The sequence below is a fragment of the Procambarus clarkii genome, chromosome 40 (genome assembly GCF_040958095.1).
Source record: "Procambarus clarkii isolate CNS0578487 chromosome 40, FALCON_Pclarkii_2.0, whole genome shotgun sequence".
Lineage (NCBI taxonomy): Eukaryota > Metazoa > Arthropoda > Malacostraca > Decapoda > Cambaridae > Procambarus > Procambarus clarkii.
Window position 1 is genome coordinate 34,309,288 of NC_091189.1, and position 288,358 is coordinate 34,597,645.

The 288,358-nt window shown below is 43.1% G+C and overlaps 5 protein-coding genes and 1 long non-coding RNA gene across 7 annotated transcripts in view; 2 read left to right on the plus strand and 4 right to left on the minus strand.

Annotated features, from left to right (window-relative positions):
- The first annotated feature begins 43,541 nt into the window (after positions 1–43,541).
- On the plus strand, positions 43,542–179,279 carry LOC123758112 (uncharacterized). Of its 2 annotated transcripts, XM_045742296.2 has the most exons (6): positions 43,542–43,666; positions 91,690–91,838; positions 137,633–137,776; positions 175,932–176,145; positions 177,289–177,471; positions 177,645–179,279. In XM_045742296.2, the coding sequence occupies exons 2-6, from the start codon at positions 91,701–91,703 to the stop codon at positions 177,848–177,850; spliced, it is 885 nt and encodes a 294-aa protein (XP_045598252.1). In that variant the 5' UTR covers positions 43,542–43,666; positions 91,690–91,700; the 3' UTR covers positions 177,851–179,279. The 2 variants fall into 2 exon arrangements, with proteins under 2 accessions (XP_045598252.1, XP_045598253.1); XM_045742297.2 differs by lacking the exon at positions 137,633–137,776.
- Positions 179,280–203,823: 24,544 nt separating this feature from the next.
- Positions 203,824–206,532, minus strand: LOC123757788 (uncharacterized). Its single transcript, XM_069338598.1, has 3 exons — positions 205,091–206,532; positions 204,430–204,612; positions 203,824–204,256 (listed from the first exon to the last, which is right to left on the minus strand). Exons 2-3 carry the CDS (start codon positions 204,569–204,571, stop codon positions 204,051–204,053), a joined length of 348 nt encoding a protein of 115 aa, XP_069194699.1. The 5' UTR covers positions 204,572–204,612; positions 205,091–206,532; the 3' UTR covers positions 203,824–204,050.
- Positions 206,533–236,053: 29,521 nt separating this feature from the next.
- On the minus strand, positions 236,054–239,986 carry LOC123758113 (uncharacterized). The gene is made up of 5 exons (XM_045742298.2): positions 239,822–239,986; positions 238,286–238,429; positions 237,379–237,592; positions 236,438–236,620; positions 236,054–236,264 (listed from the first exon to the last, which is right to left on the minus strand). Exons 1-5 carry the CDS (start codon positions 239,984–239,986, stop codon positions 236,062–236,064), a joined length of 909 nt encoding a protein of 302 aa, XP_045598254.1. The 3' UTR covers positions 236,054–236,061.
- Positions 239,987–245,480: 5,494 nt separating this feature from the next.
- On the minus strand, positions 245,481–247,381 carry LOC138372968 (uncharacterized). The gene is made up of 2 exons (XR_011231030.1): positions 246,629–247,381; positions 245,481–246,237 (listed from the first exon to the last, which is right to left on the minus strand). It is a non-coding gene; the product is annotated as an uncharacterized lncRNA (long non-coding RNA).
- Positions 247,382–267,813: 20,432 nt separating this feature from the next.
- LOC123758114 (uncharacterized) overlaps positions 267,814–288,358 on the plus strand; it is a 92,043-nt gene continuing 71,498 nt past the window's right edge. Inside the window, exon 1 of the mRNA XM_069338951.1 lies at positions 267,814–267,973. The gene's annotated coding sequence lies outside the window, so the exon portion shown is untranslated. The remainder of the gene's footprint in view (positions 267,974–288,358) is intronic.
- On the minus strand, positions 286,092–286,952 carry LOC138372881 (uncharacterized). The gene has a single exon (XM_069338555.1). The coding sequence runs from the start codon at positions 286,950–286,952 to the stop codon at positions 286,092–286,094; it is 861 nt and encodes a 286-aa protein (XP_069194656.1).

Below are 288,358 nucleotides of genomic sequence, written 5' to 3' on the forward strand. Positions count from 1 at the left end.
GTGTGCCCAGCGACAGTAGCAATGTTTATTTATAAGTTAGACATGTTTTAATAAGGCAGAAGGCCTGAAATAGGAGAGTGAAGAGGGAGGAGCACGGAGCGACGTCCATCCCCTCTGAGCTCTGACGGACGACTGAGGGAGCCCGGCTCCGGATGGAGGAAGACCCTCCCAGCGAGTGAGGACCGCCGCCAGGCGAGGTGGAGTATGGACCCGCCCAAAACGGGGGAGTCCACTCTCACTGTATGTAGAGAACAGATAGAGGTTTGAGGCAAACATATTGTGTGAATATTTTTTGTTTGTGTTAAAGGGGAACATTTTATTGGAGTGTCGATGGGTTGCAGGTTTGTTCTTTGGGGAAGAAGTTGCTGAGCACTTCGAAGCCAGCAGATGAAGTAGCTGATGAGACTCCAAGGTAGTGGAGCAGAGGACCTCGAGCTGTGAGGAGAAGCAGCAGTGAAGAGGAGTGTCACGTGCTTCTATAGAGGTGGAGAAGTACCACAGTTGCTCGGGGAAACTTCATGGTGTAGCAGCCAAGAGAGCTGTGGAGGAACCTAGCAGAAGGGTGAAGCACCGTAGTTACTCAAGGAAACTTCATGATAGCAGCCTGGAGGAGCTGCAGAGGATCCTGGTAGTGAAGCCCGGAAGAACCTAAGGATATTAGGGTTGTGAACTTCCAGAGGTGGAAGGGGAAGTTCTGGTGGATTACTAGTAGGGAGTTGATAGTGTTTGGTTGTCAGTAGCGTGCAAGACGCAGTGAGAGGTGAGTGACTGTTTGCATTCTTATGTCAAGGAGTGTTTTATACTGAAGTTTAGAGTTACAGTCGTAGGCTGGATTACCTACGGATGTATGCGTTCCAGGACTGACAGTGATTGATGGATCATTGTTGTGTATCAATGAACATTTATACTGATATATGTGATTGCATTCAAATGCTGATTTTCTATATATATATATTATCTTGCTGATGGGGCAACAGTGTATGTAGGCTTGACCAACTTGAGGAGGTTAATAGTATCAGGTGGTGAACCAGGAGATAGGATACCACTTGATAAGCTGATAATAGAGTTCTGATGGTATTGGAATGCAACCTGATTGTGATATTATAGAGTATAGGATTCATTATTATTATATGTGTGTATGTATCGTGTATGTGCTTTGTTCAGTAAATGTGTCACAATTTGCTGGTGTTTGCCCTTGTCCTAGTGAGGCTTCCCAGGAAGTAGTGAAGAAGGAGAGAGAGAGAGAAAGAACCAAGAACCACTGCTGTGGACAGGGTAAGAGGTAATACTAGTAAGTCATAGGGGATTGAGGAGATCATATCTCATAAGGAGAGAGTGGGGAGTCACAGCGGCTCGAGTGGGTGTGTGCACGTGACAACGAGGCTAAGTGTTGGAGCCGCATCCCCTAAACGTGTGACGTTGAGCCCCTCTCCAAGAGCCAGAAGCGCCGAGGGTGATCTCCTAGTATAAGCACTCTGCCGAGTTGTGGGTTGGGTTGTCCATAGAGAAGGATCGACGACGACAACACCAACCAACCCACAGTCTATAATAATATGCAATGTATTTATTCAATTTATGATTAGGTACAGTTAGCTTGACTGAATCTCTTCGAACACTATGGACACTTATGAGGTTCTTTACTTATTGCGGCTGAATTCTTTTCTGACACAATGGACACTCATGAGACTAGTGCTTGGATAAGATTCACAGCTACACTACTATTTTAATAAACATACTGAAAAATGAGGCGTTGCCTCGCTTTTTAACCAACAGACAGATTTATAGGATATTAAAGTCACACAAGCATACAATTGGCCAATCATATCCCAAATAACCTTCAATATACTTCTCTGCCAGTCGGGGTGCCTGTCTGACAAGGTGCCAGACTGATTAACTCTCTCTTGTTGAGTTTAGGCACTATATTTTGTCACAGCGTTGCTGTATGATGATCTGGTAGCGTTGCTACGTGATTGTCCCTGCAGTTGCAGAAGAATGATAGTTGATAAAGATTAGGAATGAAGGTGGTGGAAACCGTGTCACTGTGATCTCCACTATACACTCTTATTTTATATAAATGTTCTAGGATTTTCCTTGTAGATATTGTCCAGGTACTCCCCCAGTTCTAGAGAGTGTTCACTGGTGATAAAGATATTAGATAAGGTGTCCTAAGCCAAATGTTCGCTAAGGATCCGTCACTTGTTCACTCAGTTGTAAACAAACACGAAGTCCCCGGGCTGTCTTGGTGGGCGCTTCACTCCCCCCCACCGCCCTGCCATGCTCCCTGAGCATGGTAGCCTTCTATGAATATTGATTGATTATTTTTACAGTCTAGACTTATGATTGAGATAAGATGTGATTATAATATAATTAGATATAGGATATAAAGATTATTAGTAGTACATGATAGTACCACTGATTCTTATTAAGGATTCGATTTTATCCCTACCGGATGTTGAATAAATGTTCCAATAGTTTTTTAATTAACAAATCCTTCTAGAAGCTTCTGGATCCTTGAGAGATCATGCACAAAGTCACGTAGACATCAATACGGCCCTGTTGCGTACGTGTTCATAGTGACATTGTCATCTAGGATCAAGCTATATAATGAATCTATAATGATTCTAATATGATTTTGATACGATTTAGATATGATTTTGATATGATATAGAAATGATATAGAAATTATACATTTCTTAGATGATTATTAGATATGGTGGGTAAAAATTTCCCACATCTTCCAGAGGGAGAGAACTGGCACAGAGTCCAATACTAAGGACAATAGTAACCATATGTATTTATTTACTCTCCATCGGATTGATAATACAAGTGCAAATTTTGCTTGCACTTTTGTGCTGCTGTCCGTTGTGGACGATTGTGTCTGTTAGGAGTCTGTGGGTCATGTGAAGTTAGAGTGTCTTGAGGTCTCTCAGGATCTAACTGCAGCTGGCTCACTGATTCCATGTGGATGAGTTTGTCCAATGTCTTCAGGGAAGTTGTTCCTTTAGACAGGATTTTTACTATTCTCAAAATCCCCTGACTATCTGGATGGACTGAGACAACTTTACCTAATGGCCAGTCAGCCCTAGGGCCATCACTGTCTACCAAGACAATATCGCCAGGTTGGAGATTAGATATATTATGTGGGACATTGGCCCCATAGTGATGTTCTCGTAGAGATGTAAGATATTCTTTTGTCCAAACATCATTCCATTTTTGGATTATGCTGGACAGATGCTTATACCCCTGAACCAACTCGCTCTGACCCACATATGAGGCATCTCTGATCTCCTCATCCACTAGAGATGGTACTGGAGTCAGAAGTCTTCCATACATTAGGTGGGCAGGACTTAATGGCTCATGTTGAGTAGGATCCTCAGACACGTAAGTCAACGGCCGGTTATTCACCCTTGATTCTATTTCTGTAATTACTGTCTGGAGTTCTTGAAGATTGATTTTCTGACGGTGTAGAGATTTTCTCAAGGATCTTTTTACAGTTCCTATTAACCGTTCATAAAATCCTCCGTGCCATGGGGCTCTCGGAGGGATAAATTTCCATCTGCAATGACGCTGTTCCAGTGTGGAAGTAACTGCAGGATGGGAACAGATTTCCCGTAGACATGCTTCTCCAGCTACCAAGTTTGCTCCGTTATCTGAAATCATCAGCTTAGGGCATGAGCGGCGTGCTGCGAATCTGCGAAAAGCTTGAATAAATGATTGAGCAGTCATATCGGGTGTTACCTCTAGATGTACTGCCCTGGTGGTAGCACAGGTGAACAGACAGATGTATGCCTTGATAGGTTGCTTATCTGCAGTCCCTGTTAGATATATTGCTCCCGTATAATCTACTCCTGTCGTTTCGAAAGGTTGTAGATGGACCACTCGTTCCTTTGGTAGGGGTGGTGGCCCTGGATAAGAGCAAGTTCTTGCATCGTACCATCGGCATATCATGCAATTCTTCAAGATTGATTTGACTGACTGTCTTCCCTGAGGAATCCAGTACTGCTGTCTGATTTGTGTGAGTGTGTCTAATACTCCTCCATGTTTGATGATTTGTTGATGTGTATGCAACACAATCAACCTTGTGATCCAATGATTTTTTGGTAAAAGCCATGGATGCATGGTATCTAGATTGATATCTGCGTGTTTAAGTCTCCCTCCACAATGCAGAATGTTGTGATTTTCTTGGTCTATCCACAGACCGAGATTGTGTTTTAACTTATGTGGAAGATTTTCATAGTTATTCCCATAAGATTCTCTCTGGGCTTGTCTTACCCAATAGATAAGTGCATCTGGAAAGGTGTATTTTATACCTTTTTTCCTGAGATACTGAAACACGTTCTGTGTTACATTGATTAATTTGATGAGCGAGGAGTAACGAGTACAATCCAAGACTGATATTTGAGCTTGCTGCCTGGTGGTAGTTATGGTTTGTGTCGTAATGACGTGTGGCTTTTGTTCAGGCCAACACCATTCACTAACCATCGAGGCCCATGAAACCAAATATCTGCCTTTGCAAACTGTTTAAATGTCATACCTCTTGATAAGAGATCAGCTGGATTATCCTTTGTTGGTACATGCAACAATTGAAAGCCTGCGGAAATTTCTTTAATTTCCGAGACGCGATTTTTTACATATGGAGTTGGACAGTTGTCGTTTCGTACCCATTGTAAGACAGCTTCATTGTCAGACCATATAATGACATCTTTGATGTTCATGGTAGACAAGACTTGTTTGATATGTACTGCTAAGCGTGTGCCAGTTAGCAGTGCTGTTAGTTCCATCTGAGGCAAAGTCCTCTTTTTTAATGGAGCGACTCTGGCCTTAGAGTTGATAAGATATGATTGATTAGAAGTCACTAAGTAAGCACAAGCTCCAAAAGCTTTGGCTGACGAGTCTGCGAATACATGTAGTGATACTTCTTTATTTTCCTCGACTATGTGTCTCGGAAAGATTATCTTTTCAACTAAAGTTTGTTCTTGAGGCACTTCCATCCAAGCTTTTTGTAACTGGATTGGTAGTGGATCATCCCAACCAACCTTAGCCTTCCAAGCTTCTTGCACCAATAAACGCCACTTGATAGTCAAAGGATTTAGTAGACCAAGTGGGTCGAATACTTTGCTAACTTGTGAAAGCAAATCCCTTTTTGTAGCGATGTAGTAATTTACTGGCACGGATTTGATCGAGATTGTGTCCGAGATTAAATCCCAATCCATACCTAACACCTTTTGTGATTCTGGTACGTGATATTCAGGGTAATCTCTTGCTATTTGATTATTCAATGTTGCATTATTAGAGGCCCAAGACTGTAGTGGCATGTTGGCACCTTGTAGCTCCTTGTTGGCCTCTTTATATAATTGTAACAGTTTAGTAGTACTGTTAACTGTCCCTTGAAAATTATCTACATATAGATTTTGACTGATTTCAGTCTTACAGGGACTTGATGATTTCTTCAGATGAGTATCTAGAGTTGCTTGCAATAGAAATGGACTACTTGTCGCCCCAAAAAGAACTGATGAGAATCTGAAAGTCACTATAGGACTATTGATATCTTCTGGGTTCTCTACCCATAGAAACTTGGTGAAGTCTCTATTTTCTTCCTGCAAGCCAACTCTTAGAAAGGCTTTACTTATATCTGCTGAATACGCATATTTGTCAAGTCTAAACTTCAACAGTATGTCATACAATTGCTGAGTTAGACTTGGACCTGTTTGCAAACAATCATTTAGACTGGTTCCTTGGGGTCCAGATTTAGAGCTACAATTAAAAACTATCCGTAAAAGTGTCGTTTTTGATTCTCTCATTACAGCCATGTGAGGTAAAAAATGGCCTGTTTGCTTATTGTCATGTTTCACGCCTTCGATGAATTTATTCTTTAATTGTTGAGCAATAATCTCATGATAGAGTTTTAAATGCTCAGGCCTTTTTCTTAGCTTTGCTAATTGAGATTTAAATTGACTATAAGCCATGTGATAATTGGTAGGTAAGGTTTTATGGTTGATTTTCCATGGTAGCCATACCCAGTACTGTCCATCATGGTACTGTACAGTTTCTAAGTATTGATTGTATGCACAGACATCATCAGGACTTGGTTGTTCAGGAATTATTCCTATGGCATCAAGTTTCCACAATTGATGTACAGATTCCAATCCATCATCAATCATGTGGGGGATTTTAAGTGGTGACTGTTCTTTGCCTAGTCATGCCACTATTACAGTTTCTGTATGATGTGATTTTTCAGGAGTTGAAGGTTCAAGATCTAGTATAGGTCTTGTCATCAATATGCCTCCTGCTGATTTGAGTATATTCATACCCATAGATTCTTCTGATCCCAGAATGAATCGATGATAGTAGTCAGCTCCAATCAGGATTCTGATATCCCCTATGTAGTCAGAATCAAGCAGAGGATCTGCTAATTGTATTCCTTTTTCTTTTAGGAATTTAATTGTGGCTGTCAGACCAGTCACTTCCATTTCAGTAGGAATTTTATCAACTACTATGGCTTCTACTGTCCTTTGGGATGTACCTAGACAGACATTGAGTTTTACTACTGGAAAGGTTCTACGACCAGAATTAGTAAAAAAAACCTGATATGGAGGTAGATACTTGCTTTGATGATTTAAGTTGTAAATCTTCTGCCATCTTTTTACTGATAAAGGTTTTCTGTGACCCTTGATCAAAAAAGCCTCTAGTTGGAATACAAATTCCTTGATTGCATAGTTCTAGCTGTGCAGTAGGCAATATGGCTGTTGTAACGATTTCTGTATCCAAGCCGTTGACATTACTCATTACTGTACAGAATTGTACGGCTGTGGTGTTATTATCATCTTTGGGCTTTGCCTGAGATGCAGGTTGATTATTGGAAGTCTGTGATCTGGATTGAGTGTTAATATCACCACAGAGTGCTGTGTGATGTACACTTTTATGACAATATTGGCAGTTCTGCAATTCAGTGTTACACTCACTTGTATCGTGCTTCCGTAGACAACGCATGCGCCTGTTCAGAGATTTCAGTCGATCGATTCGACTGGCACGGCCTTCATAAACTGTGCATTGATAAATGCTATGTGCCTCTTGACAGAATAAACATTTTGGGGCACTTGTAGCTCCTTTTGTCTTATCTGTCTTAGGAGCTTGGTTTCCTACAGTTCTGTTAACTGTGGGGGATATAGCATAAGAGCCAACATTATTCTGTTTCCACTTTACAGAAGAGGAGTTTTGTTGCCTTGATTTTTGACTGCCATTTCGGGCATTTTTGTTTTTGTCCGTGGATTCACCTTTGGGGATTTTTTCTTGAGATCCAAGTTTTCCTCGCCTTCGTAATCTTTGTACGTAAGCTCGAAGTCCATCAAAGATTTGGCTTTGTGATAAGATATTGTTACAAGTATGTAACACTTGTAGGTAAGTAATTACATGCAAGTAGGTCATACAAGCATGTAACACTTGTACTCCTCCAAAGATTTCCTTAAAGGATGAATTGTATCTGTAATAATGTGTATCTACATTATTCATGATGTGATGAAGCATTTTGCTTTTTATTTTTTTTCTCGGCTTTGCCTTTTCTATTAAGTAAGTCTCTTTGAGATGCTTGATTGACTTCAGATTTTCTGAGGCTGCTTTCACTCCTTTGAAAGCATGAGATTAGGTGCTCAAGACTATATTCTTGGATTAAGATAGTTATCTTAGATGGATGATAATACTTGTATTGACATTGTCAATGGGCTGTTAGCCTTTCAGATTGTGATGTGAGATTAAGATTGGTCTTAATTCCCAATTGTAGACTATTGTAGCCAAGTGATGATGACATTTGTCTATCACTTGATTTAAATAGCCTGTAGGCTGTAGATTTAAGTGATTTTTTAGACACTTTGTATCCTTTTCTGTTTCAGCTGCTGGTGGAATACTGTTAGCCATTTTGACTTTTTCCGAGTTTCGGAGATTCCGAGATTTTTCTCTTTTCTGATAAATATGTATGATGTTAATGTATTTTGATAAATGAGCTTTCCTGTCTACTTAGGTAATGATTCCAAAGATCGTCCTTCATTTCCTCCCTGGAATCTGGTTGTAGCAGGTGTTCAATCATCAAAAGTACTGCAATAATTTGATTTGTGACCCGAATGCACGAATGCACCAAGTTGGTAAATCCTGTAATAATTTTTTAAAAATAGTAAATGGCACTATTTTTGCAAAGTTATTACAAAATCTGTTACCATAATAATTGTTTGATAAAATACAGTAGAATGTCTACTGGTTTTACCTGTAATAGGGTTTGATACAGTTGATTATAGTTAGATTGTAATGAAATGCTCTTACAGTGATGATAACACTTTTTTAAAGAATATTATGTAATGAGCAGCTCTGAAAATCAGTAGATTAGAGATAATGCTGGATAATACACTTAAATATGTATGTAATGTTACCACAAGTGAGGTAGGTAATTGTATGATTAAGATGCAGTGCAGTGTCTGTGACACTGATATACTTAAGTACTGTGGTTTCTTAACACTGAACAGTTTCAGTTTGTTATGAATGCTTACTAGTTAATGGATATGGTGGCTTAAGCCACTGCAAACAATATGTTTACTTAGATATATAGCTATGATAAATATTGGCTGATAGCTAGGTTAGGCCAGAATATGTAAGAATTATTCCAATGCAAAATCAAGAAGTTTCTTATGTATTTGGCATTGAAATATTCGGTAAACGAATGATCATAAATATCTAGTACAAAGGACCATTATATCTAGGTTCGAAGGACCATTAATGTGGGTAAAACCTGCTGGGATTGATATAAGAGGAGACTACCAGGGACTTGTACTGAATTAAATTAAAAATTTACTGTCTGCAAATTAATTCAATTAAAATCTCTAGCTAGGGTTGTAAATCCTAGCTCCTCTTTTCCTAATGACAGATTGTGGGCTGTAAGGGATAGGTGGGGTGAATGAATTAGTTGATAGAAGTTCCAGTCCACCTGTAGACAGGGATCTCACATCAGCTTGTATTTTATACAAGGATAAGATTTAATAAATTCAGTTATATGACTGAACACTGGCTCTGTTTAAATCAGGGATTTAAACATACATAGTCTAATCTAGCACCATAACTATTAACAGCCAATATGTACTTATACTATAAACAACAAATTAAATTGTAAAAGTATAATAAATGACCTTAAATGTAGTCTAAATACTGTTAACTAAGTACTAGAAATCTTTCAATTAAATGAACTTATATGATAACTTAAAAAATAACTAAGCAAGTAATTGATAACTTAATTTATATATTCAAGTATATATGCAATGTATTTATTCAATTTATGATTAGGTACAGTTAGCTTGACTGAATCTCTTCCAACACTATGGACACTTATGAGGTTCTTTACTTATTGTGGCTGAATTCTTTTCTGACACAATGGACACTCATGAGACTAGTGCTTGGATAAGATTCACAGCTACACTACTATTTTAATAAACGTACTGAAAAATGAGGCGTTGCCTCACTTTTTAACCAACAGACAGATTTATAGGATATTAAAGTCACACAAGCATACAATTGGCCAATCATATACCAAATAACCTTCAATATACTTCTCTGCCAGTCGGGGTGCCTGTCTGACAAGGTGCCAGACTGATTAACTCTCTCTTGTTGAGTTTAGGCACTATATTTTGTCACAGCGTTGCTGTATGATGATCTGGTAGCGTTGCTACGTGATTGTCCCTGCAGTTGCAGAAGAATGATAGTTGATAAAGATTAGGAATGAAGGTGGTGGAAACCGTGTCACTGTGATCTCCACTATACACTCTTATTTTATATAAATGTTCTAGGATTTTCCTTGTAGATATTGTCCAGGTACTCCCCCAGTTCTAGAGAGTGTTCACTGGTGATAAAGATATTAGATAAGGTGTCCTAAGCCAAATGTTCGCTAAGGATCCGTCACTTGTTCACTCAGTTGTAAACAAACACGAAGTCCCCGGGCTGTCTTGGTGGGCGCTTCACTCCCCCCCATCGCCCTGCCATGCTCCCTGAGCATGGTAGCCTTCTATGAATATTGATTGATTATTTTTACAGTCTAGACTTATGATTGAGATAAGATGTGATTATAATATAATTAGATATAGGATATAAAGATTATTAGTAGTACTTGATAGTACCACTGATTCTTATTAAGGATTCGATTTTATCCCTACCGGATGTTGAATAAATGTTCCAATAGTTTTTTAATTAACAAATCCTACTAGAAGCTTCTGGATCCTTGAGAGATCATGCACAAAGTCACGTAGACATCAATAGGGCCCTGTTGCGTACGTGTTCATAGTGACATTGTCATCTAGGATCAAGCTATATAATGAATCTATAATGATTCTAATATGATTTTGATACGATTTAGATATGATTTTGATATGATATAGAAATGATATAGAAATTATACATTTCTTAGATGATTATTAGATATGGTGGGTAAAAATTTCCCACAACAGCAGCCTTTGGACTTTTAACATCATAAAAACATGTCATTTGAATTAACTTAATTATCAGTACCAAAATAGAGTAGATGTGACCTTTCTACTACTTGTTGGCATATGGAAAAAGATAGCTAGGGCGTGAGTGGAGGAGGGCGTCACCCATTGTTGTTAAGATAACAAGTCGCTGGAGTGAGTTCAGCTCCTATAATTCTTCCTTGGACAGCTGTGTCACAGGAGTAAAGTGCTTCTGTTACCGACATGCAACTACGTCTACTATAAGGGAAGTGTATTACCGAAACCCGTTTATTACCATATTCCTGGCCAGTTATGTTAGGTAAATATAGGGCAAACCGGTTAGCATGCACGGAAGCGACTAAACCCAGGTAATTACTCCTTGGTCCTTAACTTATAAATAATATACCAATATTTCCTCTGATATAGCTGTTACATATATGGGATTCTGACTTTACAGCAAGTGCCCTTTGACAGGAACAATTGAAGAGGAAGCAAGAATTAATCCTAATAAACCAGTACATGGTGTTGATGCTAACCTCGCCTACGAGGATTATTTTGTGTCATCATCGTTGTTTATACCTGGTGGACCAGGCCTACCATACAATAAGATAAGACCTCTCAATTTCAATTACTAATATATGTAGTTTAATACTGTAGTTTGATTGGCTGCATATATTTAAATTTAATATAAACAACCCCCCTAATGTGCAAGGAGTCGATTTGTAAGAATATTGCAGAAATACAGTCTGCTAAACATCATACAAATTGTTATCGAAATATATAGATTCTATATAAATTCATATAAATTACAACCCCCCTAATGTGCAAGGAGTCGATTTGTAAGAATATTGCAGAAATACAGTCTGCTAAACATCATACAAATTGTTATCGAAATATATAGATTCTATATAAATTCATATAAATTAAATAAATATAAATCTCACAGGACGGTTCCCCACACCGCATACTCAAGGACTGGTCTTATATATTTGGTATGCAAGGTTCTGAATAATTACTTACAGAGGTTCTTGAAGGCAATTCTGATAGACAGCCTTGCATATACTGCAGATGTTATTTTTTTGTATGGGCTCCAGGAGAAAGGTTTTGGGCAATATCCACTCCTAGATCATTTTCTCAGTTATTTTCATGAAGGATTTCATCTCCCATTTGGTATCCTTTGTCTGGCCTCCTGGTTCCACTGCCTAGTTTCATTACTTTACATTTACTGGGGTTGATCTTTAGCAGCCATTTGTTGGAACATTCGTTTGGTTAGTCTAAGTCATCTTGTGGCATTATACTATCTTCCTCTGTCTTAATCCTCCTCATAATTTTTGCATCATCAGCAATGAAAAGAACGATTCTATACCCTCAGTGAGATCATTTACAAATATATCGGAAACAGTATAGGTCCGAGGACTGAACCCTGCGGGACTCCACTGGTGTCGCCTCGCCAATCTGAGACCTCACCCCTCACAGTGACTCGCTGTCTTCTGATAAGGTACTCCCTTATCCAAAGGAGTAACTTCCCTTTCACTCCTGCCTGCATCTCCAGCTTTTGCACAAGTCGTGTGTGTGTATGTTTCGTAAATGTGTGTGTATTTACTATTTGTATTTATTATGTGTGTCTGCAGAATCAAGCTATTAGCTCCTGGTAGCCACCTTTCTAACTAATCTATTTATATTTTATTATATCTACTACATATGTTTCTCTCTAACACACACACTCACACACATCCCCAGGATGCAGCCCACAGCAGCTGTTTAAATCCAAGGTACCTACTTACTGCTAGGAAAACAGGGGCGTCGGTGTGAAAGAAACTCTACCCATTTGTTTCTGCCTCCGCCTGGAATTGAACACGGACTATTTGGACTACGACACCCCGAGCGCTATCCACTCAGCCGCGAGGCCCCTGTACTCACCTAGTTGGACTCACTTAGTTGTCTTTGCGGAGGTTGAGCTCTGGCTCTTTGGTCCCGCCTCTCAACCGTCAATCAACAGGTGTACAGATTCCTGTGCGTGTGTGTGTGTGTGTGTACTCACCTAATTGTGCTTGCGGGGGTTGAGCTCTGGCTCTTCGGTCCCGCCTCTCAACTGTCAATCAACAGGTGTACAGATTCCTGAGCCTACTAGGCTCTATCATATCTATATTTGAAACTGTGTATGGAGTCAGCCTCCACCACATCACTTCCTAGTGCATTCCATTTACTAACTACTCTGACACTGAAAAAGTTCTTTCTAATGTCTCTGTGGCTCATTTGGGTACTCAGCTTCCACCTGTGTCCCCTTGTTCGCGTCCCTCCAGTGTTGAATAGTTCATCCTTGTTTACCCGGTCGATTCCCCTGAGGATTTTGTAGGTTGTGATTATGTCCCCCCTTACTCTTCTGTCTGCCAGTGTCGTAAGGTGCATTTCCCGCAGCCTTTCCTCATAACTCATGCCTCTTAGTTCTGGGACTAGTCTAGTAGCATACCTTTGGACTTTTTCCAGCTTCGTCTTGTGTTTGACAAGGTACGGGCTGCATGCTGGGGCAGCATACTCCAGGATTGGTCTTACATATGTGGTGTACAAGATTCTGAATGATTCCTTACACAGGTTCCTGAACGCCGTTCTGATGTTAGCCAGCCTCGCATATGCTGCAGACGTTATTCTCTTTATGTGGGCTTCAGGAGACAGGTTTGGTGTGATATCAACTCCTAGATCTTTCTCTCTGTCTGTTTCATTAAGTACTTCATCTCCTATTCTGTATCCTGTATCTGGCCTCCTGTTTCCACTGCCTAGTTTCATTACTTTGCATTTACTCCGGTTGAACTTCAACAGCCATTTGTTGGACCATTCACTCAGTCTATCTAGGTCATCTTGTAGCCTCCTACTATCATCCTCTGTTTCAATCCTCCTTATAATTTTTGCATCGTCGGCAAACATTGAGAGGAACGAATCTATACCCTCTGGGAGATCATTTACATATAACAGAAACAGTATAGGTCCAAGGACTGACCCCTGCGGGACTCCACTTGTAACGTCTCGCCAATCTGAAACCTCACCCCTCACACAGACTCGTTGTCTCCTGTTACTTTGGTACTCCTCTATCCACCGGAGTACCTTCCCTTTCACTCCAGCCTGCATCTCCAACTTTCGCACTAGCCTCTTGTGTGGCACTGTATCAAAGGCTTTCTGACAATCCAGAAATATGCAGTCTGCCCACCCTTCTCTTTCTTGCCTTATTTTTGTTGCCTGGTCCTAGAATTCAAGTAACCAAAAATTCAATTCAAGTGTGTGTGTGTGTGTGTGTGTGTGTGTGTGTGTGTGTGTGTGTGTGTGTGTGTGTGTGTGTGTGTGTGTGTGTGCTCACTGTTATGATCCCAGGTAGCTTGAAAAACGAGTCTATCCCCTGTGAGAGTTATTTGGTAAACCTGACCCAACTAAGCGGTCTAGGAAAATATAGACATGTAAATAAGTATTAAATACTTGGCTAATATTGATGAATAGTTTAAAAGCATGGGCAGAGAATAAATATGTAAATGAATAACTTGACAGGAGATGTCGAGAGTTTGTTGAGAAGGTGTGAGGCTCACTGGCCACTAAGAGCACCAGAAATCGTGAGGGGAAGTCACACTCCATGGAGCTCCTGTTCGAGAAGAACCTCCTAATTGATATACCTTCAAGAGGAAGGAAGTGAGCAGACGTTTCGGTTGTGAAATCTGTCTGGGAACGTGTGGACTCAAGTTAGGGACTGCAGGAAGTTTGGTGAAGCAGTCCTGAAGTATTTTCGTGTGCAGCCCTGTCGAGCTGAAACGAATTCTGTGGTAAGCCATTTTAACCAGTTACTAGTGACTGCCTGTAGTTGATCGTGAGTCCTGCGATCATGGCAAGTGATTATAGATGCATTAGGCATATTTTATGAGGGCAGAAAGCTTAAATAAGAGAGTAAAGATAGAGGAACATCCTGGAGAGAAGCGCGGGCGGGCTCACCATAGCCTGTGCTACTTGGAACTTTGTGTTCCAAGTAGCGAATCTTAAACAACAACAAACAACGAGAGGCGCGGTGCATCCTCCGTCACCGAGTGCTTTTGGCTGACTGGGGAAGGTAGCGGAGGGCCGCCTAGGTAAGGTGGAGCATGGATTCGCCCTGGACGGGGAGTCCCCTCACGGCGTGCGGGAATCGGAGAGATGTCGGGTGAAGACATTTATTGTGTGTGAATATATTTTAGTTATATGTTAGTAGGGAAACATTTTTATTGGCATGTCAATGGGTTGCAGGTTTGTTTGGAGTAGGAGTTGATGGGAGAACTTCGAAGCCAGGGAAGGAGTTAGTGGATGGAACTCCAAGGCCGTAGAATGAGTACTAAACTCTGGAGAAGAGAAGACCCCCATAGTGAGGAGTTGGACCTCAAGCTGTGTGAAGCAACAGGAAGTGAAGTTGCACGTGTCTGTGGAATCAGTGGAGGAGCATCACTGGTGTTCAAGGAAAACTTCTTTATGTAGCAGTCTGGGAGAGCTACAGAAGACCCTTGTGGACAGTTCTGGGAGAATTTAGAGATATACAGGGTAGTGAGCCTCTAGAAGCAGAGCGGAGGTTCATGGTGACTACTTATAATGTGTTGAAAGACTGCTTGAATGTCATTGGCGTGTAAGACACAGTGGAAGGTGGGTGATTGACCATTTTTGTGTTGAGGAATTTCTATGCAGATGTTTCTAGTGTCTTAGCCACAGACAGAGCTTTATATATTTGCAGGACCGACTGTGTAATACTGGCGTTCTAGTGTTGCAGCCATAGGCTCAGTTATATATGTATATTCTAGGGTTGACTGCAATATTACTATTATGAGATTTAACCCACTTGGTGAGGGGAGTAATAAATGACAAGCCAGGAGTTGGGCAACCATTTCATATAGACGGCTGGTGAAGCCAGGATAGGGTATTGGATTGTATCCAGGTTGTAGTAGCTTGGAGTGTCTTATGTTACTATTCATATTTCTTTTACGTAGTGTAATGTACATGTTCTTTGTTATTAAATGTGAATAGTTCATAGGTGTTTGCCCTTGTCCTGGTGCGACTTCCCAGAAAGCAGAAGAGAGAGAGAGAGAGAGAGAGAGAGAGAGAGAGAGAGAGAGAGAGAGAGAAAGGATCACAGCTGTAGACAGGGTGATAAGGAATATTAATTCAGAAAAGAGGGATTTGAGGAGATCATTCTAAACAAGGAGAGGACGGGGACTCATGGCGGCTCAAGTAGGGGTGTGTGCACAGGACAACAGGGCTAGTGTGGGAGCCGCACCACTTAGAGATGTGGCGCTGGACCCCTCTCCAAGACCAAGAGGCGTACAGGGTGATCTAAGAAAACTACAAGCACTCAAGAGTTCATTGTTGGTCGACCGGCAGTAGCGAGAGTGTGGCTGCCGAGGTCGGTTGTCTGTTCCGGCAGAGTCGTTGTGGGACGTTGTCTACCTGTACGCAAGGAACGGTCCGGTGTAGTAACCAGAGCTCTTTGGAGGTTACTATACTTGCATAGTAGGGCCTTGCATAGTAGGCTGAGAAGTGCGTTCTGGCTACTAGGTACGACATATATATATATATATATATATATATATATATATATATATATATATATATATATATATATATATGTATATATATATATATATATATATATATATATATATATATATATATATATATATATATATATACATATATATATATATATATATATATATATATATATATATATATATATATATATATATATATAATATATATATATATATTATTAAATATGACCGAAAAAGTAAGATTAATAATTCTAACACGAATTTTCTCAATATTTCTTATGTTTCTTTTCACTGTCGATGGTAATTGAAAAATAAATTCTCCAAAATTCATCTTTATTTCTAGTCTGACGTGGCACTTGAACGCGTTTCGTAATAACTTATTATATTTTCAAAGACTTTAGTTTACACACACACAACTATAACCTGCAAACACTAAACAGAGTTCTACTATGCCATGATTTTAAACAACTTTCATTTTATACCCGCATTTTGGGTGAGGTGATATGTTACAACAGTTTTGGATGAGATGAACAAAACTTTCAACACAAGACAGAACACGAAACAATGGGTATAAATTGGGTAGCAGTCTTTCCTGTAGACCAATCTGATTTGAGAGATCGGCGAGTTAAGTGCAAGGTGACATTCACTTTACCTAAGTGGATGGCAGAAGAAGCCGCTACCAGCCAGCTCACCCCTCCCGAAGCCAATCAAAGGAGAGGCACCTGCAGTGTTTGTGGGAGCAACATCAGCATCAACTCGGTCTCCAGAGTCATACGCCAGCATGGTGACTGTCCTGGGTCAGGGAGGCCTCCCGTGGGAGGAGGCAGCACTCAGGAGCCTGTTGCACCAGTACAAATCGCAACAGATTACATTGCAACAGACGACCTGCTAGAGGCAATTAAAGCAACGTCAACCAGGACACTCACCCACATCCCAAAGGCCTCTCGCCCATTTGCTGTCGGGAAATACACGGACCTCATCGCAAAAGTCAACAGAGGGTCAAATATCCTTGATGCACCTGATACCATCAAAGCCTGGCACAATCTGCTACTTTTTGGCAATACATTCTTAGGTGTACCAGACAGAGGAGGCAAGACACTAGCCTCATCCGTCAATAAAGCAATTAGGGATTTTCCTAGGGCTGACAACCTAGTCTGCCTCCCCAAGCACACCAAACACCGCCGAGGCAGACCAAGTACGACAATCAGCGACAACAGCAAATTAGGTACCCAAGTCAGCAAGAAAATTGAAGAGGGCAATACAGTCGGGGCACTGAAGTTGATCACAAGTGAGGACAAAATTTTGCCCAGGAATGAAACCATAGCCCAGGCACTGAGAGAAAAACACCCCCTCAGGGCCGTAGGTGGACCTCCCCCACAGGTCAGGGTCCCCCTTAACTAGGAACCTCTCGTCCTCCGGGAGTCAGAGGTTTATAAAGCTATCGTTTCATTTCCCCAGGGCTCCTCAGGAGGCTACACAGGGGTAAGACCTCACATGTGAAGGAAATGGTGAATCCTGTTCTTGGCCCAGCTGCAGAAGCGCTCCTGACAGAAATCACAACGTTTGTCAACAACTGCCTCGCCAGGTTAATCCCTGATGAAATCAAAACATTCTTCTTTGGTGCATCCCTATGTGCCCTGAAAAAGAAGGGGGGAGGGATCAGACCCATTGCCGCCTAGTTGCAAGGGCTGCTGTCAGAGGTATCCGAATGGAAGCAGCCATCATGCTGCAACCAAACCAGCTGGGGTTTGGAGTCCCCCAAGGCTGTGAAGCAGTGGCCCATGCTGCACGAGCCTACATTAGCTCTCTTACTGAAGACCAGGCAGTAGTAAAATTAGATCTTAAAAACGCTTTCAACTCGGTCAAAAGGGAAGCAATCCTCACTGCAGTCCAGGAACGTTGCCCAAGCATTCTCCCGTTTGTGTCAGCAGGCTACAGCAAAGACTCAACCCTCCTGTTTGGCAAACATGAAGTCACCTCAGAAGAGGGAATTCAACAGGGAGACCCACTTGCACCCTTCCTCTTTTGCATAGTGGTTCGAGAAATTACAACCAGACTGTCCAGTGAGCTCAACATCTGGTTCCTGGATGATGGCACTCTGACAGGCACACAAGACTCCCTGCTGGAAGACCTTCAGCTGGTGAAGACACGGGGGGAGACCATGGGTCTCGTTCTTAATCCCTCCAAGTGCGAAATTATTGCATCCAGTGAAGTAATGATTAGAGCAGTGAAATCAGTTTTACCAGAAGCCTCAGTCATTAAACCCACCGACAGCACACTACTTGGAGCACCTCTGGGCCACAATGCCATTGCTGCAGTCCTTGACGAAAAGTTTAGAGACCTAAAGAGGATGGAAGAGAGAATTGGGGACTTGGACTCCCACGATGCCCTCTACCTTCTCACAAAGTGCCTTACCTTGCCCAGGCTAACATACTTCTTAAGGTGTGCACCAACTTTTGGCAACCCACTTCTACATCAATATGATGAGCTCCTCAGGTCAATATTCAGGAAGGCGCTCAACTTAGATTTAGATGACAGTCAGTGGGACCAAGCAACACTACCAGTGAGATTTGGGGGGATAGGCATACGAAACGCAACTGTGGTATCACTTCCAGCATTCTTATCCTCATGTACAGCAGCCAACGAATTGGTAGGGCAGATCCTACCAGAGCGTATGAGAGACAGCGGGAACTCATGATCAAACGTTCATCAAAGCAGTCAGACAATGGGACACCATTGCACACCCTCAACCCCGACCACAAACAGGTCCACTGGGATAGCCCCATAATGGAAAAGACTGTCACAGCAATGATTGACAACGCTGATGCTGAAAACAAAGCCCACCTCCTAGCGGTAACAGCACCCCACGCCGGGAATTTTATATTTGCTGTGCCCAATGCAGCCCTGGGAACTCGCCTCAGTCATGACGCTCTCCGCATTGGAGTTGCCCTACGCCTTACCTCCCCCATCATCACTGAACATAGGTGCATCTGCGGAACTGCGATGGCATACCAATATGGTCATCATGGTCTGGTATGTCGTAAATCACAGGGTAAAATTGCAAGACATGAAGAAGTCAACGACATCATCAAGAGGAGCCTCGCCACAGCCAGCTGCCCGGCACAAAGATAACCTTACTTATCCAGACCTAACGACCCTCAGAAGCGCCCAGATGGGGTCACCTTGCTACCTTGGAAGGATGGTAAGCAAGTGGTGTGGGACTACACATGCACTGCCACACTGGCCAGTACCTACCTCCACTACAGCACACGTGAAAGCGGTAGTGCTGCTTCTTTCAGGGAATCGCAGAAAATTATTAAATACAGAGGTCTGGCACACTGTTACAGCTTTGAAAGAGACCAATGTCGTCTATGCCTTCAAATGCCCACTTGGGGACTGTAAGCCTCAAAGAACTCAGTATATAGGCAAGACAACAACATCTCTTTCCAGGCGATTAACGATGCATAAGCAACAGGGCTCCATTAAGGAACATATAATCTCTTCGCACAACCAGACCATCACCAGAGAAGTCTTAACAAAAAACAGGGAAATCATCGATAGATACAGCGATAGCAGGCGGCTTGATATCTGCGAGGCACTACACATCAAGAAGTCAACACCAGCAATCAACAGCCAATTAATGCACAACTATATTCTACCCACTTCAAGACTCCGCACCAATATAGAAGCATCAAGAAATACGGGCCAATAAGCCCTTTGCAGTTACTTCCATTCTTCCCTTTAACTTACCCAATATTAAACCCATTGTTTCGTGTTCTGTCTTGTGTTGAAAGTTTGTTTTCACCTCATCCAAAACTGTTGTAACATATCACCTCACCCAAATGCAGGTATATAAAATGAAAAGCCGTTTGAATTATAGCATAGTAAGAAATCTGTTTAGTGTTTGCAGGTTATAGTTAGTGTGTGTGTAAACTAAAGTCTTTGAAAATGTAATAAGTTATTACAAAACGCGTTCAAGTGTCGCGTCAGACTAGAAATAAAAATGAATTTTGGAGAACTGATTTTTCAATTACCATCGACAGTGAAAAGAAACATAAGAAATATTGAGAAAATTCGTGTTAGAATTATTAATCTTACTTTTTTGGTCATATTTAATAATATATGTCTACAGGAAAGACTGCTACTAAAATATAGTAATAAATATTATATATTAGTATATTTTGGGAATCGCAGAAAATTATATATATATTAGTATAATATATATATATATATATATATATATATATATATATATATATATATATATATATATATATATATATATATATATATATATATAATCATAAAAAAAATCTTCGTCGTGAAGAGTTTGAACCCCGGACAGCCAGGCGCTCCATACGCCTTAGCATATCCGGTACCGCACCCAGCTTTGAACCCTTCACGAGAAAGAAGTTTTTCTGGTACATTTGCCTTGAGGACCATTGAAGCTTGTCGTATATATGTCGCTCACGTTTTCCTCACATAGTGAATTGATTTGAAGTAAACATCAGTGCCCGCTGGCCACAGTGTGCTGTTGGCAATGGGGTTAAAAGTCTAGCAAACTTCTAATTGTTTTAAAAGTCAGTTGTGGTCTGGTGGGTATGGTATTGAATATGCTAAGATGTATTCTCCTGATTCGAATTATCTAGAATTTTTCACGAGCGGCATATTAAAGGTCTTGGAGTATCATGAGGCACACGAGCCGCGAGCTGGGGTCAATGGTTGTGTACATCTAACAGATGTACACAATCACATTCATGTTTTATTCCTTCCTCGCATAACGCATCACGTGTATTTGATAAACGTAGCATAAACCTGTCATAATATTATACAGCTGTCATGCTACCAGGACACACCAGCCACACAAGTGTGCGTCTCTACCGCTGTTTGTTGACAGTAATAATGATTGCGTGCACCTGGAGCTGGGTAGGGGTCGCTGTAGTGTGGGTGGAGGGTGACTGTAGTGTGTGGATGGTCGCTATAGTGTGGGTGCAGGGTCACTGTAGTGTGTGGAGGGGCCGCTGTAGTGTGGGGGGAGGGTCACTGTAGTGTGTGGAGGGTCACTGTAGTGTGGGTGGAGGGTCACTGTAGTGTGGGTGGAGGGTCAGTGTAATGTGGGTGGAGGGTCAGTGTAGGGTGGGTAGAGGGTCAGTGTAGTCTGGGTGGAGGGTCACTGTAGAGTGGGTATAGGGTCACTGTAGTGTGGGTGGAGGGTCACTGTAGTGTGGGTGGAGGGTCAGTGTAGTGTGGGTGGAGGGTCACTGTAGTGTGGGTGGAGGGTCACTGTAGTGTGGGTGGAGGGTCACTGTAGTGTGGGTGGAGGGTCACTGTAGTGTGGGTGGAGGGTCACTGTAGTGTGGGTGGAGGGTCACTGTAGTGTGGGTGGAGGGTAGTAGTAGGGTTGACACCGTATCAACAAATGGAATTTTTTTCCGCCATTTGTCGCTGTGGCACAGGGTTTCCAGGTAAATTTCCCCCATTTGTCAATACGCTGTCAGGGGTTCCAGGTAAATTTGGCCAGTCCCGGCTTTGGAATTAAGGAAATCTTATGAGAAAAATGATTTCTGAGATTTTAGAAGTTTGTTAAGAGTTCTTATGATGAAAATATGTTCATAGAAGTTTGTTAAGAGTTCTTATGGGAGAAATTCCAATTTTTCAAAGTTCTTACCGAGAATAAACAGATATTTAGGCCGAATATGTTTAAGTAGAATTCTTATGTAGAAACAGAGTAACATTAACATATGAGTAACATAAACGAGAAACATTCTCGATTAAGTAGAAACGTGTATGTCTGTATAACTAGAACTGTGGCATTATCCAGTCATCCCCCCTCCCCTTCCCTCCCTACCCCTGCGTCGCCTGTTCCAACCTCTCACCACCAGTCACCTCCGTAATCTTATCTTAGTGTCTCCGTAATATCTGGACTGTCCTTCCTCCTCACTACCTGTTACCTTACCCCCTTTCAATCCAAATTCCGTACAACTATTTTAGCCATCGTAATGTTAGTTCCTTTACATTAAACGAGTCCGTTTTACACAAATCAAATCAATTCAGTAAGCAAGCTCCAGCTCCTGTCCTCGTCCTTAGTCCTCTGTCGTATATTGAATACTATTAGCCCAATCTCCCTGAAATTTTAAACAGTCTTTTTCAGACATAGTAAATCAAATCAATTCAGTAAGCAAGCTCCAGCTCCTGTCCCCCGCCGTAGTTCCCTCTCATATCTTCGTTAATACCTAACCAATCCCCCGGAAATAATTACCACAATAATTAACACAATAATTAATAATTAATAATTAACACAAATAATTAACACAATAATTTAGTTAACGAGCTCCAGCTCCTGTCCCCGCCTTAAATTATCCCCGTAACTTCTTTACTAACAGTCCAATCCCCCTAAAATTTTAAAGTCATATTTCATGTAGTAAAATAAATCATGTCAGTAAGCAAGTTCTAGCACCTGTACCCGCCTTAGTTTATCCCCGTGTCTTCTTTAGTATCTAACAAAAACCCCTTAAAATTTAAAAAGTTGCTATTTCATACACAGTAAATAAGATCAAGTCAGTTACTGAGCTCCAGCTCTTGTCCCCCACCTTAGTTCCCTCGCACATCTTCGTTAATAACCCATTAATTTTCATGAAGTATAAACCCGTTATACTTCTAACTGAGTAAGTAAAGATAACACATTTACCGAACTCTAGCTCTTGTCCTCCGCATAAGCTCTCGTATCTTCGTTAATAACCCATCAATTTTCCTGAAACTTTCACCCTCTGTATTTCAGACACAGTAAATATGATCAAGTCAGTTACTGTGATCCAGCTCTCGTCCCCCACCTTAGTTCTCTCGCGTATCTTTGTAAATAACCAATAAATTTTCCTTAAAATTTTAACATAGTTGTTTCAGACGTAGCAAATAAAGCCAGTGCAGTTACCGAGTTTTCAACTCTTGTTCCCTGCTTAGCTCATTTGTACAAGTTCTTTATTATTCGACAAAATCACCTGAGATTTAAGATCACCATATTTCTAACCTAGTAAAATTAATCAGGACATTAGTTAAGCTCCATTTCCTCTGCCTTAGATCATCAAACATAAATATTTCCGATCAAGTCCCTCTCCAGCCTAACTCTTTATCAGAGTAATCACCTAACCCCAACCTGCGTAATTATCTTTTCACCCCCTCCCACCTTCCTCCATCTCATCCAAGTCTCATAAATTTAAATGTAGCTGTTAATTTGCTTTCTTTCCCCGTTCATAGCATATTCTCTGTAAGTTCAGATCAGTACTTAGTCTTACATATTCTCTAGTTCTTTCCATTTTATATAAGACTTAAACAACTATTACTATGCATCCTATCACATTTTAACATGACTCATATGTAAATGTACCCAACTCATTCCTTCCATTACAAGTCCCAGCATATTCACCGCCCATCTCACTACGCTCTATACTTTACATGTTGTAGCATGTTTTCCGCACATCTTGGTACTGCCGCTTACAATCTCTCTCAATCCTTTACACGTCCCAGCATGTTCCCCGCCCAACTTGCAACCCTTTCTTACAATTTTCCTCCATCCCTCCACTACATGTTCTTACCCGTTCATTACGGACCCCTATATGTTCTCTATTCATCTTTGTACTAGATCTTAAGCTAGTTGTTTCTGTCATTTTAGTAAGTAGATCATCGTTAACAACAACAACAGTAACATTACTAATTCTCAATGAGTTACTGCGGAGCATTTATTAGTTATCTATTTTTCAAAACTGCATCAATATAATCATTCTAAGACATCTTCGTACAATTAAAGATACTTGCCTGTGCACTAGGTCATTACTTACAGTAGCATCTTAAGGCATTCTTTTCTTAACTCAGCTTTATTAAACATACACCTTCAGTAGTCAAAGGTAACTTTTCAAATCATTGTAATCGATATATATCCGTTAAACTTACTACAATATGTCATTATTCAGTGGCATAATTAAGTACTTGTTTTAGTCCCCAATGTAATAAGCAAATTATTCTATTAAGGATAAAGGAATCTTATTTAGAAGAGACACCGAGTTTATTACAACATTTAACATATACAGGTATTCAAGAAATCATATACAAGTGTTCAAGAAAATCGTAAACACATACAGTTAATCATAGTAGTTATGCAATTATTCAAGAAATCGTAAACACTACGGTCTTATATAGAAATAAACATTAGAATTTAGAAAAGAATTATAAGTAAAACATGTATTTGATTTCACACAATGAAACTCTTTAGCCAGCAAGTTAAAAAATCCATCACAGGCACAGCAACCCCCCTCCCCTCCCCTTCTCCAAAATAGATTAGTTTTTGTCCCTTAAATTCCTTTAAAACATAGAATGCATCACTATAAACATTATCATCGCAAATCAATTCAGGCCAGGAAATTAGAAGTACTTCTTTGTCATTACAATAAGTCGTAACTGCTTCTTTTTTTTTTTTGTTTTTTTGAGATATATACAAGAGTTGTTACATTCTTGTACAGCCACTAGTACGCGTAGCGTTTCGGGCAAGTCCTTAATCCTATGGTCCCTGGAATACGATCCCCTGCCGCGAAGAATCGTTTTTTCATCCAAGTACACATTTTACTGTTGCGTTAAACAGAGGCTACAGTTAAGGAATTGCGCCCAGTAAATTCTCCCCGGCCTGGATACGAACCCATGACATAGCGCTCGCGGAACGCCAGGCGAGTGTCTTAACACTACACCACGGAGACCGATTCTACAGCATCCATATGTTCAACTTGCATCCACTTACTCTCGCCCATATATGAGTAATTATCTGTAGCTCGTACCATATTAGTATGTCTTATCCTAATAAGGTTTTCAATAAAGGCCACACCAGAGAAAACTCCAAGTACAGGATCCTGTCCTATAAATCTCATCACTCCCTCTATTTCAATCTTTTTGGGGGGTGTGATATCCTATTTCTGGTCTCATCTTTATTAAATTTAACGGAAAAGATGGTAAGCTCTCCTTCATATGATCAATTAAACTCTAATGTTTGTATTCTTCAGTTTTAGGGTGAATAATACTAAGCTCTTTCTCAGTCTTACTATTTACCTGCTGTTGCAGTTCATCCTGGCTCATTATAGTATACACTTCTCGTTCTTCAGAATTTAGCTTATTAATACAACAGTTCGCAGCCTTTGGAGATCCAATTTCATCCACAAATTTTCTTATAAAAAATTTATCCTTTAAGTTACATCCTATAGGCACTTCTTCAAATTCTGGAAATATGTATTTAAAAGTTGGTCTAGGTCTAAAAGTACAAATTATTTTATCATCTTTAAATAACAAAGAAATTTTCCTCATCTCAGCCTTACTAGGAATTTTCGTCAGCAACAACACTTGACAATTCTCATGTTTCTTGAGTACATCTGTAACACACTCTTTAAAGGTTTATAAAACTATGTTACATTTTATCAATGGAAGTTCTTCTTTCAACTGTATGGAATCACGACTGAACAGTATCATTAACACATTTTCACTTTTGCCAATAAACTTTGCTAGAGCCGGAACAATTTTCTTATGTGTACATTAATCAGTATGGGTCATCACTTTATAAGTCTGTTTTTCCGCCAGTGGCATATTCCTCCACAAAACAGTCGAAGCTGGACTTTGCCATATAGTAACTGACACAAGATCAGGGGTTCTTCCAAACCCTGGTAGAGTCTTCACATTCACCACATCGGGCAAATCTTTAAATAAAAGAAAAAATGCAATATTTAACACAGGGACTATTAAATAATCGTAATGTTTTCAAAACTAAAAGATTTTCAATAATAAGGAAAAATTATATCGCAACAAATATAAACAAGTACTGTAAATACTTTATACAATAAGCACTTACTGTATACAGCAGCCATCGTTTCAAGTATGTCTTCTCACTGCAGGATCAAGATGGGGAGTTTATGGTAAGATATATCCCAACCTAGCTTATCACATCGGAGATAGTTATGCTCCGCTCCTCTCTCTTAGTTGTAGAGTTTCCAAATTAGTTATATGTATTATTTTAGATCTACTAGTTTTAACTACGACATTCTCTTAGTTTTATTAGATCCACCTTCTACTTGTTTCTTTTCTCGCCCAGTCCCAGTAACATCTTCTCCGAGAGGTATACAAACCATTAATAATTCTTTTTTTTATTCTTTAAAACATAAGCTAAATGGGCTAGTCCTGGAAAATAGTGTGTATCCCATTCTTCTTGTTCTTCTTTACTCCATCCTATTCCGTCATTAAACCCAATACCATATGGAATAATTATACGCTGGATTAAATTATTATTTCTAGTTTGACGACAAATTTGTCTTATTGCAGATTTAAAACTCCAACGTTTAATAATATCTTTCTGTAATCCTAGATCTTCATTAGAGCTACTGTATTGAAGTCCTATAATATGAGGCTTTATTTCTGGTTCTGGAGATAAAGCAAGTACTATACCACCAGGAGTTATATTATTCTGTACCACTTCACACTCGGAAACTTTACTGTAAGGATATTTTTCCCATAACAGTTGTGCAAATCCACCAGATAAATTATGAGGATCGTAGACAAGACAGTCTCCAGGTTTTAGAATTTCATCACTAGTAAAGTCTGCATCTATCATACACTTATTTAATTGCTTAAACTTTGTTTGCATTGTGACGATAATCTCTTTCAAGAGAGATTGAGCCTGCTCTTCCCTATATCATTTACGTCATTCTACAAGTACAAGATACTACATTAAAGATACGTCCACCAGTATCACCAAACGTTTTGCCCAGGAAGCAAAGCGTACCTTGCACCACCAGACACACTGGCTCTCCACCTGTCGTCAACGAGCAAACTACCCATTCTCCGCCTGTCTGCTCCTGATTGGCTGGTGTATCGCCGACAGTACCTGCACCTGCACTCACGCCCTCTACCTGAGTCGACGTCTGGGCCAGCTCACGCCGTTCTCCTCAGAATATCTTTGGGCTCTTAGAAGTTGACATCTCCTCTGGTAGACTAAGCCCTGGTTGTCGTGTACTAAGGGAGGTGGCAGCTCTAGCCAATATTCTCAGCACCTGATTATTATTATTATTGTCTTGTACATTATTTTGTTTTAGAGTAAATTTCACATCTATTAATTATTCATGTTTTGTTTGTTGACTTGTTTTGAATTTTACATAAGCCAAGGGATTGTCTTTGTTCATATCTTGTTTTCTAAAGTAATTAAAATTTCATTGTTTATATTTTGTTTTGCGTGTCTTCCCATTACCTTACCACAGACAAACAGGCAAGCAGTCTCTTTTTTTTCTGTAAGTGTGACAAGGCATTGCCACCTGCCATTGGAGGACTGCCGAACATCAACACTCCAACACTTTACCGTCACAGCATGTACATAGAACAATCCATCTTGAAGTGGGCAAAACAAGTTTCGTACCTCTTCCTATATACCCAGAAAGTAGAATTGGCATTTAGACATTAAAAATGGGAGAAAAAAAACACAAGTTTCTATTTTTGTTATTTAATATGTAAAAAAATGTACAATGTATAAATTATTCTACAGACATTATTATTCCCAATCCATCTTCTCTTCTAAATTTGTAAAACTACTACTAACAAGCATTATAACATTAGTATCAACAGACGTAGTAACATTAACAGGTGTTGAATTAATTGCATCAGGCAACTTAAGAGTTGATAGAAGGTGAAGTAGCATCAGCAGTAGCAGGCGTAGCATCATCTGCAGGTGTCGTAGCAGCATCAGTAGCATTAGCTGCGGACCCATTTTGAAGAACAGCAATGTATGGAATCTTATTTTCAAAGATGCCGTGGGTGGAAGACTGAGGAGGAACGATGTTTTTAGGAAATACTATTAAGAGTAAAATTCCTCGTTTTCGTAGTTTTTGTCCAATTTTCTCATGTATAGGCATATATTTACTTTCCCATACGGTGCAGTTGTCCAAATAACTTGACAAGCCAAAACCATATGGAATAATAATAAGTAAGATATGCTTTAGTATAAGATATGCTTTAAGTCAGTACCTTAAGGAAACCAGGGCTTTACCTTTTATTATACAAAGTAGATATCTAGAAATAGTGTTGAGGTATATGCAAGAAGGAACAGATATTTATTTACGGGTACAGGAAATAATTTATGAAGCAGTGGATGATAAAGAGGAACAAGAAGCTACACCTGAAGATCTGGGATTGAAAACTTTACCTGAGACTTGTACTAACACTGATGAAAACAAGGATTGTACAGAACAATCTTGGGAAGAAGATATTTTATGCAGTGTTTGTATGGATAAAAATATAAATATTGTAATACTACCGTGTAAACATATGGTGACGTGCAGCGGTTGTCTTTTATCTCTGAAATGCTGTCCAATTTGTAGAGGAAATATTTCATATATAATAAATCCAATTGCTTGTTGAATACTTGTATATGATTTCATGAATACCTGTTTATGATTTCTTGAATAATTGCATAACTATTATGATTTACTACAAGTGTTTACGATTTTCTTGAACACTTGTATATGATTTCTTGAATACCTGTATATGTTAAATGTTGCAATAAACTCTGTCTCTTCTAAATAAGATTCCTTTATCCTTAATAGAATAATTTGCTTATTACATTGGGGACTAAAACAAGTACTTAATTATGCCACTGAATAATGACATATTGTAGTAAGTTTAACGGATATATATCATTACAATGATTTGAAAAGTTACCTTTGACTACTGAAGGTGTATGTTTAATAAAGCTGAGTTAAGAAAAGAATGCCTTAAGATGCTACTGTAAGTAATGACCTAGTGCACAGGCAAGTATCTTTAATTGTACGAAGATGTCTTAGAATGATTATATTGATGTAGTTTTGAAAAATAGATAACTACTAAATGCTCCGCAGTAACTCATTGAGAATTAGTAATGTTACTGTTGTTGTTGTTAACGATGATCTACTTACTAAAATGACAGAAACAACTAGTTTAAGAATTAGTACAAAGATGAATAGAGAACATATAGGGGTCCGTAATGAACGGGTAAGAACATGTAGTGGAGGGATGGAGGAAAATTGTAAGAAAGGGTTGCAAGTTGGGCGGGGAACATGCTGGGACGTGTAAAGGATTGAGAGAGATTGTAAGCGGCAGTACCAAGATGTGCGGAAAACATGCTACAACATGTAAAGTATAGAGCGTAGTGAGATGGGCGGTGAATATGCTGGGACTTGTAATGGAAGGAATGAGTTGGGTATATTTACATATGAGTCATGTTAAAATATGATGGGATGCATAATAATAGTTGTTTAAGTCTTATATAAAATGGAAAGAACTAGAGAATATGTAAGACTAAGTACTGACCTGAACTTAGAGAATATGCTATGAACGGGGAAAGAAAGCAAATTAACAGCTACATTTAAATTTATGAGACTTGGATGAGATTTTTATTTTTTTTTTATTTTTACATGCAAAGCATGCAATTTAAATACAATAAAAACAATACAGAATACATAACAAAGGAAAACAATAGACCACCGGCCAGAAGGGCCGAAAGCATAGCACAACAAAACACATGCACGAGAAAAACCTGAAAAATACAGCATACATCAAAGCACAAAACATAATACAATGGCAAACTAGCATTCACAGTAACATCACAAAACAAAACATCCAGAAAAGTAAGTAAGTAAGTAATTATCAAAAGAAGGCACCAAACCGGGAAGGCTATGTAGCACCATCAAATACGCAAAATAATCAGAGGGCGCTAAATATCACCAAGGATGCCAATACGAGAACAAAAACGCATAAGGCGAACGATATCAAAAGTATCCGAGTCACCAAGAATTCTATCGAGGGACAGGTGACCGCGAGGGGCGGTCGGAAAGCAAGACACACGCTCGTCCTGGAAGTCAGGACATTCAAGAAGGACATGCACGACCGTAAGAGGGACAATGCAACTAGGACAATAAGGAGCAGGGCGGCGCTCCATCAAGTGACCATGGGTTAAGCGAGTATGGCCAATACGCAACCTCGCTAGAGCTGTTTCCCACCGCCGGTTACGGTGGAAGGAGGACGGCCACGAGGAAACACAACATTTAAGAGTACGTAGCTTGTTACCAGTAACAGACAACCAAGAAGCCTGCCAACGGGTAAGGACTGAGGAATGGATAACCGGGTAAAAGTCGGAATACGGAATGCCTTTACGAGAGATGGGACAAGAGCGGACAGCTTCCTTAGCGGCAGCATCCGCACGCTCATTTAAAGACACGCCAATATGGCTGGGAACCCAACAAAACTCAACCGACTTAAATTTACTGTGAACGAGAAACAGCCAATGCTGGATCTCGACAACTACCGGATGAACTGGATTAAAGCACCCGAGAGCCATGAGGGCACTACGAGAGTCAACAACAACCACAAAGGAAGACTGACAACGAGAAAGCAGGAGACGAAGAGCATAGAGAATAGCATAAAGTTCCGCTGTAAAGATGCTAGTCTCCGGAGGCAAGCGACACATATAAGTGCGATCAGGAAAAACAACAGAGTAGCCAACACCGTCCGCTGACTTAGACCCATCGGTGAAGACAGAAACGGAGCGGGAGTGAGAAGAAAAGTGCTCGAGGAAAAGGCGTTTTAGAACTGTAGGAGGGGTAAAAGCTTTAGTGATACGAGTCAAGGATGTACAAAACCGCGGAAGAGGGACCCTCCACGGGGGCAAAGAAGGAACAACACGAGGAGAAACATCAGAAATACGAACGGAAAGAGAATCCTGCAGGCGAGATAACCGGACAGAAAGAGGGAGGTGGTGAAGAGGAACAGGAACCGCAGGAGGGGTAAAAGTTAAAGCACGACAGAGACGAGAGGAAGGATGTTGCAAGGACCGCGCAAGATAGCGAAGACAGTAGCGATCACGGCGGTCCTGGAGAGACAGGAAGCCAGTGTCAACATACAAGCTAAGGACGGGAGTCGAACGAAAGGCACCAGAACTGAGGCGCAACCCAGTATGGTGCAAAGCATCAAGACGGCGAAGAGTAGAAGGAGAAGCAGACGAGTAAGCAGGGCAACCATAATCGAGCTTAGACAGGACGAGAGAGGAATGTAAAGCAAGGAGAGTGCGCCTATCTGCCCCCCAAGAAGTATGGGACAAGACCCGAAGGAGGGTAAGGGACTTAGAGCACTCAACACGGAGGTAAGAGATATGGGGAGACCAAGACAAACGAGTGTCAAGGAATAACCCCAAAAGCTTCGCGGAATCTTTGTATTCAAGGGGATGACCATAAAGTGACAAAGAGGGACGAAGAACAACCCGTTTCCGCGTAAAAGTCATGGCACAAGTCTTAGAAGTAGAGAACTTGAAGCCATGACCTGTGGCCCAAGACGACACGGCATCAATCGCAAGTTGAAGCCGGCGTTGAAGGAGAGGCGAATCATCACCCTGACAACAAAGGGTAAGATCATCGACATAGAGAGCGGAGAAGACACCAGAAGGAAGAGAGGAAAGAAGACCATTGAGGGCAACCAGAAAAAGAGTAGTGCTCAGAACACTACCCTGGGGCACACCTTCGTATTGCTGAAAAGGGGGAGAGAGAGCGGTACCAAGGCGCACCCGAAAGGAACGACGAGAGAGGAAGCTGCGGAGAAAGAGAGGGAGATGACCACGAAGGCCAAAAGAATGAAGTTGAGATAGGATATGATAACGCCAAGTGGTGTCGTAAGCCTTTTCTAGGTCAAAAAGGACGGCAACAACGGAGGTCTTCGCAGCAAAAGCAGTACGTATATAGACCTCCAAGTTCACCAGGACATCTGTCGTGCTGCGGCACTTGCGGAAACCAAATTGAGAAGGGGAGAGGAGGTGATGGTGTTCCAGGAACCACATCAGACGAACGTTAACCATACGTTCAAAGAGTTTGCAGACACAACTTGTGAGAGCAATAGGGCGAAAGTCCTTAGGGGAAGTACCCAGAGACCCTGGTTTGCGAACAGGGAGGACAACGGCATCGAGCCAGTCCTCAGGGACTGACGACGACTCCCAGATCCGATTATACAGACTCAGTAAATACTGAGACGTGCTCGGAGGGAGATGGCGAAGCATCTCATAATGAATACCATCGGAGCCCGCCGCCGTAGAACCGCAGAGGGCCAGGGCAGAACGAAGTTCAGAGAGAGAGAAGGGATCATTATAGGGAAGCTGAAGATGAGTGCAGAAATCTAAAGGACGAGACTCAAGGACAGGTTTACGAAGAAGGAAAGATTGGGGAAGATGAAGACCAGAGCTAACAGAAGAAAAGTGGGAACCCAGTTCGGAAGCGACCTGCAACGGGTCCGCCACAAGAGTATCATGGAGGTGAAGGACCGGTGAAACATCGGGAACGAACTTGCCCGCTATCTTGCGGATACGCTTCCAGATCTGGGCCAGAGGGGTTTCGGACGTAATTGTCGAGACATAAGATGCCCAACATTCACGTTTAGCCGTACGGATGGCCCTACGGGCCACCGCACTCGCTTTCCGAAAGAAAAGAAAAGAATCGGTCGTCTGCCTACGGCGGTGCTTCTTCCAGGCTGCACGCTTACAGCGGACAGCCCGAGCACAGTCCGCATTCCACCAGGGAACGCACTTCCGTGGACCCCGAGAGGAAGAGCGAGGAATAGAGCGGAGGGCAGCGTCGAAGACAGTGTCATGAAAAAGGAGGAGAGCGCGAGAGAGGGGCAGAAGGGAGAGGTCAGAGAGAGTAGCACTGAGGGAAAACAGGGTCCAGTCCGCCTTAGCAAACTGCCACCTAGGGAAAGAGAGGGAAGGGCGAAAAGAGAAAAAGGAAACAAGGATGGGGAAATGATCACTTCCATGGAGGTCATCAAGAACCTGCCATGTGAAATCTAAGTAAAGAGAAGAAGAGCAGAGAGAAAGATCAAGACAAGAAAGGGTGCGAGTTCGAGAGTCCAAATGAGTGGGCTCACCAGAATTCAGAAGAGACAGGGAAGAAGAGAGGAGAAACGGCTCAAGGAGGCGACCCCGGGTATTCGTCAGAACGTCACCCCAAAGAGAATGACGACAATTGAAGTCACCCAGCAGGAGCACAGGCTCCGGCAAGGAGTCTAGGAGGTGTTTCAAATCAGGAAGAGAGAGCGGGACACTCGGGGGGAGATAAATGGAACAAACTGTGTACCATTTCCCCACAAAGATACGAGCAGCAGAACAATGGAGAGGCGAAGGAAAAAGTAAAGGAACAAAGGGAACATCAGCCCGAATCAAGAGAGCAGAAGAATTAGAAGCCCCAGCAATGGCTGGGGGGGGGGAGAGAAAGGAATAGCCACGAAAACGACCAGGACGAGCACCAAGCATCGGCTCCTGGAGACAGACACAAAGGGGCGAAAACCGCGAAACCAGAAGTTGGAGTTCGAGGAAATTGGCGTAATAACCTCGAACGTTCCATTGAAGAATGGACAACGACGAGAAGAGAAAGGACAAAAACAGAGAACAAGGAAGAAACAAAGGCGAAAGACCAACAGAGCACGTTAAAGAATATCAGGGTCGGGATCAGGGTCAGCAAAGTCAGGGTTAGGGGGCATGGGTAAACTGAGCAAAGACGGAGGGAAGGAAACGGGAGAACAGATCAGAGGTGGGCGGGCAGGGTCCGGAGGAGGAGGAGGAGGAGGAGGAGACAACGGAGAGGAGCAGTCAAGGACAGCAGCAGGAAGAGGGGGAGTAGAAAGAGAGGAGCGCACCCCAGCAAGAGCAGCAACCGAAAGGGAAGCAGGGGCCAAAGAAACCTCCATAGCAGGAACAGGGGGCGCAAGCACTGAAACGGGAGTGGAAGGAGCAACAGAGCCAGAAGGAGGAGCTGAGGAAGAAAGCGAAGCCTTCTTACCCGCCGGGGAAGAGGAAGGAGAGGAGCCAGGCTTACGCTTCTGACTTAAAGTGACCGGTGTCCCAGCAACTACGTACCGGGCAACGGACTCCAGTGTCTCAACAGGAGAAGCCGAACGAGAGCACACACGACGGCCGTTAGGAGAGCGATGGACATCCGCCCGCACCGACAGGCGGCGGGGAGAGCCGATAGATGGAGGAAGAGGATGGGAAGGAGGATCGGAGGGGGATGAGGAAGGAGACACAGAAGACACGACAGACCGGGTAGAAGGAAGGGGAACCCCAGACAGAGGACCAGGAGGAGGATCCTTCGGGAGAGAACCCAAAGGGACAGAGGAGGGGGCAGTGGGCGCATCAGGGTCCAAGGCCTGGAAACGGTTGTGAGTCTGAGGAAGGCGGGAAGGACGAGGAGAGGAAGAGCGCAACACGCGAGCAGAAGAGATATTAGCATAAGGCGGGAGCCGGCGAACCTGGCGCCTCGCCTCAGGAAAAGATAAACGCTCCCGGTGCTTCAAGTTGAGGACGGCTGCCTCAAGCTTGTAATGGACACACGCACGGGAGAAGGTAGGATGGGCCTCACCGCAGTTGAGGCAACGAGCCTGGGGAGAAGCGCACTCCGACTTAGAGTGACCTTCGCCACCACACAAAGGACAGAGAGAGACAGTCCCGGAGCAGCGGAGGGCACCATGCCCAAACCTCCAGCACTTGTTGCAGAGCCGAGGAGAAGGAATGTACTCCTGGACAGAGCACCTGGCACCAGCAAGAATGACAGAGGGTGGAAGGGTCCTACCATCAAAGGTAATCTTCACAACCCGGAGGGGTTGACGGCGACTACCACGAGGGGGACGAGTAAACGTGTCCACCTGGAGAATAGAATGGCCCTGGGCAGCGAGGATATGTCGAATATCGTCGTGGCAGTCGCGTAGGTCCCGAACACCGGTCGCAACATGGGGCGGGAGCAAAATAGTGCCAACACTGGCATTCAACTGGACGTTCTTCGAGACCCGAACGGGGGTCTCGCCAAGGCAGGATAAGGCAGCCAAGCGGGAAGCAGCATCCTGAGAAGGAGCAGCAACGACACGCGTACCGAGACGAGTGGGGTTAAAAGTAATGGAGGCATCCACGGAATCAATGAGATGTCGATGAAGGGAGAAATCGTCAGGAGGCGCAGAATCAAGAGGGAGGAGATCAAAATATTTGGCCCACGAAGCGGGACCAAACAAGGCTTGATAGGTAGCAGAACTGGAAGGAATCGAGCGAGGGCGGCCGTGACGAGAACGGCGGTGAGAACCCCCAGAGAGAGAGGGGTTAAAAGGCGCAGTAGTAACAACTAGAGAAGGAGCCGCGCCAGGGGACGAGGTAGTCACCACTGGGGGCTTGGGGCTCGACCCAACCACAGAGGAGGGAGGGGAGCCAGGGGAAGGAGTCAGAGAGGCCAAAGGAGGAGCAAGGTCGGGGCCCAATGCAGCGGAGGCTACAGAGCCCGGTCTTCCAATACGGACCGACTCGGGGGCTTGGTCGCCCACCCCACGAGCCTGAAAAGGTAAGCCAGAAGCAGCCGAAACAGGGGTTATCATCTTGACGAAATTACGAATTCACTCACGAATGTGCCCCCACACCCACCATGGAGCCACAATTAGAGGCAGGACACCCAACAAGAAGCTATCGCCGATCTTGTCGGGGCCTCCTAGGGGTGCGTCGTGAGTATACGCCCCACAAACGCCACCTTAAGAAACCGACAGTCCGTCGAGATCGGGTTCAGTGACGAAGTGGGGATTGACAATAAAAGGTTCCCCTCGCTCCCGACGTCGGGTACTGCAGTTCTACGGGTGCAAGAGTATGCCTCCTCAAGCACCCGGGCGTCAAAGTAGAAGAAGTCCAAGGGAAGAACCAGAACGAGCAAAAGGTCGGCAGGAAACGGCAAGCAGATAGGAGAAGAGGGGGGAGAAAAACGAAACAGAAGGAAAAGGAAAAGATGCCCAGCAGAATTGGAGAGGACGGCAGCAGGAGCACAAGGCTAGAAAAGGACAGAGGACTGTCCCAAGGAGCATCACACTCCGGCAGCCGCCCACTAAGCCCCCAGACGGCGACAACGAGCTGAGCGGGGAGGGGGAACATCCAGAAAAACAAAACATACATCATGAGGCATAACAGGAAACAGAACAGGACAAACACAATACATTCCAAACAAAACATAAAGAACAAACACGTACAACAGGTAAAGCAATATAAAAACAATACAGTAATAAAAAACACACACCAAGCCATCCGCCCCATAAGCAAAAGGCGAGGCCAAAATAAACAACAATAATAAACAAGCAAAACACGCACACCTGAAAACAAAACAGGCACAAACACAACAACATACATGCACTGGTCTGAAGGACCGAGAATAAAACAACAAAGTACATCAAGAAACAGAACAAGACACTTCAGCACAAAACAAATCAATACAAATTTATACAAAGACACTAAACACCGGCCTGAAGGGCCGACAACAAAAACAAACAATGAAAAATACAACAAAACAACGGTCATGAGAACCTGGTGTTATGTTTATAGCACCAGCCTGAAGGGCGCACAATAGGTGCAACACATTGCAAACAAACCACAGGTCCAAGCACACAAACACACAGCAAACACACAGACTACTAAAATTTCTCATACTTATCCGGTCACTCCGCCGCCGCGAATCGAATACAATACGCCTCCCAAAGTAACATGACGTCCTCCGTAACAGGGTCATTACGAACAGTACGAGGATCAGGCATTAACTCCGGCACACCCACAATAAAACACCGAGCCCGTCGAATCCAGATGGTAGAAGGGCACCACGGAACAGGACGCACGCGGTCAACAATGTCAAACCGCAAAGGATGCTCATCATCATGCGGCACACCGGAGGCCAAGACGATAGGGAGAGGCTCCTTCCCACGAGGCCGGGCAATGGGCAGCGCACTGGGAGCCTCCTCGGCTGCCTCACAGGGCCCCGCGTCAACCACCGAACGTTGTACCTGCTGGGACTCCCCACGCTTGGCATCCTTCTTCAGCACCAGCTTGATGCCTCGGCTCGCATCAGAACCCAAACCGCCCACGTCTGTAGGAGCAACCACCTCCCACTGCGCAGAACCTTCTGCAGGAGAAAAACAGGAGGTAAATCAGACGCACAATCATCGTCAACGGCAGACACATGGACATCAGCCACCACCAGCGACGTAGAGCGCGAAGCTCCGGGAATCGCCACATCAACGCCCGAAGCTCCACCTGCGTCGTAGTCCTCTACATCAGCCCAAGCAGTAGAAGAACGCCTGGAACGCTTGGGCACTGGCCTCACATTCTCACAGTCGGAGGCGGACCCAGAACCATGGGCCACACGAAACGGGCGAACCAACGCCCGTCGCAGAACGGCAGCAGCCTCTACCACAGGGGGAACCGGACCACACACAGCAGGAGGCGCCGCAGCCACCCCATCACCCAGCACAGACGGCGAGGGTGTAGGGACCAGGACAGACGCAGCAGAGGAAGAACCGGAAGACGAGGGGCCCGAGCAGCTGGCAGACGGAAGAGGCTCAGGAATGGCAGACAGAAGAGGCTCAGGAATGGCAGACGGAAGAGGCTCAGGAACACCAGCCGGAACAGGTGGAGCACCAGGGGAAGACACAACCACCGGAGGAGAGGCGATAACAACAGGCGGAGCAACAGCTGAAACAGAGGGCACCTCCTCAGCCGAAGAGACGTCCACATCCACCGAATCATCCCCCACAGGAAGTGGCGGAAAATCCTCCTCACTAAAGAGATTCACTAGTGCAACGGCAGGCGCAGAAAAGGCAGCAGCCTGATGGCCCAAAAGACCACAACGGTAACACGTCCGCGGCTGGCGGGCGTAAAACACCTGAACGTTGTACCCCATAAGGCGCACAGAGGACGGAATATCCGCCCGGAGTCTCATGCCCAGGGTGCAAATGTTAGACCTTACACCCTTAAGAGGACTAGAAGACACCACGTTCACCCGCACACTAACCACTGCGCCAAACCGGCCGAAATACCACCGTAGCAGAGCCTCTGGAAACTCCAAGGGAGCCCCACGCACACTGATGTAAGTAAGTGCACCACTTCTATCAGAGAGGGTTACAGTGCCCGCACCATCCGGCAGGGGTAGTGTCCGCCCCTCGTATCGCCGGAGAAAATACGCCACCTCCTATGTGAACTTCACAATCGGCCTACGGGCCGTTACCAACTCGACCCCATAAATCTCAAACACAGGGACAGAGAGCATCTCACAAGCCAGCGCAATCTCCGGGTATCCAGCCCGCACAGAGAACTCTAGTCACACAGACAGAGCCCAGACGACAGGGGGTAGAGGGACCCCCATCGTAACGCCACGTCAGCACAGGCGGGCAGAGACACATCCGCCCCCAACCGGCCGAAACTGGCAAACAACACCAACTGCTGGAGCGCCGAAGCAACACGTCCGTTCCCTACCGAAGCTAGGGCCAGCACTTGGATGAGATGGAGGAAGGTGGGAGGGGGTGAAAAGATAATTACGCAGGTTGGGGTTAGGTGAACGTTGATAAAGCGAACTCTCTGATAAAGAGTTAGGCTGGAGAGGGACTTGATCGGAAATATTTATGTTTGATGATTTAAGGCAGAGGAAATGGAGCTTACCTAATGTATTGATTAATTTTACTAGGTTAGAAATATGGTGATCTTAAATCTCAGGTGATTTGGTCGGATAATAAAGAACTTGTACCAATGAGCTAAGCAGGGAACAAGAGTTGAAAACTCGGTAACTGCACTGGCTTTATTTGCTACGTCTGAAACAACTATGTTAAAATTTTAAAGAAAATTTATTGGTTATTTACAAAGATACGCGAGAGAACTAAGGTGGGGGACGAGAGCTGGAGCTCGTTAACTGTTTTGATTTGATTTACTATCTTTGAAGTATATCTGCTTTAAATTTGGGGAAAAATGGTGTGTTACTAAAGAACTTGATCAAATGAACTAAGGTGGAGGACAAGAGCTGGAGCTCAGTAACTAAACTATTGTATTGCACTACTTTTGAAACATGGCTATTTAAAATTTTAGGGGGATTGGATTGTTAGTAAAGATGTTACGGGGATAAACTGAGGCGGGGACAGGAGCTAGAACTTGCTTACTGACTCAGTTAATTTGTGTAAAACTGACTTGTTTAATTAAAGGAACAAACATTACGATGTCTAAAATAGCTGTGCGGATTTATGAAATAACAATATTAATGATAATGAATAAGGAAAGGGGGTAAGGTAACAGGTAGAGAGGGGGAAGAGACGGTCCGGATATTATGGAGACACAAAGATAAGATTATGGAGGTGTCTGGCTGGCTGGAGTGAGGTCGAAACAGGTGACGGGGATTGGGAGGGAAGGGGGAGGGAGAGGGGAGGGGGTGTGAGGGGGATGACCGGGTAATGCTTCGGTTTTAGTGATATAGTCGTACTCGTTTCTAAGTAAGAATTTCTACTTAAACATATACGGCCTAAATATCTGTTTATTCTCGGTATGAACTCTGATCAATTTGATTTTCTCCCATAAGAACTCTCAACAAACTTCTATGAACATATTTTCATCATAAGAACTCTTAATAAATTTCTATAATCTCAGAAATTATTTTCCTCATAAGAATTCCTTAATTCTAAATCAGTGAATGGCCAAATTCATCTGGAACACCTGACACACAAAATGCGAATTGGAATTTCTCCCATAAGAACTCTCAACAAACTACTATGAACATATTTTCTTCATAAGAACTCTTAACAAACTTCTAAAATCTCAGAAATTATTTTCCTCATAAGAATTCCTTAATTCCAAATCAGTGACTGGCCAAATTCATCTGGAAACTCTGACACGCAAAACACGAACTTCCAACCCCCCCAAAAAATCGTGTTTAGCGTGTCATCCCTACTACTGAGGGTCAGTGTAGTGTGGGTGGAGGGTCAGTGTAGTGTGGGTGGAGGGTCAGTGTAGTGTGGGTGGAGGGTCACTGTAGTGTGGGTGGAGGGTCAGTGTAGTGTGTGGAGGGTCAGTGTAGTGTGGGTGGAGGGTCACTGTAGTGTGGGTGGAGGGTTACTGTAGTGTGGGTGGAGGGTCACTGTAGTGTGGGTGGAGGGTCACTGTAGTGTGTGGAGGGTCAGTGTAGTGTGGGTGGAGGGTCACTGTAGTGTGGGTGGAGGGTCGCTGTAGTGTGGGTGGAGGGTCGCTATAGTTTGGGTGGAGGGTCGCTGTAGTGTGGGTGGAGGGTCACTGTAGTGTGGGTGGAGGGTTACTGTAGTGTGGGTGGAGGGTCAGTGTAGTGTGGGTGGAGGGTCAGTGTAGTGTGTGTGGAGGGTCAGTGTAGTGTGGGTGGAGGGTCACTGTAGTGTGTGGAGGGTCAGTGTAGTGTGGGTGGAGGGTCAGTGTAGTGTGGGTGGAGGGTCAGTGTAGTGTGGGTGGAGGGTCACTGTAGTGTGGGTGGAGGGTTACTGTAGTGTGGGTGGAGGGTCACTGTAGTGTGGGTGGAGGGTCGTTGTAGTGTGTGTGGAGGGTCGCTATAGTTTGGGTGGAGGGTCGCTGTAGTGTGGGTGGAGGGTCACTGTAGTGTGGGTGGAGGGTTACTGTAGTGTGGGTGGAGGGTCAATGTAGTGTGGGTGGAGGGTCGTTGTAGTGTGTGTGGAGGGTCGCTATAGTTTGGGTGGAGGGTCGCTGTAGTGTGGGTGGAGGGTCAGTGTAGTGTGGGTGGAGGGTCAGTGTAGTGTGGGTGGAGGGTCAGTGTAGTGTGGGTGGAGGGTCAGTGTAGTGTGGGTGGAGGGTCACTGTAGTGTGTGGAGGGTCAGTGTAGTGTGGGTGGAGGGTCAGTGTAGTGTGGGTGGAGGGTCAGTGTAGTGTGGGTGGAGGGTTACTGTAGTGTGGGTGGAGAGTTACTGTAGTGTGGGTGGAGGGTCACTGTAGTGTGGGTGGAGGGTCGTTGTAGTGTGTGTGGAGGGTCGCTATAGTTTGGGTGGAGGGTCGCTGTAGTGTGGGTGGAGGGTCACTGTAGTGTGGGTGGAGGGTCGCTGTAGTGTGGGTGGAGGGTCCCTGTAGTGTGGGTGGAGGGTCAGTGTATTGTAGGTGGAGGGTCGCTGAAGTGTGGGTGAAGGGGCGCTCTAGTGTGGGTGGAGGGTCACTGTAGTGTGGGTGGAGGGTCACTGTAGTGTGGGTGGAGGGTCACTGTAGTGTGGGTGGAGGGTCACTGTAGTGTGGGTGGAGAACCGCTGTAGTGTGGGTGGAGGGTCACTGTAGTGTGGGTGGAGGGTCACTGTAGTGTGGGCAATAAGGCCACTGTAGTGTGGGGCAGTGAGATCACTGTAGTGTGGGCAGTGAGGTCACTGTAGTGTGGGGCAGTGAGGTCACTATAGTGTGGGGCAGTGACGTCACTGTAGTGTGGGGCAGTGAGGTCACTGTAGTATAGGCAGTGAGGTCACTGTAGTATAGGCAGGGAGGTCACTGTAGTATAGGCAGTGAGGTCACTGTAGTATAGGCAGTGAGGTCACTGTAGTGTGGGCAATAAGGCCACTGTAGTGTGTGAGGCAGTGAGGTCACTGTAGTGTGGGCAATAAGGCCACTGTAGTGTGTGAGGCAGTGAGGTCACTGTAGTATAGGCAGTGAGAGGTCACTGTAGTGTGGGCAGTAAGGTCACTATAGTGTGGGGCAGTGAGGATGTAATGATCTGGTGCTCAAATCATGATTCTCCCCTCCTTCCTTCTCCTGTTCTCCCCTCCTCTTGCCTGTCATTCGTCTCCTCCTCTTCCCCCCCCTCTCACCCATTTGTCAAGGGCCAAGAGGCTGACCTGAGGGTGGTCTTGCTAGTGGGTCCTCTTGGTGCCTAGGTTTCCCCACTCCATTTCCTCTCCATCCACTTCTCCATCCACCTCTCAATTCATTCTGTTCCCCTCTCACCGGTTCCTTCCCCATACCAGGCGAGTCAAATGTCCCTATCTTGAGATGATTTCGGGACTTTAGTGTCCCCAGTGGCCCAGTCCTCGACCAGGCCTCCACCCCCAGGAAGCAGCCCGTGACAGCTGACTAACACCCAGGTACCTATTTTACTGCTAGGTAACAGGGGCATATGGTGAAAGAAACTCTGCCCATTATTTCTCGCCGGCACCTGGGATCGAACCCAGGACCACAGGATCACAAGTCCAGCGTGCTGTCCGGGCAGCCGACCGGCTCCCTAAGTTCTCCCTACACTTTATCTTGGAGGAGACGGGGTTGAACATAATTTCTCAGTTTTGTAAACATTGCGCGGAGGTGCACTAGGCTCCAGTGGTCCACTACAGTGGTGCCTTGTTCCCTTCAAATAGCTGGTGAGAGCTGACTCAATCTTCAAGAATTTCATGTATCCTTCCACGGCAGATCATGGAAGGTGATTGGCGGTAGATAAGTGCCAAGTCCTTATTGGCCCTGGAGAGCCAGACCTCAGGCCTAGTTTTAAATGGTTGGACATAGCCAAATAATGGGTGGAGCCCTGGGGGCTATACTAGATTGTGGGAGGAGCAATCCTTGCCAACGGTAAGTTGGTGAAACAAAATTTCAGTAGTGTGTTCTGGAGCTTAGTGGGGTACAGGTCCCCTTGACCTGTGGGAGGCAAGTCATCAACATCTTGGCCTCAGTGCGGTTTTTAAGGTATTGTGCACTTGAGTATTCATGTCCTCAGTAGATATCCAATTGGCCTCTCTAGGGCTAATAGAATAGGATATATGTTCAATTTGATTTAATTTAAACGATTCATAAAATAAATTGTATAATTTGTCCAGTGGTATTCAGTTAATTCCCCTTTGATATTTTTTTTTACTTTGTCATTTTTGTGAGTTGATGTGTTGACTTGGAAAGTTCCGGTGTTACCCTCCATCTTATGAATATTAAAGTCGTTCTTGAATCTCCCTTCAGTTCAGTAAGATTACAGTATTAATCCATTAAGATTCATTTACTTGCCCCTTTGAGTTCCATGATTATTGAGTCCTTTTCTTCCTGGGGAAACAATAATTTTGACACATTCATTTATGTTTTGGGAAGGTGGTGGCAGTGTTTTAATGATTTTAATTATTAGTTATAAATTAATAACCCCTTGTTCTTGATGTATGTTCCTCATTTAATATTCCACTTATATTCGTGGCAGTCCAGTGAGGGGGTCATACTGGACTATAACAGTGTTAAGCTGGGGTATTGGATGAAAGAGCAGAGAGAAATAAGGAGAAAGTGTTATAACAACAAGGGTGGAGGTCCAGGGTTATTTCAATGGTAGCAGAGTAGTTAACAGGTGGAATGCATTAGGTAGTGATGTGGTGGAGGCTGACTCCATACACAGTTTTAAATGTAGATATGATAGAGCCCAATAGGCTCAGGAACCTGTACACCAGTAGATTGACGATTGAGAAGCGGGACCAAAGAACCAATGCTGAAACCCCTCGCAGGCACAACTAGGTGAGTACATCAACCCAACATTCACACCACCAACTCCCCCCCACACACAAACGCAGCAGTGCATTATACCACAAAGATGGTAGTGTGGTGTGGAGTGGTGAGGTGTGGTGTGGTGTGGAAAGTGTGCGATGGTGTGGGCTGCATGTTGGCTAGGCAACAGCAGATAAATCTGGGAGAAATACAAAAAACCCTACAACCATGAACACCTGTGAGCGCTCCCCTTACCAGCGGGAGAGCACCACCACCAGCCATCCAGTCAGAAGCCAAACGTCCTCGTGTCTAACAGCTTCCACAGCGATCTCACCAGCGGTATAGTACGTTGGTACACATTTTGTTTGATGTTTGTGAGGACTGGGTGTTGAGATGGTAGTTGCGAGGGGGGGGGGGAGTGGGGTTATTAAAATTATAGTTAGAAGAAAGGTTAACCAGCATGATTATACACCACTGGAAAGGGATATGTGGATTTAGTCCTTGCGGTATGTGGACGGAGGGATGGAACGGTACCTAGCAATATGGCCATCAGGGATTGAACTTGGACTCTCCAAGATACAAGACTCTCTTTGTACCGCCTAGTCCAAGGAGAAAGTATATAGGTCAGGACGGATAATGGTGATATTCTGATGGTGGTAGTTGTGGTGGGTAGTTGTTATGGTGAGTGGTAGTTGTTTTTTTGAGTGGTAGTTGTGCTGGGTGGTATGTGTGGTAGGTGCTAACTGTAGTTGTGGGGGGTGGGTATTTGTGGTGGGTAATAATTGTTGAAGTGGTAGTTTTGGTGGGTTGTAGTTGTGGTGTGTGGTAGTTGTGGTAGGTTATATTTGTGGTGTGTGGTAGGTTATATTTGTGGTGTGTGGTAGGTTATATTTGTGGTGTGTGGTAGGTTATATTTGTGGTGTGTGGTAGGTTATATTTGTGGTGTGTGGTAGGTTATATTTGTGGTGTGTGGTAGGTTATATTTGTGGTGTGTGGTAGTTGTGGTGTGTGGTAGGTTATATTTGTGGTTGGTGGTAGTTGTGGTGTGTGGAAGTTGTGGTGTGTGGAAGTTGTGGTAGGTTATATTTGTGGTGTGTGGAAGTTGTGGTGGATGGTAGTTGTGGTGGGTGGTAATTGTGGTGTGTGGTAGTTGTGGTGTGTGGTAGTAGTGGTGGGTTACATTTGTGGTGTGTGGTAAATGTGGTGTGTGGTAGTTGTGATGTGTGGTAGTGTAACACCTAGTTTTTTCTATCTACTCGGCGCTGGTGAGAAATTAAAGCAAAGAAAGGAAGAAAGGAGGGGAGGAGGAAGAAGATATGAACGATGGGTGGATAGAACATGGGGGAGGTTGAGGCAGGAACTGAGGGAGAGAGAGAGGCGAGCGGGAATAGAAAACAGGGAGCGAACGGGAAGAGGGGAGGCAGGACGGAGAGAAGGAAGGAGGAGGAGTACTGTGGTGTAGGAGGAGTAAGTAGGAGGGATAAGAAGGAGTAGGGAGAGTAGACTTACTGTTATTCTATCTATGATGTTAATCTATGATGTTATTATTCTAAGATGTTCTGATGTTGTTAATTTTTACTTTACATGTTCTAATATATAAGCTGCCACCACAAGTCATTGCAACTAAAATTTTAATTCCACTTAAGCAATGGACAGGACACTGCTTAAGAATATCCGAGGACCCCACAACCTGAGTGAGGGGAGGCTTAGATGGCGCGCGCCTCACTGCCGGCCCTCACTCACTCACTGGTCTCCTGCGCCTCACTTTCGTTTCCTCCCTTTATCTCTACTCCGAGTTTTCCATCTAGTTATCTCTAGCCATGTTCATCTTGTTATTTCTCTAGCCTTAACTCTTACTTGAGGGGGACATTGATTCAAAAAGAGGACTGAACAAAAGTCAAGCTTGTTATTCTACACATAGATATTTATTGAATCAAATTATTTCAATTTCCAGCAATTGATATTTAACATTTTGACATCCTATTACTTAACACAAATTGACCAAATTGAAAGGGGGGGGGGATCACCCATTCCTTACATGCCCACACTATACATGGCTAAATGGTTCAGACTCCACTAGCTCGTCACCAGTAAGACACCCAATCAAAACAATGCATCGCTGACACTCTTACCTCACAACTCAGACGGATACACCATGATGGTGACTGGCATCCACCAGGGTGGGAAGACTGGCTGGTCACCTTCTCTGTGCAAGGCGGTCGCTCACTGATTCTACCAGCCACCCCCAACGTGGGGAAGCTGTGTACGTATTCTTCCTCATGCCCAAATAAGGACTGAGAAGCAAAACTAACCCTTATAGCACCCAGGCTGGTCCTGTAGTACACAAGGCCCTCCTTGTTGAGTACAGCCGTGTCAGCGGATTGAAGCTAGTCAACACATCCCTCGTACCATCTCGCTCCTCACGACATACACACATACACACATGCACACACACACACACACACACACAGCAGAGAGTTACGGTGAGGGGTGAGACCTCCGATTGGCGTGAAGTCACCAGTGGAGTCCCACAGGGCTCTGTACTCGGTCCTATCTTGTTTCTGATATATGTAAATGATCTCCCAGAGGGTATCGATTCATTTCTCTCAATGTTTGCGGACGATGCTAAAATTATGAGAAGGATTAAAAAATAAGAGGACTGTTTGAGGCTTCAAGAAGACCTAGACAAGCTGAAGGAATGGTCGAACAAATGGTTGTTAGAGTTTAACCCAACCAAATGTAATGTAATGAAGATAGTTGTAATGAGCAGGAGGCCAGATACAAGGTATCATCTGGGAGAGGAAATTCTTCAGGAGTCAGAGAAGGAAAAAGACTTGGGGGTTGATATCACGCCAGACCTGTATCCTGCAGCACATATCAAGCGGATAACATCAGCGGCATATGCCAGGCTGGCCAACATACGAACGGCATTCAGAAACTTGTATAAAGAATCATTCAGAACTTTGTATACCACATATGTCAGGTCAATCCTGGAGTATGCAGCCCCAGCATGGAGTCCATATCTAGTCAAGGAAAAACTAAACTGGAAAAGGTTCAAAGGTTTGCCACCAGACTAGTACCCGAGCTGAGAGATATGAGCTACGAGGAGAGACTACGGGAATTAAACCTCACTTCGCTGGAAGACAGAAGAGTTAGGGGGGACATGATCACCACATTCAAGATCCTGAAGGGAATTGATAGGGTAGATAAAGACAGTCTATTTAACACAAGGGGAACACGCACAAGGGGACACAGGTGGAAACTGAGTACCCAAATGAGCCACAGAGATATTAGAAAGAACTTTTTTAGTGTCAGAGTGGTTGACAAATGGAATGCATTAGGAAGTGATGTGGTGGAGGCTGACTCCATACACAGTTTCAAGTGTAGATATGATATAGCCCGATAGGCTCAGGAATCTGTACACATGTTGATTGACGGTTGAGAGGCGGGACCAAAGAGCCAGAGCTCAACCCCCGCAAACACAACTAGGTGAGTACAACTAGGCGAGTACACACACACACACACACACACAGGTCACATCCCAGGTCACCTCCCAGGTCACATCCCAGGTCACCTAGGTTTCATCCTCCCCAACTCAGCCCTCCTATACCTCCCCCCTGCCTCAGCCCCCCAAAACCCCCCTGTCCCTTTCACATTTGCACCTCCCCAACGATTCCCCTGCCCCTGCTACATCACACCTGTCAACGACCCCAGTGGGTCAAGCCATGCCCTCCCCAAACCCACCTTCCCATCCCCCCTCCCATACTACCCCTTCCTACTCCCCTGCCCCTTCTACCCCATTGACTTCAATTCCATCTACTCCATCCAAGCTTCCACTGCACCCCTCTTCCACTCACCCCCAAACCCCACCCAACCCTCACCCCTCCTATGCACCTCCAGCCCACATTTAACCCCCTCACCTTGTGACCCCCTAACACCTTCCCCCATCTCCCTCTTCCCCTCTTCTACCCCAAAACCCCCACCTACCCCCGATTCCCCCCTAACTAATACACCCTCTCTTCCACTCCCAGCACCCATGCTCCATACTCATCTCAGCCCTCTGCCCTCAATATCCCTCTTCCCCCCCAACCTCTCAACCTCTATCTGACTCTCAGTCTCACTATTTCTCAACCCCCCCTATGCTCTTCAGACCCCTAACTTTCAGACCCATTATGCCCTTCCTACCCCACTAGATGCCCAGACCCCATTTGCCTACCAGGCACTCCCAGGCACCCCACTAGCACCCCCCCCATTCACCCCCACAGCCCCCACTTGCCCCCCAGACACCCCCCAGTTCCCCCCAGACCCCCGGTGAAAGGGGGAACTCTGACACCCGAGTTTCCAAGAAGAGTCTCAAGGTTTGGTACACCAATGCTGATGGGGTAGCCAATAAAGCAGAAGAGATAAAAGAAAGAGTTAGTGAGGCAGACCCAGACATAGTGGCAATAGTGGAAACTAAAATAAATGGCATGATCTTGCATGATCTCGGATGCAATCTTTCCAGAGGGGTACCAGGTGATAAGAAAAGAAAGGACACAGAGACAGGGAGGAGGAGTGGCACTCCTAATAAAGCGGAAATGGAAGTTTGATGAGCTGGAAAATCTGGGTACCAATGAAAGCACGAGCTTCATACATGGAACTCTGTCAGCGGATGGGAAGAAGATTGTAATCTTGATACTCTACAATCCCCCACCAAACAGTAGAAAGCCCAGGCAGGAGTATGAGGACAGCAACAAAACATGTATAGAAGAACTGCAGAGGGCAGCAACTATAGCGCATAGAATGAGAGCGAAGCTGCTGGTCATGGGGGACCTAAATCACGGAGAGATAGATTGGGAAATGAGGAATCCCCATGGTGGGGTGGAGACCTGTCGAGCGAAGCTGGTAGACGTTATTGACAGGAATTTCCTAACACAGCATGTGAAAGAAGATACTAGGGAAAGAGGAGGGGATACGCCCAGCCTATTAGATCTCATTTTCACCCAGAATGTAGAAGACATCGAGCAGTTGGAACATGAAATACCACTAGGAGCTAGTGACCATTGTGTCCTAGTCTTTGACTACATGATGGAGCTTAAAATTGTGACCAAAGGACAAGAGGTCCGGGAAAGGAGACTTGATTACAGAAAAGGGGACTACAGAAGGATAAGGGACTACCTGGGAGAAGTGCAGTGGGAGGATGAACTTAGAGGAAAAACAGTGCAAGGTATGATGAACCAAGTCATATTGAAATGCAAGGAGGCTGAAGAGAGATTTATTCCAACAATAAAGGAAAAAAGCAGGAGGGAATATAATAACCCATGGTTTAATAGACAGTGTCAGGAAGCAAAGGTGAGAAGCACTAGGGAGTGGAGGAAGTACAGAAGACAAAGGACAGAGGACAACAGGATTAGATGTAACAGAGCTAGGAATGATTACATTAACATAAGACGAGTGTCGCAAAGAAATTATGAGAATGATTTTGCAGTCAAAGCGAAAAAGCAACCTAAACTACTACATAGCCATATAAGAAGGAAGATGTCGGTAAATGACCAAGTGACAAGACTGAAGAAAACAGAAGGGACATATACAGAAAGCGACAAGGAAATCTGCGAGGTACTGAATGCAAAATTCCATGGAGTGTTCACAACCGAGCCTGAGCAGCTCCCATTGTTAGAAGCGATTACCCAAGATGAAAGACTATCAGACATAGAGGTGACAGCAGAGGAGGTAATGAAACAGTTGACAACACTGGATGCAAATAAAGCTGTTGGACCAGACAAAGTATCACTGTGGATACATAAAGAGGCAGCGCAGGCTCTCAGCGTGCCTCTGGCAATGATCTTTAATGAGTCACTTTTGTCGGGAGAATTGCCCAGTTGCTGGAAGGAGGCAAATGTCGTACCGATTTTCAAAAAAGGTGATAGGGAGGAGGCACTTAACTACAGACCCGTATCACTGACAAGCATCCCCTGCAAAATACTTGAAAGAATAATTAGGCTAAGACTTGTTGAGCACCTGGAGAGCATTGGGTTTGTAAACAAGCACCAACATGAGTTCTGGACAGGGAAATCATGCCTAACAAACCTTTTAGAATTCTATGATAAAGTAACAAGGATAAGGCAGGACAGAGAAGGCTGGGCAGACTGCATATTTCTTGACTGCCAAAAGGCCTTTGATACAGTACCGCACATGAGACTGCTATACAAACTTGAGAGGCAGGCAGGAGTAAGCGGAAAGGCCCTAGTATGGGTGAAGAACTACCTAACAGGAAGGAGCCAGAGGGTAATGGTAAGGGGCGAGAAGTCGGACTGGGGAACAGTAACAAGTGGAGTACCTCAAGGATCGGTGCTGGGACCAATCCTTTTTCTAATTTACGTAAATGATATGTTTACAGGAGTGGAATCATACATGTCAATGTTTGCGGATGACGCAAAATTAATGAGAAGAGTTGTGACAGACGAGGATTGTAGGATCCTCCAAGAGGACTTAAACAGGTTGCAGAGATGGTCAGGGAAATGGCTACTGGAGTTTAACACCAGTAAATGTAAAGTTATGGAAATGGGATCAGGTGACAGGAGACCAAAGGGACAGTACACAATGAAGGGGAACAGCCTACCTGTAACGATTCGAGAAAGAGACCTGGGAGTGGATGTGACACCTAATCTAACTCCTGAGGCACATATAAATAGGATAACGACAGCAGCGTACTCTACACTGGCGAAAATTAGAACTTCATTCAGAAACCTAAATGAGGAGGCTTTTAGGGCGCTTTACACTGCCTACGTGAGACCCGTCTTAGAGTATGCCGCGCCATCATGGAGCCCCCACCTGAAGAAACACATAAAGAAACTGAAGAAGGTTCAGAGGTTTGCGACGAGGCTTGTCCCAGAGTTACGAGGGATGGGATATGAAGAGCGTCTGAAGGAACTGAAACTTACGACACTAGAGAAAAGAAGGGAGAGAGGAGATATGATAGGGACATATAAAATACTCAGGGGAATTGACAAAGTGGAAATAGATGAAATGTTCACACGTAATAATAACAGAACGAGGGGACATGGGTGGAAACTGGAAACTCAGATGAGTCACAGAGATGTTAGGAAGTTTTCTTTTAGCGTGAGAGTAGTGGAAAAATGGAATGCACTTGGGGAACAGGTTGTGGAAGCAAATACTATTCATACTTTTAAAACTAGGTATTATAGGGAAATGGGACAGGAGTCATTGCTGTAAACAACCGATAGCTGGAAAGGCGGGATCCAAGAGTCAATGCTCGATCCTGCAAGCACAAATAGGTAAGTACAAATTGGTGAGTACACACACACACACACACACACACCCACACACACACACACACACACACACACACACACACACACACACACACACACACACACACACACACACACACACACACACACACACACAATTACAACTCACAATTATACATGAAAGAGTGCAAAATACTTGCACTGTTACATATCCCTCTATCTCTCCCAAAATGAAGCTTTTTGTAGTGGGATCCAATCAAGATTGAATCACACTCGAAAACTTCATTTAGTGAAGACATAAAATAAAAAGCGGGGGATAAACATATCAACAAGGGGCATAAAAAAGTATAAGAAAATACATCCTATCCAAAGAAAATTAAAATACTGTGACAAATCCCTAGCTAAAATATAGCAGTTCAATTTTCACTTGGTTTAACAAATATTTCAACATTTTCCAGAAGCCTAAAATGTCTTTTAAAAGTCTCTGAAGATGTGGCACCGGGAAACACAATTTGCAGGCAGGAATGAGGGTCGTAACAAATGCTTCCCAATTCATCCGCTTCCGGATTCTGCTCCTTCAGGCGCCACCACAACGCCGGTAATGGGGGTCAGAGCCAAGAGCCTACCAGGTGCACTATACCGCTTACTCGGCAGCCCCCGTCACGTCAGGCTCAGCCCACTCCGAGCATCTGCTGGACAGTTTTGGGGTCCTGGCGCGATCATTGGGGCGGGAATTATCACTCCCAAACTACAGACCCGCGCTGCTCTTCCAGCGACGTCCTTCTGCCCACATCCTTCGACGGAGTCTTCGGTCTGTACTGTCACGCTGCCTCACACACGGCCACAAGATGATGTGTCTGCCGGCAAGTGGCAGCCAATGAAGGCAACCGGGCTGGTCTTGAAACAACATCCTTGCGTGAGTGCTCCCAACACCAAGCACTAGACTAAGTGCCAAGTGTGAGCATCTTTTTGGGCCCCACTAGTGACCAATGACCATCACTAGGGGCCGGGCGCCAACCGTCACAGGCTGGTCGTACACGGTGGCCCATGCATCTTCTTTCTTTCTTCTTCTTTCTTCTCTCTTCTCTCTTCTTTCTTCTTCCTTCTCTCTTCTTTCTTCTTCCTTCTCTCGTCTTTCTTCTTCCTATTTTCTCGTTCATCCAGTGGGGTCGTCGACAGGACAACCTGGGGGTCTAATGGGGTCGCCTGGAGTTGGTAACCGGCAACTTGGGGTCGTCTAAATAATGACAGACAACCAGAGTCGACTGTAGTCCACATGGGGTCCACTGGAGATTGCCATGCGATGATGACAGGCAACATGGGGTCCATTGGGGTCCGTTGCTGATGGCCCGATGGTAATGGACCAAACTGGGGTCGTTGTTCTTCCGCAACCAGTGGGGTCGTCGACATGACAACCTGGGGACCGCTGGTGTCCTGATGGTAACGAGACACTGTCATCTGGGGTCCAATTTTGGGTACCCCGGTGATATTGGGGTCTACTGAGGACAGCCTGAGAGGCGGAACCTCCATGAGTGCAGACTGGGGTCGTACTTGAGGCGTGACTGACGGTGTCACTCTTGAAGCCTCTGTGTGGGGAACGACCGAGGGTCGTCCCGGGCTCCGTCTGAACCTGTAGTGCCCCACCACTGGTCCACCACTGGTCCACTGCTGGTCGGTGGAAGTCTGCATGAGGGATGACCTTGAGAGAGAGTACTGCTCCTCCCTGGTGGTCGCGGAGGTTGTTGGTAGTCAACACTCTCGTCCTCCCCTGGGAATCTTGAAACATAACTCTTCCACTCCAACCTGAGAAAAGGGTGTAAGAGCCACAGTATGCTGTCCAGGACCAGGTGTCAACAGTTAAATGTGCTAAAACGAGCATTGTCTTCCCCAAGCCAAGTACAGTAGAGCACTGGACTGACTGATCTATAAATCCTAACATAATGAAAATTAACTCAACAAAGCCTACCTCTAAATCTTAACTTCTCCCACATTTACAAAAATACCCGATAAATCACTTACACTATATAAAATCTTAGCCTGACAAATAATTTCTAGACGTCTAATTCTAGATAATTAATTCTAAGGATAATTCTAATTCAATTTAAGACTAACTCTCGTGGTGATTAAAACTACGATTGTTCCTCGGTAATCCACGACTGGTAACTACATCTGACCTGCCATGGAGGTCACACATCCGACATCACCAGCCGCCCTACCTAAGAAACAATTCAATATCACTATTTTTGAGAAAAGCTCTGTTGCTAAAGCTTAACCCTTTTATGATGAAAACTCAGTAATGTTCTAGGTGACTTTATTCACCGTCCACTACCTTCCTTTCTAGATCTAGAACTGAGGCAACTCCAAGTACCTCTTAATTTATCAACAGAGCGTCCCATATCAACAAATTTCAGACAACCTGCCGGACAGATTGCTGTACGCCCAATAAACCTGGGTGTACACCCCTGAAAACTATGCAATGAAACGAGAACTAATTTCTGTCCATACATTTCAAAGCGAAAGCACATACCCTAAACTCTCTGTAATTTCCGTATTACGCATGTTAAACAACTAATCTTAAAAATACGTGAGGCTCCGAGCAACGAAAAACGCGAGCCCGCTTAATCGTACGCTTATTCTCTACACTTAATCATATACACTAGTACACTCAGCAAGGTCAGTGTCACCAACACCGCCTCACTAGACTGCCTCATACACAAGCAGCCTCTTACACAATGATAATCTCAAAATTACCACTAGGTTTATTGATCACTTGAAAAGACTCTTTAATTTCAATTAAAATTACTCTACTTTGATTATATGGCAAACTTGATGTTAACAAAATCGCCAAACTCGCGAATGAAAATAAAAATCGCAAATATAAAAAATCGCCAAGTTAAACTCGCGAAAATCGCCAATTTTCAAGTCACTAAGTTTCACTCCTAGTAGCTGGTCTGAGTTCACAAGACACGTGAGCCGAGGATAATTAATATCCTAAACTGCTGGCACCATTGTAACACCTAGTTTTTTCTATCTATTCGGTGCTGGTGAGAAATTAAAGCAAAGAAAGGAAGAAAGGAGGGGAACATAAGAACATAAGAACAAAGGCAACTGCAGAAGGCCTATTGGCCCATACGAGGCAGCTCCTATTCTATAACCACCCAATCCCACTCATATACTTGTCCAACCCGTGCTTGAAACAATCGAGGGACCCCACCTCCACAATGTTACGCGGCAATTGGTTCCACAAATCAACAACCCTGTTACTGAACCAGTATTTACCCAAGTCTTTCCTAAATCTAAACTTATCCAATTTATATCCATTGTTTCGTGTTCTGTCCTGTGTTGATACTTTTAATACCCTATTAATATCCCCCCGGTTATGTCCATTCATCCACTTGTAAACCTCTATCATGTCACCCCTAACTCTTCGCCTTTCCAGTGAATGCAACTTAAGCTTTGTTAATCTTTCTTCATATGAAAGATTTCTAATTTGGGGAATTAACTTAGTCATCCTACGCTGGACACGTTCAAGTGAATTTATATCCATTCTATAATATGGCGACCAAAACTGAACTGCATAATCTAAATGGGGCCTAACTAGAGCAAGATATAGCTTGAGAACCACACCAGGTGTCTTGTTACTAACGCTGCGATTAATAAATCCAAGTGTCCGATTTGCCTTATTACGAACATTTATGCATTGATCCTTTTGTTTTAAATTCTTACTAATCATAACTCCCAGATCCCTTTCGCAATCCGACTTCGCAATCACAACACCATCTAGCTCGTATCTTGTAACTCTATCATCATTACCTAACCTCAGAACTTTACATTTATCAGCATTAAACTGCATCTGCCAATCCTTTGACCATTTCAAAACCCTATCTAGATCAACTTGAAGTGATAGTGAGTCCTCCTCCGAATTAATTTCCCTACCGATTTTCGTATCATCGGCAAATTTGCAAATGTTGCTACTCAAACCTGAATCTAAATCATTTATATATATTATAAACAACAGAGGTCCCAGGACAGAGCCTTGAGGCACTCCACTTACAACATTTTCCCACTCTGACTTGATTCCATTTATACTAACTCTCTGTTTCCTTTGGTATAGCCATGCCCTAATCCAGCTTAATATAGCTCCCCCAATACCATGAGACTCTATTTTTTTAATCAGTCTTTCATGTGGCACTGTATCAAAAGCTTTGCTAAAGTCAAGGTATACAACATCGCAATCCTTACCACTATCAACTGCCTCAACAATGCTAGAATAAAAAGATAACAAATTTGTTAAACATGAACGGCCATTTATAAAACCATGTTGCGACTCAATTATTAATTTATGTTTTTCAAGATGAAGGCGAATTTTATTTGCTATTATAGATTCGAGTAACTTTCCCACAATAGACGTTAGGCTAATTGGTCGATAGTTAGACGCAAGTGATCTATCTCCTTTCTTAAAAACTGGTATCACATTAGCAACTTTCCAAAACTCTGGCACTCTGCCTGACTCTATTGATTTATTAAATATGGTTGACAGTGGGTCACAAAGCTCCTCTTTGCATTCTTTAAGCACCCTAGCAAACACTTCATCCGGCCCTGGGGATTTGTTTGGTTTGAGTTTTACTATTTGTTTAAGAACATCCTCCCTGGTAACTGCTAAACTCGTCAACCTGTCCTCGTCCCCACCCACATAGACTTGTTCGGCTGAAGGCATATTGTTAAGTTCCTCTTTAGTAAATACAGATACAAAATATTTATTAAAAATACTACTCATCTCTTCATCACTATCTGTTATTTGACCTGTCTCAGTTTTTAATGGACCTATCCTTTCCCTAGTCTTAGTACGATATAACTGAAAAAACCCTTTAGGATTTGTCTTTGCTTGCCCTGCTATGCGAACTTCATAGTTTCTTTTTGCTTTCCTTATCTCTTTTTTTAACATTTCTAACCAGTTGTACGAATTCCTGTTCTAAAGTGACCTCCCCATTTTTAATCCTTTTGTACCAAGCTCTCTTTTTACCTATAAGGTTCTTCAAATTCTTTGTTATCCACTTTGGGTCATTAGTATACGATCTATTCAATTTGTATGGTATACTACGTTCCTGTGCTTTGTTTAGAATATTCTTAAATAAGTTATATCTTAAATAAGTTATAAGGAGGAAGAAGATATGAACGATGGGTGGATAGAACATGGGGGAGGTTGAGGCAGGAACTGATGGAGAGAGAGAGGCGAGCGGGAATAGAAAACGGGGAGCGAACGGGAAGAGGGGAGGCAGGACGGAGAGAAGGAAGGAGGAGGAGTACGGTGATGTAGGAGGGATAAGAAGGAGTAGGGAGAGTAGACTTACTGTTATTCTATCTATGATGTTATTATTCTAAGATGTTCTGATGTTGTTAATTTTTACTTTACATGTTCTAATATATAAGCTGCCACCACAAGTCATTGCAACTAAAATTTTAATTCCACTTAAGGAATGGACAGGACACTGCTTATTAAGAATATCCGAGGACCCCACAACCTGAGTGAGGGGAGGCTTAGATGGCGCGCGCCTCACTGCCGGCCCTCACTCACTCACTGGTCTCCTGCGCCTCACTTTCGTTTCCTCCCTTTATCTCTACTCCGAGTTTTCCATCTAGTTATCTCTAGCCATGTTCATCTTGTTATTTCTCTAGCCTTAACTCTTACTTGAGGGGGACATTGATTCAAAAAGAGGACTGAACAAAAGTCAAGCTTGTTATTCTACACATAGGTATTTATTGAATCAAATTATTTCAATTTCCAGCAATTGATATTTAACATTTTGACATCCTATTACTTAACACAAATTGACCAAATTGAAAGGGGGGGGGGGATCACCCATTCCTTACATGCCCACACTACATGGCTAAATGGTTCAGACTCCACTAGCTCGTCACCAGTAAGACACCCAATCAAAACAATGCATCGCTGACACTCTTACCTCACAACTCAGACGGACACACCATGATGGTGACTGGCATCCACCAGGGTGGGAAGACTGGCTGGTCACCTTCTCTGCAAGGCGGTCGCGCACTGATTCTACCAGCCACCCCCAACGTGGGGAAGCATTCTTCCTCATGCCCAAATAAGGACTGAGAAGCAAAACTAACCCTTATAGCAGCTCGATAGGTACAGACACTACGACGGTTCCCGATAGAGCAATTCAGAACAGAAGGACAGACTTATGCAAATTTTATGCAAAGGGCATATGCAGACATAGATATGCTGGTAATAAGAAAGGATTAGAATGCAGTTACCAACATCCCAAAAAATGTTTAAATATGCTTAGGAAAGGTGAGTGTCGATTTGGATCAATATGTAGGTTTTTCCATCCTGACATGTGCCAAACCTCACTGGAGGACAGAAAGTGCTATGACCTCAGCTGCCCACACTTTCACGTGAAAGGCACGGAACGCTACATAAAGAGTGGCAAGCAGGATAATGAATTTGGAGGAAACTCTATAAATTTTTTATACCAGACCGGCAGAGAATTCAAAAGGAGCAGCATGGAGAGTGTATGGAACTGGATGCCAGATCCACTTGCATTCCAGAATTACAGATACAATTTCCCACCGAAAGGGAACTACAACTACGACAGAAAACTGCCCTACAACAATCAGTACTGGTCAGAACAAACTCATTATGTCCACGAATAATGGACTTGCCGAAAAAGTCTCCCATTCAAACTATCACTAATAGAGTAACCTCATTCATCTTTGACAACATACAAGGACTGAAAACAAGAACAAACAACAAAGTACAGTTCATAAATGGCCTCCTCACGGAGTCAAATGCAGTATTTGGAGCTTTCACAGAAACACATGCAGGGGAATTGTTGGACAGTGAGATCTGGATTCTAGGATATAACCTATACAGGTGTGATAGGAAAATTAGGTCACATGGAGGAGTGGGTCTGTATATTATGGAAGACCTTGTATGCTCGGAGCTCCTAAACGTTACAAATGAGGTGGTAGAGGTACTGGGATTAAAAACAGAGAAAATAAATTTAGTGATTATACTAATATACAAACCGCCAGATGCAACGGCTGAGGAATTCACAGAACAGATAAACAAAATAGAGAATAGCCTTGATAATTTGGAGAACCCGATACCTGATATTATCTTCCTAGGTGACTTACACTTGCCTAGTCTCAGGTGGAAAATAGCAAACAATAATATTATACCATGAAATCTATCAGGACCTAACAAACTACAGATTAGAGAACTACTTAGATTTTGTGACAAATTTTCACTCAATCAGCAGATATCGGAGCCAATGAGAAATGAAAATATTCTAGATCTGGTCTTTACGAACAATGAAGACATTATCAGAGACATTACGATATCAGATACCACATATTCAGATCACAAGCTCATTGAAGTGCAAACGACCATCAATACTCAGAATAGACCTAAAACGTTGATAAAGCGAGAGGGGCTATTCAGTAAATTCAATTTTAATAATAAAAGGATAGACTGGGAGATAATAAACAGGGAACTTACAAACATTCCATGGGGAACTGTTCTAAGTACTACAAGTCCTACAGAAGGAATAGAAAAACTGACTTCAGAAGCGTATCAAGTCTGTCTGAAACATGTTCCTTTGAGGAAAGCCAGAAAGAGATCTAACGTAGAAAGAGAACGCAGACGACACTATAAACGCAGGAAAAAAATAACGGAACTGCTTATGCAGACACGAATTTCCCGTCAAAGAAGGAATAATTTAAATAGAGATATTGAAGAAATCGAGCGGAAATTGAAACACTCATATGAAACTGAAGAAAGGCAGTTAGAACAGAAAGCCATTCAGGAAATAAAGAAAAATCCAAAATATTTCTTCTCATATGCGAAATCAAAAGCAAAAACCACTGCCAGTATTGGACCTATTCGTACAAGTGAAGGTTCATACATGGAGGATGACAAAGAAATTAGTGAAATCCTAAAAAAGCAGTATGAGGACATGTTTAGCACTCCAATAAACAACATGAAGGTGGAAGATCCAGACAATTTCTTTCTGCGGGATATTCAAACCCCTGTAAATAAAACTGATATAAACACGAGCGCACTAAATTTTGAAAAAGAAATTGAAAACATGCCCTTGCACTCGGCCCCAGGTCCAGACTCATGGAATTCAATATTTATAAAGAAATGCAAAGTGCCGGTAGCACAGTCACTCAGTATAGTGTGGAGGAAGAGCTTGGACACGGGGGAGATACCAGATGCACTTAAAGTAGCAGACATTGCCCCTCTACACAAGGGAGGGAGCAAAGCATTGGCAAAAAATTATAGACCAGTTGCACTAACATCGCACATCATAAAAGTATTTGAGAGAGATTAGGAGTCAGGTCACCAATTTCATGGAGACCAATGACCTTCACAACCCAGGCCAACATGGATTTCGAGCGGGAAGATCGTGCCTCTCACAGCTACTTGAGCACTACGACAAAGTCACTGAGGCATTAGAAGAGAAACAGAATGCTGATGTGATATACACGGACTTCGCAAAGGCTTTCGATAAATGTGACCATGGCGTGATAGCACACAAAATGAAGTCAATGGGAATAATAGGTAAAGTAGGACGCTGGATACTCAGTTTTCTGTCAAACAGGACTCAGCGAGTAACAGTCAACCATATAAAATCTAGTCCAAGTGCAGTGAAAAGCTCTGTACCTCAGGGTACAGTCCTTGCACCGCTGCTTTTCCTTATTCTCATATCAGATATAGACAAAAATACAAGTCACAGCTTCGTATCATCCTTTGCAGACGACACAAAAATCAGTATGAAAATTACCTCGGCTGAGGACATTGAAAAACTTCAAGCTGATATTAATAAAGTTTTCGACTGGGCATCAGAAAATAACATGATGTTTAACAGTGATAAATTCCAGGTACTCAGGTACGGTAAAAATGAGGACCTTAAACATAATACAGAGTACAAAACACAATCAAATGTACCCATAGTAGGAAAACAGCATGTAAAGGATTTGGGAATAATAATGTCTGACGACCTAACGTTTAAGGAGCATAACCAAGCAAATATTGCGACAGCCAGAAAAATGATAGGATGGATTACGAGAACTTTCAAATCCAGGGATCCCATCACAATGGTTGTACTCTTCAAGTCACTTGTGTTGTCCCGTCTTAAGTACTGTTCAGTACTCACTTCCCCCTTCAGAGCAGGAGAGATTGCTGAAATAGAGGGAATACAGAGAACATATACGGCACGCATAGATGCAATAAAGCACCTAAATTATTGGGATCGTCTCAAAGCCCTCCAACTGTACTCACTAGAAAGAAGACGAGAGAGATATCAAATAATATACACCTGGAAGATACTGGAGGGCCAAGTACCAAATCTACACAGTAAAATAACAACGTACTGGAGTAAACGATATGGAAGAAAATGTAGAATAGAACCAGTGAAGAGCAGAGGTGCCATAGGCACAATCAGAGAACACTGTATAAACATCAGAGGTCCGCGGTTGTTCAACGTCCTCCCAGCAAGCATAAGAAATATTGCCGGAACAACCGTGGACATTTTCAGGAGAAAACTAGATTTATTCCTCCAAGGAGTGCCGGACCAACCGGGCTGTGGTGGGTATGTGGGCCTGCGGGCCGCTCCAAGCAACAGCCTGGTGGACCAAACTCTCACAAGTCAAGCCTGGCCTCGGGCCGGGCTTGGGGAGTAGAAGAACTCCCAGAACCCCATCAACCAGGTATCAACCAGCACCCAGGCTGGTCCTGCAGTACACAAGGTCCTCCTTGTTGAGTACTGCCGTGTCAGCGGATTGAAGCTAGTCAACACATCCCACGTACCATCTCTCTCCTCACGACACACACACATACACACGCGTGCACACACACACACACACACACACACACACACTTGTGACCATCGTGTTGGGTGGACGTGGGGTTGGGAGCTACTGGTTCACTAGTGGAGTGGGAGGGGTAATCAGGCAACTTCGAAGTGAAAAAGTGTGTACAAGTGAATGAAAAAAACTTGGGTTTTGACCAAAGCCATAAGGTAGTGAAGAAAAACAGTTTAAATAGCGTAATTCAAAATAGTTGAGGAAGTACTGTGGCAGTGTGCAGTGTGGAGCAGACCTCACCGGCCTCTGACCGCGTGACCTCACCCCCGGCAGCAACCCTCCTACCACCACGTGGGACGACGATTGGAGATTCACTCACCTATTGTGTTAGCAGGACGGTAAGATACTAGGAACCCCTGTGGGTAAGGTTGCATTATAGCAATGACTAGGTCAGGAAGGGTGTCTAGGTCCAACAGTATTATGATTGAGGAAGAAGATAGGTTTGTGGAGAAGATGATTGGGAAATTTGTAGAGAAGAGAGATGTTTGGATAGGTGATCTAATCCAGGGGATTGCAAGTGAGGTCTTTAATAAGATACAGGACGAGGTTCAAAGACTCAAACAAGAGTTTATGGATTATATTCAAGAGGAAATCAGGAAGAGCAGGGTAGAATGGCAAGGAGAAATATCTAGGCTTACTAATGAATTTGGCAGGAATAAGGGAAGCTTGGCAAGGGAAGGGGAAGTAGTAGTAGGTGGAGTAGCGGGAGTGGGAGGGGTGGGGGTCCTCCAGGGAAAGGGCCACCAGCATGACCCTGAACTGAGAAAGAGGACAATCATAATCCATGGATTGCTTGAAGCCAGGGCACCATCGAGGCAGGAAAGGATGGAGATTGAGGATTTTGAGCTATAGGGGATCTTGAGAGACATGAGAGCCCAGATGGCAGGGAATGAGGTGCAAGTCCAACGACGCATTGGGCCATACAACTGTAACAGGAAACGACCTGTCCTGGTACAGTTCACTAACGAAGAGGCAGTGGATTACATACTGCATCATAAACACTTACTCAGAGGTAGCGAAAATTACTACAACGTATATATTGACAAATTCATGACGAAAGAGGAACAGATAGCCCACAGAGCAAGCAAACAACAATACAACTCTTCCCATTTGAGCGGAGCTACACACACCAATGCTAATCCACCCCATGCTAACCAACTCACACCATCTCAGGTCACTCCTTCCCCAAATCAGCCGCCCCTGCTTATCTCCCCAACACCTCCCTTGACCCCTCTGACCCCACTGCAGTCAAATTCATCCCACATTCCAAGGACCCCCTCATCACCTCAACCCCCAAAACCCGTCCAGCCCTCATCCCCTCAACCCCCAAAACCCACCCAGCCCTCATCCCCTCAACCCCAAGAACCCACCCAGCCCTCATCCCCCTCAACACCCAAAACCTACCCAGCCCTCACCCCTCCTCATCCCCTCTCCTTCCATGTGACCCCCCACCCTTGCGAGGGGGGTGGGAGGTTCCCCCACCCCCTCTATCCTTCCCCCTCCCAACCTCTCAACCTCTATCTGACTCCCAACCTTACGCTATCTCCCAACCCCTCTATGCCCTCCCTAATCTTCAGACCTTCCTACCTACCTTCCTAGAAGCCCAGCCCCCAGTAGCCCCCCAAGCACCCCTCCTGACCTCTTTCACCCCCCATACACCCCCGGACCCCCCCAGACACCCCCCGGATCCCCCCGGACATCCCCCGGATCCTCCCCGCCCCCAGTCATCCCCCAGACACCTCCCAGATCCCGCAGATCCCCCCTGCCCCCAGTCACCCCCCAGACACCCCCCAGATCCCCCCAGACCCCCAGAGAAAGGGAGAACTCTGGTACAAGAGTTTCCATGAAGAATCTCAAGGTTTGGTACACCAATGCTGAAGGGGTATCTAATAAAGCAGAAGAGATAAAAGAAAGAGTGAGTGAAGCAGATCCTGACATAGTTGCAATTGTGGAAACTAAAATTAATGACATGATCTCAGATGCAATCTTTCCTGAAGGGTACCAGGTGATACGAAAAGAGAGGACACAGAGACAGGGAGGGGGAGTAGCACTCCTAATAAAGCGGAAATGGAAGTTTGAAGACCTGGGAAATCGAGTTACCAATGAGTGCACAAGCTTCATACATGGAACTCTGACAGTAGATGGGAGGAAGATTGTGATCTTGGTAATCTACAATCCCCCACCAAACAGTAGAAGACCCAGGCAGGAGTATGATGACAACAACAAGGCATGTATAGATGAACTGCAGAAGGCAGCAACACTAGCCCACAGAATGAGAGTGAAGCTGCTGATCATGGGGGACCTAAATCATGGAGAGATAAATTGGGAATCAAGGAATCCCCATGGAGGGGACGAAATGTAAGGAGCAAAATTAGTAGATGTTATAGACAGGAATTTCCTAACACAACATGTGAAGGAAGACACAAGGGAAAGAGGAGGAGATGCACCGAGCCTATTAGACCTGATTTTCAAGCAGAACGTAGAAGATATCGAGAATTTTGAGCATGAAATACCTCTAGGGGCCAGTGACCATTGTGTCCTAGTCTTTGACTACATGATGGAATTCAAACTTATGACCATGGGACAAGAGATCTGGGAAAGGAGAGTTGACTACAGCAAAGGGGACTATAAGAGGATAAGGGACTATCTGGGTGAAGTGCAGTGGGAGGAAGAAATTAGAGGAAAAACAGTCCAAGATATGATGGACCTAGTCATACAGAAATGCCAGGAGGCCGAAGAGAGATTTATACCAACAGTAAAGGGAAAAAATAAGAAGGAATATAATAACCCATGGTTTAATAGACAGTGTCAGGAAGCAAAAATGGCCAGCAGGCGGGAGTGGAGGAAGTACAGAAGACAAAGGACAGAGGACAACAGGATCAGATACAACAGAGCTAGGAACGATTACATTAACATAAGACGAACATCGGAAAGGGACTATGAGAACGATATTGCAATCAAAGCGAAAAAACAACCTAAGTTACTACACAGTCGTATAAGAAGAAAAATGTCGGTGAACGACCAAGTGACAAGACTAAGGAAGACAGAGGGGGCATATACTGAAAGTGACAAGGAAATCTGCGATGCACTGAATGCCAGTTTCCATGGAGTGTTCACTACCGAGCCTGAGCAGCTCCCATTGTTGGAAGGGGTTACCCTAGATGAAAGACTATCAGATATAGAGGTGACAGCAGAGGAGGTAATGAAACAGTTGACAACTCTAGATGCAACTAAAGCAGTTGGACCAGACAAAGTATCACCGTGGATACTAAAAGAAGCAGCGCAGGCCCTCAGCGTGCCTCTGGCAATGATCTTTAATGAGTCACTTATGTCGGGAGAATTGCCCAGTTGCTGGAAGAAGGCAAATGTCATGCCAATCTTCAAGAAAGGTGATATGGAGGAGGCACTTAACTATAGACCTGTATCACTGACAAGCATCCCCTGTAAAATACTGGAAAGAATAATTAGGCTACGACTGGTTGCACACCTGGAGAACATTAGGTTTGTGAACAAACATCAACATGGGTTCTGGACAGGGAAATCGTGCCTAACAAACCTTCTGGAATTCTATGATAAAATAACGAGGATAAGACAGGACAGAGATGGTTGGGCAGACTGCATATTTCTGGACTGCCAAAAAGCTTTTGATACAGTACCGCACATGAGACTGCTGTTCAAGCTCGAGAAGCAGGCGGGGGTGGGGGGAAAGGTCCTAGCATGGATAAGGAACTACCTAACAGGAAGGAGCCAAGAGTTACGGTAAGGGGCGAGAAGTCGGACTGGCGAACAGTAACAAGTGGAGTACCACAAGGATCGGTGCTGGGACCAATTCTATTTCTTGTATATGTTAACGACATGTTTACAGGTGTAGAGTCCTACATGTTGATGTTTGCGGATGACGCAAAGTTGATGAGAAGAGTTGTGACAGATGAGGATTGCAGGATCCTCCAAGAGGACCTGAACAGGTTGCAGAGATGGTCAGAGAAATGGCTACTGGAATTCAACACGAGCAAATGTAAAGTTATGGAAATGGGACTAGGAGATAGGAGACCAAAGGGACAGTACACAATGAAGGGGAACAGCCTACCTGTGACGACGCGCGAAAGAGACCTGGGTGTGGACGTAACACCTAATCTATCTCCTGAGGCACATATAAATAGGATAACGACAGCAGCGTACTCTACACTGGCAAAAGTTAGAACATCATTCAGAAACCTAAGTAAGGAGGCATTTAGGGCGCTTTACACTGCCTATGTGAGGCCAGTCTTAGAGTATGCCGCCTCATCATGGAGTCCCCATCTGAAGAAGCATATAATCAAACTGGAAAAGGTTCAGAGGTTTGCAACGAGACTCGTTCCAGAGCTACGAGGGATGGGGTATGAGGAGCGCCTGAGGGAACTATGCCTTACGACACTAGAAAGAAGAAGGGAGAGGGGGACATGATAGGAACGTATAAGATACTCAGAGGGATTGACAGAGTGGACATAGACGAAATGTTCACACGGAATAGTAACAGAACGAGGGGACATGGATGGAAGCTTGAAACTCAGATGAGTCACAAAGATGTTAGGAAGTTTTCTTTTAGCGTGAGAGTAGTGGGAAAATGGAATACACGTCAGGAACAGGTTGTGGAAGCAAATACTATTCATAATTTTAAAACCAGGTATGATAGGAAAATGGGACAGGAGTCATTGCTGTAAACAACCGATGCTCGAAAGGCGGGATCCAAGAGTCAATGCTCGATCCTGCAGACACAACTAGGTGAGTACAACTAGGTGAGTACACACACACACACACACACACACACACACACACACACACACACACACACACACACACACACACACACACACACACACACACACACACACACACACACAAATAGAGTGGTAGACGGTTGGAACAAGTTAAGTGAGAAGGTGGTGGAGGCCAAGACCGTCAGTAGTTTCAAAGCGTTATATGACAAAGAGTGCTGGGAAGATGGGACACCACGAGCGTAGCTCTCATCCTGTAACTACACTTAGGTAATTACACACACACACACACACACACACACACACACACACACACACACACACACACACACACACACACACACACACACACACACACACACACACACACACACACACACACACACACTCACCCACCCACAATTACAACTCACAATTATACATGAAAGAGTGCAAAATACTAGCACTGTTAAAGTAGTTGTGGTGTGTGGTCGTTGTAGTGTGTGGTAGTTGTAGTGTGTGTGGTAGTTGTGGTGGGTTATATATGTGGTGTGTGGTAGTTGTGGTGGGTAGTGGTTGTAGTGGGTGGTAGTTGTGGTGAGTGATAGTTATGGTGTGTAATAGTTATAGTGGGTTGTAGTTTTTGTGTGTGGTAGTTGTGGTGTGTGGTAGCTGAAGTGGGTGCTAGTTGTGGTAGTAGTAGCTGTGGTGGTAGCAGTAGCTGTGGTGGTAGCAGTTGTGGTGGTAGCAGTTGCGGTGGTAGTAGTTGTGGTAGTAGTAGTTGTGGTGGAGAGTGAGGAAGAGATGTTGTTGATGCTGAGGTTCATAATAGTGGATTGGTATAGAGTTATATTGTGATACTAATCTTATGAACCCTGTTACCCAGATTGTTCTCTTACACAGTTCATAAACTTTCATAATGTCTATTTCTTCCCTTATAGTCTCTTGAGGCGTAGGAAAAGCTTTGTCCAGGAACTCACTTGAGAGAACACGAGGAAGGGTGATTAAAGGCCGTCGGATAGTCTAATATAATTATATATGAAATAGAATGGCAATAGTTACAATTTTTAACAAATCCCACTTGTGTAATTTGGCTGCCCTTACCAGTACTGGACCGGACCAAACTGGTCACCCTCAACAACTCATCCCCAGCCTATGTCTCTAACCCCGAATCATCCCTACAACTCTCTACACTTGGTTAGTCTCCCATATTATACTCTCACACTTCAGACTAGATCCAGGTCACCAAGATCACATCGGGACCACCACAAGGCCTGACGGCTGAGTGGAGAGTGCTCGGTATTCGAAGTTCTAAGGGTTCGTGTTCGATCCCCGGCGGAGGCGGAAACAAATGGGCAGAGTTTATTTCACCCTGATGCTCCTGTTCACCTAACAGTAAATAGGTACCTGGGAGTTAGGCAGCTGCTACACGATGCTTCCTGTGTGTGTACTCACCTATTTTTACTTACCTATTTGTGTCTGCAGGATCGAACAATGACTCTTGGATCACGCCTTTCGAGCAATCGGTTGTTTACAGCAATGACTCCGGTCCTAATTTCCTTATCATACCTAGTTTTAAAATTATGAATAGAATTTGCTTCCACGACCTACTCCTTAAGTGCATTCCATTTTTCCACTACTCTCACGCTAAAAGAGAACTTCTTAACATCTCTGTGACTTATGTGAGTTTCCAGCTTCCACCCATGTCTCCTCGTTCTGTCACTATTCCGTGTGAACATTTCGTCTATGTCCACTCTGTCAATCCCCCTGAGTATTTTATACATTCCTATCATGTCCCCCCCCCCCCCCCCTCTCCCTTCTTTTTTCTAGTGTTGTAAGGCACAGTACCTTCAAGGCGCTGCTCATACCCCATCCGTCGTAACTCTGGGACGAGTCTCGTTGCAAACCCCTGAACCTTTTCCAGTTTCCTTATATGCTTCTTCATGTGGGGACTCCATGATGGCGCAGCATACTCTATGACTGGTCTCACATAGGCAGTGTAAAGCGCCCTAAATGCCTCCTTACTTAAGTTTCTGAATGATGTTCTAACTTTTGCATGTGTAGAGTACGCTGCTGCTGTTATCTTATTTATACGTGCTTCAGGAGATAGATTAGGTGTTACGTCCACGCCCAGATCCCTTTCTCGTGTCGTCACAGTTAGGCTGTTCCCCTTCATTGTGTACTGTCCCTATGGTCTCCTATCATAGTCCCATTTCCATAACTTTAAATTTGCTCGTGTTGAACTCCAGTAGCCATTTTTCTGACCATCTCTGCAACCTGTTCAGGTCTTCTTAGAGAATCCTGCAATCCTCATCTGTCACAACTCGTCTCAACAACTTTGCGTCATCCACGAACATCGACATATAAGTTTACGGGAGTAGAGTCTTATATTAGATATAGAATTGGTCCCAGCACCGATCCTTGAGATACTCCACTCGTTACTGTTCGCCAGTCCAACTTCTCGCCCCTTACCATAACTCTTTGAATCCTTCCTGTTAGGTAGTTCCTTTTCTATGCTAGGGCCTTTCCTCCCACTCCCGCTTGCCTCTCGAGTTTGAACAGCAGTGTTATGTGAGGTACTGTATCAAAGGCTTTTTGGCAGTCCAGAAATATGCAGTCTGCCCAACCTTCTCTGTCCTGTCTTATCCTCATTATTTTATCATAGAATTCCAGAAGGTTTGTTAGGCACGATTTCCCTTTCCAGAACTTGATGTTTGTTCACAAACCTAATGTTCTCCAGGTGTGCAACCAGTCGTAGCCTAATTATTCTTTCCAGTATTTTACAGGAGATGCTTGTCACTGATACTGGTTTATAGTTAAGTGCCTCCTCCCTATCGCCTTTTTTTGAAAATCGGTATAACATTTGCCTTCTTGTAGCAACTGGGCAATTCTTTTGACATAAGTGACTCATTAAAGATCATTGCCAGAGGCACGCTGAGGGCCTGCGCTGCCTCCTTTAGCACCCATGGTGATATTTTGTCTGGTCCAACCGCTTTAGTTGCATCCAGTGTTGTCAACTGTTTCATTAACTCCTCTGCTGTCACCTCTATATCTGATAGTCTTTCATCTAGGGTAATCTCTTCTAACAATGGAAGCTGCTCAGGCTCGGTTGTGAACACTCCATGGAAGCTGGCATTCAGTGCCTCGCAGATTTCCTTGTCACTTTCAGTATATGCCCCCTCTGCTATCCTTAGTCTTGTCACTTGGTCGTTCACCGACATTTTTCTTCTTATATGGCTGTGTAGTAATTTAGGTTGCTTTTTCGCTTTGATCGCAATATCGTTTTCATAGTTCCTTTTCGATGTTTGTCCTATTGTTAATGTAATCGTTCTTAGCTCTGTTGCATCTGATCCTGCTGTCCTGTCCTTCGTCTCCACTCCCGCCTGCTGGCCATTTTTGCTTCCTGACACTGTCTATTAAACCATGGGTTATTATATTCCCTGGTATTTTTTCCCATTTACTGTTGGTATAAATCTCTCTTAGGCTTCCTGGCATTTCCATATGACTAGGTCCATCATATCTAGGACTGTTTTTTCCTCTAATTTCTTCCTTCCACTGCACTTCACCCAGGTTTTCCCTTATTCTCCTGTAGTCCCCTTTCCTGTAGTCAACTCGCCTTTCCCAGACTTTGTGTCCCATGGTCACAAGTTTGAATTCCATCATGTAGTCAAAGACATGGACACAATGACCGCTGGCCCCTAGAGGTATTTCATGCTCCAAATTTTCGATGTCTTCTACGTTCTGGGTGAAAATCAGGTCTAATAGGCTCGGTGCATCTCCTCTTTCCCTTGTGTCATCCTTCACATGTTGTGTTAGAAAATTACTGTCTATAACATCTACTAACTTTGCTCTCTACGTTTCGTCCCCTCCATGGGGATTCCATGATTTCCAATTTCTCTTTGCATGATTTAGGTCCCCAATGACCAGCAGCTCCGCTCTCATTCTGTGGGCTAATGTTGCTCCCTTCTGCAGTTCATCTATGCATGCCTTGTTGTTGTCATCATACTCCTGCCTGGGTCTTCTACTGTTGGGAGGGGGATTCTAGATTACTAAGATCACAATCTTCCTCCCTTCTGCTGTCAGAGTTCCATGTATGAAGCTTGTGCACACATTGGTAACTCGATTTCCCAGGTTTTCAAACTTCCATTTCCGCTTTATTAGGAGTGCCACTACCCCTCCTTGTCTCTGTGTCCTCTCTTTTCTTATCACCTGGTAGCCCTCTGGAAAGATTGCATCCGAGATCATGTCATTTATTTTAGTTTCCACAATTGCAACTATGTTAGGATCTGCCTCACTTACTCTTTTGTTTATCTCTTTTACTTTATTAGATACCCCATCAGCGTTGGTGTACCAAATATTGAGATTCTTCATGGAAACTCTTGTACCAGAGTTTACCCTTTCTCTGGGGGTTTGGGAGGAGTGGGTGGGCTGGGGGTGTCTAGGGGGGAGGTGAATTGGAGCTGGGGGGTCCGGGGGGTGAAAGGGGTCGGGAGAGGTACTTGGGGGCGAATGGGGGCTGGGCATCTAGGAAGGTAGGTAGGAAGGTCTGGGGTAGGACCTAGGTAGGTAGGTCTGGAGTTGGAAGGGCATACTGGGTCTGAAGATTAGGGAGGGTCTGATAGGCATAGGGGGGGTTGAGAGGTAGCTTAAGGTTAGGAGTCAGATAGAGGTTGAGAGGTTGGGGGGAGAAGGATAGAGGGGGGTGGGGGGATGAGGGGTAGATGGAACATGGATAGTGAGAAAGGGAGGGAGGTTGTATTAGTCAAGGGGAACTCAGGGGTAGGTATGGTATTGGGCCAGTGTGTGGGAAATGTATGTATGTATGTGTGTGTGTGTGTGTGTGTGTGTGTGTGTGAGTGTGTGTGTGTGTGTGTGTGTGTGTGTGTGTGTGTGTGTGTGTGTGTGTGTGTGTGTGTGTGTGTGTGTGTGTACTCACTTAATTGTGCTTGCGGGGGTTGACCTTTGGTTCTTTGGTCCCGCCTCTGAACCGTCAATCAACTCGTGTACAGATTCCGGGGCCTACTGGGCTCTATCATATCTACATTTAAAACTGTGTATGGAGTCAGCCTCCACTACATCCCTGACTAATGCATTCCACCTGTTAACAACTCTTACACTGAAAAAGTTCTTTCTAACGTCCCTGTGGCTGATTTGGGTACTCAGTTTCCACCTGTGTCCCCCTTGTTTGCATACCACCAGTATTGAAAAGTTCATCCTTGTCTACCCTCTCAATACCCCTGAGGATTTTGTAGGTAGTGATCATGTCTCCCCTTACTCCTCTGTCTTCCAGTGTCGTAAGGTTCATTTCCCGCAGCCTCTCCTCGTAATTCATGCCTCTTAGTTCTGGGACTAGTCTAGTGGCATACCTCTGAACTTTTCCAGGTTTGTCTTGTGCTTGACAAAGTACCGGCTCCATGCTGGGGCCGCATACTCCAGGATTGGTCTTACATATGTGGTATACAAGATTCTTAATGATTCCTTACACAGGTTCCTGAATGCTGTTCTGATGTTAGCCAGTCTCGCATATGCTACAGACGTAATTCTTTTTATGTGGGCATCAGGAGATAGGTTTGGTGAGATATCAACTCCTAGATCTTTCTCTCTGTACATTTCATGAAGTACTTCATCTCCCATTCTGTATCCTAGCTGTGTCTGGCCTTCTGTTTCCGCCGCCCATTTTCATTACTTCGCATTTACTTGGGTTGAACTTGAGCAGCCATTTGTTGGACCATTCTTTCAGTTAGGTTAGGTCATCTTGGAGCCTCCTACTATCGTCCTCAGTTTCAATCCGCCTCATAATTTTTACGTCATCAGCAAACATTGAGAGAAACGAACCTTTACCCTCCGGGAGATCATTTTCATATATTAGAAAGAGTATAGGCCCAAGGACTGACCCTTACGGGACTCCACTTGTAACGTATCGCCAATCTGAGACCTCACCCCTCACAATGACTCGTTGTCTTCTGCTGCTTAGGTACTCCCTTATCCAATGGCGTACCTTCCCTTTCACTCCAGTCTGCATCTCCAGCTTTTTCACTAGCCTCTTGTGTGGTACTGTATCAAAGGCTTTCTGGCAATCAAAAATATGCAGTCTGCTCATCCCTCTCTTTCTTGCGTGATTTTTGTTGCCTGGTCGTAGAATTCAATTAACCCTGTGAGGCAGGACTTGCCATCCCTAAACCCATGTTGATGCTGTGTTACAAAGTTCCTTCGCTCCAGATGTTCCACTAGCTTTCTTCGCACGATCTTCTCCATCAGCTTGCATAGTATGCACCTTAGGCCTGAAGTTCAGTGCCTCCTGTCTATCCCCTTTCTTATATATCAGGACTACATTAGCTGCTTTCCAAATTTCTGGCGTTCCCTTGATGTCAGTGATTTGTTATACACTATGGAGAGTGATAAGCACAGTGCTTCTGCTCCTTCCTATAGTGTCCAAGGGGAGATTCCATCTGGGCCTATAGCCTTTGTCACATCCAACTCTAGGAAAACTTCTAGGAAGCTCCAGGAAGGTAAGGAAGTAACTTCCTTACTTCCTCACTGGTAATCTCAAACTCTTCCAGTAGTTTCTGGTTTACTGTTCTCTCTCTTATCTCTGGAATTTCTCCTTGCTCTAAGGTGAAGACCTCCTGGACTTTCTTATTCAGTTCCTCACACACCTTGTCGTTTGTAATGAATCCTTCTGCCCCTAACCTTAATTTCATTACCTGTTCCTTTACTGTTATTTTTCTCCTGATGTGGCTGTGCAGCAACTTAGGTCGAGTCTTTGCCTTGCTCGCGATGTCATTTTCGTTTTGTCTTTCTGCTTCTCTTCTCATCCTGACACATTCATTCAAAGCATTCTGGTATCTTTCTCTGCTCTCAAGTGTCCTGTTGTTCCTATAGTTTCTCCATGCTCTTTTACTTTGCTGCTTAGCTAGCCTACATCTCTGATTAAACCATGGGTTTCTCATCTTCATTTCGTTGTCTTCCTTTTGGACTGGGACAAACTTGTTTTCTACCTCCTTGCATTTCTGTGTGACGTAGTCCATCATGTCTTGGGCCGTCTTTCCCCTGAGCTCTGCGTTCCATGTTATATCTGTTAGGAATCTTCTTATCTCCTCATAGCTTCCCTTACGGAATGCCAGCCTTTTGTTTTCAGTACCCCTCCTCGAGTTCTTTAACCCTTTTTCAACCAGATACTCGAACACCGGTGTACTGTGGTCGCTCATTCCTACTAGGGCCTCAAAACCGATTTCCCTTATGTCAGAGTCGTTCAGAGTGAAGACTAGGTCGAGTCTCACTGGTTCATCGTTTCCTCTCATCCTAGTGGACTCCCTGACATGTTGGCTTAGAAAGTTTCTTGTCGCCACCTCCATTAGTTTGGCTATCCATGTATCGTCTCCTCCATGCTGTTCCATGTTCTCCCAGTCTATCCTTCCGTGATTGAAGGCCCCTCATGATGGGATCCCTTTCTACAGGCAGCAGAGGCTGCCTTCTCAATTATAGTGTTAACTGCCGTGCTGTTGTTGTCATACTCATGCCTGGGTCTTCTGTCATTTGGTGGAGGGTTGTATATCACTACTACTACAACTTTTGGTCCTCCCATTGTCATGGTGCCTGTTATGTAGTCTCTGAATCCTTCGCAGCCTGGGATAACCATCTCCTTGAAACTCCATTCCCTTCTCATTAGTAGGGCCACTCCACCTCCTCCCCTTCCCTCCCTCTCTTTCCTTATTACAGTGTAGTCCTGGGGAAATACCGCATTCGTTATGATGCCTAAGAGTTTTGTTTCTTTGAATCTGATTACATCTGGGTTCACTTCTTGTGCTCTTACTCTTAGTTCACTTGCCTTGCTTGTGATCCCATCTATGTTCGAGTACATCACTCTGAAACTGACTCTCTTCTGTCCTTTCACAGATCCTATTGCTTCCCCTGAAGCGGGGAAACAGGGAGGGACCGGGATGGAAGGGCCAATGAAGGGGGACCTGGGGGATCTGGGTTGTGTGGGGGCTGGGATGATGTGGTACGGGGAGGGAGGAGTAGTAGGGAGGGCTTGAGGGGGTTGGGGAGAAAAGAGGCCTTGGGGAGAGGGGGTTAGGGGGGTATGGGGGAAGCTTGGAGGGGTGGGTGAGAGGGGGAGGCTTGGGGGAGTGGATGAGATGGGGAGTCTTTGGGGAATGTGGGAGAAGGGGAGGCTTGTGGGAGTGTGGGAAGAGAGAAGGTTTGGAGGGATGGGAAGGAATGGGAGGCTCAGGGGGCATAACAGGTAGGAGGTCTTGGGGGGGATGAGGTTGGGTGTAGTGTGTGGTGTGTGTGTGTGTGTGTGTGTGTGTGTGTGTGTGTGTGTGTGTGTGTGTGTGTGTGTGTGTGTGTGTGTGTGTGTGTGTGTGTGTGTGTGTGTGTGTGTGTGTGTGTGTGTGTGTGTGTGTGTGTGTGTGTGTAAAAAATAAATTGATTGACAGTTGAGAGGCGAGCCCAAAGAGCCAGAGCTCAACCCCTGCAAGCACAACTAGGCGAGTACATTAGCATGGCTGGTCATTGTCTGTGTCACAGGTGGAGCAGGAAGGCTTGAGGAGCACCGTGGCGTCCCCACGACTCCTCACGTGTACCACCACTACTCTCAACCATTATTTGTCAAGTGATGTTGTGCTTGATTCACTACCTGACACTTACTCCAAACTTTTGGATTACAGGAAGTCTGAGAGTACTGGTAGTTGTGGATGGGTATAGAGTCGTGGTTGTGGTGATGCGGGTATTGGTGGTGGAAGATGGGGGGAAGGGAGTATAATGTGGCGGTTGTGACGGGAATTCATAAGTGGGAAGTTTGATTTGGTTGTGTGGTGTTGATGGTTGGGTATTTGGCTGAAGTAGTAAGTGAAGGAGTGGAGGGGGGGGGGGGGGAGGAAGACTGCTAATGGTGATGGTTGTAGATTAATGTGTTACGAGTCGTAGTTGTGACAGGTGTGTGTGTGTGTGGTGCGGCATTATTGGCGATGGCAATGGTAGAGCTGGTAGTGGTGGTAATGGTTTTGATGATTGTGATGGCAGTGGCGATTGTTCTGGTAGCGCTAGCAATAGTGACGGTAGTTATGGTACTGGTACAACTTGCTCGACCTATACATAACACCGCCAGCAACAAATAACGCAATATTTCCATGCTTCATAATATCAGAGATCACATACCAATCTGCTTCCCAGTCCCTACCACCTACAGGTTTCCATTAAAGAGTTTGAGAATCGGCTGCTTCTGTTATCTAACTCAGCCCATTTGACTACTACTACCACACAAGTAGTAGGGATGACGACTTAGCACTAAATGGTGGCTTTGAGCCTCATTTATAGCTAAGCCGTCACCTTAAAAAGGGTTGAGGACCTATCTTAGGATAATATTCACGCTAAGCGGTCACCTGTTTCAGGGTGATTTTTTTTTCAGAGTCCCCAATTTTCTGCTGTGGAGTTAAAGATTTTTTATTGGAAAAAAATCCTCACTGCATTCTTAATAATTTTTTTTAGGAAAAATATACTCTCTGTCATGTTAAGGAATTCTTATGAAGAAAATATACTCACTATACTGCACCCATTTAAGAGTAAAGTTAAGGTCTAAAGAAGTTCATTTACAGAGGATGGATATGTTTATTAGGAGTTTGTTTAGTAATTACTAGTATCAAACATTAGTTCTTAGATCCGGTTCTATACATTTATAAGTTTAGTTTCGTTATTAACAGTTCAATTTCCTTAAAATTTAAGATTGTCATATTTCGAACGTAGTAGGAAAAGAAAATAGATTTACCAAGCTCCTGTTCTTGCCCCTACCTTAATTGTCTCTTGTAAGTTCGTTATTAACAGATCAATTTCCCTGAGAGTTAAAAAATAGTTATTTCAGACCCATAAGATGAAATGAGCTAGTGTGTGACTGTTTTTAACTTCTCTGGCTCGTGTCCTCTGCTTAGTTCAATATTCACAAAACTTAGTTATTTCAGATCAAGTGAGTTAGCTCTGTACTTTCACCCTTATCAAAGTAAACATGTTTCCCAGATCAAAGTTCATAGTCTTTCCAGAAACCAAGTGCCCCTATCTACCCTGCCCTGTCCTGTAGCTAAACACCAGTCATAACCCCTCTTCAATACACATGTGTGCATGTGAACATAAGTATTTAAATAAGCAGTTTCCAGGTATTGACAACCTGTCATAACATGCCATATCTCCCTCCCTCCATTTCCCCCCTAACCCCCTGCAACACTTGCTTCTCTCGTGATCATCACACCTGCGCCCGTCTGCTCACTTATGTCCTCACTAACTCTCCCAGATCCCCACACCCTTATCTTCCCCTTCCTTGCCCCCTACTTCCCCCAGCTCCCCATACCCTTATCTTTCCCCAACTCCACCCAAATCTCCCCCCCCCCCCCCTCAGATCCCATCTCAACTTTGTCCCACAAGAATTTCAATTTGAATTTGTGTTCACATCTCTCATTTTACCCATTCTGCATCTCTGTCTCTATAATGTTCTGCTCCTAACTGTGCCACACGACTCAAAGTCTCATGGAATAATGTTTCTTGAAAAAAGAGCAATTACCAATAATCGTCTTAATAGCATCTCTATAATCTTGGACATGTTCTCACAGCTCGTTACACCTTCTTACAAGTTTCCTCCGTCCCTTACATGTTCTGACATGTTCTCCGCACATGTCCTGACGGTATCTATAAGTTACCTCGGCTCTTACATATTCTTACATATTCTTTCTATACTCTTGGCATGTTCATTCCATATTCGTGTGTGTTCTTTCAGTGTTCTTAGATATTCTTCAAATATCCATTCCATAATTGTATTTTCTCTCCATTTTCTGCAAATTTTCCCAGCATGTTCATGTTTTCAGACAGTTCAATTCATAATTTTCTCATATTCTCTGTATTCTTTTTCATATTCTCCATGTTCTCAAAATATTCTTACATGTTCTCTGCACATCTCATTACACGTTATTCATATTCTCAGCATATTATCTACGAGTTCAATTCATGTTCTCTGTTTTGTTTCCGAACTCTTACATGTTCTTGTATTTTTTTAAACAAAATGTACAATTACATTTTCTTATACAGCAACTAGTTCTGTATTACATATTATCAACAGCATTACTATTTCTCAACAAATCACTTATTTACAAATTACTTTGTTAATTTGTTTATTTTAGTTGCAAATCATTTAGTTACAAATTATTTATTTTAGTTAGTTGCATATTATTTATTTTAGTTACAAATAATTTAGTAGCAAATAATTTAGGTACAAGTTATTTAATATAAAGTATTTAGTCATTTACAAGTTATTTATTATAATTTATTAATTTTAGTTATAAATTATTTATTTTAGTTAAAATTTTTTAATTACAAATGATTTAGTTATTTACAAATTAGTTATTTACAAGTTATTTATTACAAAGTATTTATTTAGACATTTACAAGACATTTATTACAATTATTAATTTTAGTAGTTACAAATGATTTGTATTTTATTTATAAATTTTAGTAGTTACAAATGATTTATTACTTAGTTATATATTATTTAGTTACAAATTATTTAGGTATCTACCAATTTTTTTACTTTAAAAATATTTATTATTTATTTATTTATCAAAAAGGTAATTACTTACAAATGTTATTTGCAAATGTTACTCATTTATATACTTATTTGTAAAACTGTCAATGGATTTCTTTTAGCGACTTAATATTTCTTATCAACACTGTTCTTAAACAAAACTATGCTTTAAGCAATAAAAAAATTACAAAAACAATATTTTCTTAACGTTTCTCAACTAAAATCTCTTTTCACTCAACTGAAAATAGTCGAGTGGAACTTCTTTGCACCATTTCTTAACAAAAATAACTTTTCTTACGTTCGAAAAATAGCCAAAGGAATCTTTCAACACTTTTCTTAACTAGCATTATGCTTCATAAAGTACGAAAAATAGTCAAAAGTAAGTTCGTCATAATAGTTCTAAACTAAAGTTACTCTCTAAGTCATCTTTTCACATTAAATGATACTCTCATAACATCTTTAGGCTCCAGTGATACTCTCCAAGACATCTTTGCTCATTTAAAGAATCTCTCTCTAAGACATCTTTATGCTCTAAAGTACACACTCATAACACATCAAGGATACACTCAGAAACATCAAGAATACACTCAGAAACATCAAGAATACTCTTCGAAACATCAAGGATACACTTCAAGACGTCAAGGAGTATCTAAAAGACATCAAGTATACACTTAAGAGACATCAAGGTTACACTCAGAGACATCAAGATACTCTCAGAGACATCAATGGTAATTTCAAAAACATCAAAGTATGCTCTCCAAATATTTTTTATATAACAAAGTTTATTTCAAGAACATCTTCACGCATTTATGGATACTTTCCAGAACCCTAAGACATTACTTGCAACATCTTAAGACAATCTTTTCATAACACATCTTAATTAAAAATGCATCTTCAACAGTAAAGGGTATCTTTTTCAAGCCATATGTACACTATGTTTTGTGTTAAACTTACTAAGACATCTTTTTATAATCACAATCAACTTTAAATATTATTTCAAACTATTCATGTACAACTTTTAGAAACAGTTGTAACATTTCATATTTAACTTCCAATAAGCAGTAGTCTCGCTCTGTCATATATATATTATTAAGATAAACTTTACCAAAGACATACGTTATAAGCAAGTTGCATTACAAGATAACTTTTAGTAACTTTATACTATATCTCTGACAAAACTTCTTGCCAACTTAAAACAAAAGTACATGTAGCTTACATAACTTACATGACACAAATACTCATTTCATAATTTTATTTCACACACACACTTTCTAAACTTTTTCAATCTTTATTGTACATATAAATTCTTACAAACTTATACAAATGCATACAATTACATTTACACTCACAAACTTTTACAAACTTAAACACTTTTACGAACTTACACAAATATTTAGTTCACTAAATAACTTACACAAAATAAATAAACTAAATAAACAAACACAGACTTGCACAACCACACATACTCTCTGTTCATTAACTTAATCACTTTCTCAAACTTTCACAAGCTCTCTTGTATATACAAATTCTCTCAGGCTTGCACAAATTACATAAACTTAGTCAAACATGACAATACATTTATGTACTAACACAGATTATATGAACTCTTAGACAAACTAGCACAACTCTCACAAACACTTAGTCACTTTAAGAAACTCTTATGCAAATACTAATTTCAGAACATTACACAAAATGCACATTCTACTATTTCTCCTATCTTAGCCTATTCTTATTACCATTTGTCTCCATTAGTTCTGATTTCAATCTCTATTATTATTCTATGTAAGTGATGTTTTAAGCATTCTTCAATTACATAACTCAACCAACCTTAACCTAACCCATCCAATTCTAACCCCTATCCTAACACACCTCCCACCTAACATTTATTTTATATTTTCTCTTACTTTTCAAATAATTTATAGGAAAGTTTATTTACGACATCTATAGTCTTTACATACATTCTTAATGCATTTAACAGGCTACGACTTCACATTCATCACTTTCAAGTTTGTTTTTTCATCAATTAACCTATTACAGTTACACATCTTATAATTTGTTTATATGCTCCCTGTGGGATATTTATGTTGTCCTATCTATGTTTCGAATACATTTGTTATGTTTTCAAGGGATATTTGTTAAAAACAGGTGCTTATGCATTTCAAGGGATAATTGATAAATGGGGAATTTAAGCCTTATCAAAGAATTTGTTATATATAGGTGTTTGTTCATCTCAAGGCACATTTATTAATGATACGGTGTTTAAGCATTCAAAGAATATTTGTTGGAGGTGCGTGTTTAAGCACTTTGTACATTTTTACCTAAAGTTCATCAAGTCTCTCATAAGTTGTATTTATTGTATGTAATATAATTGTTCTCAGTCTTTATCCTTTAAACTAACCTATTTCAGATCTTTGTGTATTTATTGTTTTGGATATAATTTGTTCTTATTTTTTGTCAATAACCTAACCTTCCAGATGTAGTTTATTTATTTTGTTTATTGTGTTTGACTTATTTGTGGAATATTTTATCCTTAACCTAAATTTACGGGTACAGGTTTTGTTTTGTTTAAGTTAATTCATACATTTTCTTCTGTTTGTATGTTGAGTTTAAACATTGAATCAAATCTGCCTTCTTTCTTAATCTTCCTTTCTTGTCTTAATCTAATATCCCCTTGCCTATATCTCCGGGTTTGGACACCAAGAAAGCAGCTCCTGAAACCAAGGCTGGGCCGGCCACCAAGGGGCCAAGAGGACTACTCTCCCCTAGTACGTCTCCAAATGAGCCAAAAGCCATAGCAACGGCTGGACCGTGGGGGGGGGGGGGAAGAGGTACAGATAACCACACCTTGACCAGTCCTGCCGAAAGGCATCGACCTTTCGGGAGGGAGCCACATATACCGGGAAACGCCTTGACCACGCCGACGTGAAGAGGTCCACCTCCGGTCGCCCGTATGTCCGGCTGAGTTAACTAAACGAGTCAGGGTCGACCGTCCATTCCGTGGAAAGGGGAATGAACCGGGACAGGCCGTCTGCCAGGACGTTGAGCAACCACTGGATGTAAACCACTAAGAGAGGCAAACCCCCGAAAACTCAGCAGACAAGTCATTCAAAGCGACCAACCCCAAAGAGCCAAGAACATCTTCGAACCCCCACAGTTCAGACAATTCGGACTGCACACCTGGGCACAGTCCGAATGGAGCCAGAACCGCACTCTGCTGTGAGCCTGACGGAAGAACAGACCCCACCAACTTTGGTCAGCCTGGTGAGCGCTGGTCACAAATCCCCAGCCAAGAGACGAGGCATCTGTGAACACATCGAGCATGGGCTCGGGTAAAGCACCATGGCACTGATCCCTGTAAAACCCAAAGAGGAAGCCGGCAACGCAGCAACTAACACAAGGATCCCAGAGACAGAGCCCAGCAATTGCAAGCGCAGTGGAAGGGACGTCCTGAAGGAACCAGTACTGACATCAAAGCCAGACCGACCCGCCGGGTAAACCAGCATAGCAAACTTCAGACTCCCACACAGCTGCTCGAGCAACCGACGATTGACCCGGGAGCTCCCCAGAAGCAGCCGAAGGTGGGACCGCAGTCCCATCAACGACTAAGGAGGGAGGGACAAGGAAGCAGTACAAGAGTCCCACACAAGAACCAGCCAAGTCCAAACCTGAGAGGGAACCAGATAGAATTTCTGCCAGTTCATCAGAAACCCAAACCCGACAAGCTGGAAAAGAACCAAACTCCTGGCGAGCAGACATGCAGACCGACTGGGAGCCCAAACCAGCCAGTCGTCGAGGTAGGCCAGAACCCGAACCCCTAACAGATGCAAGCGGGTCACCATTACCCGGGTAAGGCGTGTGAAAATGTGAGGTGCCAGATTCAAGCTGAACAGAAGACAACGAAAGCAATAAGCTTGACTCCCCACGACAAAACCAAGCCAGTCCCTGAATTCCTGATGAAGTTGGGACGTGTCAATACACTTCCCGGAGGTCCAAAGACACCATCCAAGCATCCGGCTCCAAAGGAAGCCGGACCTGAGACAGAGTAATCATCCGAAAAGAGCCAAAAGACCCATAGGTTCAGACGAGACAAGACCAGAATGAGCCAAAGATCCCCAAACAGACGGGAAACCCACCTGAGGGTCGTCGTCGTGTCGACCATGCCCAAGCGCATCCACTCCAAGACGACCTGACAGAGCGCAGAAGAAGAGGCCTGCCCTGCGAACCACGAACCCCCTGAAAGAAGAGAAGCCACCCAACTTCACTGCAGGCCGGAGGACTCGACCCGAAACGCCCACAAATCGTGGGACCAGGCATGAGCCAACCGAGTGAGCCTTCATCCCCATTCACCCCGTCAATGGGGCGAACTGCAAAATGGCCGACGCCCCTTAGGAGAAGCCGACCAATGTGCAGAGCGAGCACCGCACCGATCAGACGCCGCCGGCTCCGAAACCGACACTGCTGGCCTACCACGACCGAAGGAACCCGGAACCCTGGCACGACCTCTCCAAGCAGAACCCCCCTACGTCCAACTTGGAGAACCAACAAATCCGACAGCTAGATGAAGCCACTTGCAGATACTGCACAACTGCAGAATCTGCAAACAGCAACTGACAAAAAAAAGACGAAAACCTAAGGGCGGATTCTAAAGAAGGGGCGAGCACAGCCTGTCAGCATGTGAGGCAGGACTCAAAGAACAAAGACACCACCTCCTTGAGATTCGGCGCAAACGACTACAACAAGGCAGCCGACGCCCTAGCCACCGAGGTAAACTCACTGGACGTAGGCCTGGCACTCAGCACCTCTAGGTCCTCCTCAAGGGAGTCCGAAAACCGCTCAAGAAGGGAAAAAAAACGCAGGACCGAAGCCAAATGCCCTTGGGCGCTCAAATTCTTAGCAACCAGAGACGCAGAAAGGACAGGAACCTGCACGTGAAGCTGCACCTGGATGACATCCTTAAGAAGAGCAGGGGCGAAGAAGCAAGCATTGAGGTGCTCAAACTCGCCACCCAGGTAAACCTGAACCACTGTAGACGTCTCCCGCCAATCAAGCGTGTGGGACTTACAGAACGTATTCCACGTCCTAGCAAAAAGAAGGGATAGTCTGCCAACCAGGAAGACTCGGCATCTCACATCACACAAAATAAGGAAAAGTTGCACTGAACTCAAACAAGGAAGGGTCCACGATCGAGGCGAAATCTGGGTCACACAGGTGGTACGCAGCAATGGCCTCCCGAACCTCCATAGGCGGGATGAGGGAAGCCAAAAACCTCCGGAAAGAAGGAACCGAAGAACTCAAGGGAACCCAGAACCGAACCCGGGGAGGAGCTGAACATATCCAACTTGTAAAGGGAAAGGGGATAAGAAAACCCTTTTCCCTGTAACAACAAAACCCACGCCGAGGGTACCAACACACAAGCGGAGTCAAACAGGGCCCAAGCCCCCCCCCCCAAGTCCTCCCCAGCCCCGGGATTCTCCACGTCAGGACCCGGGGCAGAACCATCCTACAAACCCTCTGCCACTGAAGAAAAGGCAGATTCCACCGGAAAGGCTGGGAAGAAGGTGCCCGCTGGTCAGATCTAGAACCCCCAGCAGGAGGAGCAGGCTCGAATGCCTCCATCGCCGAATCGGATGGGGCAGCCCCTGAAACTGCCCGAGTCTCACCACCAGCTAAATCCTGCTCCAACTCTGAAACCCTCAGATGTTTGGGGGACGGCAGCAGGGGGGGGTGGGCGGCAGCAGGACAAACAACAGCAGGAAAAAGACGAGGGAGCGCGGACGAAACTAAAGTCGAAGCGACTAGCCAAGTCTGGGTCCCAATAACTAAAATGGGGCAGCCGTGGGGCATCCAGAAAGGCAACCAACTGAGCGCTCTATAGCAGCCTAAACCTCGCATGCAACGCCAACGCTCCCTGCACCCTATCAACAGTATTATCAAACTGGGTGAATTGGAGAACCCGCAAGAAACAATACTTGCAAGACTCCGGGTCAAAGGTGTCATCGACCCAACAGGCAGCATGATGGATGCAAAAATGTTGAGTGTCACCCTGAGAGAAGGGGACAGAGCAACCTTCGAACTTGCACAAAGCGAGATGGGACCCAGAGGACGCATCCATTGGACCAATGAGCCCCAGTGGGTTTTCCAGGGCCCTTAGGCTGACTGCTAAGGGAAGCCCAGGAAAGGTACTGCTAACTGATTGGCCCAAAAACTACTAAGAGAACAAGTAAAGCTGAACCCCCTGCATGTATAATCATGGCGGCTTAGCGAAAGACCTCGGAAATAACAGAGGTGGAACTATAACCAAGGCAGACCCCCACCAGTCAAAAAACAGAAAAAAAACTCAAAAGTACAACGTCTCCAGGAGGAACAGAACCAGCCGCTATGATAATAGACAAGCTGCTCAGTACTGTGCACACTACTTCCTACCCAGGGCCAAGCAGCGGCTAAGAAAACTCCATCTGACCCCATGGGCGGGCTATCACTGAGCAGCAAAAGATCCCCATGGGGGTAGTTCCCGAACAACTTCTGGAAGGTAACCCCAAGCCGCAAGTGCAGTATTTACAAAGCACCTAGGGAAGATGGCATGCAGCCATTGCACTCCTAAAATTACTCCTGGCTCGCACACCACCATACAGAACAACACGGCAAGGTACAGCACTGCTCAGTGACCGGAGCCAGAGTCAAACGACCGCCACTTAACACATCAGCTTCAGAATCGAGGGTGGATAGCTTGCGTGGGATCTGGGGCTTTCCCTTCCGGGGATGGGGGAGCTGCGCAGACAGGCAGCGTGGCGGTGGATGTGACGTCATGCTTGTTTTCAGATTGGGGACTTCTGCTTAGCAGTTTGGTTTTCGGTAGCAATGTTTCACCTACCTAGCTCTGGGTGCCCAACCTGGTAGATTACAGACATAGAATGCTTCCAACCACATAGGCTCCTCGTGCCTCTGACGGGGCCAGGTTCCGGCTTGTGGTCGCAGGTAGGCTAGAACTCCATTTGAATTAACTGATGCCATGGTCTAATACATACATATCAAACCCAGTATAGCTCCAGGGAGCTGGAGGGGCTCTCCAGAGAAACACCTATGTATATAAAAAAATTGAAATGCTGAAACACCCCATCTCTAATAAATATCCTATGAAATGCATAAACACCAATATATAACAAATCTTTTGAAATGTTTAAATACCAATGTTATCAATTATCCCTTGAAATGCATAGACACCTATTTTTAACAAATATCTTTTATAAATGTAACAAATGTATATAAAACATAGATTGGCCAACATAAATGTTCAACAGGGAACATATATATACAACTGATAAGATGTGTAACTTTAATGAATTAATTGATGAAAAAGCAATCATAAAAGTGATGAATGTGAAGACATAGCCTGTTAAATGTATTAGGAATGTATGTAAAGACTAGATGTCATAAATAGACTATCCTATAAATTATTTGAAAAGTAAGAGAAATTTAAAATAAGCAAAGGTTAGGTGGGGAAGGGGGGGTGTTAGGATAGAGTTAGGTTTGGATGGGTTAGGTTAAGGTTGGTTGGGTTATGTAAGGGAAGGATGCTTAAAACATAACTTACGTAGAATAACAGTGGACACTGAAAGCAGTGATTTAAACTAATGGAAACAAACGGTAATAAGAACGGGTTACAATAAGTCAAGTTTGAAGAAATAGTAGAATGTGCGTTTTGTGTAATGTTCTGAAATTAGCATTTGTGTAAGAGTTTCTTAAAGTGACTAAGGATTTGTGAGAGTTGTCCTAATTTGCCAAAGAGAGCATATAATCTGTATTAGTACATAAATGTATCGTCATGCTTGGCTAAGTTTATGTAATTTGTGCAAGCCTGAGAGAATTTGTGTATATAAGAGAACTTGTTTAAGTTAGAGAGAGTAAGTTAATGAACAGAAAATGTGTGCATGTGCAAGTCTGTGTTTAAGGGGGCATTAGGGTTTAGGGTTCCAATTTGCCCCAAAAATGCAATAAATGAAAACTCGTTCGATTTCAATCAAACTTTTTTGACAAGTTCTATATGAAAAGTGTTTCATCTGGTCCAAGTTTCAGCATCGTAGCATAATATAGGAAGGGAGAAAAAAAATATTGAAGTAGTTGTGAAAATTATGCCAAAATGGTCAAAATCGATTATCAATCAAAAGTGTCAACTGAAATCATAGCTATGACTCTTTGCTATCGCAATAGCATATATTAAACAAATATTATAATTAGTTTAATTGGAAAAAAAAATTAAGATAAAAAAAAATGTATTTTTATTTTTCAATTTTTTTTTTTCGGGCGATTTGCATCAAACTTACACACCTGACTGTACGTAAGCCTATCTGTAAGGATGCCAATTTTGGAGAAAATTGGTTGATGTCAACCTCAGCCACAGATTTTAGAACCTTAGACTTTATTCATTTCTGTTTTTTTTTTCAATTGACACAAACGTTTACAAAACTGATTCATTTTTTATTCAATTTACATGAAACTTACACAGTATATGTGGAGGGCATGTCTCTACAATTGCATGTTTTCATTTTTCTCTAAGTTCATTTATTGATTTTATAATAGCAATAAACATGCCATATTTGCATACTTTTTTGTGGGAACTTTGAACATATGTATTAGGAAAACTAAAGATGTTTTGGAAATTCTAAAACACACAATCCTTTATTATATGCTAATGTGTCAGAAAAGTGTCATAGAATAATTATATCTGAAACGTGTGTTCTGAAGTGTAGACTTGAAAATGTGTAAAAAACGTTGAAAAAAACAAAAACAAAAATCTCCCTTTCTATTTACGCTGCAGTACTGAAACTTGGGACAATTTCAGCACTTTTCATATACAACTAGTCAAATAATATAGGTTGACATTGAACAACTTTTTTAAGTTAGTTAGGGAACTGAGAATGTGTGAAAGTATTGTAAAAGTGTGTAAGTTTGTGCAAGTTTGCAAGTGTAAATGTAACTGTATGCATTTGTATACGTTTGCAAGAATTTGAATATACAATAAAGATTGTCAAGGTTTAGACAGTGTGTTTGTGAAAGAAAAATTATGAAATGAGTATTTGTGTAAGTTGTGTTAAAGTTTGTGACTGTAATAGTGTGTGTGTGTAAGTTTCTACATGTTTTGTATATAATGAGGAGTTTGTAATTATAATTGTTTATGCTAGTTTGTGAATGTAACTGTATGTGTAGTTGAGATTATGGCATATATTTTGCACAATTATTCAGACAATTCATGTACAAGTGAATATGTCATGAATATTCTATGTAAGTATGTACATGTTTGTTAATGTAATATGAAAGTTCTGGTTTGTAGCTGTAAGTGTGAAAGTGTTTCTGGGTAAATAAATAATAAATGAAAAGTTTATGTTTCAGAGAGACTAAGATGTGTTTTAAAAAAGTTATGTTATGTAAGTTAGTAAAAAAGTTATGTAAGTTACATGTTCCTTTGTATTAAGTTGACAGAAGGTTTTGTCAGATATATAATATAAAGTTATCGTATAAACTAAAAGTTATTGTTTATACTAAAAGTTATTGTATAAACAAGTTGCATTACAAGATATGTCTTTGGTAAAATAAAGTTAACCAAGTTCCTTTGGTTAAAGGAACAATATATAACAGAGAAAAACTACTGCTTAATGGAAATTATGTAAATAAGAAACGTTACAAAAGTTTAAAAATTTTTTACATGAATAGTTTGAAATAATACTTAAAAGTTGATTGTGTTTAAATAAAGGTGCGTCTTAGTAAGTTAAATATAAATTGTCGTTTAAATATGTTACAGAAAGATACCTTAGAATAAATTAATTAAATGATGAACAATTTTTGCTACAGTGAGAGTTTATTTAATGTACAAAGTAGTCCTAGAGAGTGTCCTTGTTACATGAATATGCATAAATAGTACAAATGTTAATTAAAATTATCTTGTAACGTATTATTGCTGTGTAAAGATGTCTTAGATAGATTTTTTAATGCGCGAAGATGTCTTATAGAAGATCCCTGATGGCTTTGAGTGTATCCTTGATATCTCGAAGAGTATTCTTGGTGTTTTTGAGATTATCATTGATGTCTCTGAGTGTATATTTGATGTCTTTGAGATTAATGTTGATGTCTCTGAGTGTATCCTTTGAAGCATAAAGATGTCTTAAAGATTAACATTAGTTTAGAAATATTAGGAAGAGAGTTGCCTCTTGACTATTTTCTTACTCCACGAAGAATAATGTTTTTAAGAAAAGTTCTGAAAGAATCCTTTGACTATTTTTTGAACGAATGAAAATTTATTTTTGTTAAGATATAATGCACAGATGTTACACTTGACTATTTTCAGTAGAGTCAAGTGAGAGATTTTAGTTAAGAAAGGTTAAGTAAAGACTGTTTTAGTAAATTTGTTACTGAATGAACCGTATTTTTGTTTAAGAACAGTGTTGGTAAGAAATATTAACTTGATAAAGAGAAATATATTGACGTAGTTTTTACAAATAAATCTCTGTAAATGGATAAATAAATACTTTGTAATAAATAATTTGTAAATAACTAAGCAAATTTATAATTATCTAAATTGTAACTACATAATTTGCGAACTAAATAATTTGCAAACTAAATTATTTGCAAACTAAATAATTTGTAACAAAAAAAAAAGTTGAATTGTAATAAATTTGTAAATACCTAAATAATTTGTAAATAATTTATTTGCATAATGGGGAACCATTATGCTGTTGAAAATGTGATAAAAAAACTAGTTACTGTATGAAGATGTAACTATACATTTGGTTAAAGAAATACAGAGAACATGTAAGAATATGAAAACAGCATGAACTGGACTTGTAAATAAAAGAGAAAATTTATTGAAATTGTGAAGAACCAGAATTGAACTTGCAGAGAAAAAATAGTGTAAAGAACATGTAAGAATATGAAAAAACACAGAAAATATGTGAAGAACTTGAATTGAACTAGCTGAGAACATGTAAGAACATTCTGAGAACATGAATAATATGAAAAGAACACAGAGAACATGCAAAAAACATGAATTGAACTGTCAGGGAACATGACTGGAAGCTGCAAAGAACGTGCTGTGACAATTTGCAGAACATGGAGAGAACATTCAATTATAAAATGGACATTTGGAGAATATTTAAGAACATGTAGAGAACACACAAATATGGAATGAATATGCCAAGAGTATAGAGATGTTGCGTATTTACACCCGAGTATTGACCAAAATCCGGTAAGGTGCTTGGTAATAGCTGTTTTACAAGAAACATGGAATAATGCCTCATGTTACATGAGACATTGTTACAAAGTCTCATGGAACAATGTTTCTTGTAAAAAATAATAGTTTCAGATAATAACTGAATATTATAGAGTTATAAATGTAGAACTGGTAAAATAAGAGATATGAACACAAATTAATATTTTCACAGGGTAAAGTTGAGAAGGGATCTGGGGAGGGGGGAGGTTCGGGTGGAGTTGGGGAAGAGCATGGGGAGCTGGGGTGTGAGAGAGGAGACACACGAGGGGAAAGGCGAGGGTGTGATGATTATGCAAGCAAGTGTTGCATGGGGCATTAGTGGAGGGGGGGAATGGAGGAAGGGAGAGAGATAAGGCATGTTATGACAGGTTATCAATACCTGGAGAGTGTTTATTTACATACATATGTACAAACACACGTGTCTTAAAGGAGGGGCTATGAGTCATATTTACCTAAAATGATAAAGGCACTGGGCTTCTGGAAAGAGTATGCACTTTGATCAGGGATAAAAAAAAATTCAAATTCAAATTGTTTCAAATTCAAATTTTCAAATTTCAAAAAGGATGAAAGGGACTTTGATAAATGCGAGGGTTGAGAGTTAACTCACTTGTTCAGAAATAGCTAAGTTGGTGAACATTGAACTAAGGCGGAGGACATGAGCTAGAGTTCGGTAACTATCTCATTTGTTCTCAGTGAGTCTGAAATATCTATATTTTAATTCTTAAGGAAATTTAACTGCTAATAGCGAAAATACAGGAGTGAACTAAGGTGAGGGATAGGAGCTAAAACTTAGTAACACTTTTCTTTTCTTGCTGAGTCTGAAATACACCTGTTTTTAAATTTTGAAGGGACTGAACTGTTATTAGCAAAATTATAATGAGCGAACTAAGTCGGAGGACAGGAGCCAGAGCTCGGTAACTGCCTTAATCTTATTTACTACATCAGCAATAGGACTGTTTTAAGTTTTAAGGGAATCGGTTAGATAATAGCTGAATTACAGGATTAATCTAAGGCAGAGGGCAAGAGATGGAGCTCAGTAACTAAATTTACTTAGTTTATTACGGGTAAAATACAGCAGTTTTAAATCACGAGGAAATTTATCTGTTAATAGCGAAGTTATAGGAGTGAACAAAGACGGGGGACAAGAGTCAGAACTCGGTAACAAATTTTATCTCATTTACTGCATTCGGTTACAAAACCACTACATTCAGCGGTTTTAAATCTCAGGGAAATGTTGTTAATAACGAAGTTGTAAGAGGCAACTAAGGCAGGGGGGACTGAACAAGAGCTGGAACTCGATAATTCCACTTTTTTCTTACTACGTCTGAAATATGACTGTTTTAAATTTAAGAGAAATTGGAATGTTAATAGAGAAACTATACTTATAAACGAATAGAGGTGGGTCCGAGAACTAGCATCCGTCACTGGGAATTACTTAACAAACTAATTAATAAATTCTCTGAAATTGGACTTACTCTGACATTAACTTTACTCTTAAACTGATGGTACTGTATAGAGTGTATATGTTTTTACATAAGAATTCTTTAACGTTACAGAAACTATTATTTGTTCATATGAGAAATATTTAAATCCACAGCAGAAAATTGGGACTCTGAACATTTGTTACCCAAAAGAGATGACGGGTCAGCAGCCCCATTTTCCAAGATAGGTCCTCTACCCTTTTTAAGTTGACAGCTTAACTGTAAATGGGGCTCAAAGCCACCATTTACTGTCAAGCCGTCATCCCTACTACTCACATAATGCCAGCAAGTGCCCCACACCCCACTTGCTATTTTTTTACATTTTCCGAGAGTGCTAGAACTGATACGAGGAGTAAAGACTAGTGTCAGTGGCCAAATGTCAGCATACACAGCCACTCTGACTACCTGCCATTCAGGTCTTCGAATGTAGGTGTTGGCCCCTCATGTGTGCACCCTCGCTATCCCGCTCACTCACTACCACTTTCCTGCGTTACTTTCTCACTGCCTACTTTCTCATACACCCTGTTGGAAATTTCCAACTCTAATACAATACTATTGTATTATAATAAATCAGTATTATTATATACTAACTACAGTAGTCACTAAAACTTACTAACAGTAATGTTCACATAAACTAACCATTATATCTACATATGGATGCTGGAATTCTTACGAAATCAAGCACCAGTATTGCATCAGATTATATTTAGTTAAACACATTTATTGCCAGTGTGTTAGAGAATTGAATGTGGTTCTCTAAAATCATCAGTATTCCTTGTGATAATTATTTACGGATAACATAACTCCCAAATAATTCTAAATCGAGAGTTTTTAGTTACAATTGTTATCAAGTAATAGTTTTTCTGTCACGCGTGAATGCCATGGAGAAAACTAAAATCTTCTCCATTTCTCGTTTACCACCATAAGACGAGAAAGCAATAATATTTAAATCCCTAGAATCACAACCCAGTCTTTATTAAAGTATTTCAACCACAATTGCGCGAAATAGTATTATTCGTGATAAATAATTTCTGTGGTGAATGCAGGACGCGGGTTGGGGGAGAAGGAGACGCCATTGTGTGTGTGTGGCGGTAGCTCGTGTTGCGGAGTGAGCAGCGAGCACTCGTACTTGGACAGGAAAGTCGTGGCGTCAGAGTCTGAGACACGTGACGTTGGGATTATCAGCAAGAATTACACTGATACTCAGCTTAGAACGAATAATTATTCTTCCATGTGAACCACAGCGCTCGGTCAAATAATAACGCGTCGATAATCAAGCCAAACTCTCAACCACGTGTACCACATTGTGGAAGTTTGAGGCTGAGACGCGATACCGGCAGACTTCAGCATACACTGCACTCACGATAAGTATATAGTTCTTTCTTGATGCATCATTAGAGATTGTATATTTCGTGGGCAGTCTGTCGTTACATAGCAAGACGACAAAAAATCCAACGTTAGTACCGCATTAATCTTTATTTTCTATTTCATAAATATTGAGACTTAAGTAGCCTAGTTTAATGCTACGTAATATCCTTTAAATTACAGCTCGTATGTGAGGAGTCAACGAGCCGTTAACTACATTCGTGTTATTCACCTCTAAGGGCTTCTGTGTGGAGATCTTGAGATCACGAGGACGAAGCACGAACGATGTCATAGAAATCGTCTTAAAGCTAAGACTTTTTGTACACATTTAATTGCTCCAATTTATTATACATATCCATAATATTATCATATTGAATACTTGCCATGTGAACTGGAGATGGATGTGTTTGCTTAGATGATTGCTTTTTAATTCTATCATTAATCTTTTCTATTTGAAGTTACCTATTGATTCTATAATAATTTGGTCACAATGTTCTTTATTCAACAATGAACTGGTGCACGAACCACACTAGTTCCTAGACGTATATGAAGTTCTAGCAATACCCCCCAATGTAGGTGTTTGAGGTTCTGACTTTAGTTAATTAACCATACAGTTCATTATTTATTTAAGTGATTATTCTTTCTAATATTTGTCCATAGACACTGGTTCTTCCTTGTGTTTCTAATGATCACTTTATATTAGTTTCCCTCTTTTCTCAAAAGTGGGTGGTCCTTCGTTATTAAATTAAATAATTAAATAATTAAATAAATTGAGTCAGGCCCCAGATAACACACACACCCCTCACTCTCTCTCAAAGATCTGGTCGACATGATGAGGATGGTTCCTGTGGCCTCAGCGCTCCTGACAGCGATAGTGGTCGTTACTGTGGTTTTCTTCAACCGTCCAGTTGTGCGAGACGACCACAGGAATAGAAAAGACAACTATTCTGCTCTCCAGAAACAAATGGTGAGATTAACTAATTGCACTATGTAATTTTTTTTATCCACTATTAGTGGATAAAAAAGTGGACCATGGTTATCCATGGTTAGTGGACTGCTTATGCCTCCGACTTTGGGGAGCCGGTCGGCCGAGCAGACAGCACGCTGGACTTGTGATCCTGTGGTCCCGGGTTCGATCCCGGGCGCTGGCGAGAAACAATGGGTAGAGTTTCTTTCACCCTATGCCCCTGTTACCTAGCAGTAAAATAGGTACCTGGGTGTTAGTCAGCTGTCACGGGCTGCTTCCTGGGGGTGGAGGCCTGATCGAGGACCGGGCTGCGGGGAAACTAAAGCCCCGAAATCATCTCAAGATAACCTCCGATGCATTTAAAATGACAATTATTCCCCTCAAACTTTGGTCTGACTTTTACTTTAGAGTTTAGGGAAGATGTCATTGACGGGCACTTGAAGGCTGCCGGTTCCTTACTAGAGCTGTGACAAGTACCTTCAAGACGTCTTTCTTAAGCTGTCTGAGGCGGAGGTCAAGGCAAAGTTCGAGGGGATGGGAACTATCAGGGGAAAACCCCAAGTCATTACGTCTATATTGTACATTAAAGGGATCAGAATAAAGGTTTGGGGTGGGACGGAGGGAAGGAATGGTGCCAAACACAATTTTTATGTAGAATTATTGCTCGTGTCATGTTAGGTGGTGGTTATATAATAATGATGGTAGTTAATGAGTGTCATGTTATGGAATCAATCAAGTCTTTGACTGTCCTGTTTGGAAATCAATCATATTTGCACGTGATTCCCATGTTTGTAACTTTAAAACTGCTAAGGAACTGATAGGTCGGCATGCCATTCATATGTTGGTGATTGTCGTCTTATTGAATGATGCCCAGTAGTTTAAAAACATAAGAACATTGCAGTATGCTTGAGAACACTGCAACAGGCTTGAGCACATTGCAATAGGCATGAGAATATTGCAATAGGTCTAAGGACTTATGAGGGACCATATGAATCTAACTTTTAAAACTTTCCTGAATTAAAATGATTTCTTGTTAGTTTTGTCTTCAGTCGATATATCCTCCTAGAAGAATGGGAAGCGACTCATTTGTTTATACAGTATAAGAGAGAGAATGTGTGTGTGTGTATACTCAGCTGGTTGTACTCACCTAGTTGCGCTTGCGGGGGTTGAGCTCTGGCTCTTTGGTCCCGCCTCTCAACTGTCAATCAAGTGATGCACAGGTTTCTGAGCCTATTGGGCTCTATCATATCTACACTTGAAACTGTGTCTGGAGTCAGCCTCCACCACATCACTGCCTAATGCATTCCATCTGTTAACTACCCTGACATTACCACAGACCCAATAGAATCTTTGGTAGTGGACCCAATACCCAACCTACTGCCCGAAGGCTGGGTATTGGGTTCACTACCATCTGTTAGATGGGTATCAAAATCAAATCAAATCAACAAAAAATGGCGGAAATCAGCAGTTTTACAAGTTGGTCAACAAATCAGTATTGTTTGAAAATAGAAAGACATGACAAGTCATTTGGGGGGGGGGGGGTAAGGTAAGTTACATGGAGTTTATTAGGTAGTACCGTTTTTCCTCTTAAACTGATTGAGAGGTACCGCCTTTTCCCATGATTGGGAAGGTCACTCCACATTCTGGGTACCTTGATTTCTAGAGCATTTCTAGTTTTGTTAGGTCGCACTCTTGGAATATCAAATAAGTATTTGTTTCTGGTGTGGTGCCCATGGGTTTTGTTACAACTTTCTAGGAAACATTTAAGGACAGGATTGTATTACAGTTCAGAGTTTTAAATATATAGAGTACATTTGAGAGGATGTGTAGTGACTTAATATCTAACACATTCAAAGACTTAAGTAAAGGTACCGAGTGCTGTCTGGGGTCAGAGCTTGATATTGTTCTAATAGCTTTGTGTTGAGTAATCAGAGGACGTAGATAATTTTGGGTTGTAGAACCCCAAGCACAAATACCATAATTGAGATAAGGATAGATGAGAGAGTAATAGAGCGTCACCAGGCCAGGGCGAGGTACATCATATCTGATCTTTGAAAGAATGTCAACAGTTTCAGAAACTTTTTTTGCTATATTTTGAATGTGGCCCCTAGAAATAAAGCTTGTTATCGATGAGAACACCAAGGAATTTACCATGTACTTTGTTACTAATTTGGATATTGTTTACTCTTAGATTAATTTGATCTGAGGATTTATTACCAAATAAAATATAATAGATTTTGTTAATGTTAAGGATGAGCTTGTTAGCAGTTAGCCAAAGATGGACTTTATTTAGTTCAGAATTCACTGTATCATTCAAAGAGGGTTAGGACTGGAGAAAATGAGGGTGTGTCATCAGCAAATAAAATTGCGTTGACGTGTTGAGAGGCATTTGGAAGGTCATTAATGTAGATGAGAAAAAGGAGAGGGCCAAGTATGCTGCCCTGTAGAACACCCAATGTTGATGGATAGGATGGGAATAATGGAATTATTCATAGAAACATACTGGAGTCTGTCACTAAGATAAGACTGAAGATTTTGGAGGGGGTGACCTCTGACTCCATAATAATGTAATTTAAGAAGAAGGTTTTGGTGGTTGACAGTGTCAAAAGCCTTACGTAGGTAAATAAATAACCCAACAGGGAACTCATTTTTATCAAGAGCTGCATGTATCAAGTTAATCATACTAATCAGTGCATCGTTAGTGCTTTTTTGGGTCTGAAGTCATATTGGCAAGAGCTAAATATATTGTGTTTGGCTAGATAAGAGTAAAGTTACATGTATATTAGCTTTTCAGATATTTTTGACAAGGTTGGCAGAATTGACATAGGTCTGAAATTGTTGAGACCAGTGAGATCACCACATTTATGGACTGGGGTTACTCTCGCTTTTTTTTTAGAATATCCAGAAAGATATGAAGTTAAAGTGATTTGTTGTAAAGCAATGCAATGGCAGAAGCAAGAAATCTGGATTTTATTTTTTTTTAGTAAATTAGAGCTGGTATCTCAGCAAGGGCACTTGACTTTGTTTTAAGAAAAAGGATTATCTCATTAACATCAGAAGAATTAGCGGGAGTTAAGGTACAGAAACTATGGATAGTTTCCTGTAAGGTAGTACATTAACACTAGTTAGAGAGGATGGAATATCATTACCAAGCGATGTGCCAATGGATGAGAACAAACCATTGAATTCAATATCAGAGTCAGAGGCTTAAAGCACATCATCGACATTAAATAGTAGTATTGGTTTTTTATTCAAAATCTATTTTTATCCTAATATTTGGGAAATAGTGCTCTAATATGTAGTATGGGGTAATGGGGTCCACTACCTCCTATTGGATGGGTATGGGGCCCACTACTGCCCACAGAATGAGTATCTGGTCCACTACCGCCCACAGGATGGGTATGGAGTTCATTACTATCAAACAGTATTAGTATGGGGTCCATTACAGCCCACAGGATGGGTATATGGTCCATTACAACCCACGGAAAGAGTATGGGGTCCACCTCCACCTCACAGGATGGGTATGTGGTCCATTACCATCTACAGGATGAGTATGGGGATCCAATACCACGAGTAGGATGAGTATGGGGTCCACTACTACTTACAGGATTGGTAGGGGGTCCACTACCATCTAGAGGATGGGTATATGGTCCACTACCATACACAGGATGGTTATGGGGTTCACTACTACCCACTGGATTGGTAAGGGCTCACTAACACCCACTGGATGGGTATGGGGTTCACTACCACACTAGATGGGAATGACGTCCACTACCACTCACAGGATGGATATGGGGTCCAGTATCTCCTATGGGATGGGTATGGCGTCCACTACCACCCACTGGATGGGAATGGGGTCCACTATCTCCCATTGGATGGGTGTATGGTCTATTACCGCCTTGAGGATTGTTATGGGATTCCCTACCGCCCACAGGATGAGTATGGGGGACCACTACAGCTCACGGGTTGGGGTATAGGGTCAACTACAGCTCACAGGTTGGGGTATGGGGTCAACTACAGCTCAAAGGTTGGGGTATGGGGTCAACTACAGCTCATGGGTTGGGGTATGGGGTCAACTACAGCTCATGGGTTGGGGTATGGGGTCAACTACAGCTCATGGGTTGGGGTATGGGGTCAACTACAGCTCATGGGTTGGGGTATGGGGTCAACTACAGCTCATGGGTTGGGGTATGGGGGTCAACTATATCTAAAGGATGGATATAAGTTCCACTACTTCCCACGAGATGGAATCCACATGAAATGCATGGCGTCCACTACCACCCACAGGATGGGTATGGGGTCCACTACCATCCACAGGATGGTTATAGAGTTCACTACCACCCCCTGGATGGTAATACCTTGTTTATACCTTGTTGATGGGGTTCTGGGAGTTCTTCTACTCCCCAAGCCCGGCCCTAGGCCAGGCTTGACTTGTGAGAGTTTGGTCCACCAGGCTGTTGCTTGGAGCGGCCCACAGGCCCACATACCCACCACACCTCGGTTGGTCCGGCACTCCTTGGAGGAAACTATCAAGTTTCCTCTTGAAGATGTCCACGGTTTTTCCGGCAATATTTCTTATGCTCGCTATGAGGCTCACTAACACCCACTAGATTGGTATGGGGGCTCCCTACCACCCACTGGATGGGTATTGGGCTCACTACCACCCATTGGATGGGTATGGGGCTCACTACCACCCACAGGATGCGTAAATATGGTTCACAACCGCCCACAGATTGGGTATGGATTCCACTTCCGCCCTCAGGATTGGTATGTGGATCTCATACCAATCCTCTGGGAGGTAGTGGACCCCAAACCCATCCAGTAGGTGGTAGTGGACCCTTTTCCAATCCAGTGGGTGGTAGTGAACCCTCATAACCATCCAGTGGATGGTAGAGGACCCCATATACTCATCCTCTAAATGGAAGTGGCCCCCATACCCATCCTGTAAGCAGTAGTGGACCCCATACCCATCCTATTCGTGGTATTGGGTCCCCATACTCATACTGTAGATGGTATTAGACTACATACCCAACCTGTAGCGGGAAGTGGACCCCATACTCATCCTGTGGGCTGTAGAGGGCCCATACCCATCCAACAGGTGGTAGTGGACCCCCATACCCATCCAACAGGTGGTAATGGACCCAATACCCACCCTGCGGACAGTAGTGAACCCCATACATACCCTGTGGGCAGTAGTAGTGGACAGTAGTAATCCAATCATGTGGTACACATACCAATCATGTGGGCATTAGTGAACCCCATACCCATCCAACAGGTGGTAGTGGACCCCCATACACATCCAATGAAATGATAGGGAGAAGCGAAATTGAGGCTACGACCGTGCGCAACACCTGCGCAGGCGAGCCAATTAGACACCTACACAGGTGTTGTACACGGCCGTAATCTCAGGGGGGGGGGGCTGCGGAGGGGGGGGCTGCGGAGGGGGGGGGGCCGCTCCAGGGGTGTGCGTGTATGGTCCCGCGGGGAGGTTGTGTGGCTCGGGGCGCCAGGGTGTTGTCTCGTGGGGGGGGGGATGGTTGTGAGTTGTTGGGGAAGTAATTATAGGAACAGGTGAGCAGGAGGAGTAGTTGTAAGATGAATGTGTATGTGTATGAATTGTAGAGTTAAGTATGATATGGGGATATATAGTTAATAAAAGTATGTAGGAAAGAGAAGGGTATGATGAGGGAGGAGAGGGGGACCCTCCCATGGGAAGACATGCCTAGGAGGCCGAGTTTTATTAAGGTGTACGGTTAGGGAAGGGTGTGTGAAGTAGGTGAGAGGGGAGGAAGAGAAGAGGGCTACCCATGGAGGCCTTTGGCTGGCACAGTCAGTGGGCCTCACACTCACATTCTCTCTCTCGTGTTTAAACAATAATGTCTGTAGTATGTAGCAAAGTTAAGATGTTGACAGAAAGAGTATAGAGTGTATTCTATATTCAGAGTGAAGTGTGTATATTTCCAAATGTGTAACTTTCTCACCATTGACGCCACCGCCGCCTCCTCCTCCTAGGCCTTCAACACACTGTAAGAAGGGGCATTAGTTTCGTGTCATACACGAGTGTTCACAGCGGGACGTCTCGGCGGCTACTGAGTTGGGAGCGAGGTAACCATAATATTTTGTAAACAAAAGTCCCCCCCCCCATCACCCCGCCCCTCCCCTCCAGCTAGAATCATAAGGAGTTCCACATGCCACATGGGTAAAAGAGCAGGTAATAGGGCGTCGTAGGAGGTTTATGTTCTAGCGGCCTACCCTCTTTGATGGTTGGGGTGCAGTGAGGTAGATGGGTGGGAGGGGGAGTATTTTGTCAACAATACCCCAGTACCCCCTCACCCTTGCACGCTCCCTCCAGCACCTTCCACTTATCGGTGGTTGTGTTTTGAAACATTGAGTAGAATAAGGAAGGTGCACACACATTCTGTTTATTTGCGTTAATTTAAAAAAATAGGTTGGTGGGTATAGGCTGTTCCACATTAATGTTGTTAGGTTTTTCGCAGTAAAGAAGAAGGTGTGTGTGTGTGTGTGTGTATCTGTTCCTCTCTCCACCTCAGCTTTCATAGTTGATGTTGACTGTCAGCCCACCATATCAGTCACAAGAGGTGTCTGCTGCTGAGCTATGCGAGTTCACCACCTGGTGGGTTTGAGCAGTGATTCGAACATCTGGAGTATATAGCCTTTAGCCTAGTTGAGGAGGAAGTTCTCGCGTGTTTACATCAGAGAAGCAGGCGCTCCAGCCCCCCCCCCTCCCCTACAGTTAGCACGCTCCGTTCACTTGACACCCCCCACTGGGTTAGCACTTTACATGCATGTCTCAGTATTCAGAACAATAAGTAGTTAAAGGTGTAAACCCATTTTATATATAATTTTATGCTTTTATTAAACATTAAGACATTCACAACGACAATACTAATAATATTTAAAAAAAATGTGCACACATCGTTCTTTCTCCAAATAACATTTTTTTAAGAGTAATGAGTGTTGTAAGGCAGTCTTCAATCTTATTATTGAATAAATATATATATATATATATATATATATATATATATATATATATATATATATATATATATATATATATATATATATACATATATATATATATATATATATATATATATATATATATATATATATATATATATATATATATATATATATATAACTTTAGAACACTTTCCCACCAGGAGATTCGAACCCAAGCCAGCACAGAAGCCTTCCAGCAACTGGCATAACAGGTACGCCTTAACCCACTCCACCACCTGCTCAGACCCTTAAAAGAGATGGTAATTTCGGAGTATTTATACACTCCAAAGACCACCACCTCCCAAGAGCACTAGAGCAAGTGAGGGGTCATTTTTACGTTTTTTTTCATCAAGTCCCTGTTAATATGGGAGAACACTGTGTCTATGCTTAAGGCACAACTCTCCTTAACACGAGAGTGAAGTATACAACTTTAGAACACTTTCCCACCAGGAGACTCGAACCCTAGCCAGCACAGAAGCCTTCCAGCAACTGGCATAACAGGTACGCCTTAACCCACTCCACCACCTGCTCAGACCCTTAAAAGAGATGGTAATTTCGGAGTATTTATACACTCCAAAGACCACCACCTCCCAAGAGCACTAGAGCAAGTGAGGGGTCATTTTTACGTTTTTTTCATCAAGTCCCTGTTAATATGGGAGAACACTGTGTCTATGCTTAAGGCACAACTCTCCTAAACACGAGAGTGAAGTATACAACTTTAGAACACTTTCCCACCAGGAGACTCGAACCCTAGCCAGCACAGAAGCCTTCCAGCAACTGGCATAACAGGTACGCCTTAACCCACTCCACCACCTGCTCAGACCCTTAAAAGAGATGGTAATTTCGGAGTATTTATACACTCCAAAGACCACCACCTCCCAAGAGCACTAGAGCAAGTGAGGGGTCATTTTTACGTTTTTTTCATCAATTCCCTGTTAATATGGGAGAACACTGTGTCTATGCTTAAGGCACAACTCTCCTAAACACGAGAGTGAAGTATACAACTTTAGAACACTTTCCCACCAGGAGACTCGAACCCTAGCCAGCACAGAAGCCTTCCAGCAACTGGCATAACAGGTACGCCGTAACCCACTCCAACACCTGCTCAGACCCTTAAAACAGATGGTAATTTCGGAGTATTTATACACTCCAAAGACCACCACCTCCCAAGAGCACTAGAGCAAGTGAGGGGTCATTTTTACGTTTTTTTCATCAAGTCCCTGTTAATATGGGAGAACACTGTGTCTATGCTTAAGGCACAACTCTCCTAAACACGAGAGTGAAGTATACAACTTTAGAACACTTTCCCACCAGGAGACTCGAACCCTAGCCAGCACAGAAGCCTTCCAGCAACTGGCATAACAGGTACGCCTTAACCCACTCCACCACCTGCTCAGACCCTTAAAAGAGATGGTAATTTCGGAGTATTTATACACTCCAAAGACCACCACCTCCCAAGAGCACTAGAGCAAGTGAGGGGTCATTTTTACATTTTTTTCATCAAGTCCCTGTTAATATGGGAGAACACTGTGTCTATGCTTAAGGCACAACTCTCCTAAACACGAGAGTGAAGTATACAACTTTAGAAAACTTTCCCACCAGGAGACTCGAACCCTAGCCAGCACAGAAGCCTTCCAGCAACTGGCATAACAGGTACGCCTTAACCCACTCCACCACCTGCTCAGACCCTTAAAAGAGATGGTAATTTCGGAGTATTTATACACTCCAAAGACCACCACCTCCCAAGAGCACTAGAGCAAGTGAGGGGTCATTTTTACGTTTTTTTCATCAAGTCCCTGTTAATATGGGAGAACACTGTGTCTATGCTTAAGGCACAACTCTCCTAAACACGAGAGTGAAGTATACAACTTTAAAACACTTTCCCACCAGGAGACTCGAACCCTAGCCAGCACAGAAGCCTTCCAGCAACTGGCATAACAGGTACGCCTTAACCCACTCCACCACCTGCTCAGACCCTTAAAAGAGATGGTAATTTCGGAGTATTTATACACTCCAAAGACCACCACCTCCCAAGAGCACTAGAGCAAGTGAGGGGTCATTTTTACGTTTTTTTCATCAAGTCCCTGTTAATATGGGAGAACACTGTGTCTATGCTTAAGGCACAACTCTCCTAAACACGAGAGTGAAGTATACAACTTTAGAACACTTTCCCACCAGGAGACTCGAACCCTAGCCAGCACAGAAGCCTTCCAGCAACTGGCATAACAGGTACGCCTTAACCCACTCCACCACCTGCTCAGACCCTTAAAAGAGATGGTAATTTCGGAGTATTTATACACTCCAAAGACCACCACCTCCCAAGAGCACTAGAGCAAGTGAGGGGTCATTTTTACGTTTTTTTCATCAAGTCCCTGTTAATATGGGAGAACACTGTGTCTATGCTTAAGGCACAACTCTCCTAAACACGAGAGTGAAGTATACAACTTTAGAACACTTTCCCACCAGGAGACTCGAACCCTAGCCAGCACAGAAGCCTTCCAGCAACTGGCATAACAGGTATGCCTTGTGGGAACCGACCTGTGAGATTTATATTTATTTAATTTATATGAATTTATATTTACGTTAATTTATATACTTCGATAGCAATTTGTATAATGATAAGTGGACTGTATTTCTGCAATAATCTCTAAATCTCACAAATCGATCCTCTACACATTAGGGGGGGGTTAATAAATTAATATATATGCAGCCAATCAAACTACAGAATTAACTACATACATTGAAAAGGTTCCTTATCTTATAGTACAGCAGGTTAGTCCACCAGGTATAACTAGGGTGTAGACACCAAATTATCCTCTTTGAGGTAGCTTTCATCACCCAGGTAACTGATGTACAAAGCCTTGCTTCCTCGTCATGACCTGTCAAAAGGGCGCTAGCTGTAAAGCCAGGTTCTATATATGACAAGCTATATCAGAGTAAACACTATACATGGAACATGAAGACCTGGCTTAATTACCTTTAGTATGAGGCGATTTCGTGATCTAACCTGGTCACCCTACCCAATGACATTAATGGCCACTAATGATAGATAATGGGTTTCGGAAAGAACACTTAACTTGATTTGTAGACAGCGTGTTGATAATGGTACACTTCTGGTTTCCATAACACTACGTCCAAGTAAATTAACAGGAGCCGAATTTGCTCCCGTGTGAGCCTCTGGTCTAGTCTCAACAATGGCTGCGTCTAACACTCCATACTATTGACGCCTGGCCGACATTGTCCAGATATGATAGGAGCCGAATTTGCTCCACGCGTCTCGGATGTGACACAACAATGCCTGCCCCCCTTCCTCACCCTCACGCCTGGCTTACATTGTCCAGATTTCAGAAAGTGATAGAAGGGTCACATTTACTCTACTTTAATACTGATAATTAAGTTAATTTATATAAGATGTTTTTTTGATGGTAAAGTCCAAAGACTAATGTATTTAAGAATAATTCCCACCATAATAGGTGGAGAATATAAAAGTATGTGGTGATGATATCTCGTTTTCTTTAGACGGTAATTCCACTACAAGTTACGTTTTCTATGGGTAACTTGTTCGTAATACAGCTATTATCTGTATGATTATTAAATGGTGTCGGATTTTCCGACATAACACTTTCCCACCAGGAGACTCGATCCCTAGCCAGCACAGAAGCCTTCCAGCAACTGGCATAACAGGTACGCCTTAACCCACTCCACCACCTGCTCAGACCCTTAAAAGAGATGGTAATTTCGGAGAATTTATACACTCCAAAGACCACAACCTCCCAAGAGCACTAGAGCAAGTGAGGGGTCATTTTTACGTTTTTTTCATCAAGTCCCTGTTAATATGGGAGAACACTGTGTCTATGCTTAAGGCACAACTCTCCTAAACACGAGAGTGAAGTATACAACTTTAGAACACTTTCCCACCAGGAGACTCGAACCCTAGCCAGCACAGAAGCCTTCCAGCAACTGGCATAACAGGTACGCCTTAACCCACTCCACCACCTGCTCAGACCCTTAAAAGGCGTACCTGTTATGCCAGTTGCTGGAAGGCTTCTGTGCTGGCTAGGGTTCGAGTCTCCTGGTGGGAAAGTGTTCTAAAGTTGTATACTTCACTCTCGTGTTTAGGAGAGTTGTGCCTTAAGCATAGACACAGTGTTCTCCCATATTAACAGGGACTTGATGAAAAAAAACGTAAAAATGACCCCTCACTTGCTCTAGTGCTCTTGGGAGGTGGTGGTCTTTGGAGTGTATAAATACTCCGAAATTACCATCTCTTTTAAGGGTCTGAGCAGGTGGTGGAGTGGGTTAAGGCGTACCTGTTATGCCAGTTGCTGGAAGGCTTCTATGCTGGCTAGGGTTCGAGTCTCCTGGTGGGAAAGTGTTCTAAAGTTGTATACTTCACTCTCGTGTTTAGGAGAGTTGTGCCTTAAGCATAGACACAGTGTTCTCCCATATTAACAGGGACTTGATGAAAAAAACGTAAAAATGACCCCTCACTTGCTCTAGTGTTCTTGGGAGGTGGTGGTCTTTGGAGTGTATAAATACTCCAAAATTACCATCTCTTTTGGGTCTGAGCAGGTGGTGGAGTGGGTTAAGGCGTACCTGTTATGCCAGTTGCTGGAAGGCTTCTGTGCTGGCTAGGGTTCGAGTTTCCTGGTGGGAAAGTGTTCTAAAGTTGTATACTTCACTCTCGTGTTTAGGAGAGTTGTGCCTTATATATATATATATATATATATATATATATATATATATATATATATATTGGTAGCAGTCTTTCCTGTAGACATATATTATTAAATATGACCGAAAAAGTAAGATTAATAATTCTAACACGAATTTTCTCTATCTTTCTTACGTTTCTTTTCACTGTTAATGGTAATTCAAAGATCAATTCTCCAAAATTAATTTTTATTTCTAGTCTGACGCGACACTTGAGCGCGTTTCGTAAAACTTATTACATTTTCAAAGACTTTAGTTTACAAACACACAACTGAAACTGAATAGAGCTTTGCACATCTTCGAGTTTATATCTACATTTGGGTGAGGTGAAAACGAACTTTCAACAATGGGTATTAAATGGGTATTAAATTCAAACACAAGACAGAACACGAAACAATGGGTATTGAATGGAAGTAATTGTAGAAAGCCTATTGGTCCATATTTCTTGATGCTTCTATATTGGAGCGGAGTCTTGAAGTGGGTAGAATATAGTTGTGCATTAATTGGCTGTTGATTGCTGGTGTTGACTTCTTGATGTGTAGTGCCTCGCAAACGTCAAGCCGCCTGCTATCGCTGTATCTATCGATGATTTCTGTGTTGTTTGCTAAGATTTCTCTGGTGATGGTTTGTTTGTGGGAAGAGATTATATGTTCCTTAATGGAGCCCTGTTGCTTATGCATCGATAAACGCCTGGAAAGAGATGTTGTTGTCTTGCCTATATACTGGGTTTTTTTAGGCTTACAGTCCCCAAGAGGGCATTTGAAGGCATAGACGACGTTGGTCTCTTTTAAAGCGATCTGCTCTGTGTCTGGAGAGTTTCTCATGAGTAGACTGGCCGTTTTTCTGGTTTTATAGTAAATCGTCAGTTGTATCTTCTGATTTTTGTCTGTAGGGATAACGTTTCTACTGACAATATCTTTCAGGACCCTTTCCTCCGTTTTATGGGCTGTGGAAAAGAAGTTCCTGTTAAATAGTCTAATAGGGGGTATAGGTGTTGAGTTAGTTGTTTCTTCAGAGGTTGCATGGCGTTTTACTTTCCTTCTTATGATGTCTTCCACGAAACCATTGGAGAAGCCGTTGTTGACTAGGACCTGCCTTACCCTACAGAGTTCTTCTAGGGTAAGGCAGGTCCTAGTCAACAACGGCTTCTCCAATAGTTTCGTGGAAGGCATCATAAGAAGGAAAGTAAAACGCCATGCAACCCCTGAAGAAACAACTAACACAACACCTATACCCCCTATTAGACTACTTTACAGGAACTTCTTTTCCACAGCCCATAAAACGGAGGAAAGGGTCCTGAAAGATATTGTCAGTAGAAACGTTATCCCTACAGACAAAAATCAGAAGAAACAACGGACGATTTACTATAAAACCAGAAAAACGGCCAGCCTACTCATGAGAAACTCTCCAGACACAAAGCAGAACGCTTTAGAAGAGACCAACGTCGTCTATGCCTTCAAATGCCCTCTTGGGGACAGTAAGCCTCAATAAACCTAGTATATAGGCAAGACAACATCTCTTTCCAGGCGTTTAACGATGCATAAGCAACAGGGCTCCATTAAGGAACATATAATCTCTTCCCACAAACAAACCATCACCAGAGAAATCTTAGCAAACAACACAGAAATCATCGATAGATACAGCGATAGCAGGCGGCTTGACGTTTGCGAGGCACTACACATCAAGAAGTCAACACCAGCAATCAACAGCCAATTAATGTACAACTATATTCTACCCACTTCAAGACTTCGCTCCAATATAGAAGCATCAAGAAATATGGACCAATAGGCTTTCTACAATTACTTCCATTCAATACCCATTGTTTCGTGTTCTGTCTTGTGTTTGAATTTAATACCCATTTAATACCCATTGTTGAAAGTTCGTTTTCACCTCATCCACCTCACCCAAATGTAGATATAAACTCGAAGATGTGCAAAGCTCTATTCAGTTTCAGTTGTGTGTTTGTAAACTAAAGTCTTTGAAAATGTAATAAGTTTTACGAAACGCGCTCAAGTGTCGCATCAGACTAGAAATAAAAATGAATTTTGGAGAATTGATCTTTGAATTACCATTAACAGTGAAAAGAAACGCAAGAAAGATAGAGAAAATTCGTGTTAGAATTATTAATCTTACTTTTTCGGTCATATTTAATAATATATATATATATATATATATATATATATATATATATATATATATATATATATATATATATATATATATATATATATATATGTCGTACCTAGTTGCCAGAACGCACTTTTTGGCCTATTATGCAAGGCCCGATTTGCCTAATAAGCCAAGTTTTCCTGAATTAATATATTTTCTCTAATTTTTTTCTTATGAAATGATAAAACTACCCATTTCATTATGAATGAGGTCAATTTTTTTTTATTGGAGGTAAAATTAACGTAGATATATGACCGAACCTAACCAACCCTACCTAACCTAACCTAACCTATCTCTATAGGTTAGGTTAGGTTAGGTAGCCGAAAAAGTTAGGTTAGGTTTGGTTAGGTAGGTTAGGTAGTCGAAAAACAATTAATTCATTAAAACTTGGCTTATTAGGCAAATCGGGCCTTGCATAGTAGGCTGAGAAGTGCGTTCTGGCTACTAGGTACGACATATATATATATATATATATATATATATATATATATATATATATATATATATATATATATATATATATATATATATATATATGTGTGTGTGTATATCACGAAAATAAACATGTGATTAAGAATGTGACAATGTCAGACCACGGAGGAAAAATGAAACAGGAATTTCCTTAAGTTCTTTCGTATATTAAATACATCTTCAGAAGGTCACCTTCTAAAGATGTATTTAATATACGAAAGTACTTAAGGAAATTCCTGTTTCATTTTTCCTCCGTGATCTGACATTGTCATATATATATATATATATATATATATATATATATATATATATATATATATATATATATATATATATATAAATATATATATATATATATATATCAGAAGCAGACACCTTTTGTGACTGATATGGTGGGCTGACAGTCAACATTAACTATGACAGCTGAGATGGAGAAAGGAACAGATACACACCACCTTCTTTTCTACAAAAAACCTAACAACATTAACGTGGAGCAGCCTACCCGCCAGCCTAATTTTATAAACTAACGCAAATAAACAATGTGTGTGCACCTTCCTTATTCTACTCAATGTTACAAAACATAACCACCGATAAGTGGAAGGTTGTTACGGACCCAGATCCAGCGTCTGAGCCTGGAGCAGTGACGACCACGCCATCTGTGGGTCAGCTCCCGAAACCCCCTCCAAATGGACGACGACACCTGGTGAGGACGAGGTGTACTGGCCACGAGGGCCAGTTTCCAGTCCTGTTCAGCACACAACACAGCCGCTGCTGACCTCTGGTGAGGTGGTGCCCAGACAACAACGCCATCTATGGAGTGGATACGTCGGGCGTTTGTGTCTGAGCCTGTAAGTGAGGTGCTTTAGTGTGTCCCTGTTATTGATGACGTGTCTGCTTACAGAGTCGACCTAGGACTGCTGTAAGGGAAGTTGAGTCAGTCTACCCAAGGCAGCCGTGTCGACACCAAGTGTTTTGCTGCAGCAGCTGTGAGTCGCCTCCCGGATGAACACTGTGGTGTTACCCTGCCTGTGAAGCGGCAGTTGAGGATTGTCATACCCGGGACTGACTGGTGGAGACGATTAACCACTGGGGTATTGTGGACAGGAGAGTGATCTGTGGTATCACACGAGGCTCCTGACTAGGGCGCTACCCTAGTATCGCTCGTGGAGTGGCCTGACCAGCGTTGCTGATCCGGAACCTGCCAGCTGTCTGCTGGACTTGTGGTTGACGGCCTCCACGGCGGTGCCCCCAGTGGAACTGTGTTTTGGCTGGCCTGTGGCCGGGGTAGACTCAGCTTTTCGAAGGATTCGTCGTGAGGCCACGAGAGCACCGAGTACTTGGCATCGAGAAGATCCAGAGTCTTCAGAAGAAGACGACAGTGTAGATAATACCCCTGTGTAGTGTTTATACCCTCCCCCAAGTAATCTTCTTATATATATTTATTGGTGAAGGTGCTAATTATAATATTAAGTTTTTGCCTTTCTTTCCCTTCCCCTTTTAGTTTACTTGCGTTACTGATCACATCCCTTGAAAGCCACTACTGGCTTGGGGCCGGATACCCTTCCTCTAACAACATCAGAGTAAGAACCCAGTAGCGACCCGAGAGGGCCGTAACAAAGGTGCTGGAGGGAGCGTGCAAGGGTGAGTGGGTACTGGGGTATTGTTGACAAAATACTCCCCCTCCCCACTCATCTACCTCACTGCCGCCCCAGCCATCAAAGAGGGTAGGTCGCTCGAACACAAACCTCCAACGACGTCCTATTACCTGCTCTCCTACCCATGTGGTATGGCCCATGCACTATGTGCCATGTGGTATGGGCCCTGTGGCATGTGGAACTCCTTATGCTTCTTGCTGGAGGGGAGGGTCGGGGTAATGGGGGGGACCTTTGTTTACAAAATATTATGGTTGCCTCGCTCCCAGCTCAGTAGCCGCCGAGACGTCCCGCTGTGAACACTCGTGTATGACCCATCTTTTAGTGTGTGTTGAAGGCCTAGGAGGCAGAGGTGGCTTCGATGGTGAGAAAGTTAATGTTTGGAAATATATACACTTCACTCTGTCATATATTCTTTCTGCCAACATCTTAACTTTGCTACATACCGCAGACATTATTGTTTAAACACGAGAGAGAGTGTGAGGCCCACTGACTGTGCCAGCCAAAAGCCTCCATGGGTAGCCCTCTTCACTTCCCCTCCTCTCACCTACTTCACACACCCTTCCCTAATCCGTACACCTTAATAAACTCGGCCTCTTAGGCATGTCTTCCCATGGAAGGGTCCCCCTCTCTTCCCTCAACATACTCTTCTCTTTCCTACATACTTTTATTAACTATATATTCACATATCATGCTTAACTCTACGTTACATACACATTCATCTTACAACTACTCCTCCTGCTAACCTGTTCCTATACATACTTCCCCATCAACTCACAACCCCCCCCCCCACGAGACAACGCCCTGGCGCCCCGAGCCACACACAGCGACCCACAACCTCCCCGCGGGATCACACACACGCACCCACGGCCCGCCCCACCCGAACTGCCTGAGACTACGGCCGTGTACAACATTTTTGCAGGGGGTTTAATTGGCTCACCTGCGCAGGTGTTGCGCATGCTCATAGTCTCAATATATGCTACTGAAGTGGACTCCATACCCATCCCCCATACCCACGGGGGGCTTGTAGCTGAGTGGACTGCGCGTGGGACTCGTAATCCTGTGGCCCAGGTTCGATTCCCGGCGCCGGCAGAGACAAATTGGCAGAGTTTCTTTCACCCTGATGCTCCTGTTACCTAGCAGTAAAGACAAACCTGGAAGAAGATCAGTTACAAACATAATGAGACACTCGCCTGGCGTTCCGCGAGCGCTTTGTCATGGGTTCGTATCCTGGCCGGGGAAGATTTACTGGGCGCAAATCCTTAACTGTAGCCTCTGTTTAACTCAACAGTAAAATGTGTACTTGGTTGTGTAGGGGTTCACCACCATAAGGGGGGGGGGGGCGAGTAACAGTATACTCAAGGTCACTCACCATAGCCCTGCGGGTCTTCACTCTATCCTCGCAGCGCCACTGTATGCCAGGAGTGTATCCCAGTCAATCCCAACCGGCCTCTGATCAAGAAAGAGTGGGAACACAACTTGTTCTCTTAACTATTGTGTGCCCGCCCCGGCATGGGCTCTACTACTAACCACAAGGTCGCCAACTGGTGTTTCCGGTGTCCAGTAACACGTCAGTGGTTTTGTTGAATTGTGGTAGCAGCGGCAAGAACACACTCAATAGATCTGATATCAGGCAGGTATTTATTTCTATCACTCTATTTCCTTTCAGGTATTATATAGCCACAAGAAATATGGAGGGGATGATATAAACACCAAGGTATTTTGTATTTTACTTAAAACTCATTCAAAGACATCACAAGATTATATCAATAAGCATACAGCTGTTTCAGGTGGAAGTCGCTCGTTCCCACATATAATCATGAGCTCGCCAAGTCGGCAATGCTCCCCCTCACGTCAATGTCAAAATCAGCTGTGCGACTCCCACCGCGCGAATGTTCGTGTACTTGTTTGCCTGGCATGAGGCGCCTGTTTCTTTAAGTTCTCAAAGATCACTAAAAGTTCATACACACAATATTTGCGACAATAGCACGTAAATACTTCGCTGCACTGATCTTGAGCTCAATCAAACATTTCTATATTAATGGACACAATAATTCACTATCATGGTATTACACACTGCCCTTCATTTAATGATAACGTACGCAAGTATATATCACTGGAGTTCTCAGTAATTCCTTTTGTGGGCGATAACACAATTAATCACTGCACACATGAATGATTATTCAATACATAAGCATAGACATATATATATATATATAGATAAATCATAGACATCAATAATATTAATAATATAGTTACTGGGCACTTAGCCTATCACCAAATACTGGTATATTTATATATATATACTCTCTCAATAATTGATCATATTAAAGTCTCATGAAAGACATTATCAACACAGTAAATTCATCAATTACTCCGGGTGCCTGCACACACCAATAATAGTAATAAATTCCGTGAGTACTCTATATAGTCCCACTCTGCACACTGGTGCCTTACTGTGACATAGGTGAGCCTTGCTCACGACATACAAAATACTCTGGCTAAATAATATAGCTGACTAAAGGGGAATTGGGAGGGAAACTAGAATCACCTACTTCCACCTATCCTCCGGTGAGAGTTGAGTTGAAGCTCCTGGTCCAGGCTCCTGCCTCGTGTAGGGAACGCCCCCACACACACCCTGTCGTGTCCTTCAGGAACTCAACCAACGTCCCACCATAAACGCGTCGTCTCCGTGCCTTTCCACTGCAGGTCCGTGCTCCTCCACGACTTCTTGTAGGGTTGGAGTCGGTCTCCTGGCCGTCTACTTCTCCTCCCAGCTACGGCTGCCTGCCTACGTCTCGGCTGCAGTCGTTCGGATTCCCGATTAGTGTCTTCTTCACTGCTTCCCAGTGGATTGGCCGAGCCGCTACGTCGTCACTGTGAAGCTATCAGACGTCCCAGACGATACTGCCTAGACTTCACCTGCACAGCACCTGATCCTGGAGCACTTGATGCTCAATATTCTGTCAATTCCCTCTTCGGTCCACACATGGAATGAAGGAAGACCTCTGGCGTACTTGCAGACTACGGGTGACGCGTAAGATCCACGGGAGTGGCGTGTTACTGTCAGATTGACAGGATCAATCTTCACACATCCGCCCACCTTGACTTGTCGTGTCAGACTGATGGCGCCGCCGTGGTGCTCAGACCGAACCCCCCTTCCTTCGTGACGTCATTTTCGCCATGAGAGGTTTTCATTGGCTCCCTGTGCCAATATCGCTGTCGGTGACCAATCTGGAGCCACTGACGTCACACAGTTTTGGCGGCAAAACAGAGTAGCCAGCGCCATATTGGCTTCCTAAAGGGCCTAAACCACAGGCCAAAATACTCTTCTTTTACAAATTTCTCGGCAAGGCGAGAACACTACTCTCTCCCACATATATCAAACTGATGCCTGCGACGTAGAGAACGCTCGGGTAAAGTGGACATGACTCTTACAGCAGGCGTGGGAGAAATATAAGGGGCGGAACACCGTCACAGTTGTAACAACGATTCTTCCAACAGGAAACAGCGAGTAACGGTGAGGGGGGAGACATCAGAGTGGCGAGATGTCACCAGCGGAGTCCCACAGGGCTCAGTACTTGGACCCATCCTGTTTCTAACAATATGTGAACGATCTCCCAGAGGGTATAGACTCATTCCTCTCGATGTTTGCTGATGATGCAAAAATTATGAGAAGAATCAAGACGGATGAAGATAGACAGAGACTACAGGATGACCTGGATAAACTGGAGGAATGGTCTAGAAAATGGCTGCTAAAGTTTAACTCGGGAAAGTGTAAGGTGATGAAATTAGGCGAAGGAAGCAGGAGGCTGAACACAAGGTATCATCTGGGAGAGGAAATCCTGCAAGAGTCAAATAGAGAGAAGGATCTGGAGGTTGATATCACACCGAACCTGTCCCCAGAGGCCCATATCAAAAGAATATCATCAACGGCATATGCTAGACTGGCCAACATAAGAACTGCCTTCAGAAACTTGTGTAAGGAATCTTTCAGAACCCTGTATACCACTTATGTAAGACCAATCCTGGAGTATGCAGCTCCAGCCTGGAGTCCATACCTAGTTAAACACAAGACAAATATGAGAAGATTCAGCGGTATGCCACCAGGCTCGTCCCGGAACTGAGAGGATTGAGCTACGGGGAAAGGCTAAAGGAGCTGAACCTCACATTCCTGGAAAACAGAAGAGTAAGGGGAGACATGATAACCACCTACAAAATTCTCAGGGGAATTGACAGGGTGGACAAAGACAAACTCTTCAGCACGGGTGGGACACGAACAAGGGGACACAGGTGGAAACTTAGTACCCAGATGAGCCACAGAGACGTTAGAAAGAATTTTTTCAGTGTCAGAGTAGTTAATAAATGGAATGCACTAGGAAGTGATGTGGTGGAGGCTGACTCCATACACAGTTTCAAATGTAGATATGATAGAGCCCAGTAGGCTCAGGAATCTGTACACCAGTTGATTGACAGTTGAGAGGCGGGACCAAATAGCCAAAGCTCAACCCCCGCAAGCACAATTAGGTGAGTACACACACACACACACACACACACACACACACACACACACACACACACACACACACACACACACACACACACACACACACACACACACACAATTCACCATTTATCATTCAGGGAGGGTATATTTTGCCTGACTGCCTTAATAGAATTCTACGACCAGGTGACAAAGATTAAGCAAGAAAGAGAAGGATGGGCGGATTGCATTTTCTTGGATTGTCGGAAAGCTTTTGACACAGTACCGCATAAAAGCTGGAACATAAGCTGGAGAGACAGGCAAGTGTAGCTGGTAAGGTGTTCCAGTGGATAAGGGAGTACCTAAGCAATAGGAAGCAGAGAGTTACAGTGAGGGGTGAGAACTCGGATTGGCGTGAAGTCACCAGTGGAGTCCCACAGGGCTCTGTACTCGTTCATATCTTGTTTCTGATATATGTAAATGATCTCCCGGAGGATATAGATTCATTTCTCTCAATGTTTGCTGACGATGCCAAAATTATGAGAAGGATTAAGACAGAGGAGGACTGCTTGAGGCTTCAAGAAGACCTAGACAAGCTGAAGGAGTGGTCCAACAAATGGTTGCTAGAGTTTAACCCAAGCAAATGTAATGTAATGAAGATAGGCGTAGGGAGCAGTAGGCCAGATACTAGGTATCATCTGGGAGATGAAATTCTTCATGAGTCAGAGAGGGAAAAAGACTTGGGGGTTGACATCACACCAGACCTACAAATCCAGTTACACAGACCTAAGGTCTGTGTAACTGGATTTGTATCCCTCTCACAGTCAGTCTTTTGTCTTTGTTTCTGTCATCCTCATGCCCTTTCCAAGTGCTATATAGTCAAACTGGTTTCTGCTTTCATCTCATACCATTCCTGATTCATGGATTCAACGATAACTCACCAAGTTTGAATATATTGTTATATTTTTATTGGGAAATAGTACCTTTTCTGTTGTTGCATCAACACCTCATGTCTAATTACCTGGCCACTCCACATGTGGTTACCACCAACCACTAATTTGTTGTTATCAAGACAGAAACCGCCTGATGGCAGCACCTGGTTTGCCTGACACAGGAGCTTGTTGAGCAGCACAGTCGCCCTCTGGTGACCCACCTGAAGCTCCTCCTGTGGACACCAATATACGAGTAAATAAGTATATATTGACCTGAAAACAACATGTTGTATATCTGCTTAACGTAAACCATTACATTAACAACCAATTTACATATAAACACACACACACACACACACACACACACACACACACACACACAATTCACCATTTATCATTCAGGGAGAGTTGGCACGCTCCACTAGCCAACTGCTGGAAAGGAAAAGATCAGTGGTTGCTGTGAGTATTAGGGAACAGGAAGGAACCAATAGGACAGAGTGGAATGACAAGGACAAAGCAGCAGTGAATGAAGTACTAAAGGCACTAGACATGGAAGGGGCCGAGCATAGCATTGAGAAGGTTTTAAGGCTAGGCCGGTACAACAAAGACCGAGACCGAATGATAAAGATAGTGTTTGCAAACGAGAACACAAAGGAGAGGATCCTATCAAGGAAGAGCTCCCTGAAAAACGTGGGAAAATTAAAAAATGTATTCCTCCAGCGAGACATGACAAGGGAGGAGAGAGCCGTGGCGGCAGAAGCAAGGAAGAGGCGCAGGGCGAGAGGGGAAAACCAGGAAGTCACAGCTCCCAACACAACACCCCCAGAGGCGAGGGGGGAACCCACAACCAGCTACCCAGTAACACCAGAAGGGAGGACAACCCCGCCTCCCTCCTCTGCATAGAAAACCCCCCTACCCCAAACCCTCCCTGCTCCCACTCAAAAGTTCAGCCAAATCTCCCTCCCCCCACACCCAATCCCCACCCTTCTACCCCTCCCCTCCTCCCGAGTCCTCCCTCCCCCCCTTTCCTTCCCGTCCTCCCTCCCCTTTCACCCCATACCCTCCCTGTCCCTCCCCCTTCACTGGATCCCCCGCCCCTCATTCCAGTATCCTCTGAGATCCTGTTACCCACCTCACAGGTCCTCACACCCATGGAACAGCCTCCCCCACCAGCAGAACACTCACCAAGGAGGCGATTTGAGAAGGGACAGAAGAAAGTGAGCCTCAAAGCGATGTACACTAACATAGATGGAATTACAAATAAAGCAAATGAGCTTGGAGAACTGGTACTAGAGGAAAACCCAGACATAATAGCCCTCACAGAAACAAAGATCACGAAAACAATAACAAATGCAGTGTTTCCACAGGACTATTATGTTATGCGGAAAGAGAGGGAAGGAAGAGGTGGGGGTGGTGTAGCTCTGCTGGTAAGAAAAGGCTGGGATTTTGAGGAGATGGATATTCAGGGCTGTGAAGGTTTCAGTGACTACATAGCAGGTACTGTAACAAATGGAGGGAAAAAAATTATAGTCGCAGTCATATATAATCCACCACCAAATGACAGAAGACCTAGACAGGAATATGATAGAAACAACATGGCCACCATTAACATAATAGAAAGAGCAGCTTCTGTTGCTAGCAGGAATGGATCTGGACTACTAATTATGGGAGACTTCAACCATGGGAAGATAGATTGGAAGAACAGAGACCCGCATGGAGGACCAGAAACATGGAGAGCTAAGCTGCTGGACGTGGCAACAAGAAACTTTCTAAGCCAGCATACCAAAGAGCCAACAAGAATGAGAGGAGAAGATGAACCAGCAATGCTTGATTTGATATTTACCCTAAATGAATGGGATATAAGGGAAGTTAAGATGGAAGCGCCCTTGGGAATGAGTGACCACAGTGTATTGAACTTTGAGTACCTGGTAGAGCTAGGACTTATCTCCCCCCAAAAAGAACTAGGAATCAAAAGGCTGGCATACCGAAAGGGGAATTATGAACAGATGAGAAGTTTCCTAAGTGAAATACCTTGGGACACAGACCTCAGAGACAAGTCTGTACAGGGTATGATGGACTATGTTACCCAAAAGTATCAGGAGGCAGTAAACAGGTTCATCCCGGCCCAAAGGGAAAAATCCGAGAAGCAACAAAAGAATCCATGGTATAATAGGGCATGTATGGAAGCGAAGAAACTGAACAAAAAGGCGTGGAGGAACTTCCGGAATAACAGAACACCAGAAAGCAGGGAGAGATACCAGAGAACCAGGAATGAGTACGTCAGGGTGAGAAGAGAAGCAGAGAAAATTTTTGAAAATGATATAGCAAACAAAGCCAAGACCGAACCAAAGCTACTCCACAGTCACATCAGAAGGAAAACAACAGTGAAAGAACAGGTATTGAAACTTAGAACAGGCGAGGACAGGTATACAGAGAATGACAGAGAGGTGTGTGAGGAACTCAACAAGAGGTTCCAGGAGGTCTTCACAATAGAACAGGGTGAGGTCACTGTGCTAGGAGAAAGGGAGGTAAACCAGGCGGCCTTGGAGGAGTTCGAAATTACGAGAGAGGAGGTCAAGAGACACCTGCTGGATCTGGATGTTAGAAAGGCGGTTGGTCCAGATGGGATCTCACCATGGGTACTGAAAGAGTGTGCAGAGGCACTTTGCTTGCCACTCTCCATAGTGTATAGTAAATCACTAGAGACGGGAGACCTACCAGAAATATGGAAGACGGCGAATGTGGTCCCAATATACAAAAAGGGCGACAGACAAGAGGCACTGAACTACAGGCCAGTGTCCTTGACTTGTATACCATGCAAGGTGATGGAGAAGATCGTGAGAAAAAACCTGGTAACACATCTGGAGAGAAGGGACTTCGTGACAAATCGCCAACATGGATTCAGGGAGGGTAAATCTTGCCTTACAGGCTTGATAGAATTCTACGATCAGGTGACACAGATTAAGCAAGAAAGAGAGGGCTGGGCGGACTGCATTTTCTTGGATTGTCGGAAAGCCTTTGACACAGTACCGCATAAGAGGCTGGTACATAAGCTGGAGAGACAGGCAGGTGTAGCTGGTAAGGTGCTCCAGTGGATAAGGGAGTATCTAAGCAATAGGAAGCAGAGAGTTACGGTGAGGGGTGAGACCTCCGATTGGCGTGAAGTCACCAGTGGAGTCCCACAGGGCTCTGTACTCGGTCCTATCTTGTTTCTGATATATGTAAATGATCTCCCGGAGGGTATCGATTCATTTCTCTCAATGTTTGCGGACGATGCTAAAATTATGAGAAGGATTAAAACAGAAGAGGGTTGTTTGAGGCTTCAAGAAGACCTAGACAAGCTGAAGGAATGGTCGAACAAATGGTTGTTAGAGTTTAACCCAACCAAATGTAATGTAATGAAGATAGGTGTAGGGAGCAGGAGGCCAGATACAAGGTATCATCTGGGAGAGGAAATTCTTCAGGAGTCAGAGAAGGAAAAAGACTTGGGGGTTGATATCACGCCAGACCTGTCTCCTGCAGCACATATCAAGCGGATAACATCAGCGGCATATGCCAGGCTGGCCAACATACGAACGGCATTCAGAAACTTGTGTAAAGAATCATTCAGAACTTTGTATACCACATATGTCAGGCCAATCCTGGAGTATGCAGCCCCAGCATGGAGTCCATATCTAGTCAAGGATAAGACTAAACTGGAAAAGGTTCAAAGGTTTGCCACCAGACTAGTACCCGAGCTGAGAGGTATGAGCTACGAGGAGAGACTACGGGAATTAAACCTCACTTCGCTGGAAGACAGAAGAGTTAGGGGGGACATGATCACCACATTCAAGATTCTGAAGGGGATTGATAGGGTAGATAAAGACAGTCTATTTAACACAAGGGGAACACGCACAAGGGGACACAGGTGGAAACTGAGTGCCCAAATGAGCCACAGAGATATTAGAAAGAACTTTTTTAGTGTCAGAGTGGTTGACAAATGGAATGCATTAGGGGGTGATGTGGTGGAGGCTCACTCCATACACAGTTTCAAGTGTAGATATGACAGAGCCCGATAGGCTCAGGAATCTGTACACCTGTTGATTGACGGTTGAGAGGCGGGACCAAAGAGCCAGAGCTCAACCCCCGCAAACACAACTAGGTGAGTACAACTAGGTGAGTACACACACACACACACACACACACAGTACGGGGGGACTCGTAACCTGGTGGATAGTTACAAACTCGTAATTCTGTGGCGCGGGTTCGATTCCTGCACAAGGCAAAAGCAAATGGGCAGAGTTTCTTTCACCCTGAATGCCCCTGTTACCTAGCAGTAAATAGGTACCTGGGAGGTGTGTGTGTATGTGTGTGTGTGGTGTGGGGGGAAAAAGTAGTTAGTAAATAGTTGATTGACAGTTGAGAGGCGGGCCGAAAGAGCAAAGCTCAACCCCTGCAAACACAACTAGGTGAAAACACAAACACACACACACACACACACACACACACACACACACACACACACACACACACACACACACACACACACACACACATGGAGGATCAGATACATGGAGAGCTAAGCTGCTGAACACAGCAACAGGAAACTTTTTAAGCCAACACGTTAAGGGACCGACAAGAATGAGAGGGGAAGATGAACCAGCCATGTTTGATCTGATATTTACCCTCAATGAGTGGTATATAAGGGAAGTATAAGAAGATGGAAGCACCCTTGGGAATGAGTAATCACAGTGTATTGATCTTTAAGTACTTGGTAGAGTTAGGACTTATCTCCCAAAAAAAGAACTAGGAAACAAGAGGCTGGCATACCGACAGGGGAATTATGAGGGGATGAGAAGTTTTCTAAGGGATATTCCATGGGACACAGACCTCAGAGCTAAATCTGTACAAAGCATGATGGACTATGTCACCCAAAAGTGTCAGGAGGCAGTAAAAAGGTTTATCCCGGCTCAAAAGGAAAAATCCGAGAAGCAAAAGAAGAATCCATGGTATAATAGGGCAAGTATGGAAGCAAAGGAACTGAACAAAAGGGCATGGAGGAACTTCCGAAATAAAAGAACACCAGAAAGCAGAAAGAGATACCAGAGAACCAGGAAGGAGTATGTTAATGTGAGAAGGGAAGCAGAGAAAAACTATGAAAATGATATAGCATGCAAAGCCAAGACCGAACCAAAGTTACTCCACAGTCACATCAGAAGGAAATCAACAGTGAAAGAACAGGTAATGAAACTTATAGCAGGCGAGGACAGGTATACAGAGAACGACAAAGAAGTGTGTGAAGAACTCAACATGAGGTTCCAGGAGGTCTTCGCAATAGAACAAGGTGAGATCACTGCTCTAGGAGAGGGGGAAGTAAATCAGGCGGCCTTAGAAGGGTACGAGAAATGAGGTCAAGAGACACCTGTTGGATCTGGATGTGAGAATAGCTGTTGGTCCAGATGGGATCTCACCATGGGTATTGAAAGAGTGTGCAGAGGAACTCTGCTTGCCACTCTTCAGAGTGTATAGTAGGTCACTGGAGACAGGAAACCTACCAGAAATATGGAAGACATCTAATGTGATCCCAATATACAAAAAAGGGTGACAGACAAGAGGCACTGAACTACAGTCCAGTGTCCTTAACTTGTATACCATGCAAGGTGATGAGAAGATCGTGAGAAAAAACCTGGTAACACATTTGGAGAGAAGGGACTTAGTGACAAAACGCCAACAAGTGTTCAGGGAGGGCAAATCTTGCCTTACTGGCTTGTTAGAATTCTACTGTGGGAAAAACCTGCCGGGATTGATATGAGAGGAGAACTACCAGGGACTTGTACTGAACTAAATTAAAAATTACTGTCTGCAATTAATTCAACTAAAGTCTTTAGCTAGGGTCGTAAATCCTAGCTCCTCTTTTCCTTATGACAGATTGTTGGCTGTAAAGGGCAGGTGGGGTGAATGAATAAGTTGTTAGGTTGATTGAAGATCCACAGTCCACCTGCAGACAAATATCTCACATCAGCTTGTATTTTATACAAGGATAAGATTTAATAAATTCAGTTCTATGGCTGAAGACTGGTTCTGTATAAATCAGAGATTTAAACATGTACATAGTCTAGCCTAGCACCATAACTACCAACAGCCAATATATTCTTATACTATAAACAACAATTTAAATTGTAGAAGTATGATAAATGACCTTAAACGTAGTCTAAGTACTGTTACTAAGTACTACAATTATATTCAATTAAATGAACTTATATTCAATTAAATAAACTTTTATAATAAATTAAAAATAACTAAGCAAGCAATTGTTAACTTAATTTATATATTCATGTATATATACACACATATATTTATATTCAATTTATATGAATAGGTTCAGTCAGCCTGATTGAATCTTTACCCACACAATGGACACTCATGAGGTTTTGTTACCGTGACTGAATCTTTTACCACACAAGGGACACTCATGAGGTTTTGTGCTTAGAGAAGATTCAACTGCTGTACTGCAATATTAATAAACTTACTAAAATATGAGGCGTTGCCTCGCTCTATAACCGACAGACAGAATTGTTGGAATATTAAAGTTATACAAGCATACAATTGGCCAATTAATATTCTAAACAACATTCAATATACTTCTCTGGCTGCCCGGTGCCTGTCTGACAGTATGCCAGACTGAATAACTCTCTCCTGTCAAGTTAGGCACGATATTTTATATCACAGCTTTGCTGTATGATGATCTAGTGGCGTTGATACATGATTGTCCTTAATTGCAGTTGCAGAAGGATGATAGTGGAGGCAGAGTCACTTTGTGTGCTCCACTGTACACTTATTAGATATAAATGTTCTAGGAATTTTCCTTGTAGATATTGTCCAAGTACTCCCCCAGATCTAGAAAGTAATCACTGGTGATAAAGATAATTCGATAAGGTGTCCTGAGCTAAGTAATGTTTGCTAATGTACCGTCACCTTGTTCACTCTTTTGTCAACAAACACATTCTGCCTCGGGGCACTCCCGTAGCTTGCTTTGTCCCCAGTTGGGCCCCCCTTCTCCCTTGAGAGGGGTAGCTTTCAATGAATATTGATTGATTATTTTTACTGTCTAGACATATGATTGAGATAAGATGTGATTATAATATAATTAGATATAGGATTTAAAGATTATAAGTATAAAATACTTATAATCTTTAAATCCTATATCTAATTATATTATAATCACATCTTATCTCAATCATATGTCTAGACAGTAAAAATAATCAATCAATATTCATTGAAAGCTACCCCTCTCAAGGGAGAAGGGGGGCCCAACTGGGGACAAAGCAAGCTACGGGAGTGCCCCGAGGCAGAATGTGTTTGTTGACAAAAGAGTGAACAAGGTGACGGTACATTAGCAAACATTACTTAGCTCAGGACACCTTATCGAATATAAGATTATAAGTATAAAATACTTATAATCTTTAAATCCTATATCTAATTATATTATAATCACATCTTATCTCAATCATATGTCTAGACAGTAAAAATAATCAATCAATATTCATTGAAAGCTACCCCTCTCAAGGGAGAAGGGGGGCCCAACTGGGGACAAAGCAAGCTACGGGAGTGCCCCGAGGCAGAATGTGTTTGTTGACAAAAGAGTGAACAAGGTGACGGTACATTAGCAAACATTACTTAGCTCAGGACACCTTATCGAATATAAGATTATAAGTATTTTATACTTATAATCTTTAAATCCTATATCTAATTATATTATAATCACATCTTATCTCAATCATATGTCTAGACAGTAAAAATAATCAATCAATATTCATTGAAAGCTACCCCTCTCAAGGGAGAAGGGGGGCCCAACTGGGGACAAAGCAAGCTACGGGAGTGCCCCGAGGCAGAATGTGTTTGTTGACAAAAGAGTGAACAAGGTGACGGTACATTAGCAAACATTACTTAGCTCAGGACACCTTATCGAATTATCTTTATCACCAGTGATTACTTTCTAGATCTGGGGGAGTACTTGGACAATATCTACAAGGAAAATTCCTAGAACATTTATATCTAATAAGTGTACAGTGGAGCACACAAAGTGACTCTGCCTCCACTATCATCCTTCTGCAACTGCAATTAAGGACAATCATGTATCAACGCCACTAGATCATCATACAGCAAAGCTGTGATATAAAATATCGTGCCTAACTTGACAGGAGAGAGTTATTCAGTCTGGCATACTGTCAGACAGGCACCGGGCAGCCAGAGAAGTATATTGAATGTTGTTTAGAATATTAATTGGCCAATTGTATGCTTGTATAACTTTAATATTCGAACAATTCTGTCTGTCGGTTATAGAGCGAGGCAACGCCTCATATTTTAGTAAGTTTATTAATATTGCAGTACAGCAGTTGAATCTTCTCTAAGCACAAAACCTCATGAGTGTCCCTTGTGTGGTAAAAGATTCAGTCACGGTAACAAAACCTCATGAGTGTCCATTGTGTGGGTAAAGATTCAATCAGGCTGACTGAACCTATTCATATAAATTGAATATAAATATATGTGTGTATATATACATGAATATATAAATTAAGTTAACAATTGCTTGCTTAGTTATTTTTAATTTATTATAAAAGTTTATTTAATTGAATATAAGTTCATTTAATTGAATATAATTGTAGTACTTAGTAACAGTACTTAGACTACGTTTAAGGTCATTTATCATACTTCTACAATTTAAATTGTTGTTTATAGTATAAGAATATATTGGCTGTTGGTAGTTATGGTGCTAGGCTAGACTATGTACATGTTTAAATCTCTGATTTATACAGAACCAGTCTTCAGCCATAGAACTGAATTTATTAAATCTTATCCTTGTATAAAATACAAGCTGATGTGAGATATTTGTCTGCAGGTGGACTGTGGATCTTCAATCAACCTAACAACTTATTCATTCACCCCACCTGCCCTTTACAGCCAACAATCTGTCATAAGGAAAAGAGGAGCTAGGATTTACGACCCTAGCTAAAGACTTTAGTTGAATTAATTGCAGACAGTAATTTTTAATTTAGTTCAGTACAAGTCCCTGGTAGTTCTCCTCTCATATCAATCCCGGCAGGTTTTTCCCACAGTAGAATTCTAACAAGCCAGTAAGGCAAGATTTGCCCTCCCTGAACACTTGTTGGCGTTTTGTCACTAAGTCCCTTCTCTCCAAATGTGTTACCAGGTTTTTTCTCACGATCTTCTCATCACCTTGCATGGTATACAAGTTAAGGACACTGGACTGTAGTTCAGTGCCTCTTGTCTGTCACCCTTTTTTGTATATTGGGATCACATTAGATGTCTTCCATATTTCTGGTAGGTTTCCTGTCTCCAGTGACCTACTATACACTCTGAAGAGTGGCAAGCAGAGTTCCTCTGCACACTCTTTCAATACCCATGGTGAGATCCCATCTGGACCAACAGCTATTCTCACATCCAGATCCAACAGGTGTCTCTTGACCTCATTTCTCGTACCCTTCTAAGGCCGCCTGATTTACTTCCCCCTCTCCTAGAGCAGTGATCTCACCTTGTTCTATTGCGAAGACCTCCTGGAACCTCATGTTGAGTTCTTCACACACTTCTTTGTCGTTCTCTGTATACCTGTCCTCGCCTGCTATAAGTTTCATTACCTGTTCTTTCACTGTTGATTTCCTTCTGATGTGACTGTGGAGTAACTTTGGTTCGGTCTTGGCTTTGCATGCTATATCATTTTCATAGTTTTTCTCTGCTTCCCTTCTCACATTAACATACTCCTTCCTGGTTCTCTGGTATCTCTTTCTGCTTTCTGGTGTTCTTTTATTTCGGAAGTTCCTCCATGCCCTTTTGTTCAGTTCCTTTGCTTCCATACTTGCCCTATTATACCATGGATTCTTCTTTTGCTTCTCGGATTTTTCCTTTTGAGCCGGGATAAACCTTTTTACTGCCTCCTGACACTTTTGGGTGACATAGTCCATCATGCTTTGTACAGATTTAGCTCTGAGGTCTGTGTCCCATGGAATATCCCTTAGAAAACTTCTCATCCCCTCATAATTCCCCTGTCGGTATGCCAGCCTCTTGTTTCCTAGTTCTTTTTTTGGGAGATAAGTCCTAACTCTACCAAGTACTTAAAGATCAATACACTGTGATTACTCATTCCCAAGGGTGCTTCCATCTTCTTATACTTCCCTTATATACCACTCATTGAGGGTAAATATCAGATCAAACATGGCTGGTTCATCTTCCCCTCTCATTCTTGTCGGTCCCTTAACGTGTTGGCTTAAAAAGTTTCCTGTTGCTGTGTTCAGCAGCTTAGCTCTCCATGTATCTGATCCTCCATGTGTGTGTGTGTGTGTGTGTGTGTGTGTGTGTGTGTGTGTGTGTGTGTGTGTGTGTGTGTGTGTGTGTGTGTGTGTGTTTGTGTTTTCACCTAGTTGTGTTTGCAGGGGTTGAGCTTTGCTCTTTCGGCCCGCCTCTCAACTGTCAATCAACTATTTACTAACTACTTTTTCCCCCCACACCACACACACACATACACACACACCTCCCAGGTACCTATTTACTGCTAGGTAACAGGGGCATTCAGGGTGAAAGAAACTCTGCCCATTTGCTTTTGCCTTGTGCAGGAATCGAACCCGCGCCACAGAATTACGAGTTTGTAACTATCCACCAGGTTACGAGTCCCCCCGTACTGTGTGTGTGTGTGTGTGTGTGTGTGTACTCACCTAGTTGTACTCACCTAGTTGTGTTTGCGGGGGTTGAGCTCTGGCTCTTTGGTCCCGCCTCTCAACCGTCAATCAACAGGTGTACAGATTCCTGAGCCTATCGGGCTCTGTCATATCTACACTTGAAACTGTGTATGGAGTGAGCCTCCACCACATCACCCCCTAATGCATTCCATTTGTCAACCACTCTGACACTAAAAAAGTTCTTTCTAATATCTCTGTGGCTCATTTGGGCACTCAGTTTCCACCTGTGTCCCCTTGTGCGTGTTCCCCTTGTGTTAAATAGACTGTCTTTATCTACCCTATCAATCCCCTTCAGAATCTTGAATGTGGTGATCATGTCCCCCCTAACTCTTCTGTCTTCCAGCGAAGTGAGGTTTAATTCCCGTAGTCTCTCCTCGTAGCTCATACCTCTCAGCTCGGGTACTAGTCTGGTGGCAAACCTTTGAACCTTTTCCAGTTTAGTCTTATCCTTGACTAGATATGGACTCCATGCTGGGGCTGCATACTCCAGGATTGGCCTGACATATGTGGTATACAAAGTTCTGAATGATTCTTTACACAAGTTTCTGAATGCCGTTCGTATGTTGGCCAGCCTGGCATATGCCGCTGATGTTATCCGCTTGATATGTGCTGCAGGAGACAGGTCTGGCGTGATATCAACCCCCAAGTCTTTTTCCTTCTCTGACTCCTGAAGAATTTCCTCTCCCAGATGATACCTTGTATCTGGCCTCCTGCTCCCTACACCTATCTTCATTACATTACATTTGGTTGGGTTAAACTCTAACAACCATTTGTTCGACCATTCCTTCAGCTTGTCTAGGTCTTCTTGAAGCCTCAAACAACCCTCTTCTGTTTTAATCCTTCTCATAATTTTAGCATCGTCCGCAAACATTGAGAGAAATGAATCGATACCCTCCGGGAGATCATTTACATATATCAGAAACAAGATAGGACCGAGTACAGAGCCCTGTGGGACTCCACTGGTGACTTCACGCCAATCGGAGGTCTCACCCCTCACCGTAACTCTCTGCTTCCTATTGCTTAGATACTCCCTTATCCACTGGAGCACCTTACCAGCTACACCTGCCTGTCTCTCCAGCTTATGTACCAGCCTCTTATGCGGTACTGTGTCAAAGGCTTTCCGACAATCCAAGAAAATGCAGTCCGCCCAGCCCTCTCTTTCTTGCTTAATCTGTGTCACCTGATCGTAGAATTCTATCAAGCCTGTAAGGCAAGATTTACCCTCCCTGAATCCATGTTGGCGATTTGTCACGAAGTCCCTTCTCTCCAGATGTGTTACCAGGTTTTTTCTCACGATCTTCTCCATCACCTTGCATGGTATACAAGTCAAGGACACTGGCCTGTAGTTCAGTGCCTCTTGTCTGTCGCCCTTTTTGTATATTGGGACCACATTCGCCGTCTTCCATATTTCTGGTAGGTCTCCCGTCTCTAGTGATTTACTATACACTATGGAGAGTGGCAAGCAAAGTGCCTCTGCACACTCTTTCAGTACCCATGGTGAGATCCCATCTGGACCAACCGCCTTTCTAACATCCAGATCCAGCAGGTGTCTCTTGACCTCCTCTCTCGTAATTTCGAACTCCTCCAAGGCCGCCTGGTTTACCTCCCTTTCTCCTAGCACAGTGACCTCACCCTGTTCTATTGTGAAGACCTCCTGGAACCTCTTGTTGAGTTCCTCACACACCTCTCTGTCATTCTCTGTATACCTGTCCTCGCCTGTTCTAAGTTTCAATACCTGTTCTTTCTGTTGGATATTTCCAACATCGAATACAGCATTGTTGTATTCTCATTACTTATTACTAATCATATTAATATTGTAGTAAGTAAAATTAACAACTCGTAGAATTCTCCTGTACTAATAATTCATCTGTGCATTAGGCTAGAATTCTCACGTCATCTAACGCTAGTATTGCGTCAGATTTCTTTACAGTAAAACACATTATATACAATTTGTGTGAGAATTAAATACGATTCTCCATAATTAAGGCATTCTGTATGACAACTGATTGCAGACGAATTGTTCTCTAACTAAAAGCCGAATAGAGCGTTAGAATTATACCGTCTACCTCGCGATAGTGTTAACGTCATCAATGAATGCTATGGGGAGACATTAATTCCTCTCCCTTGTATCTTTACTATTCTTAAATAGTTAAATAATAATATTTCGTTCCTCTAAATAATAAACCCGTCCAGTCTTTAGAGTTTCAAGCGCGAATGCGAGAAATATTAATGTTCATGCCAATAATTTGTGTAATGAACGTCGACTCGGCGTGGGGGGAGGGACGCGACGCCATGCTCGGTCGGTGACGGTGTCGGGAAGCGGACACGTGCAAAGCCAGAAGGAGGCAAAACCACGCTTACCGTACTCACAAAAGACGCCATTGTCCAGCAAATAGGACACGTGTGTCTATCCACAGATGAAAGCCGCCACTGTGAGGCGTGAACGACCTTGCAGATAATATCTTCAACTAGTGCTGGTGTTAAATAAGGGACCCCTAGACTTGGTTCCTGACGACACGTGATCAGCCAGCTTGAAACGCATCAATCCAGGATAGGTTCACCGGAGCCTGGGATGCGAAATTACGGCAATCTTAATACTTACACAGTGCCCACAGCTAAGTACCTTTTATTTGATGCATCATTTACAGGTTTAATAATAGCGGGGTGATTGCGCGTCACGCGGCACGACAACACCTAATAACAGGTGATTAGAAATTTCTCTGTAGATATCAATAATCTTGAATATGTATTGAGTAGTTAAATCAATTGCTACTGGTAGTTATTTATTTTGCAGCTCGAGAGACGAATTCCTCAAGCTGTCTTCTCCATGTTAACCGTGTCAGACGTCGGTGTACCAGACTTGGAGATTAAGAGGACTGCCAGGGTTATCTAAAGGAATCTATTACCAGCTAAGGCTTATTTCTTTTATTCATAACATCGCAATTTGATACATTCAGAATGTTTTCAACATAATGTGTGATTTACTGTAATTCATTATTATGCACATATTCATGTTCTTCTTTGTATGAATAATATTATATTCTACATTAATTATAGGATTAGATTATTATTAATAGAATTAGTGAACGAACCACACTGATTCCTGGACGTACTGACCTCCAGTAATAACCCCCCAATGTAGGTGTTTGAGGTTTGGTTTTAATAATACAGTCCATTAATTATTCTTATGATCATACTTTCTAGTCATATCCATAGTCACTGGTTTTCTCTAGAATTTTATCTAATGATCTGAAATTCTCAGTTTCCCTCTTTACTTTAAAAGCGGGTGGTCCTTCGTAATTTAATTTACTACTTTAATTATTAATTAATCAGAATCAAACCCAAATATCCCACATTATGGTCCTTATCGAACCGGATAAGCATTAAATTTATAATTAAAATATTAACCATTAATAACTAATCCTTGTGTGATAGAAGCTAGACTAACTATTTAATTAGTTGTGTCAACTAACAGTGTAACACACCAGTTAGCCTAGATCACACTAACAGCTACCTTTACATAGCTTTAGTGGGTCATAACCAAGTACCCACAACATATAGACCTACACTTCATACTGAAGTAGAATCCTTAGGTCACCAAGAGCAACAGCTCATAACCTTATATTAATCACTAACACCAATTAAGTGTTAACCATTTAGGCTATACCAATGTTTCAATATATGGCTGTCAGCAGACCGTCCATTATAGCCTGAATCCATGTTAAAGTTACTGCTTCACTCATGTCAGTGGATCATTAACATTTAGGGATCCAGTATACTAATATAAATTACTGATCTCATACTAGTTAATCATTACTAACCCTGATAACATTTTATTCCACAATTAGGAGTACATTCAGGAGTTAGGTAATATTTACGGCAGTAGAATACTTGCCAAACACAATTAATTCTTTTGTGTTCATTTAATTTCTTATACACATAATTACACAAGTGTATATTATATAAAATACAAAAAAAAACCAAAAACACAGCACAATTATTTGCACATTACTGCATCATAATATAATCTTTGCCAACCTTTAGTAGGTAGCAATTTAGGCTGTGATTGTGTTGAATTTGGCACAAGCACAGACTAAATATAGTAGTAGTTTCTCAAGTAGAAATTCTCACGACTAGGCTTGAGCTAGTTAGTGACATATTATTCTTTTGTGCTGACCCTATCAAGGGTGGGATTAACCATTTATTGTGTAAGTATTTTATTGCATATTTCTATGTATGTCTTTGAGTGTTACTGTAAGTCCACTACCCATCCGAAGCTGATTTAGAAGAGCTAAGCTGAGGAACACCTGTAGTGAGACCAAGGTACCACTCAAATCTTAGTTGCTTATTATTAGGTAGGTAGCTAACCTCTAAATGAGGTAAATTATAACCAGCCTCAAGAAATATCAGGCTGTCAATACTTATACCTGCTCTACATCAAGGAGCAGATTATAGCTATACCACTAGCTATATAAGCCCTATCAGGCTATAAATCATTATACCTGCTCTGCATCAAGGAGCAGACTATAGCTATACCACTAGCTACATAAGCCCTATCAGGCTCAATTTACCGCAAGAATGAATCCTTTAGAAAGGAATGCAAGATTCTTGATAGCTCTTCAACTCCAGCTAGAAAAACAGTTTATCAAATGTGACAACTGTGTAGAAACTGACCCAGATTACGTCTACAGGCTAGCAAGTTACATAAAGTACGCTAACAAAAGATATGACTATATCAAGACTGTAATCGAGTCCCACAGGAATTTACTCCAGGCCGGTCATACTGTCTCAGACGACTTATGTCTAACAGAATCTGAACTTGATGACTATGAATGTATCATTCAAACCAGGTTAGACCAATATGATAAAGTGCTTGCGAGACTAGATATTCCCGAGTGGATAGATCAGTTCATTAATAGACCTGTATCCAAGTTAACACTCAGCTCAGATGAAATACTTGAGCTAAATCAAGACGAGGAGAATCCTCTAATCAATGCTGATCACTATACAGGATCAACAACTGAAGATCAACCTTCATTTTCTAACCTCTCATCTAATACAGCTTCATGTGATGATTTGTTTACAGAGTCTGATCAAATTTCAGACCACACTTCTCAATGTTCCCTGGATTCTATAAGTTCAATACATAATGCTACTGAATTAACTAGCTTATCACCAGAACCCAGAGAAACAAGTGAAGCTGCAGATGAAACAAGTGAAGCTGGAATGATCAGTGAATCTGAACCAGAAAATGATAAAGCTAATGCTGCAGCAGCAGCCGAAGCTGTAATCAAAGCTGAGGCTAAACAAGAAGCCTTAAGCAACACAAGTAATGGTCACAATTGCTCACAACAGCCTTCTAAAGTAAGTGCTGACAATGAGAAGACTATTATAAACCTTGTACACCAATTATTAAATTTATCTTCACCAGAACAATCAGTTAACTCTTTACAAGCTTTTAGTTTTCAGCTTGAGACTCTGATAAATTCTTTCAGTAAAGAGGTGGATCACCCAACTACTGAGTGGATGACTAAAATTATCATCCAAAGAAAATTGTCTGGTGACACACTTAATAAATTATATGTATGCCAGAATGGTAATACCCTGTCAATGCAGGATATATTTACAGGTTTGCGTAATATGAGCAATCATACAGCAGACCAAGCAATTAATGCTAAATCTGAATGCACCAAAACTGTACCTACATCAGTTTCCTTGCTTGAAACTTCTAAAATAACACTGTCACTAGGTAACCAAGGTGCTAATAATCAATGTAACAACAATCAGTCAAATACTGATTTATCAGTGAGGCCTAAGAGTCCCACAGGTGCTCCTAAGAGACCTAATAGTCCAAAGGGCACTGCTAATAATCCATGTAACCAGAATCAGTCAAACACTGATTCATCAGTGAGGCCTAAGAGTCCCACAGGTGCTCCTAAGAGACCTAATGGTCCAAAGAGCACTACTAATAACTTCACAGGTGCTCCTAAGAGACCTAATAGTCCAAAGAGCACTCCCAAGAGCCTGTTAATGGTTCCCCAGAGTACACCAAGTACTCACAAGAGAATAAATAACAAGCAAATGCAAGCAGCAAAACCATCACAACCTGCTAATACTGTTTTACCTAAACCGGTAACACCTAAACGATCTGCAGGATGGGGAATGTGCTTGTTTTGCAATCAAAAACATTCTCTGTACAAATGTACTAATTATCCTAATAGAGACACAAGAGTCAGACGACTCAAACATTTACACAAATGTACTAGGTGTCTCAAACCACATAATGTTAACAGCTGTGACACCCCACTGAACACCTGCAATAGGTGTAGAAGGGGCAAGCATCATGCTGCACTGTGCAAATTAGTTAGGACTAATTATGTCAATCCTAGAATAGGACGTAGAGAATCTACACCAGTACAGTGCTGCAAGGTGCGAGATGTGTACAGCGTAACTTCCCAAGCATCTCAAGTGGATGCTGCTTTGCCTACTGCCCAACTTCAAGTGAAGAACAGAGGAACCAAGATCACCATACGTGGATTATTTGATCAAGGTTCCCAGAGAACTTTCATTACTCAAAGGGCAGCAGAGGCACTTAATTTACAACCAATAGGACAGGTAAAATTAAACTTGTCAGGGTCCATGATAAATCGAGGAACCCATGAATACACAGTAGTTCAACCGCTTGTACGACTAGGTAGTCAAGCCAAGGCTGTCCAAGCCATTGTTGTAGATCAAATACCTTTAGACTTAAATATTAAGGGTCTGGGGTACACAGCCCACTTCCTGCAGGAACGTGAAATTAAATTGGCTGACAACAAATTAATGTCTGACCGCCTTAATAATGTAGATGTACTAGTAGGAGCCGACTACTATTACCAGTTCATAACTGGACATGTTAAACGATTGGGAATGAATATGCTCCAATCTGCAGGAGGTTACTTACTTACTGGTAAAGTTCTGAATGTGAACAAGCCTAAGCCTGCCAATAATAAATTAGTCAGCAGAAAATCAATTCTCCAGCAGCAAGCTAAAAGGAGAAACACAGCTGAGTAATAAACTCAGATTGAATGTAGTGCAATTGATACTCGCTGAGATGTTTCATAGCTCTCAGTGAAAATCAATGGTCCGTACTCAAACAAGTACAAGTCACAGCGACCAAACTATTGAATTCACTGCAGAGCTAGAATTATTCTCGACAAGTAGTAATTGACCACACTCAGTCTTCCTAGTTAAATTGTAATGTTAGGCTAGAGAAACTAGTACTCCCTAGGAATTAATCATGTTAGGCTAGAGAATCTAGCACTCAATGCCACTGGCATTTCCTGAATTTAATTATAAATTCACTAGGACCACTGGTCCACTATACTTGCGCTTAAAGGTTTGCCAAGAAAACCTTCTTAATACCATGTTTTCTGCACTAAGAGTTAGTGATAAATACTTGCATTAATTGTTTGAGTTGTTTTTCTTTCGTTTCTGCTTATTTAGTGTAGGAGCGCAACACGAACAAACTTGCACACTTACTAATAGGTAAGTGAATTTTCAGAGAACTAATATGTTTAATGCATTACCGTTAAACATTAGCATTGTTAATTAACATGCTTCATGAGCTTAACATAGCTCACCTTAGAATTAACGTAATATTATGAGTGCTCGTTCACCATGCGCACGAGCTTAATATTGCTCGCCATGATAACTGAATGACAAAGCTCCACCTCGTTAATTCGAGCTCACTGTAGCTCACCCTGTCAACACTGTTGACGAGTTCAATGCAACTCACCCTGTTAGCACTGCTAACGAGCTCACTGTAGCTCACCCTGTCAACACTGTTGACGAGTTCACTGCAACTCACCCTGTTAGCACTGCTAACGAGCTCAATGTAGCTCACCCTGTCAACACTGTTGACGAGTTCACTGCAACTCACCCTGTTAGCACTAGCTAACGAGCTCACTGTAGCTCACCCTGTCAACACTGTTGACGAGTTCACTACAACTCACCCTGTTAGCACTAGCTAACGAGCTCACTGTAGCTCACCCTGTCAACACTGCTAACGAGCTCACTGTAGCTCACCCTGTCAGCACTGCTGACGAGCTCACTGTAGCTCACCCTGTCAGCACTGCTGACGAGCTCAATGTAGCTCACCCTGTCAACACTGTTGACGAGTTCAATGCAACTCACCCTGTTAGCACTGCTAACGAGCTCACTGTAGCTCACCCTGTCAACACTGTTGACGAGTTCACTGCAACTCACCCTGTTAGCACTGCTAACGAGCTCAATGTAGCTCACCCTGTCAACACTGTTGACGAGTTCACTGCAACTCACCCTGTTAGCACTGCTAACGAGCTCAATGTAGCTCACCCTGTCAACACTGTTGACGAGTTCACTGCAACTCACCCTGTTAGCACTGCTAACGAGCTCAATGTAGCTCACCCTGTCAACACTGTTGACGAGTTCACTGCAACTCACCCTGTTAGCACTGCTAACGAGCTCAATGTAGCTCACCCTGTCAACACTGTTGACGAGTTCACTGCAACTCACCCTGTTAGCACTGCTAACGAGCTCAATGTAGCTCACTCTGTCAACACTGTTGACGAGTTCACTGTAACTCACCCTGTCAGCACTGCTGACGAGCTCACTGTAGCTCACCATGTTCACGAGTTCAATATAACTCGACCTGTTAATGAGCTCAATACTGCTCACAATGTTAATTCGAGTACATTTTTGCTCACAATTAGCTTAGTCCCTCACTTAGGTAGGTTAGAAATTCAAACCATTTATTTAGGTAGGTTTAGGGACTTTAGTTAGTGTCAACTGAGTACTAGTCTAATCTGTACTCACCATTAATTACAGTTGACTATACTTATAGAGACTGATTTAATAAACTCAATTTCATGTAAAGGTGATTTCGTACTAAACAAGTTTACAGTGTCAAGCCTATGAGCTACCATTTAATTAGCTCATAAGTCAGAATGACTAGGCTACTAATCTCACTGTCGACTCAGAATTTTCCTTGATTTTAATGAATAAACTTTTCAGTTCTCTACTTTCTATTATTTAGCTAGTTAGCAAATTAGTTGTACCATCAGTCAGCATGACTACCGCACGGCAGTGCACATTAAATTCAACTTCCTCATTTGAATTTGAGGTGATCGTGATGCTGCGTGATGTTATTGTCTAGTAACTCAATAGTTACAAGTCACAGCGACCCTAGACAGTGACCTTACTGTAGTGTCATAGTCTCCTTGATCTTGAATGACTAATAATACTTTACTGTATAATCATACAATAGTGTTATCAGTTCTTAGGAACTTATTCTGAGTTTACCTACGATTCAGCAGCTACGTAATACACCATTACATGTCACTGCGACCCTAGTTGTTGAGTTTATTGTGAGCTTTAGAGCGTTCCTGATTACCGATAACTTAATCATTTAATGTTTCAATATTTCATGCATGTTTCCACTAAGGGAAACTGCCAGCCTATTACAACTCTGGACAAGAGTAATTTCTTTCACTTCCCACTGAGACAACCGTGATGAAACTACGATGTGATATCACGTAACGAAACATTACACGTCACTATGACCCAAGATATCGCATCACCGTAGATTCTGTTAGTTTAAATTGGGAGAGTTAAATTCTATAAATATTGTGTAGGCTACAAACAACATGTTTCATTCGACATGTAAATAACAAGACTTAAATTCTTGTAAGTCCTTGATAAATCCGGGACGTTCGTTATGTGTGTACTAACATACTAACCTACTAACATACTAATGTGTTAATCTTAATATCACTTCGGGATAAGTCAGTACAACACAGTACACTGCGACCCTGGGAACCCCCCCCCGGAGTTATGTTGGATATTTCCAACATCGAATACAGCATTGTTGTATTCTCATTACTTATTACTAATCATATTAATATTGTAGTAAGTAAAATTAACAACTCGTAGAATTCTCCTGTACTAATAATTCATCTGTGCATTAGGCTAGAATTCTCACGTCATCTAACGCTAGTATTGCGTCAGATTTCTTTACAGTAAAACACATTATATACAATTTGTGTGAGAATTAAATACGATTCTCCATAATTAAGGCATTCTGTATGACAACTGATTGCAGACGAATTGTTCTCTAACTAAAAGCCGAATAGAGCGTTAGAATTATACCGTCTACCTCGCGATAGTGTTAACGTCATCAATGAATGCTATGGGGAGACATTAATTCCTCTCCCTTGTATCTTTACTATTCTTAAATAGTTAAATAATAATATTTCGTTCCTCTAAATAATAAACCCGTCCAGTCTTTAGAGTTTCAAGCGCGAATGCGAGAAATATTAATGTTCATGCCAATAATTTGTGTAATGAACGTCGACTCGGCGTGGGGGGAGGGACGCGACGCCATGCTCGGTCGGTGACGGTGTCGGGAAGCGGACACGTGCAAAGCCAGAAGGAGGCAAAACCACGCTTACCGTACTCACAAAAGACGCCATTGTCCAGCAAATAGGACACGTGTGTCTATCCACAGATGAAAGCCGCCACTGTGAGGCGTGAACGACCTTGCAGATAATATCTTCAACTAGTGCTGGTGTTAAATAAGGGACCCCTAGACTTGGTTCCTGACGACACGTGATCAGCCAGCTTGAAACGCATCAATCCAGGATAGGTTCACCGGAGCCTGGGATGCGAAATTACGGCAATCTTAATACTTACACAGTGCCCACAGCTAAGTACCTTTTATTTGATGCATCATTTACAGGTTTAATAATAGCGGGGTGATTGCGCGTCACGCGGCACGACAACACCTAATAACAGGTGATTAGAAATTTCTCTGTAGATATCAATAATCTTGAATATGTATTGAGTAGTTAAATCAATTGCTACTGGTAGTTATTTATTTTGCAGCTCGAGAGACGAATTCCTCAAGCTGTCTTCTCCATGTTAACCGTGTCAGACGTCGGTGTACCAGACTTGGAGATTAAGAGGACTGCCAGGGTTATCTAAAGGAATCTATTACCAGCTAAGGCTTATTTCTTTTATTCATAACATCGCAATTTGATACATTCAGAATGTTTTCAACATAATGTGTGATTTACTGTAATTCATTATTATGCACATATTCATGTTCTTCTTTGTATGAATAATATTATATTCTACATTAATTATAGGATTAGATTATTATTAATAGAATTAGTGAACGAACCACACTGATTCCTGGACGTACTGACCTCCAGTAATAACCCCCCAATGTAGGTGTTTGAGGTTTGGTTTTAATAATACAGTCCATTAATTATTCTTATGATCATACTTTCTAGTCATATCCATAGTCACTGGTTTTCTCTAGAATTTTATCTAATGATCTGAAATTCTCAGTTTCCCTCTTTACTTTAAAAGCGGGTGGTCCTTCGTAATTTAATTTACTACTTTAATTATTAATTAATCAGAATCAAACCCAAATATCCCACACTTTCACTGTTGTTTTCCTTCTGATGTGACTGTGGAGTAGCTTTGGTTCGGTCTTGGCTTTGTTTGCTATATCATTTTCAAAAATTTTCTCTGCTTCTCTTCTCACCCTGACGTACTCATTCCTGGTTCTCTGGTATCTCTCCCTGCTTTCTGGTGTTCTGTTATTCCGGAAGTTCCTCCACGCCTTTTTGTTCAGTTTCTTCGCTTCCATACATGCCCTATTATACCATGGATTCTTTTGTTGCTTCTCGGATTTTTCCCTTTGGGCCGGGATGAACCTGTTTACTGCCTCCTGATACTTTTGGGTAACATAGTCCATCATACCCTGTACAGACTTGTCTCTGAGGTCTGTGTCCCAAGGTATTTCACTTAGGAAACTTCTCATCTGTTCATAATTCCCCTTTCGGTATGCCAGCCTTTTGATTCCTAGTTCTTTTTGGGGGGAGATAAGTCCTAGCTCTACCAGGTACTCAAAGTTCAATACACTGTGGTCACTCATTCCCAAGGGCGCTTCCATCTTAACTTCCCTTATATCCCATTCATTTAGGGTAAATATCAAATCAAGCATTGCTGGTTCATCTTCTCCTCTCATTCTTGTTGGCTCTTTGGTATGCTGGCTTAGAAAGTTTCTTGTTGCCACGTCCAGCAGCTTAGCTCTCCATGTTTCTGGTCCTCCATGCGGGTCTCTGTTCTTCCAATCTATCTTCCCATGGTTGAAGTCTCCCATAATTAGTAGTCCAGATCCATTCCTGCTAGCAACAGAAGCTGCTCTTTCTATTATGTTAATGGTGGCCATGTTGTTTCTATCATATTCCTGTCTAGGTCTTCTGTCATTTGGTGGTGGATTATATATGACTGCGACTATAATTTTTTTCCCTCCATTTGTTACAGTACCTGCTATGTAGTCACTGAAACCTTCACAGCCCTGAATATCCATCTCCTCAAAATCCCAGCCTTTTCTTACCAGCAGAGCTACACCACCCCCACCTCTTCCTTCCCTCTCTTTCCGCATAACATAATAGTCCTGTGGAAACACTGCATTTGTTATTGTTTTCGTGATCTTTGTTTCTGTGAGGGCTATTATGTCTGGGTTTTCCTCTAGTACCAGTTCTCCAAGCTCATTTGCTTTATTTGTAATTCCATCTATGTTAGTGTACATCGCTTTGAGGCTCACTTTCTTCTGTCCCTTCTCAAATCGCCTCCTTGGTGAGTGTTCTGCTGGTGGGGGAGGCTGTTCCATGGGTGTGAGGACCTGTGAGGTGGGTAACAGGATCTCAGAGGATACTGGAATGAGGGGCGGGGGATCCAGTGAAGGGGGAGGGACAGGGAGGGTATGGGGTGAAAGGGGAGGGAGGACGGGAAGGAAAAGGGGGGAGGGAGGACTCGGGAGGAGGGGAGGGGTAGAAGGGTGGGGATTGGGTGTGGGGGGAGGGAGATTTGGCTGAACTTTTGAGTGGGAGCAGGGAGGGTTTGGGGTAGGGGGGTTTTCTATGCAGAGGAGGGAGGCGGGGTTGTCCTCCCTTCTGGTGTTACTGGGTAGCTGGTTGTGGGTTCCCCCCTCGCCTCTGGGGGTGTTGTGTTGGGAGCTGTGACTTCCTGGTTTTCCCCTCTCGCCCTGCGCCTCTTCCTTGCTTCTGCCGCCACGGCTCTCTCCTCCCTTGTCATGTCTCGCTGGAGGAATACATTTTTTAATTTTCCCACGTTTTTCAGAAAGCTCTTCCTTGATAGGATCCTCTCCTTTGTGTTCTCGTTTGCAAACACTATCTTTATCATTCGGTCTCGGTCTTTGTTGTACCGGCCTAGCCTTAAAACCTTCTCAATGCTATGCTCTGCCCCTTCCATGTCTAGTGCCTTTAGTACTTCATTCACTGCTGCTTTGTCCTTGTCATTCCACTCTGTCCTATTGGTTCCTTCCTGTTCCCTAATACCCACAGCAACCACTGATCTTTTCCTTTCCAGCAGTTGGCTAGTGGAGCGTGCCAACTCTCCCTGAATGATAAATGGTGAATTGTGTGTGTGTGTGTGTGTGTGTGTGTGTGTGTGTGTGTGTGTTTATATGTAAATTGGTTGTTAATGTAATGGTTTACGTTAAGCAGATATACAACATGTTGTTTTCAGGTCAATATATACTTATTTACTCGTATATTGGTGTCCACAGGAGGAGCTTCAGGTGGGTCACCAGAGGGCGACTGTGCTGCTCAACAAGCTCCTGTGTCAGGCAAACCAGGTGCTGCCATCAGGCGGTTTCTGTCTTGATAACAACAAATTAGTGGTTGGTGGTAACCACATGTGGAGTGGCCAGGTAATTAGACATGAGGTGTTGATGCAACAACAGAAAAGGTACTATTTCCCAATAAAAATATAACAATATATTCAAACTTGGTGAGTTATCGTTGAATCCATGAATCAGGAATGGTATGAGATGAAAGCAGAAACCAGTTTGACTATATAGCACTTGGAAAGGGCATGAGGATGACAGAAACAAAGACAAAAGACTGACTGTGAGAGGGATACAAATCCAGTTACACAGACCTTAGGTCTGTGTAACTGGATTTGTAGGTCTGGTGTGATGTCAACCCCCAAGTCTTTTTCCCTCTCTGACTCATGAAGAATTTCATCTCCCAGATGATACCTAGTATCTGGCCTACTGCTCCCTACGCCTATCTTCATTACATTACATTTGCTTGGGTTAAACTCTAGCAACCATTTGTTGGACCACTCCTTCAGCTTGTCTAGGTCTTCTTGAAGCCTCAAGCAGTCCTCCTCTGTCTTAATCCTTCTCATAATTTTGGCATCGTCAGCAAACATTGAGAGAAATGAATCTATATCCTCCGGGAGATCATTTACATATATCAGAAACAAGATATGAACGAGTACAGAGCCCTGTGGGACTCCACTGGTGACTTCACGCCAATCCGAGTTCTCACCCCTCACTGTAACTCTCTGCTTCCTATTGCTTAGGTACTCCCTTATCCACTGGAACACCTTACCAGCTACACTTGCCTGTCTCTCCAGCTTATGTTCCAGCTTTTATGCGGTACTGTGTCAAAAGCTTTCCGACAATCCAAGAAAATGCAATCCGCCCATCCTTCTCTTTCTTGCTTAATCTTTGTCACCTGGTCGTAGAATTCTATTAAGGCAGTCAGGCAAAATATACCCTCCCTGAATGATAAATGGTGAATTGTGTGTGTGTGTGTGTGTGTGTGTGTGTGTGTGTGTGTGTGTGTGTGTGTGTGTGTGTGTGTGTGTGTGTGTACTCACCTAATTGTGCTTGCGGGGGTTGAGCTTTGGCTATTTGGTCCCGCCTCTCAACTGTCAATCAACTGGTGTACAGATTCCTGAGCCTACTGGGCTCTATCATATCTACATTTGAAACTGTGTATGGAGTCAGCCTCCACCACATCACTTCCTAGTGCATTCCATTTATTAACTACTCTGACACTGAAAAAATTCTTTCTAACGTCTCTGTGGCTCATCTGGGTACTAAGTTTCCACCTGTGTCCCCTTGTTCGTGTCCCACCCGTGCTGAAGAGTTTGTCTTTGTCCACCCTGTCAATTCCCCTGAGAATTTTGTAGGTGGTTATCATGTCTCCCCTTACTCTTCTGTTTTCCAGGAATGTGAGGTTCAGCTCCTTTAGCCTTTCCCCGTAGCTCAATCCTCTCAGTTCCGGGACGAGCCTGGTGGCATACCGCTGAATCTTCTCATATTTGTCTTGTGTTTAACTAGGTATGGACTCCAGGCTGGAGCTGCATACTCCAGGATTGGTCTTACATAAGTGGTATACAGGGTTCTGAAAGATTCCTTACACAAGTTTCTGAAGGCAGTTCTTATGTTGGCCAGTCTAGCATATGCCGTTGATGATATTCTTTTGATGTGGGCCTCTGGGGACAGGTTCGGTGTGATATCAACCTCCAGATCCTTCTCTCTATTTGACTCTTGCAGGATTTCCTCTCCCAGATGATACCTTGTGTTCAGCCTCCTGCTTCCTTCGCCTAATTTCATCACCTTACACTTTCCCGAGTTAAACTTTAGCAGCCATTTTCTAGACCATTCCTCCAGTTTATCCAGGTCATCCTGTAGTCTCTGTCTATCTTCATCCGTCTTGATTCTTCTCATAATTTTTGCATCATCAGCAAACATCGAGAGGAATGAGTCTATACCCTCTGGGAGATCGTTCACATATTGTTAGAAACAGGATGGGTCCAAGTACTGAGCCCTGTGGGACTCCGCTGGTGACATCTCGCCACTCTGATGTCTCCCCCCTCACCGTTACTCGCTGTTTCCTGTTGCTTAAGTACTCCCTTATCCACTGGAGCACCTTCACTTTTACTCCTGCCTGTTGCTCCAACTTTTTTAACAGCCTTTTATGGGGTACTGTGTCAAAGGCTTTTTGGCAATCCAGGAAAATGCAGTCGGCCCACCCTTCTCTTTCCTGCCTAATTTTCGTTGCCTGGTCTTAAAATTTTATTAAACCTGTGAGGCACGATTCACAATCTCTGAACCCATGTTGGTGGTGCGTTACAAAGTTATTTCCCTCCAGATGCTCTACGAGCCTTTTCCTCACGATCTTCTCCATCATCTTGCATGGTATACAAGTTAAGGAAACTGGTCTCTAATTCAGTGCCTCTTGCCTGTCACCCTTTTTGTATATTGGGACCACGTTAGCTGTCTTCCAACTTTCTGGTAAGTCTCCTGTTTCCATTGACCTGTTATACACCATAGAGAGTGGCACACTTAGTGCTTCTGCACCTTCCTTTAGTATCCATGGTGAGATTCTATCAGGCCCAACAGCCTTTGTCACATCCAGCTCTAGCAGACACCTTTTGACCTCATCACTGGTGAGGTCAAATTCCTCCAAGTTGCTTGGTTTGCCGCCTCCTCATTTAGTGCAGAGGCTTCTCCTTGTTCTATTGTGAAGACCTCCTGGAATCTCTTGTTGAGTTCTTCACACACCTCCTTGTCATTCTCTGTGTATCTGTTCTCCCCTTTCCGCAGCTTCATCACTTGTTCCTTCACTGCTGTTTTCCTCCTGATGTGGCTGTGGAGCAGCTTTGGTTGGGTCTTGGCTTTACTCGCGATGTCATTTTCAAACTGTCTCTCTGCTTTCCTCCTCACTCTGATGTACTCATTTCTGGCCCTCTGGTATCTCTCCCTGCTCTCTGGTGTTCTGTTATTTCTGTAGTTTCTCCATGTTCTTTTACTCAGTTGTTTCGCTACCATACATTCCTGCAACCCGTTCTCGCAAATTCGTAAAGTCAATATTGACTTATTAACTACGTGTATAGGTGATATACTAAACATAATAGATACCCTTAAAAAGATTCATAGAAAACACCATCCTTACCTAACCTTGTTAGTATCTTAAGATAAGCATCTTATTGCTTCATAATTACAATTATTACTTAACCTATACCTATTATAGGTTAGGTAATAATTGTAATTACGAAGCAATAAGATGCTTATCTTAACATACTAAGTAGGTTAGGTAAGGTCGGTGTTTTCTATGAATCTTTTTAAGGGTATCTATTATGTTAAGTATGTCACCTATGCACATATTTAATAAGTCAATATTGACTTATTAAATTTGCGAGAACGGGTTGATTCCTGGTTGAACCATGGGCTTTTCTGTTGTTTTTCGTTTTTCTCCTTTTGGACGGGGATAAACCTGTCTGCAGCTTCCTGGCACTTTTGAGTGACAAAATCCATCATGACCTGCACATTCTTGTCTCTAAGTTCTGTTTCCCATGGTATTCCCCTGAGGAAGTTCCTCATCTCGTCATATTTTCCTCTTCGGTAATTCAGTCTTTTCCCCTCCACTTCCATCCTTGGATAGGTTATCCCTACCTCCACCAAGTACTCAAAGGTCAGTACAATGTGGTCACTCATTCCTATGGGGGCTTCAACTTTGACTTCCCTTTTTTCTGACTCATTCAGGGTCAATATCAAGTCGAGTCTAGCTGGTTCATCATTGCCTCTCACTCTTGTGGGTTCCTTGACATGCTGGCTCAGAAAATTCCTTGTTGCCACTTCCAAGAGTTTAGCTCTTAGAAGTGTGTGTGTGTGTGTGTGTGTGTGTGTGTGTGTGTGTGTGTGTGTGTGTGTGTGTGTGTGTGTGTAATTACCTAAGTGTAGTTACAGGATGAGAGCTACGCGGTGTCCCGTCGTCCCAGCACTCTGTCATATAACGTTTTGAAACTACTGACGGTCTTGGCCTCCACCACCTTTTCACCTAACTTTCACCTAACCGTCTACCACTCTGTTTGCGAAAGTGAATTTTCTTATATTTCTTCGGCATCTGTGTTTAGCTAGTTTAAATCTATGACCTCTTGTTCTTAAAGTTCCAGGTCTCAGGAAATCTTCCCCATCGATTTGATCAATTCTTGTTACTATTTTGTATGTAGTGATCATATCACCTCTTTTTCTTCTGTCTCCTAGTTTTGGCATATTTAATGCCTCTAACCTCTCCTCGTAGCTCTTGCCCTTCAGTTCTGGGAGCCACTTAGTAGCGTGTCTTTGCACCTTTTCCAGTTTGTTGATGTGCTTCTTAAGATATGGGCACCACACAACCGCTGCATATTCTAGCTTCAGCCTAACAAAAGTCGTGAACAATTTCTTTAGTATATCGCCATCCATGTATTTAAAAGCAATTCTGAAGTTAGAAAGCGTGGCATAGGCTCCTCGCACAATATTCTTTATGTGGTCCTCAGGTGATAGTTTTCTATCTAGAACCACCCCTAGATCTCTTTCTTTATCAGAATTCTTTAAAGATTTCTCACATAATATATAGGTTGTGTGGGGTCTATGTTCTCCTATTCCACATTCCATAACATGGCATTTATTACCATTAAATTCCATTTGCCAAGTGGTGCTCCATATACATATTTTGTCCAGGTCATCTTGAAGAGCACGACAATCATGTAAGTTTCTTATCCTTCCTATTATCTTAGCATCATCAGCAAACATGTTCATATAATTCTGTATACCAACTGGTAGATCATTTATGTAGACAATAAACATCACTGGTGCAAGAACTGAACCCTGTGGTACTCCACTTGTGACATTTCTCCTGTCCGATACATTGCCTCTGATCACTGCCCTCATTTTTCTATCAGTCAGAAATTTTTTCATCCATGTTAGATGCTTACCTGTCACCCCTCCAATATTTTCCAGTTTCCAGAACAACCTCTTATGTGGAACTCTGTCGAAAGCCTTTTTTTTTTGGTCCAGATAGATGCAGTCAACCCAACCATCTCTTTCTTGTAATATCTCTGTTGCTCGATCATAGAAACTGAGTAAATTCGATACACAGGATCTTCCAGATCGAAAACCATACTGTCTGTCTGATATTATATCATTTCTCTCCAGGTGTTCTACCCATTTAGTTTTAATTATTTTTTCCAATATTTTGCCTATTACACTTGTCAATGATACAGGTCTATAATTAAGGGGGTCTTCCCTGCTTCCACGTTTGTAGATTGGAACTATGTTAGCCTTTTTCCACACATCAGCTACGAGTGTGTACTCATATAGTTGTACTCACCTAGTTGTGTTTGAAGGGGTTGAGTTCAGGCTCTTTGGTCCCGCCTCTCAACCGTCAATCAACAGGTTCTGTGTGTGTGTGTGTGTCAGTGTCTGTCTGTGTGTGTGTGTGTGTAATCTATGAGATAAGATATGTGTCTGTCCAAGACTGGAGGGAAGATGCTCGAGGATAGCATCACCTTACTTTGCTGGGTGAATGGTCTTGGGAATGGGACGTGTGGGGGAAATACCAGGATTTATAAGGAAAAGTACTTAGGACTTGTTCTTTACTAAATTAAAATTACTCTATGTTAAAATAATACAACTGAAAGTTCTTAGCTAGGGTTGTAAATCCTACTCCTTTACTCCCCTAAGAAGGACAGTGGGCTATAGGGGGCAGGCAGGTCCTTAAGGGTGAATGGAATTGATTGGAGACCCACAATCTTCCTGCAGGCATTTCAACACATCTTTGTATAAAATACAAGCTAATAAGACTATAAAACTCAGTTCTATGACTGAACACTGGTTCTGTTCTAGATCAAGGATTTGAACAATATACAGTCTAGCCTAGCTATAAATTTATTGCAGCAGCCAATAATCTATTATACTAATAAACACAAGAAGTTGTATTATACAAGTATGATATATATGCAAATATGCAGACTAGATATTATATACAATATGATATACTAATATGAAAAATTAATGAAAATTTTTATAAAAATTAATTATTTGATGAATAAGAATTTATATATACAGATATATTCAAATTTACATGAAAAGATTAAGGCATTGAGTAAATTCAAGCATAAAGTAACAGATTCAGTTACTAAAAGATTTAAGGAAACTTACTGAAAATTATGGCATTGCCTCTCAGCTTAACGACAAACAGACTTACTGGATAAATTAAGGTTACCATATCATGCATTTGGCCAATCAACACACTACAAATAACATTCAATACTTATCAGGACTGACAAGTGGTCAGATTGTATCATCTCTATTAAAGAGATAGGCAGTGTATTTTTATAGTAAGATAGCAGCTTAGCTGGATAATTCATTTGTAGCAGTTGCTGTAGGATAAGATTAAGATGATGTGGTGGGGGTGGTGGTGGTGGTGGAGGCATGCCGAGTGCCTTAGTACATGAACTAGGCCTCACTACTCTGGATATATGTTATCATGATAGATTTCCTAGATTAGATGTATGTATATAGTCCAAGAACTCTCTGAGTGTCTAGGGAGCTGTCACTGGTGATACACTGGGAACTGGCATCGACCGGTTGTGGGTGCTTCTCGCCCCATCTTCTGCTGCCATGCTCTCTCAGCAAAATATGCAAACACACACCTTCAATTAATATTTATTGAGAATTTTTATTGTCTAGACAGATTATAGTGATAAAGTATAAGATAAACTAATATAGGATTTAAAGAATATTGGTAGTACTTAATAGTACAATTAGTTCTTATTAAGGATTAAGTCAGTCTTCACCAGAAATCGATTGATGTTTAGTATTTTTTAATTATGTTCTTCTCGAACCTTCTAGATCCTTGAGAAATCATGCACAAAATCCTGTAGACGCTTATTGGCCCAATAACATACTGTAGGTGATCATGGTGGCGTTGTCATGTAGAATCTAGTTGATATGTAACACAATACAATGAATCTGATGTGACTGATGTAAGATATAGATATGATATAGAAATACTGATTTCTTAGATAATAATATTGATATAGTGGGCAAAATTTTCCAAAGGACGAACATAAATTGGACCTCTGAAGAGCAAAGGAAGCGATGGCAAATTACCTTCCCCTTGTGAAGGGAAGGTGAATAGCTGGGAAGTTAGTAAAGTGTCAGGAAGATGGTGAAGTTTAAGGAAGGTAGTGAAGGAGAGAGATGGTGAGGAAGAGTAGGGAAGGTGGTGAAGGGTAAGAAAGTAGGTGAAGGGTAAGGAAGGTGAAGGAGAGGGAAGGTTATAGATGGCAACCTAGTGGTGCCTGGGTAGTGATAATGGATATAAAGATGAAGTCAGTATTTAAAGATGATTAGAGTGATGAGGACGGGTGTCAGAATTGAAGTTTACAGTAATGAAACAAGCTTGTAATGAAGATGTGGTGTGCAGTATTACATTTTCTGAGACAGATATAAAGTTGAGAGGGAGGGTGATGTTGGGGGAGAGTGGAAGTTGATGGGGGAGAAGGGAGGAAATGACAGGGGATGCAGTAAGTGATTGTTGTTGTATTGATAGATAACACTAGAGATAAAAGGCTAACGCATACATGGCATACTATGAGACATGCGTCCTCTTTCAGATCAAACCCCAAGACTTGATATGGTACAACTGTATTGATGACATATTTACATGTTGGAGGGATAGCTTTAGGCCTTTCTCTCAGTTCTTTGAGAGGCTGAATGCTCTAGTGCACAGCATCAAGTAAAGAGTTGAATGGGAGTCAGATGACAAACTACCCTTCCTAGATGTCTTATTAACCCTTAAACTGCACAAAGCATCATATGATGTTTTGAGTAACTGTCGACAGATTGCGCAAGACATCATATGATGCTTTGGAGTACCACACAAAATTTAAACGACCAGCGGGGTAGGGAGGGGCACCCATACACTGCCCATGGGCTATAGTAAACAGCCGCCATTTTGAAAAAAATCCAGCTTGACCATGAACCTGTGGGAGGCTTCAGTTATCATTCACTATGGCGAGCCCACGACTAAAAGCCTCCAGGGTATGCTCCATGCTATTATTGACTCAAGATCAAATAAATAGTGAATTATTTTCTGATGGTGAGGAAAGTGATATTGATGACTGACACCGATAGAGACTATGCACAGGAGTTTGATGATAATAGCACGGAGAGTGAGATTGAGATACAGCTTGCTCTCATGGTGAGTCCTACACATTCAGCAGTGCCTCATCGCCGAGTGTCTGCACCAGTTCACTCACGACCACACAGTTCTTGCACTTATTTAGAGTATGAGGATATTTTGGGTGACGAGTCAGGGGAAGGTGGCTCTTTTTCTGGTTTTAGTGAAGTTGAATCAGAGCACAGTACCACGCCTGTCGCTAGTGCCAGTGGTGTTACCAAGCGATGTTTTGTCCCGTCAGCGTCTCGTCCAGCCAAGTGCTGCCACATGGCACCACATGAAGACAATGAGGAACAAAGACCCTTATGATCACATGATTTTACCGCATCTTCAGTTCGAGCCCACACTATGCATAGACGGGCTTCAGCTTCTGGTCCACATTGTGTAATGATTCCTCGCTGTGGTGCCGCTGTTTCATCTCGCAGAACACCAGGCGTACTTGTGTGGCATGATGATGACGATTTTGTTCCATAAGTTCCTGCTTTTGACAATAAAGATGTTAGGATTACAGGCCTTTCCCTGATGCTGGTGAGGACATGAGTGAAATGGACTTTTTATACTGCATATTTTGATAAGTGGCTGGAACGAACATGAGAATGTTCATTCACCAAACGAACATTCCCATGTGTGGGAGTATGTCTCCGAAGATTCTCCCAGAGCTGACTGAAATGGCTCATTGCAGTGCACAGTGCACCGACTTCGTGCACAAAGTCCTATTTCTGTTAACCCTGGATAGTGCCCTGGCATTTTGGGTATCTCCAGAATGCCCAATTAACCAGGAACACTTTCATAATACGGAGGCCGCCGTATGTCCAGGCAGGAAATAGATACAAGGAGTTAAGCATACTTGCCACCAGGGTCAGTGAGTACATCAGCCGGTGCGGACTATGAGAAGAGTAGAGGGGACTTCTGCGAGGTGACAGTGTGACCCTGAGGTCAACCTCAACTGGCGCGATGGAGAATAACAGCTATGACGTGGTCGTGACGTGTTCATGACGTCACACCTGCTACTGATCATCGAACGGTCAATATGATTGGTTCCCACTCATTTGCTGCAATGCTATTGGTCAAATTGTAACTCTATTGTGCTGTGTGCCACGAGATGCCCGGCAGCCCTTGTATTCACGTGAGGGAGACCTTACCCAGAGGACGTGTCCTGTTCTGTCTATTCAGCCAATAGACTGAACACCGTCTATTCCTCACCGTCAAGTTAACTCAGCGTCTTTGCGATATGCCCCACACTTGCCCAGAATCACGAGTGTGAATATATTGTTCAGAAGCCTAAAGTGACAAATCACCAGAGCGAAACAGACTAGTATCAGGTAACCCCTGGTGACAAAGATCGTTGTGAGTGACTTACAGTGAACTAAGGCAGTGCCGCCGCGTAAGTAATCTGTGTGTGACTTTACCACAGTGTGCCTGTACCACAGTGTACAGTGTAGTGCATGGTACCATGTAACCTGCAGCCGCCAGCCGCCGCCGCCCTCACTGTACCACGTGACGTCACCACCCTTACTCACCGCCAGTGCCAAGAGTGTGTGCGTGTGTCTGTACGCCCTACTGCGAGTATCCTCCGTGTCTAGGAGCGAAACCAGCTGTCAGGCCACCTACGAGTTCTTGCATAAATGTGTCTGAGTGAGTGAGTAAGGAAAGGTACCGTATCTGTAAGTACAAGATCTTGTCATTGTTTTATTGTGTCTGTGTTGATCTGAGGTATCAACCACAGTTTTCCCCTTCTCATACCTGTCACAAGTTATAGGTGAATCGACGGTGAATGCGTGGTTATCTGTGTGGTATCACGGCATTACACTCGTCTGTGAATGTGAGCTTCACATACACCACACATTTAGTATTGTGTGACATTATTATTGTGCATGTTATTGCCTGTCCCATTGACAGTGTAGTTGTGTTTATTGCATATCATCATTACCCGAGTATTTGATTGGAACTCTTGTGATCCCTTTGCTTACCGGCAGTTAGGTTGCCGTGTTAATGATTGGCTGTCAACTGTGTTAAGTTAGGTGTTTCTCCACGAGTGGATACGAGTCGTTAGCCAGACGTCAAGAGTCTCGCTAATACACCCATAGCCTTCCTGACGCCAATCTAAAGTAAATCAAGCACCCTTTGTATTAGTGGTTAAGTTAGTAAATAAACTACTGTTAAGCTTTATGCGGTGTTTCCGCTGAACCACTTCTGAATACTGCCAACTCAAGCCTTCAATACTCAAGCCTTCAGCTCTAGGTGTCTTCAACACCGAGTTGCCTAATTCACTAAACAATAAATGTGATGAGGACCCTAGGAGTCCCTTATAGTGTTAAATCATTGAGGAGATTCCAACGATCAAAGTGGAGCAGGACCAGGTGAGGCTAGTCTGAGAAGAGACCCTCAAGGACTCTAACTCTACCTTGCTCCCAGGCCCTGTACGGTTGCTCTCGTATTTTTCTATTCTGCTAATTCCGACAGTTTCGTGAAGCGTCTGCCACATGTACATTGGCGATGTACGCATTGCAGTCGTGAAAGCAAAGAAGAAAACTCCCACACCATGGCTCATCTCATTAAACATAAGTTAAAAGATTTCTCACCATTACAGCATTGGAAAAAAACTTCAATAAGTGAAATGTATGTATTTTTTGCACTATGTATGTTGATAAAACATTGTGTAAAACACGTCATCACAGATTATTTGACCAAAGAGTTACTGTGCCATCATCTTTGTTCGGGAAATATGTGTCTCGAGACAGGTTTCAGATACTCCTCAGGTGTCTTCAATTTGCAAATAATGAAGACCGGACAGGGGATAATAGACTTTGAAGAGTGAGGCACGTTCTGAGTGAAGTGATTAGTAAGTTCAGAGATTTCTACATACCAGAACAGAAGTTAGTGATTGACGAATCCCTTGTGTCAAGGAAATTGGAATTGTCAAGTGAAGACTAACGTAGTGTTAACGATTTAACGAGCTATCGTTAATTGGCTGAATAACGTAAGGGGTTGACCGGTCTGTTATGATCGGAGTCAATTGTGCTGTAATTAAGCTGCTGTAATTCGTTGGACTGATCAGATTCTGTCTGCGGACAGAGTGATTAAGCACTCGTAGCTAATTAAAGAGAATTAATAACCGCCGCTTAGTGAATTCACCAGGTGTTGATGTTGTTGTTTACACGGAGTGTCTTGTAACCTTGTGTGTGGTACAGTAGTCTACCCTCGTTAAGGTAATCTTGTCATAAGACCGGAAGTGAAATGTCAGTTGAGAGACAGTAGGCTTTATCAATACTCGTCTGAATTAATAGGCTGTTGTATTCAGTAATTAATTGGAAAATACTCACCGAATGCTTGACTTTCAAGTTGATGTAATTAATTGATTTACGAGTTATTGCTGCCATTTAAGTGTCGTTGAGACACGTGTGTGTGTGTTAACATAATTGTTTAAATTCAATTAGAATAACTTTTGTTGTTGATTGTCCTGAGAGACAAGTGTTAACGTAAGATTTTTTATAAGGGCTTATCATTCTTAGATTAACCGCCTTGTTACTTGGTACCTCGTTGAGGGCAGCGAGCGCCAGTCAAGTTTTGTGATTATAGTATTGATCACCGTGAAGCCGTGACAATATTGATTGCAAGCTTGCGTCACCAGTGGGCACCACTTTGTTCAGTTAGTGTCATTAGTCAGTCAGCGACGACGAGATAAGGATACCGTGGGTCCATCAGGCTGTTGATTAGCTGTTCTTGAATGTGCCACTAGAGTGACAGTAAAGTAACGTAAAGTCTCTGTGTAGTAGCTTTAGTTTATTTTTGTGAATAAATTGTTTGTTATAGAAAACGGTCGTTTACGTCAAACCTTCCAATATTACTGCCCCATATTTTATGTTCTGCAACGCTTTGCCTGCTTATGTTCATATCAAGTCTGTATCTGAAGCTCGAGTCCATTGCACAGCACCACACTTCTATAAATAAGAAGTGAGAATCCGTCGGCTACTCTTTATTAGTTTGTTAACTAGGAGGAGCCAGCGACCTAAGTGACAGGTGTTACCCGAGTGGTTTCGCCTGGCGGTTTGCTCCCGCGGTCCTATGATCTTAGGCTTTAAGATTAAATATCTGCCACTGGCAGCTCTTGGTGTTTAAGGTCTGCCTCTCTTGCGAGGTAGTTACGATTAACGTAACATCAATAGGACTTAATTATTTTGATAATTGTCAAAGAAAAAAAATCTCACAAGGACACAGCTGGCTATATAACCCGAAGATGATTTTGATACAATTATTATTAGCCGAAATGTATTCCCAACGTCAAGGTTTCCCAACGTCAGGAAACTGTCGTACTAATGTGCCCTTATCCTAACCTACCAGAGGACCGAAAAACAGAAAACGGGACAGTATGTCATTTTCGCGAGACGCTACCGTTTCTAGTAAAACGATTTTTCGCCTTAAGTAAAGTATACGTCACAATGCGACGTCCTATTAGGAGGACGGGTTGGAGAGAGTGCGCCTCTCAAACACCCGGAGCCAAAACAGGAAAAGACACCTAGAAAGAATACTCAAGAATGGCAAAAAGTCGCCAGGAAAAACAATCAGAAAGGAGAAGTGGGGAGGAAAAATGAGGCATGAGGAAGAGGACAAAAGATACCAGCAAAATTAGTAAAGACAGCAGCAGGAGCATATGGCTTCAAAAAGAGAGATGTCCCATGGAGCATCACACTCCAACAACCCCTCCACGACTACGGACAGGGAAGGGAGCCCGCTCCCTTTCACTGGCAACACAAAAAGCATTTGTAGATATTCATCTTTTAGATTTTGATTTTCTTTCAAAATATAAAATCATGGTATGAGAACTTTTTTGCTTACTATTATGTTATCTATTTTTGTATTGCAATGCATACTGTGTGAAAATGTTATCAGTATAAAGAAAAACACTATCCCATGGTAATAATACAAATTTATGTATAAAATTCATTTTGAAATTTAATTTTTTCTGCAAAAATTGTAATACCATAATCAAGAAGTTTACTTCTCATGTATATAGCTCAGTATTTAGATCCCAATTATGTATATTATATATATATATATATATATATATATATATATATATATATATATATATATATATATATATATATATATATTTATATTTATATATATATATATATATATATATATATATATATATATATATATATATATATATATATATATATATATATATATATATATATATATATCCTCGGTTCCTGCCCGGCGTTGGAGGATTCCGAGGAAATCTACAGCCTCTAGGAAGCGAAATTTTTTTTGTGTCCTCTTAATGTTCATTTTTTGAATAAAATCAGATATGTAACTGTATAACCTTGCATAATAAAGTGTACACCATAAAAAAGGGGGGGTGGTAGGAGAAGCGAACACTCTTACGTGTTCAGAGTTAAATGGCAAGTTTTTCCCTGAATGCTCTGTGTTCCCTTCTCTGAGGCTGTGGGTCCCTATAATTGCACCAGAGGTGGTACCCCCTATATATATATATATATATATATATATATATATATATATATATATATATATATATATATATATATATATATATATATATATATATATATATATGTTGTACCTAGTAGCCAGAACATCGTATTCGGCCTGCTATGCAAGGCCCGATTTGCCTAATAAGCCAAATTTTCCTGAATTAATATATTTTCTCTAATTTTTTTCTTATGAAATGATAAAGCTTCCCACTTCATTATGTATGAGGTCAATTTCTTTTTAATGGAGTTAAAATTAACGTAGATATATGACCGAACCTAACCAACCCTACCTAACCTAACCTATCTTTATAGGTTAGGTTAGGTAGCCGAAAAAATTAGGTTAGGTTAGGTAATCGAAAAACAATTAATTCATGAAAACTTGGCTTATTAGGCAAATCGGGCCTTGCATAGTAGGCTGAGAAGTGCGTTCTGGCTACTAGGTACGACATATATATATATATGTATATATATGTATATATATATATATATATATATATATATATATATATATATATATATATATATATATATATATATATATATATATATATGTCGTACCTAGTAGCCAGAACGCACTTTTTGGACTACTATCCAAGGCCCGATTTGCCTAATAAGCCAAGTTTTCCTGAATTAATATGTTTCCTCTAATTTTTTTCTTATGAAATGATAAAGCTACCCATTTCATTATGTATGAGATAATTTTTTTTTATTGGAGTTAAAATTAACGTAGATATATGACCGAACCTAACCAACCCTACCTAACCTAACCTAACCTATCTTTATAGGTTAGGTTAGGTTAGGTAGCCGAAAACGTTAGGTTAGGTTAGGTTAGGTAGGTTAGGTAGTCGAAAAAACATTAATTCATGAAAACTAGGCTTATTAGGCAAATCGGGCCTTGCATAGTAGGCTGAGAAGTGCGTTCTGGCTACTAGGTACGACATATATATATATATATATATATATATATATATATATATGTCGTACCTAGTAGCCAGAACTCACTTCTCAGCCTACTATTCAAGGCCCGATTTGCCTAATAAGCCAAGTTTTCCTGAATTAATATATTTACTATAATTTTTTTCTTATGAAATGATAAAGCTACCCTTTTCACTATGTATGAGGTCAATTTTTTTTTATTGGAGTTAAAATTAACGTAGATATATGACCGAACCTAACCAACCCTACCTAACCTAGCCTAACCTATATATATAGGTAAGGTTAGGTTAGGTAGCCAAAAAAAGCTAGGTTAGGTTAGGTTAGGTAGGTTAGGTCGACGAAAAAACATTAATTCATGAAAACTTGGCTTATTAGGCAAATCGGGCCTTGCATAGTAGGCTGAGAAGTGAGTTCTGGCTACTAGGTACGACATATATATATATATATATATATATATATATATATATATATATATATATATATATATATATATGTCGTACCTAGTAGCCAGAACTCTCTTCTCAGCCTACTATACAAGGCCTGATTTGCCTAATAAGCCAAGTTTTCATGAATTAATGTTTTTTCGACTACCTAACCTACCTAACCAAACCTAACTTTTTCGGCTGCCTAAGCTAACCTAACCTATAAAGATAGGTTAGGTTAGGTAGGGTTAGTTAGGTTCGGTCATATATCTATGTAAATTTTAACTCCAATAAGAAGCAATTGCTCTCATACATAATGAAATGGGTAACTTTATCATTTAATAAGAAAAAAATAGAGAAAATATATTAATTCAAGAAAATTTGGCTTATTAGGCAAATCGAGCCTTGCATAATAGGATGAGAAGTGCGTTCTGGCTACTAGGTACGACATATATATATATATATATATATATATATATATATATATATATATATATATATATATATATATATATATATATATATATATATATATATATATGTCGTACCTAGTAGCCAGAACGCACTTCTCAGCCTACTATGCAAGGCCCGATTTGCCTAATAAGCCAAGTTTTCATGAATTAATTGTTTTTCGACGACCTAACCTACCTAACCTAACCTAACCTAACTTTTTCGGCTACCTAACCTAACCTAACCTATAAAGATAGGTTAGGTTAGGTTAGGTAGGGTTGGTTAGGTTCGGTCATATATCTACGTAAAATTTAACTACAATAAAAAATAATTGACCTCATACATAATGAAATGGGTAGCTTTATCTTTTCATAAGAAAAAAATTAGAGAAAATATATTAATTCAGGAAAACTTGGCTTATTAGGCAAATTTGGACTTGCATAGTAGGCTGACGAGTGCGTTCTCGCTACTTGGTACGACATATATATATATATATATATATATATATATATATATATATATATATATATATAAATGGATATATATATATATATATATATATATATATATATATATATATATATATATATATATCAGGGGTGTGTGTGTATATATATATACACACACACACCTGTAGGTTATTTGACCACGGGTCAAATAGAAATTAGCAATCATGTTTAGTGTTAATGGAGCTCACAGTGTGTCAGACTACAAGTGTATGATTCATTCACCATTGTGCAGTGATATACAAGGATATTGTACAAGTGTTTAAGTGTCGCCCAGACCCCCCCCCCTCCCCCGTCTCCCCTCAAGGCGAGCGGTGTCCGGTCAACCCCCACCTCCTCCCCGCCCGCCGGCCTCACCACACCACTTTACCTCCTGCCATCCCACCCTGCGTCTAGGCGTCTCCCACCCACCTATTCACCGCCCACACAATGCTTGTGGCAGAGATGTGTTACCCTCCATGCACCCAGATATGGCACAGGTCACAGCAAGCATTCAGGTTTTTCCCAAAAGGGAGGGAGACACAAGTACCCACATGAGTGGTGAGAGCGAGGGACAGCTAACGCTGCCACCACCTGTGTCCACCCTCCCACGCCACGCTGATGTCACAGCCCGCCCGGGGGACGGAGGGGACTAACCAGGAACCCCTCAGTCAAGAACACGGTCCTGGGAACAATGCACCTAGAGGCACACCCAGAGGGAGACCCAGACCCAGAGGAACATGTCGGGTTTGTGACGAATCTCACAGCCTTAGAAACGATGGAACCCTACATCAGCACAATGGCTGTGAGGGATCATGGACGGAGTAGTGTGGTTGAGGACTAGAACCGCGCGCACCACCTGCCAGGTGTCACTCAGGTGAGTGGCAGCTGGCAGGTGGCGCGCAGGTGTCTAGTCCTCAAGGGTTTTTGGGGATTTTCCCGGAAGTTTGGCGCGTGTCGGAGGTAATTGGAGCGCGCGGTTCTAGTCCTCGTGGTTTTGGGGAGCTGTGTGTGTGTTTTGGGTGAAGAAAGAGTGAAGCCATGTTGTTGTTGTTGTTGTTGGGGATGTAGGAGAGTATTGCCACCTGTCAGGTGTCGCGCGCATGTGTCTAGTCCTCAAGGGTATTGGGGGGAATTTCCCGGAAGTTTGTCGCGTGTCGGGGGTAATTGGAGTGCGCGGTTCTAGTCCTCGTGGTTTTGGGGAGCATTTTCTGTGTGTTTGGGTGTTTGGGATGTAGGAGAGTAAGTGATAGAGTAAGAAAATAGAAGGATGAGAGGAAGGAGTAAATGAATATGTATGTGTGTTTTGCGTAGACTTAATCCTGTGTGAGGATAATAATTTTGATGATCGTGAGTCAGTAGAGATAGAGTGTAGATGCAAAACATAGTCTTTTATGTTGTTTGGGGTGTGGGAGGGATAGAGGAGGGATGGATGGAGGGAAGGGTGAGTGGAGCTTCCCCTCGTCGTCGTGAGACTGCTCTGGGTCATTATGCGGTTAGACAAACCATTAACGCCCCCTACAGGAAGTCCTAAGTGTGAGAGGATGAGAGAATAGACTCCAGCAGGAAGGATGTGTGTGACCCATTTACCTTAAAAGCATTTCGTTGTCTTAAGACCAGACTTGGAGATGTTCATCCCACGGCGGGTCCCCATACACTGCGATTCCGGTAAGGAGGGGAGCGAGGTACATACTCCGCCAGCAGGGATCCTCACCGGCAGACCCTCACCTGCCAACCATCAATCACTCCCACCCCTCATCCCCACCCGCTCCCATACCATCAACCATTGTTCCATGCAAACCTCTTTTAGTATTATTTCTGTTAATATGTGTAAGCTATATCGTAACGTGACCAACATGGTGAGAGCAATAAACGAGGGAAAAGTAAACACATTATATATAAATTTATTTCTTTATTTAACACTTAAGCGATTTACAACGATAATAATAATAATAATAATAATAAGACTTCTTCTTGGTGGTTTAGCTAGCAGACAGATGGAGAAAGGCTTTCATTCAGTCCAGCGGACCTTCCCACCATGCTAGTCAACCAGTCAATCTGTAGAAAGGGTTTAGGTAGTAGACAGACCGATTGGGAGTCATTCATCCACTCCAACGAACCTTCCCGACACGCTAGTCAATCAGTCAATCTGTAGAAAGGGGAAAAGGTTATAAGTTTTGTTGTTGTTGTCAATGTTGTAAACATAAATACAGACATTAATATGTTCATCATTCAATCCTAACATAAAGTATAAACTCACCGCACCATCATCCTAGCCAACTTCGTCACACAGCGTTTCACACTCAGCATCACTACCGTTTAAGCAGAATGTTTGCTTACACACAGGCATTTTCATCTGAGCGTAATTGAATTTCAACACTTTTTCATCATTCTTGCGAAATTGACCATATTTAAACGCTTCATCAAAGTGAAGCAGGGCGGCCTCTAAGCCTAGTCTGCAAAAATGATATGCAAAATAAACGGCGTAATTCCCACAGAAGTAACTATTCAAGGATTGAATCCTTTTCTTCATAATATATAGGGTATAGTCTTGGAAGTAAGACATAAACTCTTCGAAATATCTTGAATAAGATCCTATTGCAGTATTGGCATAGCTGTCTAGTATAACTATCTCGCTTCTACCTTCATCCTTATTTACATAGAATGTTATCCAATGGCCCATTTTATTACGAGAACCCGACTCCAGAGTGTTCATTATGAACACCACAGGTTTTTTTTTATGTATTTTTATCCATATTTTCCGTACGTCATCAGCTAGGAAACATCCTAGATAGTCTACCTTATCACCTAAATTACTTCTGATAGCCTCATTTATTTCCAAACAATTCATATTAGTATTTTATCCTCGCGTATCGCAAATAACGCGACGATCCGCGTTAATGCTGATCACACCTGTTGTAGACCCATAAACTAGAATGACTTTATTTCTAGCCACTCCGCGTTTAAATTCCAAAGCGATCCTCAGATTACCACTTTTTTCAATCGGTATGGTGTCATCTATATCCTCGGGTTGTAAATTTAAGGCCAGTATGGTTCCACCATTCACATATGTGTCATAAGATAATATATTGTCTTTATCGAAGCCTAAGGCTTGTAATGCTGTGTAATACAACTTGGCGCAGTTATGAGGGAAGTCACACCCAATATTGACAATATTAGTGCTATTCTGCGATATTAATACTTTACTAAGCTCGCAGTTTTCCAAATAAAGCGGGTTGCGATTATATGCACCAGACACCGCCTCCATATCAAGGATGATCATATATAAATGTTCTGGTATAACAGTCCCCCACGGCTGGTCCATTGTTATAGAGCGCTGACCTGTGCCCAATATATATGTTTTGTATAAAGTTTTATTAAAAGTATACGTAATAGGAGAGTTGTTCTGCACCATGGCTTTATTAATGGCTACTAATCCTTCAGGGTATGGCAATACCCGATCCACCCATAGACGTGTAGACTTGATATTATATTTAAAATTAGCGTGTTCATTATCGCTGAGTATAAGCCACTTATCAGGTTGAAGTTCGAGCCGCACCCTGATGTCCACATTATCCAAAACGTATTCACTAACGGATGTGACATCCAGCATTAGTTTAAAACAAGTATTCACGCCACTCGTTTTCATATCAGTCATCCTCTGCTTCTCACCAGCCGAGGCGTTAGTGAAATAACCAGCTTCAATTTTACCAGGATCGACTCGGTTAAAAAACTGTGACAGTTTATCATAGCGGTTAGCCTTACACCCAGAAATCGTAGATAATAACTTTACGTATGACCAGAATGAGAATAATGAGCTGGTTTCAACTACTGTTTCGTTTAAATACACAATAGCGGATTTGAATAGAGTTTGCGATAATCCATTCACCAACGATGCGTTTTTAGCGTCTCCTAAAGGCGTTATTCCATCTTCTTCGGTTAGATCAATAGACAACTCCAAAGCTATAGATGATAAATCCACCAGTTGGCCATTCACTCCCTTGATGATGAATTCCAGATAAGTGTCTGTAAACTTATTATTGACCCCAGAATTCACAGGTAATACATCCACCGTTTGTCTGCTGGCAATTGTTGATTCTACCAATCGAGGGGAAAATACTTTAGGTAAGGCTTCACTAACAGCAGCTGTATAATGTTCTAATGGCACCTGGAGGCCCAGAGCGTTATATCCGGCCATGTTCGCGCTTTAGACAACACCAACCGAGTGAGAAGAAGTTATGACAACACATCATTATATTTCGCTTTAGTAAAACGTTTGATGTTTACTAATTTTTTTGTTTGTTTATTCTTTTTCTGCACTCTTCCGCCTATCATTTGCTTCCCCACTCCTTTCAATGTTTCAATTCCGCGTTTCTTAAGAGATTGTTTGAAAGTTTGTTTGTCATTATTAATGTCGTCTAGTACGTTCTGCCCCAAGCTAAGCGCAGCCGGGGCCAGAGTCCTCATGATAAAGGACGCTGCTCGACGCGCTATCCCGCTTAAAAAGGAAAATATTCCTCCTCCTCGCGTATAACGTCTACTGCTGTTGAAAATCCGTATATCATCAGTCCCACCACCTCTAGGAGGGGTTAACAGAATGTATAATTCCTCAACAGAGGGGGGAATAAAGTGGACACGCATTTCTCCGCTTGTTTCAGACGAATGAGGAGTGGCGGGAAAGCATTGGTGTTATATACCTCCTGCAACGGGGCGTACATGCAAGACTGCTATGGAGCACCCACGTTCATCGAAATGTATTGGGTTACCATCTTGATCCCTAATAGTGATGCTGACGCTGTCTATCATGTTAGTGTTAAGACGCACATATAGTTTTTTATTGTTGCTGTTATCACTTCCATTTAGGGAGATTACATCCAAAATATTTACAGACTGGTTTCCATATCTAGTAGAAGAGATTCTATCGCAATAAACACACAGAATATCAACTCCTCCTCTAGGCATTAGCGGGAATAGACATGTGTTAACTACACTCGAGGCGTACTGACGTTTTGCGAATATGTCATATTCTATTTCTGGAACTACGCCCAACACTTTCCCAAAAGCGGTTCCAAATGATAATGTAACTCTACTGATGTTTTTATGCCCCGTTGCAGAGCTAATATTCTCATCACTAATCACAGTAGTGAACTTGTTTCGATTGGAGGAAGAATCATATTTAATAAAATGCGTTCCATATTTAGCTGAAAATTGTTTTAATGACTTTCCTAAAAAACTCAGTTTAGCATTACTTGAAAATATGACCTCTATTTCTGTATTAATCGTGGTATTTATTTCTTTTATAGTTCCGGCTAAAACATCAGATGATAATAAATGCTTTGAATGCATGTATTTCCCCTCGCTCACTTTCTCATACGTAACGCCTACACGTATATATGCCTCGGGATTATCACGCTTAATAACGTAATGTGAAGTGGGGAGGAGTAATTTTTGTAGACACATTTCATAACTCCTCCTGGGATCTAATTCTAGCTGGTTAAACAATCGATTTTGGAAAGATGCGGGGATGTTATTGGGGAATAATTGCGTATCTGATACGCTGGTGGCGTATATCACGTGAGTGTCCATCGCTCTATCTCCTTAGACTGCTTTTTGCCTAGTAAGACCAGCTACACATTACACGCTCATTTATATACACTCACCTGTTAATATACGATCCAGGAAGCATTCCTTTTACTGTGAGGATCAATCTTGACAGTCGCCTTTCTCTTAACAGATGGAGGCTCATACACTCGACTGCTTGCCGTAGTATTACGGAATAAATCTCGTGATGTAGATGTTAGTGTGAAAAACAGTTGAGCAATGGGGAGTTTATCCGGTAAAAAAACAGATTTAAGCACAGTCATTTTATGTATAATGTCATTAATTATATGTATGCCAGATACTGGAGCCAATACATTTCCATTCAGATCCCAACGAACGATTCCAGTAGCATCATAATGGTTTAGCAAGGATCTCGCATATTCGTGATCTCGCACTTTCAACTTCAAATCTATTAAATGTTTTATGGAAGGGTTGGTATGCAACTGAGGAGGAGGGGGTGGTTTGACAGTAAGATGACGAGCAACAGCTTTCACAGTGGGGTAAGCAGGGCTGTGTGCAGCTTTCCGGTTGTCCACTATTTTACGCGGTATGAGATAAAAGGCTTTCATTTTACTTACTTACTGAACAACCGTGTAATTAATCTAGCTGCAATTGGTAAAATAATGGATAAAATACTGCCTCCTCGTTTGCTGGTTAATATCCGTTTCTTAGTTGACACAGAAGGTTTCTTACAGGCTAGTGACCGAATAAGCAATTTATATTTTTTCAACTTTTTAACGACCTTGTCAGGCACGGGCAATTTTTTTTTTTTTTTAAATTATTAAAAATTTCTGATAAACAATTTATATGTGGTTTCTTCAATTTTTCAATCAACTGCTTTCTCGAGGAATACTGAAGTTTTGATAATAGTTGGATCAATTCCTTGTATTTATAAACTAAGGGCTTCTTCATTATAAATGTAATATCTCAGCAGCATCAATCCATTGATCGAATGATCGATCATAACCTGCGTACCTAACTTTATACTGGAGTTTGCCAGAGACTCTGCGTTGTCCCAATACCTTCTCAATATTAAAGGTTTGAGACAAATGTGTTGGTGTTAATTCTTGTTTATAGAAGCCACCATCAATTTCTTCCCCATTCAGATCTTTTAGAAAGTATAAAGGGATGTGTTGTCTCCGATCACTACGTGTAACTGTAAAGATCTCTCGGGTGTTCTGCTGCTTAAACCCTTTCTTAAACTTGGAAATGCGATCAGATAGAGTGATGCGTACTGTATCACCAACACTCAATCGAGGAATGACAGCTCTCTTTGATTTGCTCGGGCTTTTATACATTAAATCAAATTGTTTGGCGTGTTCGCTGGGCGAGGATCGAGCGTGCACCTCCGCAGGTGTCTTCCCCTTCAATCCTCTGTGTGGGGTTAAATTATATGTTTTCACAATATCTGGTAGAGCCTGCATGTATTTTAAAGTGTTGTGCGCCGTCATAAACTTGTAAAGTTTACCTTTTAAAGTACGTATGAACCGCTCAGCGATTGAAGCTTTAGTCTCCTGAGAAAATACACTATATAACTGTACTTTCCTTGCTGCCAGCATTTTTTTCATAGTGGCGTTATAAAATTCTCCACCTCGATCAGAATTAATTTTGCGCACTCCCTGAGAATGAGGTGAATCTAGAATTAAAGCTAGAGCATTACTGGTGCTTTTCCCATCCTTGGCGCGTAGGGGTACTACTTGGGCGTACCTGGAGAAAATATCTACACATACGAGTAAATATTTCACTCCGTCATTATGTTTGTCCAATAAACTCATCTCGGCCAAGTCTATAGCTTGAAATAGTCGTGGTTTAGGGCTTAACACCCGACGCCGAGGGAATTTATGCGGTTGTAAATAATGCAACGTATAGGAGTCAGAGCTTTTCAGATAGTCCTTTACATCGGCTAGAGTTATACTAGAGTTAATTAATTTGGCGGCCTTATACAATCTCTGTACCCCTCCAAGCCCTCCGCTAGATGAGAGGTCGTTATATACTCGTTCCAGTACATCTTTCTTGCTCACCATTGGTAAACTATCTCATAGGGCGGTTCGTGAACAATATTACCGCGTAATGTTATCGTAGATGGAGTGTTCGAGCCCAGATCTACTAGCAAATAGCCGTAGGGTTGGCTAATAACTTGCTTATATAACTCTACAAATTTCTTTGAATCCACTTTCCCAAATATTTGTCGTCCGAGTGTTTCAATTTGTGACAGGTCTCGTGATTTAACCAATATGAAATGAGAAGCATTTAAACTAATATTCCTCGAATATTTACCAGGAAAAAATATATTTTGAGTAATCAATATGACGGAAACCGTGAAATGTCTGCCCCTAGTAAACATGTCTGATACGATTTTTGAATTCGCAGACTCTGTAAAAAGGTCATCATAGATTACTAAGATATGCGAGTCATTATCTACTCGCTCTTCCACAGGATCAATAATGGTTGAATGCTCGATCAGCTTCCCTTTAATTTGTGGATCTGATCGTAATTCAGAGTAACCTCCTCCGCATATGATTATTGAGGAGAACTTGTGTTGATACTTCCTTACAAGTTTACCGCACAAGTAGGATTTTCCGCTGTTTGAATAACCATCAATAATAACACGAGATGGTTCTCTGAAAATATCTAGATGTTCCGCATGGATTATATCATAGGGACTGTCCATGATTAATGCTTCGTTAAGACTGCTAAAAACTAAGGAACTGAGGTGGTATTTATACAAACATAGTCATTTACAGATGTTTATTCACATATTTTATGTACAACAACATCATTTTTAAAACTAAACATAGTTCTTACAGTTCACAAACAATAATATTAAACATCCTATTTTAAAACTAATCATAGTTCTTACAGTTCACAAACAATAATATTAAACATCCTATTCATTTAGTATAAAAAGTTCTAGTCATATGGGGCATCCATCTTAATACTACCTAACAATTGTACAACATAAAATCTAGCGAGGGTTGAATAGTTTCTGAGCTGTAGCATCGCGTTTGCTCCAGGGGCGGAATATTGGGTAGAGTCCCTGTGCTTGCTCTACTTCCTCCTCCTCCATAAACACTTCTTCCAGCTCCTCCTCCTCCTCTCTCACTTCTACATCCATCTCATCATCATCATTGTTATTGGGAATATCAGGATGACCATACGCTAGGGACTGTGTGGGGCTTAAAATGTAGCGTTTATCGTCAAATGCCGGCAATCCTCTGCAGGTACTGCGACATGTACAAATCTTTCCTTGCACGTTGCGTATAGATCTCGACACATACCTGATTGAAGTGTTTGTTTCAAGAGTGTGTTGAAATGAGTCATGTGAGAGTTTCTCTTGTAGATGGTATGGTACGCCCTTACACTTGCAAGTGTGCTCCCCATCATGTGTGGTGAACGAATATGTTTTAGGTCTGAGAGCAATTAACTGGTTAATAATCTTAGAGCCTATTTCATACTTGAGCAATCCTAGTTCACCTTCTCGCGCTTTAGAGTAGGATGGATGTGTGTCATTAAAATTACTAAAATCCATACAGTCGAAGAGAGGAGACTTATTCAACTCTTCAAACTCATCCTGACAGTCCAGTTCAATGATGAAAGAGTCTGTGTCTGTATATAACAGACTCGCTTTATCCCCATACGCAGGTTTGACAACATCATACCAGAACTCATAGAGTCGCCTCTTAGCAATTTGAAGTATATGATAACCCAGATAGGTAGGAGTGTTGACTAGGAGAGACTTCTGCTTGATAGTACATATCACACGATCCTTACTTAACAAAAGACTCCGCTTGAAGAATGGGTTTCGAGCATGTTTCAGGAAATGACTACGATCTGTGACCAAATAGTGTTTGTTCCCATATTTAGATACATCTGTGAGACTCTTTCCATATATAGAGTTTGATACGAGTTTGAAAGCCTTTTTTTATCGCGCATTTGGTACTGGCACATTCACGAACATTGGTTTCAATGAAGTCTTTAAGGTAACTCTCCTGCTCGAATTCGTAGATGTCGTGAACATCTACTTCTAATCCAATGCGCATGAGCAACTGTAACAAGTCCAGACTTACGAGGTAGTCTTTCTGAGGAAGATGAGAAGCAATTAATTTAGTGTTGTTTTTAGGCAGCCCACGACTTTCTTCTGTAAGAATAATCTTACTGTAGGGTGAAATGTGTTCCTCGGTAATGCAAGTATGGGAAAGAACAAGGGTCAGTTCATCTGTATACCTAGCTACCTCCGGTCGGACCTGCAGTGTATCACACAACACCCAATATCCCTTGGTCCCGTCACATGGGATATTCTCCAAGCCTTGCTCCAGCAGTACGTCACGCTCATCGTGTGTCAGTTTCCGGATCCCGCCCCGAGGGAGTAGTTCAGTCATACACGCCCCGTAAAGACTATTAAAATCTAAGTAAATGATGTAGCTACTATCTTCCCCTAGATCTAAGCCTGTGTGCCTGTTCTCCACATTCGTGTACTGTCTCGTCACACTGGTGAACCCACCTCGGAGATTCCGACGAAGTAAATCATATAACAATGGGTCTGACACAACATCAAGTTGAACTTTCGATTTAAGCAAGAACGCATCCCAAGCAAATGAGGGTAAAGAAATGTAGTGTGAAATGTCTAATTTGTAGAGAGCAAGAATGGTGTCTCGCCAGACTGTGAACACATCAGCTAGCAAACCTGTGTCCACTTTGAGGTAAAGGAGCAGATACTCCCCTATGTTACGACATTTAGCCAAATCAAAAATTTCTAAGGCTTGTTTATAATCTGTTTCTGACAACTCTTCGTCTTTTAGTGTATTGTAAAACTTATCACGAGAAGGGAGTTGTGGTTCATCTAACACAGACATAAAGGATAAATAATCATAGCAGAATGATTGTTTACCCTTGAGTAGTTTTGGGATGGCCGCTTTATTTACCCCTTTTAACATAGCCAAAGTGAATGTGGTAGGTTTCCCACTATCAATATGATCCTTGGCTATTCTTCCTAGCGAGCCGTTAAGAAGGGCTAAACTATCCAAAAATCTTAAGTTGTTCACATCAACTTTCATAAATTTAAATCCATCCTTGGCTAATATATCTATTTCACTCCCTTGTCTATCTCTCATCTCGTTTAGGATTACTCCTAAATCATAGGAAGCGTTGTGTGAAAATGTGTATAGGAACTTGTATGAGTTTATAAATTGCAAATTACATCTATCACAGTAAGCTGCTTGATAATTGTGGAATCTTACTGTGTGTTCGTGATGACGGACTTTGATTACATCTTCTCCGTTAAAAGGTACATCACAGAGTTCACAGGCTGTTTTTGTCTCAAATAGTGCCTGCTGTTGCTGGGACATGTGAAGTTCATAGGATGCTAACCCCTTCTTGATTCGTGCCCATGACGCTTCTAGCGTGGTTACAAAGTGGTTGGCCGCATCTTTACCCAAATAAGTATCTTTCTCAACAATATTCTTCTGTCTGTCAATGATGATGTACGCATACGCCACTACGTTGTGACGTGTTTCTATCATTCCCTTAGGGTTCGAGCGGTCTAACATGCACTCAAAGTCATAAAAGCACGTGTGACTAGGACCATATCCCCGTCCATAGTTACGGAAAGTAATCTTCCTCTCTGGTGGGTAGAATTTGAGAGTTTGATGTACTTTGCATGTACTTTCATGACTCTGCATGCTATCTGCTGGGAGTGATATCAAACAACAGTGACAGAAGCTGTGATGACTTGGGATGCGCTCTGGATTGCTGCGCATATTACGTACATATTGGTTAAAATCCTTAATTAATACTAAGTGTTGAGCTTCCAACATCAGCAATGGTATGACATCTGTATATCCCCCTCTTCCCTTCCTAGCTAGTGTAATGTAGTGTCGTTGTTGTCGTCTAGCATTTTCATCTCTTTCTAGTGAATAGATGAATATACTGACTTTATTCATTTTCTCTACCTTGTGAATATCCTCGAATGTTACTGCAGAATTGACATCTGCTGGCCATTTCATGTGTCTGAGACACCAACTAGCATTCACAGATCTAGCGCGGATATTATCTAGATGCATCCCCTTAGCTAAACATTTATAAGCGGCAACACACTGCATAAGGCAAATATCAGCCTCTCCCTCTGGATTGAAAACCAATTTTTTCCCACGCAAGCCTTCAGGATAGTCTACATGCGAGCCTAATCTTATCGGATGTTCAATCTGACCACAGTTAATGTAAAACCCGGTGAGCCGCTCAACCAAGACATTGGACCCTTCCCTCGCTTCCAGGTACTGGGATATTTTCCCGGTCAATTCGTCAGCCCAAAAATCAATAAGAGTTTCTACTTCCTCGAGAGTAATTCTTCGCCCCTCACCTCGTATGGGAAAGCCATCGTTATTTATAGGATCCAATAGATTATCCTCCCCGTCTTGTTGTACATTTAAATTTCGCACAATTAGAGTGACGTCTGGGTAAATTAGGAGGGATGGGTGTTGTGGAGAGAAAAGGGCGCGTATCTCATTAATGAAAAAATCCCTGTATGTTCTGAGATAGAGTCCCGGGGAGGTGTTAACATGTTCTGGTATGGAGAATGAAAGCCGAACATAACTGCCGTTATAGTTATCAATTCGATCCAGTAGTCGAGGTTGAATTTCTAGGGCAGGTGGAGGAGAGGGTGAGAGAGGGGGTGATGGAAGAGGGCTGGGAGGGGTTGGGGGTGGTGATAACCCGCCCCCTCCGACATGAATGGGTGAGACCGCAGGGTCAGCTATTACGCCAGACGGTGCTAAGCAGTCCGAATTGACAGACGCTGGCGCGTCAAGGTCGTCTGAGTCAGTGTCTGTGATGATAATGGTACTGTTCTCACCACTGCTGCTGCTGCTGCTGCTGCTGCTGATGCTGTTGCTGCTGATGCTGTTGCTGCTGCTGTCGTAGCTGTCACTGATTGATTGGGGTATGGGGCTGGGGGAGGAACGGGGGGTTGAGTGAGCGCGTGAACGAGTCCTCCCCTCCCTGTGAGAGCCGGAAGTGGGCACTGTCTGCCCTGCTGTGTCACTCTCACAGCCACTGCTGCTGCTGCTGGATGTCAAATCTATGCACAGCGGTGTGTCGTCTGTAAAAAAAAAAGAAAAACATATTATCTCTAGAAAGCATATATATATATATATATATATATTATGAGGTTAGGGAACAGACTAGTGGGAATTAATATGTTTAGGAAATAGACTGAAATAAGACAGTATTAACTTACTTATGTCATGGTGAAGGGGTTGAGCAGGTGAGTGAGTATGAATCCGTAACATCGTGTTAACAGGATGAGATATTGTCTCGTAGCCCCCCATCTGGCGGCGTGGCTGACCTTTATGAAGGGGCGGGGGGTGGCCGCGAGTGAGATCTGCTCTCCTTAGCTCAGTGTGTGAGGAATGGGGTATAGGCTCGATGGCGTCGATCTGTTCCCTCCGTCGATTGAGGTAGGGATTATAACCTGAAATGGAATAAATGATATTCAGCACGGGTGAATGGGGGAAAAAATATGTTTATTATGCATGTTTGTTCGCTTGCAACGGGTTGAAATACAGATACGAGAAGTGTATTTTATATGCTACCTACGTTTATGTGAAGTTTCATTCCGACGATGACCTCCTCGCGGGGTAGGTGAGCAATAAGGACACTTCACGGTTTTGTAAACTGAAATTGGAAAGAACATATTTAACTGTGTGGAATGTAATAGCCCGAATGAGTAAATATTCTCACACTATAGTAGTTTACACGCGATATTTCACCTGTGGATGCCATAAAATGAACTGTGGAATATTAAATAAGAATAACACTCACGGTTATCACAGAAAATCTGCTGACATCGCTTGCATTTGATGTCGTAATGTCCTAGGGGCGGTTTTTCACAGCTAGCGCATTGCAGTCGACACAGTTGATTTGCTGATGGAATATAAAACACTCCGCATTTCATGCAGGCTGTAGAGCTTCGCCTTTCCATGACATGGAGCTGTATGGTGGGTGTGTAGCGGATGAAGACTAGCAGTGAACTGGCAGCGCGTTTGTGTGTGAGGGGAGGGAAACGACCCGGGTCAAATGAGAAGTGATTGATGGCTGACAGGTGTGGGTCCGTCTGTCGGCAGGAGTAAGTACCTCGCTCCTCCTTATCGAATCCACAGTGTATGGGGAAGCGTGGTGGGATGAACATCTCCAAGTCTGGTCTTAAGACAACGAAAACCCTTTAAGCCAAATGGCTCACTTCCGCAGGAGGCTGGTGCTCTCTCTCTCTCTTACCCTCCTCTCCCACTTACGACTTCCTGTAGGGGGAAGCTAATGGACGTCCAGGCGTTCCTCTCAGGTATGGGGGTTCTCCTCTCCCTCCCCCCTCCCCCCTCCCCAAACATCATATCCACTATGTTGGATCCCCTCAACCTCTACTCACGATCATCAAACACACATACATAATTAACGCTTTTCCATGTAACATCCCTCCTGCTGGACTCTACTCTCTCATCCTCTCTCACTTAGCACTTCCTGTAGGGGGAGTTAAATGGTTTGTCTAACCGCATAATGACCCAGAGCAGTCTCACGACGACGAGGGGAAGCTCCACTCACCCTTCCCTCCATCCATCCCTCCCCTATCCCTCCCCCACCCCAAACAACATAACAGACTATGTTGGCACTCCTCTAATCTACACACAATCTCACGATCAACAAAATTATTATCCGCACACAGGATTAAGTCTACGCAAAACACACATACATATTCATTTACTCCTTCCTCTCATCCTTCTATTTTCTTACTCTATCACTTACTCTCCTACATCCCAAACTCCCAAACACACAGAAAATGCTCCCCAAAACCACGAAGACTAGAACCGCGCGCTCCAATTACCCCCGACATGCGACAAACTTCCAGGAAATTCCCCCCAATACCCTTGAGGACTAGACACATGCGCGCGACACCTGACAGGTGGCAATACTCTCCTACATCCCCAACAACAACAACAACAACATGGCTTCACTCTTTCTTCACCCAAAACACACACACAGCTCCCCAAAACCACGAGGACTAGAACCGCGCGCTCCAATTACCTCCGACACGCGCCAAACTTCCGGGAAAATCCCCAAAAACCCTTGAGGACTAGACACCTGCGCGCCACCTGCCAGCTGCCACTCACCTGAGTGACACCTGGCAGGTGGTGCGCGCGGTTCTAGTCCTCAACCACACTACTGGACGGAACCTGTAGAGAGAGAAGGCCCACAGGTCCTCTCCCCCCCCCCCCCCGGCACCCCCACACATCCCAGCAAACTTCATGTCATCAGATGACCTCCTGGGGGCCATCAAAGCATCCACCACCAGAACTCTTCCTCACATTCCTGAAGCAGCGCACCCATTAGCAGAAGGGAAATATACAGACCTTCTAAGGAAAGTGAATGAACGGTCTGAAAATCTTAATGCCGCGGACACCATCAAAGTAATTTGCTCCTGTTTGGTAATATTTGCATAGGCGTACCTGCAAGAGGAGGCAAGTCACTAGCCTCATCAGTCACTAGGGCAATAAATAATTTCCCCAGAGCTGACAATTTGATCCCCATCCCTCCTCAACGCAAAAACCGTCGTGGAAGACCCAAGAGTTCCAATCATAATTTTAAGCTAGGAACACAAGTGACCAAGAAAATTGAAGAGGGCAACATAGTAGGGGCAATTAGGTTACTGTGGGGGGTTTTCTTTTTTGCTTTCACGACTGCAATGCGTACGTCGCCAATGTACATGTGGCAGACACTTCACGAAACTGTCGGAATTAGCAAAATAGAAAATACGAGAGCAACCGTACAGGGCCTGGGAGCAAGGTCGAGTTAGAGTCCTTGAGGGTCTCTTCTCAGACAAGCCTCACCTGGTCCTGCTCCACGTTGATCGTTGGAATCTCCTCAATGACTTAACACTTTAAGGGACTCCTAGGGTCCTCATCACATTTATAGTTTAGTGAATTAGGCAACTCGGTGTTGAAGATCACCTAGAGCTGAAGGCTTGAGTAATTGATTTGCAGTATTCAGAAGTGGTTCAATGGAAACACCGCATAAAGCTTAACAGTAGTTTATTTACTAACTTAACCACTAATACAAAGGGTGCTTGATTTACTTTAGATTGGCGTCAGAAAGGCTATGGTTGTATTAGCGAGACTCTTGACGTCTGGCTAACGACTCGTATCCACTCGTGGAGAAACACCTAACTTAACACAGTTGACAGCCAATCATTAACACGGTAACCTAACTGCCGGTATGCAAAGGGATCACAAGAGTTCCAACCGGATACTCGGTAATGATGACATGCAATAAACACAATGGCACTGTCAATGGGACAGGCAATAACATGCACAATAATAATCACACACAATACTAAATGTGTGGTGTATGTGAAACTCACATTCACAGACGAGTGTAATGCCGTGATACCACACAGATAAACACGCATTCACCGTCGATTCACCTATAACCTGTGACAGGTATGAGAAGGTGAGAACTGTGGTTGATTCCTCAGATCAACACAGACACAATAAAACAATGACAAGATCTTGTACTTACAGATAAGGTACCTCTCTTTACTCACTCACTCAGGCACATTTATGCAAGAACTTGTAGGTGGCCTGATAGCTGGTTTCGTTCGTAGACACGGAGGGTACTCGCAATAGGGCGTACAGACACACACACACACTTTTGGCATTGGCGGTGAGTAAGGGTGGTGACGTCACGTGGTACAGTGAGGGGTGGCGGCGGCTACCTCGAGGTACTGAGGTACATGCTCGGGACAGAGTGGCGGCTGGCGACGGCTGTGGTACCATGCAGGTACACTTATGGTAAAGTCACACACAGGTTACTTAGACGGCGGCACTGCCTTAGTTCACTCTAGGTCACTCACAATGATCTTTGTCACCAGGGGTTACCTGATACCAGTCTGTTTCCCTCTGGTGATTTTGTCACTTTAGGCTTCTGAACAATATATTCACACTCGTGATTCTGAGCGAGTGTGGGGTATATCGCCAAGACGCTGAGTTAACTTGATGGTGAGGAATAGACGGTGTTCAGTCTATTGGCCGATAGACAGAACAGCTACACGTCCTCTGGGTTTGGTCTCCCTCACGTGAATACCCTACAATGGCTGCCGGGCATCTCGTGGCACACAACACAAAGAGAGTTACAATTTGACCAATAGCATAGCAGCATATGAGTGAGAACCAATCATATTGAACGTTCGATGATCAGTAGGAGAGGTGACGTCATGAACACGTCACGACCACGTCATAGCTGTTATTCTTCATTGTGCCGGTTGACCCCAGAGGTCAGACTGTCGTTGGCGTCTCCCCTCTACTCTCACGCTGGCCCAGCCAATGTACTCACTGACCCTGTGGCAAGTATGCTTAACTCCCTGTATCTACTTCCTGCCTGGACATACGGCGGCCTCCGTATTATGAAAGTGTTCCTGGTTAAGTGGGCATTCTGGAGATACCCAACATGCCAGGTCACTATCCAGGGTTAAGAGATAGGGCCTTGTGCACGAAGTCGGTGCACTGTGCACTGCAATGAGCCATTCCAGTCAGCTGTGGGAGAATCTTGGGAGACATATTCTCACAGCTACTTACCAGTGAAGAAACAATCGAAATACTGCAACTGCCGACTCACTGAGAGAGAAGCACCCTCCCAGAGTACCATGGGAACCCACTGCTCGGGACACAAATGCCCCAGACATGGGACCTCTATTCCTTCAAGCGTCAGAAGTATACAAAGCCATCATGTCATTTCCACCAGGCTCAGCAGGGGGATACATTGGAGTAAGACCTCAGCACCTCAAGGAGATGACAAACCCAGTTCTCGGCGAAGATGCCGAGACACTACTGTCAGAGATCACGAAGTTTGCCAACGACTGTCTCTCCGGGTTGATCCCAGATACAATTAAACCCTTCTTCTTCGGAGCATCCCTTTGTGCCTTTAAGAAGAAGGATGGTGGAGTCAGACCCATTGCCGTGGGTAACACACTTCGGCGCCTTGTTGCTAGGGCAGCTGTCAGAAAAATTAGCATAGACGCTGCAACGATGCTTCGACTCCATCATCTAGGTTTTGGTGTCCCCCATGGCTGTGAAGCAGCAGCTCATGCAGCACGAGGCTATATCAAGCACCTCCCAGAAAATAAGGCATTAATTAAATTAGACTTTAAAAATGCCTTCAACCAGGTAAAAAGGGATGTGGTACTGGAAGCAGTTCAAACCAGCTTTCCTTGTCTACTTCCCTTCGTTTCAGCAGGGTATAGTAGGGAATCCATACTGTTGTTTGGGGAACGTGAAGTTGTTTCCGCAGAAGGTGTCCAGCAGGGAGACCCACTTGCCCCTTTTCTTTCTGCATGGCAGCTAAGGAGGTCACTAGCAGGTTGTCCAGCGAATTCAACATCTGGTTCCTGGACGATGGCACCCTGGCAGGGACACAGGAATCCCTGCTAGGAGATCTTCAGCTAGTGAAATCTAAGGGCGAGGAGTTAGGCCTTACACTAAATCCATCAAAGTGTGAAATCATCTCATCCTGCCAACCAATCATAGATGCAGTACGAATCTTATTGCCAGGAGCCCAAGTGATCGCTCCCACCGACAGTGTGCTGCTAGGGGCACCTCTGGGCTCGAACGCCATTGAGGTAGTCCTCGAAGAAAAGCTTAAAGACCTGAGGAGGATGGAGGCGCGAATAGGGGCTTTGGATGCTCACGATGCTTTGTACCTTCTTACAAGGTGCCTGGTCTTGCCCAGACTTACCTATTTTCTCAGGTGTGCTCCTTCCTGTGACAGCCCAAAATTAACAGAATACGACTCGCTCCTAAAGACAATAACTATGAAAGTGTTAAACCTCTCCCTGCAAGATGACCAGTGGGACCAAGCAACGCTCCCAGTTAGACTCGGGGGGTATAGGTATTCATAAGGCGACACAGTTAGCATTGCCGGCATTCTTATCCTCGACCAGTGCAACAAGTGAAATAGTGAATGAAATACTACCAGAATACATAAAGAACTCCATTGGGATTCGTGATCCCAAATTTGTGGAAGGAGCTGATCAGTGGGACACTCTTCCTAATTCACATACCCGACCAACTTTTCCAAACGACGGTAAACAGGCCAAATGGGATAGCCCCATAGTGGAGAACATCGCCAAAGCATTGCTGGACGCAGCTTCTCAGAAGGACAGAGTGAGTCTCCTAGCTGTGCAAGCCCCGCATGCTGGGGACTTCCTGTTGGCAGTCCTTAATTCCGCTCTGGGCACCCGCCTGGACCATCGGGCCCTAAGTATTGGTGTTGCTCCTGCTCCGCGCCTTGCCGCCCCTATCTCCACCGAACACTGGTGTGTTTGCGGCCATGCACGGGCAGACCAATACGGCAGCCATGGTCTCATCTGCCGTAAGACAAAGGGAAAGATTGGCAGACACGATGCAGTCAATGACATCATCAAGAGAAGTTTGGCTACAGCTGGGTGTCCAGCACAAAGGGAACCCCAGTTGTGCAGGCCTGACAACAGCCAAAAACGCCCAGATGGAGTCACCCTGCAGCCATGGAGGGAAGGTAAACAGGTTGTATGGGCTTACACGTGTGCGTCTACATTGGCTGATACCTATTTACGTTACAGCTCAGCGGAGGGAGGTGGGGCAGCCACCTTCAGGGACACCCAGAAAATCAACAAGTACAGAGACCTAGAACGTTGTTACAGGTTCGTGCCGATAGGCTCTGAGACTCTGGGCGCCTGGGGTAAATGTGCACTCAAGTTTTTAAATGAGGTTGGTGAGGAACTCATTGGGAAAACTAGAGACCCACGAGCAGCCAGTTTCCTGTTCCAGCGCCTCAGTGTCGCAGTTCAGAGGGGAAATGCGTGCTGTATCCTGGGTACGCACCCATCCTCCGAGGAGCTGGACGAGATCTTCGAACGCTGATTGTTTAATTGTTATATATTTGTGTGTGTGTGTGTGTGTGTGTGTTCTTTGTAAACTGTAGCATTGCAATAATATATATATATATATATATATATATATATATATATATATATATATATATATATATATATATATATATATATATATATATATATATATATATATATATATATAGTATTGCAATGCTACAGTTTACAAAGAACACACACACATATATATAGTGTATTTAAAGGTTACAAAACATACAAGACAAATGCCTAAAGGTTATGGATCTCTTGAAGCTCCTCCGGTTCCGGACAGGAACCGAGGACGCAGCAAGCATTTCCCCTCTGGATCGCTATACTGAGGTGCTGAAACAAAAAACTGGAAGCCCTTTGGTCTCTGGTCACGTGAATGAGCTTGAAACCCAATTCCTTGAGAAATCCCAAGGCACTCTTGCCCCTGGGGCCATGCGTCTCAGACGCTATGGGAACAAAGAGGTATTGATCTTCCAGTCGCCTGTACTTGAGTGATTTTGCTATTTCCCTGTGGTTGGCCGCCCCACCTGCTTGATCAGCTCCGAAGTATACATAGGTGTCAGCCAGGGTGGATACACATGTGTAGTCCCACACCAACTGTCTACCCTCCTTCCATGAGTATATGGTGATGCCATCAGGGCGAAGTGCGGGGAAATCCGGGTTTTGGACCCCTAGGATGCGAGGTTCTCTCTCCGCTGGGCACCTAGCTGAGACGAGGCTTCTCTTGATGATGTCATTGACCTCGTGTAGCAGTCTTGCAAGCCAGCCCTTTGTGCTTCCGCAATGCAACCCATGCAGTCCGTATTGGTCTGCTTCCACCCTGTTGCAAATACACTTATATTCAGTGTGAATTGGGGCACCAAGGCGGAGGGCCACTGCTACACGAAGGGATTCTGGATCTAGGCGCGTGCCCATTGCTGACATGGGTACTGCCAGGAGGAAGTCTCCTGCATGGGGGGCTTGCACTGCTCTGAGGCGGGCTTTCTCCTTGTCTGATGTTGCGGCGCTGAGCATGGCATCAGCTACTTTTTCCACTAGAGGGTGGTCCCAGCCGGACTGTTTGTGTTGTTTTATTGGCTCTATAATGGTTGCTGGGGCTGCAAGAACATCCCACTGATTTGAACATTCAGTGAAAGCAAGATCGTGTATTCCTGCTAAATCTCTCAGGGTTGCAGGTAAGATATCTCTGACGAGGTCGTGCGATGCGTGAGAGGAGGAAAGGAAGGCTGGTAGAGCAATTTGGGAGGCTGTGCGGACACAAAGGCCGCCGAGTCTTACAGGAAGGGTTGCTTGCTCCCACTGAAAGTCGTCCAATGGCAGGTTTCTTCACCAGCATGGACCTCAGAAGGGTGTCATACACATATATACACACATTATATTATATATATATATATATATATATATATATATATATATATATATATATATATATATATATATATATATATATATATTATATATATTATATATATATATATTATATATATATATTATATATATATATATTAATAGGATCATTGTTAATATTTTATAGCCAGAATGTATATTGGCAACTCCTGGGTATTAGTACTAATTTTAGTACTGCCATCAGCAACTTAAAGCTATATAAATAAAAATGTAAATGTTTGTTCAAAATCTTAAATCTCAGAAAGGTCTTCACTAATTGCCTTGAAATTTTGACACAACATTCCTTTCGAATACGCGCGTGTTTTTATAAAGACTATCTATATGTGACTTATAGATGTCACACCTGTGACAGGTAAAAACATTTTTTTTTTTAAGCTGTTTTTCATGTGAGGGAATGGAGGAGAGGACGAGGGTACAGGGGGAGGGTGGGGGGGGGGGGGGGAATAGTGGAGAGGAAGAGGGGCAGGGAAGTGGGGGAGGACGAGGGGATGGGGGAGGGGGGAATGGTGGGGAGGACAAGGGGATGGATAAGTGGGAGATGCTGGGGAGGACTAGGGTACGAGGGTGGGGGGAATGGAGGGAAGGATGAGGGGATGGGGATGATGGGGAGGACGAAGGGACAGGGGAGTGGGTAATGGTGGGGAGGATGAGGGGCATGGGAGAGGGGGGAATGCTGGGGAAGATGAAAATGACGAAGGAGTGTGGGATGGTGGGGAGGATGAGGGGACAGGGGAAGGGGGAATGGTGGGGAGGGTATAGAGTTCTAGAGTCGGCAAACCAGACAATCTCTATATCTCCACAGACAATGGAACAGCAAGAAATATTGTATACCCACAAGCATTGTGAAATTAAACATTAGAAACATGCGCTTTCTCTTTTCTTTCATTCCCATTTAACCAGACTGAGCAACAGCAAGGCATGGCTGGGTACAACTAGAGTTTAAATAAAAAGTATGTAATATTAAACGATTTCTTTTAAAAATAGCTAAAACATGGTGGTTAAAAGGTATGAAAAACTGAGCGGGACAGTAATAGTTGGGCTCATTTCCTATAACTTAATGCATCTGTTCACCTAGCAGTAAGCAGGTACTCAGGAGTTAGTCAGCTTGTTGTGGGGTTGCATCCTGGACGGGGTCAGTTATTCAACCTTAACGGGGAAGGGGAAAGGAACCTCGATAAAAGCCTAACGTGTATAAATAAACTCTTGCTGCGTGTCCCTCGACTCAATGTATTATTATAAAACCAATGTCAAACATTTAAAAAAATAAATGAAAATGTCCACTTCAGTTCCACAATTCCTCAACGCAGCTGTGCGCGGGCTTGGAGCAGCTCTTCGGCAACACCACCGTGGCCGACCTCGGGGCGGGCCTGGGCAACTACGGAAGGTGCTTCCTCCGCAGGTCAGAGGGCATACTGAACCACCCCAACAAGGTGGAGATTGAAAATATCAACAAAGATTACAAGACTTTAATGACGCATGCAGGACTCTCCGGTACCCCACAAGTCATCAAATCATGGAACGGTAGGGTTATCTGGATATCATATTAGGCTTCAAGCCATCGGCAGGAAAGTTATCTCGCATCTTTTTTGTCTTTCTTTTTCACTGTCTCTGATGTGGCCCGTTTCTATCTCGTTTGCTCCATTCTGCCTTCTGTTTTATCTCCCCTATTCGCCGTTTCTTGAGGCCCTTTTTAAAGTTTATTCTTTCATCCAACTGTGTGTCATCTAACACCAACTTAAACTTTTCCTTTTTGATCTTTCAAAACATTTGACGTGTGTGGACTGATACGATCAGATTCTTTCACCTTTTTAATGGATCTCTCTTATTTAGTGATCCCGATGTCTCGTGCTGTTATCTCGTGTTTTGAAACACTCTTTTATATATCTAATAATGACGTTATCAAGCCATATAATGAAAACTGTTAGTGCCCTCGATTAGTAAGATGCCTCCAGGAAGGTTCATTAAATCTAGCATCTATGGCATTGTGTTCAATCCTATTTCTCTCCATGATTCAAGCACCTATGCTATTATGTCAACCCATACTAAGCCAAAGCTAAAACCCGGATGCTATGGCTTTTTGTCTGAACTTAACCCTCCCGAGTTTGAATCTTTACACTAGGGATGAAAAACACTTGAGGCCTAAATTGCAGAGTTTAACAATTATATATTTTTAAGAAGGCTTCAGCATGCTACTTGAATCATTATATACATATTTTATTTCACACAATATGAAATTCAACTTTCTGTTGTTCCTGCCATACAGTACAGAAGGTTAATAACAGGATTTGTAAGAACATTAAGGTAGTTAGAATGACTTCCAATATAACAATAAACAAAATGGTTGCAGTGAAGCCAGGTCAAAAAAACTTTTTGTTTTATATTGAATAATGCAATACTCAAGTGATTGTTTACAAGGTTCGTCACAGAAGTTAGTTACAGGTCCCCCTACAGGGACTGGTTTGATAATGACTAGGGAATTTGTTGAAACTGAATGTGTTGTTTCCTGCCAGAAACGCTTTGAGTAATAGTGGCTTTAGGAATTGTATGTATTAGCTCTATCTATATATCCATCAACTTTTGTATCTCACCTTGTATGTATGTACTTTACCTGAATAAATATTTGTATTTATATTTGTATTTGAAACCTTTTGTGTCCCTGTGTAGGATGGGATGGAGCGGCGAACATCGATGAGTTCACCAACGGGAGGATAGCGTCAGCGGACCTCTCCAACCCCGCGACCCTCGGGGGTCCCTTCGACTGGGTGATGAGCCTGGAGGTGGGAGAACACATCCCAGAGTCCGGCGAGAAGAACTTCCTGGACAACCTGGTCAAGCACGCCTGCGTGGGTGAGTCGCCCTCCCGTTGTGTACCTGCCACAAGGCTCAGGTGCTGGTGGGTCTTCCCCACACATGTTGCCCTGTAAACACAATGTGTGTTGCTCTTCTTTCCTCAGACATGAGCTCTGCTTTATCTCTGGTACATGAACCTTCTCCTTGACCTGCCACGACCTCTGTTACAGGAGTGGTGTTGTCGTGGGCGGTGCCGGGGCAAGGGGGACACTCCCACGTCAACTGCCGCTCCAACGACTACGTCAGGAAGGAGATGGCCGCCCGGGGACTGGAGTCGGATAAGCTCGCAGAGGTGAAGCTGCGGAAAAACGTCGACCATCTCACCTACCTCAAGAACACCCTCATGGTCTTCAGGTACCCCAAGAAGAGATGCTGAGGCCCGTTCCATCTCCTCCAACTCCTTCGAATCTAATATATTTGTATGCGAAAATAAGTGCCTAAACACCTGGCTTATCAACTCTGCTGAACTTCCAAGGGTGAAAAGATCTCAGTAATACTCCGTACTGACTTTAAGAGTGAAAATGCTACAGTGAGCTTCCGAACTGAATTTGCTAGAAATTTGATTGCTCCTCCAAGGTTCCATACTGTTATTTTAAATGTAAAGATTTTTCAATAAGGCTCCACAACTAGCCTTTCAAGCTACCGAGGACAAACTAACAATTTAAAACTAAATTAACAAAAAATCCTCAGAACTATATATAAACTGTGTTTACTGTCCTAACAGTTATGACCTGAAGTGACCTAAAAGCTTATCCATCAGTCCAGTCAACACGTTTATGATAAATAGGTAAACTTAGTTTACAATAGCCGCTGAAGATTAACAATTCAACCTTCTCATTTGCCAAATTTGCATCAACAAATAATCGGATCCTACAAATGTCATGGAAATCCAATTACGATAATTACTAACTGGCAAAAACTTTCAGAAGTGTAATTGATAAAAAACTTACACTAAGAAGTGCACAAACAGGTGCACAGACTCATCAGTGCACAGATATAGATTCATACACACACACACAAATTTACAAAACATGGCCATACAGGAGTTTCGAGAAGATTTGATCCCTGTTTCGCACTTCATTAAATCTTGCATTGCATGTTTCTAAAAATTAATTTTAAAATATTCCCAATTAAACTCATAATTAGTATTTTCCAGATTTACTATTAAATTGCACCATGGAACCCTGGTATGTCAGCATCACCTCCTGCTTACTGCACGAAGATGAGAAGGAATATGCAAATTGGAAAAATATGCAAATGTTATAAATATATATGTAAAATTGAGAAGTAAATATGCGAAGATTTAAAGTAAATATGGGAAGCAGAGGAATATGTATAAGAAGTGGAAACAAGGGTGTACCAGAGGACACGGCAGTTATGCAAGGATGCTTATTTTTAATTTACAGTATGTACAAATATATTTTTTAGGTACAACACTGGGGTGTTTCAATGTATTTAATCTCAAGTGAGTACAAAAACTAATTAATCATCTTCCAGAAATGTGTTAAATCCATAAAAAAAAAAAAAATATTGTTACTCGGTCGTAAGGAACTAAGACGATTAAGTCATTCAACACTTAACGCAGTCTCTCTTTGTTTGATTTATCACTTGTTCTAATTACTTCATATTATTTGTAAAAAATTAAAAATAAATATTTTTGCAAATACCGCGAACCCATTTCCGTGTGTGTGTTATTGCCGAGGTGTTTATGCCTGGTGTTCTCCTGGGGCGTCCAAGAGCTGTTTGGAGTTGTGTGTTAAACCCAGCAAATACATTCTATATATGACAATAAATATACTTTCCCATGTGGTGTTTTTCTTAACATCATGACAGAAAAACATGCAGACTCTCACTCTCCCTACCTCTCTTTGTTTCTCTCTCTCTGCCCAAGCACTGAGCTGGACGATAGAGGGATGGTTTCGTGCAGATCGGCGTTCAATCCCTGACCATCCCATCAAAAAATCCTTATCCTGAACCCTTCCATGTACTATAAATTCGTAATGGCTTGGCGTTTTCTTTTGATAGTTCCCTCCTCCTTCTCCCTCTCTCTCCCTCCCTCCCGCTCTCACCCCTCCTCTCTCTCTTCCTCTGCCGTACAGACCTTGAGGTCAGGGGCTACATGCAAACTGTGTATTCTCCAGAAATTAAATGATATATAAGAGCCAACCTGGCATAGAGGAGCGTGATGCGCTCTGGTTTAATAACGCGATGAAAGTCCAGCTTCTGGATAGTCGTAATCTGTCACTGAATTAACATTCTCCCTGCTATGGATAAAGGCTTGGGAATTCAATATTCTTACACAGGTAATTGACCTTAGCAACAAGGCAGTAATTTATGAGTAAATCTACCTGAACATTGTATCGAGTCACTGCATTTTCCCCAATTTGAACACATCGTGTTAACATTGACCAATGTGAACACTTAACATTGAGTTTAGGGTTGACTATTCTTATTAATTTCCTGCGAGTTATTTAATAGCCTATCTTACTGAGAACTTTATAACACTTATAAGTAGTAATTTAGGAGTGAATTACACCTTCATGTCACGAGGGAGGGGCAATGGGAAGAAATTTTGAGGATTACTTTTGTATACTCAATCAACCCATTCTTATAATAGTACACCACATTTTTATGTATCCTTAAGCTCAAAAATAGATGTGCTAAAAATGGTAGCGACTCGCAACAATTGACGTGATGTCCCGTTTTCAGTTTGTGCGTCCTCGAGTTGATTAGGTTCGGGCAGTTTACTATAACAGTTCAGTGACAGTGGGAATGGGAGGATGGGCTGTGTCAATTACTTCAAACAAAATTATTACTAAAGTAATATTTGCAATGAGTGCCATGAAATTATCTGAAATGACTTTTAAACCCATTGATTTTATCTGTTTTCATCTTGAACATAAATGAACACCAAAAACCACTTAAAATAAAGTACTTGAATAAAGTTAAATAAAAGGAATTGTATTACTCGGATACCAGTTCAAATTTTCGCTGCCACCTCCCTAATTACTGTTAGGTAAAATCTAAAATGGAAAATAACTCTGCTGTATTACCCATTTCGTCTACTTTGAAACCAAATGAACTTAACACAATTTTTAATTATAGAGCCACTAGTAAAAAATATAATATATTTAAATTAATCTTTATATTACAAACTTTAATAAAAGTGGTTAAGAGAATCTTTTTCTTTAACAGAACACTAATATATCATCCCATCCTCCTAAGATGAAAGTACTTACAGTAACTATGTGGTCAAAAGTACCAATATATGTTTTTTTTCTACCACAGACGTGGCCACACATTAACAATGCTAATCAGCATATATACATTTTCTTCTGTCTTCCATGGACAGGGTTAGAGATCTGTTAAATAAATAGTTCAGAAATTTATTGAACAATCAACCACAGAGGGTGATTGTAGTGCTTTTAAAATGCTAATCAAAGCTACAAACATAAATATATATACACACAAATAAACAGATCTGCATTTGACCTACATAGTGTTACTAAATAGTGTCATAAAAAACACTGATCCAAGTAAGCGGAAAACCTCATGTGAAGACTTAGATAAAAAATATTATATATTATATATATATATATATATATATATATATATATGTCGTACCTAGTAGCCAGAACTCACTTTTCAGCCTACTATTCAAGGCCCGATTTGCCTAATAAGCCAAGTTTTCCTGAATTAATATATTTACTATAATTTTTTTCTTATGAAATGATAAAGCAACCCTTTTCTCTATGTATGAGGTCAATTTTTTTTATTGGAGTTAAAATTAACGTAGATATATGACCGAACCTAACCAACCCTACCTAACCTAACCTAACCTATATTTATAGGTAAGGTTAGGTTAGGTAGCCAAAAAAAGCTAGGTTAGGTTAGGTTAGGTAGGTTAGGTAGACGAAAAAACATTAATTCATGAAAACTTGGCTTATTAGGCAAATCGGGCCTTGAATAGTAGGCTGAGAAGTGCGTTCTGGCTATTAGGTACGACATATATATATATATATATATATATATATATATATATATATATATATATATATATATATATATATATATATATATATATATATATATATATGTTGTACCTAGTAGCCAGAACGTCATACTCGGCCTACTATGCAAGGCCCTATTTGCCGAATAAGCCAAGTTTTCCTGAATTAATATATTTTCTCAATTTTTTTTCTTATGAAATGATGAAGCTACCCGTTTCATTATGTATGAGGTCAGTTTTTTTTCATTGGAGTTAAAATTAATGTAGATATATGACCGAACCTAACCAACCCTACCTAACCTAACCTATCTTTATAGGTTAGGTTAGATAGCTGAAAAAGGTAGGTTAGGTTAGGTTAGGTAGGTTAGGTAGTCGAAAAACAATTAATTCATGAAAAGTTGGCTTATTAGGCAAATCGGGCCTTGCATAATAGGCAGAGAAGTGCGTTCTGGCTACTAGGTACGATATATATATATATATATATGCATATATATATGTCGTACCTAATAGCCAGAACGCACTTCTCAGCCAACTATGCATGGCCCAATTTGCCTAATAAGCCAAGTTTTCATGAATTAATGTTTTTTCGACTACCTAACCTAACCTAACCTAACTTATTCTGCTACCTAACCGATAGAGATAGGTTAGGTTAGGTTAGGTAGGGTTGGTTAGGTTCGGTCATATATCTACGTTAATTTTAACTCCAATAAAAAAAATTTACCTCATACATAATGAAATGTGTAGCTTTATCATTTCATAAGAAAAAAATTAGAAAAAATATATTAATTCAGGAAAACTTGGCTTATTAGGCAAATCGGGCCTTGCATAGTAGGCTGAGAAGTGCGTTCTGGCTATTAGGTACGACATTATATATATATATATATATATATATATATATATATATATATATATATATATATATATATATATATATATATATATATATATATACTTTATTTTATTAAATATGACCGAAAAAGTAAGATTAATAATTCTAACACGAATTTTCTCAATCTTTCGTACATTATGCTTCACTGTTGGAGGTAAATCAAAAATCACTTCTCCAAAATTCATTTTTATTTCTAGTCTGACGCGACACGGGCGCGTTTCGTAAAACTTATTACATTTTCAAAGACTTCACAAATACACAACTGATTAGAACTTGCGTTTCCCTGATTTTATATCTACATTTGAGTGAGGTGGGAAGGGTGATGTGGCATTACATTTGAGTAAGGTGGGAAGGATGATGTGGCATTAGAGGATATTAATAGGGTATTAAAAGTATCAACACAAGACAGAACACGAAACAATGGATATTGAATAGAAGTGTTTGTAGAAAGCCTATTGGTCCATATTTCTTGATGCTTCTATATTGGAGCGGAGTCTTGAGGTGGGTAGAATATAGTTGTGCAATAATTGGCTGTTGATTGCTGGTGTTGACTTCTTGATGTGTAGTGCCTCGCAAACGTCGAGCCGCCTGCTATCGCTGTATCTATCGATGATTTCTGTGTTGTTTACTAGGATTTCTCTGGCGATGGTTTGGTTATGGGAAGAGATTATATGTTCCTTAATGGAGCCCTGTTGTTTATGCATCGTTAAACGCCTAGAAAGAGATGTTGTTGTCTTGCCTATATACTGGGTTTTTTGGAGCTTACAGTCCCCAAGTGGGCATTTGAAGGCATAGACGACGTTAGTCTCTTTTAAAGCGTTCTGTTTCGTGTCTGGAGAGTTTCTCATGAGTAGGCTGGCCGTTTTTCTGGTTTTATAGTAAATCGTCAGTTGTATCCTCTGATTTTTGTCTGTAGGGATAACGTTTCTATTAACAATATCTTTCAGGACCCTTTCCTCTGTTTTATGAGCTGTGGAAAAGAAGTTCCTGTAAAATAGTCTAATAGGGGGTATAGGTGTTGTGTTAGTTGTCTCTTCGGAGGTTGCATGGCTTTTCACTTTCCTTCTTATGATGTCTTCGATGAAACCATTGGAGAAGCCGTTATTGACTAGAACCTGCCTTACCCTACAGAGTTCTTCGTCGACTTGCTTCCATTCTGAGCTGTGGCTGAGAGCACGGTCGACGTATGCGTTAACAACACTCCTCTTGTACCTGTCAGGGCAGTCGCTGTTGGCATTTAGGCACATTCCTATGTTTGTTTCCTTTGTGTAGACTGCAGTGTGGAAACCTCCGCCCTTTTCCATGACTGTTACATCTAGAAAAGGCAGCTTCCCATCCTTTTCCGTCTCGTAAGTGAAACGCAGCACGGAACTCTGCTCAAATGCCTCCTTCAGCTCCTGCAGATGTCTGACATCAGGTACCTGTGTAAAAATGTCGTCAACATACCTGCAGTATATGGCCGGTTTCAAGTTCATGTCGACTAAGACTTTTTGCTCGATGGTACCCATGTAGAAGTTTGCAAACAGGACACCTAGGGGAGAACCCATAGCGACCCCATCTTCTTGCTTATACATGTGCCCATCCGGGCTCAAGAAGGGTGCCTCTTTAGTACAAGCTTGGAGTAGTTTCCTTAGAATACTTTCTGGCATGTCAAGAGGAGTACAGGCTGGATCACGATACACTCTGTCGGCTATCATTCCGATTGTCTCGTCCACAGGTACGTTGGTAAACAGTGATTCTACGTCCAACGAGGCTCTTATCCCTGTGGCCCGTGCGCCCCGCAGTAAGTCCACAAATTCCTTTGGAGACTTCAGGCTGAAGGCGCAAGGAACATAAGGAGTCAGCAGGCCGTTGAGTCGCTTCGCCAATCTGTACGTGGGTGTGGGTATCTGGCTTATGATTGGCCGAAGTGGGTTTCCAGGCTTGTGCGTCTTGACATTTCCATACGCATATCCAGGTTTATATTCCCCAATGATCTTTGGCAGGTGGAGTCCGGATTTCTTGGCGTTCACAGTTTCGATCAGTTTGTTGACCTTTGCTTTTAATTCGGCTGTAGTGTCCTTCGACAACTGACGATTTACTATAAAACCAGAAAAACGGCCAGCCTACTCATGAGAAACTCTCCAGACACGAAACAGAACGCTTTAAAAGAGACTAACGTCGTCTATGCCTTCAAATGCCCACTTGGGGACTGTAAGCTCCAAAAAACCCAGTATATAGGCAAGACAACAACATCTCTTTCTAGGCGTTTAACGATGCATAAACAACAGGGCTCCATTAAGGAACATATAATCTCTTCCCATAACCAAACCATCGCCAGAGAAATCCTAGTAAACAACACAGAAATCATCGATAGATACAGCGATAGCAGGCGGCTCGACGTTTGCGAGGCACTACACATCAAGAAGTCAACACCAGCAATCAACAGCCAATTATTGCACAACTATATTCTACCCACCTCAAGACTCCGCTCCAATATAGAAGCATCAAGAAATATGGACCAATAGGCTTTCTACAAACACTTCTATTCAATATCCATTGTTTCGTGTTCTGTCTTGTGTTGATACTTTTAATACCCTATTAATATCCTCTAATGCCACATCATCCTTCCCACCTTACTCAAATGTAATGCCACATCACCCTTCCCACCTCACTCAAATGTAGATATAAAATCAGGGAAACGCAAGTTCTAATCAGTTGTGTATTTGTGAAGTCTTTGAAAATGTAATAAGTTTTACGAAACGCGCCCGTGTCGCGTCAGACTAGAAATAAAAATGAATTTTGGAGAAGTGATTTTTGATTTACCTCCAACAGTGAAGCATAATGTACGAAAGATTGAGAAAATTCGTGTTAGAATTATTAATCTTACTTTTTCGGTCATATTTAATAAAATATGTCTACAGGAAAGACTGCTACCAAAATATACTAATATATATATACATATATATATATATATATATATATATATATATATATATATATATATATATATATATATATATATATATATATATATATATACATATATATACATATTGTTACGGTGCCCTCTCCTATTTCTTTCGTTTGCCGGCTTAAAGAGTCATATCAGCTCTCCCTACTGATTCTCTGAGGTTCAGGGAGTCTATTGATATATGTAGCGACCAGTCCGGCTGCCAGTTAAGGGAGAACGTTACATTATAAGTTGTAAGTAAGGGGAAATTGGCGCCCTGATATAAAATGAAAGAGTATCCCCTAATGCAGATATGACCTTTTGGAAGGGACACTAGCCGATCGCGGATTGGCCGACTTAGGTCGCGGGCGACCAATCAGGGCCCACCATGACGTCACCGAGTGCCCCGGGCGGCGCCAACGTCAGAGTTGACCTGGCCTTGGAAGCGAGAGGACGCACCTCGGTCAGCTCTCAAGGATTAGAGGCTCTACAAGCCTTTCTTCGTGGATTAGCGCAGGCTATCGCAGCCCATCTGATGTATTGGAGACCCCGCGCTTCTGGGAAGCAAAAAGGAACCAAGTTTATTGAGTGAAAGAGTGCCAAACTTGGAAAATATTCGGCGACGACGCTGGACGTAGAGGGTCTGGAAAGGTGTGTCGGGCAAGCCTAGCTGTGACCAGGTCACATCCACTGAGGGTTTTGGAAGGACGACACCGTGCCTAGGACAAGGAGCAACGCCTTGTGGAAGGGGCGAGTGTGGGAAAATAGTGATTAGCTCAGCGCCTATCGATGAACCAGGATTGGGGTAGCTGAATCTCAGGGAATGGAACGGCGACGACGCGAAGGCTCCACGACACTTGAGGACCTGTGGAACGTTCCTGGACCATCAAGGATCGACTCAGGAAGCGTGGGAACCTCACACCATCGAGGGACAGGCGTCGTGAGCCAGGAATGTAAGGTAGATCATTTTCCCTCCCATTACCCCTTGTGTAAGTAGGCTAGTTAGGCCACAATATTTACTTATGTATGTGGCAATAGGACATTAATACTTTAGTAGTAGAATAGGCTGCAAGGCAGCTTGTGTCCAGGACTGTAAGATGGGACAGTGTGTATGGATGGCAGGGCAGTGAAGAAGAGGCGCCGACGTGGTGAAGAGGCCCTCCTGTGAGAGAGTGTGGGACTCCTGTCTTTCTGCCCAGTTGAAGGAGTGTTGGAGGTCGTGGAAGAAGAGGCTGACGATCTCCAGACTTATTATCCTTATTTTCATATTCATGTATTACTTGTGATTGTATGTGTGATCATGTAATTTGCGTAAGCAAATTCACACATTTTATCACTGTGTTTAAGTGTGCCTCCATTTATAATATTTCTCCATTGCGCATACACGAAGGTTATCATAATACCACCTAGGGAACACTACGTTCTCTATAGCAGTTCTTATTGCCTGGAGAGTGGTAAAGACAGCACGGACCTATATAAAAGTGTACCCTTAGCCATCCGATCAGTATCAGTGCCTGAATGGTGGCAACTAGTAACGTGGTGGCTAGAGAGAGGTAAAGCCACACAGACCTTCCTGGGAGAGTACCCTGGGCTGACAGTCTAGTAGCAGATCTATGGGAGTAGCAATCTTCTGGCTACAAACAATATATAATACACCCACTGAACTGCATTGCTGGGGTGCAGATATAATAACCCAGCTGGCGACCTTGTTAAGAAGAAGATAGAGAAGAAAGGCAAGCATGGGGTAGCCTGGTGGATAGCGCGCAGGACTCGTAATTCTGTGGCACGGGTTCAATTCCCGCAAGAGGCAGAAACAAATGGGCAAAGTTTCTTTCACCCTGTATGCCCCTGTTACCTAGCAGTAAATAGGTACCTGGGTGTTAGTCAGCTGTCACGGGCTGCTTCCTGGGGGTGGAGGCCTGGTCAAGGACCGGGCCGCGGGGACACTAAAAGCCCCGAAATCAACTCAAGATAACTCAAGATACATACATAATAAACAGGGAACTTACAAACATTCCATGGGGAACTGTTCTAAATAATACAAGTCCTACATAAGGAATAGAAAAACTGACTTCAGAAGCGTATCAAGTCTGTCTGAAACATGTTCCTTTGAGGAAAGCCAGAAAGAGATCTAACATAGAAAGAGAACGCAGACGACACTATAAACGCAGGAAAAAAATAACGGAACTGCTTATGCAGACACGAATTTCCCGTCAAAGAAGGAATAATTTAAATAGGGAGATTGAAGAAATCGAGCGGAAATTGAAACACTCATATGAAACTGAATAAAGGCAGTTAGAACAGAAAGCAATTCAGGAAATAATGAAAAATCCAAAATATTTCTTCTCATATGCGAAATCAAAAGCAAAAACCACTGCCAGTATTGGAACTATTCGTACAAGTGAAGGTTCATACACGGAGGATGACAAAGAAATTCGTGAAATCCTAAAAAAGCAGTATGAGGACATGTTTAGCACTCCAATAAACAACATGAAGGTGGAAGATCCAGACAATTACTTAATGCGGGATATTCAAACCCCTGTAAATATAACTGATATAAACACGAGCACACTAAATTTTGAAAAAGAAATTGAAAACATGCCCATGCACTCGGCCCCAGGTCCAGACTCATGGAATTCAATATTTATAAAGAAATGCAAAGTGCCGGTAGCACAGGCACTCAGTATAGTGTGGAGGAAAAGCTTGGACACGGGGGAGATACCAGATGCACTTAAAGTAGCAGACATAGCCCCTCTACACAAGGGAGGGAGCAAAGCATTGGCAAAAAATTATAGACCAGTTGCACTAACATCGCACATCATAAAAGTATTTCAGAGAGTGATTAGGAGTCAGGTCACCAATTTCATTGAGACCAATGACCTTCACAACCCAGGCCAACATGGATTTCGAGCGGGAAGATCGTGCCTCTCACAGCTACTTGAGCACTACGACAAAGTCACTGAGGCATTAGAAGAGAAACAGAATGCTGATGTGATATACACGGACTTCGCAAAGGCTTTCGATAAATGTGACCATGGCGTGATAGCACACAAAATGAAGTCAATGGGAATAATAGGTAAAGTAGGACGCTGGATACTCAGTTTTCTGTCAAACAGGACTCAGCGAGTAACAGTCAACCATATAAAATCTAGTCCAAGTGCAGTGAAAAGCTCTGTACCTCAGGGTACAGTCCTTGCACCGCTGCTTTTCCTTATTCTCATATCAGATATAGACAAAAATACAAGTCACAGCTTCGTATCATCCTTTGCAGACGACACAAAAATCAGTATGAAAATTACCTCGGCTGAGGACATTGAAAAACTTCAAGCTGATATTAATAAAGTTTTCGACTGGGCATCAGAAAATAACATGATGTTTAACAGTGATAAATTCCAGGTACTCAGGTACGGTAAAAATGAGGTCCTTAAAAATAATACAGAGTACAAAACACAATCAAATGTACCCATAGTAGGAAAACAGCATGTAAAGGATTTGGGAATAATAATGTCTGACGACCTAACGTTTAAGGAGCATAACCAAGCAAATATTGCGACAGCCAGAAAAATGATAGGATGGATTACGAGAACTTTCAAATCAAGGGATCCCATCACAATGGTTGTACTCTTCAAGTCACTTGTGTTGTCCCGTCTTGAGTACTGCTCAGTACTCACTTCCCCCTTCAGAGCAGGAGAGATTGCCGAAATAGAGGGAATACAGAGAACATATACGGCACGCATAGACGCAATAAAGCACCTAAATTATTGGGATCGTCTCAAAGCCCTCCAAATGTACTCACTAGAAAGAAGACGAGAGAGATATCAAATAATATACACCTGGAAGATACTGGAGGGCCAAGTACCAAATCTACAAAGTAAAATAACAACGTACTGGAGTAAACGATATGGAAGAAAATGTAGAATAGAACCAGTGAAGAGCAGAGGTGCCATAGGCACAATCAGAGAATATTGTATAAACATCAGAGGTCCGCGGTTGTTCAACGTCCTCCCAGCAAGCATAAGAAATATTGCCGGAACAACCGTGGACATTTTCAAGAGGAAACTAGATTTATTCCTCCAAGGAGTGCCGGACCAACCGGGCTGTGGTGGGTATGTGGGCCTGCGGGCCACTCCAAGCAACAGCTTGGTGGACCAAACTCTCACAAGTCAAGCCTGGCCTCGGGCCGGGCTTGGGGAGTAGAAGAACTCCCAGAACCCCATCAACCAGGTATCAACCAGGCGGGAAAGGAGTTCCTGCAACCTTTTTGTCTGGCAGGCAAGACTCAGGGAGGTTATTGTTATAAGGTAAGCCTGAGTCTTCCTTCACTCCTCCACGGGTCTAGGCCGGAACTGTTAACAGCAGTTTCCCCGTGTTTGACTGAAGGGCTTCCAGGGTGAATCAGTGGCACCCCCCTTTTGTGGTGGAAGCAAAGACCTGCGGAGGTGGGCATTGTTGGTCCTCTCCTGTGTGACCAAGGAGACTCCGGTGAATCCCGGGAGTCTGAGGGACTGAGTATTCGGCCTTTTGAGCCCCTAGCAGCCGAGTGCTAGCAGAGCCCCGGTCCACCCCCCACGTGACAATATATATATATATATATATATATATATATATATATATATATATATATATATATATATATATATATATATATATATATATATATATTTCACATCACAGACTGCACAACCAAATGGGTCTCTCTCGCAGGCCCAGCACCCCAACCACCGCCTTCTGAAGCCCATAAGCAATCCAGCTGGGATCGCCCCATTGCCGACCAAGAAGCTGCAACTTTGCTAGAAGCTGCGACAACACCACATGACACTGCCCGACTTAGAGCTGTAGCAGCTCCCCATGCAGGTGATTTCCTATTAGCAACCCCAATGTCAGCAACCGGCACCCGTCTCACACCGCAGGCCCTCCGAATTGCCGTGGCTCTCCGCCTAGCTGCCCCAATCCACACCGAATACAGGTGTATTTGCGGCGAGGCAGAGGCCGACAGATATGGACGGCATGGCCTTCTTTGCCAAAGGACAGGAGGATGGCATGCAAGATAGGGCGAGGTTAATGACATTATTAAGAGAAGCCTTACCACAGCCGGTTGTCCAGCAGAGAGAGAGCCCCGTTACCTAATGTCCCGCAACTCTGATGAGCCTGTCGGTCGCCCAGACCGAATTACGGTGAACCCCTGGAAGAATGGTAGACAGTTGGTGTGGGACTACACTTGCGTTTCAACTTTAGCCAATACCTATGTTGACTTCAGTGCTACACAAGCAGGAGGAGCTGCCAATCACCGGGAAGCGGCCAAGTCACGTAAATACAGAGACCTTGAGCACCACTACAATTTTGTCCCCATTGCCTCAGAGACACTTGGTGCCTGGGGTAAAAGTGCTGCTAGCTTTTTGAAGGAGTTGGGGTCTAAGCTAATCGAAACAACTAGAGACCCTAGAGCTGCCAGTTTTCTTTTTCAGCGCCTTAGTGTGACCATCCAGAGAGGAAATGCTCACTGAATCCACGGTTCCTGCCCGCCATCTGAGGAGCTGGAGGAGCTTTTCAACTTGTGACAAGCAGCCTTGTACCCTGCATGTAATCAATATTGTAACTTTTTTTGTGTAATGACATTTTCAAATAAAGTTAGATAAATATACACACTTAACAAAAGAATAGGGGTGGTAGGAGAAGAAAATATCAAAGTGTTCAGTGAGGATCCACAAGGTCTTCTCTGAGTACTCTTTATTTTCTTCTCCGAGGCTATGGGTCCCTACACTTGCACCAGAGGTGGTACCCCTATATATATATATATATATATATATATATATATATATATATATATATATATATATATATATATATATTAGTATATTTTGGTAGCAGTCTTTCCTGTAGACATATATTATTAAATATGACCGAAAAAGTAAGATTAATAATTCTAACACGAATTTTCTCTATCTTTCTTACATTTCTTTTCACTGTAGATGGTAATTCAAAGATCAATTCTCCAAAATTCATTTTTATTTCTAGTCTATCGCGACACGTGAGCGCGTTTCATAAAACTTATTACATTTTCAAAGACTTTAGTTTACAAACACACAACTGAAACTGAATAGAGCTTACACATCTTCGAGGTTTATATCTATATTTGGGTGAGGTGGATGAGGTGAAAAACGAACTTTCAACAATGGGTATTAAATTCCAACACAAGACAGAACACGAAACAATGGGTATTGAATGGGTATTAAATTCAAACACAAGACAGAACACGAAACAATGGGTATTGAATGGAAGTAATTGTAGAAAGCCTATTGGTCCATATTTCTTGATGCTTCTATATTGGAGCGGAGTCTTGAAGTGACTTCAAGACTCCGCTCCAATATATATATATATATATATATATATATATATATATATATATATATATATATATATATAACTGAAAACTCACACCCCAGAAGTGACTCGAACCCATACTCCCAGGAGCCATGCAACTGGTATGTACAAGACGCCTTAATCCACTTGACCATCACGACCGGACAAAATGAGGTGATAGCCAAGGCTATTTGAACCACCCCACCGCCGGCACTCAGATAGTAATCTTGGGCATAGCATTTTACCAAATCACCTCATTCTTTGGGGCACACGTGAGGAACACAAAAATATATATATATATTTGGTAAGTACACGCACGCACACGCACGCACGCATGCACGCACGCACGCACACACACACACACAAGACTTGGGTGTTGATATCACGCCAGACCTGTCTCCTGCGGCCCATATCAAGAGGATAACATCACCGGCATATGCCAGGGTGGCCAACATATGAACGGCATTCAGAAACTTGTGTAAAGAATCACTCAGAACTTTTGGCTCCTGGGAGTATGGGTTCGAGTCACTTCTGGGGTGTGAGTTTTCAGTTGCATATTGTCCTGGGGACCATTCAGGCTTGTTCGCATATATATATATATATATATATATATATATATATATATATATATATATATATATATATATATATATATATATATATATATATATGTGTGTGTGTGTGTGTGTGTGTGTGTAATTACCTAAGTGTAATTACAGGATGAGAGCTACGTTCGTGGGGTCCCGTCTACCCAGCACTCTGTCATATAACAATTTGAAACTACTGACCGGTTTTGGCCTCCATCACCTTCTCACCTAACTGGATCCAACCATCAACCACTCTGTTTACGAAAGTGAATTTTCTTATATTTCTTCGGCATCTTTGTTTAGTTAGTTTAAATCTATGACCTCTTGTTCCTGAAGTCCTAGGTCTCAGGAAATCTTCCGTATCGATTTTATCAATTTTTGTGTGTGCGCGCGCGCGCACGTGTGTATGAATGTGTGTGTGTACTCACCTAGTTGTGTTTGCGGGGGTTGAGCTCTGGCTCTTTGGTTCCGCCTCTCAATTGTCAATCAACAGGTGTACAGATTCCTGAGTCTATTGGGCTCTATCATATCTACACTTGAAACTGTGTATGGAGTCAGCCTCCACCACATCACTTCCTAATGCATTCCATTTGTCAACCACTCTGACACTAAAAAAGTTCTTTCTAATATCTCTGTGGCTCATTTGGGCACTCAGTTTCCACCTGTGTCCCCTTGTGCGTGTGCCACTTGTGTTAAATAACCTGTCTTTATCTACCCTATCTATTCCCCTGAGAATCTTGAATGCAGTGATCATGTCCCCCCTAACTCTTCTGTCTTCCAGCGAAGTGAGGTTTAATTCCCGTAGTCTCTCCTCGTAGCTCATACCTCTCAGCTCGGGTACTAGTCTGGTGGCAAACCTTTGTACCTTTTCCAGTTTAGTCTTATCCTTGACTAGATATGGACTACATGCTGGGGCTGCATACTCCAGGATTGGCCTGACATATGTGGTATACAAAGTTCTGAGTGATTCTTTACACAAGTTTCTGAATGCCGTTCATATGTTGGCCACCCTGGCATATGCCGGTGATGTTATCCTCTTGATATGGGCCGCAGGAGACAGGTCTGGCGTGATATCAACACCCAAGTCTTGTGTGTGTGTGTGTGCGTGCGTGCGTGCATGCGTGCGTGCGTGTGCGTGCGTGTACTTACCTAATTGTGCTTGCAGGGGTTGAGCTCTGTCTCTTTGGTCCCGCCTCTCAACCATCAATCAACAGGTCCTGAGCCTTGTGTCCGCTGAAGGCGGGTTGTCAGAAAATCCGACACCATTTAATAATCATAGACATAATCCTGCTGTATTGTATAAACAAGTTACCCATAGAAAATGTAACTTGTAGTGGAACATTCTGTCTATAGAAAACGGGATATCATCACCACATACTATTATAAATTCACCAGCTATTCTGCTGGGAATTATTCTTAAATACATTAGTCTTTGGACTTTACCATCATAAAACATCTCATATAAATTAACTTAATTATTAATATTAAAGTAGAGTAAATGTGACCCTTCTATCACTTTCTGTCATCTGGACAATGTAAGCCAGGCATCAGGGAGTGGTGAGGGAGCAGCCATTGTTTATACTAGACCAGAGAGGCTCACGGGAGCAAATACGGCTCCTGTTAATTTTACTTGGACGAAGTGTTATGGAAACCAAAGATGTACCATTATCACACGCTGTCAACAAATTCAAGTGTTCTACCGAAACCCATTTATCTATCATTAGTGGCCATTAATGTCATTGGGTAGGGTGGCCCGGTTAGAGCACGAGATCGCCTCATACTAAAGGTAATTAAGCCAGGTCTTCATGGTTCCATGTATAGTGTTTCTCTGATATAGCTTGTCATATACTAGGATTCTGGCTTCACAGCTAGCGCCCTTTTGACAGGTCAAGACGAGGAAGCATGCTTTGTGCATCAGTTACCAGGGTGATGGAAGCTACCTCAAAGAGGGAAAATGTGGTGTCTACATCCTGGTTATACCTGGTGGACTAAGGCCTGCTGTACAAATAAGATAAGGAACCTCTTCAATGTGTGTAGTTAATACTGTAGTTTGATTGGCTGCATATATATAAATTAAATTAATATATACCCCCCCCCCTAATGTGTAGAGGATCGATTTGTGAGGTTATGAGATTATTGCAGAAATACAGTCCACTTAACATTATACAAATTGCTATCGAAGTATATATATTAACGTAAATATAAATTCATATAAATTAAATAAATATAAACCTCACAGGTCGGTTCCCACATTATTTGGTCATCTTCGAACCGGATGACGGATTATTCGGTCCTTTGAACCCACATTTGGTCATCTTAGTACCGGATGAACCAGTTAACCAGTGGATTCATTAAATAACTAGTGCAGTGTGATTTAAACAAAGCCAGTCAAAGACGGCGGCGTTGCCTCGAACGAGTTCACGAGCCCCGCTCAGTTCAGATCAGCATCATCAGCGGTTTCAGGGACACCCACAGATATTTGGTGGTGTGTTATTCCGTGAAATGACAGCGCTAATATTGAAGCCAGCCAAATTAGTGGCTGTGTCGCGAGATTGTTCACGGATTTCGTGGTGTTAAATTTCGCGAGAGATTATCTACGAATTTTGTGGAGTTTATTTCGCGAGGTCACTAATAATATTTAATACTTCTAGATAATATTAGAAGTTTCATAGAGGCAATTAAGAGGCTATTATCAATAATTGTGTATATTATTTCTCCAAAATAGAGAATTATTTAATATATATTGCACTAGTGATCTCAATATAATATTTACTAATTGCCAACCCACAACAGGGTAGGATATTATCATTGACTAGTTGAACTATTATCGTTCATCCTAGTCCCATTATTACCATAGTCAGTTGTACTATATTGATCAACCTAACACCATTAATGAATGATGCAGACCCTATTTTGGGTGTAATTTTTGTCAACTCGAGTTGAGTTGTGTATATATAATAATTTACTTATGATCATTACACCTTTGAGTGATTCATTAGTGTCTCTACCATCCTAGGGTGATTTTGAGGAGCTAACCTAAAGGTACTTCCAGTGACACTGGTTTATCACTCAAATCATTAGTGTGGATGATTGTATATATATAATGTGTATTAATTTTAAGTGCTAACCTCTAGTAGAGGTAGGATTATTGCCTAGTGAGTGCAGAATTTTACCCTAGGCTACCATCAGTGCTTGTTTAGTATTATGAGCGACCCAAGTACAAGTCCCACAAGGCTTCACCAACTAGCCAGTATGGATAATGCAGGGAGAATGAAAAGAACCCTTGCAGGTCTTAAAGGCCACTTAACAAGACAGATCAAGAAATGTGAAGATTTGTCACAACAATCTCAAGTTGATTATGCTGACCTGGAAAGCTATTATCAAGCAGCTGCAGGTAAATTTGAGCAAATCAAATGCCAAATAGCAACATATGTGGTTGAACTTGCCAACACCAATTTATCAGAAACAGAAATAGACGACATTATGGTTAATCTTGCGAATTATGAAGATCAGACTCAGGCCACATTACAGCCTTATGTCAAATTAATTGCCCAGAACAAGGCAGCAACAACAGCAACAGTTGCATCTAATACGAGTCAAGCAGAAGCTCGACTCCCTCCAATTAATTTACCCACTTTCTCAGGAAAAGATGAGGAAGATTGGGACGAATTTTGGAACAAATTCGTTGACCTTGTAGACTCAAAACAATCTTTACCAAAGAGTAGTAAATTCTCTTATTTGCAAGGCCAATTATCAGGTGAGGCTAAAACAGTAGTATCCCATCTGAGATTAACTAATGACGGCTATGATCTGGCAGTAAAACTCCTCAAGGATAATTATGCTGATCCAGAAGTAAGAACATCACATTTAGTTCATGAGCTATTGCATTTACCCCCACCGGAGGCTTCAGCTGATTCACTCCAAGTCTTCAAGCTGGAGGTAGAATCATTGATCAATGCCCTCAGCCTGACAGCAGATACAAACGGGGCTGAGTGGGTCTTGAAAATAATTGTCCAGGAGAAAATACCTAGGGACATATTGAGACAAATGAGTGCTCATTACAATAAAAGCATCTTTATCTATGAATGAAATATCTGAAGGTTTAAAGTCAGTAGTTCATCAATTACGAACACATGACAAATTAAAACCACCAAGTAAACCCTCAGAAACCAATAATAGTAAACCACAGAGTACCAAAGGTACTCCAAATCAATCTAGACAATATAATTCAACACCAAAGTGGAACAGTGGCAGTGTGGGCGTATATGCAGTGGGACCCTCCAAGCCTATAGTTACTGTGTCACCCAAGAACGTGACACCAAAGGGTACTGGAAGCTATGGAACATGTTTGTTCTGCAATGAGAAACATTCAATGTACCACTGCTCTAATTTTCTTGATAGTGACGCCCGTGTTGAGCGACTCAAAGATTTGCAACATTGCACGAGGTGCCTCAGGAAACATAACATCAAGGACTGTGAGACCCAATTACACACCTGTAATAGGTGTAACAAAGGTCAGCACCATGCAGCATTGTGCAGAGACACCAAAACAACGTCTCCAAACCCCAAGGTGGAAGATAGCATTCCTACCACAGTACAGTACTGCAAGGTGCAACAAACAAAGAGTGTCCAATCGGCAAAGTCTAAAGGTAATACGACTTTGCCTACTGCCCAAATTACCATCCAGAATAAGAGGGCCAAGGTCCATACCCGTGGGTTGTTTGACCAAGGATCCCAGAGAACATATGTCACTAAAAAGTTGGCAGATTAACTACAATTAAGGCCTGTAGCCCAGATGTCATTCAATATCTCAGGGTTTGTAACAGATGCAGGACCTTAAGTCTACCAGGTGGTACAACCATCAGTACGTTTAGACAGGTACGTCTGTCGAGTACAAGCCATTGTGGTGGACAAAATACCAGTAGACCTACAAGTTCAAGGTCTGAGAACAACAGCCAAATTCCTGAGAAATAGAGGAATAAAATTGGCAGATAATATTAAGTCTGATCACCTCACCGACTTCGGTCTCCTTGTAGGGACAGACTATTGTCATCGATTCATAGGTAGCCCTACTAAATATCAGGGCATAACCATGTTAAACTCTGCAGGAGGTAAATTACTCTCAGGCCCAGTATCAAGCCTGAGGAGACCTATGCCTGCAGATAAACAATACCAATAGAAATCTAAATTTATCAGCTGATTATATTTCTCCAGTAGCATTATACTAAGGAGATTACAGCTGACTATACCAACAGAGGTTGATGTTAGTATCATCATTTGAAGCTGAAGATGAGTTCATGAGGCCTCAGTGGCAAATCAGTGAACAGTAGCCTAAACCAGCTACAAGTCACTGAGACCAATGTCACTGAACCCACTGCAGTCTCAGAACCATACTTTACTTTAATGATGAGCTATTCAATCTTCTGAATCAATTAACTAAATTAAACCCCAATAAATCTGATGACTGATTTGATACATTTATTATTTAATCAAGATGTATTCCATGGGCCTCAGTGTTTATATATCAGTGACCAGTTACCTGAACAAACTTCAAGTTATATCTAATGTCACTGATCTCACTGCAGTCCCTGAATCATACTTGACTGTAGTACTTGATCACATTCAGTCTCCTGGGTTAAATAATATGTATTTAGACTTGAATATTAGCCTTTCAAGAGTTGACAGGGAAATGAAATCGCATTATACTTCTAACCCCTGCAACTCTAGTACGGGACATCCGTCCTGTATGAACAGACACACAAATGTGTGATTACTAACTACTAACATCAAATTAATGTAATAATTCGAAGGAGGAGTATCGGTGTTCGTCTGTTCTAAAGAGGACTTCGACCCGTGAGCAGCCCCTGGGGAATTATGTCGGAAAATCCGACACCATTTAATAATCATACAGACATAATGCTGCTGTATTGTATAAACAAGTTACCCATAGAAAATGTAACTTGTAGTGGAACATTCTGTCTATAGAAAATGGGATATCATCACCACATACTATTATAAATTCACCAGCTATTCTGCTGGGAATTATTCTTAAATACATTAGTCTTTGGACTTTACCATCATAAAAACATCTCATATAAATTAACTTAATTATCAATATTAAAGTAGAGTAAATGTGACCCTTCTATCACTTTCTGTCATCTGGACAATGTAAGCCAGGCGTCAGGGAGTGGTGAGGGAGCAGCCATTGTTTATACTAGACCAGAGAGGCTCACTGGAGCAAATACGGCTCCTGTTAATTTTACTTGGACGAAGTGTTATGGAAACCAAAGATGTACCATTATCACACGCTGTCAACAAATTCAAGTTAAGTGTTCTACCGAAACCCATTTATCTATCATTAGTGGCCATTAATGTCATTGGGTAGGGTGGCCCAGTTAGAGCACGAGATCGCCTCATACTAAAGGTAATTAAGCCAGGTCTTCATGGTTCCATGTATAGTGTTTCTCTGATATAGCTTGTCATATACTAGGATTCTGGCTTCACAGCTAGCGCCCTTTTGACAGGTCAAGACGAGGAAGCATGCTTTGTGCATCAGTTACCAGGGTGATGGAAGCTACCTCAAAGAGGGAAAATGTGGTGTCTACATCCTGGTTATACCTGGTGGACTAAGGCCTGCTGTACAAATAAGATAAGGAACCTCTTCAATGTGTGTAGTTAATACTGTAGTTTGATTGGCTGCATATATATAAATTAAATTAATATATACCCCCCCCCCCTAATGTGTAGAGGATCGATTTGTGAGATTATGAGATTATTGCAGAAATACAGTCCACTTAACATTATACAAATTGCTATCGAAGTATATAAATTAACGTAAATATAAATTCATATAAATTAAATAAATATAAATCTCACAGGTCGGTTCCCACACGGGTAGTTTATTGTGCACCCCATACTCACCCTGTGAGCGATAGCGCAAAAAGCATTACAGAGGGCACAAAAGATCTTTATCAGGCCTCATCTTAGATTATTACATAAACAATTTCATCTATCCCTCACACCTTATAGTTTCAATGTCAGCTAGTTACAGAGAAAGTGCTATTTCAAGTGCTATATATTTACAGTAAGTCATTATACATTAATGGTTGGTCTTATCGCTAATACATAATAGTTTGACCAATGGGGATATTACAGAGTCACAGGGGAGCTTCTGTTTATTATTAGTCTTCACAATACACTACTTGTTTCCAAATCTCATATGTCGTTTATCTACTGGAAGAGAAATGTGGATACAGTTCAAGGATTTCAGGTAATTTATCCCTGGTAATAAGATAGGTTGCCATATCATAGAGAGTGAGCTTAGATTTATCTCCAAGTGGCTCAATTTTACTACAATCCAAGATATAGTGTTCGAGTGTGTGTCCCTGTCTTTGTCCACACACTTTACACTTTACTTCATCTAGATCCCTATACTAGCCGAACTGCCAGAGATCCTTGTAGCTAAGGCTTATACGGACTGTGACAACATCTGTTAGTCTACTGACCTTGTTTTTGCCCCATACACATGTTTTACTTTACACATTTCATTGTGATGAACAATGGACCTGCTAGTTCCAGTTTGCACTGTTCTACTTTCTTCAAATCCATCCAGGAGTTCTCGTCTAATAACACATTTAAGGAACCTATTTGATAACTCAAGATTCCGTTCAATACTGTATTTACTGCAGCCTTAGAAAGGGCGTCAACTTTGTCATGTTCCTGCAGGCCAATGTGAGAAGGAATTCACAATATTTTTATATTTACCCTCTTGCTAAGTATTCTTATATATTAGTAGTGAAATATATGACTAGAACCGTCCCAAACCCGAGGAGAACCTCAGTGGATAGAACTCGGTCATAGTCAAAAGTGGTGGGGGAGTCCGTAGAATGGGACGGGTTGCGTCAGGGGGGACGTTGTGGGTCACAGGGGTAAAATGTATGGGACGTTGTGGGTCACAGGGGTAAAATGTATGGGACGTTGTGGGTCATGTAGGTAAGAGGGGAGGGGGGGATAAGTATGTGGGCATGTGTACATCTCAATGGTTTCTGGGGGGATTCCCCGAGTGTTTTTGACGCCTGGCGTCCGGCCAGGCATAACTTGAGAGAGGGTCATGTTGAGTAGGGGCGGGAAGCTATGTGGTTGGTATGCGGTCATGTAGGGAGAAGGAAGAGGTGGAAGAAAAGAGAAGATGAATACGTATGAGTATGTGCCGTAGAGTTATTCCTGTGTGTGTGTAGACAGATTGGAGTATCTTGAGTGAAGGAGAGCATAGTCTTAAGATGGGTATAGGAGTATGTAGGTTATGTTGTGGAGGAAGGGGGAAGCCCCCATACCTGGGAGGGAGGATATCAAGTTCTTAAGATGTGAGGAGAAAGTGAGGGAACAGGTGGGTTTGTGTGACAGTATATGTAAACAAAGGGGCATTTAACTTTTCCTCAACCAATGCAGCTTTGTTGAGATGATCAATGACGTCAATTAGTTCCTCCTACATGGGCAGGAAGTGTTGAGGGGAGTGTGAGAGTCCAGGGTCTTAAGATGGGAGGGGAGGAGGAGGAGAAAGGGAGGAAACAGCTGGCAGTGGGTTTGTGTGTGAAAGTGGAGTCATTATTTTTTCTTAATGAATGACAGTTTTATGTACCCTCCCTGCTTCCAGAGCGCTAAGGATATGCGGGCCATACCTACCACATAGCTATGAGGAGTGACACCACATGACCACATGGGGTTACCTCTTCAAAGGTTGAGGCCTAATTGTTGCGAATGTAATCATCAACCTTTACCATAGTCAGTCATGCCCCACCCGTCCCCCCTCCATCCACATAGCAGGACATACCACATACCAACACACTGCTGGGAGTGACAGCAATATGGCGTACCATACTCTCTCCTGACACAGCTCACACCGGCACATAGCATTGAGTGTGTCATTGTTCTTTTTCATAGGTGAGCCATGACCTCAACATACAAATTCCAAATGCAGGCCTGGGCGGTAGAGAGCCTTTGTGGGCGGCTCCCCTCTTGGGAATCTTGACACACAACTGGGCTAAACAAGACAACAACGCTCACTTAACCCACGCTCCAACAGACCCCCCCACCCCCGAGCCCCTCCTCCCCCTTACATCAACCATCACCACACCCTCCCCCACACTGATTTTCTGTGCAAAGCCTTTAGTATTATATCTGTTCATATGTATAACCTTGTATCGTAACGTGACCAACATGGTAACATCATTCTTTGCTCAAATAGCATTTTTTAAGAGTAACGAGAGTCATAAGGTGGTCTTCAATCTTATTATTATAACAAATCATAATTTGTTTGTAAACACAACTGCATGGGATACACATAGCAGTCAGTGGTTACTCTCTCTCTCTCTCGCTCTCTATTCAGATCATTAAATAGTTAGGGGAAAAAGTAACATCAATTCCTTTCTCCTGATGCTGCTGTTCACGTATCTTTTTTCCTTTCACTTAGACTGACAGCTCACCAGAGGATGAAAGACCAATGTCAGTTTTCGAGCCCCCATCACTCTTACCCTTATAACCTTGTAACGTAACATGACCAACATGATGACATCGTTCTTTGACCAAATATCATTAACGTAACGTGACCAACATGGTAACATCGTTCTCTGCCCAAATATCATTTTAATTAAGAGTAACGAGCAACTTTCTGTCCGATGTCTGAATAACAATATTGAAATGGGAACCGTGTTTAGTCCTTACATTCCAAACACAATAAAAATATTTGCACAAGCTTGTTTAGTTCTTGTATCACATAATGTAATGTAGCATTTATTCAATAACTGGTAGACATAACATAATGTAGCTTCATATTCATCGTGGTAAAACAAACAAACATACATACACATCGCGGTCAGTCCTCGTTATACCTCAAACGCGCCGTTCATTCTCTCTCCCTTAGGTGAGCAATGTTCCCCACATACAAATTCCAAGCAAAGTAAATATATATAAGACTAATGTGGAAAAACATTATAATCTTGATACTATTATTAAATTGACTTGTTCATTATCCCCGAGTTCAAGGCTGTCTCTAAGACCTACATTATCCAAATATAAACAGCAATCGATGAGAATAAGACCTGATGAGTCGATAGTGAAATAGTTAGCTCTGGGTTATGTCTGTTTTCAGTTCTTGTAACACAGTCAATGTAGCGTAATGTGGGAAAATTGACTTTCTTCTGCCCAAATAAATAGCATTTGAAAATGTATGCGTGTCTAATCAATCTCCATCCCCCTCTTCATCCAACACCAAATATTGCTGTGCAGACCTTGTAACACACATCAGCATTAGCGTTCTTGTAACACACAGTCAATGCAGCGTAATGCTGGAAAAAACACTTTTTGCTGCCTAAATATATAGCATTTTAAAATGTATGCAAGTCTAGACAATCTCCTATAGCCCTTACATTCTAAACCAGCTGCGAACAGGACCACACAAGACTTTCCCACAACAGTTTAAAACGCCCTCCCCACCCCCCCACCCCGATTCGTTTGTATATATACCCCTGTATGATAGGAGATACCAGTGCTGGATACCAGGGTCGAGAGCAGGTCTGTGAAGAACATCACACAGCCAGGGAGAAACAGAGTGAATCCACTGGAGGGAGAGACAGAGGTCTTAAGGTAAAGTGTGATCTCTAATGGTATTGTTCCATGTCTAAATTACCTAACATTTGCCAGTTTTAGAGTAGGGACTCAGTTGGTGAATTTCATATTTTGTTCTTAATAAACTCATGTTAAACTTTCCGTCTGTGTTAATTGTTGGATCCTCTTATCCTCTGGATATAGTTTGTCAACACCCGGCCCATAATTAATGACAGTTAAAGAAAGAGGACTCTCCAAGTCAAGCAATGTTTCTTGCCTCATTGCTTGATATAGTTACTGGACAGGCAGGATGGTGGCAGTGATCTAATTACTTTGTTTCCTGTGTTTAGCATTTCCTTGGAAGGGTACTTTGGTTCCGGTGTAACCATCAGTGGTACACCATATGTCAGTTTATATTACTTTAAATATAAATACCGAGTGTTCAATAACAAAGTGTTACCAAGGGCAACCAGTATGAAGTGTTACTACACATAAGTGTTACAATACACTAAGTGTACTATATATGCTAGTGTTACAGCCTAGGGCTGTATTGTAATACTGAACACAAATACAAAAACTCCAGGCTGTGACACATTTAACCACTGCATAAAAATGATCACACCTTTATGAAAGCATTAGCCAGATTGGCCACCTAGGGTATTAAATATTGTGGCGGGCAAATCAGCAGCACGAAGACCAGGTCTGTGTCGTTGGATACATACACTGGGGACCCAGAAGCGTTCGGTTTCCTCTCTTGCCACGGGCCTGCAAGGCTGAGTGTGCGATATTTTTTACCCGTGAGTGATTGACGTGCTCCCCCTTAAGTGGACAGAGACGCTGAAGGAGAGGTAGTATGACCTTGGTGTGCGGCACATTCCCCTTTGCAAGAAAAAATAATTCCTCTGATTTCACCTGACCATCGTGATAGATCCTCAATCCTTACTTCATGTTCTTTTTTCAAGCACTGATCCTATGTATCTGGTAGATTTTATTCAACCTTCACCGGTAAACAATTATCTGAAACCGAAATTAGTCGCACCTTGGGAGTTCTCTAAGCAAAAATACTGGGGTTTAACAAAGTTGACGTGACTGCATGCACATTATAATGGAATCTCATAATTTTCACGAGTGCAGCGAAGACTTGCATTCAACCTACAGTCTACAGTTCTGCTTACTAACACAGCTAGAGCTAGGACCTCAGCATCTTTTCTTAGGGAATCTGAAAACCATGAGGGTGTTTCTGAAGTAGAAAAGGTGGCCGACCATGGATCTCAGGTTCCTTTCAGCATTCTTATCCGACTCCAGTCCCCTGGTGGCCATCTCCCTCCTGACGTAGTCGTTGGAGCGGCAGTTGACGTGGGAGTGTCCCTCTTGTCCCGGCACCGCCCACGACACCACCACTCCTGTAACAGAGGTCGTGGTAAGTCAAGGAGAAGGCTCATGTACCCGAGATAATGCAAAGTTAATGTCTGAGGAAAGAAGAGCAACACATATCATGTTTACAGGGCAACATGCGCAGAGAAGACCCACCAGCACCTGAGCCTTGTGGCAGGTACACAACGGGAGGGCGACTCACCCACGCAGGCGTGCTTGACCAGGTTGTCCAGGAAGTTCTTCTCGCCGGACTCTGGGATGTGTTCTCCCACCTCCAGGCTCATCACCCAGTCGAAGGGACCCCCGAGGGTCGCGGCGCTGGAGAGGTCCGCTGACGCTATCATCCCATTGGTGAACTGGTCGATGTTCGGCGCTCCGTCCCATCCTAGAGAGAGACAGGGAATGTTATAAAATAGAGAGCAGAAGTTAGTCACTTTCCATGTCCAACTTACCAAAGCACCAACCCAGAGGTAAGGACATCCAGGAGTGGCGTCGATTTGACGTAAATTCAACGTTGATTCTGCTTTGAATTGTTCTTGTTTAAGGATATTGGGAATACTTCAGTATCTACCATATCTACCACAATTGAACGCTTCCAAGAGGCCCAGCTATTCTTCAACATAATACTACATACAATTTAAATCGTATGTAGTATTATGTTGAAACACAAATCCCAACATGTTGAAACACAAATCCCAACATGTTGAAACACAAATCCCAACATGTTGAAACACAAATCCCAACATGTTGAAACACAAATCCCAACATGTTGAAACACAAATCCCAATGTTGTAACAAAAATAATACAGTGTTACACCACTGAAACTCTGTTGGAAGCTACTGGGATTCCCACGGTGACTTACCTCTCCATGACTTGATAACCTGAGGGACTTCCAGAAATCCCCGGCTTCATTCATTTGGTACAGGTAATCTCTGTTGATGTCCTCGGCCTCCTCCTGGTTGGAATGGTTCAGTATGCCCTCTGACCTGCGGAGGAAGCACCTGCCGTAGTGGCCCAGGCCCGCCCCGAGGTCGGCCACGGTGGTGTTGCCGAAATGCGCCTCAAGGCCCGCACACAACTGAAGACAGATACACAGACTGGAGACAGTTTGGGGAGGGGGGTAGTCATAGTTATAATAGAATTAAAATCTTTCGGTCATGCACCTCTGTCATATTTTCAATTAGTTTACTTCGCTCTCTCTCTGTACGTATATTCGTTCGTTCTGCTAAACAAATGGAGTGAAGGCCATGTTAGAACAAACTCGTGGGGTATTTTATGATTCTGTCCCTGTTTATCTACTCTCAATGTAGCATACATTCAAAATCTTGGTTCTAGATTAAACCACACTAAAAATAAATTTGAAGGATGTGAAACAATGGAAAACATAAATTGGAAGCAAAAGACTGCAGGAAGACCTTAACGAGTTTCATATCGGAGGCAAAAACTTGAAAATGTAATTCAGAAAAGTCATTTATATTGTTTACTTTGGTAAAGGAATGTGACAAGTATAAAATAAATTCCTACGCAAATCACATCTGCACGCGTCTGGTATTCACCAGGAAGCTGACTCAAAAAATCCTTGTACTGCTTTCACAAATTTTATCAAAGTCAGTAATATGGATACTTTAGAAAATAAATTTTCGGATGGAATCTGAGATAAATGGTAGACAGAGATAAAACGATTTTAGTAGCATATAAACAGACGTTATTTATCCTGAAGAAAATATTGGTTTACAAACCATCAATATTGGAAGTGGAAATTGATGAAACTGATTTGCCTTAGACATGTGGAAACTGTTGTAGCCAATGGCACTGGGAAAACTTGCTTATAGAATAAGCACAAAACAAAAATATGGCAGACCATCAAGTGTAAACTAAATTTATTAAAACGCACTTGACATAATGTAATACGTACAGACTCACAAACATGTAAGTGATATGGTTAGTCTAAAATGTATTCACCACGATTGTAACAATTTGTTGAATTGTCTGAATGTTTACTGGAAATTAACTGTGTACCTAGTCATAAAAGTGTGTGTGTAGTTACGGAAATCCCTTGCTTAGGCAAGGAGATCCTGCCTATTCCTTTACCGCCTATTCAACAACATATCTGCATACTCCAGTGTAAGAAATCAACATCAAGAACAACAACAATACATGCTCAGAAGCTGTGTCTAGACAGACATCACCACCACCCTCCCCCCTCAAGTACCCAACACACCTGGACACCTGCTGTCTGGAGGCCCAGCTCCAGACAACTAGCCTAACTGCTTGTTTGAGACTGCCAGCGACAATTCCCTGCACATCAGCGCCACCTACATTAGAACCTGGCCACGTATATAAGCAACTCACCACCGGCCAGACCTCAGAATACTCTTAGTGCTATAAGCGCAAGATCTACTCTCGCTCATCTGGGTGTCGGTAGACTCAAGCAGCTCTTGTATAAATTAAATGTTTTGCACCTTTAATTTTGCTATTAACGTAACTGTCACATGTTTATATTTCTTTTGCATTATATTTTGTGTTCTCGCAAGTATCAGAGGAATTGTATTATTTGTTGTTAAAGTCATTTTTGTTATAATAAATATTTATTTTATTCATTCTTTTAGAATTTATCCCACAACACAACTCTCACATCGTAAAGAGGTCAGAAGCAGTTTTATTTACTTTGTTTTACTTTATTTATTGTGATTGGCATTCCACCAGCCTGAATAGCCACTGCTCTATTCATTCAATTTTACGTCACAGTGTGTACGTCTGGTAAGTCTCATATGTAGATTCCTGTTTTATATATTTTTTATATCTGCAAATCTTATGTATATTGAATCCGTAACACCCTACGGAAACGATCTTGGCATTGCGTAACTATCTTGTTCAACACAAGTAATTACCTTAGCACTCCATAACTGATTTCCGCCAAGAGTTAGCTGGCTCTTGTCTAAGCAGAATCCTCCAGACGGCAGCAGCATCTTCTCCTTGCAGATGAGCTTATTAAGAAGCACCAGCATCTTCTGATGTCCCTCCTGCAAAACTTCCTGAGAGAGTCGACACAGTAGAAAAATTATAACTTGCTGATTAGCTTTTGCAGCTAAACATTACACTGAACCTAAATACCTGAGTGAAAGAAGCAAGCACCTGAACATACCAATAAAGCATTTAAGCTACGTCTAAAACTTGAATATCAAGCTTAGAATTAATAACATTGAAGCAGGTGACCCATGCATGAGTAACTTATTTCTGTCTTTGAAGTAAACCAAAATAACCTCTTCTATTTACTAACTAGATGAGGATGACGCCTTCAGTATCATGCACCTCTAACTTTATAAAGATTCTCTTGTTAGTCAGACTCAAAAGCTTTGCTAAAGCCAAGAATTAGTGTTGCAATCCTTTTTTGCTAACTTGTTTCAATATAATTAAAACAAAATGAGAATAAATTTGTTAAACACGAGCGGCTGTAGTCACCATGTTGTGATTCCCTTATTAATCTATATTTTTAAAGATGCAAACGTATAGATTTTGCATTGAACAATCTAAGCAATTTTCCTCAACGGATGTTTGACTAATCAGATGACAGATCATCTGGAGGTGAGACGACATGTGCTGGACAGTTGTGTTTAGTGCTCTCTAAGCTACCAACAACAAAAAGTGTTATGGGTGATTTTGTAGAAATTTGTAGTGATTTGAGGATTGAGGTGGACTTTCTGCACGAGGAACTTAGGCATCTGAAGCAACGTGTTTGCCCAGATGAGGAAGCGAGCTGCCATAAGAAGTCCATGTCTTTAAGTGTCATGAGAAACGAGGGACTTGGGAAGTCTGACAAGGTTTTCAAATGCTTTCGTTTAGTCTTCCAAATCATTCGTAACTATGGAGGATGATTGCCTGTAGGGAGATTGTAGTTCGCCCGGTCAAACAAGTAAGTGAATTTTATTTGTAGGCGACTGCAGGGTGAGGCATTTAGACATTTTTGTGCCAGAGATAGGAAAGAAAAGTTAAGGGTTTGCTATCCGGGAGTAAGAATTTGAATATTAACAGTATTAGAGATGGTATGGCTGGAAATGGAAACAAAGCAGATATTTGTTTAAGTGCTAGAACAGAAGAAGACGGAAGAGCGAGACACTAATAAGCTGTTTAAGACAGCCATTAAATTAGGATTAAGGGAGAAATCCCGATTATATGTGCAGTTGGAATCACTCTGTAACAGAAATGAGACTTATGTAATAAATTCAACGATAGAGGTGAAGTCACACAGGAAATTGTGTCGCCGCCAGTCTGTTGTCTTACAAACGAAACTCACACCTTAAGAGTGTTATTATTCACATGATGACTTGAGGTTTAGTGATGTAGGTGACCTCACTAGCTCCAGAACCTGTGCTAAACTGATAATTGCAGATGACTGCTTGTATCAAACGATCCGCTTGTGATAGCAAGTTAGCCGTGGGCTATCTCAGGATGGCGGGGCCCTAATGTGGCCTTCACAGTTAAATAGCGAGCAGTTTCACATTGAGATCAGATCAAGACTCCTCGCCCTACATTGAGGGTTTTGCATTGACTGCCAACCATTACCTCCCCCCCCAACCCTTCTCCTACCATTAATTAATAATAATAGTCATAATAAATAGCTAGGCCGACCGGGAGCCGGTCGGCCGAGCGGACAGCACGCTGGACTTGTGATCCTGTGGTCCTGGGTTTGATCCCAGGCGCCGGCGAGAAACAATGGGCAGAGTTTCTTTCACCCTATGCCCCTGTTACCAAGCAGTAAAATAGGTACCTGCGTGTTAGTCCGCTGTCACAGGCTGCTTCCTGGGGGTGGAGGCCTGGTCGAGGACCGGGCAACGGGGACACTATAAGCTCCGAAATCATCTGAAGATAACCTCAAGATAACCATCTTTTAATAAGACCATGAGTTGTGTGTGAGGTTGATGTATTCTATGTTTCTGTATTATACATATTGGGAATTTTCAGGAACATTCAGTTGTATAAGCTTCTCAGTTTCGCGTGCCAGTGATTGCAACTTAGCGTTGATATGGCCAAGCAAATGGGTGAAATAAATTTCAATCCTTTATTATGGAATAATGAAGCTACATATAAATAAATGTCAATCTCTAAATAGTAAATAATTGTCTTTGAACCTAATATCCGAAGATCTTGGATTTATTCTAAAATTATACAATGCATGATGGAGTAAAGGGTACACACACTGATGAACACTTGATGGAGATTAAGACCTTGCACCTAACTTTTTAATATTAATGTTTGCAGTTATTTCATGTTACCAGAGATCTAATAATAGAACTCATCTCCAGGCCACCAAATTTCGTCAGAACGCAAGGTAATCTTGTATATGATGAAACATCTAGAGCATCTAGGTCATTGTTACAGGTAACTTTAATTTAAGTCGAATGAATTGGATTAATATAGGGAAAACGGAAGATTATTTGTTTAGAGCTGATGGTTGCTTCCTTAAACAACATATTAAGGAGCCAACACAGGAAGATAATATTTTAGACAGTGTTAACTAGCAGGGAAAAACAAATGATATCGAAATAGGGAATGAGGTAGGAAAGAGTGATCACAAGGTAATCAGTTTTTAATGTAGAGTTGAATAGGCAATTAAGATGTTTGATTTCCGAAAATCTGATTTTGATAGTCTGAAGAATTTATTGAAAGGAAAAGATTAGACAAACCTAAATATAGGTGGTGGTCTGTTCTAGAAGCCATTTGAGGGACCTTAAATAGACGATGGTGGAAATAACCTAAGGTACGCTTATTCTTTTGAGATGTATTTCATTACATCCATAAACTTACTTGAACCTGATGTGAACTTAGGGGTGGGTGACGTGACAATATTACAATGTATTTTCAAATTATAACTTATATAAAAACATTCTTAGCAAATACCATGAAGAATTTATTACACATTGAATAGATCAAATAATCATAATAATAATGGGTCTAAAGAAATTCTATGTAGAAAATGCGGCTTTGAACAAAAGGATTAAGAATGAGGAAGTCAGTATAGAACAACAGTTTGACAAAGTTCTTAGAAATATTAAAATGGAAATAAGGAAAGCAAAAATAATCTATGAAGCTCATATAGCAGGGCGAGCAAAGACAAATCCTAAAGGATTTTTCAGTTATATTAAACAAAGATTTGGGAAAAACACAGGTTAATATAAACTGTGGCAGGTCAGATAATTGACGACAAAAAAATGTTTCATCTCCAAATTACTTCAATGCTTGCAGCCAAACATTGATATTGGTGGTGGTGAAGAGAACAGGTTGACTTGTTCAGTGGTTATAATTTGAATCTTCATGGTAATCCCGTGTTAAGTCTCACACCGCCAGATTCATGTCACATTTCTCCTCCCGTGTCTGAGTCTGTCAAATCTGCCCTTCCCTTTAAATTCCGCAATATATCAAAATGAGCTTTTTTGAAATTAGTCATCTTAACAGTTTTTCTTACACATCTATTCTATTCTTTATTAAATCCGATTTCCATGCGATCACTGTTCCTTTTCTCACTTCCAATTTTGGTTTCATTTACTTTTGTCTCGCTGTTAGTTAACACAATGTCTAAAATATTATTTTCCCATGTTGGCTCCTTATTGTGTTGCTTAAAGAAACAATCAACTAATTCTAAAAATAATCTGCTGGATCGGTATTCCCCGTTTCGTTAAACCAGGTTTATCCTACTAAAATTAAAGTCTCTCATAATACAAACACTGTTTAACTTACATGCTCTACTTATTTCATCCCATATATTGTTTGCTTCTATTCTGTCGAAATAAAATGGTTGCCTGTGTGCAACTCCTATTAGATTATTATTTCATTAAATTAAATCGAGATTGTTTTTGTCAGAGCCACATGAACTTTTGAAATTTTCCCTGCCATCTATGGCAGGGAAAATTCCCTCGTCTAGCTTAATCCTCCTCCTCGTCTCATGTGTCTCTCCATGTGAAATAATTTGATTATTGGCTAACTATTCTCTGTTTTCTACATTCATCCATGTTTCAGTTATTGTAATAATATCTAGTTTTCTGTCTAGTCAGGAGCATTTAACTAGTTTATTTTATTTCTAAGATTTCTGCTATTTGTGCAATATACGTACGAGAATTATGTAGACATTCGTCTCCAACCCAAACTTTATTGCCTACTTACTCCGAGTCCATTCCCATACTTCTATCATCTAACAATTTAAACGAAAACAACCATTCCGACCACAAATTTCAATGAATTGGCAACAGCAACAACCCCAGCCCTAGGTAAACCAACCCCGTCCCGAGCATACATATCATTCCATAGAAGTGTTCCCTTTTATCAATGAGTGATACTGCATATGATTTGCAGTATTTGTCTAGTCGGCAATTGTGCCCTAGACAACCATTCATTTCCATCTCCCTTTCATGGAAGAATGTTACATATGATCGGGATCCCTCCCTTTGTCCTAATTCGATGGATGTCTTAAATCTTTGAATCAGTGCCTTATCTACTAGCTCGTCCTACATCATTTCTTATTCCACTAATATAATTAAGTCGTTTATTCCTCTTTCCAGCCAAAATATAGTTCATATTATTAACAATATACCCCTATTCCCCTTTACGGATAGCAAACCCTTAACCAGTTTCCCCTATCTCTGCTACAAAAAATCCTGCCTAAATACCTCACCTCGTAATCACCTACAACAATTTTTTTTTTACCCGTAGACCTTTTGTCGAACTGCAGCTTTCCCACAACACTCATAACCCTTCAAAGCCGGGAATTAATTTTTCTTCACGAAAAACTGTAGAAGGGTTTGTCAAAGTTTCCCTAAGTCTTGCAGTTCGTAACACTAAAAGGACTTACTAAGGCTGCTCACTTCCTCTTGTGGGCCAACACTTTGTTTCATCTGCCCAAGTTCCTTATGCAGAGAGTTCTCCTTAGTCCTCAGTGTACCACACACTTCCACTTAGCCCATGGAAACACTTTTCACTATTGTTGGATTAGCACAATCTAACCTTACTGGAGTCTTGACATCTCACTTACACGCATCAGTGGTACATCGTCTCTCACCCGTTACCAGTGGTACATCGTCTCTCACCCGTTACCAGTGGTACATAGTCTCTCACCCGTTACCAGTGGTACATCGTCTCTCACCCGTTACCTGTGGTACATAGTCTCTCACCCGTTACCTGTGGTACATCGTCTCTCACCCGTTACCAGTGGTACATAGTCTCTCACCCGTTACCAGTGGTACATCGTCTCTCACCCGTTACCTGTGGTGCATAGTCTCTCACCCGTTACCAGTGGTTCATAGTCTCTCATCCGTTACCAGTGGTTCATAGTCTCTCACCCGTTACCAGTGGTTCATAGTCTCTCACCCGTTACCAGTGGTTCATAGTCTCTCACCCGTTACCAGTGGTTCATAGTCTCTCACCCGTTACCAGTGGTACATCGGCTCTCATCCGTTACCTGTGGTACATAGTCTCTCACCCGTTACCAGTGGTTCATAGTCTCTCATCCGTTACCAGTGGTTCATAGTCTCTCACCCGTTACCAGTGGTTCATAGTCTCTCACCCGTTACCAGTGGTTCATTGTCTCTCACTAGTTACCAGTGGTTCACAGTCTCTCACCCGGTACCGGTGGTTAAAAAATAAAACTTCAGATGGGCAGTTATAGCCCAGCTCCTGTGCCAGATAAGTCCATTACGGGCTCACCATAGCCCGTGCTACTTGGAACTTTTTGTTTCGAGTAGCTGAACATTATTTATTATTATTATATTATATATATATATATATATATATATATATATATATATATATATATATATATATATATATATATATATATATGTATATATATATATATATATATATATATATATATATATATATATATATATATATATATATATATATATATATATATATATATATGTCGTACCTAGTAGCCAGAACGCACTTCTCAGCCTACTATGCAAAGCCCGATTTGCCGAATAAGCCAAGTTTTCATGAATTAATGTTTTTTCGACAACCTAACCTACCTAACCTAACCTAACCTAACTTTTTCGGCTACCTAACCTAACCTAACCTATAAAGATAGGTTCGGTTAGGTAAGGTAGGGTTGGTTAGGTTTGGTCATATATCTACGTTAATTTTAACTGCAATAAAAAAAATTGACCTCATACATATTGAAATGGGTAGCTTTATCATTTCATAAGAAAAAAATTAAAGAAAATATATTATTTCAAGAAAACTTGGCTTATTAGGCAAATCGGGCCTTGCATAGTAGGCTGAGAAGTGCGTTCTGGCTACTAGGTACGACATATATATATATATATATATATATATATATATAGGGGTACCACCACTGGTTTAATATATATATATATATATATATATATATATATATATATATATATATATATATATATATATGCGAACAAGCCTGAATGGTCCCCAGGACATATGCAACTGAAAACTCACACCCCAGAAGTGACTCGAACCCATACTCCCAGAAGCAACGCAACTGGTATGTACAAGACGCCTTAATCCACTTGACCATCACGACCGGACATAATGAGGTGATAGCCGAGGCTATATGAACCACCCCACCGCCGGCACTCGGATAGTTATCTTGGGCATAGCATTTTACCAAATCACCTCATTCTCTGGGGCACACGTGAGGAACACAAATGCGAACAAGCCTGAATGGTCCCCAGGACATATGCAACTGAAAACTCACACCCCAGAAGTGACTCGAACCCATACTCCCAGAAGCAACGCAACTGGTATGTACAAGACGCCTTAATCCACTTGACCATCACGACCGGACATAATGAGGTGATAGCCGAGGCTATATGAACCACCCCACCGCCGGCACTCGGATAGTTATCTTGGGCATAGCATTTTACCAAATCACCTCATTCTTTGGGGCACACGTGAGGAACACAAATGCGAACAAGCCTGAATGGTCCCCAGGACATATGCAACTGAAAACTCACACCCCAGAAGTGACTCGAACCCATACTCCCAGAAGCAACGCAACTGGTATGTACAAGACGCCTTAATCCACTTGACCATCACGACCGGACATAATGAGGTGATAGCCGAGGCTATATGAACCACCCCACCGCCAGCACTCGGATAGTTATCTTGGGCATAGCATTTTACCAAATCACCTCATTCTTTGGGGCACACGTGAGGAACACAAATGCGAACAAGCCTGAATGGTCCCCAGGACATATGCAACTGAAAACTCACACCCCAGAAGTGACTCGAACCCATACTCCTAGAAGCAACGCAACTGGTATGTACAAGACGCCTTAATCCACTTGACCATCACGACCGAGTCACTTCTGGGGTGTGAGTTTTCAGTTGCATATGTCCTGGGGACCATTCAGGCTTGTTCGCATTTGTGTTCCTCACGTGTGCCCCAAAGAATGAGGTGATTTGGTAAAATGCTATGCCCAAGATAACTATCCGAGTGCCGGCGGTGGGGTGGTTCATATAGCCTCGGCTATCACCTCATTATGTCCGGTCGTGATGGTCAAGTGGATTAAGGCGTCTTGTACATACCAGTTGCGTTGCTTCTGGGAGTATGGGTTCGAGTCACTTCTGGGGTGTGAGTTTTCAGTTGCATATGTCCTGGGGACCATTCAGGCTTGTTCGCATTTGTGTTCCTCACGTGTGCCCCAAAGAATGAGGTGATTTGGTAAAATGCTGTGCCCAAGATAACTATCCGAGTGCCGGCGGTGGGGTGGTTCATATAGCCTCGGCTATCACCTCATTATGTCCGGTCGTGATGGTCAAGTGGATTAAGGCGTCTTGTACATACCAGTTGCGTTGCTTCTGGGAGTATGGGTTCGAGTCACTTCTGGGGTGTGAGTTTTCAGTTGCATATGTCCTGGGGACCATTCAGGCTTGTTCGCATTTGTGTTCCTCACGTGTGCCCCAAAGAATGAGGTGATTTGGCAAAATGCTATGCCCAAGATAACTATCCGAGTGCCGGCGGTGGGGTGGTTCATATAGCCTCGGCTATCACCTCATTATGTCCGGTCGTGATGGTCAAGTGGATTAAGGCGTCTTGTATATACCAGTTGCGTTGCTTCTGGGAGTATGGGTTCGAGTCACTTCTGGGGTGTGAGTTTTCAGTTGCATATGTCCTGGGGACCATTCAGGCTTGTTCGCATTTGTGTTCCTCACGTGTGCCCCAAAGAATGAGGTGATTTGGTAAAATGCTATGCCCAAGATAACTATCCGAGTGCCGGCGGTGGGGTGGTTCATATAGCCTCGGCTATCACCTCATTATGTCCGGTCGTGATGGTCAAGTGGATTAAGGCGTCTTGTACATACCAGTTGCGTTGCTTCTGGGAGTATGGGTTCGAGTCACTTCTGGGGTGTGAGTTTTCAGTTGCATATGTCCTGGGGACCATTCAGGCTTGTTCGCATTTGTGTTCCTCACGTGTGCCCCAAAGAATGAGGTGATTTGGTAAAATGCTATGCCCAAGATAACTATCCGAGTGCCGGCGGTGGGGTGGTTCATATAGCCTCGGCTATCACCTCATTATGTCCGGTCGTGATGGTCAAGTGGATTAAGGCGTCTTGTACATACCAGTTGCGTTGCTTCTGGGAGTATGGGTTCGAGTCACTTCTGGGGTGTGAGTTTTCAGTTGCATATGTCCTGGGGACCATTCAGGCTTGTTCGCATTTGTGTTCCTCACGTGTGCCCCAAAGAATGAGGTGATTTGGTAAAATGCTATGCCCAAGATAACTATCCGAGTGCCGGCGGTGGGGTGGTTCATATAGCCTCGGCTATCACCTCATTATGTCCGGTCGTGATGGTCAAGTGGATTAAGGCGTCTTGTACATACCAGTTGCGTTGCTTCTGGGAGTATGGGTTCGAGTCACTTCTGGGGTGTGAGTTTTCAGTTGCATATGTCCTGGGGACCATTCAGGCTTGTTCGCATTTGTGTTCCTCACGTGTGCCCCAAAGAATGAGGTGATTTGGCAAAATGCTATGCCCAAGATAACTATCCGAGTGCCGGCGGTGGGGTGGTTCATATAGCCTCGGCTATCACCTCATTATGTCCGGTCGTGATGGTCAAGTGGATTAAGGCGTCTTGTATATACCAGTTGCGTTGCTTCTGGGAGTATGGGTTCGAGTCACTTCTGGGGTGTGAGTTTTCAGTTGCATATGTCCTGGGGACCATTCAGGCTTGTTCGCATTTGTGTTCCTCACGTGTGCCCCAAAGAATGAGGTGATTTGGTAAAATGCTATGCCCAAGATAACTATCCGAGTGCCGGCGGTGGGGTGGTTCATATAGCCTCGGCTATCACCTCATTATGTCCGGTCGTGATGGTCAAGTGGATTAAGGCGTCTTGTACATACCAGTTGCGTTGCTTCTGGGAGTATGGGTTCGAGTCACTTCTGGGGTGTGAGTTTTCAGTTGCATATGTCCTGGGGACCATTCAGGCTTGTTCGCATTTGTGTTCCTCACGTGTGCCCCAAAGAATGAGGTGATTTGGTAAAATGCTATGCCCAAGATAACTATCCGAGTGCCGGCGGTGGGGTGGTTCATATAGCCTCGGCTATCACCTCATTATGTCCGGTCGTGATGGTCAAGTGGATTAAGGCGTCTTGTACATACCAGTTGCGTTGCTTCTGGGAGTATGGGTTCGAGTCACTTCTGGGGTGTGAGTTTTCAGTTGCATATGTCCTGGGGACCATTCAGGCTTGTTCGCATTTGTGTTCCTCACGTGTGCCCCAAAGAATGAGGTGATTTGGTAAAATGCTATGCCCAAGATAACTATCCGAGTGCCGGCGGTGGGGTGGTTCATATAGCCTCGGCTATCACCTCATTATGTCCGGTCGTGATGTTCAAGTGGATTAAGGCGTCTTGTACATACCAGTTGCGTTGCTTCTGGGAGTATGGGTTCGAGTCACTTCTGGGGTGTGAGTTTTCAGTTGCATATGTCCTGGGGACCATTCAGGCTTGTTCGCATTTGTGTTCCTCACGTGTGCCCCAAAGAATGAGGTGATTTGGTAAAATGCTATGCCCAAGATAACTATCCGAGTGCCGGCGGTGGGGTGGTTCATATAGCCTCGGCTATCACCTCATTATGTCCGGTCGTGATGGTCAAGTGGATTAAGGCGTCTTGTACATACCAGTTGCGTTGCTTCTGGGAGTATGGGTTCGAGTCACTTCTGGGGTGTGAGTTTTCAGTTGCATATGTCCTGGGGACCATTCAGGCTTGTTCGCATTTGTGTTCCTCACGTGTGCCCCAAAGAATGAGGTGATTTGGTAAAATGCTATGCCCAAGATAACTATCCGAGTGCCGGCGGTGGGGTGGTTCATATAGCCTCGGCTATCACCTCATTATGTCCGGTCGTGATGGTCAAGTGGATTAAGGCGTCTTGTACATACCAGTTGCGTTGCTTCTGGGAGTATGGGTTCGAGTCACTTCTGGGGTGTGAGTTTTCAGTTGCATATGTCCTGGGGACCATTCAGGCTTGTTCGCATTTGTGTTCCTCACGTGTGCCCCAAAGAATGAGGTGATTTGGTAAAATGCTATGCCCAAGATAACTATCCGAGTGCCGGCGGTGGGGTGGTTCATATAGCCTCGGCTATCACCTCATTATGTCCGGTCGTGATGGTCAAGTGGATTAAGGCGTCTTGTACATACCAGTTGCGTTGCTTCTGGGAGTATGGGTTCGAGTCACTTCTGGGGTGTGAGTTTTCAGTTGCATATGTCCTGGGGACCATTCAGGCTTGTTCGCATTTGTGTTCCTCACGTGTGCCCCAAAGAATGAGGTGATTTGGTAAAATGCTATGCCCAAGATAACTATCCGAGTGCCGGCGGTGGGGTGATTCATATAGCCTCGGCTATCACCTCATTATGTCCGGTCGTGATGGTCAAGTGGATTAAGGCGTCTTGTACATACCAGTTGCGTTGCTTCTGGGAGTATGGGTTCGAGTCACTTCTGGGGTGTGAGTTTTCAGTTGCATATGTCCTGGGGACCATTGAGGCTTGTTCGCATTTGTGTTCCTCACGTGTGCCCCAAAGAATGAGGTGATTTGGTAAAATGCTATGCCCAAGATAACTATCCGAGTGCCGGCGGTGGGGTGGTTCATATAGCCTCGGCTATCACCTCATTATGTCCGGTCGTGATGGTCAAGTGGATTAAGGCGTCTTGTACATACCAGTTGCGTTGCTTCTGGGAGTATGGGTTCGAGTCACTTCTGGGGTGTGAGTTTTCAGTTTGATATATATATATATATATATATATATATATATATATATATATATATATATATATATATATATATATATATATATATATATATATATATATATGTGTGTGTATGTGTGTGTGTGTATCACGAAAATAAACACGTGATTAAAAATTTGACAGTGTCAGACCACAGAGGAAAATTGAAACAGGAATTTCCTAAGTACTTTCGTATATTAACACATCTTCAGGAGGAGAAGATGTATTAATATACGAAAGTACCTAAGGAAATTCCTGTTTCAATTTTCCTCCGTTGTCTGACACTGTCATATATATAATATTATATTATATTATATATAGCTATAAAGTGGTACATAGTCTCTCACCATATGTTTGTGGAGCGAGACGTAATCATCGGAGATCTGGCTACGTTGTGGGACTATTCTGGACCAGTATGGGTAGATGGTCGGGGCTTGCGAGAAGAGCAGCAGTGAGAGAACACACACCGCAAGAAGCGCTGTGGCTGCGGTCAACCCCTTTGTGTTCATCATCTGCTATAGTTAAGTGAATGAGCGTACTAGAACACTTGAATACATGAAAGAGCAGAAATCCTAATAGACCATGTAAGAATACAAGAACCAAAGAAGCTACAGAAGGCCTATTATTCTACACAGGCAGTTCCTATTTATATACTTCCAAATTCGTCCATATTTGTCTAACCTATCTTGAAGTTATCTTGAGATGATTTCGGGGCTTTAGTGTCCCCGCGGCCCGGTCCTCGACCAGGCCTCCACCCCCAGGAAGCAGCCCGTGACAGCTGACTAACACCCAGGTACCTATTTTACTGCTAGGTAACAGGGGCATAGGGTGAAAGAAACTCTTTCTTTCTAGTATCTTGGGAGGACCGAATATGTGAAACAAATTTCAACATGGGCTTAGAAATATAAAGTCGTGCCTGACAAACTTGATTGGATTTTATGACAAGATTACTAAACTAAGACAGGAAAATGAAGGGCGGGTAGACTGTCAAAAAACAATTGACACTGTTCCCCATGAAAGACCGTTATACAAGTTGGAGAACCAGGCTGGATTAACTGGGGAAACACTGAAGAGGATAAGTGGTACTTGAAGGACAGAAAGCAGAGTCAGTCAGAGAGGAAGTTTCAAGCTGGAAGAAGGTAATAAGCGGGGTCCCACAAGGCTTTATCCTGAAACCCCTGTTGTACCGTATTTATGTGAACGACCTACCTGAGGGAGCTCAGACAAGTCAATGTTTGCAGATGATACAAAGCTGATGAGGAACGTGAAAACAGACGACTGCAGAAAGTTACAAGATGACCTTGACAATCTTCAGGAGTGGTCAGACAAATGGTTGCTAGAATTCAATCCCAACAAGTGTAAGGTAATAAAGATAGGAAAGTGCAAGAGGTAGATGCCAGAAGGCATACATACCATATGAAGAAGGCAATAACAGGAGTCGGAGAGAGAAAAGGATTTAGGAGTGGATATAATTCTAACGTTATCTCCAGAGGCACACACAAACAGGATAATATCAGCAGCAAATGAGGCGATAGCATATATAAGAAAATCGTTTAGAAACCTAAATCAGGATTCCTTCGAGGCTATCTACACATTTGTTAGACCAATACCGGAATATGCAGCACCGGCATGGAATGCACACCTTGTGAAACACAAAACTAAAATTTAAAAAGTAGAAAGGTTAACAACAAGATTGGTGTTAGAAGTCAGAGGGTTAAGCTACCACGATAGGCTAAGGGAGGTAAATCTCACCACCCTAAAGGACAGAACCATTACCAGCACAGTTATCATCAACACTACCACCCCTAACTGCCGCTATCCAAACACCAACATTACGATAATCGTCCAACGACTCAACTCACCAGCGATGAACCACCACCACCAGGATGCTTGAACTACGGCCGCTCTCCCGTCTTACAATCTACCTTGCCAGCTCACACGCTGCTGCTATCTTTGTATTCTCTTTCCAGTTTTCCCTCAAAGCATTAATCATTCTCCTTGCCAACAGCCCTCACCCCTCATCCCACAGCCCTCACCCCCATCCCATAGTCCTCACCCCTGCCCCTCTCCCCATTTCCCTACCTCCCTCACCCTAGCTTTCCTCCACAAATCACCCACCCTAGACTTCACTGGCTGTACATAGGTATTATGTATTGGGAAAAATGGCAACCGCTCAGAACGAGTTGGTAAGGAGAGCCTCCCAGCTGCCAGACGACTGACTTGGCGGCATGCAAGATGACTTCTGGGATCATGCTGCTGCTTCCTCGCTCCTCATATGAACAGATATGAACTGAAACTTTGTCCCAGAACAAAAGAGAGATGACTGGAAATTTATACAAAGCAAAAAAGCGAAGTATAAAGAAAGGAAACATTTAAGACATACAGGTGCACAGAAAACGGGATCTGGGGTCACCTGGAGGAATCCCTGGTGCGTCCCATAACCAAACCCCCCCCCCCCCCCCGTGAGGGAGGGTCTCGTGGCCCAGTTTTTTTTCTACCACAAACGTGGCCACACATTTACAATGCTAACCACATATTCATTTTCTTCTGTCCATCATGGACAGGGTTAGGGACCTGTTAAACATATAATTCAGTTATTTATTGAACAATCAAACACAGAAGGTGATTGTAGTGCTCTTAAAATGCAAATCTAACCTACAAACATTTAAACTCAATTTAACATTTAAACTTAAACATTTAAGCACATTTAAACTCAAAACTCAGATTTACGTCTATCCTACATAAACGGTGCTCGAGGTTTCTTTTTACATAGCGTCATTAATGTGCGTTAACAAAGGTGAAATGCAATTCTGACCAGCTTCCACATCGGTCTCGGAACCCTATAGCCCCAAGAAATAGTTATGTGAGGCGAGCGAGAAATCTGCATGGCTCAAAAGTGCTCTCTACCACCTATGCAAGGAGCGACCCCCCACAGTGATGTAGTTGGCTCAAGGATTAGGTCGCCTTACATTTTAGTAAGGAGAAGCCAAGGGAAGCTAATAAACGACCTCCTTATGGATAAGGTGAGCAACTTCAGGCTCACCAACCATGACAGTGCTGCCAGAAACCGGAAGTACAAAGAGTTTCTAACACAAACTTCCCCACCACGTTCCCTCTGTCCATCATGGAAGACATTCCTGGAGTGCATAAAGCTCGGCGCATCACTAAGAATAGAGTGGAACTGAACAGGGTTGTCCTCATAGGGACCAGAGCAGAAGACCCGCCAGAGACTATCAGGTTCCTATATGGCCCAGTTAGCAATGGACGCCGGTGGAGGCCTGAACCAGTAATGTGTTTCAACTGCCAGCTTTTATGGTCAAGTGAAACGGCACTACCCGCTGTGTACTGGTCCCCACAGCCTGCCCGCTGTGTGCTGGTCCCCACAGCCTGCCCGCTGTGTACTGGTCCCCACAGCCTGCCCGCTGTGTGCTGGTCCCCACAGCCTGCCCGCTGTGTGCTGGTCCCCACAGCCTGCCCGCTGTGTACTGGTCCCCACAGCCTGCCCGCTGTGTACTGGTCCCCACAGCCTGCCCACTGTGTACTGGTCCCCACAGCCTGCCCGCTGTGTGCTGGTCCCCACAGCCTGCCCGCTGTGTACTGGTCCCCACAGCCTGCCCGCTGTGTGCTGGTCCCCACAGCCTGCCCGCTGTGTACTGGTCCCCACAGCCTGCCCGCTGTGTGCTGGTCCCCACAGCCTGCCCGCTGTGTGCTGGTCCCCACAGCCTGCCGCTGTGTACTGGTCCCCACAGCCTGCCGATGTGTACTGGTCCCCACAGCCTGCCCGCTGTGTACTGGTCCCCACAGCCTGCCCACTGTGTACTGGTCCCCACAGCCTGCCCGCTGTGTGCTGGTCCCCACAGCCTGCCCGCTGTGTACTGGTCCCCACAGCCTGCCCGCTGTGTACTGGTCCCCACAGCCTGCCCGCTGTGTGCTGGTCCCCACAGCCTGCCCGCTGTGTACTGGTCCCCACAGCCTGCCCGCTGTGTACTGGTCCCCACAGCCTGCCCACTGTGTACTGGTCCCCACAGCCTGCCCGCTGTGTACTGGTCCCCACAGCCTGCCCGCTGTGTACTGGTCCCCACAGCCTGCCCGCTGTGTACTGGTCCCCACAGCCTGCCCGCTGTGTACTGGTCCCCACAGCCTGGCCGCTGTGTACTGGTCCCCACAGCCTGCCCGCTGTGTACTGGTCCCCACAGCCTGCCCGCTGTGTACTGGTCCCCACAGCCTGCCCGCTGTGTACTGGTCCCCACAGCCTGCCCGCTGTGTACTGGTCCCCACAGCCTGCCCGCTGTGTACTGGTCCCCACAGCCTGCCCGCTGTGTGTTGGTCCCCACAGCCTGCCCGCTGTGTACTGGACCCCACAGCCTGCCCGCTGTGTGCTGGTCCCCACAGCCTACCCACTGTGTACTGGTCCCCACAGCCTGCCCGCTGTGTGCTGGTCCCCACAGCCTGCCCGCTGTGTGCTGGTCCCCACAGCCTGCCCGCTGTGTACTGGTCCCCACAGCCTGCCCGCTGTGTACTGGTCCCCACAGCCTGCCCGCTGTGTACTGGACCCCACAGCCTGCCCGCTGTGTACTGGTCCCCACAGCCTGCCCGCTGTGTGCTGGTCCCCACAGCCTGCCCGCTGTGTACTGGTCCCCACAGCCTGCCCGCTGTGTGCTGGTCCCCACAGCCTGCCCACTGTGTACTGGTCCCCACAGCCTGCCCGCTGTGTGCTGGTCCCCACAGCCTGCCCGCTGTGTGCTGGTCCCCACAGCCTGCCCACTGTGTACTGGTCCCCACAGCCTGCCCGCTGTGTACTGGACCCCACAGCCTGCCCGCTGTGTGCTGGTCCCCACAGCCTGCCCGCTGTGTACTGGTCCCCACAGCCTGCCCGCTGTGTACTGGACCCCACAGCTTGCCCGCTGTGTGCTGGTCCCCACAGCCTGCCCACTGTGTACTGGTCCCCACAGCCTGCCCGCTGTGTGCTGGTCCCCACAGCCTGCCCGCTGTGTGCTGGTCCCCACAGCCTGCCCGCTGTGTACTGGACCCCACAGCCTGCCCGCTGTGTACTGGTCCCCACAGCCTGCCCGCTGTGTACTGGACCCCACAGCCTGCCCGCTGTGTACTGGTCCCCACAGCCTGCCCGCTGTGTGCTGGTCCCCACAGCCTGCCCGCTGTGTGCTGGTCCCCACAGCTTTACAAGTTTTCCCTGGACGTAGTGACCACGCAAGTAGTGAAGAATATGAGGTGGTGACCACCCGGCCTCCCATGAGATGCTCAGGATGCAGCAAGGAGGATGTTACTGCCTGGCATGATGAATGCAGCCGGGGACGACGCCCACTCCCACTGGGCACAACCTCAGCTGGGACTGGTCCCTCCCGCTCAGTCCACCCTGCTACTGAAGCATCACCTGACCCTGATGCTGCGCCTGAGGAGACCATCGCCACCACATCATCTTCCTTGAGGGCTGCTGTACAGGAAAAGTGCAAAAAAGATAAAATATTGAAAAAAAAACTCCAGTGTATTTCCTTCAATTGGTCATCATCTTAATGGCTCGGAAATAGCTTACACGACGATCACAACAGATGGTACAACTTCCCCACCACACAGTGTAGTGAGTCAAACTACCATCGAGGCTAGAGTAGGGAGTGTGCGCGCATCTCATGCACACATTAGGCGAGTCAATGTCACATGTTGGAATTTTGATCAACAGCAAACGTGAAGTGGCGTCGGCCTCCGAGAGCTGCACCCATCTCAGTGCCGAGCAACTGTGCGGTGCGTCTTGTAGGGATGCGTCCATGATTAACATTGATGCCTTCTACGACCGCAGGATAACACCTCCCTCACACAGAGAGTGGCAAGATGTCTGGAAGGATACACAGTATGAATCAGCAAAGGAAGAATTAATCACCTTGTTTAATGTCGTTAATATGATAAACTCTAAAATTAGTAACCAAACTGGGAAGCAGATAACTACTTAGTTGTAACCAATAGTTGGCGACAACTATTATCAGAAGTTTCAGATTTCCAGAGACACTGGCTCCTCCTACCTCTGCAACATCTATGTACGATTTGACAGAATGACAGACATCTCTTCCTTCAATCAATAGCAACTCTGATACCATCATAATGGGTGACTTTAACGCAAGATACAATAAGTTAGGGGATGGTAAAACAAACAGAAATGGTTCGGTGTTTGTATAATACCTCAGGAAAATAAGACCTTTTTATCTAAACCCATCTAATGTCACCCCATCTCCCAGGTGGAGGGCTTGATTATTTAATAGGTCATGGTCTCTTAGACAATGCTGTCCATGGATCATTAGTGCAAGAGTTAATTAGTGATCACCGTGCCATACTTAACACATACACAATCAAAGATGTTAAATCACAACATTATGAAAGGACAACAGTTAACATCCCTGACAATCTACACATGCACATCAAGCGCAAAATATACGATTGGTATCAGTCATATGCATTTACTAATGTCAATGCCCTCTATGAGGACTTTGTTAATGTAGTAACACAGTACTATGTCATGGGGTGAAACCTAAGAGGCCAAGAACTAAGACTAGAGGACAGCAGTGGTTCTGACTCATGCTCGAAGTCCATGCATGATCAGGTACTACATGTTGCTGAGCTTTAAAGTTAAAGAGCTCACGAAATAACTGAGTCGCTCAATGCATTTCTTCAAGCTAACTGCACATTCAGGGAACTGAAAGAACGTGTACGTAGTCAATATTGGAAACAATTCTTACAAGGCATCAATCATGCAACATCCTCACCCCAAATGTGAGCCAAAATTAAAACGATCTTCACACCTAATACCCCTCAACTTGCTCATCACTCCCCCAACAGCTTATGCTGACATGCTGCTATAACAGTCTGCAAGCACTGCTTGCATATCTAATCTGCTCCATAAAACACATCATCTTGTAGTACTAATGTTAGTAGAGGTTTTAATTGCCTGAAGTGAAATGGGTCCAGGTGGTGCTTATGACATTTCTCTATTTGAGCTTGAAACTGCACTTAATGAGGGCAGAGCAACTCCTGGAGACGATGGCATAACGTACAGTACCCTGATGCTTCTTGCAGACACACCTTATAGTTCGCTGCTAGAACTGTACAGACAAAGTCTACGTCAAGGTGTCCTGTCAGAACGTTGGATGCAAAGCCTCATAATCCCTGTATCTAAGCCAAACTCGAACAAATTTAGGCCGATATCATTAACTTCTTGCATGTGCAAGGTCCTTGAGAGGATTGTTCTCAGTAGGCTAATGTTGAAAATCAAAAGTCAACTCACTTTTAACTTGCAAGGCTTTTTTCCTGGGGGAAGAACACAATCTTGCTTTGCTAAGTACTTCATCAAACAGGAACCAAACACTCACGTAGCCTTTCTTGACCTCTAAGCTGCTTTTGACACAGCTATACCATCCCAGAGCAACTAGCTTTTTTTGGAGGAGTCGGGGAAGACTTTTTTTTAAATGGATTAGGGGTTATGCGAGTAGCAGAACTGCAACAGTCATCTATAAGGGTGTTAAGAGTAGCTATAATACCTTTGAATTGGACACGCCTCAGAGAGGAGTCCTCAGTCCTGCGTTTTTCAATGTGCTTAAGCATAGACTAACAGCTGACATACCTACACGAGTCGACGCGGCTGTCATCTGCTATGCCGGCTACATTGGCGTCATTGCAAACAGTGACAACCGGCTGCAGACTCTCCTTCATACACGTGCAAATAAATGTATTGAATGTGGGCTTATCGTCTCCACAGGTAAACCTATGACCTTATGCCCCTTTAAAATCAATAATCCTCTGAACAAATCCACAAGGGCCGTGACGAGTGTTCGAACCTAAGTCCGAGAGGATCCCAGACGCGCCTTAATTTGTTCAGTTGATGCATCACGCTATTGTGATTTCTGTGTTCAATAATCCTCCTGGTTTTAAAGTCAATTATCAGCGCATTTAAAACTGCAGGCAATACAAATACCTCGGTGTAAATATTAATAGTGACATTGTAAGTGAACTACAGCTTAAGCTTAAAGAAAGGCTAAGTCCTCTTAAAATGCTTGCTGGAAATTAAATTGTATAAATGTCATAAATGTTAGAATGTTCTACATGATGGTCAACGGGTCACTATCGTCTTACTATCATGCCCTGCACCTCATTAGTCTCCCTAGTAATTGGCTGAAAGCTTTAGAGACAATCAAAATGAAACCATGAGGATAATTCTTTGAGGCTCCAGATGCACAAGAAAAACATGAGGGAGGAGCTGAAACTCCCAACCATATGACATGAACTTTCTATTACAAAGAACTAGGAAAGGATAGTGGGCGGAAGAAGGATGAGGAGGGGAAATTCTTGGAATAGGATCTGGATGTGGCGAGAGGAGGCTTAAAAGTTCGGAGGCCTTTCCACCTTGAGTTGGTATCATGTTTTCGGCCTTGACTTAGAGTTTGGGTTCTTCTTCAACGGCGGGAGGCTAGAGTTTTTTTTAACTATTACCGCCGAAGGTGGCTAGTTTATTGTGCACCCCATACTCATCCTGTGAGCGGTAGCGCAAAAAGGATTTCAGAGGGCACAAAAAGTCTTTATCAGACCTCAACTTCGATTATTACATAAACAATTTCATCTATCCTTCACACCTTATAGTTACAATGTCAGCTAATTACAGAGAATGTTCTATTTCAAGAGCAATATATTTACAATAAGTCATTATACATTAATGGTAGGTTTTATCGCTAATACATAATTGTTTGAGCAATGGAGATATTACAGTCTTAGGGGAGCTGCTGTTTATTATTAGTCTTCACAATACACTACTTGTTTCTTAATCTCATATGTAGTTTATCTACTGGAAGCGAAACGTGGATACAGTGCAAGGATTTCAGGTATTTTTTCCTTATTAATAAGGTAGGTTGCCACATCATATAGGGTGAGCTTAGATTTATCTCTAAATGGCTCAATTTTACAATCCAAGACTGTGTTAGAGTGTGTGTCCCTGTCTTTGTCCATGCACTTTACACTTTATTTCATCTAGATCCCTATACAAGCCCAACTGCCAGAGATTCTTGTAGCCAAGTCTTATTCGAGCTGTGACAACGTCTGTTAGTCTGCTGATTTTGTTACTTGCCCCATACACATGTTTTACTTCACACATTTAATTGTGATAAACAATGGACCTGCTAGTTCCAGTTTGCACTGTTTTACCTTCAAATTCATCCAGAGTTATCGTCTAATGACACTTTTAAGGGACCTATTTCATAACTCAAGATTCCATTTAATACTGTCTTAATTTACTGCAACCTTAGCAAGGGCGTCAACTTTATCATATTCCTGCAGGCCAATGTGAGGAAGAATCCACAACATTTTTATATTTACCCTCTTGTTAAGTATGCTTGTATATCTACGTCTAGCTTCTGAGACAAACACGTTATTACTTGATTGCTGTTTATTGCTAGTGGTGAGGAAAGGGAGTCGAAATTAATTAAGCTGTCTACTTCAGGGTTGTCAATAATTTCGGGTGCTACCAGTATTGCTACCAACTCAGCTTGCATTGTGGATACCCAGTTACTAATTCTTATATTCCTTTGAATTGTGCTGCCATCGGGATGATGAGTAATAACTGCACTTCGTGCCCTCCCTGTAGCTGTATTGAATGATCCGTCAGTGTATATGGTCTGTGCGATGCTGTTTTCAGTTTGTATATTGTGAATGTGTTCTATGGTGCTTAATTTAGCAGCAAGCTGAGCATGAGGGTTGTTTGTGATTAGTTTCTTAGTGGGGTATGCAGGGGTCAGGATGTCGAAAGGTACTATCTGCCAGGGGTGGAATGAAGTGGAAATTGTGGGAATTTGTTGGAACAGGGTGGAATGAATTGAAATTGTCTAATTTTCTCTCTCTCTCTCCACCAATTCCCCCTAACCCACGCCACACCTGCCTCCTCCTCCTCCTCAATCACGACACCCAGGCCTGTCATCTCCCATATCTTCCCCCTCGCCCCTCTCTCGACACTCCCCACCCACACTATCTGCCTTAACCACACCATCCCCCTCTCACCCCTCCACAGATCTCTTTTCAACTTTGTCTGCAAGAACTTGAATTGGTTTTTGCATCTCGCATTTTACCCGTTCTACAGCTATCTCTGTAATTTTCAGTAATTATCTGTTCCATGACATGTTCTTACATGTTCTCTTTACCTTCTTCACAAATTCTTAATCTTCGTATACTCAGTATATTCTCTCTACGTTTTCATGTTCACAGCTTGTACACTGCATGCTTTCTGCAAGTTCATATTCATGTTCCCGTGTTCTCTGTGTTCTTTTCATATTCTTACATGTTTGTCTCGTTAAACCAAATGTTCAATTATTTCTGCCGTACAGTAACTGGTTCGTTGCTATATATTATCAACAGCATTACTGTTTCTCAACAAATATATTATTTATTTACAATTTATGATTACAACAAGAGACCTAACCTTTTATTACAAATATTTATTTAGTAATTTACAAATTATTTATTACAAATTATTTATTTAATTACAAATTATTTAGTTACAAATTATTTAGTTATAATTTATTTAGTTATTTACAATTTTTTTTAGACAATTATATATTTATATATTTACAAATTTATTTTAGTAACAAATTATTTCATTATTTACAAATTATTTCATTATATACAAATTATTTCATTATTTACAAATTATTTTAGTTACAAATTATTTAGTCATTTACAAGTTATTTTAATACAAATTATTTATTTATTACAGACTTATTTAGTTATCACAAATTATTTCTTTATAACAAATTATTTAGGTAATTACCAATTTATTTGGTTTAAAAATATTTATAATTTATTTAATTATTAAAAAAGTTCTTTACTTACAAATGTTATTTTCAAGGTAAGGTAAGGTAATTATCAAAAGAAGGCACCAAACCGGGAAGGCTATGTAGCACCATCAAAGTGCGAAATAATCAGAGGGCGCTAAATATCACCAAGAATGCCAATACGAGAACAAAAACGCATAAGGCGAACGATATCAAAAGTATCGGATTCACATAGAAGTCTATCGAGGGACCAGTGACCGCGAGGGACGGTCGGAAAGCTAGACACACGCTCGTCCTGGAAGTCAGGACATTAAAGAAGGATATGCACAACTGTAAGAGGGACAACGCAATTCGGACAATAAGGAGCAGGGCGGCGCTCCATTAAGTGACCGAAGTTAAATTAAGCGGGTATGACCAACCCGCAGCCGTGCCAAAGCAGTTTCCCACTGCCGGTTACGGTGGTAGGAGGAAGGCCACGGGAACACACTACGTTTGAAAGTACGCAGCTTGTTACCAACCACAGAGGACCAACAACCCTGCCAACGGGCAAGAATGGAAGAATGAATAACAGGATAAAAGTCGGAATAAGGAATACCTTTACGGGAGATGGGACAAGAACGGATAGCTTCCTTAGCGGCAGCATCCGCATGCTCATTGAAAGAAACACCAACATGGCTGGGAACCCAGCAAAACTCTACTGATTTAAATTTACTAGAAATAAGAAACAGCCAATGTTGAATCTCGATGACCACCGGATGGACAGGATTAAAGGACCCTAGAGCCATGAGGGCACTACGAGAATCAACTACAACCACAAAGGAGGAATGAGAATGAGAAAGCAAGAGACGAAGAGCATAGAGAATAGCATAAAGTTCTGCCGTAAAGACGCTAGCCTCCGAAGGGAGGCGACACATATAAGTACGGTCAGGAAAAACAACAGAGTAGCCCACACCGTCCGCAGACTTAGACCCATCAGTGAAGATGGAAATAGAGTGGGAGTGCGAAGAAAAGTGCTCAAGGAAGAGGCTTTTCAGAATTGTAGGAGGGGTAAAGTCTTTAGTAATACATGTCAAGGACATACAAAACTTGGGAAGGGGGACTCTCCACGGAGGTAAGGAAGGAACAATACGAGGAGAAACATTAGAAATATGAGCAGAAAGAGAATCCTGTAAGCGAGATAACCGGACAGAAAGTGGGAGACAATGAAGAGGAACAGGAACCACAGGAGGAGGAAAAGTCAATGCAAGACAGAGGCGAGAGGAAGGATGTTGGAAGGACCGCGCAAGATAGCGAAGACAGTAGCGATCACGGCGGTCCTGAAAAGAGAGAGAAAGTCAGTGTCAACATACAAACTAAGGGCGGGAGTCGAACGATCGGCACCAGAGCCAAGACGCAACCCAGTATGGTGCAAAGAATCGAGACGGCAAAGAGTAGAAGGAAAAGCAGAAGAGTATGCAAGGCAACCATAATCGAGTTTAGACAAGACGAGAGAGGAGTGCAAATAGAGGAGCGTGCGCCTATCCGCTCCCCAAGAAGTATGGGACAAAACCTTAAGGAGGTTAAGGGCCTTAGAGCATTCAACTCGGAGGTAAGAGATATGGGCTGACCAAGACAAACGAGTGTCAAAGACTAACCCCAAAATCTTCGCGGAATCCCTGCACACAATGGGATGACCATAAAGTGACAAAGAAGAACGAAGAACGACATGCCTCCGAGTAAAAGTCATAGCACAAGTCTTAGACGCAGAGAACTTGAAGCCATGATCGTTGGCCCAAGACGACACGGCATCAATCGCAAGTTGAAGCCGCTGTTGAAGGAGAGGGGAATCATCACCCCGACAGCAAAGGGTAAGATCATCAACATAGAGAGCAGAGAAGACGCCAGAAGGAAGAGAGGAAAGAAGACCGTTGAGGGCAACTAGAAAAAAAGTAGTGCTCAGAACACTACCCTGGGGTACACCCTCATACTGCTGAAAAGGGGCAGAGAGAGCAGTACCAAGCAGTACACGAAAGGAACGACGAGAGAGGAAGCTCCAGAGGAAGAGAGGGAGGTTCCCACGAAGGCCAAAAGAATGAAGTTGAGACAGAATATGATACCGCCAGGTAGTGTCGTAAGCCTTTTCCAGGTCAAAAAGGACGGCAACAACGGAGGTCTTCGCAGCAAAAGCAGTACGAATATAGCCCTCCGAGTTCACCAGGACATCTGGTGTGCTGCGGCACTTGCGAAAACCAAATTGAGAAGGGGAGAGGTGGCAATAGTGTTCTAAGAACCACATCAAACGAACGTTGACCATACGTTCAAAGAATTTGCAAACACAACTCGTGAGAGCAATAGGGCGGAAGTCCTTGGGGGATGACCCGAGAGACCCTGGTTTCCGAACAGGGAGGATAACAGCATCGAGCCAGTCTTCAGGGACTGACGACGACTCTCAGACCCGATTGTACAGACTCAGTAAATACTGAGACGTGCACGGAGGGAGATGGCGATGCATTTCATAATGAATGCCATCGGAGCCCGCTGCCGTAGAACCACAAAGGGCTAGGGCAGATTGAAGTTCAGAGAGAGAGAAGGGATCATTATAGGGCAGGTGAAGTTAAGTACAGAAATTTAAAGGACGAGATTCAAGGAGAGGCTTACTAAGAAGGAAAGATAGGGGGAGATGAGAACCAGAACTAACAGAGGAGAAATGGGAACCCAGTTCGGTCGCAACCTGCAACGGGTCCGCCACAAGAGCACCATGAAGCCGAAGGACCGGTGAGACATCGGGAACGAACTTACCCACAATCTTGCGGATACGCTTCCAGACCAGTGGAAGAGGAGTTTCGGACGTAACGGTGGAGACATAAGACTCCCAGCAAGCACGTTTAGCCGCACGGATGGTCCTACGGGCCACCGCACTAGCCTTCCGAAACAAAAGAAAAGACTCAACCGTCTGCCGGCGGCGATGTCTCTTCCAGGCTGCACGCTTACAGCGGACAGCCCGAGCACAGTCCAAACTCCACCAGGAAACGCACTTCCGCGTTCCCCGAGAGGAAGAGCGAGGAATAGAGTGGAAGGCAGCGTCAAAGACAGTGTCATGAAAAAGAAGGAGGGCGCGAGGGAGAGGTAAAACGGAGAGGTCGGAAATAGTAGCAAGGAGAGTAAGGAGGCGCCAGTCACCCTCGGCAAACCGGCACCTAGGGAAGGAGAGAGGAGGGCGAAAGGAGAAAAGAGTGACAAGGATAGGAAAATGGTCACTGCCATGGAGGTCATCAAGGACTCGCCACCCGAAATCTAAGGAAAGGGATGACGAGCACAGAGAAAGATCGAGACAAGAAAGGGAGCGAGTCCGAGAGTCCAAATGAGTGGGCTCACCAGAATTAAGAAGGGACAGGGAAGAAGAGAGGATGGAAGGTTCAAGGAGGCGACCCCGGGTGTTTGTCATCACATCACCCCAAAGGGCATGACGACAATTGAAATCACCCAGCAGGAGCACAGGCTCCGGCAAGGAGTCTAGGAGGTGTTTAAGATCGGGAAGAGAAAGTGGGACACTGGGGGGTAGATAAATAGAACACACCGTGTACCATCTACGCACAATATACCATCACCGTGTACCATCTACGCACAATACGGGCGGCAGAACAGTGGAGAGGCGAGGAAAAAAGTAAGGGGACAAAGGGAACATCGGAACGAATCAAGAGAGTAGAAGAATTATGGAATTAGGGGGAGAGAAAAGAATAGCCACGGAAGCGACCAGGACGAGAACCAAGCATCGACTCCTGGAGATAGACACAAAGGGGCGAAAACTGTGAAATGAGAAGTTGGAGGTCAAGGAAACTGGCGTAAAATCCACGGATGTTCCACTGGAGAAAAGACATCAGCAAAGAGAGAGAGGAGAGCAACAGAGAGCAAAGAAGAAACAAAGGTGAAGAAGGAACACAGCACGCTAAAAATGCACAGAGTCCGGATCAGGGTCAGCGAAGTCAGGGTTAGGGGGCATGGGTAAACTGAGTAAAGAAGGAGGGCAAGAAGCGGGAGGACGGACCAGAGGTGGACGAGCAGGGTCTGGAGGAGAAAGAAGGGGAGGAGGGGGGGCAGAAAGAGGGGAGCGCACCTCAGCAACGGCAGTAACCGAGATGTAACCAGGGGCTAAAGAAACTCCCACAGTAGGAACAGGGGGCACCACCACCGAAGCGGGAGGGGAAGGAATGATAGAATCAGAGAGAGGGGGTGAAGAAGAAAGCGAAGCTTTCTTACCGACAGGGAAGGAGGAAGGAGAGGAGCCAGGTTTCCGCTTCTGACTCAAAGATACAGGCGTCCCAGCAGCAACGTACTGGGCAGCCAGGGAGGCCGAGCGCGGGCCAGTGCAAGAAGGGTGTGTTGTCCCCAGCAGTGCTCCCCCTTTTCAACAGGGAGTCCTACTACTTCGTTCATTCTCCCACACTGGTGCTAAGACCCCAGTCCCCCTATCGCCCTAGCCTGGACACCCAACCATCCACTCAGGGCGGCCTCTCACAAGCGACCCCTGCAGCTGGTGGTCCGATGGCTCACAAGGCCCCTACATGATGCCCTTCAGCACGTACACCACCCAAAGAGGGGCCAGGAGAGGGGGTACAGGCAACCCACACCCGTCCCAGGGAGGTGTACGTGAGCCCCTCACCACGGCAAGGAGGCACCACGGAGGGGATGTTATTTTCAAAATGTTACTCATTTATATACTTATTTTCAAAACTGTAAATGCATTTATCTTTACAAACTTAATATCTTTTACTAACACTGTTCTTAAACAAAACTACGTTTCATGCAGTAATAAATTAAAATTGTCAAGTATAACTTCTATATAATATTCTAAACTAAAATTACTCTTTGAGACATCATTAGGCATTAAAGCATACTCTTCGAGCCATCAATGATATTCTCCAAAACACCTCCAAGATACTAACACAGAAATCCCAATAGCGTGATGCATCAAATGAACAAATCCACCACCCTCGTCACGGCTCTTGTGGATTTGTTCACCTCCAAGATAACGTTCTGCATCAAAGGAGACTCTCAGAGAAATCAAGCATATTCTCCAAGATGCCTTCATGGATTAAAGGACACTCTCCATGCCTTCTTTATGTAAGAAAGATACACTCAGAGCCATCAGGGATATTCTCTAAGACATCTTCGTGCATTAAAAAATCTTTCAGACTTTTTTACACAGCATTAATACGTTCCTAGATAATTTTAATTAACAATTGTACTTTTTAATGCATATTTATATAAAAAGGATACGCTTTAGGATTTCCTTGTGCACTGGATTTCCTTGTAAACTTTGAGACATGATGTTTCAAAGAGTAATTTTAGTTTAGAATATTATATAGAAAGTTATACTTGACAAGGAAATCATCTCTCACTGTAACAAACTTTGCTCATAATTTAATAAATAAATGGCGTCTGTAACAAACACTCATCATTTAAGGTGTTTGTTCATTTCAATGGATATTTATTAATAATGGTGTGTTTAAGAATTTTCAAAAGATATTGCTTAGAGGTGTGTTTTAAACACTTTGAACATTTTTACTTAAATTTCCTCAAGTCTCTAAAGTTGTATTTATTGTGTTTATTGTGTGTATTGTATATATTTTGTCATTTGACCAAACCTCTATCAGATCTTTGTGTGTTTATTCGTTAGATATAATTTGTTCCTATTCTTTGTCCTAAACCTAACCTTTCAGATGTAGTTTATTTATTTAGTTAATTGTGTTGGACATATTTGTGCAATGTATATAACCCTTAACCTAACCTTACAGATATTGCTTTTGTTTAAGTGAATTCAAACATTTTCTCCTCTTTGTATGTTATTTGTGTTTTATGCCCTTACCATAGTGGTAAACAAGAATGCTGGACCCAACTACCGAGAATATGTGAGGATCGTGTACATACTCCAGGCTGCAAATGACTTCCCAACCTTCACCGTGCCCGAGCCACGTTGGCTACCCAGGCCCCTGACCCAGACATCACTGTGAGCACTACCGCACTCACAGATCTACGGTCCACTGCAGCCATACCCGCTCCAGCAGCCGCTGCGGAGGAAGCAGCGCTGGAACCAACGCCTTCACATACGATGACATCCCCTGCAGCTCCACCCACCAGTCCTGTAGCTGCACAGCTGGCCGCAGCGCCTCTTTCAACTGCAGGTTCTGCCACCACTCAACTTCCAAGGACCACCACCTCCAACACCTCTGCTTTCGACTCTTCCGATTCGTTAGATGAAGAAATCTCAGCCGGAGCACCATCCCCCTCCAGACACAAGTGGAACTTCAGACCTGCAGACTTCCTACTGGACGCCACACCCACGACCTTGACTAATAACACTGCCATATCTACCAGAAGTAAAACGACCAAGAAGACCAAGAAAGCCGCCGATGTAAACATAACGGAAAACACCAGATGACAGAACTCTGAAGCTAGAAGACCGACGACAAAAAAAAAACAAAGCCCTGACAAAAACCAGCATCTATCGCCAACTGCCAACTGCATAAAATCCTAACCCCTGGGCGACGCCCTGAAATGCAAATGTACAACGAAGAACGTCATATAGCACCATTGTAATTCAAAATCCACAGTGGTTGGGCAACCGAGTTGTAACTACCACCTCCAACTTGTATCCTGTTCCCTACTTAAGTTTTCTGCATCCTCGCCCTAGTCTTCCATCCCCAGCTTACCTGGCCTCGGTTCCTTGGGATTGGAAAGGGGTTAACGAAAGAGGTCAATTGATTGGAATTGGTTGTAAGAGACAAATTGATCTTAACACCTCTTCCTAGGAAACTTGAAAACCATTATGGTATTCTTGAAGTGAGGGAGGTCGACAATGGCTCGCAGCCTCGCCTCAACGAACTTATCCGACTCCAGTCCCCTGGCGGCCATCTCCCTCCTGACGTACTCGTTGGAGCGGCAGTTGACGTGGGAGTGTCCCCCTTGCCCCGGCACCGCCCACGACAACACCACTCCTGTAACAGAGGTCGTAGTAGGTCAAGGAGAAGGCTCATGTACCGGAGATAAAGCAGAGCTCATGTCTGAGGAAAGAAGAGCAACACATATCATGTTTACAGGTCAAGATGTGTGGAGAAGACCCACCAGCACCTGAGCCTTGTGGTAGGTACACAACGGGAGGGCGACTCACCCACGCAGGCGTGCTTGACCAGGTTGTCCAGGAAGTTCTTCTCGCCGGACTCTGGGATGTGTTCTCCCACCTCCAGGCTCATCACCCAGTCGAAGGGACCCCCGAGGGTCGCGGGGCTGGAGAGGTCCGCTGACGCTATCCTCCCGTTGGTGAACTCACCGATGTTTGCCGCTCCGTCCCATCCTAGAGGCAAAGAAGGTAGTTAGGTAATTATCAGACAACAATAAATCATTACAAAAGGATAAGGATGATGCCCAACTACTTGGACCATCAAGAATTGAAGCCTCCCTATTAAAAAACCGAGAACGTCGCTCTACCGCCCTGTCGAAGTAATTGGATTAGCAGGCCGTCCTCCTAAGGTTTCCCAACGTCAGGAAACGGTCGAATTAACATGCCCTTATCCTAACCCATCTGTGGACTCAAAACAGAAATTGGGACAGTATGTAAATTACGCGGGCCGCTACCATTTTCAAGTACGAACATTTTTGGCCTTGGGTAGAATATATGTCAAAATGGGACGTTCTATTAAGAGGACGGGTTGGGATTAAAGCCATTAAGTAATAAAGTTGTTCCCAGACACCCTTCGATTATCCCATTCGCAGGTCCAGCATCCCTATTTACAGACGGGAATTCAATAAAAGTGTTACTTTATGAATTACTAAAATTGTGTTTATATCCAATATAGAAGCCACCACACTAGCTGAGGACAATCTTATGACTGGAAGGCTACAAGTTCTAACTTGCCAGGAATTTCTTGTGTATGAAGTTAGATTAACATTTTAAAAGCACTACAATCACCTTCTGTGGTTGATTGTTCTATAAATCGCTGAACTATATGACTAACAGATCTCTAACCCTGTCCATGGAGAACAGAAGAACATTTATATTTATTGGTTAGCATTGTAAATGTGTGGCCACATCTATGGTAGAGAAAAACTTACCGTTCCATGACTTGATAACCCGAGGGACGTCCAGAAGCCCGGCCTCACGCATGTGGTGCTTGTATGCGTTGTTGATGACCTCGACCTCCCCCAGGTTGGGGTGGGTCAGTATGCCCTCTGTCATGCGAAGGAAACACCTACCATAGTGGCCAAGGCCCGCCCCGAGGTCAGCGACAGTGGAGTACCCGAAGAGGGCTTCAAGTCCCGCACACAGCTGCCCAGAGATATATGGACTCGAAATTAATTATTTGTCATTCACGGAAAAAGGTTTGAGTTGTGGGAGAGAAGGTACTCCTCCTCCAATGCTTTCTGAATGACAGTTACGTTAAGTAAAATTGCATGAATTGCTAGGTCTTCAATCTTCGAGAGTTTGACAAGTCATGACAATGATAAAGTAATATGCTGTGTGAGTGCGGGAAAGACAGCTGGCAGCTCTTGGGTCTTGCATTGTTTCATTAGCCTAGAACCCAGATCCTCCTGAATGCTTGTAATGAGTTTACCCTAAGATTCAACAGTCTTAAACTAAGCTCGGTACTAAAGTATACTGGTACTTGGTTAGTAAGCTACTGTCAAGTCCTTGACAACTTTCTGGATGTGTATATAGGGTTTCAACTCAACAGAAAATGAACATTGAACATTAATTTGTCTTAACAGCCTCGTAGCACTCTAGAGCTCATAAACTGTTATTAATTGCAGGCTCAGCTGCCATGATTGAAGAAAGATGCAAACGTTTCATAAACAAGTCGTAAATGCTTGATTAGGCCTGATACTCATCTGCAAAATCCTTTACCCCTCTAATCTTGCATATATAAATCTTAAGTATGGTTCACTTAGTATCTTAAGCAGTATATGTGTAATTAATCTTGGCACCTAAGGGATAACCACAAAGTCAAATATTTGCAATTACCTTGGCACTCCACATGTAGTTCCCGCCAACAAAGAGGTGGCTCTTGTCTAAGCAGAACCCGCCAGAGGGCAGCACATTATCGGCGTCACACAAGATCTTATTGAGAAGCACCAGCGTTCTCTGTTGTGTCTCCTGCAGTGCTCTCTGTAGTACACATGAGACAAATTATTACTTGTTGAAGATCTGTAACACAACGTGGCAAATAAACACCTGAGCAGACCAGTAAACGTTTAAGCAACATCTGAATAACCAAATGGTGTATTACAACCATACTTTTCGAGTTAGACTGAGTTAAAAGGTTTTATTATTATGAATAGCAGAAAGATGGTTTTTATTCATTCTTATGTTCAGGATCTTTGGCTACTCACTAAAAATATTTGGTACAAATAAACGATCTTTAACTGAGGGTACTAACAATCTTACACTTTAATTAGTCTCTACTTAAAGAATTTGAACAGATAAGCTATTCTATAGTTAGGTGAATAGTGAATGAATGGGTATAAAAGGAGGTATTAATAGGGTCTTCTGAAGTTTTATATATGTGACATGCTTAAAGTGGAAGAATCTAAGGGGAGAATCAATAAGGAATATATTAAATACAATAGATAAGTTTATAATTTTAGGAAAGAAATAGACTAATACATGGATAAGAGCATTGTGCTATTTCCTTGCTTCTTATGTAAAGGCCTACCGAAGTTTATTGTCAGTTTATTCCATAGTGGCAGTTAATGACTGTGTTAACATGGGTGGAAATAAATAAGAGATACTGTATGGTCCCTAAACGCCTTCTGCAATTTCATCATGTTTAATATTCAATATTGTGACTAGAAATAATCAATATTGAATTTTTTTAATATATTTGTAAAATGCGATTAAATATACAATCATTGAAAATGGGATTAAATGTAATAATTGAAAACGGACCTATTGAGAGAGAATTAGGCCTGTCTGATGACGTCATTGAAAATAGAGATGACGGAAGGGTACTTAAACCTCCATCGGAAATATTTAGTAAGACTGAGTGCGCAGTCGAGATTCACCGAAAAAAATATGGTATGACTGGAGGAAGCAGTCACGGAGGTCGTCTTACTCCCCACTACTGGATAGCAGCATGATAGATGGGGCCATTTTAATTTTTCCGTCGGCACCCTTCCGTCTTACTAAAATTTTCATGTCAACCTCTTTGACTAATCCTTTTCGTTTTACTAGAATTTGTTGTCAACCTTTGTGACGCTATTCTGCTACTCTATTTACAACCCTCCCCCCCTCCACTCACTGTAACATGTCTTCATGACTATTCTCGCCCCCCTTCCCATCACCCCAATCCAAAGATCCCATTGGAAACTAAATTTCTCCTGCAAGATTTTAGATACTGTACATGTATGTGCTCACTCACTTAAATACGTACAGTCTCCCTAAAATCCGGACATTCTCACTAAAATTTAAAAAAAATAACTAAAACTAGCCAGCTGCCAGTGTACCAGTCACTAGCCAGCTGCCAGTGTACCAGTCACTAGCCAGCTGCCAGTTACTCACCAGTTGTGTCTGGAGAGCTTGGTGGTCATCGTAGCTGTGGGCGTCATCGTGGGTGCTGGTAGACCTGTGCAGGTGAAGGTCGGGAGCGTGGGAGAGGAAGGCGCAGGTCAGCACCCATAAGGCCAGGAGCAGTAGGGCCGCGGAAGCCACCTTGGTTGTCATCATGTGCCTGGAGGGAGGGAGATCTCAATCCTCGTTTTTCAAGGTATCAGTATGGGAAGGGAGGGAGGGGGAGAACAAGGGTAAGAACAACATTATTTAGTAGTTATTCTTGTATAAAAAAATTTGTTTAGTGTCAGTAGTTAACAGATGGAATGCTCTAGGAAGTGATGTGGTGGAGGCTGACTCCATACACAATTTCAAATGTAGATATGCTAGAGCTCAGTAGGCTCAGGAATCTGTACACCAGTTGATTTACAGTTGAGAGGCGGGACCAAAGAGCCAGAGCTCAACCCCACCCCGCAAGCACAACTAGGTGAGTACACACACATAAATCAACGTTCCCACCCCTCCCCCTCGTACCCTCATAAACTCCCCTGCCCCTTCCACTTTTTTTTGCTGGAGTAAAGAGGATGGAGAGGTATATAAAAAAAAGTTTAGAAGTGGAAAATACAGTCAGAGTTACGAAAGAAAGCAGGCGGACTGTCCGCCTTGCTGACACGATGTGTGGGTGTTGGCAGCTAGCTAAGCTTGCTCTCTTGTCAGGGAGCTGTGAGTGTGAGAGAGGTTCTTCACATGTGTTTCACCATATATGGATGTCTATAAATGACTACTGTGTAGGTATATACACCCTCCTATGCTTCCACTCAAGTTGTTCTATTTAAGGCTATTTTTTATTAATATTTATTGATTTTTGTATCTATACGTATATATATTCATTTATATATATACACAATTTTTTTCAGGTATTTTCAGGTAGATGCACCTCATCTCCCATATGACCCCCTTACCTTGCAACCCCCTCACCTCTTCACTGCCCACAAAACCCTTTCTCTTCCCCACCTTCCATCCTCAGCCCCCCCACCTCCCTCTTCTCCCCTTCTACCCCTAAACTCACACCTACCCTTGATTTCCCCCTGATTAATACAACCCCTCTCCTTATTCAACCCCCCCCCCCATGCTCCATTCTCCCCTCCCCCCCCCCCCATCCCAATCTCCAGCTCCCCCAAACCTCAACCTCTGAGTCTCAACCTCACTCTATCTCTGAAACCCCCGATACCATTTAGACCCCCTCCCTAACTTTCAGACCTATTATGTTCTTTCCATCTCACTAGCTGCCCGGACTCCATTGGCCCCCCCCAGACCCCAGAGAAAGGGTTAACTCTGTTGCCAGTTTCCAAGAAGAGTCAACGTTTGGTACACCAATACTGATGGGGTATCCAAAAAGCAGAAGAGATAAAAGAAAAAGTGAGGCAGATCTTGACATAATCACAGTAGTGAAAATTAAAATAAATGACATGATTTCGGATGCTATCTTTCCAGATTGGTACCAAGTTATAAGAAAAGAAAGGACACAGATGGGGAGGGGGAAATAGCACTCCTAATAAAGCAAAAATGGAAGTTTGAAGACCTGCAAAATCTGGGTACCAATTAAAGCAAAATCTCTATACAAGGGGCTCTGACAGCAGGTGGGAAGAAGATTGTGATCTTGATAATCTACAACCCCCCCCCCCTCTATCAAACAGTAGAAGGCCATGGCAGGGTTATGATAACAGCAAGGCATGTATAAATGAACTGCAGAGGACAGCAACAACAGCTCACAGAATGAGAGCGAAACTGTTGGTCATGTGTGTCAGGAGACAGATTTTTCCTGCTCTCACGTGCACTGGTTGAGGTACGAAATTGCATAGTGCACCAGTGATGTGCACCGTGATTCAACTTTCTGTATATAACTTTTCCAAAGTCGTGTTGGGTGTCGTTGAACAGCCCGTGATATTTGCTAGCCATTGATGTCATTCTGATCACTGTATTCGGTCTGTGAAGGAAATTACAGGAGGGAGTTGATTTCAGGTAAATTTTTGTACAAGTCAAGTGTAGAGAGGGAAATTTGGGGGGTTAACGGCTGTAGACTACACCCCCCCATCACGTGTCCACCTCGTGAGACAGGGGGCAGCGTCGTGAGGCAGGTACGCCATTGGCCAAGGTGCTTGGGCCTCAGGAATGCTGTACCGTGATTGGTCAAAATGCCAAGGGGTACTGTTACGGACCCGAGTCCAGCGTCCGAGCACGGAGCAGTGACGACCGCGCCATCTGTGGGTCAGCTCCCGAAACCCCCTCCAAATGGACGACGACACCTGGTGAGGACGAGGTGTACTCGCCACGAGGGCCAGTTTCCAGTCCTGTTCAGCTCACAACACAGCCGCTGCTGACCTCTGGTGAGGTGGTGCTCAGACAACAACGCCATCTATGGAGTGGATACGTCGGGCGTTTGTGTCTGAGCCTGTAAGTGAGGTGCTTTCGTGTGTCCCTGTTACTGATGACGTGTCTGATTACAGAGTCGACCTGGGACTGCTGTAATGGAAGTTGAGTCAGTCTACCCAAGGCAGCCGTCTCGACACCAAGTGTTTTGCTGCAGCAGCTGTGAGTCGCCTCCCGGATGAACACTGTGGTGTTACCCTGCCTGAGAAGCGGCAGTTGAGGATTGTCATACCCGGGACTGACTGGTGGAGACGATTAACCACTGGGGTATTGTGGACAGGAGAGTGATCTGTGGTATCACACGAGGCTCCTGACTAGGGCGCTACCCTAGTATCGCTCGTGGAGTGGCCTGACCAGCGCTGCTGATCCGGAACCTGCCAGCTGTCTGCTGGACTTGTGGTTGACGGCCTCCACGGCGGTGCCCCCAGTGGAACTGTGTTTTGGCTGGCCTGTGGCCGGGGTAGACTCAGCTTTTCGAAGGATTCGTCGTGAGGCCACGAGAGCACTGAGAACTTGGCACCGAGAAGATCCAGAGTCTTCAGAAGAAGACGACAGTGTAGATAATACCCCTGTGTAGTGTTTATACCCCCCCCCCCCATGTAATCTTCTTATATATATTTATTGGTGAAGGTATTAATTATAATCTTACGTTTTTGCCTTTCTTTCCCTTCCCCTTTTTATTTACTTGCGTTACGGATCACATCCCTTGAAAGCCACTACTGGCTTGGGGCCGGATACCCTTCCTCTAACAACATCAGAGTAAGAACCCAGTTGCGACCCGAGAGGGCCGTAACAGGTACCGCATGGTATCCCGGGGCCGTCTTGGCGCCAAAATAATTATTCTTAAGAAGAGCGTTGCTAGAGAAAGACGTACTTTCTCGTGCTAAGGCCAAGTACCGGGAAATACCACCTGCAACGTTACTTAAGTCACACTTATCGTCTTGCTATCTTTCCAGGTGCCATACGTAAGAATCCGGTATCGTAAAAAGGTGTATTCGACGATTTAGCAGTGTGAACTTTGTCATCTAAGCCGTGTGATCATGAGATGCCATCTCAGAGCAACTGGACTGAGTGAGGCTGTTATCGTCGTGTGGTAGTGACATCCGCCGTCTGTCGTATCTTAGCTTGAAGGTACCGCAATGAGACGAGCTGGAGAAGGTTTCAGTGTTATGAGAGAAACCTTAAATTCGTAATTCTGAGGAAATAGCAGTGAACAGTGAAAGACTTTGTCTCGTGTACCGTCGTGCCGTGGTAATACCGTGTAATGGCTGCCTTAAGCCGGCGTGTCCGCGCCACCTGGTCTCTGTGCGTGGAGCTATCCAGTGGTCTAGGACACCGTGCTCCAACCGACCACGTGTACGAAGTGAGGACGCCTACGTCATCATCCAGCAGCAGCAGCAGTGGGAGTTAGGTTGCAGTGTATGTATGTGTGTGTATGTCAACACCAGCAATCAACAGCCAATTAATGCATATGTATATTCTACCCACTTCAAGACTCTGCTCCAATATGACTCTGCATCAAGATATATGGGCCAATAGGCCCACTGCAGTTACTTCCATTCTTACCTTCAATTTATCCAATTAATACCCATTGTTTCGTGTTCTGTCCTGTGTTGAAAGTTTTGTTCACCTCATCCAAAACTGTTGTAACATATCACCTCACCCAAAATGCAGGTATAAAATAAAATGAAAGCTGTTTAAATCATAGCATAGTAAGAACTCTGTTTAGTGTTTGCAGGTTATAGTTGTGTGTGTGTAAACTAAAAGTCTTTGAAAATGTAATAAGTTATTACGAAACGCGTTCAAGTGTCGCGTCAGACTAGAAATAAAAATGAATTTTGGAGAATTGATTTTTCAATTACCATCAACAGTGAAAAGAATCATAAGAAGAATTAAGAAAATTCGTGTTAGAATTATTAATCTGACTCTTTCGGTCATATTTAATATTTAATATATATATATATATATATATATATATATATATATATATATATATATATATATATATATAATATATTAGTATATTTTGGTAGCAGTCTTTCCTGTAGACATATATTATTAAATATGACCGAAAAAGTAAGATTAATAATTCTAACACGAAAGTTCTAACACGAAGTTTTACGAAACGCGCTCAAGTGTCGCGTCAGACTAGAAATAAAAATGAATTTTGGAGAATTGATCTTTGAATTACCATCAACAGTGAAAAGAAACATAAGAAAGATAGAGAAAATTCGTGTTAGAATTATTAATCTTACTTTTTCGGTCATATTTAATAATATATATATACAATATATCAAAAAATCAATATTTATACAAGAATAAAAAACAATAAATGCCTGCTAGGAAAATCCCACGGAAGTCCTTCATGAAAAAGACAGAGAGAAAGATCTAGGTGTTAATATCACGCCAAACCTGTCTCCTGAGGCCTACATAAAAATAATAACATCGGCGGCGTATGCGAGGCTGGCTAACATCAGACCTGCCTTCAGAAATTTGTGTATGATTCTTTCAGAACCTTGTATACCACATATGTAAGACAAATCCTAGAGTATGCGGTCCCAGCTTGGAGCCCGTACCTTGGCAAGCACAAGACTAGGATGGAAAAAAGTTCATGGGTATACCACGAGGCTAGTCCCAGAACTAAGAGGCATAAGGAAATGTCGCATGAACTGCACCTCACGTCGCTGGAATCAGAAGACCTATGGGAGACATGATCACCACATACAAAATTCTCAGAGGAATTGACAGGATAGACAAAGATGGAATATTTAACACGGGTGGTACACGCACAAGGGGGAACAGGTGGAAGCTAAGTACCCAAATGAGCCACAGAGACGTTAGAAAAAACTTTTTCGGTGTCAGTAGTATTATATAGACTGTGGGTTGGTTGGTGTAGTCGTCGTTGATCCTCCTCTATGGACAACCCAACCCACAACTCGGTAGAGTGCTTATACTAGGAGATCACCCTTGGCGCTTCTGGCTCTTGGAGAGGGGCTCAACGTCACACGTTCAGGGGATGCGGCTCCAACACTTAGCCTCGTCGTCACGTGCACACACCCACTCGAGCCGCTGTGACTCCCCACTCTCTCCTTATGAGATATGATCTCCTCAATCCCCCTATGACTTACTAGTATTACCTCCTACCCTGTCCACAGCAGTGGTTCATGGTTCTTTCTCTCTCTCTCTCTCCTTCTTTACTACCTCCTGGGAAGCCTCACTAGGACAAGGGCAAACACCAGCGAATTGTGACACATTTACTGAAGAAAGCACATACACGATACATACACACATATAATAATAATGAATCCTATACTCTATAATATCACAATCAGGTTGCACTCCAATACCATCAGAACTCTATTATCAGCTTATCAAGTGGTATCCTACCTCCTGGTTCACCACCTGATACTATTAACTTCCTCAAGTTGGTCAAACCTACACACTGTTGCACCATCAGCAAGATAACATATATATATAGAAAACCAGCATTTGAATGCAATAACATATACCAGTATAAATGTTCATTGATACTTCAGTATGAAAAAAACTCCTTGACGCAAGAATGCCAACAGTCACTCACCTCTCACTGCGTCTTGCACGCTAATGACAACCAAACACTATCAACTCCCTACTAGTAATCCACCAGAACTTCCCCTTCCACCTCTGGAAGTTCACTGCCCTATTTCTTTAGGTTCTTCCGGGCTTCACTACCAGGATCCTCTGCAGCTCCTCCAGGCTGCTATCATGAAGTTTCCTTGAGCAACTACGGTGCTTCACCCTTCTGCTAGGCTCCTCCACAGCTCTCTTGGCTGCTACACCATGAAGTTTCCTCGAGTAACTATGGTGCTTCACCACCTCTACAGAAGCACGTGACACTCCTCTTCACTGCTGCTTCTCCTCACAGCTCGAGGTCCTCTGCTCCACTACCTTGGAGTCTCATCAGCTACTTCATCTGCTGGCTTCGAAGTTCTCAGCAACTTCTTCCCCAAAAGACAAACCTGCAACCCATCGACACTCCAATAAAACGTTCCCCTTTAACACATAAACAAAAAATATTCACACAATATGTTTGCCTCAAACCTCTATCTGTTCTCTACATACAGTGAGAGTGGACTCCCCCGCTTTGGGCGGGTCCATACTCCACCTCGCCTGGCGGCGGCGTCCTCACTCGCTGGGAGGGTCTTCCTCCATCCGGAGCCGGCTCCCTCAGTCGTCCGCCAGCGCTCAGAGGGGGAGGACGTCGCTCCGTGTTCCTCCCTCTCCACTCTCTTATTTCAGGCTTTCTGCCTTATTAAAACATGTCTAACTTATAAATAAACATCGCTACTGTCGCTGGGCACACGACCAACTACAATGCAATCACTATGAACTGGCGTATATCGTGCTTACCACAGATTAACTGGTCGAGGGCGCTTTTCCTCTGACGGCGCCTGGTCAGGGCGCTCCACACAGCCCACAATAATGCCTCCGGGCGGCTTAATATTCACTAATTATCGTCCACGACTTGAGACCACACGTCCCCAGCTCGATTCCACAGCTGGCACGTCTGCACACTTCTCTTCTCTTAGAGATATATCACTAGGGGTTCCCTTCTGACGGGAGCTCAACGAAGCGCGGCTTCCCCCTGCGATGTCTGGCACTCAAGTGAGGTCAAGGTCCTCCAGAAGCGAGCCTCACGCCTCCAGCAAAATGTCCACATCTCCTAGCCAGTCATTTATCTATTTCCTTACTTACTGCCCATAATCTTAAATTGTTTTACATATCCAACCAGCCATTTTTCATATGGGTTATCACCTCAATATTTGCTAGACCTTCTAGTTAGGTCAGGCTTGCTGAATAACTCTCAAGAAGGGAGACTCGTTTCTCCTGCAGGCTGAGATCATAACACTCCCCTCCCCTTATTTTTGAGAGTTATTCCAGTGGCAAAGCTCGGGATAATACATCCGCCACCACGCTGTCTCGTTCTTCACCCCATATACTCTCTTAGGAGTCTACAAATAATTCGTTGCACCTTGCAACATCCGGCTCACAACTCTCCAGAAACATGGTCTTCTCACAAACGATTTGACCTCTCTGGCACCTCTTGGCTAGGCTGTCCTCCTTGGACGCCTGCAATCCATTGGTCCACTCTACTTACTGTCTCCACCCTCCGTTTCCTCGTCTTCTTCTCTTCCCGTCCAGAGTCAGACATCTACTGTCTGTACCTCCTCTGTCGTCTTCACACTTCCATCTACTGCCGTTATACTTCCGCCTCCTGTCATCATACTTCACTTCCTCGTCTTCACCGACGATCCTCCCTTGCGTCTCCGCATTTATCCAAGATCTCATCCTGTCTGACTTCCATCGAGTCCTCGGCTTTCTTCTATCCCTCCATGCTTGCATCATCATCCTCTTCCTACACTTTTCACCTCTATACAACTCCATTTCTTCTCCTTCAACTCTTCTTCTTTCCCTAAAAGTTTCTCCGAGCGCTGTGCTACATCCAACAGCACTCGACCGTACATGTCGCTTTACCTCTCCTTGTGTGCTCGTAAGCATCTCTCCACACATACTGTCTCTTCTCATTTCACCTTCTCGGTTACTACTCTTCTTCACTATCTTTTCTTCAGGTTTTCTGTGAAACACGTCAACTCCTGACACCTCAAACAACTTAACTCTACTATCCAGATGCCTCTGTGCTCGTGGACAACTTGACGTTCTACTTCCGTCCTCAGTCTGTCCACATCTTTCCTCATTCCCACTCAGCACAGTTGCATTCGCCTTCCGACTCTTAATTTCAGCAGTCCGGGCTCTACTCAGGTCCGCTCTCTTCACCTGATTCTTCTTCGGCTGGGCCATCTTCACTTTTGACCTCACCGAGACTTCATTTTCCTGGGCTGGACCTTCATCAAACAGCCATGATATATCTACATCGATATCTTCCACCGGTTTAATCGACACTGTCTCACCTTCTCCAGTGTCTTCCTCGTCGGCCACCTCTGTCTTCATCACTACCGAGACAGGGTACTCAATGGCTTGGCGGTCTCCTGACGCATCTCCTCGGATGTCAGTCAGGTTCACACTCTCAGGTGTCCCACCCGTGCAGTGGCCTTCTGGGCACTCCTCTGGCACAGTCTCCGCTATGACTCTTGGCAACACCTTTGTCCCACACAAGTCATTCCCCAGGATCACTTGGACTCCTGGAATAGGTATGTCGGGGCACACTCCCAACATCACCTCTGCCGACACATATTCCGACCTTAGCTGGACAGTACAAACGGGCATGTCACTCTCAGACAATAACCCATATACTTTCATCTTCCCACTGCCAGCTAACCGTCGACCATTCCCAATCAGGCTTCTCGTAATCAAGCTCTGATTAGCTCCGGTATCTCTTAAGATACCAACTTCTACTTCAGGTTGGCTTCCTATTCTGATCCAACCTTTGCTCATGAACGGCCTATACCTCTCGTTCACTAAGTTCGCTCTCTGTGGTTTGTCTCGGAACACATTAGTATATTTACCTCGGGGGTCACACATGGCCAGGGTCACAACTCTCTTGCCCTGCCGACAATCTCGCATCACGTGACCCAATCCGTTACAATTGTAACATCTCATCTGGGAAAAATCTCTTCTATATGTACCAAAGCGGCTCTGACTCTGCCCACTCGTATTGGAGTTCCTCGGGCCAGACGTACTACTCGTACTCTGTGGAGCTTTACTGGACTCTTGATTTCCCGGATACCGATCAGTTTCTCGTTTAGCTCCTCCATCTTCACTTTCAGATGAAGTGCGCGACCTACTCTTCTGAGCTTTAGGGTACTTACTTTTATCTGCCCATTTATCAAAATTTTTCTCACCCCAGACTCTTCTGGGTTTCTCATAATTTCTTCCTCCCCAGACTCCATTGGATCTGCCATTGCTGCATCTCGCCTCACTTCTCACTCTGTTCTCCCTCAAGCTCTTGTATGCTTCAGTAATCATATCCGCCCTATCTGCGGCATCTTTCACCTCCATTATCCCTGCTTCTTGGATCTTGAACTTTGTTTCGGGATGCATCATCTCCAAGAACTTCTCCATGACCATCAGTTGCTTCAGGTCAGCATAAGATCCAACTCCAGCAGCCTCAATCCACTTCTGGAATCGTCTTTCCAGATCCCTTGCTGTCTCAGCAAACGTACACGCTCCAACTTTGATCATTTCTCTGAAGCGCTTCCTATAAGCTTCTGGGGTTAACTGAAACGAGCGCAATATGCTGCTCTTTACCGTGGCATAATCCTGGCACTCTTCCAGTGACAATTGGGTGTATGCCTCCCTGGCTGCACCGGTCAATCTTAACTGGACCAGCTGGGCCCATTCCTCCTGTGGCCACTCCTTGATGCTGGCTACTTTCTCAAAATGCTCGAAGAAGCTCTCTGCCTCTTCGGGAACAAACAAGGGAATGTCCTTCTCCCTAACCCTAACATCTGGTGGGTGTGATACCTGGGTGGTGCTCTCTGGCAACCCATGTTCAATCCTTTGCTCAGCCAAGGTTCTGTTCGCTTCTATCTGCATTTGTTTTGTTCTCTCTTTTTCTTTTTCGACCTCTAGTCTTGCTTTCTCTTTTTCTTTCTCTTGTTCCAACTCCAGTTCCCTTACTCTGGTTTTCTCTTTTTCTACTTCCAGTTTGGTTTTCTCTTTTTCTACTTCCAGTCTGGTTTTCTCTTTTTCCTTCTCGGCTTCATTTTTCATCTGGAGTTCTAATTTCATCTTTTCCAGCTGGAACTGTCTCTCCTTGTCCTCACGCTGCATCTGGAGCTCTAACTGGAATCTCTCCAAGCTCCTATTCCGGCTACTCCTACTACTGCGGCTACTCTTGCTGCTCCTACTCGATCCCTGGGATCTCACTTCATCCTGCCCATCATCCTCCTTTCCACTTTCAGCTCCTTTTTGGGCTCCTTGCTCTGCTGCTTCACTTCTGGCTCTCAACTGCCTCAGGATCTCATCCTTCATCCCAGCTACTTTAGATGCTTTCAACCTAATGCCACATTTTTCTGCTATTTGTTTCAATTGATCCCTCGTGCAACCTTCCAAGTCCTCGGGCTTGCCTGACTCCACAAACGTTTGCACCTTATCCATCTTTGTCCTGTGAGTCTTCCCAAGAGAGAGAATATACACCTGCGGTCACACAGTTTATTTCAGCAAGGGTGTACAAATCCACTCTTGGACAGGGTGTGGGTGTGTCAGTTCACTCTCCCGGACAGGCCCCCAATTTATTATATAGACTGTGGGTTGGTTGGTGTAGTCGTCGTTGATCCTCCTCTATGGACAACCCAACCCACAACTCGGTAGAGTGCTTATACTAGGAGATCACCCTTGGCGCTTCTGGCTCTTGGAGAGGGGCTCAACGTCACACGTTCAGGGGATGCGGCTCCAACACTTAGCCTCGTCGTCACGTGCACACACCCACTCGAGCCGCTGTGACTCCCCACTCTCTCCTTATGAGATATGATCTCCTCAATCCCCCTATGACTTACTAGTATTACCTCCTACCCTGTCCACAGCAGTGGTTCATGGTTCTTTCTCTCTCTCTCTCTCCTTCTTTACTACCTCCTGGGAAGCCTCACTAGGACAAGGGCAAACACCAGCGAATTGTGACACATTTACTGAAGAAAGCACATACACGATACATACACACATATAATAATAATGAATCCTATACTCTATAATATCACAATCAGGTTGCACTCCAATACCATCAGAACTCTATTATCAGCTTATCAAGTGGTATCCTACCTCCTGGTTCACCACCTGATACTATTAACTTCCTCAAGTTGGTCAAACCTACACACTGTTGCACCATCAGCAAGATAACATATATATATAGAAAACCAGCATTTGAATGCAATAACATATACCAGTATAAATGTTCATTGATACTTCAGTATGAAAAAAACTCCTTGACGCAAGAATGCCAACAGTCACTCACCTCTCACTGCGTCTTGCACGCTAATGACAACCAAACACTATCAACTCCCTACTAGTAATCCACCAGAACTTCCCCTTCCACCTCTGGAAGTTCACTGCCCTATTTCTTTAGGTTCTTCCGGGCTTCACTACCAGGATCCTCTGCAGCTCCTCCAGGCTGCTATCATGAAGTTTCCTTGAGCAACTACGGTGCTTCACCCTTCTGCTAGGCTCCTCCACAGCTCTCTTGGCTGCTACACCATGAAGTTTCCTCGAGTAACTATGGTGCTTCACCACCTCTACAGAAGCACGTGACACTCCTCTTCACTGCTGCTTCTCCTCACAGCTCGAGGTCCTCTGCTCCACTACCTTGGAGTCTCATCAGCTACTTCATCTGCTGGCTTCGAAGTTCTCAGCAACTTCTTCCCCAAAAGACAAACCTGCAACCCATCGACACTCCAATAAAACGTTCCCCTTTAACACATAAACAAAAAATATTCACACAATATGTTTGCCTCAAACCTCTATCTGTTCTCTACATACAGTGAGAGTGGACTCCCCCGCTTTGGGCGGGTCCATACTCCACCTCGCCTGGCGGCGGCGTCCTCACTCGCTGGGAGGGTCTTCCTCCATCCGGAGCCGGCTCCCTCAGTCGTCCGCCAGCGCTCAGAGGGGGAGGACGTCGCTCCGTGTTCCTCCCTCTCCACTCTCTTATTTCAGGCTTTCTGCCTTATTAAAACATGTCTAACTTATAAATAAACATCGCTACTGTCGCTGGGCACACGACCAACTACAATGCAATCACTATGAACTGGCGTATATCGTGCTTACCACAGATTAACTGGTCGAGGGCGCTTTTCCTCTGACGGCGCCTGGTCAGGGCGCTCCACACAGCCCACAATAATGCCTCCGGGCGGCTTAATATTCACTAATTATCGTCCACGACTTGAGACCACACGTCCCCAGCTCGATTCCACAGCTGGCACGTCTGCACACTTCTCTTCTCTTAGAGATATATCACTAGGGGTTCCCTTCTGACGGGAGCTCAACGAAGCGCGGCTTCCCCCTGCGATGTCTGGCACTCAAGTGAGGTCAAGGTCCTCCAGAAGCGAGCCTCACGCCTCCAGCAAAATGTCCACATCTCCTAGCCAGTCATTTATCTATTTCCTTACTTACTGCCCATAATCTTAAATTGTTTTACATATCCAACCAGCCATTTTTCATATGGGTTATCACCTCAATATTTGCTAGACCTTCTAGTTAGGTCAGGCTTGCTGAATAACTCTCAAGAAGGGAGACTCGTTTCTCCTGCAGGCTGAGATCATAACAGTAGTTAGTAAATGGAATGCACTAGGAAGTGATGTGGTGGAGGCTGACTCTATACACAGTTTCAAATGTAGATATGATAGAGCTCGAGAAGCTTTGGAATCTAAACACCAGTAGATCGACGGTTGAGAGGCTGACCAAAGAGCCGAAGCTCAACCCTTACAAGCACAATTATGTTGATATGTACATATATCATACATATGTAGCCATTATTAAAATAAGTTTAGATTCTCTAGTTTAGATTATGAAGATAAGTGTAGATTTAGAAGTTTAACCATTCTGCCCTGAACACACTTATATCGTACATATACACACACACACACATGAACACATATCGTACATATATACACATATTTACATATCCACACACACACACACACATAATATATATATTATATATATAAATATAAATATATATATATATATATATATATATATATATATATATATATATATATATATATATATAGATATATATATACATATAATGTAGATTTGATACAGCTAGAGAAGCACAGTAATCTGTACACTAGTAAATTGACAGTTGAGAGGCGGCACCAAAGAGACAAAGCTCAACCCCCCCGCAAGCACAACTAGGTGAGTCGACACACACGTACGTCAACTCTGTGGCTTATAAAGCGAACCTCTCTCCCCCCCCCCCTCCCCACACACACACACGTGTATTGGGTTAGCGGGTAATTTTTCAATTACTGGACGACTATTTTCAAGCCAGCATATAGTCATGACTTTCCTGAATCTAAACTTATAAGAGTTGTATCAACTGTTTCAGGTTTTATGTCAATATTTTGTGTTCATTAATAATTATCCATTTGTTATCCTCTTGTAAACTTCAATGGTGTTTCTCTTTGCCCTAAACCAAATTCAGACATAATTTGTAAGAGGACAGAGTGAGCAGTTCACTCTATTGATGCCATTTAAATCCTCTCCAGTCAAAGTGTACAATGTCGCAATATTTCCTCCTATAAACTGTTGTAAATATGCTGGGAAATATAAAATGTTCATGAGTTAAACACGAGGAGCTCCTAGTAATTAAATGATGTAACGTTATTATAATCTGTTATTCAAGTAGTATATGAATGGCTTTTGTGATTATTGATTTAAGCAAGTTTCCCACGACAGAAATTGGGCAAATTTGCCTGTAGATACCAATTATGTATTTTTTATCTGTTCTGTCGGTTTGATAAACAGAACAGATAATTTTTTTTTTTTATAACCTTAAATTTTTTTTAATTGGTTCGTGAATGAATTTTTTGCTGATTAGTCTTTTGACCCATGATTATTATTAGTCATTATTATTCAGCTTAATTAATCTACATGAAATATTAAGTTACTGCTTCAATGAGTTTTTCCGGTGAGAGAGAATTCTCATCTACATTATAATCCAATGTTAAGTCATCTAAGACAGTTGAACTCCCGTTACCTGCGTCTGCACTTGACACTGAAAAACAAACCTGTTTCTCATCACTCCGTAATGTTGGTTAGTTCTGGACATTGCGGATTTTCTTTAGTAATTATGACCTTGAATTTTAATGTTTCTGTATTCAACTTATTTAAGCCTTTTATTGTTAAATTATTATGAAGTGCTTAGTTAAGATGCTCATAGTTTATCCAAATACTGCCACCATCACTACTACCTCGATAGTGTGCACTCTACATTATTAAAACAGTTAACACTGAAAAGCATCACTGAAAGTACTCAGAGTATGGGTAACGATGTGAATCAGTGCTATACCGACGGCTCTGTAGAAGAAGGTGGACGATGTACCGGATGTGCATGCAATATATTTGAACAATCTTCTCTCGTACATACAGCAATGAAGCGCGTCAATGACTGGGCAAGTACAACTCAAATCGAACTTGCAGGCATATACCTTGCCACTGAATTTTTAAAGGACGAAGGCAGTGGACTTATATACTGTGACTCGCAGAGTGCACTCCTGTCATTGAACGCACATAGTAGTGACACCCAGAAAATAGTCAGTGATATTCGAATGAATGTTTTAGCTGCTAAAGAAAACAGATTTGAAATTAAATTCCTATGGATACCATCACATGTTGGCATCTCAAGGCATGACACTGTTGATATGCTTTCAAAGACAGCCTGCAAAAAACCAGTGGTAGAAATTGATATGGGTGTTTCATTAGCAGTGACAAAGAGAATACTTAAACAAATATCTAATGAAGATCTCACAGACCTAACAAATTCACAAAGACCGGAAAGTTGTAGCATTAAATATTATGATAGATATCGTGAGGAGACATTCACATATGGGACCAATAGAACAAGAATCCGGCAATGTGATGTTTTAGTGGCCAGAATACGCCTGGGATATAGACGTATCTGGCAGCTTTCTCAAAACCCAAATGTCCAGTACACAATGTGTCAACTTTGTGAAAGAGAAAACATGCACTCTCTTGAACATTATATTGTAGAATGTCCCATATTGACTGACTTTCGCCCTCCGGGGCTAAGGTATGCTGAACTGTGTAATTACTATATGAGTACTGGAACACTTGATGATATATTGGACTTGTACCCAAGATTAACCATGTAATGTATCAATTATATAATGTATGTATGTGATATAACTATATAACCTGAGCTTGTAAAAGCACCTTCATCACCTTCAGTGATTAAGTGCTTAATTGCACACTAGTTTCTCTATCAGCTATCTCACTCTGTCAGAGTAAGAGAGACAAATGTATGTGAATGCATATGTGTGTGTGTATATATGTATGTATACATGTATGTGTATATGTATGTGTACATATATGTGTGTGTGTGTGTGTGTATGTATATGTATGTGTATAAAGTATATATGGAAGCCGATCCGAATTACATTTCACCTTTGTAAATGCACATTAATGACACTATGTAAAAGACACATCGCACACTTTATGTACGGCATACGTAAATCTGTGTATCTATGTATTTACGTATGTAGGTTAGCTTAGTATTTTAAAAGCACCGAATCACCTTCTGTGGTTGAGTGTTCAATAAACCCTTGAACTATATGTTTAACACATCTCTAACCCTGTCCATGGAAGACAGAAGAAAATGTATATATGCTGGTTAGCATTGTAAATGTGTGGCCACGTTTGTGGTAGAAAATAATAATACAAAAAAAAAACTCCATTGCCACTATTAATACCATCATTATACTACTTCTACCACCATCGCTAACACCATTCATACCATCACTGGTCCCCCGCCCACCACCACCACCACTACTACTAAAAGCACCACTACTACAAGCACCACCACCACCACTACAAGCACCACCACCACCACTACAAGCACCACCACCACCACTACAAGCACCACCACCACCACTACACGCACCACCACCACCACTACAAGCACCACCACCACCACTACACGCACCACCACCATCACTACACGCACCACCACCACCACTACACGCACCACCACCACCACTACACGCACCACCACCACCACTACACGCACCACCACCACCACTACACGCACCACCACCACCACCACTACACGCACCACCACCACCACTACACGCACCACCACCACCACTACACGCACCACCACCACCACTACAAGCACCACCACCACCACTACACGCACCACCACCACCACTACAAGCACCACCACCACCACTACAAGCACCAACACCACCACTACACGCACCACCACCACCACAACAAGCACCACCACCACCACTACAAGCACCACCACCACCACTACAAGCACCAACACCACCACTACAAGCACCAACACCACCACTACACGCACCACCACCACCACAACAAGCACCACCACCACCACTACAAGCACCAACACCACCACTACACGCACCACCACCACTACTACAAGCACCACCACCACCACTACAAGCACCACCACCACCACTACAAGCACCAACACCACCACTACACGCACCACCACCACCACAACAAGCACCACCACCACCACTACAAGCACCACCACCACCACTACAAGCACCACCACCACCACTACAAGCACCAACACCACCACTACACGCACCACCACCACCACAACAAGCACCACCACCACCACTACAAGCACCAACACCACCACTACACGCACCACCACCACCACTACAAGCACCACCACCACCACCACCACCACTACAAGCACCACCACCACCACTACAAGCACCACCATCACCACTACTCGCACCACCACCACCACTACACGCACCACCACCACCACTACACGCACCACCACCACCACTACAAGCACCACCACCACTACTACACGCACCACCACCACCACTACAAGCACCACCACCACCACTACACGCACCACCACCACCACTACAAGCACCACCACCACCACTACACGCACCACCACCACTACTACAAGCACCACCACTACCACTACACGCACCACCACCACCACTACACGCACCACCACCACCACTACAAGCACCACCACCACCACCACCACCACTACAAGCACCACCACCACCACTACAAGCACCACCACCACCACCACCATTACAAGCACCACCACCACCACCACCACCACTACAAGCACCACCACCACCACCACTACAAGCACCACCACCACCACCACCACTACAAGCACCACCACCACCACCACCACCACTACAAGCACCACCACCACCACCACCACCACTACAAGCACCACCACCACCACCACCACCACTACAAGCACCACCACCACCACCACCACCACCACTACAAGCACCACCACCACCACTACACGCACCACCACCACTACTACAAGCACCACCACCACCACTACACGCACCACCACCACCACTACACGCACCACCACCACCACTACAAGCACCACCACCACCACTACACGCACCACCACCATCACTACACGCACCACCACCACCACTACAAGCACCACCACCACCACTACAAGCACCACCACCACCACTACAAGCACCACCACCACCACTACAAGCACCACCACCACTACAAGCACCACCACCACCACTACAAGCACCACCACCACCACTACACGCACCACCACCACCACTACACGCACCACCACCACCACTACAAGCACCACCATCACCACTACACGCACCACCACCACCACTACAAGCACCACCACCACCACTTCAAGCACCAACACCACCACAACAAGCACCACCACCACCACTACAAGCACCACCACCACCACTACAAGCACCAACACCACCACCACAAGCACCACCACCACCATTACACGCACCACCACCACCATTACACGCACCACTACCACCACTACACGCACCACTACCACCACAACAAGCACCAACACCACCACTACACGGACCACCACCACCACTACACGCACCACCACCACCACTACAAGCACCAACACCACCACTACAAACACAAACACCACCACTACACGCACCAACACCACCACTACACGCACCAACACCACCACCACAAGCACCACCACCACCACTACACGCACCACCACCACCACTACAAGCACCAACACCACCACTACACGCACCAACACCACCACTACACGCACCAACACCACCACTACACGCACCAACACCACCACTACACCCACCAACACCACCACCACAAGCACCACCACCACCACTACACGCACCAACACCACCACTACACGCACCAACACCACCACCACCACTACACGCACCACCACCACCACTACAAACACAAACACCACCACTACACGCACCAACACCACCACTACACGCACCAACACCACCACTACACGCACCAACACCACCACCACAAGCACCACCACCACCACTACACGCACCACCACCACCACCACTACAAGCACCAACACCACCACTACACGCACCAACACCACCACTACACGCACCAACACCACCACTACACGCACCAACACCACCACTACACGCACCAACACCACCACCACAAGCACCACCACCACCACTACACGCACCAACACCACCACTACACGCACCAACACCACCACCACAAGCACCACCACCACCACTACACGCACCACCACCACCACAACAAGCACCACCACCACCACTACAAACACAAACACCACCACTACACGCACCAACACCACCACTACACGCACCAACACCACCACCATAAGCACCACCACCACCACTACACGCACCACCACCACCACCACAAGCACCACCACCACCACTACACGCACCACCACCACCACAACAAGCACCACCACCACCACTACACGCACCACCACCACCACTACAAACACAACCACCACTACTACAATCATCAAGTATCGCAACAATCTCGAGCACCTACACAAACACCACCATCACCTACAACCTTTACCAACCTTCATAATCCTTATCATAACTACCACACACCAACACAACCACAACCATTGCAGGCACCAACCCGTCCTCCTAAGGTTCCCCAGCGTCAAGAAACCGTCGTACTAAAGTGCCTATATACTAACTTACCAGAGGACACACGAACAGGAAACGGGACAGTGTGTCAATTTCGCGAACATATACGTCAAAATGCGACGTTCTGTTAGGAGATCGGGTTGGCCACCTCCACTACAGCACCTAAAATAAAATCCTACAGTACAACATTTACACACAACCACCACTACTGCAACCACCACTACCACAACCAACACGACGACCATTAAGCAACCCAACATCATAGCCACCACAACCATGACTTCCCCCAACACCATTACCACAACCACTAGCATCACAAACCTAAACACCAACACTACCCTCACCACAACTACTGACTACCACAACTACCAGCGAATACACCAGCTGAGCGTCGAAGCGGCACCAGGAAGAACCAGTGGTGGAATACAGCTTCACGTGGTGAGTGAGACTGGGGTCTACCCCGAGGGTACTCCCGCCACGGTGATAACCACGGTGAGTTTCCTCCAGGATATCCTCACTATATTATCTACACTCCCACCACCACCATCACCTCAGCTGTCGTTCACTACACCTTTCTTCATCACCCCCATCACCCACCTCCACCCTCAGCCCCTACACTTACACTCCGATTCCTTCATCCACCACTCTTCCCCATGACCCCCCCACTCTTCCCCATGACCCCCCCACTCTTCCCCATGACCCCCCCCACTCTTCCCCATGACCCCACACTCTTCCCCATCAACCCCCCCCCACTCTTTCCCATGACCCCCCTACTCTTTCCCATGACCCCCCTACTCTTCCCTATGACCCTTACTCTTCCCCATGACCCCCACTCTTCCCCATGACCCCCCCACTCTTCCCCACCACCCCCCCCCTACTCTTTCCCATGACCCCCCTACTCTTTCCCATGTCCCCCCTACTCTTCCCTATGACCCCCCACTCTTCCCCATGACCCCCCACTCTTCCCCATGACCCCCCACTCTTTCCCATGACCCCCCTACTCTTCCCTATGACCCCCCACTCTTCCCCATGCCCCCCCTCTCTTCCCCATGACCCCCCCCCCCGCACTCTTCCCCCATGACCCCCCCACTCTTTCCCCATGACCCCCCACTCTTCCCTCATGACCCCCCACTCTTCCCCCATGACCCCCCACTCTTCCCTCATGACCCCCCCCACTCTTCCCTCATGACCCCCACTCTTCCCCATGACCCCCCACTCTTCCCCCGTGACCCCCCCACTCTTCCCTCGTGACCCCCCCACTCTTCTCTCATGACCCCCCCACTCTTCCCTCATGACCCCCCCCCACTCTTCCCTCATGACCCCCCCACTCTTCCCCCATGACCCCCCCACTCTTCCCCCATGACCTCCCCACTCTTTCCTCATGACCCCCCCACTCTTCCCTCATGACCCCCCCCACTCTTTCCTCATGACCCCCCCACTCTTCCCTCATGACCCCCCCCACTCTTCCCTCATGACCCCCCCACTCTTCCCCCAAGGCCCCCCCCCACTCTTCCCGATGACCCCCCACGACCCCGCCCCACTCTTCCCTATAACCCCCCCCCACTCTTCCCCATTACCCCCCCACACTTCCCCATGACTGTGCTCCACTCTACCCCATGACCCCCCCCCCACTCTTCCCCATAACCACCCCCACTCTTCCCCATGACCACTCCCACTTTTCCCCATGACCCCCACTCTTCCCCGTGACCCCCCACTCTTCCCCGTGACCCCCCACTCTTCCCCGTGACCCCCCCCACTCTTCCCCGTGACCCCCCCCCCACTCTTCCCCGTGACTTCCCCCCACTCTTCCCCATGACCCCCCCCCACTCTTCCCCATGACCCCCCCCACTCTTCCCCATGACCCCCACTCTTCCCCATGACCCCCCCTACTCTTCCCCATGACCCCCTACTCTTCACCATGACCCCCCCACTCTTCCCCATGACCCCCCCACTCTTCCCCATGATCCTCCTCACTCTTCCCCATGACCCCCCACTCTTCCCCATGACCCCCCCCCACTCTTCCCCATGACCCCCCACTCTTCCCCATGACCCCCCCACTCTTCCCCATGACCCCCCCACTCTTCCCCATCACCCCCCACTTTTCCCCATGACCCCCCATTCTTCACCATGACCCCCCACTCTTCCCCATGACCCCCACTCTTCCTCATGACCCCCCCACTCTTCCTCATGACCCCCCCACTCTTCCTCATGACCCCCCCCACTCTTCCCCATGAACCCCCCACTCTTCTCCATGACCCCCCACTCTTCCTCATGACCCCCCCACTCTTCCCCATGACCCCCCACTCTTCCCCATGATCCTCCTCACTCTTCCCCATGACCCCCCACTCTTCCCCATGACCCCCCTTACTCTTCCCCATGACCCCCCACTCTTCCCCATGACCCCCCCACTCTTCCCCATGACCCCACCACTCTTCCCCATGACCCCCCACTTTTCCCCATGACCCCCCATTCTTCACCATGACCCCCCCACTCTTCCCCATGACCCCCACTCTTCCTCATGACCCCCCACTCTTCCTCATGACCCCCCCACTCTTCCTCATGACCCCCCCACTCTTCCCCATGAACCCCCCACTCTTCCCCATGACCCCCCCACTCTTCCTCATGACCCCCCCACTCTTCCCCATGACCCCCCCCCCCCACTCTTCCCCATGATCCTCCTCACTCTTCCCCATGACCCCCCCACTCTTCCCCATGACCCCCCCACTTTTCCCCATGACCCCCCCACTCTTCCCCATGAACCCCCCCCCCCTCTTCCCCATGACCCCCCCTCTCTTCCCCATGACCCCCCATTCTTCACCATGACCCCCCCACTCTTCCCCATGACCCCCCCCCCCACTCTTACCTTTCACTAATGTTTTCCTTCACTACATGACTCTGCAGCTAATTTTCGTACTTATTTTCCTCATTGTTTCTTTCCTCATTACTGCCGACCTTCATGTTCACTACTTGAAACGGTTTCGGGGATCATCTCCCCGCGGCCCGGTTTCTGACCAGGCCTCCTGGTTGCTGGTTTGATCAATCAGGCTGCTCGGTGCGGTTGCTCGCAGCCTGGTTGATCAGGTATCCTCTGAAGGTGCTTGTCGAGTTCTCTTTTGAACACTGCGAGAGGTCGGCCAGTTATGCCCCGAATGTGTCGGGGAGGTGAATGCTGAAAAGTTTTGGGCTTCTGATATTGATCGAATTCTCTCTCAGCGTGAATGTTGCACCCACTATCACCTCATCACTGCCACTTGTCAACATCGCTACCACCTCATCACTACCACTATCAGCACCACCATACAGTCAGGGATGCTGGGACCTGCACAGCATCACCAGCAGACGGTCAGGGAGAGCACATCGTGTATGGTCTGGTGTTCATGGATTCTTGTGTTATTTTGACAAGAAATTTGACAAAAAGTCACTCAAGTTGCAGTGCAATAACTGGCAAGTGATCCCAGTCGCAGTTCTCGCTAAATACTGTTTTATTTTCTTCGTGATTAATTGTTAGTTTGTCTCAGGTAGTTTATTAACGATAGAATGTGGGGAACGGCACGGTAGGTGCGGTGAAGGGGGGAGATGATAGTGAGGGTTTGCAAGGATAGTGATGAGAGGTGAAGGGTTGCAAGGATAGTGATGAGAGGTGAAGAGTGGAGATGATAGTGAAGGGTTGCAAGGATATGTGTTCTTGTTGCAAAGTGTTTCCGTGTTCAGGTATAACAACGTGTTCCCGTGTTCAGGTTTAACAACGTGTTCCCGTGTTCAGGTTTAACAACGTGTTCCCGTGTTCAGGTTTAACAACGTGTTCCCGTGTTCAGGTTTAACAACGTGTTCCCGTGTTCAGGTTTAACAACGTGTTCAGGTTTAACAACATGTTCCCGTGTTCAGGTTTAACAACGTGTTCCCGTGTTCAGGTTTAACAGCGTGTTCCCGTGTTCAGGTTTAACAACGTGTTCCCGTGTTCAGGTTTAACAACGTGTTCCCGTGTTCAGGTTTAACAACGTGTTCCCGTGTTCAGGTTTAACAACGTGTTCCCGTGTTCAGGTTTAACAACGTGTTCCCGTGTTCAGGTTTAACAACGTGTTCCCGTGTTCAGGTTTAACAACGTGTTCCCGTGTTCAGGTTTAACAACGTGTTCCCGTGTTCAGGTTTAACAACGTGTTCCCGTGTTCAGGTTTAACAACGTGTTCCCGTGTTCAGGTTTAACAACGTGTTCCCGTGTTCAGGTTTAACAACGTGTTCCCGTGAGTAATAGGGATGGCAGTCTAAACACGATATTTTGTTTTGGGAAAATATCGTCGTTAGACTGCCAGGGTTTCCAGGTGCATTTGGCTAGTCACAGATTTGGAATTAAGGAATTCTTATAAGAAAAGTAATTTCTGAGACTTTAGAAATTTGTTAAAAGTTCTTATGGTGAAAATAAGTTCATACAAGTTTGTTAAGAGTTCTTACAGGAGAAATTCAAATTTTTTCAGAGTTCATACCAAGAATAAACAGATATTTAGTCCGTATATGTTTAAGTAGGATTCTTACTTAGAAACTAGTATGTGTCTATATAACTGAATCATTACCCTGCCATCCCCCTCCCCCTTCCTTCCCAACCCCTGCTTCTCCTGCTCCTACCTCACACCCCCTCCCTCCCTCCCCTTTACCTCTCAACCTCCCGTGTCACCTGTGTTTACTTTACACCGCCTGCCAGATGCCGCATGCAGGTCACCTTCATAATCTTATCTTATCTTCTCCATAATATCTGGACTGTCCCTCTCCTTCATATTGTTCATTCATAATTCCCTACGTCGTAATGTTAGTTCCTTTTCATTATACTAGTCAGTTTTACACAAATAACAAAGTCAGTAAGCAGGGTCTAGCTCACGTTCCCCGCCTTAGTTTTACTAATACATCTTCATTAGAATCCAATCATTTTCTCTGAGATTTAAAACATAGCTATTTCAAACGTATTAAAATACAATAATTAAGTTATCGAGCTCCAGCTTCTGTCCCCCGCCGTAGTTCCCTCTCATATCCTCGTTAATACCTAACCAATCCCCGTAAAATTTAAAACAGCCATAATTCGTATGTAATAAATTAAATCACGTTAGTAAGCAAGTTCTAGCTCCTGTCCCCGCCTTAGTTTATCCCCATAACTTCTTTACTAACAGTCCAATCCCTATAAGATTTTAAATATTCATATTTCAAACGTAGTTCAATACAGTAATTTAGTTACCGAGCTCCAGCTCTTGTCCTCCACCTTAGTTCCCTCGCACATCTTCGTTATTAACCCTTTATTTTTTCATGAAATTTAAACCCACGATACTTCTAACTGAGTAAGTAAAGATAACACATTTACCAAACTCTAGCTCTTGTCATCTGCCTTAGCTCTCTCTCGTATCTTCGTTATTACCTAATCAATTTCCCTGAGATTTAAACCCCCTGTATTTCTGACACAGTATATAAGATCATGTCAGTTACTGAGCTCCAGCTCATGTCCCCCACCTTAGTTCATTTGTACAAGTTCTTTAGTAACAGACTAATTTTCCCTGATATTTGTAACTGCGGTATTTTCAGACATAGTAAAATAGTTCCGAACAATTACCAAACTCTAGCTCACACCCCTGCCTTAGCTCATCTGTACATGTTCCTTATCAGATCTATTCCCTGAAATTTAAGATCGCTATATTTCTACGTAGTAAAATAAATCAAGACATTAACTGAGTTTCACCTTATGTCCTCCACCTTAGTTCAATATTCATCAAATTATTTCAGATCATGCCCCTCTCCAGTCTATCAAAGTAAACATCATTACCTTTAATACCCTTTTTGTACACAGCTATGTAATATTTACACAGTCATGTAACACCTTACCTTCAATACCTTTTGTTTACCCAAGTAAGCAATAATCACACGGTCAAAAATCGCACCGTACCCTTTCCCTCCCCCCAACTTATTCAAACCTTCAATAATCCTACTGTATTTGTATATTTTCTCTATATTCACTGTGTTCTTCACATTCTTTTCCATGTTTTCTGTGTTCACTCCCTGTTCTACAAATGTTCACAGCATGCTCAGTTCGTATTTTTTTCACCTGTTATCTCAATTTTTCTCTGTTTTCTACCATTTTCTCCGTATGTTCACTATGTTCTTTGTCATGTTTTCATGTACATCATATATTCTCTGTACAACTTTTATACTCAATATTCATGTTCTCAATGTTCTTAGCTTGTTCTTCACATGTTCAGTGTTCATTCTTTGTATTCCCTATGTTCCTTATCATGTCTTCATGTTCTTTGTAAGTTCATATTCCCTACATGTTCATTGTGTTCATCAACTTTTCTTACATGTTTTCTGTGTTCCCCCATATGTTCACTGTGTTCATTCCCTTACTTAGTCTCAATTTTTTATGTTCTTTGTTTCTTTAAACCAATTGTTTCTTCCATTCACTAACTAGTTCTATGTCAAATATTATCATCAGCAATACAGTTCCCCCAACAAATTTAGTCACCCAGTTTTATTTGCAAAACTATGTCAAAGTAATTCTCGTAGTCAACTTAATATTTCTTATCATCACTGTTCTTAACTAAAACAATCTTTCTCTTAGCTAAAAATTGTCAAAGGAAACTTTCCAATACTGTTCATAACTAACTTTATCCATCGTCAATCAACTAAAAAATAATCACTTTCATCATTTCTTAACTAAACTTATTCCCTAGTCAACAGAAAATAACCGCGTTCATCATGTTTCATTGTCATTTCTTATCTAAAATTATCCGCCAATCAACAGAAAAAGCCATGTTCATCATGTTGTGTTCATGTTTCATTGTCATTTTCTTATCTAAAATTATCCGCCAAACAACAAAAAAAGCAATGTTCATCATGTTTTTGTCTTTTGTTTTAACTAAAAGTATTCATCAGTCAACTAAAAATAGTTACTCTCATAATTTTTCCCTGTCATTTCTTAACTGAAATATCACTTCTCTCAACTGAAAATAGTCAGGTGTAGCCTCTTTCCAACACTATTCTTAACTAAAGTAACCTTTCGCTTCGCTAAAAATAGTCAATGAAACTTTTTCCAGCACTTTCTCATCAGTCATTATGTTTCGTCAGGTAAGAAAAAGTAGCCAAAGATATCTATCATCCCTGTTCTTAACTGACATTTATACTTTGTGGAGCACTAAAATAGTCACTGTCATCATATTTTTCATGTCTTTCCTCAACTAAAAATAGTCAAATGTAACTTCGCAAAAACATTTGATTAATGTGACTATGGAGTGATAGCACACAAAATGAGGTCAATGGGAATAATGGGTAAAATAGGACGCTGGATACTCAGTTTTCTGTCAAACAGGACTCAACGAGTAACAGTCAATTATGTATAATCGAGTCCAAGCGTAGTTAAAAGCTCTGTACCTCAGGGTACAGTCCTTGCACCACGGCTTTTCCTTCTTCTCATATAAGATATAGACAAAAATACAAGTCACAGCTTCGTATCATCCTTTGCAGATGACACAAAAATCAGCATGAAAATGACCTCGGCTGAAGACATTGAAAAACTTCAAGCGGATATTAATAAAGTTTTCAACTGGGCAACAGAAAATAACATGATGTTTAACAGTGATAAATTCCAGGTACTCAAGTACAGCAAAAATGAGGATCTTAAACTTAATACAGGGTACAAAACACAATCAAATGTGCCCATAGTAGGAAAGCAGCATGTAAAGGATTTGGAAATAATATCTGACAACCTAACGTTTAGGGAGCATAACCAAGCAAATGTTGCGTCAGCCAGTAAAATGATCGGATGGATTACGAGAACTCTCAAATCCAGGGATCCCATCACAATGGTTGTAGTATACAAATCACTTGTACTGTCCCATCTTGAATGTTGCTCAATACTCACTTACCCCTTCAGAGAAGGAATAATTGCTGAAATAGAAGGAGTACAGAGAACATATACGGCATGCATAGACACAATAAAGCACCTAAATTATTGGAATCGTCTCAAAGCTCTCCAAATGTACTCACTAGAAAGAAGACGAGAGAGAGATATCAAAACAATATACACGTTGAAGATACTGGAGGGTCATGTCCCAAATCTACATAATAAAATAACAACATACTGGAGTGAACGATATGGAAGAAAATACAGAATAGAACCAGTGAAGAGCAGGGGTGCCATAGGCACAATCAGAGAACTCTATATAAACATCAGAGGTCCGCGGTTGTTCAACATCCTCCCAGCGAGCATAAGAAATATTGCCGGAACAACCTTGGACATCTTCAAGAGAAAACTAGATCATATTCTCCAAGGAGTGCCAGACCAACCGGGCTGTGGTGGATATGTGGGCCTGCGGGCCACTGCAAGCAACAACCTGGTGGACCAAACTCTCACAAATCAAGCTTGGTCTCGGACCAAGCTTGACTCGTGAGAGTTTGACTTGTGAGTTTTTCAATGTCTTCTTATCTGCTCAAAATGGGGGTGCGAGACCATCCACCAGTTGTGGCTTCAATTAAGAGTAAGAAAAAAATGTAACATTAAATACCCCATATTATTATTTAAGTCTCTTCCAGACACGAATAAGAGATCATGTGCGTTGTATGCCTTGACCAAGCAGACTTGCCCACCACGGTCAGTCAGGTTCATTAAAGTGGCCGTGGGACATTACATTCTACCTGGTACTACCGGTACTTCAGGTAGCTGCTAATTTGATAGACTGTTAATTCCTCACTAATTATTGTGCTTGACGAACGTACCCTCATCCCAGTCGTCAATCTCTCACACACATTAATCGTTCAGAGTGGGTGATAGAGTATCTCTGGGGACTATATTAGACGAGACCGACATTTTCGTGCATTAGTAGCCCGAGATACCAGCCGTCACTGTGAAGTGTAGTGCGATAAATGTTAAGGACTGTGAGAGGAAGTTTTATCAGCTAGCTTCTAGACTGTGTTGGAGCGCAAACCGTTAGGGTGCACTCTAGCACGAGTACACCATTGTGCACTCATTCTAAATTCTGTAATTCTTCAGCTAGACATATCTTATTTGGTGTCTATGTGAAGCATAGAACCAGGGCTGTTCATTAAGACTACGGTGGCCGCCATAGATGCTGTGAGTAGAAAAACTGCTATTAGCACGTATTTAACATGAAAGTGTGTAGACAGAGGAAGTGAGCGGGAGTGACTTGGAGGCCAGGAGGGCCAACGGTTTCCCTGCTTCCCTGGTAAGACAAGCCTGCGCCTGTCTTACCCTTTGGAGTCATTCTGGGCTTGTCACTTTGAAAGACATGTCTCCTTGTAGATTGGCCGAATTGTGAGGAACACCGTCTATAGCGACATTAAGTAACTCATTTATCATCGTTCTGAAAACGTGGGTCTGTTAAGTCGGAGACTGTTATCCGGAGTCGCAGCAATAGGAATTTCGATAATTAAGTGAAACTAAGTAAGTAGAGTTTATCACCATGTGATCAGTGCAGAAGCAATAAGACTGCATTGTGTATGATCTGTGAGCATCGTCAACATCTGTAGTCATCCGTCACTACATGATCACAATACCTGACTAGGAGGGAATAGGGAAGGTTTTCCAGTGTTTGTGAAATCTTCCCGTGGTAAGATAATTACCACCACTTTGGTGAACATAAGTTGCGTTCTAGCTGCCGTGAGGTGAGGACGTATCGCTTGGCCTCTCTGGTAGTTTGGGGTGTTTGCCGTTTTCGCCGGCAGGGGGTGTTGGTGTCTCTACCCTCCCTGCTGTTCCTGGCTGGAGTGGACGTGGCGCTTTTGACATGGGTGGCCACCTTTTCCCTGTTGTGAGGGTAAACTCCGTGGGTTTGGAGTTTACAGAGCATGCAGGTTATCCTGTAGTGGAGGTGGTCATATGTGACATGCTCCGTATCCCGGTCATGGATATCTACGGTGTTGAGCTGGTAACTGCTCACCGTGTGGTTATCAAGTTTGTGGGGGAAGCAGCGTACCATGACTTTCTCTGGCGGTACAAGGGACGTACCTTGCAGCTGCCGAATGGCACCGGATCTGTGTCTATATCGGATCGCAGTGGTGCTATGACGTATGTGAGCGTCCATAGGGCCCCCATGGAGTTTCCCGAGACACTCCTCCGGCGATTCTTCCAGCGGATTGGCACCATCGTAAGTGTGCGGCTGCACTCACTGTCTTCTGGCCATTATGCGGGGGTGAAGACCAATATTCGTACCCTTGGGATACGCCTGTAGTCGGACATTCCCTCCTCTATCCGGCTTTTAGGGTTCTACGTACAGGTGTACTATGCACGGCAACCACGGACGTGTTTTCGTTGTGGCCTGTTGGGCCATCAAGCTGCCGGGTGCACTGAAGATGCAGTTGCTCCCGTGAACATGTTCAAAGAAGAGGATTTCCCACTGCTCCCTCGGGAGGAGTACTCCGGGGGTGAGGAGGTAAGTGTCCCGTTGGATGCTGCAGCTCCCCCTGCATCGCCTGTCCTGCCTTTGGTTGTTGCGGACCCTCCTCCGGGTGTTGCCGTGCCGTCGGATGTGCTTCCTGATCCCGTCGCTGTCCCCGCTGCTCCCGATGACCTTCCGGGTGATCTCTGTGCGTCGTCGGCGCTCTCCTCTTCCTCGTCCTCTGCTCCTGTGCCTGGCTTTGCGCCCTCGTCTTGTGTTCCATCTGTGATGGGTGCTGGGGTGGCGGTGCCGCCGCCTGCTGTGTGCGGTCCGGTTCCACCTGTGGTTGAGGCTGCTGCTGTTCTGCGTCGGGCGGCGGTTCGTCTGGCTGGTGGTGCCCGTGTTTCTGGGTCCGCATCCGGCTCGGACGATGTCCGCCCGGAGCCCAAGCATTCCTGGCTTTCATCTTCTGCCTGGGCTGATGTTGGTGACTTCAGTGACTGTGGGTCTTCGGGTGTTGAAGTGGATCCGGTTGCATCGATGTCTACAGAGTTAGTGGTGGCGGAGGTCCATGTGCCTGCTGGTGCTGGTGCACGTGATTCGGCCGTGCCTTCTGTGCCTTCGCCTCCAGGGGGCTCTCCGCGGTGGGGGGTGGTGGCTTCTGCTGCCAGGGATGGTGTGGATTCTGTCCTGGGCGTGGCCCAGTGGTTACCTTACGGAAGGATGCACGCTGCCAGGTGCCCGTGGCCGCGGGTGCCCCTGTGGTGGTGCCCTTTGCCAGGCCCGTTCCTGTGAGGGTGTGCGTTGAAGACCTGGAGGACGTGTTGCCGGCGTCTGTGATGCCGCCGAGTCACTGGGCGTTGATTGCCGAGTTAATGCTGTCGGATGAACCGGACTGTTTTCATGCTGGGCGGGTTCCCGTCGTGTGGGGACACGTGGCGACTATGCGCCTCGTCAGTACTACCATCTGGGTCCCCTGTGTGCGGGTGTTTGTTTTGGGGTTCCGGAGGTTATGGCTTCCCCTGTCGATGTGCTGGACCCTCGGCGGTGGATGCTCTGGGAAGCGTTCCATGTGCGGTTCCCGCGGGCCCGGTTCCTGGGCAAGTATGTTCACTGATTATCTGTTCCTTTGATTATGTAGTACTGTGTGCCCCTCTGGCTGTAATGTTTGCCCTATTGAATTCTGTGCTTGTGCCTCACCGTTTGTTTATTGCGAGGCTGGTGGTTAGTTGTGAGTGTTCTTGTTTAATGTTTTGTGTTGTTATTGTGCCCTGTGTGGCTTGTGTTTTTTATTCTTGGTTTGTTGTATATTTTGATTGTCTTGTTATATTTTTTGTAGTTATATTTATGCCTTACCTGTACGTCATGATTATGTTTGTTTTGTTTCATGTGTTATTATGTTTTATGCATTGCTAGCTTGTGTAAATTGTTTTCTCTTGTGTTCTGTTTTGTCTTGATGTATGCTGTTTTCTCTATTTATTTATTTATTTATTTATTTATGCATATACAAGAATGTACATAAGGAATGTGAGGATACAAATATGGTAATTACAGTCTCGTAAAGCCACTAGCACGCGCAGCGTTTCGGGCAGGTCCTTAATCTAAGAAAATTTTAAGGAAGTAAATACTTGCAAAATTTATAGACAAAAAAATGATAACAGTTACATGAAATGAAAAAAAAGAAGATGAGAGAAAATTGTAGGTACAGTATATTAAAGCACATAGGTAGCTAAGATTGATTGCAATGACAGCTTGAATGGTAGTTGACAAAAATTGGTAGGCACAATACAGCAGAAACAATATAAGATTGATTGCAATGACAGCTTGAATGGTAGTTGACAAAAATTGGTAGTCACAATACAGCATATGGCTAGCACATAAAAGAAGACAGCAATGAACACAATGATAAGGTTGTTTGATATTACATAAAAATTAGGAGATTGGGTAACACTAGGTACAGAGCAAATTTAAAGCTCAGTGTAGGAAACTAAGAAGATGAAGTTAGGTACTTTTTGGTTTTGCTTTTAAATAAGGCAAAAGTTTTACAGTTTTTCAATTCACTAGGGAGTGAGTTCCATAGACTAGGTCCCTTAATTTGCATAGAGTGTTTACACAGATTAAGTTTGACCCTGGGGATATCAAAGAGATATTTATTTCTGGTGTGGTGATAATGGGTCCTATTACATCTGTCCAGGGAGAGTTTCAGAGCATGGTTTGCATTTAAGAACAGGGTTTTGTAAATGTAGTTGACACAAAAGAATGTGTGGAAGGAGTTAATATTTAGCAAGTTTTGGGATTTAAACAAGGGAGCTGAGTGTTGTCTGAAAGCAGAGTTAGTTATTATTCTGATAGCAGATTTTTGCTGTGTGATGATGGGCTTAAGGTGGTTTGCAGTGGTAGACCCCCTTGCACAGATACCATAATTAAGATAGGGGTAGATTAGTGCATAATATAGTGAGAGGAGAGCAGAGTTAGGAACATAATATCTGATTTTGGAGAGTATACCAACTGTCTTAGAGACTTTCTTAGTTATGTGACGAATGTGGGTGCTGAAGTTGAGTCTTTTGTCTAGGAATAGGCCAAGAAACTTGCCATCATTTTTATTACTGATGTTAATGTTGTCTATCTGTAGCTGAATTGCATTTGATGATTTGCTTCCAAATAAGATGTAGTAAGTCTTTTCGATGTTTAATGTTAGTTTGTTCGTTGACATTCATAAGTGGACTTTTTTTAATTCATTATTCACAACATTATTTAGTGTATGTGGGTTGAGGTTTGAATTGATAAGGGTAGTATCGTGAGCAAACAATATAGGTTTGAGAATATTAGAGACATTAGGCAGATCGTTTATATATATAAGAAATAGAAGAGGTCCTAAGATGCTGCCCTGTGGCACTCCAACGGTAATTGGTAGGGTGGAAGAAGTTGTATCATTGATGGTTACATATTGGTGTCTGTCACTAAGATAGGATCGGATGTAGTCAAGGGCAAGGCCTCGGATTCCATAATGCTGGAGTTTAAGTAAGAGGTAGTTGTGATTAACAGTATCAAAGGCTTTTCTTAGGTCAATGAAGAGTCCAATCGGAAACTCATTTTTGTCAAGGGCTGAGTAGATAACGTCAAGGAGACTAATGATTGCATCGTTGGTGCTCTTTTTAGGACCGGAAGCCAAACTGGCAGGGGCTGAGTATGTCGAATTTTACGAGGTAGGAATAGAGCTCTAGTTATGCTTGTTGTTTGTACTGTGCTGTCAGTCCTTCTGGCAGGTTTTTTTTTTTTTGTTTTTGCTTGTTATTATGTTTCTTCTGTTATTTTTATTGTATTTATTGTATTTACCTTGCATGCTTGCATGGTAAAAAAAAAAAAAATGGTGAACGTAGTGTTATGGTAATCTCTTGCTTAGGCAAGGAGATCCTGCCTATTCCTTTACTGCCTTTTCAACAACATATCTGCATACTCAAGTTTAAGAAATCGACAACAACAATACGTACTCAGAAGCCTGTGTCTTGTCTAGACACCCTTTTCCCCCTCCACCCTCAAGTACCCGAGACACAAATGCGAACAAGCCTGGGGACCATTCAGGCTTGTTCGCATTTGTGTTCCTCACGTGTGCCCCAAAGAATGAGGTGATTTGATAAAATGCCATGCCCAAGATTACCCACCGAGTGCTGGCAGGGGGATGGAAATAGCCTCAGTTACAATCCTTGTTATGGTTGTGGTAAGAGAAACAATCTTCGTCCACATGGTTTTATTCTCCGCCAGTAACCACAACAAAACAATTATCAGGTACATGAAATATTATTAAAAAGATCATAAACAAAAGAGCATCTGCTCCAAACATGCTACCTCCAACATCTGTAGTACTCAATCCCAACATTCCTCCCCTTTTAAATAAACTCTATCCCTACAGGTTAAGTCTATCAGGCGGTCGTATGACTCTTCCTGACTTTCTCAACTGGAAGTCCTGACCTGTTACTTCTGGGAAACATTCTTCTGAATTACTCCTTGTAGAGTCCATAGGGTTAACTGTATCCCCATTACCCTCTGCTGCCCCTTGCTCTGCCTCCCGGTCTCCTGCAGGTGCTGCTACCCCTTCATTATTAGGATGGATATCACTAGTTGCCCCACCCCCACCTGAAGGGTCTTCAAAATTCCCTGTGAACCTTGGCATGAGCTGATCTGCATGCCTTTTCCAAATAATGTTCCCAAAACTCTGCACTTGCACAGTGAAATTCCTGCGGCCCAGGGCTTTCCACTTCCAAAATTCCTTGCATATACTGCATCCCCCTCATTAAACAACAATTCCTCTCCCTGAGCCAACTGACTGGCCAAGCTAGTTACCGATTTCTCTTTATTGGGATTTGTCTTTACTTCTTCCATGTGCAGTTTAATGGCCTATTAAACAGTAATTCAGAAGGAGATTTACCTGTAGTAGAATGAACAGTTTTCCTTTGATTATATAAAAATCTACAAAGCCTTGTATTAATAGTACCTTCCGTAAACCGCTTTAGCCCTTCTTTCAAGGATCTCACTGTTCTCTCTCTGCTAGACCATTTGAAGAAGGATTATAGGGGACAGGTGTTACATGTTTAATACCATTTTTTCGAAAAAAAATCTTCCATTTCCACAGAAACAAAATAAAGAGCATTGTCTGAGACAATTATGTCTGGCAATCCAAAATTACAAAATGTTTTCCTTAGTAATTCACAAGTTACAGATGATGTGGTGGAATTACACACATGCACATCCAGAAATTTGGTGTATGAATCCATCACCACTAGGTAATATTTGTTATCCATATGTCCCGCATAATCTACATGAAGTCTAGACCAGGGTTTTCCAGTGCATGGCCAAGAAAGTACTGGGGCCTGTGGTTTCTGATAATTCTTAAAGCAAATATGACAAGTTTTTGTTATCTCAGCAATATCCTGGTCTATTTTTGGCCACCAAACTCAACTTCTAGCTCCTGCTTTCATAGCATTTATGCCATTATGGCCTACATGCAGCTGTTCCAAAATCTTACATCTCAGTTCCCCAGGCACCACCACTCTATTCCTATACAAGAGTACATCCTGGTGAATACTAAGGTCAGCCTTTACTGCAGCATACTCTGACAATAATAAATTATCATTCCAACCGTATTTGACATATTTCATCAACAGACTTAACTTGGGATCTCTATCAGTTGCCTTCCTAATAGTCTGGAATGAAATATCCTCAGAAGACATAGATTCCACCAGGTTAACATACTCCACTGGAATACTGGAATTTAATTCTTCTGTCACAGGCAATCTACTTAATGCATCAGCTACTACATTATCCTTGCCTGGCTTAAACTCTAAATCATACTCAAACTGAGAGAGTAGTAATGCCCATCTTTGAATTTTAGCATTGGCATTAACTGGAATCTGCTTACCTCTGCCAAACAATCCTAGCAGGGGTTTATGGTCTGTTCTAGCAAGAAATTTCCTCCAAAGCAGAAAATACCTCAGTTTTTTACAGCATATACCAAAGCTAAGGCTTCTTTATCTAACTGAGAATAATTCTGTTCCGCAGGAGATAATTTCTTGCTAGCAAAATATACTACTTTATCCTGACCATCTACTTCCTGTAATAATACACAACCCAATCCTACTGGGGAAGCATCTACCTCCAGTTTTAACGGGAGTCTACATGTAAAATTAGTGAGCACTGGAGAATTGATAAATTCCTGCTTAATATTCCTGAATGCATTTTCCTCTCTTGCTGCCCACTTAAATCTAGCACCTTTTTTTCAACAATTCATACAAGGGTGCTAATTTTGTTGAAAAGTTCTTCACGAACTTACAAAAATATGTAACCATCCCAACAAAAGACTGTACTTCCCCAACTGATGTTTGGGCTGGGGCATCTATTATAGCCACTACATTTTTGTGAGGAGTAAAGCCCTTACCTGAAATATGATACCCCAATTATTCAATGGCTTTGGTCTTCAACGTTGTTTTTTCCTTATTAATCATCACATTGTGCTTTTGCAAAAGATTCAAAACTTGTTCTAATCTAGCATCATGCACTTCCTCATTCTCTCCACATACAATAATGTCATCTAAAAAACTAGCCACACCTTCAATGTTAACTAACAACTGGGACATGAATCTCTGAAAAATTGCTGGAGACAAGGAGAGTCCAAAAGGAAGTCTTTTATACTTAAATAACCCTTGTGGGTATGAATCATTAACAATTTCTGAATCTCCTCCTCTACAGGAATTTGCAAGTAAGCATCTTTCAGGTCAATCTTAGAAAAAATTGCCCCTTTGACGACCACTGACAACAACTCATCTATCTTAGGTAAGGGTACTTCTCACAGTGTATGCGGTTGTTCAGTTCCTTAAAGTCTGCACAGATTCTCAAGGATTTCCGATCTGCCTTCAACACTGGTACAATTGGGGCTGCCCACTCACTATGTGTAATTGGCTCTAAGATGCCTTCTGCCACATGCTTTTCCAGGGCTGATTCTACCAATTGCTTGTAATGAAACGGCACTGTTCTTGCCTTGAAAAATTTAGGTGAAGCCCCACTTTTCAGGTGAATTTTTGCCACCATGCTATTACTTGGCTTATCTGCCTCCATTGAATATATATCTAACATTTCTTCGGCACTTTTAATTGTTTTAACTATCGACAATTCATCTAGGCCTACCAAGAAAATTCCCACTTTTTCCATGAGATCCTTACCACATTGGCTAGGATTATGTGAATCCACTACATAAAAATCGTGGACAATTTCTTTTCCATTATAACCTACTTTTGCCGACACCTTGCCATAGACCTTAATCGGTACATTATCATAAGCACTTAATGATTTTTTACCTGGTTTTCATTCAATTGTAAGGTATCTGCCCAATCTCTAGACAATGTTGACACTGCAGCACCAGTGTCCAGTTCCAAGGGAACTAACTTCCCATTAATTAATAAATTCACCACTTCTGACTTCACTGAACATACCTTTTCTTTTACTGAATATAGTCGGTTTTCCTCACCTGCAGCTTCTTCAGACGATTTCCCTTCCTATACTGCTTTGACCACAGTACCACTACCTCTTCTTCTTGCATTCCCTGGTCGTCTCCTCTCCCAGGCCTTGCTGTTCCTGTTCAGATATTCCCTACACACTCTCTGCAAGTGTCCCTCCTTGTTACAAAAGTTGCATTTATAGGCACGAAACTTGCACTTGCTACTTATGTGATTGTATCCACAGTGTTTACATCTGATCTAGCCCTGTACGACCATAATTTCCTGAGAAAAAGTCTTACTTCCAAAAGCCCTTTCCAGGTTCAATATCTTCTCGAGCACTGTCCATATAGTCATCGATTGTAGATCCAAATTTTCTGCCACCAGGTTAGGGAAAAAATTCTCCTTTTCCACTGCAATGAACAACTGGTCCCTAACCCTGCCGTCCAACTGTGCTCCGAAGTTGCAGTGGTTAGCCAAAGCCTTCAATTCCGCAAATAAATCCTGTACGGATTCCTGCTGCTTTTTCGTCCTCTTCTGGAAATCCATCAAACTCCAGTGATATGATGGTTTCAACACATACTGACGTTTAACCAGAGCAATCAGGTCTACATAGGTCTTTGTGTGAGGTAGCTCTGGTGCACACGAATTTCCGGGAACACTATATGCTTCAGAACCCAGTGAAACTAAGAGTACCGCTTTCTTGTTGGCGTCCTCCTTAATCTCCAGGTGCTGAAAGTTCGCTTCCAGCAGGCTGAGCAACAGGTCCAACGAGATCTTGGTAGTGTTTAACGGCTCCATTGACATGAGCGGCATAGCCATGGCCATGGTGGTAGTAGTAGGGGGTAAGCGCCACAGAACATTTTTTTTTCTGGGGAAAAAAATCACGTGTAGCGCTTGGGGGTTTTGAGGTCAAAGGTCAAATATCACGTGTAGTGCTTGGGGGGTTTCAGGTGAATTTGGGGAGTCACAGATTTGGGATTAAGGATTTCTTATGAGTGAGTAATTTCTGAGATTATAGAAGTTTGTTAAGGTTTCTTATGATGAAAATAAGTTCATACGAGTTTGTTAAAGTTCTTATGGGAGAAATTCAAATATCACGTGTAGCGCTTTAGGGTTTCTTGGTGAATTTGGGCAGTCACAGATTTGGAATTAAGGAATTCTTTTGAGGAAAATAATTTCTGAGATTTTAGAGGTTTGTTAAGCGTTCTTATGAGGAAAATAATGTCTTACGAGTTTGTTAAGAGTTCATATGGGAGAATTTTTTTTCAGAGTTCCTACCGATAATAAACAGATATTTAGGCTGTATATGTTTAAGTTGGATTCTTACTTAGAAACTAGTATATTGCTATATAACTAAATCATTTTCCTGCCCCCTCCCCCTCTGTATCTCCTGCTTGTACATCACACCCCTCCCTCCCCCTTACCTCGCAATCTCTCACTGCACCTGTGTTTACTTTAGACCGTCAGCCAGACGCCGCATGCAGGTCATCTCTTAATCTTATCTTATCTTCTCCATAATATCTGGACTGTCCCTCTCTCTCTCTCTCTCTCTCTCTCTCTCTCTCTCTCTCTCTCTCTCTCTCTCTCTCTCTCTCTCTCTTCCTATTTCCTTACAGCTATTTTCAGAGTTTCAAATAATCATAGAATTTTATTTATATGTTTATGACCGAATTTGTAAAAAGACCATTTTCAGAGAATATTGTCTTAGATGTTTTGTTAAGGAAAACAGACAACTTAGCCATAACATTTAGTTTTATATCCATTTACGACTATTTCACCTGTAAAGACCAAAATTGAACAGAGCCCAGTTATAGACAGAATTTCGTCAGAGTCCATTTTATACCTAAAAATGAACAGAGTCCACTTTGTGAGCAAAATTAGTCAGAGACAGTTTTAAGCTCAAATTTCAGCAGAGTCCAATTATCAACAGAAATTCGTCAGAGTCCAATTAACGACAGAAATTTGACAGAGTTCATTTTCTACCCAATTTTCATCAGAGTCCAGTTCATGATCGAAATTAATCAGAGTCCAATTGAAGACCCAAATTTGACAGAGACCACATTTTCGCTACTAGCAGTCCAATCCCCCTGAAATTTTAAACAGTCATATTTCAGTCGTAGTAAATAAGATCAAGTCAGTTACTGAGCTCCAGCTCTCGTCCCCCACCCTACTCCACCCTGAAGTCTTTGTTAATATCCTATCAATTCCCCTGAAATTTTTACCCTCTGTATTTCAGGCACCGTAATTAAGATCAAAACAGTTAACGAGATCCAGCTCTCGTCCCCACCTTAGTTCTCTCTCGTATCTTTGTAAATAACCCATCAATTTCCCTGAAATTTTTACCCTCTGTATTTCAGACATAGTAAATATGATGTAAACAATTATAAAACTCTAGCTCTTGTCCTCTGTCCAAGTTCACTCCTGTAAATTCATTACTATCAGTCCAAATCCCCCTGAGATTTAAGCACCCAACTACATTTTCAGACTACAAAAGCCAGTTCAGTTATCAAGTTTCAACTCTTGTCCCCCAGCTTAGTTCATTTTGTACAAGTTCTTTATTTTCCAACTAAATCACCTGAGATTTAAGATCACCTTACTTCTAACTTAGTAAAATTAATCTGGACATTAGCCAAGCTCCATTTCCTCTGTCTTAGATCGTCGAACATAAATATATCCGATCAAGTCCCTCTCCAGCCTAACTCTTTATCAGAGTAATCACCTTACCCTTTCCCTCCCTTACCTTCTCATCCCCAACGTATCCAAACCTTCCATAATCATACAGTATTTGCATATTTTCTCTATATTCAGCTATGTTCTTCACATTTTTCCATGTTTTCTGTGTTCATTCCATGTTCTACAAATGTTCACAGCATGCTCAGTTCAAATTTTTTCACCTGTTTTTCTCATTTTTTCTGTTTTCTACCATTTTCCCTGTATGTTCACTATGTTTTTTGTTATGTTTTTCATGTACATCATATGTTCTCTGTATAACTTTTATACTCAATATTCGTGTTCTCAATGTTCTTAGCTTGTTCTTCACATGTTCAGTGTTCATTCTTTGTATTCCCTATGTTCCTTATCATGTTTTCATATTCTCTATAAGTTCATATTCCCTGCATGTTCACTCTATTCATCAACTTTTTCTTACATGTTTTCTGTGTTCACTGTGTTCATTCCCTTACTAACCTCAATTTTTTATGTTTTGCTTCTTTAAAACCAATTTGTTTCTTCCATTCACTAACTAGTTCTTTGTCAAATAATATTATACTGCAATACAGTTCCCCCAACAAATTTAGTCACCCAGTTTTATTTGCAAAACTATGTCAAAGTAATTCTCGTAGTCAACTTAATAGTTCTACCAACCCTGTTCTTAAACAAATCTACGCTTTATTCAGTTCCAAATTTACAAAGACAAACCTTTCTTGTAACTTCTTAACTAAAATCTTTCGCCAATAAACTAAAACATAGTCACTTTCGTCATATCTCAACTAAACTTATTATCCAATCAACCAAAAATAGTCAGGATTAATCTCATTCAACACCGTTCTTAACTAAAATAACCTTTCTCTTAGCTAAAAATTGTCAAAGGAATCTTTCCAACTCTGTTCATAACTAACTTTAACCATCGTCATTCAACTAAAAATAATAACTTTCATCATTTCCTAACTAAACTTATTCCATAGTCAACAGAAAATAACCGTGTTCATCATGTTTCATTGTTATTTCTTATCTAAAAAATTATCCGCCAATCGTCAGAAAAGTTATGTTCATCATGTTTTGTCTTTTGCTTAACTACAAGTATTCATCAGCCAACTAAAAAAATAGTTACTTCATCATGTTTCCCTGTCATTTCTAAACTGAAATATCACTTCTCTCATCTAAAATAGTCATGTGTAGCCTCTTTCCAACACTGTTCTTAACTAAAGTAACCTTTCACTTCGCTAAAATAGTCATATTCATCATTGTTCCTAACTAAAATTATATGTCGTTAAGTAAGAAATATAGTCAAAGACCCTCTTCGAGACATCAAGGACTCACTCAAAGACATCAAAGTTGCACTCAAAGACATCCTTTGAGACATCAAAGACATCCTTTAAGACATCAAAGTTATTCTCAGAGACATGAAAGTTATTCTCAGAGACATAGAAGTTATTCTCTAAGTAACCTTTCGTTCGTCAGAGAAACTTTCTAAGACATCTTCGTTCATTAAAGTTAATCTCAAAGGCATAAAAGTCATTCTCAGAGCTATCAAAATTTGTTTTCAAAGTCATCAAAGTTATTCCAAGAGACGTCAAAGTTAATGCAAGACATCATCTTTCATCAAAGATATTCTCTCTAAGCCATCAATGTTCTTCTCTAAGACATAAAGTTATTCTCTGTCATCAAAAAGTTATTCTCTGAGCTAACAAAATACTACTCATGTTCTCAAAGACATTCTCAAAGTCATCAAAGTTATTCTAAGAGCTAACAAAAGTTATTCTCAGAGTCACCTTCGTTCTTCAGAGAAACTTTCCAAAACATCTTTGTTCATCAAAGTTATTCTCGGAGTCATCAAAAGGTATTCTCTAACTCACTTTTGTTCATTAAAGTTAATTTCTATGTTATAAAAGTTATTCTCAGAGACATCTAAAGTTAATCTTGCTCATCAAAGTTGTTCTCTAAGACATCAATGTTGTTCTCTAAGACATCAAAGATGTTCTCTAAATCATAAAAGTTAATCTCTAAGTCACCTTCGTTCTTTAGAGAAACTTTCTAAGACATCTTCGTTGATCAAAGTTATTCTCAGAGTCATCAAAGTTATCTCTAATTCACCTTCGTTCCCCAAAAAAGTTGTTCTCTAAGACACCTTCGTTCATCTAAGAAACTCTCCTTCTTCCATCATGTTATTCTTTAAGACATCTTCAGTCATAAAATTTCTCTCCAAAATGTAACTAGTTCAGCTTTTCATACCAAACCTGCACTTCTGTTAAAATATATTTTCTTAGTCACTTTACCCTAAAACTGTTCTCTGAACTACACTGTTCAAACCTACGAAACCTATCCTCTCCACCCAATGTTACTTAGTTAAAGTAACGTTCCTAAACCTAACTTTACCTATCCTAACTTAACTCACCTTACCTTTACCTATCTTACCTAACTTAACCTGCATAACCTAACTTTACCTATCCTAACATAACTTACCTTACCTATCTTACCTAACTTACCTAACCTAACCTAACTTATCCTGCTTAACCTAACTTACCTAACTTAACCTGCATAACCTAACTTTACCTATCCTAACATAACTTACCTTACCTTACCTATCTTACCTAACTTACCTAACATAACCTAACTTATCCTGCTTAACCTAACTTACCTACATTTACCTAACTTAACCTGCTTAACCTAACTTTACCTATCCTAACTTAACTAACCTTACCTAACTTACCTAACTTATGCAGGCGATGCGTCACAATAACGTGGCTGAAGTATGTTGACTAGACCACACACTAGAAGTTGAAGGGACGACGACGTTTCGGTCCGTCCTGGACCATTCTCAAGTCGATTGAGAAACCTAACTTATCTTGCTTAACCTAATTTACCTAACTTAACCTGTATAACCTAACCTAACCTGCTTAACCCAACTTACCTTACCTTACCTATCTTACCTAACTTACCTAACTTAACCTAACTTATCCTGCTTAACCTAACTTACCTACATTACCTAACTTAACCTGCTTAACCTAACTTACCTTACCTTACCTATCTTACCTAACTTAACCTAACTTTACCTATCCTAACATAACTTACCTTACCTATCCTAACATAACTTACCTTACCTTACCTAACTTTACATATCCTAACTTAACTTACCTTACCTATCTTACCTAACTTAACCTGCTTAACCTAACTTACCTAACTTAACCTGCTTAACCTAACTTACGTAACTTATCTTACCTATCCTAACCTAACCTAACTTGCTTTACCTAACTTAATCTTACATTCCCAAACTGATGTATCCTAACTTATCTAGTCCAACCAGACATGATCTAACCTACATAATTATTCCTGCTTGTCTTTTGTGTTTCGTCAATCATTGTCTCATATTCATTTACTCATTTCAAGTGTTAATTTCTCAAATGGACATTTTTGCATTTGACTCTGATGAAATTTGAGCTTAAAACTGTCTCTGACTAATTTTGCTCACAAAGTGGACTCTGTTCATTTTTAGGTATAAAATGGACTCTGACAAAATTCTGTCTATAACTGGGCTCTGTTCAATTTTGGTCTTTACAGGTGAAATAGCCGTAAATGGATATAAAACTAAATGTTATGGCTAAGTTGTCTGTTTTCCTTAACAAAACATCTAAGACAATATTCTCTGAAAATGGTCTTTTTACAAATTCGGTCATAAACATATAAATAAAATTCTATGATTATTTGAAACTCTGAAAATAGCTGTAAGGAAATAGGAAGAGAGAGAGAGAGAGAGAGAGAGAGAGAGAGAGAGAGAGAGAGAGAGAGAGAGAGAGAGAGAGAGAGAGAGAGAGAGAGAGACGGTCCAGATATTATGGAGAAGATAAGATAAGATTAAGAGATGACCTGCATGCGGCGTCTGGCTGACGGTCTAAAGTAAACACAGGTGCGGCGAGAGATTGCGAGGTAAGGGGGAGGGAGGGGGTGTGATGTACGAGCAGGAGATACAGAGGGGGAGGGGGCAGGAAAATGATTTAGTTATATAGCAATATACTAGTTTCTAAGTAAGAATCCAACTTAAACATATACAGCCTAAATATCTGTTTATTATCGGTAGGAACTCTGAAAAAAAAATTCTCCCATATGAACTCTTAACAAACTCGTAAGACATTATTTTCCTCATAAGAACGCTTAACAAACCTCTAAAATCTCAGAAATAATTTTCCTCATAAGAATTCCTTAATTCCAAATCTGTGACTGCCCAAATTCACCAAGAAACCCTAAAGCGCTACACGTGATATTTGAATTTCTCCCATAAGAACTTTAACAAACTCGTATGAACTTATTTTCATCATAAGAAACCTTAACAAACTTCTATAATCTCGGAAATTACTCACTCATAAGAAATCCTTAATCCCAAATCTATGACTCCCCAAATTCACCTGAAACCCCCCAAGCGCTACACGTGATTTTAGACCTCAAAACCTCCAAGCGCTACACGTGATACTTGACCTCAAAACCCCCAAGCACTACACGTGATTTTTTTCCCCAGAACAAAAAATGTTCTGTGGCGCTTACCCCCTACTACTGGTGGTAGCACACTCCACTGTTGTATGCGAAGCGTCCACTCGTCCACACGACGTACCCTGCTCACTCTTAATCCTCACACCACGTCTCGTACCCAGGCTCTCTGCCGGAGATGTTTAATCCTCATCGCCACTGTTATGGTTGTGGTAAGAGAAACAATCTTCGTCCACATGGTTTTATTCTCCGCCAGTAACTACAACAAAACAATTATCAGGTACATGAAATATTATTAACAAGATCATAAACAAAAGAGCATCTGCTCCAAACATGCTGCTTCCAACATCTGTAGTACTCAATCCCAACAATCCTCTTTTGTCCGGTCGTGTGGGTCGAGCGGTTAAGGGATCCTATACACCAGCAGAGTGCCCCTGGCAGTATGGGTTTGAGTCACTTCTGGGGTGCGAGTTTTCAATTGCATATAGTCCTGGGGACCATTCAGGCTTGTTTGCATTTGTGTTCCTCACGTGTGCCCCAAAGAATGAGGTGATTTGATAAAATACCATGCCCAAGATTACCAACCGAGTGCCACCGACCCGTTGCCATTCTGCAGCTGCAAGGTACGCCCCTCGTACCATCGGAGAAAGTCACGGTATGCCGCCTCACCCTAAACTTGATGACCACACAGCGAGCAGTCAAAAGCTCCACACTGTAGACGTCCACGACCGGGACATGGAGCATGTCACACATGACCAACTTCACGAGAGGATATCCTGCTCGGCCAGTAAACTCCAAACCCACGGAGCTTACTCGCACAACAGGGAGAAGATGGCCGCCCATCACAAAGCGCCATGTCCACTCTACCTGGAACAGCAGGGAGGGTAGAGACCCTCACACCCCCTGCCGACGAAAACGGCAAACACCCCAAACTGTCGGAGAAGTCAGGCGACACGTCCTAACCTCACGGCAGCCAGAGTGCAACTCAGTACTGTAAATTGTTACATTTTTATTTTGACAGTCGTCTTGAGAGGAGAGTGTTAACATAACTGAGTGGTTACTAGGGGGTTGTCTCATTGACCCGCCTTGCAGTGTTGACATTATTTTAATTGCTTTTGTTGCAATTACTAGAACTGCCCCTTGAGTCCAAAGTGAGCACCCGTACTGTTCAGATAGTTCATTATTCAGCCCGAGCAACACAGATGGGAATCTGTGTTATACTGTGAGTGGGACAGAGAGGAATCAGTTGCTAAACTTGCTGTTAGTTTAGCTGACTTTAACGTGTCACTGAAGGACATTAACTTAACATCAAGATTGCTTTGTTTTGTATTAGATTTAGTTCTTTATGTATAAATTGTTATTGTTGCCAAAGAAACTATGTCAGTACCTTCCAATATTATTGTCCCACACCTACTGCAACATATCAAACTGTTCTTGTGATTCTTTAATGAAGGCTTGATTCTGGATTTGAACCTGATTCATAACTGGACACAAAATTAAATTTAGTGTGAGAACTCATAATCTGACCTTAATACTGCACTACTCATTCAAGAAGTTCAACGACCTAGTAGATAACGATTCTAATTGTTTTGGTATTCTGGCAGTTGCTCCCACCTAAGTATTTCAGTTTTTAATTAATTAATCTGCTCTGGCACTTAACATGCTGGGTTATGCAGTCAATTTTGACCGAGGACATTATTACAAATGTCCAAACTCTTCTCAAGGGAAATACGAAATATCTCACAAGGACGTTAGTCAGATGTCCGACGGAAATAATGAAACAAGAGTATCTCCTCAAGATATGAACAATGTGGACATGTTAATATCGGCACTGGATTTGAAGCATAGTCAACAGTCGGACAGAAAACTGTTGAGAGGATTCCCTAAATTGTTAGCAACTGATGTCCCTCTAATGTATTACAAGTGTCCGCTAGAGTCTTATCTTTGTGCGTGTCTTATGCACCCTCATCACATATGGAGCCATGATTCTTTTATCACGAGTGAACTGCTAGCTGTCGTGGAGGGTGGACGTGTTCCCTGCACTATCCGGCAGTTGGTGGTTGTTTGCCAGTTTGGCCGATTGGGGGCGTGTGTCTCTCTGCCCGCCTGTGCTGACGTGGAGTTCACGATGGGGGGTCCCTCTCCCCCCTGTACTGCAGGCTCAGTCTGTGAGGCTCGAATTTTCCGGACGGGCTGGGTACCCAGAGATAGCGCTGGTGTGTGATTTGCTTCATATCCCTGTGATAAACATTTATGGAATCGAGCTGGTGACGACACGTCGAGCGATAGTGAAGTTCATGGAGGAATTGGCGTATTGAGACTTTCTCCGTCGATACGAGGGGCAGACCTTACCCTTGCCGGATGGTGCGGGCACTGTGACCTTCTCTTATCAGAGTGGTGCCCTCACTTACATCATTGTGCATGGGGCTCCATTGGAGTTTCCAGAGGGTCTGCTACGGCGATACTTCGGCCAGTTTGGCGCAGTGGTTAGTGTGCGGGTGAATGTGGTGTCTTCCAGTCCACTCAAGGGTGTGAGGACTAACATTCGCACCCTGGTCATGAGGCTCCGGGAAGATATTCCATCGTCTGTGCATCTAATGGGTTACAACGTTTGGGTGTTTTACGCCCACCAGCCTCAGACATGTTTTCGTTGTGGCCTCTTGGGCCATCAGGCTGCTGACTGCTCTGCGCCTTCCATTGCACCCGTGAACCTCTTCAGTGAGGTGGATTTTCCGCCGCTTCCTGTGGAGGAGGATTCGGTGGATGTGGACGTCTCTTCAGCCGCGGATGTGCCTCCTGTGTCGCCCGATGCACCCCTGTTGTTGTCGCCTCTCCTCCGGAGGTTGTGTCGTCGCCTGGTGATCATCCTGCTCTGACTATTGTCCAGGGGGTCCTTCCGACTGCCTTCTGCTCGCACCCCCCCGTCTTCCAGTTCGTCCTCTGCTGCGTCTGACCCTGTCCCTGCACCCTCGCCGTCTGTTCCGGCTGTGCTGGGTGATGGGGTGGATCCAGCGCTTCCTCCAGTGCCTGGCCTGGTGCCCCATGTGGTTGAGGATGCTGCCGTTCTACGACGTACATCGGTTCGCCTGGCTTGTGTTGCGCATGTCTCTGAGTCAGCCTCCGGGTCTGATGATGTGCGGCCAGAGCCTAAGCGTTCCCGGCGTTCTTCTTCAGCATGGGCAGACATTGGCGCCTTCGATGCTTGTGGATCTGCCGGCAACGGAGGGGTTTCTCCGGTTTTGTTGCATACTACGGTGATGGCTGAGGTGCATTTGCCTGAGGATGCCAGTGCCGGTGTTTCGGCCTCCACTTCAGATATGGTGTCTGCGGATCCTGCTTCGGGTGCGTCGCCTGCGTCGGATGGCTCCGGTTCTTCGTAGGGGGTGGTTCCCCCTGCTGAGGTTCGTGATGAGTGGGGTGGCCTGCTGGTGGTGGTGAAAAAGGCTGCTCGTTCTGGGGGTTCTGTAATCCCTTCCTTGTTCCCCGTTTCATCGGCTGCGGTCTCGACGCCTCTTCCGTCTCCGGCCATCTCTTCAGTGTCTCCTGCGGTCTCGGTGGAGGTGTTACCATCTCGTCGATTGTTCCCTGCTCCTGTGCGTACGGCGACGCGGCCGTCTCGGCAGCCCTCGTATGCTTTTTCGGTGTCGTCTGCTACCTCAAAGGACGTGGTTTGCGCTCCGCAGCCTCGTTATGGGACTTGCGTCGGTGAGCTTAAGGAGTGGCCGTTTCCGCCTGATATGGAGATTCCCGAGTTTATGAAGGGCCCACGGCGGCAGGGGATTCGTCCCCCTACCGACAGGGATTATTTGATTTGGGAAGCCTATAAGCGAAAGTATCCTTGGGCTTTGGAGACGTATGGTCCTGTCTCTGAGAAATGTATTCCTCACTCATGATTCCTTTGTGTATTGTGTGTTGTGGGTTGTTTCCATTTGTGTACATGGTTGTGGGGTGTGGGTCGGGTGTGTGTGAGTGGGTAGGGCGGGTTTGTTTCCCGGTTCCTGCGTGCTCCGGTTTGTGGTTGTGGGTTTATTTGTGTGGCTTGTGTGTGTGTTCGGTTCCTGTGCAGTCAGGGTTTGGTTAGTGTGGGTGTCTGGTTGTGGATGTCATGTTCTTATGTTATGCTTTGTGGTTCTATGTTTTTATGATGCTGTTTGTGCGCTTGTTTGTGTCGTGTTGAGTGCCCTTCAGGCTGTTGGCGTGACCCGGTCTGGGTTTATGCTTTTTGTCGTGTTTTGCCATTGTGTTTTTCTTTTTGTTTGCTGTATACTCTTATTCCTTTCTTGTTATTATTATTATTATTTTTTTCGTTTTGTGTTGGTGCCTTTCCGTGTGTGTTTGAGGTGCTGGTAGCCTTGTTCTGTATATTTATGTTTTGGTGTGTTATTTCTGTATTGTATTCTGCTGTGTCTAATTTAATTGTTGAATTTTGTTTGTAATTATTGTTGTTTTGTGGTCGGCCCTTCCAGCCGGCATTTTTGTTTAGTACATTTGTTCCTTTATGTTTTGCAAGTTTGTGCTTTGTCATTTTCTTCTGTTCTATGTTGTATTTGTTTACTTTTATTGTACTTATAAGCATGCTTGCATAAAAAAAAAAGTGGACATGTTAATATCGGCACTGGATTTGAAGCATTGTCAACAGTCGGACAGGAAACTGTTGAGAGGATTCCCTAAATTGTTAGCAACTGATGTCCCTCTAATATATTACAAGTGTCCTAACTTTGTGTGTGTCTTATGCACCCTCATCACGTATGGAGCCATGATTCTTTTATCACAATAGCCCTATACAGCTAGTGATAACTTGGTTCTGAATTTTACACAGAACCCCGAAGTCTAGTTAGCGTTAGGAACTTCAAGGAAAATTATTAAACTATTTATAGTTTATTTTATAAAAAAAATACGAAAAATACAATGTAATACAATAACTAAGTATGTTAC

Excerpts from the sequence above, each read along its gene's own strand:
- LOC123758112 (XM_045742296.2), top strand. The coding sequence starts at position 91,701 with ATGATGAGGATGGTTCCTGTGGCCTCAGCGCTCCTGACAGCGATAGTG. Across the intron at positions 91,839-137,632 it reads CTGCTCTCCAGAAACAAATG|GAGGAGCTTCAGGTGGGTCA; the intron begins GTGAGATTAACT and ends TGGTGTCCACAG. Across the intron at positions 137,777-175,931 it reads ACCACATGTGGAGTGGCCAG|CTGTGCGCGGGCTTGGAGCA; the intron begins GTAATTAGACAT and ends TCCTCAACGCAG.
- LOC123757788 (XM_069338598.1), bottom strand. The coding sequence starts at position 204,571 with ATGATAGCGTCAGCGGACCTCTCCAGCGCCGCGACCCTCGGGGGTCCC. Across the intron at positions 204,257-204,429 it reads GGTCAAGCACGCCTGCGTGG|GAGTGGTGGTGTCGTGGGCG; the intron begins GTGAGTCGCCCT and ends CCTCTGTTACAG.
- LOC138372881 (XM_069338555.1), bottom strand. The coding sequence starts at position 286,952 with ATGGCCGGAGACGGAAGAGGCGTCGAGACCGCAGCCGATGAAACGGGG.
- LOC123758113 (XM_045742298.2), bottom strand. The coding sequence starts at position 239,986 with ATGATGACAACCAAGGTGGCTTCCGCGGCCCTACTGCTCCTGGCCTTA. Across the intron at positions 237,593-238,285 it reads ACTACATGTGGAGTGCCAAG|CTGTGTGCGGGACTTGAAGC; the intron begins GTAATTGCAAAT and ends ATCTCTGGGCAG. Across the intron at positions 236,265-236,437 it reads GGTCAAGCACGCCTGCGTGG|GAGTGGTGTTGTCGTGGGCG; the intron begins GTGAGTCGCCCT and ends CCTCTGTTACAG.